The following is a 288,358-nucleotide window of genomic DNA, read 5'->3' on the forward strand; positions in this document are numbered from 1 at the left end:
CTGCCCAACTCCCTGCCACCTCCTGCCCCCAACCTGGATGCTCCTGCCCGACTGCAGGACTGACTATGACCCCCAGATGTCCAGCTCTTGGCCCTCCTCCTCCAAGCCTCACCTCTAAGGTCACCCCCTTTGAAAAGCCCTCTGTGTTCTGCCCTCCTGTGGGAAAGGCTGGTCTCCTCCATGCCCATAGCACCTGTCTCTGTTCCCCCATGACAGCACCGAGCATCTCCCCTGCTGATTAACAGGGCTGCGCCCTGCTCTGGACTGACTGTGAGGTCTGCATATGTCATCAGTGCAGATGCTGGTAACCACAAGTCAACATGTATGCAGGGACTGGTGGATGCAAAGGGCACCTGCCACCTCTGGCTGGTGAGGACCTCCACTCTGGACTGTGCTCCGCATTGGGACAGGGGGTCTGACTCACCTGTGTAGGCCCCCACCCAGCACACTCCCTGGAAATGCAGGCTGAGTGACACGTATTGGAACCCAGGGAGTGGGTGGGCTTTCAGTGGTCCCTCTGAGTGGCCGCGCCCTGTGTCCCCTCCACACTAGAGCAGTACATATGGAAATCAGATGCAGAAGCATTGCTCTTCAGCATCCAAAGGCACTTTGTGAGCAGAACTGCAGAGCTCGTGCAGTTCGGCAGAGGACTGGAAGGGATAGTTCTGGAGTGAGCTTGAGGACACCACAGAGCAAGTGCCGGTGCCTGTGGATCTTCCCAGCCCTTTCTCTTTAGTGTAACACTCTTTGTGGACACATCTGCAGAGAAGCCCAAATAAGCAAGTCAACAGATGACAACACATTATGTTGTTATGATTACAGTGAAGTAGGTCACACGTGGTGGACTAGAGATGCCAGGGCAGACACTACAGCAACGTCAGCTGGAAACCCCAAAGACCACCCAAGGACGCATCGCCTTTGTGGCCAATGTGGAAAATTCAAGTAACCCGAGGCCATGAAAAGCATGGAAAAGCCAACATCTCCTCAAGAATGAATTATTTTCACAAAACACAAAACTGCCTTGGTTGGAAGTCACTGAGCAGTGTGGCGTGGACTGCTGCAGAGTTGCTGTGGCCCTCCAGGGTGGAGGTGAGCCGCAGTCTTTAGTGAGCAGCTCCTCCGTTCCAGCAAATGCATGTACCCTCCAGCCAAAAGTATGTGGTATGAGGCTAAGCATGCATTTGGCCAACAGGGATGAAAACCATGATTAGATCCTGCCAAAAATGTGCCTGCAAGCCTTCATAATAAATGAATTCCTTTAAGAACTGTAGGTGGGCAGGCTGGCTGATTCCAGCTGCAGCCAGAGCATTGTTGACTCAGCAAGGCCATCGCAGCCCCTCAGAGACTGTTTTCTAGTTGTCAGGAGCTTTTGCACATAATCGTCATAGATATGTCTTGTCTTACAGTACCTAGAAGCCAGACAATGTCAGCCACACCACGTAACCACTGAAACTTAAGCCTCAAATGTGTTTTCCATTCCAGACTATAGAACTAATGAGTTTGTTTTATGAGAAAATTCCAGGACCCTCCTTTGTAAATCCAATATGACTTCAAAAGAATCTGTCCATCATCCACATAGTACAAAGTAGCTGAGTGTACTGGAGCCCTGACTTCAAAGGCTTGGCTCCGGCCGAGAGTCAGAACTTCAAGGTTCTTGCCCCATGACTGCCAGAGGTGGCCCCAGGGTGGCGGGCAGAGAAACTGGGTTACCTTTCCCTCATTGTCTGATTCTACCTCAGAGTCTGCCACACAGTTCAGGCCCCTGGAGCCTGATGGGTGGGAGCCCCGTTCTGCCTCCCTCCACATTTGCAGCTTGTGAAGGTGCATGTGGTTTTCACTGGATATCTGAAGTTCTTTAGTGTGGGGGGCACCATTGCTTGGTTGAAGGGGCTTAGGGTCTGGAGCCAGACAGAGCTGGTTCCAAATTCAGCTCTGACAGTTGCACACCATTGGACAAACTGGCCACTCGGAACCTCAGAATCTTCATTCACGAAATGGGAATAGTATCCCCCAGGACTGATAAAAGGCTGGAAACGATTACACACGTCAGTGGACTGGAACTACTAACAGCAAAGGTCAGTACCCGTGTTCCGCCCTACCAGTCTGGAATTTTCCAGGAAATTAAACTTTCCTTCTCAATAACTGGGCAAGGGATACAGTCTCTTTTTGGTAAAGGGAATTTAGGTGTCACATGTGCAAAATGACTTCAACTTCACATCTTTAAACTCTTGACCTATGAGTCCCATTGCCAAAATCATCTTAATTAACCAGCAAAAGCACCCATTAGGATTTTGAATGGCGTTACCTTCTTCAGTCCAAAATCGTTTCATACACACTCTGCTTGTTATACTCAAACCACACTCCATAGCACAAGGTGATAAAACCGTGGGGAGGCGAGACAGGAACACTGTTGCTGGCACTTAATTTCCTTCCCACTGAAGTCACAGGTAGAGTAATGATTCCTCAGTCTCTCCTTCCTCCCCAGCAGGAGCATGGGTTGGCCCGGGTTGGACTTGAGCTCAAGCAGTGTGCAGGGACTGCTCAATGCCAGGAAATCGCTCTCACATTTGGGAAATAAAGTGGCCGTGGCCAGGTCCTCATCAAGAAGCTACAAGTGCAGGTGTTGCGTGTGAAGGTGTCCGGGCATTAACTGAACGGTGTAACTGTGCCTTGTTTTCCTTTTGGATCATTTGTTCTTTGGAACTGCATGAGTTGGAAGCATTGTTTTGACAATATACTATCTGAAATACTAAGTGGGAAATGGTGGAAACAAAATCGTTAATTAGAAAGGGATCTTTGTCTGTACTGAGCATTCCTCGGCAGCCTCGAAGTCTCTGACTTTGATTCCCACAGTACGGATCAAAAGTGCATGCTCTTCTGCTGTTTTGTTGCTGTTCTGAGTAGAGAACCAAGGTCCCGGAGAAGTGGTTAACTTTGTTCTAATTTATCACGTCAGTCACTGTGGGTATCAACAATGCCTTATGTAAAAATGTGCCAGGGTACTTCAAAAAGTTCATGGAAAAATAGAATTAGAAGATAATACAAATCTATGAACTTTTCAAAGTACCCTGGTATTTGTAAACAGGGTATAAACAACATCAAGTTGGCGATTGCAAATTAAATGAATGTCTGTGACTAAACCTGGCATTCTCCAATAATTTGCAGAGATTCTTGAGAGGTGTCCTCCTGGGATTAAGGTCCTGGTATCTGTTATGGATTGACTTGTGTCCCCCAAAATGATATGTTGAAGTTCTAACCCCAGCACCTCAGAAGGAGACCACATTTGGAAATAGGGTTGTTTCAGATGTGATTGGCTAGGGTGAGGTCACACTGGAGAGGGTGAGACCTTGTCATCATAAAAGCAGGACAATAGTGTGGAGGCTGAGACCCAGGAAGGCCCAGTGACCACAGAGGCAGAGACAGCAGCGGTGCATCTAACGCCCAGCAACAGCAGAAGCAGGAAGAGCCTACAGAAGAGCATGGCCCTGCACCACCCGATCTGGAACTTCCATCCTCCAGAACTGAGGGACAGTGAGATTCTGTCTAGGAGTCCCCTGGTTTGGGGTGCTTTGTTAGAGAAGCCACAGGAAACTCATGCACGACCTGTTTGGACGCTGGCTCTTCTCACAGGGTCATTCAGGTCTGAAAGCACCACTGGCCCTGGCAGTGTGCTGCTCAGAGGACGGGCCTGGCTGCGAGGGGCAACCTCAAGCCTCGGTGCGTCTCTCTGGCCAGTGCTGTCCCTGGAGGCCTCTGCTCCGCCTTCACACTTGATTTTTGCATTTTGGACACTTTGGGGCGCACTTACTCTCTTAGCTTACCCTTCTCTACCTTCCTTTGTTTATTTTGCCTTTGGATTCTGTCCTCTTACCTCCCACTACCCAGACCGTCCTGCTGGGCCAGTGACCAAGCCCTCCCTTTCCTCGGGGACCTCCCTCCTCAAAACCTTGGTCGGTCTGGTCCCTCCAGGGATGAAGTTCACAGCTCGGGGCCAGGCTGGGGCTTCGGGCTGCTTGTTCCTCAGCTCACCCAGCGAGCAACTGCCTCAGCCAGTGAGCAAACCCAGGGCCCAGGGAAAAGTTTCCAGCCTGCTTCGAGGGGTCTGGCCCTCCCTCCATTTCACCCCTGTCTTCCAGCGACCCCCACCCCAGGCCCCACTGGACTGGCTCTGAGTCAGCCAAGCCCCTGGGAGAAAGGGAGGGAAAGGTACCAGAGCATGACCAGGTGGGCCTTTTGGATCCAGACCTATGACTAAGTGGCTTCTCTGTGTCCTGGCCCTTGACCATGTGGGCCTCCTAGTGTCCTGGCCCTTGACTAGGTGGGCCTCCTGGGGTCCTGGCTCCTGACCAGTGGACCCCTTAGGTCCTGGCCCTTGACCAGGTAGATAGTGTAGTTCCCGGCTGGCCTGTGCCACAGAAGTCCCTTTCCTCCCACCTTGCAGGGCGACAGATGAATCTGTCGTAACACATGGGAAGGTACTAGCCAAGTGAAGCTGCAAGAAAGCTGGTGAGTCCCCCTCCTGTGGGCTCTGTTACAGCAGCCAACTTCACTATCATGACCACCAGAGAAAGCACAATGCCTGGGGTGGTCTGAGCCATACCCGTGCCGTGGCCTCCTGTGGCTCTGCATCCCCCACCCCTCTCACCCCAGCAGAGGCACTTCTCAGGCCCATTTTACTGCTGAGTAAACAGAGTCAGAGACATGACGTGACTGACTCAGGGTCCTGTGGCCAAGGCATGGCTAAATCTGGGAAAAGCCCGTGTCTGTCCTACCCAGAGGTCTGTGTGTGCCCATGTTGGTGTCCTGCTTCTATGAGATCACCCCCGTTCACCCCCCACCCCCTGAGGAGCAATGGCTCCAGGCACCATACATGGCCAGCTTTGCATGAGGACACACCATGAAACCTTCCGTGGGGCCATGGACTCCACCTGGCCTGCTCTCCTGAAGAGCCCTGTCGGTGGGGACTGGGTGGGGGCAAGCTGCCTGTGGGAGCAGATGCTTTCCTGTGAGCCCTTGGGTCAGTGCCAGGGTGCGTGTGTGAGGCTAGGTGCTTGTTCTGAGGATGCTCCTGTTGCTTTTGTAGGGGGAATGCACTCTTTTCTACTGGCAGAATAATTTCCTTTCCTGTTTTCTTTCTTTGTTCCTGCTCCACTCCAGCATTCAGGTTTTTTTGTTTTTTTTTTTTTAAACTCTGGCCTCCATCTTCAGCACCAGCAAACAGCTGTCCAGCATTCTGAAGGTTTCCACTTGTGCAGAAAAGCCAGGAAACCACAGCCCACTTCCCACGTCTACAGCCAGACCCCTTCCAGCAGTAGATCCAGCTGTGTGAGGTAGGGCAGGGGGCACACGAGCTTGCAGGAGCTTGCAAACTGACAGAATTGCTGATATTTTCACACAGTGTCATCCAAATGGCATACCAGTAGAATATGATTTCCCTTCCCGAAAGCTACTAAAGGACCAAAAACCCTGGTTAAGAGAGTGATGTGACGTCTGTAACTGGAAACATCTCCTGGGAACACGTGGAATTTAATAGTCGCAGTGCATTTTGCAGTGTCTAGAAATCTGTTGTCAGATGGCTGCTGGAAACGCAGGTCCGAGGCTGTGAGTGAGATCGTGAGATCAAGGTCTGAGACAGGACTGCAGACCTGCTGATGGTTATTTTTTAAAAAATATGTACAAAAGAGAAGAAAATGGGTGCCCTGGTCTGAATGTTTGTGTCCCCTGCAAACTCATATGTTGAAATCGTCACCCCTAATGTGATGGTGTTGGGGGAGGGGCCCTCTGGCAGAGGATCAGGCCGTAAGGGCCGAGCCCTCATGTCTACCACATGAAGACACAGTGACAAGGCACCATCTGTGAACTAGGAAGGGGACCCTGACAAGACACTGAATCTGCTGGTGCCTTGACTTGGACTTCAGCCTCCAGAGGCCAGTGGCATTTTGTTTTGGCAGCCAATGGGCTAAGACAGTGCGCCCGAAGGCAGAAGCCCAGAGGAGCTCATGGAGGAGAACGGGAAGGAAGGGCTGAAGAGGAGCAAGGGGACACAGGAGAGCCCAGAGAGCAGGTGAGGAGCATGAGGCATCTCAGCGGCCCTTCAGAGGAGCTGAGCAGGAGGGTGGGGTGGCCTTAGGCTTGCCACACGGGGCTTGCATGGACCTCAAAGATGGGTGCCCTGCAGAAGTCCGGGCCCAGAAGCCGGATGTTGGCTGAGCGGGCAGTGGAGGGAGAGCGGGGAGGAGGCTGTCATAGGAGGGCAGGGGGCCGGGCGAAGGCTGCTGGGGTGTTCATGGGGGAGCATGGAGAGAAGGCTGGCAGTGCAGAGAGGCCCCAGGTGCTCATGCTCCCGAGGATGTGCTGGGGTGGGCTGCGTCAAGGGTGGGGGGAGGGGGGAGGTGTGCGGCGGCCCCAGGGCAGGGGCTGCCCCTCCACACGATTGGCCACCACATCTGGTAAGGCTCGATGTCACAAGATGCCTGGGGAGGGGCGTGCAGCGTGAAGGAGGTGGGGGCTGATGGAGGGGAGGGGCTGCGGGGAGCAGAGAAGCACAACTGAGGCTGCACGGTCCCCAGCCGTCCCCATGCTGTGACGGCCTGCATGCAGGAAGAGTGGCTGTATGGGCTTTGTCAGGCAGGCTTGGGAAAGGAGGAGCAGGAGGACGGGACAGCGGCTGTGGCCGGCCAGTGCCGGGACCGAAGAGCTGTGGTCTCAGACGGGGGAGGAAGGGTGGGGACAGCGCTGGTAGCAGAGGTGGCAAAGTGTAGTCTGTGGTGGCAGTGGGGTCTTAGAGACGGGTCAGGAGAAAGGTGAGAACTTGGGGTGGGGGGCGTGCTCCTTAGAGATTCAGGCACAACAGAATCTGGGGTGGACAGAGGAGGTGAGGTGGCCTCGCCCAAAGGACTTCCATGCGGACCCGCTGGGAGGGTGGTCCTGAAGACGGCTAAGCAAGCCAAAACATGTGAGACAGAGCCCAGGAGCTGGTGTCCTTGAGCTCAGGAAGAAAGAGGAGGCGGGCGACAGGAGGACATAGCAGAAGCCATGGACACCAAAGAGCCTGTGACGAGGGTCGCCCCAAAATGCCGTGATGGGTGCGGGGAACAGGCCTCGCCACCCCTTTCTCACAGTTTATTGTAGGTTTATACACCTCGTCATACTTAGGAGACTATACAGATTGAGTAGCGTAGTAGATAAAGTCATAGACGACAAGCCAGTGCAAAGTTAATGGAGAAAATTCAGAAGAAAAGGCAGGATGTTCTCTAGGTGCACAGCAGGGTGGTAAATCTGTCTTATAGCACAAACCGGTTTAAGGGACATGTCACATCCGAGTCAAATAGAAGCTGCAAAGGAACGGAAATCATCATGTCTAAGGGACACCTGCACCCCCATGTTCATCTCAGCTCCACTTGTAATAGCCAAGAGTGGGGACCAACCTAAATGTCCACTGACAGACGACTGGATGAGGAAACTGTGGTGTATTTGCACAATGGCATACGACTCAGCCATAACAAAGAACGAAGTTCTGCTGCTCACAGCAGCGTGGTTGAACTTGGATAACATTATGTTACGTGAAACAAGCCAGGCACAGAAAGAGAAACACCACATGTCCTCACTCATAAGTGGGAATGAAAGAAAGAAAGAAGGACAGAAGGGAGGAGGACACGCTAGTACATGAACCTCAGAAGGAGAGGACAGAACAGTGGTGACTAGAGGTGGGAAAGGAGGACGGGGTTAGTGGAACTTGGTTAATGGACATAAGGATGATTGTGCTGTGTGACGACAAACATGCTGTTGATCATGACTTGAGCATCACATGTTGCACAAAGGGATTGACATTCAACTCTGTGCTCCCAAAATATGTATAGTCAATTTTGCTTAAACAAAATTTTTTTTAAAAAGAAGCTTCAGTGACGTTCACTTTTTCGCTCCTGTGAGAAACTTCATTTTGGAATTAAATGACAGGAGAGCTAGGGCCTGGCTTACTGGATTATTGGTAGTTGACACTATCTAGGCTGTGCACATACAACTGCAATTACATTTTTCTAAGTTTCTTGGGGAGGGAAAAGAAAAGTAAGTAGGAGAGAGAGTTTGCATTATTTAAAATGCTAATGGTTGTCAACAAAACTGAGCAAAAATGTGTGTGAATGATTTGGTTGACAGACAGATCTCTTGCCTCTCAAACACATGTGCACAAATGCACACACACACATGCACATGCACAAGCACAAGCACATTTTTATGCCTCCGTCCTTTTGCAAATGCTCCCCCTTTGTGTCCGTGCATAGGAGGTAGTGAGAGTCTAGGAGGCGGTGGAGGGAGGCATGAACCTCCAGTCTCCAGGCAGGTAATGGTGTCCGTCCATTTAGTCAAGTTCACCCTCCGTGTTGCAGCAGAACTTCACGGTTTCCTCTGCAACCACTCAGTCTGCAGTTTCCTGGAAATGTGGTCCTGTCGTGTGTGATTCACCTCGGCGGGCCTGCCTGGTCTCCAGGGCTCCTGGGTGCAGCATCATCTCTCAATCACGGCCTCCTGAAGAGCTTACAGACCTTCTTCTGTAAACTTAAAGATGTGTGTTAGGTTATTTAGACCAGGCAATGGTGAGATCACAAGAGAGGTCTTCAAAGTTTTTCACATACTATATCCAAAACCTGGAGTGCTTATTGAAAATGCAGAATCCTGGGCTCCACCCCTGATGTTCTGATTCTGTAGCCTGGGGAGGGGCTGGGCACCTGCGTTTCTGACGTGCTCCCCAGATGCTGATGCTGTAGGAGTTTTGGGGATCCATTCATGATACCAATGGAACCGATAAAGGCTGGGGAGAAGCCAGGGCCACACAGTGTGGGCAGGGGTGAGCCCCCAGCCTCTCCCCCCGTCTAAAGTTCAATGTCACTGTGACACATCATCAAAGCCATCAGGAGGCATTAGGGTATGAGTTCTAAGAAGAACAGAATATTAGAAATCAATACTGTTTGGGTTATACATGACTTTTGATGCTGCCATTGTGGTAAAGGGAACATTTTGAAATTTGGCCCAATTTCATGACTCTAAACATCTTGCAGCTTTATAGCAATTATCTAGGGACATGCAGGATGGATAAGCATGCCCAGCCCGCCTCTGGAGTCAGCCGTGTGAATCTCGGGGGAGTCCCCTCAGCCTTTGGCCAGCAGCTCACGCAGGTACCAGGGTGGGGTGGGCCAAGCTGTTATGGCCTGAAGGAGACTTATAGCAGGACAAGCTGGGCCTGCCAAGGGACCCTTATGCTGTGTCAGTCTTTCTGCAGAGCCTTCCCACCCCGTGGATAAGCTCCCAGGTTGCCTCTTGTGTCCTAGAAGAAATATGGGCACAGCGGTTCCCACCGAGACATGCCAGGAGCAACCACCTCTGGTTTGCTCTTTTGCCTCCCAAGGGAACAAGCCTTTCCCAGGAGAATGCAGTCAAGCTGGGGCCAGGCAATCGGCTTCTAGTGAGAGAAGGTCCAGCACTGCCACATCTGTGCTTGGGAAACGGTTTTAGCCATGCCTGTGTTGAGGCTCAGAGACCGTTACCCCAAAATACGGCACTTTGACATTTGCATAAAGGAGTAGCCTCAAGGTCTCTATGACTCCACCCCTCCTGTTCTAGAATCCTCCGTCTCTCTCCAAAGCACAGGATGACACTGGTCCTTCATCTGCCTGAAGTCCAGACCCCCCAAAGAAGATGACAATGTACCCTGATCCTTTCCCTGAGTTTTCAGTTACTTAATTCCTGTCACGGGAAGAAAGACTGGAGCCTGTCAACACATCTGGACAGACTTTTGTCACAGACCATTACCTATTTCAGTACCGTTCAGTATTTAGAGGAGAATCATTTACCAGTCATTGTCTGCTCTGCAATCAAGTAGACTTTGTCCCGGGCCATTGTGTGCTCTCAGCCCACTGAGTCCCCTAAGAATCATTGACTCCTGTACCCCCTCTCACTATCCCCTACGGAGAGGGGCCCGTGAGCTCTGCACCCCGCTGGTAACTGGGCAGTTGTTCTGCGATTCCCCTCTGCTATGCATGTTAAAATAATTCTCTTATGCCTCTTCTTCCCATTCATCTGAATGGCCAGTGATTTTAGTGAACCTTCATGACTGAAGGGAAGGCTTTCTCTTGGCCCCTACACGTGGGACAAGTGGATTATAAAATGCTGCTTTGAATTTTTTCTTGTAAACCACAATTTTTATCCTTAGAAAAAAACAATGGAAAAATAATGACAAACCCCTCTCCGTCAGCCGCCTCAAGTTGTCCCTGGCTTCTGTCCTTACCCTCCACTCAGAGGCTGCCAGGTCCTCCTGTCTCCTGGGTTCCAGCCACACAGGCTGCTGCCCACAGGAGGATGACAACAGCATCTGGAGCACAAGAGGTGCAGGACCAGGTCAAGACCCCGCCCTACCTGTGTCTCTTCCTGTGCGACATTTCTCAGCTGTACCCAGTGGTAAGAATCACCTGCTGTGTTGGTTAAAATCATTTCCCAACTGTCCCCCTCACCCCCCCTGCAGAATCAGACCAAGTAGGTCTGGTGAGGCACCAGGTGATTTTTATCTTGCGGAGTCACAAAAGGGGTGATCTCTCTCCTCTTCATCACAAAGGGTCACAGGCGAGCCCCCAAAACAAAAGACAGGTTAACGAGAGAAAAGCATAATACATTTATTACATGCACACGTGTTCATGGAGTCATACAAATTATAAAAACTGATAAAAGGAGCAAATAGCTGAAGTTTTTCTACCACCCTGAGGTTACAGAAAGAATAGGGATGCGGAGCTTGGCAAGAGGAGCTACAGAAGTGGGGAGAGAGAGTCCTGGCCAGCAAAGGCTGTCTCGTTATGCAAATGGCACCTCACAGACAGCAGCTCTCAGAAAACCCCTCCTCCTGGGAAATGATCTTCCTAGCTCCTGCAGCCTCAGAGAAAACCTGTTTGCATCTGCTGTTCACTTTATTTCCTCTGCAGATGCAAATCTCCCCCATGACAATAGCCTTTCTCACATTTGAAGTCCCCTGAATAGCCATATCAAAATATGCCAGAGAAGTATATTCCCTAGTCCACCTTCAAGCTATATCTCCTATTTGTCCCTGTCAGCATCCTGCATGCAGCTGCCACTGTGGACAGCTAGCATGTATCAGGCCCTAACACACTGTGCCAAGTTCTTTACACATAGATTTGACTATCTTTATGACAATTTCATGTATGTGTAACTAGCCCTGCTTGGTACATATGGAAGTGGAAACCCAGAGAAGTTGAGCAGCTTTCTAAGGTCATGTGGTAGGTAGATGGTGGGGCTTGGACGTGCGTCCTTCCTTCTTGATTCACAATCTTTGCTGTTTCCTCTTCCAGGCCGGGCGATTATTTGTATCACCCAGTGTCTCTGTCACTTTCCTCTGTGACTCTAATGATCCTTCAAAACCCACGGCACCTCCTCCAAGAACCTCATTTCCCACTGAGGTTGCAGAATCCTGGCTCTTTTTCAGGCTCCCATGGTGGGGTCTGGTGCTTGGCACACCTGTATTTTCCCCTAGCTGTCTGGGATGTGGCCACATGTCTGATCTCCTGATGGGCTCTGACAGCAAGGACTGACTTCTTTTGCTTCCTATGTGGGACATTTGTCCCTTTTCCAGAACATGATGAAGACTTTGCTTAGTGGAGTAGAGAATCAATCCTAGTACAGTACTGGGAATTCTAAATGATGGAAAGATTCTAGATGTGGGGGCTAGAGGGCAAATGCTGGACATAGACCACCCACCCCCATGCATAGCAGCATTCCCTCTCATCCCTGGGAAACTACCCCTGGCCATGGTAGTTACCCAAGGAATGGCACATCTCCTTTAAGACAACGGAAGACTGGAGGAAGCAAGAGCCCCGAGTAAATGAATCAGCATGTAGGTGAGTTAGCACACTGGTGTTAAAGCACTCTGGCACCAGGAGGGTAGCGGGTAGGTTACCTTATCTACTCAGCCAGAACTCCCGGGCTCTGAGCTGGGTGAGCGTCTACCATAAGCATGCAAATGATTTACACATCTACTTTGATCTGTTCACTATATAACCATTGTATGTACCCCATGGCAGTGCAGATTTCTGGATGACCAGCCATAAGTCTATGGGACTTATGGGACCATCACCTCCCATAAGTCTGATAAACCGATGTCTCTATCTATTATAACAGCAGTGAGCTCTTGGGAACAGGCAAACACTGTGCGAGTTCCCTCTCAGACTTGGGGCTCCAATGATACAGGGGTCAAGAAATAAATGAGAAAAAAATGCATGATATTAAATTATTTTGAGCTAAATTTCATGCCTGTAGTAATTCTCACTTTGTCTTGACTGCTGTTTCATGAGATCACCATTAGGAAACCTGGTTAGCTTGGGCTGATCTTGCATTTGAGATGCCCAGAGAGATTTCTGTTTTTCCCTTTAAACCCCAGTGCTAAACATGTGGGACTCCTGTTCCTCCCAGAGTTGTCCCAGAAGCTGCAGGCCTACCTCCTCCCTTGCTCAGGCCAGCTCAGGTGAGCTCAGGTGAGTTCAGATGTGCTCTAGTGAGGCACTGCTCCCTGGAGGTATGCCTCTTCCTTGTCCAGGTGCCCGAGGTGGACTTCGGCCTAAGTTCACAGAAGTCTTTTTTTTCGGGTACTTCTACTAAGGAGAGCCACAGCGGGAAGCATCTCTGCTCCCAGAAACCTCTTTCAGAGACGTGTGTGTCGCTCTAGTGGGTCTGACTTGGACAAATGGATGAGCCTTGCATGTGTGGTTGGGAAGAACACCACTCCTCTGCAGATTCTGCACAACTCACCCTTAACTTAAATGACACATAGACTCCTGAAGGAGGACAGATCAACCCACACACCTGAAACCAGCCTTGGCAATGGGCAGAATTAACCAGCAGAAAATAATTCCAAATGAAATGGTAAAGTATGGGGGCTGCGAGGGCTTTTAGAAGCATCTACTGCATTAAGTGGTGACCTCCTTGTGTCACTGTGCTCCGTAGGGTGAACCTGCCAGAACACACACAACTGTAAGGCCAAGGGAAGACTCCCCTTTAAGCCCCTGAAGGTTAACTGAAAAATCAACTGTTAAGATTCAGTGAAAAGGAAGAAAAGTCATAGCAAATTTTATTTCAGTGTGCTGGGGGGCCGTGCATGGGGTAATCTCAAAAGAGTTATCACCCAATAACCAGTGGGGTGCAGAGCCTACATGCCCCTCTTCATAGGGGACGGGGAGAGGGGTGCAGAAGTCAGTGATTCTTAGGGGACTCAGTGGGTTTAGGACACATGATGGCTTGGGACAAAGTCTATTTGGCTGCAGAGCAGACAATAACTGGTAAATGATTTTCCTCTAAATACTGAATGGGACTGAAATAGACAATGGTCTGTGCCAAAAGTCTGTCCAGGTGTGTTGATAAACTCCAGTCTTTCTTCCTGTGACAGGAGTTAAATAACTGAAAACTCAGGGAAAGGACCAGAGGTCATTGTCTTCTTTGACGGGTCTGGACTTTAGACAGGTGAGAGATCAGTGTCATGCTGTGCTTTGGAGAGAGACGTAGGATTGCAGGACAGGAGGAGGGGAATGTCAGAGAGACCTTGAGGATGCTCCTTTATTCAGATATTAAAATGCCATATTTGGGGGTAACAGTCTCTAAGCCCAAACACACCCAGCTGCTGCACTGCAGATGGGGAAACTGAGGCTAGAGAGGGGAAGTGATCTACCCCTCCCATCACATGGCAAGGTCTGGGGAGCACTGAGGATGGAGCACTCTGACTCACGGCCCAGGCTCTTTTCTCCCAATGCTGCTAACTGGAAACTGAGTCACCTTTACAGAAAGGGAACCAGAGGCAACGGCCTTCCCATCCACATCGCAAGTGTTGGGAGGGGCCAGGCAGAAGAGGGCTTTAGGTTCTGCGCTCCTGAGAGAAATCATGGCCATCAGAGATGCGTCCACTAGGCGAATGCTTCCCTTTAAAATTAACGCTTATGGATATTTTTTCTTAGAACAGGAATGAATGGTCAATGTAGAAAAAATGGTAAATTCAAGTGAAACAAAAAACATTAAAAGCACTCATTAAGAAGTCCACTGCATTTCTTTCCATTTTTTTTCTATTGCATACTTATAGTGTCATATATTTTTCCTATGGGCTGGCACACGTGAGTCCTGCTGCCCGGGCTCCCTCTGCCTTCTGCTCTGCTCAGACGTCCAAGGCCCTGTCTGGCAACCATGGGGGGAGTGAATTGGTCCTTGCTGTGAATGGATTGAATTGTGTCCCCAAAGTTCACATATGAGAAGCTTAACTCCCACTGTGACTGTTGAGGGTGGAAATCCTATTATGGTCATAGAAAGGGGAGACCCTGAAGTGGTGCTCAGACTGTAGGAGCATGCAGCAGTGCATGGAGGTCAGGGACCTGCTCCTGGGCTTGAAAAGGAAAGTGAATGGGATGTGAGTCTCTCTCTGCTCTGACATTTTCTGCCACGAGATCACTACATTGCTGTAAAGCCACCACAAAAGAATACCCCCACCAAATGTCTTCTCTGGACTTTGGACTTCCCAGCCTCTGAAACTGTAAGCAATAAATTTCACTTTCTTACAAATTACCCAGTTTCAGGTATTTTATTGTAACAACAGGAACTTGTTACAGAAAGTGCTAGAAAGCGGGCAGGCCAAGAGTTCAGGCAGAAGGGAAGCCGGCAGAGGCCTGGTCTCTAGGAGTAGGTTGGAAAGAGGGTAAGATGCTTGGTGGAGTCTGGACAAGTGAGGTTCCTGTGGGCATCTCACTTGCAAGTCAGGGCAGCAGCACTGAAGCAAGGACTGGTTCTGCCCTGGAGAACCCACAGGCTGGGCTGCTGCTCCCAGCACCGAGGCTCCAGGTCACTGGTGGTCAAAGCAGCTCGGGTGGGGGGGGGGAGCCAGCATCACACTCTGCATCCACTGCTTGGTAGCTGGGTGATGTTAAGTGGGTCCCATAGTCTCTGTGCCTCCACGTGCTCCTCTGTGACAGGAGGAGCAGAGCACGCCAAGCCTGGGTAAGGCCAGCACCGAGCAGTGACCTGGGAGTGGTCAGAACCCAAGCTCCATGCACACAAATGCCCACCTGGCAGGTGTTGGAGAAACACAGTGAAAGAGAAACCTCCTCTGAACCCAAGCCTCCCCACAGTGTGCAAGGGAACATAAGCAAAGACAGAAAGAAATCTCACACTTCATGTAGTTAAGGGGGTACAGCCCCTTACCTTGGGAAGGTTGTGAATTTGGAGTCAGGTGACAAGTTAAGTTTGTCTCCACCTGGGAATTTGGGAGATGGGGCACTGTCTCGGTTCAGGAGATGGCTCGAAGGTCCTTGAGGAGACTTTCTTGAGTCCTGAGACTGGCCAGAGGCTAACATAGCCACTAAAAAGATTTCCATGCATTTGAAAAGGACAGAGAAAGAATTTCTGAGGAAAAGGGACACGGAGAGTCTCTCCCTCACCTTCAACAGGGAGAAGTGAGCCTCGTGTGTGTACTTTGCATTGGCCCTTACGCCGGGAGCTTGGTGAAGTGCACCTGCCGGGCTGTGCCCCAGATCACCCTGGAGAGATTTTGCAGGCAGGCGGTGTTTACAGCTCAGACGAGGCAGACGTGGTCTCGCCCTTTTAGCTGCACTTGTTAGAATCCTGGTATTCAGGTGGAATGCACCACACCTGTCTCTGTCCACTCCACCTGTGGGATGTCCTGGGAGGAGTGACAGGTGCTGTGGGCACTTGGGAGCCATGGACTGCTGGAGACCAGCTCCGCAGGATTCGTTGGACCTGAATAGGTGGTGTGGATTCGGTGAAAAGGAAGAGACAGACCACAGATGTCTAGTAGTGCAAGTGTGGACAACAACCACAAGAATCTTGCTTTGTTTATATTTTTACTTAACATTTTACATGATGATTTATCTTTTAATCAAAACATTTTTTACTTCATCTCTATAGAAAAAGAAAATCAGAATGTTCCAAAGCACTCACGCTGTGACAAAAGCACACACTCCTGCATCAATAGTTCACCCCAAAGCCTGTGGCTTGTGGCCAGGACACTATATAATAGCAGAATGTTCGGCTTTAATGAGCGTCAGACTTTTGGTTTGAACTATAATTCTTAACCTTCTTAGCTTACAATTTAACCCTTTTTTAATCTTACTTATACTTACTATACTTGATTTTAATAACATTGATTAGTTATGGCTAACAGTTTAATATTGCTTATACTCTATATTGATCATTTTAATTTATAATCAAAATCACAATGTTTATACCTTTTATTTCCCTGCCAATAGACTCCGGGAACAGCACAGGGGACAAAGTGAAAAGTTAAATGATCCTACTCAAACTAACAAAAACGCAATATATCATTCTTATTATTACTAGGGAAACAACATGTTCTTGGTAAATCAAGTGAAACTGTGGGAGTGGGGAAAAACAAAGAAATCTGTAACTGGTTAATGATCAAATAATTGTAAACACCACTGCACTCGGACCCATCACTTCCCTGGGGGATGTGAATAGAAATCCAACATAATAACTTCATTCCACATGTACAAGAGCATGACCACAGCCACAATGGGTCCATGCACACATCACTAACAAGAAAGATTAATAACAAAATTAAATTGACCCAACCCATACCGGGAACATGCATCCAAAACACCTTTAGTACTGATAATGCCCTTTAAATAAACCAGTTAATTTTGATGTATTTTAACATGTCCTTTGAGAAACTCCAGGGAATTTCCCAAAGCCATACTAAGCCAAAAGGTTAGGCTATTTAATTCTGGGAAGCCTTGTCAAGCAACCAAAGGTGAACAAACAAGAAATTCCATGGAGCCAAGCGACACACACGGGACCCCCTTGCAGCCTGCAGGATGGCTCTAGACAATGGACCAGAGTCCCCGATAGAGGGCTGGTAGGTGTCACAGGGACCCACTGGCTCTGCAGTTCGAACCGAGGCAGTTGTATATAGAGAGGTTGGAGCTAGTGGTGGGTACCCATTGGGCTAGTCTACTTTTGTCTTTTTTTTTGGTTAACATTTTTATAGGTCTCCCAGTAGATGGGCCCAAGGATCCTTGTTCCAGGGACATTTTCTGTCTCAAATAACAAACAGCAATAGAGTAGAATTTCTCTGGCCGCATCTTAAATGCTGCTTTCCTAGGCTCACCTTCAGAGTGGCTTTTAGTGCTGATTGTTTCAAGACTTCTAGACTTGGCCTGTTCTCACCCAGAGCATGCCAGAGTAAAAGGAGCCCAGCAATGGACCAAGAAAACACAGCTGGGGTCCTGGCCTCCAGATTTGGTATTGTGCCAAGCAAAGTTACAAACAGAGGCCTGTGGTAATTTTGCAGCGTTTTTCCTCAAAAGCAGTACCGCTTGTCACCAGAGCCCTCACAGCCTCAAGAATTCAGCCACATCCCCGTGAGCAGATTATCTCATTAATAATCTCTGCTCTTAAATTCTCATGAGCACATTGTAAGTTGCAGACACCCGATTTGCAAGCTTATTCTATAAGCAGCCAGGTCTTGGGAAGGGCTTACCTAGAGCTAACAAACACAGTGTTATGCCAGGAAGCTGAGGCTGCCTTAAGGACAAGCAGGGGAGGCCCTCCGCTGGCTGAAGACCAGAGACCGGGGATGAGCGGGCTTCCCGTGGCGCTGAGAAAACGACTCTTTCATTTATCAGAGAATAGGAGATGGGTGGCCGGCAGGTTAGCTCGGTTGGCGAGAGTTCGGTTCCCTGTACCGGCCAGCTGCACTGCCCTCCCCCCCCAACCCCACCCGCAAACATAATAGAACAGGAGATGGAGATTCAAATCCAGACTGAAGGAAGGCTTTCTAGATCTGGAGAGTGAAAGGGAACCTATTGCTTATACAGGAATAAAAGAATTTTAAAAACGTGACTGTGGGCTTATCTTTCATACTTTCGGTCAGATAAACCTAAGGCATTTAAGAACGTTTTTGGATCAACGTTTCATTGGATTCCAGGCATATTTCTGGCAATACAGCGAATGGGAACATGTGAATCACCAGGTGACTGAACGGCCAAGAGGCCCTTCGACAGTGAGGACGGGAGGGAAGAACCAAGCTGTCAGGTGAGAAGATCTCCTGCTGTCATCTGATGCGGACGTAGCGACGCTAGAAGATGGAAACCAGCATGTGTCAGAGGCACGCGTCACACAGAGGTGCCCAGGGAGATGGGAGAGAAACCTGCCAGCTGGCACCAGCAGGCACAGCTCCAACAGGGCACTGCCACCTGTGAGAACGAGTCTCTGTTTTCTGGGTCCTTCGGTGGACGCTCTATCAGCCTCTTCACTGCCTTTGATGCCCCTGTGACCAGAACACACTTCTGTTAAAGTGGAAAAATAAATTAACTGGTATATTATTTATCCCAAATTTCCTCCCATGTTCCAACACAACCCCCAAATTAGTAACGAAATTGTATTCATCTGACATTATTTACATAAGGAGCTTCTCATGCTGTCCACAGTCAAATTAAAATGGGAAATTGTTCATTATTGCAAAAAGCCTGCAATTATTTTAAGACTGCTCTTCCAGGAAATTTGTATACAGATATTCTGTATGTAAAATCACTGTCAACTCTCAAATATCTGAGAACAATGGTCATTCTGCTGAGAAGCAGAAAGTCCACATTTTTAAAACTTTGACATTCTCCATACCTGTCCTCCACCCAGGCAGGGCCCCTCACCTGTCCTCCACCCAGGCAGGGCCCCTCACCTGTCCTCCACCCAGGCAGGACCCGCACCTGTGCTCCACCCAGGCAGGGCCCCTCACCTGTCCTCCACCCAGGCAGGACCCGCACCTGTGCTCCACCCAGGCAGGGCCCATTTCTGGCTCCATGTCACAATGGGAAGTGCTGCCTCACTTCTTGGTCCTGTGGCTCTATGATAACTTGAGCCGATGTTACTTTCCAGTCCTTCCTTCCACCCTGACACTGCCTTATTCTTTTTCTCTCTTTACCATCTTTTTTTTTTTGACCTGAAAGTTGATACGGTTGCTTGGTGCCCATCTTCAAATGGATGCCCCGTGGGGGCTCCTTACTCCTGTCCCACTCACACGCATGGGCCAGCCATGTTAGGGGCTGGAAGCAGTGTGCTGCAGGAGTCCCAAGCAGGCCAGAGGGGTCCTCATTTGGGGGCAGCTCTATTGGTGCAGGGGGCTCAGACCAGGGCTCTCAGCACTGCCACTCACCCACTGTGTGGCTTGGAATAATGAATTTAAGAACTTTCTCAGCCAGCTTCCTTGTTTGTTCAAAATGCCTAATGATGCCCACCTTTGCAGGTTTGTAGAAAGATAGTGGACAGCTTTGTTTCTGTTTTGTTTTCTCTGGTAAATTCATCTTTTTCTTTTCGGAAATTAACCATTATCAGTCGTGTGCCCCAAGATGGAGGCCAAATGGAACTCAAAGTCCAAAATATTTATCATCTGTCCCTTCACAGGAAAAGTTTGCTGAGTCCTGTATGCTTTTCAAAACTCAGTGTGAGTGACAGAGACCTCTTTCTCCCTGGCAGAAAACCTTGATCCAAAGTTTGAGGTTATCAAGAATCTTCTCCCCATCAGGTTCTGGAAAAAGACAACCTGTCCTGAACTGAAGATCCCTGCAACTGCTGGATGGAAGGGTGTCAGGGCCCTAAGACACTGTGTGGCCTCGCACCCTCCCTTAGACCCAGCTGGACCTCAATACCCCTTGCAGTAGCATGGAGTCTGCGGAGACTCCAAATGACTTACCCAGTGCCCAGGGAATGTAATCAGAAATAAAATCTGTTAACCCACAAAAGCTCCCTACAAAGCAAAAGAAAAAGAGTTTGTTGCTGAGTAAGCATGAAGTCAGACCAGGACACACCTCACAGATGACCCACTCCAGAGATCCCAAAGACAGGAGGAAACTCAGCCCTCCCGCGTGGTCCAGCAGAAACAACCCATCACACACCAGCTGACCGAGTTCACCCAAAGGACAATAAAGCCTCAGCAGGAAGGTACATCCAGGAGGGAACACCAAGGGTGGCTAGAGAGACAGGAGGCATCCCCCGATGTCTGGATCTCAGAGAGGTGGCTCCAGGGGAGGACGCTCTGTTCCCAGTAAGAACACTGGCCAGAGGCTCATGGAGGTTTAAGAACGACTTACAGACATGTCAAAGGACAAAGAAAGCAGTTACTATCTCAAGTGTCTTAAAGGGGTGGGAAGGCATGGTGTATATACAGAATGGAATGCCACTCAGCTATAAAAGAGAAAGGAATTCTGCCTTTTGCCACAGTATGCGTGAGCTGGGAGAAAATTATGACAAGTGAGACAAGCCAGGCACAGAAAGAGAAATACCACATGTCCCCACTCCAAAGTGGGAGCTAGTAAATCAATCAATAAATAAGTGAATTAGAGGAAGGAAGGAAGGAAGGAAGGAAGGAAGGAAGGAAGGAAGGAAGGAAGGACAAATAATCACAACAATGCCTTGAACTTTCAGAAGGCGAGAGCAGAACTGTGGTTACTAGAGGTCGAAAGGGGAAGGGCAGGGGGTTGGTGAGAAAGTGTTTAATGGACACAAAGAATGATTAAGTTTTGTAACGATGAGCATGCTAGCTATCCGGATTCAATCATCACGTATTGTACACAGGTATTGATATTCAACTCTACCCCACAAATATGAATAATCAATTATGCTTTAATAAAAATCAACAAATAAATAAATGGCTGGGGTGGGAGGTGCTCTCCTCCTTTTGACACAAGAACAATCTACAATTTGGGCCCCAGGGGGACAGGAGGGGGGACACTTTAAATATCTGTTCAGTGTGGTGACGCCACCTCTCATTTACTACTGAGGCCTCAGCTCACTAATTAGAGGGGTCATTTCTTCTAGAAGGGACTGTTAAAGAAAAAATTATTCTGATATCTGTTAAAGGAGATAAATAAGACTTTATTTAAGGGACTATTGCAATGAGGTCTTGCAGTAGGGGAGGGAAATTGGGCTCAACTCCAAATACAACAAATGGAGATTTATAGCCAAGGAGCAGATGGGGGTCAGTGGATGGAATATTCCTAAGAGGAAACATCAGGGTTTATGGTCTGAACTTTTGTGTTGATGAAAGAATAAATTAAGACCAATTAAATTTAACAAAGTTTCACTGAGCAAGAAACAGAAAGAAAAAACAAAAACAAAAACCAAAAAAACGATCTGCGAACCAGGCAGCCTCTACAGTAAGAACAGACTCAGAGAGACTCTGCTGCTGCCGTGTGGTCAGTTAGAATTTACAGACAGCAAATGGAAGTGACCTACAGCACAGGTGACGCCCAGAACTGCTGAGACTCAGCTGTCATCACAGAAGCACTCTTCTAAGTTAGGTTTTCAATTGGCTTACGTGCCAAGTCAGGTTGCTGTTCATTCATAAGAGCTCAAGAATGAAAGTAGGCAGATGTTCTCAGGCCAAATTTTAGTTTGATTTGACAATTCTCCCCTTTAGGTCAGCCTCTCAATTTTGAGAGATTGGCCAAAACTTTGGGCATCGATGCCACTCTCTGTCACCATTGCAAATGACTTATTTGGTCTCAGTTTGGAACTAATGAGTCTTCTCTGGTCTGAGTATGGAGTTCCCCTGTCTCAACATCACATCTTTTGACTGGTTCTCATGTTAATGCTGATCTGGGCAGAGTGAGACCATTCAGCGACCGATGGATGGATGGCTGTAAACAAAACGTTTAAGACTTGAGAGAATGCAGCACACCAGGGGGACGAAGATGACTATCAAAAGGAAATATCAAAGGACCAAAGCGCATTCTTAAGATGGGAGGTCTTATGAAATGAACTGAACCAAAGCAGATACGTTCAGGGTTCAGACAATCCAGGCAGTTCAGCAGTATTTAAATCTGTTTGGTCATAGTCCTTGTTTGGGATATGATAGCGATTAAGGATCATAGTTCACTGTAAAGTGGTTTGATTTAAAGAAGCATTCATTTTTGTTGTTAGCCTAGTAACACAAGTCTCAGTAATGTGGAGACCGACTAGAAGAAATATAAAGATTAGAAAACCTCAGAAAACGCAGGCTTGCCACCCACCATTTAGGATGCCTGCAAGCCAACTGTTAGTTGCTCCTGTAAACACATCATGTTTCTCTTGAGAAATTTCCTTAATGTGTTTGGTGGCAGAGTCGAAGGAAACAGCACTGTCAGCAACCTTTCCAATTAAGCTTTCTGTAGTACAAAATCAGGGGAGAGATAGGTACCACATTAAGTTTCGTTCAATATCAAACGTAAGCCCCCAACTTGAGCAAAACAGAGGCCTAAAGCTGCATGACATCCCATTAAGTATTTTTGTTGAATGCGTGTGTTATCATTCACCTTTTGAAGACTGGCTTCTATGCATCTGAAACTCAGGTAGGTCTGACTGGCTACACACTCCAAGATTTTCTCCAATTTACAAATTAACTTCAAATTTCATACAACTGGGACCCCACTACCACCAAGAGTGGGCTCCCAGGGGCCCCACTGGAATCTTTCCTCAGTAGAAATTGGTGTACAGTCATCTATTTCTAGATTGGTGCTAATTCTGATTATTGAACATTTTGGTTTCTGATCATAGAAGGTGTTATGATAACTTTCAGGGGATGCTTTTTGAAAGGCAGGAGTGAGCCAGGCCAAGATCCAAACCAGTGAGGAGGCAGATTCTTTGCAGACCCAATGTAGACCTCAGGAGTTGGAAGGAGGGCCAGCTAGCTGCAGTGGAGCAAGGGCCAGTTAAATCTGTTTGTCCACAAATTTGCGTGGCTTCTGAACAGCATCTGGTGGGAAGTTTACTTTCCCAGGGCTGCTTCATAGCATGCTGTAATGGTATATAACCACACTTGGAAAAAAGGGACCCTACTGGATTTAATCTTGTCACATTAAATAAACCATTATTTGCACCATGTAGGTAATTCCCAGATCTTGAGTATGTGATACACAAAAGCACTATGGACCTTTTGCAGACATCACTCACATAGGTTTTCTATATTTTGTAACAACCAGATTGTTAATTGGAAAAGTCAGAGTGTTGTTTCTAGTGAGTGGAGGAAAGCAGGTAGCAGTGATGTTTAGAATAATGAGGACAGTTTTCCACACTTCCTGTGGAGTTTCAGGGTGACTCTCGTTGTGAACACGAAGAGGCACTGGTATCCGTGGAATCATTTCCTGATTTGTTGGTATTCGATCACGAACCCAACAGTTGCTCTGGTTTTGTGCTAGAACACAAGCTCGCACTAATGCCAGCCACATTATTATTTTGGTCCTATGGATTTCTCTGTGGGGAAAGGAAAGGATTAGAGCAGCAGGAAATGAGAGAAAAGGAAAAAGGCATAAGGGTTTCAGGACGGCAGAGAAACTTTGACCTGTGTTCTTGGGAAAGCTGTCCACATCTTTGACGCCGTCTGCTTCAGGAGAGAAATTTCCATGGTCAGCTTTAGCTTAAAGTCTCCAACATGTGTACAATTCCAAGAGACTGGAGAGTCCCTCTTGAGTTGCAAGATGGGAACCCAAGTTTCAAGGCGCTGAAGGGTGAGGACATTGGGAGGTGGGCATTTGGGAGGTGATTAGTTCACCAGAGTAGAGTCCTCATGATGGAATCAGTGCCCTTATACAAAGGCTCCAGAGAGCAGTCTTGTCCCATCTACCATGTGAGGACACAGAAAGAAGGCACCATCTGTGACCCAGAACCTGGGCCTTACCAGACATCATATCTGCTGTTGACTTGATCTTGGAATTTCCAGCCTCCAGAGCTATGAGAATTAAAGGTCCATTGTTTAAAACCCTGTCTCAGGTATTTTGGTATATCCTGAATGGACTAAGCCAAGGAGTAAGGAGGATTCTGGATAAACTGACCTCAGGATTCTAGCTAAAGACAAGCCAGGGTCATCAGACCTCATCTAGAAAATGGTGGGGGATAAGCAACCCCATCAGATACGGAGGGTGGCCAGGGATCCAGGGTGGGAGTTCTCTCTAAAGTGACTTAAGATTCCTGCTCTAACCACAGGTGCAACGAGGACGGACACTAAGGTCAAGGACTAGAGGCTTTGAAGGAGCCTGACTAGAGTCTGGGCAAGGAAATCTTTGCAGAACTGAGGAAATAAGCAACATGTTAATGGTCAGTTTGGTTTCTGTGAGGCCTTGCTCTTTTTTTTTTTTTTTTTTTAAATGCAATATGGGAAACTACTTTAGCTTAACAATGACACATTTAAAATATTCATTCTTGGGCTTTTAGAACTTCAACGTACAGATGCTGCTCTTCTGTTTAAATATAAAAGTTTTGAATGATCACTATTTAGGAGCCCTTTGGTTAACATTGGGTCCTACCTACTAATTTGGTGAATTGAGCCTCTTTAAACCTGCCACACAGTTTTTTATAAATTTAATGTGCTCATTTTCTCGTAAAAGTACTCCTGTTGTCTATTGAACACCTCATATTATTTTTATAAATATAACAATAAATTAAGGTTGTAAGCAGGTGAGATATCTCTTTTAATGTTTCTGCTTATTTATACATTTAGCCAGAATCACAATGAGATCAATAACTAAAATATACATTAAAAATTGTAACACAGGCTAAAGCATCACTCTAATGGGCCAGATTTTTAATAATATTTTAATTCTTTTAAAATGCCAAATATGAGGGCCAGCCTGTGGCTCACTCTGGAGAGTGTGGTGCTGATAACACCAAGGCCACAAGTTCAGATCCCTATATAGGGATGGCTGGTTTGCTCACTGGCTGAGCATGGTGCTGACAACACCAAGCCAAGGGTTAAGATCCCCTTACCGGTCATCTTTAAAAAAATAAAATTAAAAAAATAAATAAATAAAATGCCAAATATGCCCAATTATAACACAAAAGTGCTTTAATTCTTAATTCTAAATTTTTGCAATGTTCAAAAATGCCTACTAACTATTAAGGGCTAAACATACAAAGGCAAAGTAGACAGACCAAATACGTAAATAGAACTTTGTCTCACAAACTGCAGCAACCTGCACAGGAGATAAACCCCTTTATCTGCAATAAGCAGCTCAGGATGTCGGCCTGTTTTCTATAAGTCAGACTTGCGGGAGGCCAGATTGCTGTTCCTAGTGACAATTCAGAAAGGTAAAGAGTCACCCCTGCAACAATTAACCCCAAATGATCAGGACTTAGTAACTCAAGTTGGCTCTAATTCTGTCCCCACTTCCAACTGAGGACCAACCAGAGAAAGACAGACATGCCCCCTCACCATTCCTGTGGGAGGTCCGGGTTCCAGTTCCCTGATCGCCCCTACCCTGGCCCACAGTCCCCACCAGGGCTCACCTGAGCCACCCCACGCCCTGAGGAGCTCCCACTTCTCCACCTGCCTGGGAGTCTCTGCCCAATGCAGGTGGTGATGGAGACTCCCTTGCTCTAGCCAGCTCTGAACAAACAGCCTCTGCTGGTTCTCATTTGGACGGTCTTTATTTCCACACGACTAAGAAAACCATTTGGGGCTGACCTTCCCGAGTAATTTGGGGGATCACCTTAGCTGCTGAGGTTTTGGAACCCATTGTCTGGGGAAACACATGTTACCTGGTTACGGCCTCATTCTAAGGACCTTTGGGATTAGCACCATGACCTAAATTTTTCAGTTTACTTTGAAGTCAGTAAATTCCACCCAGACTGCTACATCCCCCGAGTAACCTCGGCACTAAATTGGATCTAACTAACCACCGACTAGCTCTGAAGTTCTGAATATCTTTGAACACGATGATGCTGCATTCTTCCCTTAACCTTCATTCTTGATAGGCCAAGACTTCAATCGATATTTACAATGCATCAGCTTGGATTGTAACATTACAGGCTGAGTCTCTATGAAGAGGTGGACCTACACAGGAGGGACAGGGCATCCTGTCCACCCCCACGCTGTCCCCTCCGGCGTGGGGGAGCAGAAACCTCTCTCCTCTGGAGAAATACGAGGACAGGAATAGGGTCCCCTCCCACGGGGCTTCTCCTTGGGTCCTTTAAGTTAAGATGAGCTATTTCCTGGGCAATGGCCTGCCCTCAGCCTGGCAAAGTTGACTTCAGGGGTGGACACGGCTCAAGTGTCTCTGTGCGGACGAGAAGTGAGAAGCTCAGCAGGGCTGACGGTCCGGAGGGGAAACTTGTCACTGCTCTACCTGGCTCCCCCCAAATGCCCAGGGTGTGTTTTTGTCTCCCACCTATTAGGTGAAGAATATGAGTTTAATACCTGCTGTTTCTACCTCACACACGAGAAACGATAATTTGTTTCAAACCTGAGAAAAGGCAACAACTATGATTTCTGGGACTTTTTATCAGATGCTCAGCATTTTGGGGCAGCTGGTGATGGAGCGGCTTTGCGGGTGGCTGGAGGTCTTGCACTTGCCCCACTGAGGCGGACCAGGTTTCCCGGTAGCCGTGGGCGCACTACCATTCTGTCACAAACAAAACGGCATCATAAGCCCTGGGGACAGCTCCTGGATGCTTACTGGTGACAGACGGCTATGATTTACCTAAGATTATTTCTCTTTTCAGGCTCTTAGATGTAATTCTTGGTTCAGGATTCCATTACCTGCTGTCTTCTGTCTTCTTTCTTTTCCTGTTTAATTTATTTCCCCCTTTATCATGCCGTTCACACACACACACGCACGCATGCACGCACACATCATACACACACACACACACACACACCAAACACACACACACCACACGCACACACACACACACACACACCACACGCACGCAGGCACACATCACACACACACCAAACACACACACACTACACACACACCACACACACACACCACACACACCACACACACACACCACACACACCACACAAACACACCACACACCACACAACACACACACACACACCACACACACCACACAAACACACCACACACCACACAACACACACACACACACTACACACACCACACACCACACGACACACACACACATACCACACACACACACCACACACACACAAACACACCACACACCACACACCACACATACACACTACACACACCACACACCACACGACACACACACACACGACACCACACACCACACACCACACACACACACACCACACACACACACACCACACACACCACACACACACCACACGCACACACACACCACACGCACACACACACCACACACACCACACGCACACACACACCACACACACACACACACCACACGCACACACACACCACACCACACACCACACACCACACACCACACACCACACGCACACACCACACGCACACACACACCACACGCACACACACACCACACACACACCACACGCACACACACACCACACGCACACACACACCACACACACACCACACGCACACACACACCACACACCACACACACACCACACGCACACACACACCACACACCACACACACACACACCACACCACACACCACACACCACACACACACACCACACCACACACACACACCACACACACACACACACCACACACCACACGTGCACACACACACACCACACACACACCACACACCACACGCACACACACCACACGCACACACACCACACGCACACACACACCACACACACACACACACACACGTTTGTCTGAACACCCATCCTTTTTTATTTTCTTATCCTTCCTTGATCAAAAAATGACTGAGACAACTTAGAGGATATAAACAACGCTATAGAGGGAAAGAAATGCAGATGAGAAAAAGAGAAGAGAAGAGGAACTTTAGCAGAAGAGGAACTTTAGCAGTAAAGAGAGGATCAGAGGCTCGAGGTCACTCCAGAGGAGATGCTAGCATTCCCCATGTTGCCCCAACACAAGCCAAGCTCCAGTAGACCAGCTTCGGGGCCTCATTCCTGGCTGCAGCATGAGACACAGAGAAAAGGATGCCCAAGAACTGGCATGGTCAGTCTCCCTGCACTTTTTAAGGAAGGGATTTGATCTTAGTTTTTCTGCTTCGTCCTGAGTCTATACAGAGACCAATGACTTTTTGTGTGTGTCATGGTGATTGAATGAATATAGACAAGTATAGGACAAGACAAAGCATGAAAGTTTGTGGTTTTTTCCCTCAGTATATATTTAAACTGCTTTCTGCTGAAGACCCTGGGCTCTCATGCATTAGTCTGTGTGTTGAAATGCCACATCGACCCACGTCAACAATAATTGGTATTAAGTGCAGGAGAGTTCCTGCTGACAGGGGTCCGTACCTGTTCATAAGCCTTCCTTGTGCAAAAATGGCCTCAAATCAACTGTGCACAGGACAGAGGCATTTGGTGAGAGCTCAGAGACGCAACATGTAAGCTGTGCTAAGGGTGAGAAATGCTTCCTGTGCGATCAGAAGAACTACCTCAGAGCAGAAGAGGACATTGCCCACCTTCCCAGCTATAAGAGGGTCTTACTCCATTTTCTGTCACTATAGCTGAAAATCTAAGGCTGAGAAATGTATGAAAAAAATAAATGCATTCCTTACAGTTCTGGAGGCTGGGAAGGGGCCACACCTGGTGAGAGTCTTCTTGCTGAGGGGACCTCTGCAGAGCTTTGAGGCTGTGCTGGGTGTCCTGTTGCAAGAGGGCGGGAACATATCTCTCAGCTCAGGTCTCTCCTCCTCTTTTTGTTGAGCCACAGTCCTGCCACGGGGACTCCACCTGGAGGACCTCATCTAATCCTAATTACTACCCCAACTACCTTCAGCATGTGAATTTGGGGATTAAGTTTCCAGCGCATGAGATTTGGGGGACACAATTGAAGCACAACACAGGGCATCCAGGAGGTGATGGAGGCTGAGCCGTCAGGGTCCAGCAGGTTCTCCTGGCGTGGTCCAGGACTGAGTGCAGGTGCCCTGCCTGCAGGAGCCTGGCCGCTCAGCACCTCACACCCAGCATCTGCTCTCTTTCCCACACTGCGTGTGCTCTGTACCCAGAGGCTGGAGAAACGCAGCCCACAGCCCCCAGGTCCTCCTGGAAGACCTGGGAAACTGCTCTGAGGACCCACTCACCAGCTGACATAGCCTTAGCCTGAGAGCTTTCTTCTCCTAACCTCCAGAACCCTCACTGCACTCGGGCTTTTTTGTTTTTGTTTTTATTGGTTATTAAAATTCATTTCTGTGTCCATGGTGAGAAAAATGTGACCCTGGCCTCCTCCTTGAGCACTCGTCAACAAAGTGTGTGCAGTAGGCCCATCGTGGACAGGGACTCTGGCAGCCAAGGGCAGGGCACAGCTCTCTTTACTGCTCTTCTTTGCCTCCATGGTTTTCCCTTCCTACTCCTGGAGATAGTTGGTTTCTGACCTGTGCTCCCCGACTGTCCTCCACCACTTTCTCTCTTGCTTCTTTCCTGACAATTAACTCGACCTCCCTGAGGCCAACCCCTGGTGAACTTGTCCCGGTCCTAGCCACCTGCAGAGCCCACCCAGGCACCACGGGGCTGGCGGGTCCCAAAGCCTGTTCTGTCAGCCATGAACGCACACGTCATTTCAATCTAAACTTGCCGCTAGTGACATGCTCCTTAATGCGTTTATAATTTTGTTTTCTGTACTATCCATTTATTTTACCACAATTATCTTATTAAAGGCTCTTTATAAACATCATTTTTAATAGTTCCAAGGTAATTTCATAAGGAGCATTTATCATGAATTGTTTAATCTGTAATTTTTTCTGTAATAAGACCTTAGAGTTGTTCTTGTTTATTTTTGTGCATTTACAACTGTTTTGGTATTTTTAGAATAGACTTCAGGAATGAATAGGTAAAAATTTGAATTTTCTAAGATTTTTTGAATTCTCGTTAAACTGCTTTCTAAAAGACTCATACAATTTTCAGGCACATTGCTCCTAGGGGAAAATGTCTTAATAATCAGGTTAACAGACGTGAGTCACCAGCAGCCACCGTCTGCATAGACTTTATTTGTTCCTAAAGATGATGATGGAGCTTTGGGTCTGCAGGTCTAGAAAGACTGAGATGAAGGGTTCTTGGAATGACAGTTACTCCACTTCTACCAGCTCTGGAAATCAGACGGAGGACTCGGCAGGGTGACAGTGGCCCTCAGAGTCCCTGAGCAGCAGAACATCGGACAGCTTTGGCTGCCACTCAGAACCTCAGAAAGCTCTGGCCTGACGCTGCACCCAGGGGACGGACTGTGAGCTTGAAGCAGCAGAAGATGCAACTAGGAATACACTTTGGAATTCAACATAGATTATGGGGTCTCCTCTTCAAATTTTATATTTTGGGGCATTGTGTCTATTATAAAAGGTTTTTTTTGTTTGTTTGTTTGGCAGCAGGCCAGCACAGGGATGTGACCCTTGACCTATGTTAACCATGTTTGAAGTGACTGAGCTAACCAGCCAGCCCTAGGAGGGTATTTTTGGAATTTGAAACCCTGACTTTGACTCATATGGATGGTGTGAAAGTGGGAAATTTATTGTGAAAGTGAAGGGTAATTCGGGTGTATGGGTGACTTTGATGCTTGGGTCCTCGCTGATGGTGCAGAAGCAACAGTACATTAATTTAAACACCAGGTCACAGTAGCTGGTCATCTGACATCACGCAACCCTGATGTACTCAGAGAAGGATGCATCTCTCATTTAAACCGACTCTAACAGGAGGTGGAAATCATAAAAGCCAGGTTAGGGACATTTTGCAAAACAACTGCCACGGACACAAGAAAATGGTCCATGTTCTGCAGACATAGGAAAGCCGAGGAACTGTCCAAGAATTGGAGGTAGAAGGGACAGAGACCGGCTAACTGAGAGCAGCGTGTGATCCTCGGTCAGATTCCAGACGAGGAACATGATCTGTGGTGGGAACATTGGGTTCAGGTTCATGTCCTATCGAGGTGTGAGGGTTGTGTTGTGGCTGGCTGGCGCACATCTGTGTCCCCAGGAGAGGCCTGGCTGGTCAGCGAGGAGAAGGTCATTCTCACTTCCAGGTTTGCTCAGCTGGGGAGGAGCGGGAGCAGGGCAGCCACAAACGTGGCAAAAGTGGACAGGGCAGGACACCAAGCACTGATATAGTTAAAAAAAAATTCCTTTGCTCTTATAGACCTCAGAGTGGAGAACTAAACCTTGAAAAATATTAAAACAAAAGTAGGTCAGTTTGGGGTGAAAATGCTCTGAGAGGACCCTGCGGGGCCCCAGATGGCGTTTCCCAGACTCAAGTGAAGACGTAGACCCAGGTTAGAGACCCTTCGTGCTACAAATGTGGCAACACCTTTTTATTTAGAGTAAGATGTGTTAACATCCAGCATGACAAAATTTGTACAAAGTTCACAATTTAAAAATGAAGTATCACAGCAACTTGTGATTCCACACATTTATAGCAAAATTAAAGTGTCGACAAACCCATGCCGTGTAGTACAAAAATAAATTAAACTTCAGTTCCACAGAGAGCACAATAAATAGTTTATACAAAATTCTGTCTTAGTAAATGATTACTTAAATTAACTTAGAAATGAATATGAACAATAAGTTATAATAAATAAACTCTGATGACTCACAATAATTCCATATGAAAGGTCAGCATTCTCATATGTGACACTTTGTGATCCCTATATAATAGTCACAGATAACTTTTGATTTGATATTATGTACCAACGTTAGATGAGCAGCAGATTTGTGCTTAAAATCCCTTTCCATTGTACATAGGTGATAACAATAAGAATCCGAAACTGATACTACCTATTACTCTACTAAAAGCATTACTATATTGGGAAAGAAGCTGCAGACACGACGCGGTGGGGAAATGCATATGCCGTTATGAACAGTGGCGGCCCTAAGAGAGGCTTGGGCCCTGGACCATGTATATGGCGTCAGGTGACAGCAAGCACCTTGCTTCAGCTCTCAAAAAGGCAATTCTGAGCATGGCAGCTACAACTAATAGCACAACAGAAAGAGGGCGCTGTACAGAGAAGGTCCTCCAGAGCCCCAAAGTAATTACATAATCTTTTCCCAGCTAGTTATTAAAGTCCTCGTGGAAAACTGTAAGCTTTTGTACAGTGAGCAGTATAAAGTGCCGCTGGGATATACATATATTTATACATATATATATATACCGAGGTTGAGTATTGTATCAGAATATTTGTTGTGAGATCCCTGTAGTCTCCCTTAGCAACATTATTGGGTCAGCCGCGAGGCTTCCTCTGTAATTCCTCCAGGTTCAGTGTCACAGGCTGCTGACACAAGGAATGCACACCTCCGTACGGGTGTGTAGCACACGGTAAGTGCAAATAGTCGACTGGCACATTGTGGGGACAATGACCCTGTAAGTCCTGTTCTGCTAAAAATATTTTTTTTTTTATTTTTACAAAACCCATCTTTTTTTTTTATTTCATAACAAAATTTTAAAGTACTTTTGTACTTCCTGCATAACATCAAGACATGGAAGGAAGAGATGCTATTAAGCGTAAATCAAGTCAACGTCAGAAAACACAACACATCGTCCAAGGACTACTCAGCAGGGGAAAACGCAGCAATCGAAAGTGGTCTTATGCATACATATAGTGCAGTCGTCTGGATAAAACATCAGATCTTGAAGGTATAAACAAGTCTACGATGATCTAGTTTAAAGCAAAAAAGTGCTGAAGTATATTTAGTTACTTTTAAAGTCTGATTGCGTTCATTCTTAGACTAGGTCACGACAAATCAAAGAAGGCTACACCACGGCCGAGCGCAGGCCGAGGGCTCAGCCGCTCTCCAGCGAAGGGTGCGACATGAACGTTGCTGTAAGAGTACTCTGAATGGACCAAACGCTACTCAAAGTCAAGTCTGGGTGGGGGGCGGGGAGGGGAACTTTACTGAGCTGCTTTCCCACCCGATCCAGCAGAAAATTCAGTCCAGTAACCAGAATACTCACAAATCATTTGCTTTTTCCTTCAATTGTAAAATAATAAGAGTAATAACAATAATTATCCATAATGATTTTAAAAGTAAAAAGGGGAAATAAAGGCTCTTAAATGATCTTTTAGCTTAAATTGAAAACACACAAATTCTGTTAGATAAACTACATAGCAATCACAGACAGTTCAGAGGGGCAAGAAAGTTTAGAGGAGATAAGAGAAGGTTGTTCCAAAGTTTATTGAAAATGGAAAAGGAAATCTTCATGTTGTCCACCTCTGATAAGCTCCATAGTCACACCATGTAATGTTTGGGAGTTAATTTAAAAGTGCTGTTTAAGCTGCTTTGAATCTTCTGCCAAGTTTCCATGGCTTGATGTTGTCTTACAATAAATTACTTATTTCATTTCTTACAGTTAATCCATATGCCATTTCCTTGGAATGCAAAAAACCTGATTTATTGCCCCCACCATACACCATCCTCCTAAAACAAACAAACAAAAAAATCACATAATATTTCCAAGCATTGTTCAAAAATAAAGCATTTTTGCAACCAATTCTTGCTATGAAACAATATGCACACAAAATGTATTTCTTAAATTCCATAAAGTCCTCCAACATGAGGCAAAATGATAATGTCTCAAAAGTGGCTGCAAGGCCACAACATGATCATTCAAAGCTGTTTTTTTTTTTTTTTTTTTTAAATTTTTGCCCATTTCAGTTCAAAATACTAAAACATTTAATTACTTAAGCATTAAAAAGAATTTACACTCTATTTTGATCAGCTTACCTCTTCAGAAATATATATACCCCCAAATGTGCATACATTAGCAGCTATAAACATTACATGGCATAACACACTATGTCAGCTTATATGAAAACGTACAAAATGTGAATGTATTCCAAAACTATTCTGCAGGTACTATCTTTAAAGCAAGACATAAAATCATTATGAAGTCTTGTAAGCATAACACTGTTCCAAACAGAAATAAATATATAACACTTTCTGGTAAATTACAGCAGCAAGAAACAAGAGGCATCCTTTTTTAAGCAAGAGTTTTCATCACTAGAGCAGCTGTTCAGACCTGAATTCCTCTCACAGCCTGCTTTATATTTTCCAGTAGGGCTTTATTTTCTGGACTCTGATAACGGTCTTGATTTGTATACATTTCCGTCAAAGTAGTCACGTAAGCATCAAAATTTTGTTCATTGATTGGATCCTACGAGATATTAAATAGTAGTTCATATACAACTTTTATTTTCTTAATAGTATATTCACAAAAGCATAAAATAGTATAATAGCATAGGGCCACTGTTTTTTTATAATATTTAAAAGCCTATTCTGAGCACACTTAATTTTATGGGATCAGCCCCACCAAGGTGTCTAGCAGTTAACGTTGTGGTTTTGGGGTGGAAACCATAAATATCCACAGGTTGCAGAACCATGGAAATAATAATAAAAGAGGCACCTAGACTGTGGTGAGCTGTGGAGGCCTGCAAGCTCCTGTCTTGCTCCGTCAGTCACTTACCATGTGTGGCAGCTGGATGTTGGCCAGGCTGTGGATCAGGGACTGGCTCAGGTTGGCCAGCTCGTGCAGAAGAGACTCGTTCTGCTGCTCGATCACTTTGTTCTCCTCCTCGATGGTCTTCAGGTTGGTCTCCATCGTGGTGATCTGATGGAGAGCAAATTCGAAATGGCATGTAACACAACAGTCCAGGACCTCTGTGCTTAGATCAAAAGCCTGCGCAGCTGAAAGCTGGTCTTTTGAAGAGTCTGACTTTTATGCTTTGATTGAAAATCAAATTGAAAATTTGGTAACTGGCAGGGGTGGAGTGGGAGGCCATGGTGTTAGGTGAAGTAGGCCAGGCACAGAAAGACAAATACTGCCTGATCTCACTGATATGAGGAATCTAAAATAAAATGAAAGAAAAGAAAAAGAAAAAAATGTGGTTCTCACAGAAGTAGAGTAGAACAATGGTCACCAGAGGCCGGGAGGGGACTGGAGTCAAGAAGTGATGGACTAACGGGTACCAAACTACACTGTCTACCCAAAGTGAACCATTGCGTAGCAGGTGCATGTATTGAAACAACACCCTGCAGCCCACAAATAAGTACAAGGAGGAACTGGTGACTGAACTATGACAGCTTGTCATTCTGGGGTGCGGTTGATGCTAGGTACATTCCTAGGCTGTGTCGACTTTCATTCAGTTTTTAACGTTCTTTTTGTTGCCGTGCACAGAGCATTACACGATGACTCTTTCCTTGTGCTATCCTGTCCTCTCTGCTGGCTTAAAGGGATTACCTTATCTATTTTGGTTAGTATTTTACTGAATTCCTGATAATACTTATTCTTTATCCTGAATCTGATTCTGCTACAGGTAAGTCCTAAAACAATGTTAATTTCCTTGCTGGGCATGTCACTGTCTTCCCGCACGGGTGTCAGGCAGGCACCTGGTGTCTGCATGGACTGGTGCTAATGCGTTCCTGTAACAGACAAGGGGCTGCTGGCTTCCTGGCCCACTCTTCCCTTGTCTAGTGTTCCAAAGAGGATTTACGTTTCACCACGGTCCAGGGGCTCGAGTGAGGTGTGCTGGGGCCTCCATCAGCAGCCACACGGGGGAGGAGCACTGCTCAGGCTGCAGGGCTCTGCTGTGTGACGCCACACAGCGCGGCTCTGTTGCAGGCATGTCTCTGTCCTTCGCTGGCCCTTCTACCTGGATGATGGACCTGTGACTTGTGGGACTCTCTTGTCCATCTTGCTCCTTCCTCCACTTCCTTTCTTGTCTCTGCTGATCCCTCTCTCGTAGCTTGTCTTCTTTCCCTGTATCTCTCCTTTCCCCATTTTCTTATTTTTGTCTTGCATTTGGTTTTAATTCTAGGTTCTCTCCTTTTTGAGTGCCTTCCATCTGTCATCACCAGCCTTGGCCCGTATCCTTTCTTGGAAGCTGGTGGTGTCCCTTTGGGGACGCCTCTCAGGGCCGCAGAGTTAGTGTGGGTGTCCCCTTGGAGGAATCCCCAGTCCTGCCATTCTCCTGGGGACTTTGCCCTGTGGAGGGCCCTCGGAATCACATGGCTTCATTTCCGAGCACACCCTGAAATACTCACCTGTTTGTTTGTTTTCCTTGTGATCTTCAACCAAAGCAGTGATCCCATCTCAAATGATCACTTGAAGCTTGGGAGAGGACGTGTGGCCGACGCACGTCCTCTTTTCCATCGAGGAATTGGTCGCTGTCTCCAGGGCATCAGCGGTCCCTGCACACCCAGCAGAGGCAGCTGGCTGGTAAGTTACTGGACAGAATGTTGATTTGAGCAGATGTGGGTTTTCGAAGGTTGAAATATAATTAGGGAAATGGCATAATTGGCACAGGGCCCACGGGTTTTAGGGACCACACAGGCAGGAGGCAGAGGAGAAGAAGGATCTCCCCCACTTGCATCTGGGGTGGTCTCCTACCTCCTCCCAGTCCTCTGCTCTCTGCAAGCCCTTCTGGGCTGTGCCAGCCCCGTGGCCTTGGCCTTGGGCCGCCCACGGTCATTTCTCCTGGTCAATCTGATTCCATGGGAACAGAGAAAGCAGCTTCTGGGAGGTCTGGGGCGGGCGCTACGCCTTAGGCTTTGTGTTGGGCTGCTCTGTAGTGTGCAGGCCTTTGCCTGACGTCCTCCACTGGCATCAGTAGGGACACATTTTAGATCAATTTCTCCTCAACCTCTGTTCTCTACTGACAAGTCCAGACTCTTCAGAGGAGGTGGAAGTGTCTCCCTGTGCTGAGGAATCTCCATAAATGCCCAAGAAGTTATGCGAAGGTGTTCGCTGGGTGAACCCCGGGGCTGATGAAATCTTTGCTCGTCTCCAGAGCAGGACAAACCTCCTCATGTTGACTCCACTTGACAGTGGGACACAGTATGCAGTTGAACATCAGCACAGCCAAAGCCACAACAGACACTCGTGTCATGCCTCCATGGCTCAGGAAACTGACCTCCTGAACCTGAGCTGCATCTCAAGCCCTTGCCAGCTTCCGAGGGGGTTTCTGGAGCTACCAGATGTCTCAGGTCTCACAGCCATCTGCTGAACTCGAGCAGCTTGGAGTTTAGAGTTTAGGTTTATGAGTTGGAGATTCAGATAATTCAGGGTCAAGACGGGGATGGAATGGGTCACTAGCCATGTGTCTCCTACTGTCCTTCCTCCGAGAGGAAGACACTGTCCCCATCACCGAGCGTGTGGTCCCCCAGGGGAATCCGAGTCTAAATTTTAAGGACGTCCAGTGAAGGCAGGGGCTCATGCAGTGAAGGCAGGGGCTCCCCCAGGAAGGTGAGTCCTGTTTCTGACTCTGTTTAGGAAACACTGATGGTCTGCGAGGCTGCTGGCAAACAGCGCGTGTTCTGACCCTGCGTGGGACAGCTTCCGCGTGAGTGTAGGCTGGTCCACGAGCCTAGGTCAAACCCTGCACTTTCACAGACTTGTTCACACCGCTGTCTTTCAGAGCAAAGTATTTCTGAAGATGGGCAGTCTCTGTCCAGACCAGGGGTCACCAAGGTCAAATCCAGCCCTGGCCTGACTTTTAAAGGCTCAAGAGCTAAGAATGGGCTTTGCATCTTTAATGGTTAGAAATAAATGAAAAGAATAACAACATTTTATGAGGCACATAAGGGACATGAACTGCAAGTCCAGACCCTGGTGACGCTGCGCTGCAGGTGGCCACACCTGCCAGAGGATGCTGTGCCGTGTCCACACTGCAGCAACAGCGCCACCGTGACGAGGGCTGCATCGTCCAGCAGCCTGATGTATCTGCTCTCTGGTCCTTTGCAGAAAATGTTTGCTGATCTCTGGTCCAGACTAAGTATCCGGGATGGTGTGACATGCTTTAAAGACATTTCCAGAAGAAGCATAACATGATAAGAATTCTAGCACATCAGTAGTAAGCAGGTGGAAGGGTGGAACTCCAGGAACGTGTCCCTGTGGAGGTTCCACTGCCTTTTGCTGTCACATGTGCTTGAAGAGGAACAGAAACAGGTATTTGGAATTATCAGGAGGCTGCATTATTACAGAGTATTTTTGGTCCCAGGAGAACAATCTGCAATCTTACAGGTGCTGCAGAGAGACTGTGGCCCAGGACTAGCCGCAGGGTTAACCAACCTGTCACACTCCGAAGAGGCGGAGCTACAAAGCTGGCCCCTGGGGGCCACCAATCCAGAAGCCATGTGATCTCCTATTAGCAATCTGGCCTCAAAATGCTCCTTACCTCCTGCAGGCTTATGCTCCTGTCCACCCACCTCCCTGACAAGACTGCTGTGGGTGTCCGATAGTGTGACCCCTGCAGGCAGCAGCACCTTTTCCCAAACGCCCCAGCGCATCCTCCCTGTGTTCCCGCCGTGTCCTGTGCCTGGGACACTCCTCTCACTTCCCAGCACCTGGGTCTGTGCAGTCATTCATTCCTCCTCGGGCCCTTCCTATGGGCCGCTGCGTGCCTCCCCAGCTCCGGGGCCCTCGGCACCTGGGGGCTCACACAGCCGTGCTCAGCTCATGCTGCTGGAGATAGGACCGCCCCTCGCACCCGAGTCGCCCGCTTCCTATTCCTCAATGGACACTTTGCTTTCTGGACGTTGGCAAGCAAGTTCCATGTGTGCCGTGGGGCGGAGATGAGTTACTGCCATCTTTTCAGCTCTCTGCTTGAGTCCCTGGGGATTCGTGGTCCTGTCTGTCGGTGTGAATGGAGCTGACTCGGGTGAGATGTGTCCTAGTAATCCTGTGGAATCTGGAATGGAGTCTCGGCATGCCCTGCCTGGCTGCTGCTCCGAACGCAGTGGGGCTGGGATGGGGACGCTGGGCCTCGCGTCACCGTGGCGTTCTGCTGGGGCTGCACAGCTGTGGGGTGAAGCTGGGGGCAGAGACCTTGGTGGACAGCCATTCGGAGACCTAGAGACAGACCCTTCTTATCAAGCTGCAGAGCATAAGAATGTCTGGATTTTTCAGGTATGTAGAAGTTATCTTAGTCACACTAACTTGACCCAAAATGCTGTTCAAACACATTCCAAATTGGTGAAGTCCTCTATCAAGCAAACACAAGTGCATTTGTCCTAAATCTGAATTCTCACAACTGGGCAGTGAACAAAATACATTTGACATTTTAGTAAGCGTGCTCCTGGGTTAGAGATGGTGACACGCAGCCCCTTTGACAGAGAATGGCAGGGTCTTTTCAGCAGGACAGGTAGCTAAAATTTAGAAATGCTCAGTGGAGTTCCCTGCTTCCCGCTCTTGCTTGGACCTGCTCTTCCACAGTAGGGCCCAGTGCCCTGGGGGAGCCGTGGGCCCAGGAGCTGGGTCTAATGTCCTCGGGTCAGAGTGGAGAGGAACGTTTGTGGCCTGGGTCTGCTCCCATCCCAGGGACTCCTCCATGAGGGAAGGAGGGTGTGGGAAGGGAGAAGGCCCCACCTCACGACCTTCCGCTTTCCACAGAGGACGCAGGGCTGTTTATGGCCCGGGCTCCGGGCAGGCGGCAGACGCCTTCCACCTGCAGGCATGCCTGGCCGCGTGGCTGCGGCACGGGAGGAGAGGCAGGTGCACAGAGCGGTGGCACAGGCCGCTGTCTAGTGAGTTTACACCAGGGCTGACCCGTCAGGGAAGACCACGACTTGACCTTGTCTCCGTGTTCAGGGCTGCTGCTCACGAACACGACATGTGTGCTTCAGCTCAACATCCAGCCCCGAGAATGCAGAGTGCAGGGACTCTGCTCAATGTGTCCCCGTCACTCGTGAGGCTCCGGCGTGCCTTCCAGAGTCAAGGAAGAGCCACCCCAGGCACACCTGGGGAAGTCGCCTCTCGCATCGGCCACATCACTGAGAATAAATATTAACCCTTAAGATTCACTTCTGATGTTGGATGTAAATAGATGCCATAGGGAGCAAATATTTACCTCAACTATCAAAAAAGCCAAAAATAAACCAGTGATAGTAAACAGCCAAAACGATTCCCAAGGAGTGAGGCAAAGCTTGTGCAGACAGTCGGGTTTCTCTGGTCTCTGCGTCCTGGGCTGCCACGCTGTTCTCAGGGAAGCCCAGCTCCAGAAGATCGCAGCGCTTACCCTGAGCTCAGCAGGAGGTCTCTGTCAGTCACTTGGTTAGCTGTGTGTTGTCATCGTCTCTAGTCCTCTGGATGCATTCCCAGTGAACTGAATCTACCTTCTAGCGGTCAGGAAAGTGTCTCCCGAGAACCCTCAGGAACACCATGGACTGCTGGGGAGGGGCCGGTCCAGGTCCATGGGAACAGGTTACGGTGGACACCTGGTTTCTGCGAGGTTTGAAATGCCTCAGCTCACCTGTGCCAGCGATGGGAAGAGGACCACTTTCCTGCAAGGAGATTCTGCTCCCAGCGCCTGCACTGGGTGGCTGGAACCCCAACGCACAAGGCATGGGGGCAGGGCAAGTCTTGGGGTCAGACAAGGTCCAGCTGGACCTTGGTGGCCTTGGCCTGGCTGTGGACTTTGCCCCTCTGAGTCTCAGCTGCTGCATATGTGGGATGACGCTGACAATGCTCCTGTGGGCAGCTTGTGAGCACACAGGGGGTTACACAAGGAAAGCCACCCTGACTGGCTCCAGTAAAGGTCCCTTCCCGCAAGCCCTGAACTCTGCACATGCAACAGCAGCTTCCTCCAATCCCCAGACACCGAGGGGGCTTAAGTGACAGCCTCTCCTTACTTGAAATCCCCAAAATATCCACTGTCATTAGGTACTTAATATTATGGTTAAACAACATTAGGACATAAAATATCTCAAAAAGAAAACCCCTTATCTTCTGCAGGAACAGCGTCCTCTGGGAATGCCTCTTCTCAAGTGATATTTCATTAAAAAACACAAACACACACATAAAAAACTAGACCACCAGCGGCTGCTCTGCTGCGGCTCACATTGCCACAGAAATTATTTCAGCAGAAGAAGACAGAAGTAAAACAGCAGAAGAAACATAGAACGCAAGAAGAAACGAAATGCATCTCTTCTAAGAGCCGCTCGGGCCACGCTTGTCTGGTGCCATGGCACGTGCTAGAGCTAAAATTGTGGGCTGCAGAAACTGTTACCTGAGTTCTGAGCTTGATCATATCAGCCTCCATCTGGGAATTGGACTCGTTTAGTTCCTTGATTTCTTCATCTAACTGCTTGATTTCCTCATCGTTTTCTATACCTGTGATGGTGAAATATGAGCACGTTAAAACTAGCATATGTGAAAGTATTGGAGTTAGAGTTTCATTTGTTCTTTTTATATCTGGAATTGAGTTTACCTGGAAATATATCCTTGAAAGTGAAAAAAAAAAAAAGGCACCTTTTGTGTGTCTTTTATCCCCTACGTCTGCCCTTTGTGCCCAACTAAGGCACCTAAGAAAACCCGCCGAGGCACACAGGAAACCCATGGTCACTGAGGACTGATTTTCCCTAGGATGAGTCACCACAGTCTCAGGATTTGGCTTGGATGCTGGCCAGAAACCACTGTGTCTGGATGGCGATTGACCAAGCTCAGCCTGATCCCTTTCCCCTGTGTCTGTCCTGTCACTTGGTCACTCGTCATTCTGCACATGTCCCAGGCCTGGGACTGGGCTCTGCAGGCACATCCACAAGCAAGACTGCAGGACACCTTCCCTCACCACCATAGACTCTGGGTAGGAAAATGGGCAATAGACGTGTAACCAAAATCATGATTTGTTGAGCACTAGGGGCTTTCTTACCTCGCAGCTAAAACAAAGCCATCTAATGGGAAGAGCATGACGTAGGGGCAGGGGTGCATGTTGGGAGGGTGGTCACGAAAGCCTTCTCTAAAGATTCAACTTTTAATGAGTGAAAAAAGTCCTCTTGTTTTGAATAACTAAAAAATACCTATCAATGACATAATTGCCAATTTGGCGCCTTTGCTAGATGATGGCCTCTAGCAAGGTGTGTACCTGACTACCCGAGTGATCCTGGCAGGGGACTGCCCAGGTGTGGCCTGAGAGGCTGCACAGATCATCCGGCAATCCCAGCACACGGGCCCCGTCCTGGATTTACAAAGGGCTGGCTGTGTTTGTTGCTGGCAACATGACACTGCCAAGATCAGAGAGGTGGAGATTCCCTTGTGTTGGTGGCCATTTGGTCTCACACAATTGAGCATATGCAGCGGAAGAAGAGCAGACGTTCTGAGAAACCCATTGCCCTTGAAATCCAGGACCTGGGATTGTTGTTCCATTGGTCCATGGCACAACAAGGAATCCTAACTCAAAACCAAAGGACAATGCATCCAGCCCAGGCTTCCGAGGGGCTTGGGGAGCAGATCCTCCTGGGACCACCCCCAAAATGCTGTTGTAGAAATTAGCTGAACAGAGCCTGGGGCGCCTCTCTGCTGAGATGTTGCAAAGACGAGAAAAAGAAAAAGTGGAGGCTTCAGTGGGATGGGGCCTCAGGTGGTGTTTTTTTACAAAAATTAAAAAATTTTTTAATTTTACAAAATTTAATTTTACAAAATTAAAAAACAAAAATGTTATGCCCCAAGACAAGGATCCCAACGCAGAAAAGTCCTGATTTGTAAAGCAACTAAATTAGGAATCAGTGTATCATTTGGCACAGATTCACCACAAAATTCTGTTAGTTGGCAAGCATTCGCATGCACCGAGAACACCTCCCGTGTGAGCTGAGGCCCGTGCAGACTGCATGCAACAACACCTCGACCCTTTAGGGCCGTCTAGGTGGATTTCCCAAGTACATTCTGTGGATATTTCTGGACAATCCCTTTTCCCATATTTCTCCAGTTTTTTAGGTTTGAACAATTTTAAACTTCTCTTTTTATGGGTGTGTGTCATACTTTTTGTTGAAGACTAAAACCATGAACACAAGAGTTCAATCACATTTTTCTAAACAGCACAGGAAATCCTTCCCCTGTTCTCCCACACCCTGGGGTCTAGCTGCCTTTTGAAACTTCTCTATCCTTCTTCGGACCCAAGCTATTCTTTTTTTTTTTTTTTTTTTTTTTTTTTTAAAGATGACCGGTAAGGGGATCTTAACCCTTGGCTTGGTGTCGTCAGCACCACCCTCTCCCGAGTGAGCCACAGGCCGGCCCTCCAAGCTATTCTTTTTAAAATTTATTTCTTTAACTGGCAAATAATAATTGTATGAGGGTACTTCAAAAAGTTCATAGGAATATTCGTATTACCTTTTAATTCTATTTTTCTATGACCTTTTTGAAGTAGGCTTGTATATATCTACGGGACACAATGTAATGTTCAGGTTGTCCTTTTGAGGCCACTGTCACCATCCTAACCCTCTTGTGAAAGTCTCCTGAGAAAAAACACTGCTCTCCAAGGTCCCTCTGGTCGTGGGACACACCGTGAAAGCAAACACAATCAATAAAAGAACAGCAGTCTCTTCTGAAAATTAAATAAAAATTCAAATTTTTAGTTATATATGGTAGCAAAAGGTACCGAGGAGCTGACAAGGTCAATTTCAATGAAGAAGAGCAGGTGCCAGAGTCTCATGACAGCTGGGGCACTGGGGTGCAGCTCTCCCCGGGGTCTGTCAACTGTGGACCCTCAGGGCTGTTTCATCAAGATACATAATTTCAGATAATTCTTTATGGAAAAGATGAAAAATGTTACCCACCTGCCTGTTTCTAATATCAAGATGGTGTGTTCCCTTGGAAAGTGGATGTGTGAGATTGATTATAAGCAGAACGATCCATTTCTGGGTGGGCAATTTGAGGCTCACTGCACTGCTACAAAACCCAGAGAACTGTGTAAAAGAATGGTGTGCCTGCAAGCTCCGGTGGGGTCACCTTCACCTGCACGTTGGAGGAACTTGATCAACGCAGCTCACAGAGAATGAAGCATTCAAAACAATCAGGAACGCCAATGTCTTTGCCTTGGGGCTAGACTGGCAAATTAAAGCTGAGAAGAATGTGGATAAAGTTATAAGAGAATGTGGTCTTGCTTGAATACAGGTGAAGCCTTGGAGGGCCATTGCTCCTTACTCCGGATTTTTATAAATGAGTTTCTAGCAACTATAATTTCCCATTTAACTTTCCTGGAATGCCAACACCTGGCAGGGGACAGATCTCACACTGCCTGGCAAGATTTCCTGGTGTGTGGAGGCATTTCTGGACCTCCGTGACAAGACATGTTAGAACTCAGGGTTAGATCCTGGGTTTTGAACATGAAGACCTGGAATCTACACCCAAATCCTACTACGTAAGAGTTCCATAATGAGCAATTTTCTTAATCCCTCTGTCAAACTCCCCCATTGCAAAATACTGGATAATAATCATACTTATCTGATACAGTCATTGTAAGGAATAAATTAATTTATATGAAATATGTGACTGTAGTGAGCACTCACTAAATGAGAGCTAAAAAAATTTTTTTAAGTATCAAGTATTGCAAGAGCTAGCCAGAGGACAAAAGCATTTGTGTCTGCAAGTATCTCCGTGTTTTGACTGAACAGTAGCACGAACTGATTTTGTCCTGCTGATCCAGTAATGGGAATTGACAAATTGTTAAAAGAAAAAGAAAAAATAATTGTATGTGGTATAGCGATTGGGCTTCCATATTTGTTTACCATAAAAAATTTAAAACAAAACAAAATTCCCCCTCACAAGACTTAATGTCACCACCTAAATTTTTGTATTATGGGTTTAAATAGTTGCCAAAGATATATATTTATGTATTTCTAGAAAATTGTATGTCGTAGAGTGTTTTCAAAATATTTCCATCAAAACATTGGACTGGAATATTCAGTCTTAAAAATGTAAAAGAAATGTCTACTATATAATGTCTACTCTAATGGCGAATCAGACTTCATTATCCAACCAATCTGAAAGAACAAATCACATTTATGACCAAAGTAAATGTCATTTTAAATCTATATAAAATATTGACATGGGTCCCATGACAACCTTTCCTTTCTAACTTCTATTCTGGAAGAGATGGGTGGATGGGTAGAGATGTGTTTCTACCTTCAGTATTACTTCCCAAAGCTTTGCTCTGCCCTCGTGGTCAGCTGCCCCCTGCTGAGTGTCCCCTAAGAGTCTCTGACCCGTCCTGGGCTGCTCTTCTGTAAGGTGGGGAAGGTGGCTGGGGCGGGTGAGGGGAAGAACCACAGGTTATGGACAGGTTCTTGGTTCATAGGAATCTGGAGACAGTGAGGGTGTGTGGAATTGGAGGGTCTAGAAACTCAGCTCCTTAGAGCTGTCAGTGTGCCCCAGGACATCCTTGTGAGCCCCCAGGGCACCTGCACCTCTGGGGAAGACCACTTAGGATGAGGAGAACGCCAGACCTGGGGCAAAGACCCTGGTCCCCTCACTCAGCCCTCGCTAGGGTGCAGCAGGTCGCCACTGGCCCCAGGAAGCAGCTCTTGGCTGGGCCTCTCTGCTGAGCCTTCGCCTTGTGCACAGCTGAGCCAGAACTAGACTTTGTACTGAAGTCCCGCAGACTGACCTGCTCGCTCTCAGCAAGGGAACTGCCTTTACAAAGGACGGGCCTAAATAAAGAGGGTCCCTGCTGTAAGGCAGCTTCCCTGAGTCGTAAGGTGTGCCCATTAGACTCCAGACAGACAAAAAAGTCCTACTTAAATGAGCATAACATGGCCCAGGCAGATTTTGATTTATTCTGGGCTTAGACTGGTGCTCTGTGCTGAATGGAGGCAAGCCTTCGTGCAAGCACTCAACCTCGCCACATTTCCTCTTCTTTATAGTGAGGTAGAAATGCCAGCCCCCCCAGGGGGCCACAAGCACGAGATAAGTATGCGGAGCTCCTGACACAGGATTCACATTCCAAGCACGCGACAAAGTGAGAGCCCCCCTCCTGGCATCCTTTCTTCTGTGGTAATAAAGAAAAATAAAGCGCTATCATATTTCATTTATTCCTAAAGGCTAGAACCCCTCCCCCCCAAAATACCCACAGTGGCACAACTTCATCTGAGGGTGCTGAGAGCCACACGGGAACCTCTGCAGAAGTGCTCTGGAGGGGACTGTTGAGCACACAGGTGTCACCTGGCTGCTCGAGCAGAGCCAGAGCTAATCGACTGCCTGAGGTCACGCACGGGGATAAAGGAAATAATATAATCTTGCGGGGGAAGAGATGGGAGTAAGTTTTTGCTAAACCTAAAAGCACAAACCATAGAAAAATATTTTAGAGCCAGAGGGAGCTTCAAAGACATTTAGAATAACTCACCTCCCTTTCAGATAAATGCTCGAGAGAAAAAGCTAAAGTCTAAGGACAGGCTCTTACTCGCCCAAGTCAGCCTTGGCCCCTTTTCGGTGTCTCTGTGCTCCTGACTTCTTGGGCCAGGCTTAGAGGGAAGCTTCTGGGTATCTTTGAGAGGTGTGAAGTTGTAAACGTGACCTTGGCTAAGGATTTACACTCAAAATATTCAGGAAAAGAGAGACAGGGAGAGAGAGATCCTCTTTTCCACATCTATAGCTAGGCAACGTCAAAACCAAAATCTTCTGATTTGGAAGGAAGGTGCCATCTCAGCAGGAAATGGCATACTGTGCTCCCGACCCTGAGGTGCAGCGGGAAAGACCGCGGGCCTGAGTTAGCCACACAGACAGCGAAGGAGCCTAGTCATGCCCACTGCACTGTGGGGTTTAGCAGGAAGGATCTCTGGTCTCGGCACAGATGGCGTCGAGACACACGAGACACAGTAGGCTCGGCAGCCTGGCCGCAGCCCGGACTCGGGCTTAGGAAGACCAGTTGGGCTGACATCTGCCCCTCTCTTGGAGTGACCTGGGCTGCTGCCTCCTCATGTGTGGACACATGTGTGTGAGCACCCACAGCACAAAGAAATGTTCTTGTGCTAAAACTCAGGGCTATGCACACAGAGTTCAGCGACTGGGACTAAGCACACAAAGTATGGCTGTCGGCTGCCCAGCAGCAGGGAGGAGTGGGGCCTGCAGGTGGCCAGTTGATGTGTAGCGCCCGTGCGTGAGCTGATGCCCACCAGGAGGAAGCTGGCTGCTGGTCCTCCAGTTATCGTCACAGGCAACCCTCCTTGGTGGCTAAGGTGGCACTTGCTTTTTCTGATCCACAACCCACATCCAGTAGGTACGCGAGAGAGGTTCTGAGTGCCCAGTGCCCTTCATGCTAACTCAGGCCCGCTGGCAGAGAGAGGGCGGGTGGATGCTCGGGAGCCTCCTCTAGGTTCTGCAAATCTGCTCTCAGTTTTCTTTTCTCTTTGCCTTTCTGAACTGGCCCCCAGCTCACCGCTGTTTCCCTCATTAATGAGTAACAGGTGAACACAGACTCAGATCAACTTGTCTGAGGACTTTTGCTTCAAGACCAGGGTTGTGTGGAGCTGAAATGCCACGCTAAGTACTTTAGAAGGGCATGGTATATGGACGTTGCTCACTAAATGTTTTTTTTTTTTTTTTTCTGGCCATGAACACAGCTCCTTAAGGACAAAGAGACAAGGGACATTGCTGTCCTGGTATCTCAAAGCTGGGTTGTGTACACTGGCCATTCGGGACTGCGGGGAGGGATTGCGCAGGTGGAGCAGAGAACTTGTAGAAGGCAGGTGTTGTCTATACTTGACTTCCATTTCCCAGCACCTAAGCACTTAACCCTGTGTTGGACAGATGTGAGCTGGTGAGGCAGGGTGCCGGCTCACAGGAATCCAAGACTCTGGGAACGAATGTCATGAATCTGATTATTTTTCTGGTAAACGTTGGGCCACATGTTGAGGAATATTTTTTGCCTGCCACTAGCAGAGCAAAATGCATCTGCAGGCAGACACAGGCTGAGCCAGACAGTACTCATGACTTCAGACAAACACCTAAGTAACAGAGGGAAGACCCAGGTTCCTGCACCTGCTCACCAGGGAATGTTCAGGCCCCGGTTCACTGTCAGTTCATTTTGGGAGGAGACGACCCTTGAGGGAAGCTTCAGTGTGGGAGGCTGAACTTCTGCTGTGAAAGGTGGCCTGTTGGCTGAATGGCCACAATTATGGTCAGTGTCATTACTCATAGGAGTCCCATTTTATAGAGTCACCCCCAACATCTATGCAGTGCTGAAACACCAATCCTAGAAAAAATACAGGGCTAGGTTCCTGCTAGCCTCTAGTCAGAGCATTTTTGTCAACCAATCAATAAACAACCATGTAGTGTGTATGCTTCCATTTAAAGACACCTCATTCAACATGTATTGTGGGTTCATTAACAGTGAACTCATGGCCAAGAGCACCGTAACTCCTGCCTGAACAAAGCTCACGGGACACATGTATTTCCTCCACAAGGCACATCGCAGCTTCTCGCGCCTGGAGCACTGGACAGTTCTTCAACACTATGTCTGGGGGCCAGTTTAAACAGCAAAATCACCACCAACAAACACAAAAATACAAAAAAATGTGTCACTAAATAGACCACGGAAAGAAGCCCTGTTCACAGCACGGGCTGAAATCTAAGGCCCAGCATGGCTTTGCCCCACCTCGTCTGGGACCTGCGCACTGAGCACAGCACGTTTTCTCTGCACTGCACGTGTCTGGGAACAACAGTTAAGTCACCGTGAACACTGATTCTGAGATCACAGGTGAGCTTCAGGAAGCAGGTAAATTCGCAAATCTGGAGTTTAGGAAACATGAGGAGGGACCGTGGGTGTTTCTGAGGGGAGCTCTGACTGCTCTGTGGAGTGTTGCCCACACCGACGCAGAGACACTCGGAAGGAAGTGGGCTCTGGGATGGATTCAGAAAAATGAGGCGCCCCATGTGCTGAGAGTGACGGGGGAGGGCCGGGGAGAGGGTGCTGCCGTCCGTGCTCCGCGTGGTGGCGGGGGGACTCTGGGGTGAGGGCCTGCAGTGCAGAGGCAGGGTCTGGGGAGCAGACGCCTAGCGCTGCAGACCTGCGCCGCTTGGGCTGTGACTCTGGAGGATGGGGAAGTCGGGGACGTGGCTTTGGGAAAGTCTGCTTTCACCCAGGTTGACTAACTTTATAGATCGGGCCAAAATTATTTCTGCTTCTGCTGTCTGAGAAAAGTGAGCGGTTCCGTGCAGCCGGGGGACTCAGGGCAGGTGCGGTCGTGCCGCAGGGCCATTGCTGGTGGGGGCTGCCGGGAGGGCTGGGGGCGTGTTACCGTTGCTGGCCCGCTGCTTGATGGTCAGCATCTGCTCTCCGGACAGCTTTGCTTTCTTCATCGCTGACGTGGCTCGCGGGCATCCCGACAAGCTACAGGGAACAAGATGCGAGATGGTCGTTAATCACAGGCCTCAGCAGAGCCCCCAGCCCTGCACAGAGAGTGGCCATAGCAAAGCACACAGCAGCTTTACGGTGTCAGGCTGGTTGCCAGCAAAAGGCTATCCTAAAATGGGAGAAACGAGAAAGGCCATATACAGTATGACTGGTCGCGCACACGCCAGGGTGAATGTGTGTGTACTGTGTGTGTCTGTGTGTTCACGCACATGGTTTCCACTGATCACGGCAGCGTGGTGTGGGTTGTCTCCAGGAAGCCCTCACTGTAGCCACGGCAGGCCCGTCCGGTGCTTAATGTATGGGCGAGATGAAATATCATATATATATATATGCATGTAATATTACATATAGAACATACATGTTTATTTCATATATATACACGTGATTTTGCATTTCCCCTATACATCGAGCGTTAGAAGGAGCCTGTCCGTACGCACAGTGATGGTGTGTCAGGGATAAATCTACATCTACGTCCATCCAACACTCGATGATAGTGCAGGTAGATCACAACATTATTAGGAATATCTCTGCAATGTCTATATTAATATATTGAAGCTTTCTAAATATCTCTTCAGACAAATTTTTCCAATACATTTTCCGATGGGGATATTAGCAGCTGTTTTGGGGGAAGACATATCTTTGTATAAACTATTTCCACTGTTCTTCATCCACCCAAAGTTGTCTTTTTGATATGATGTTTGCATCTACTAACTGTATTAGAATTTCCATAAAATGCTAAATAAATCATGGTATTGTCTGAATGTTCATGTGCCCTCAAGGTGATGGTGTTGGGAGGCGGGGACTTTGGGAGGTGATCAGGTCATGAGGGTGCAGCTGTCATGATTGAAGTTAGTGTCCTTATAGAGCTGCCTCGCCCTTTCCCCATGTGAGGACACAGGGAGAAGGTGCCATCATCACCAGAGACCAAATGTGCCTGTGCCTCAGTCTTGGACTTCCAGCCTCCAGAACCGTGACAGATCAATTTCTGTTGTTTATAAGCCACCCAGCCTGAGGCAGTTTTTTTTAGCCACCCAAAAGGTCTAAGACAGTCATCATTACCATTGCTGTTACCAAAATTCTGTGATAGTGAATTGTGTTTGCTCACCCCTTCCCCACGGCGGGCCCCCACAGACAGCCCCAGCAGCAGAGCCCCTCCGTCCCTGAGGCGTGGCGGGCAGGGGACGGGAAGGCAGGAGGGACTAATGCATGTAGCAGATTAGTTAAGATTTTAACAAATTTGTGTCTGCTTGCGTGTAAAATGAGAATAAGTTCAGATGTCAAGTTGACTGTGTCTGTACTTTCAGGCACTGCTACAAATCCCCATGCGAGGACAGTGCCTGAAATACAGGGTCTCAGTTACTGCTTTGAAAGAACTACTACAGATGAGGTTATTTTGGGATGGATGAGTGAGCAAGTACCAGTGCGTGTGCAGGTGAGGGCCACACAGGAACAGCTCTGAGACATGCCTGGAGTCCTGGAAGATAAAGGCTGAGTCCCCAAGATAACTGCAGTGAGACCGCACCAGATTCCCATGTTAAGGAAGACTCAGTGGTGTTGCCCAGAAGGCCACACACCTGCAGCCCTGGGCTGAGAAGTGGGAATGGCTGGGGATGAACGTCCTGTAGATGTCCAGTGACCTTGACTGTGGGACAAGGATGCACCCATCCACTGTGGCTCTGGCCCAGCCGTGCTCACTGGGAGCCTCCAGAAAGCATGGGGGAGCAGCTCGCATCTTTTCCCACCTGCAGCTCTCTGGCCACTTTGACTTCAGCATGTCTGTGGATGGCAGTGAGCTGGCCATGGAGGGTAGAGTGTGCAGGGACAAATGTCCCCAGAGCCGTCCATCCCACCAACTGCCAGGTGACCAGCCTCATGGTGTTTCCTGAGCCAACATGTCTTGAGCCCATCCTTTCTCACTGCAACTGTCCTTGTGGGGTCTTTATTCCCACTGTGAGCCCGAGCCATCCCTCGGCGAGGCCCGTGGACCTCAGCCTGGGTTCCATCCAGGCCACCCCACCCAGCCTGTGGAATGGCCCGCACTCAGTGCTAATGTCGTTCTGGGAGAGCTTTCCACGGCTCCTCCAGAGCAGAGTCCAACACCCAGTCATCTCCTGGAGGCCTTTTGCATGCGGGTCCTCCCTCCCCACAGTTGTCCTTCTGTGTTTGCTCTGCCATCCTATCCTCATCCAACTGACCTCCCAACTCTTCTTACTTAGTTATCCCCAACACAGGCCCTTCCCACCACAAAACCTCTGGCCATGACCCCAGCCCACCAGGACGTGGCCTTCCTTGCAAGCCCGAGGTGCTGTGGAGCGCAGCCGCCTTCCGCACGGGGTGGCTGGCCTGTTGTCTCCTCTTGCACCTGCTGCCCCCAGGCGTGCTCTCTGGATGCCAAGCACGTGCCAGCCACACCCAGGTGCTCCAGGAGGATTTGTAGGGTGCATATCTTTCATCAAAATGCGTGTGATAGAAAGTGAAAAACTACTGACTCCATATAATGTAATTTTTCTTCAAGATTCCACTTTTCCAGGAAACTTTCGAGGTTTCCGAGGGGCCTCCTGTTTGCCTGGAGGAAGGAGTTTGCAATCACAGTCGCTCCTCTGCGCAGCTCCAGCCTGCCATACCCCTGTTGGCCTCAGGTGGCCTCTCCTGCGTTCAGACCTTTCTGCGCACGCACAGCTCCTGCACTGCGGGGCTGTGCCTTCCTGACCCTCTGCATCCGTGTGCTTCATCCTCGAGGGAGCAACCCTGCAGCAGAGTCATTACCTTTTTTTTTTTTTTTCTTTTAAAAGAGACCAAACTGACGTTTTGACAGGTTAAAGTTCCGTAGGGAAAATTTTGCATCATCCATTCCTAACACGTTACTTAAATGTTTTCTAGCTTGGATAGTTTTGGGGGGACCAAGGCAAACCATGATTCTGCTCAGCTTTACGTATGACGAAATGACATAAAATCGGATGAACCTGGGCACAACGATTCTTGGATTAGGAGCGTAACTCCCCTCAGGGCTTCCACAGGGTGGGGTCCTGGCGAGCCTTGCTCAGACGGGGAGGGGTCTTCAAGCACCCAGCACCACTTAGGACGTTTCCTTCCTCTTCCCGTGCTAGAGCCAGCTGTGAAGCCAACCGGGAAACAGCCTAGTAGGGCAGAGGCCCTGCATGGGGATGCCGAGGAAGCTTCCAGAAAACACTTTCACATCGAAGAGCAGCAGCCAACAACAACCAAGGCTCTCGGGTGAGGAATAGATAGTTCCCGGTTCACTCCTTGAACGGGACTCCAGGGAAACCCCATCACTCACTTTCTTCTCGCACTGAGTGGCAGTTCCATGAGCAGGGCCTGGGTACCATTTCTGTGCAGCTCAGGCACCCAGCATGGCATTTGGCTTCACTGCCCAGTGTGGGCCTCAGGTCCCACGTTTGTACGGTGAGAGGTAGACCAGATGGCCTTCAGGATTCTGTCCCCCATGCTTAGAACTTTCTGTGTTGGTAGCACCTATTGTCATCCCAGAGAGGACTTGCTAAAGATAGGACTGAGCACATGTGACATTGTCTTTGACTCTTCTTTGTGGGCTCCAGCTCCTGAAACCCATGGGTCTGCTCAGAGGGTGGGTCCCACTGGGAAGTGTGCCCGTGCCAGAGGCTGCACCAGCAGCAGTGCTGGGATACCTCATTGTCCTCACCCCAAAAATCACATTTCCTCATGACTTGATATTTTAAAAATTCAGAAAGAGAAATACCACATGTCCTCACTTACAAGTGGGAGCTAAAAAAAATTTATTAAAAGAAAGATACAACGATCCCAATAATGTGCTGATCTTTCAAAAGGAGAGAACAGAACTGAAGTTCTCGGAGGTGGAGGGGTGGCTAGTGAGAAATTGGTAAAGAACCACAAAAAATGATTGCATTGTGTGATATGAACGTACCGATTTTCCTGATCTGAGCATCGCATATTGCACACAGGTATGTACAATCAATTATGTTTCAATTAAAAACTAAAAAAAAAAATTCCTTGTTAAGTGTATTTAAATAGTCATATATATCAGTTATCTTCCCACCGCACATTCTCCTACCATGAAAATAGAAGTTATGGGTAGTTAGTTAAGGGCATGGATAGAAAATCCCGATGGAAACTAACTCCAGCAGAAGCAAAGGGAACCAGTGTCTCCGCGGGTAAATGGACTGGCGACTCTGAGAGAGCTGGACCCTGTTTAGAGTGCGCCGCACAGTCCCGTGCTGGGATGCAGGGTGGGACTTGAGGAAGGTCTCACATGGCTTCTCCTAGCCTTCAGTTAACAAAACTGCCAGCTGGGAATAACAAATAGCAGAGTCATTCACAGAGTGTGAGACTTAAGCGAGAGTCTGGAAACTAAGTTAGGAAACACAGGCCCAAAGAATGATGCGTTCTGTTCAAACACGCTTGGGTTCGGTTCCTTCCATTCCGATCCAGTGACTGCATCACCAGCGTGGGTCAAATTTGGAAGTAAATCCTGCCAGCAGGCCTGGCTCAGACCTCTGGCGGAGCGTGGCGGGCTTATGGCGCGGTGCACTGCCACCTACTGGTGGCTGGCGCTGGCCTCCGTCGTGGGGCCGGCAGCCCACGGGCGGTGGGGTCGGAGTGGCCCTGGAGAAAAGTCTGCACGCCGGTCTCCTGCCCGGGAAGGAGACCCAGGCCTGGTCTTGGTGCAGCAAGCGGCTAAGTTCTGAAATGAATTGCAAGCAGCCATTACAGAAACTCTTCTCTAAGACTAATTGCTTCTGAGTTTAGATTTGGAAAGTCACAGGGTCTTAGTGCTGGGAAGTTCCGGGCAGCAAATAGTTAACCGCCTGCTCCACCAGCTTCCAGACGTCTGGCACGAGGCGCCAGCAGCAGGAATTCCAGAGGAAGCTTCCAGGCAAAGCTTTTAAACGGTTTTGAAGGGAAATCTGGGGAGGCCCTGAGATTTTTATCAGGACATCAGCCCAGAGGGGCCTTTTTTTCTAGAGAACATTACAGCTGAAAATAGCTAAATAAGTAAAGCTTTTCAGGGGGGATGAAGTTAATAAGACATGGGGGGAGGATTGTTCACCAGGAAGGAAAATAAGTAATTTGAGAGAAAGTAGGGGTGTGCATGTGTACAGACTTCTGTTCACTGCCCGGACCAGAAGGTGACGGGTTGAGGGGAAACCCAGAGACAAAGAACCCTGGACAGTGCAAGGAATCATCTCTGACCAGCATTCCTAGGAAACAAAATTCTACACGTCCAGAGGCAAAAGCTTCCTTTACACCGAGTTTCACTATTATGATATTTTATTTATTCAACTATTCACTATTCCACCATTACTTTGATAATATTCTGACAACATAATATGTAATTTTATGAGACGTAATATACTCCGTGCATAGTATGTACATTATGCTAATTCTGTTACTGTACATTAAATTTCATCTTCATAATTAATTGACCCACATGACCAAGAGCTTTTTATTAATAAGCAAAACCTTGACGCCGTGTAACCAGCAACAGCCTCCGTGCATAGAACATCGAGAACTCACTGAGCAGCTGCTGTTTGAATTTGCTTCCTGGGACTCTGCTCCGCAGGACATGTGGGGAAGGGGCAGAAGGATGTCATCTGAGTCCCCCATAATTTCTCTCTCCAATTATCTGTTACCATTTCAGTGTGAAGGGTGCCATTGTGTCCCCTTCTCAATCCGAGATCTGGAATTTGGAGTATCTCCCCTCAAAAATAATCTGTGCCAAACAGGGAGCCCTGGAGCCATGGGCAGAGGGAATTGTTTCCAGGACAGGTCCATTGGTGCCAGGTGGACAAATGCGCTTGGCCCGGCACCCTGCTGGCCTCTCTCGCAGGCTGGCCTGCAATTAGCGTCTCTGTTGAGTGAATGGTAGCAACACGGCAGGACAGCAGGGAGCCGCATTCTGATTGCGTTGAGGAGAATTAGGCTTTTGTGCGCAGTTGGATCCTGGCTGTTGTGTAGGACCGTGTTTGTCCGGAAGTCTTTCTCCCGCAAGGTGGAAGATTTTCCAGGTTTCTTTCTTCCACAGGCACCTTTGCAAGGACCAGGCTGTGTCCAGGCCTGGCCTCTGGGTAGGCTGCCTCCCCATAGGACTGCTTGACAGGCCTGAGGGCAGAATTGGAAAGCCCTGCACCTAAGAGACTGAGGGAGCCCTCCCCGTCCCTCCTCCACCTCCCCGCACTCCGGGACAGCAGGGGATGGCGGGCACAGATGTGAGTCCCTTTCCAATGACGCCAAAGTTCAGAGTCAAGCTAGGTGAGGAGGTGCTTTAAATAAGATATGAGAACAGGATGGAGTCTTAAGAGCTGAAATGCAACTACTTTAGTAACAAAAACGTATAATCTCAAAATAAGATGTCATCAAGGGAAGTCTGTTCCCCAGATGGAAGCGAGGGCTTGAGAGACCTCAGCTGAGAGAGTCAACAGAAAAATGAGACTGTCCTGTGTGTATACTGATAAACTGAGGCTCCCCAGAGGCAGGAGTGCCCTCTGCATTAGCTGCAAACTCTTACAGCTGTGGAACTTTAACTAGAGACCACACAGAGGCCCTGCTTGCCTGGCTGAGGAAAGCCTCCTCCAGGGTCCTGCACACAGGACCATGGCCGTGGGCTGCTGTGTGACCACCCAGACTCCTTCTGCTCCCCGGCTCCCTGCCCAGTGCCTGCTCTGTCCAGTGGCGGTGCCTGGCATCTGCCTCCATGAGCAAAGGCAGAGCTTCCTCCAACCCTGAGAGTCCACGTTGCAGAGTCAACACACCGACAGGAAAAGGAGCCCAAGAAGAGACACTGGCAGAGCCGTCTGTGTGGGCTGTCAAGCAGCACATCTGCATGAATTCATGCAACAGTATTTACTAGTGCCCTCAAGTGCAGCGATTATTGCTGGACAGAAGAAGGGTGGAGGTCACGGCATGAGTGGGAGTGGCTAACCTGTTTGTAATGTTTTGCTTAGCGTGTCCCAGGTGTGTTCCCAGGCCTTGACAAACTACTCAAACAGCCCTTATGGCAGCCCTCGGGTACAAACCCCATTACTGCCTCCTTTAGCAGAGGAGACCACTGAGGTGCCCAGGCCATGCAGTCAGTAAGGGTGCAGCTGCACTAGGACCAGGCTGCCCAGTCCTTCACTTTCCATCCTGGCCCCTCTGTATTCACCTGGCAGAGACAAGGTAGTCCACCAGGGCCTGCCCTCGAGGAGCTGGTGGTCCAGAAGGGCAGAAGTCTTGGGAATCCACATGTCCCATGGGGACAGGTGTGGTCGGATGGTGCAAGGTGCTCAGCAGGGGGTGAAGTCTGATGGGGGTTTAAAGACAAAGGCTTGGTTGAGTAGTGAAGAGCAAGGGGACAGCAGGAGGAGGCATGAGCAGAATATTGAGAGCCTTGAATTTGGGTGTGACCCAGGGTGGAGGGACAGATGGGGCTGGGGACATGGCAGGTGCTGATCATTGAAGACCTTGCTTGCCTTGCTGAGGAGATGAGATATAACTTCAAGGCAATGAAAAAGGACTGGAAAAGCATGGTCTGAGAAACAGCACAGTCATGTCTGCATTGTGGGAAGCTCACTGTGGCGGTGGCACAGGAGTGCTGCAGAGAGCTGGGCCAGGGGTCCAGAGGCCTCCAGAACACTGGCAGAAGAGCCAGGTGTGGGGGTATGAAAAAGGAGCCTGGGGCAGCAGCAGCCAGGGTGCAAGAGACAGCCCCCATGTGAGAAGAACAGGAGGAGAAGAGCTGGGCCTGGGCCACCCGCCAGATGAGCCTTTCTGCCTTTATTCTTGGCTGATAGTTTGGTTGGGTATAGAATTCTAGGGGGTAAATTGTTTTCCTAAACGTTTTGAAGGCAGTGTCTTACTTGTTTTTAGTTTCCAGTGTTGCTGTTGAGTGTACCTCCAGAATTCATTCATTCTCTCTCTCTCTCTCTCTCTCTCTCTCTCGTCTCCCCACCCCAGGTTTGCAAACATGATGATGAGCTTCAGTGTGGTTGTCTGTGATAGTCGGTTTTATGCATCAACTTGCAGTGGCTACAGTACATACCCAGCTGTTTAATCAAGCACTCATCTAAGTGCTGCTGGGAAGGTATTTTGCAGAGTGACTAGCATGCACTGTCTGCTGACTTTACGTAGAGGAGATGATCCTGAGTACTCAGGGTGGGCCTGACCCAATCAGCTGAAAGACCTAAGAACAGACTGAGTTTTTCCCGAGGAAGAGCGTTCTGCCTGTGGACTGTACTGTCCGCTCCTGTCTCGGAGTTTCCAGCCTGCCAGCTTGCCCTACAGAGTTTGGACTTGTTTTCTTTTTTCTTTTTAATTTTCTTTCTTCCATTTTCTCTATTCTTTCTACCTTTTCAGAAACTCATTTAGAAACTCCTATTAGTTGGTTATGAAATCTCCTGAATTGTTTCTCTATTGTTTTTATAATATATTTTATCTTCTTTCCTCATCTCCTCATAATTTATGGGAGATTTCCTCAACTTCGCATTTTAACTTTCTAAGGGAACTTTTTAATTTACTTATTTTATAAAAGAAATCTTCCTTGTTCTTTGAATTATAACTACAATGAATTTTAACATTCTTTCTGTCCTCCTTGCCTGTGTGATGACAAACTGTAGACCTTACAAAAGATTTCTTCTCTTTGCAGAAGTGCTTCTGTTTCCTTTAGCTTCTCCTCACCCACCTTCCAGGTTTGCTCATTTACTCTGGTTCTGTTGCATTATTTGGTGCTCCCCTTGCATGGCTGGCCGTCCTCAGCTGCTCACTCACACTGCAGTGACCGTGCCCTTCTCTTGGGTCTGTGGGTTCTGGGGGCGAGCCCTCGCTCTCCTGTTGGGAATGGGCTGTGAGAGGCAGAGGACGCAGAGCATGAGCAGGAGCCCCTTGTTGCAGCTGGGCTCTGGGAGCCAAGGAGGGAAGAGGGAGAGGGGGGCCTCCCTGTCCACCTCTCATTCCTATTTCCAGGACAACACTCAGTGCTGTGCTGGCTGTACCTAGCAGCCCGGTCCAGAGAGTCTGCTGTTGTGGTTGTGGCAGTTGTAGTTGTGGTGGTGGTTGCAGTTGTGGTTGTAGTTGTGGTGGTTGTAGTTGTCATAGTGATTGCAGTTGTGGGTGTGCTGGTTGTGGTTATTGTGGTTGTAGACGTGGTGGTGGCAGCAGTGTGGTTGTAGTGTTTGTAGTTGTGGTTGTAATTGTCATACTGATTGCATTTGTGGGTGTGGTGGTTGCGGTGGTGGTTGTAGTGGTTGTTCTATGGTGGTTGTAGCTGTGGTTCTGGTTGCAGTTGTGGTTGTAGTGGCTGTAGTTGTGGTGGTTATAGTGGTTGTTGTGGTGGTGATAATTGTTGTGGTGACTGCAGTTGTGGTTGTGGTGGTTGTAGTTTCGGGGGTGGTTGCAGTGGTGGATGTTGTAGCGGTTGTAGTTATACTTGTCTTGATGCAGTGTGCTCTGCTGGACCCTGTCTGGCTGGACCCTGTCAGGCCTTTGGTTCCAAGGTCCCTCAGGAGGGATGTGACCTGGGAAGCAGGCTGCTGGGGCACAGATTACCGTCTAGCTGCAGACCTGAGAAGCAGAAGAACGCTGCGCACAGGGAGCGTTGTGTTTTTCTTCCGGACAGGAGCCAGGACCACCGTGCACCTGCAGAAATGCCCGCAGCTGCAGCTGGAGTGCTTGTCAGACCTGCACTGTCCGTGGTGGTGGCCCCTAACCCCACCAGAGATCAGTCATCTGATACTGACTGAAACCAAGCAGTCTTACAAAGTCAGTTCCTCTGTCACATGGGCCAAAGCCCCAGAGCTTGGTGGCCTCGTGTGTCCAGTGACCACCGCACAGGGAAGTGAAGGCCTGGGAAACGCCCCCCATGACAAGGTATGTGAGAGTGAAGCTGTCGGGAGAACTGAGGGGTTGTTATATGGTATTTGGGGGATAGCACTCTGCCTTCTCCTTGGCAACTGGGGGATGTTTTTAGTTTGGATTCTAAAGAGAGTGATTCTTCCTGCAAAAGGCATTTAAATAGTCACTCCTAACCAGGCTAGGCTTGCTAAATGCCTCACTATATTTAGGACACTCTACTAAACATTTCTGATACATGATCCCAGCAATTCTTTCTATAGCCCATGGAGTAGATTCTACAAGGTGTTTTCTGCACTTTGTGAAGGAGGACGTTCCTCCAGCATTAGGGAGGCCGAGCTCTGGCCACTGTGCCGTGTCAGATTCCCAGAATGGTCTTCCCACTCTACAGTGCTCAGTGGTTGGCAGAGCAGGATGAGACATGTCTGGAGTCAGCACTAGCCTGGACAGAGAGCTCAGGTCAGAGAGAGGCTGAGATAGCGAAGACGAGGGGATGTTCCAGTCCAGCCTTGCATCTGAGCAAACCTCAGCAGAAATAAACTAATGACACTTATACACGCATCCCTGCAGATGGTGATGAGGGTCCTGAGCCTGGTGCCACAAGACGTGGTCTACTGGATGTGGCAGGAACAGGCCTGGAGGAAGAAGGACCCAGACTGAATCTGGACAATAACCCTTCACGGATGAAGGACCCTCGCCATGTTTTCGACGAGGTTAATGGAAAGTCAGCTCAGCACCTGCCGTGTGGTCCTCCCTGGTAAGCCCCTGCTGCGCGGGCATGGAGAACACAGGCCTATGGTGATTCACCCAGTCCTTGGTTTTGTGGGGAACTGAGAGAAAGAGGCATTCCTGCTATTGTCCTAAATGTTTGGGCTACATGGGCCCAGTGAGACCTTCAGGGTTCACACCGTGGTGCCCGGGCCAGGCCATGGGAGGCGGCCCCCAGAAGCTGCCCCAGTGGTGTGGACTCCTCCTGGGGTGGGACTCGTGCAGGCAGTCACAGAGGACAGTGAGCGGACAGGCGTCGGCAGTGTCCTCGCGGATGCGTAGTTCATTCTCCCAATTTATTTTACCACCATTTTTGCTAGAACAAGAAGCACTTGCTGACTCAAGGAACAGCTGTTAGAGATGAAAATCAGAGCAAAGGCTTGTGATTTTCAAAGGCTTAGTTTTCTGGAGATGCCGAATCCTAGAGACAGGGGAACTCAGTGCATGAGCTGTTGATGAGGAAGAATGCGTCCTGCTCAATGGAGCTCTGGCGAGTCTCAGGGAAGGGGAGGAGGGAAGAGAGGGGAGAGCAAAGGTGTGTGGATGCTGCAAGGTCCTGAGAGGGCACCCCAGGACGGGTTGTGTCCCAGGGAGAAATGGGTGCTGAGGACAGGAATGTATGGTCCTGGACACACTCGCGGGCCTTCCTGCTCCCCAGGGTGGCCCAGGTGCCCGAGGTTCTCCCTGTCATTGAGAACAGGGAATCCTTTAGGTGCCCCACCCTCCTGCCTTCCTGCCTTTGCTGCAAGGCCTACACTGGGCGACGGGGACATGACAGAGCGACCCATGTGGCTAATGGTCTCATGGGACAAGGACACCCCGGCACAGCCTCACTCGTGCACTAAGATGCTCCATGGTTACAACAGAGGAGACTGCACCGAGCTGGCCCAGAAGAAGTAGACCAGGTTCCTGTCACACGGTGGAGGTGAGGACAGATACCGGTTCACTTACAGAAAATAGCCGTACCTGTCAAATTTGTGTATGCTACAATCAATCACATTGAACGTTTGCCATGTTCCTGAAAACCTACTAATCCCTAGAATCTGGAGAAGATCGGTATTATAGTCTTAGCTTCACACTAATTAGGAGGACTTCGAAGTTTTTGTTTGTTTGTTTTCACTGAGATTAATTTACATATATGGGGACCCAAAAGCCTCGAAGAGGTTGGATTCTCCATCAGTTTATTGGAGATAAAAATGATCTCATTTGTGTGTATTCTTAATTTTTTTTTTTTTTTTTGTACTTTAGCTTTCCCTATAGAATTACAACAGGCCAAGTTTTGGGGGGTAGAGACTATATTGAAATTTGTATTTCTCTAAAGATCCCAGCACAGTGGCCAAGGAGCAGACAGAATTCCAAGGTGGTCCAAAAGTTCCCCAGCTGTTGGATGCACATACACATGCCTTGGATGTAGGTGGGCCTGGGAATATGCTGGAGAGTTGCTCCCGTGACTAGGTGACACTATATAGGACCCCATGCTGGCCTATAGAGGGAGGGTCCAGCTGCCAGGCTGTGAGGGGGCCACACAGCCAGGACTAGGGCACCTCTATCAGCTGAGAATGACCCTTGCCAGTTGCCAGCAGGAAAATGGGGACTGAATCCTAAAGGCACAAGAAACTGAATCCTTCCAAGAACCCCAGTGAGCTGTGGAGTGGACCATGGGCTCTGGGGACCCTGCTTGCAGCCTGGGGAGGTCTGAGCAGAGGACCCACCCTTCCAACCCACAGGAACTGAGCTAATAACCAGGCGTTGCTTTAAGCTGCTCTGTTTGTGCTACTTTAGAGAACTAATTACAACACTACTCCAGGAAACTACTGAAATGCTAGCACCGTGCTCATGCACCAGGCTGACGTAGAAGGTTCTATAGAAGCTGACGTGCATCCGTTCAGTGTCGATGCTTACTGGACCCCCGTGCGCACAGCCATGATGGAGAATATGCAGTGTTTCCGGAGGAAAAACTCCTGCAAATAGAAAGCAGTCACGTCTCAGCCCCAGTCACTCCTGTGCCACACGCTCTGTTGTTCAGGTGGAGGAGGTCCTGCAGGTGTAACCTTCAGCTTCAGGCTTTTCACGGGGCCCTTTGGGATTTGCAGTTCAAGACAGACGTTCTATCTGAGCTTTTCTCTCCCAAATGCTTTCCTCCAAATACTTATGTATGGAGATTTAAATCAAACCAGTGGAATGTCTGGGGTGCATTCAGGAGGCAGTGCAGAGGTAGCATCGGGGGCGCGGCTGAGGGTGCCTGCTGCAGGGCCTCCCCCTCGGAGGCGCATCAACTCCAAAGGGCAGCGAAAGCCTCCTCGTGCAGTGATGGGAGCAGTACTCCGGCTGTGCACAGCGGGCAGCCCTCAGGACGCGGGGAGATGGGAATGAGGATCCCAGGGACGGGGCTGTACCTATCAGCGCTGCGGTTCACCACGGGCCCGCCGCGTCCTGGGCTCTTCTCTGGAGGCGACGAGGAGGAGCGTGTCCTCAGCAGATCTTGCTTGAATGCCCCACCCCTCGGGTGTCCCAGCCCTCTGTAGAGGGTAGTTCTGAGGGTTCAGGGCAGATGCTGCCTGTCCTGCCACCTTTGGCAACAAAACAAATCTAGGAGCAGAGGTTGAGGCTTCGACAAAGCACAGAGAATGTCCCTCTCTCTTCTCCCAGACATGGCAACCCGGCAGCATGACTGAGGGGTTCACGCTGAAGCGTTCCCAGCGTGAGATGGGGCACAGGTGGCTTCCCAGGATGAAACCGTGTTCCACCCCCTCCAGAGCACTTGCTCCTGGGGTGGGACCACTGTCCCCTTGGCCCTCCCCCCGCCCTCCCTCATCTCCTGAGAATCACAAGGAGACCCAGAATCTAGATCTTTCTCCCTGTGTTGTAAAGGAAGTACGACTGTTTTAAAACACTTGGGGAAAACAAAACAAAACAAAAAGCTCCCACCGGGTCTAGAGGAGCCCCTGGCAATGTCCTCATTCCCTCCACCCTCTGGCCCTCACGAGTGTCCAGGCCGGCCCAGGAGAAAGGCCAGGAGGCATCAAGGCTCGGGGACTTGTCCACGGCAGTGTCAGAGCTGCAGGACATGTGGATTTCCACGCCCTGACGCAGGGCATTTGCATTGAGCTTCGGAGGTCTTGAGTGAAGAATGATGGGACCCTCCCAGTGTCCTGTCACGGTGTGGTCTCCGCACAGGACAGACGGGTCCTGGACCAAACAGGAGGACATCCTCATGGTGGGCCACAGGCAGTGAGCGTCCAGCCAGAGAGGAGAGTTGGGGGCCATCTTCCCACCGTACTGTCCCTCTGTCCCCAGAGCCTGTCCTGTCAGGCTGTCAGTCCTGCGGGCTGCTTGTTCATGACTGTTTCTTGAACACCTGCACTGTGAGAGGCCTGGGCCAGACCTTGCAGACACACATAGTGGACGGGGTGAGGATGGTCCTCTGCTGAGGACGGCCACACAGACCTCAGTCAGGTCCCGGCCCTCCTCCTCATGGGCGGTGTGCTCACGGCACGTGGCCTGTCCTCTGTGAGTGGGTTCCTCATCCCCAAACTAGGAACTAGGCAGGTCTCAGCGTGCTTGGTAGAATGCTTGTGTGCGCCTCTGCAAAAGCCACGACTGCTCAGCACCACAGACTCGAGACGGCACGAGGGTCTGCTCTTCCTCTCAGGGGCACAGGCTGCACTTCCTGGCATCCCCTGCATCCGGTGATGCCATGGGACCGAATTCTACCCACGGGCTGAGAACGAGGTGAGAGGCGCTCCTCCAGACAGGGACCCCAAGCCTCCCCTGGGACCCTCTGCGTCCCTTCCCTCTCTCTGGCTGTGCAATGAGAGCAACCCATGGAAACTGTGTTAAAGATGCCAGAGCCATCTCTCCTGTCCCCTGCCCAGTTCTGCACGTGAGTGGAATGCTGGGCCAGTGCTGGGTCTTTGTGTTCTGGCAGTTAGCCTGTCCTAGCTCGTACTTACACTAGAGGAGACGGTTCATTACAAACACTCACATGCTGGTACTCAATGTCATGCCTTGTTTTTGCTACAGTTCTCTTGGGAAATATCAAGCAAAACAAATGTTCTAAAAAAGGCCATGTCCTCATTCATAGTGGGCTACAGGGGAACTGAAAATAAACAGATTAATTCACATGGTCCAGGAAGAAAAAGTTTAAGAGGGTCTAGAAAGTGACTTTAAAAAAAAAATTATGTTCGTCAAGGCCCTGTGAAAAATACGACTTACTTCTAAAAATATCTGCTTTTCAGAGTTAGAATCAGTAAACTTTAATTTTGGAGAACCTTCCCAAATTTACTTAAACTGGAGTAAAATTGAGGGGGTGGCAAAGGAAGATGTTCAATGTACTTATGGTGCGAAGGAGTGGGTGTGACAGCTGAGTAACTCCCCCCTCCCCATCCTCATGCCCTTCATCATGTGCCTCCCCTGCATTTACTGGGCCCTCCATGTACACAGCCTTGGGCTCAGCACCTACCAACGCTCCCCGCCCAGGCACAGTGAGGGCCTTTCCAGGAAGACAGGTGGGTCAGTGTGAGCCGGGGCACAGCAGGTCACGCTGCCTCCCTCCCTGTCCTCCCCACCTCACTCCCTTGTGCTCAGCTGGCCAAGGTCCTGGAGTCTCACACCTCTGGACCGTTTCTACATCCCTGCTGATGCATTCATGTCTACTGTCAGGTTCCAGGTCCCTCAGGTCTGTATCTAGCAGACACACAGCTACCTCTTAGTTTAAACACAGACCTGAACCCCTTTTCAGAAAATGAACTGAGTCTCAGATAGGTGAAGACATTTCTTACATGCTGACAGGTGCAGGTGCCGAGCAGGCACTGTGGATACGCAGGAGCGGAGCCGTGGCCCCTCTGCACACACAGACAGGTGTACAGTGCAGCACGGTATACTGCAGGTACCCAGCACTTGGCAGAAAGGGAGGGACCACTGTGCATGGAGAGAGAGTCACAGGCAGGTTCACAGGTTGATGAAAGTGATCAAAGTCACCAAAGGGCAGAACAGCACAGAAGAGAAGGGCTCCAGCAGCTGGAGGTGGGCTGCCTGGCCAGGAACCCTGGCTCTGTCACTTACACTCTGTAGGACGTTGAGCAGTTATTAAGGTCCTTTTGGCTCAATGCACTAACATTTAAAATAGGGATAATTATAATCCCTATTTCACTGGGTTTGTGGAGCAGACTAAAGTAGTTAATGCACTAGGGTGCTTGGCACATCATAAGTCCTAGGAATCAACGGCTGGCATGATGTTGGATGATAAGGTGGCATGCATGAGCAGACAGGTACGGGGGAAGGCACAGGGTCATGAAGGGCTGGGTTACATGAGGTGTCCTGCAGGAGACTCATTGGTGGCTCTGGATGGCACACCAGAGGAGATGACCCTGGAGACGGAAGCAGGCCTGGGGCGAGGAGGACCATGGGTGCCTGGCAAGAACCTCTCGGTCAGTCATCCTCCCAGAGTCTCTGTCCCTTGCCCACTGCTCACTGCACTCTGCTACCAGCACCTCCTCTCCTCCTCCTGCCCCTTCTGCCACCTGCACCTGCACCTGCACCTGGTCAGTACTCAGTTCTGCTCCTTTTCTCCACCATCGATAGCTGAGCGTCATGGAGGGAGATGCCACCCTGCCTTGCTGACAACTGACAAATGGTTCCCGTCTGGTCCTCTCTCACGTTGCCCCTGATGATGACCCCAGATATCACCACTCCCCAAAGAACCTGCCTCAGTTGCCCTGCCTGCTCTCAGGGGCTGATGATGTGCTCATCTGCATGACTCAGGAAAGCCCCACCTGAGGCAGGAAGCCCTCTCCTCGCACCTCTCACTTCCTGACGTGTTTACATCTGCACTCGTCCTTCTAGTGACTGGTTTTCTTGCCTCCACCAAGACCCAGCTCTGTTTAGGCCTCCTTTCCCCTTCCATGTCTTGGATTTCTTTCTTTCTCCTGCTTTCATATCCAAATGCTATGGTTTGGATGTGTGTCCCTCCAAAGTTCGTGTTGAAACCTATTCCCCAGTGTGGTGCTATTAAGAGGTGGGGTCTTTGGGGAAGTGCTAAGTCATGCAGGCTCCTCCCTCATGAGTAGGATTAGTGACATTATGGAAGGCTTCACAGAGAGTGCACCCCTTCCTGTCCTCCTGTCTTCCGCCACATAACGACACTCCTCCAACCCTGTTTCCACCTACCTGGTGGACATTGCTACTTAAAGGTCCCACAAAATCTCAAACTAACATATTTAAAATGAAATATTTGTTTTCCCCCTGTTATGGACTGAATGTATCCCCCAAAGTTTGTAAGTTGAAGCCCTAATCTCCAGTGTGGAGGTGGGGCCTCTAAAGAAGTAATTAAGGCTAAATGAGGTCATTAGGGTGGGGCCCTGATCTGATGGAATTAGTGCCCTTGTAAGAAGAGACTCCAGAGAGCTGTCGCTCTCTCTCCACCATGTGGGGACACAGTGAGAAGGCGGCTGTCTGCAAGCCAGGAGGGAGCCCTCACCAGGAACTGAATCACCTGCGACCTTGATCTCAGACTTCCAGTCTCCAGAACCCTGGAGAAAACAAATTTCTGTTGTTTAAGCCACCCAGTCTATGACATCTTGTTATGATGGCACAAGCTGACCAACATGCCTGCCTTTGTCAAAGCTTAATTCTTTCCCCAGTTCTTGGCTTCCAGCTTCACCGGTCCCTGCAGCAGCATATGTTCCTGGCAACTTCTTCTGGCAACATGCACTGACCAGGCCTATCTGGTTCTCCTTCCTGAACATGCTCTAATCTCTGCCCTTCCCTCCACATGAAAGATCTGTCCTTAGTGCCTCTCATTGGGGTCCGGGCACCTGATGACTTGTCTCCAGGTCCCCAAACACAGGCTCAAAGCCTCTTGACATAGCCGTTCTTCCCTGTGGTTAAACTCAGCTCTGGCCTCACTTCTGTAGGGAGCCCAACCCTGTTTCCCCATCTAGACTGGATGCTTCTTCTCTGTGTTCCTGATCTCTAGCCAGTGCTGCCTGGCTGTGCTGTGATATCCTTTCCATCTGTGCACAGTCTCCTCCAGACCCCAGACTCCTCCTCTCCTCCAAAGAGCGGAGACCATGGTGCTCACCCTGTAAACCAGACCCTCACCCAGGGCTTGGTTGTACTGTGTTGGCTGAATGAAGCGAGTGGATAATGTCACTCAGGGCTCAGGAGGGAGGCTGGGCTGCAGGCTGAGCTCTCCTTGCGAACGTACCTACAGGATCCCATTTCCCATGAAGCCTCTCTGATTTCCCTGCAGCAATCATTGGTATCCCCAGCTGCATGCTCCTGCTGCATGGACCCTGGGCTTGGCATACGATCCACTCAACGTGCCTCATGTCTTGAGGTCTTTATGGAGACAAAGGCTTCGAGCTGGGGGAGTGGAGGGCTCTGCTGTGCCCGATGGGCGGCTCTGGATGTGACGTGGGCACTGCACAGCCCTGCTGGTCTCCCGGCTGCTGGCCGGCCCTGCCTTCACTTGTGCTCTGGGACTGAGGGCAGCATCCTGTCCTGTGTCTTCTGAACTTCCACTTCCTCATGCACAGAGTTGGTGTTCTCCATACTGACTTCTGTCATGTAGAATTGTCTAACTGACTCTTCCTTTCTGGGCTTTTTGACTTGTCCCCGGTTGTAACCCTCGTTCCTAGGAAGGACAGGCCTTGTACGCCGGAACTGAGAGGATCTCTTCTTGGTCGCTTCAACAGCCACACATTATGTCCACTGAGAAGGCCATAGGGACCATGGATCCATGCACCAGGAGCCCGACTGTTCTTCAGCATGCAGATAGGCACCTTGGTCCTGCCGTCAGCTTACTGGGGACTCGGCTGTGACTCTGATGTGCAGATGACAGGTGGATCTTCAGTCACATGTGAGGAGAAGCCTCCCGGTGGGAAGTGTCTTTGACCTCAGATACTTGAGAAACAGCAGAAGTGAATGCATCATGACAGGCATGAGTTTACGATGTGCCGTCTGTCATCAGGAAAACAAAGGCTTGGGTTTTACTGTTTTAGTCTCAGTAGCATGTCTAGCAGAGACATTTGTTTGACGTATGTGAGAGGACTTTTCATTTTAAGCACTGTTTTTTTAGGAGATCTAGCCAGTCCTGAAGATAAAGTAAAACGTTTTCTATTTCCTTTATATTAGATCTGCCTTTGTTCAGACATGACTTAGCTTAGGGATCAGGGACTGGGAAAGAACCCCCCCATCCAATCCCTGAAATGCATAGAGAAGGTGACTGCTTTAGGATTTGCAGCCATGAACTGGAAGACAGTCCATGTGTGGATGGCAGATGGGGACTCAGAAGCTCGGGGTTGGCTCTGAATGTTCTAGGCTCTGTGTCCGACAGGGCGGACACCATGGCAGATGTTACTGCTTCCTCTGCTGTTTACATGTCAGCACGTGCTAGAAATCAACTCTTTATCTTCTAACTAGATTGTCCCAATTTGGGGGGGAAAGAGAAATATACTGGGTAATATCTGTTTTACTCTAAGCTTAGCTTCTGATCGTAAAGCCACTGTGTTTTCCCAGCACGTGGGTCACACGAGCAGATGCATGTCTGGACGTACCAACAGGTGGCCTGGGCAAGTCCTCGGGCTTCCGAGGCAAGAGAGATGTTGTAGACTCCCTAATAAGCTAATTTTCACACACTTGATCTTGCCTGGTATTAATATTTTAACACTTTCAGAAAATAATACTTGATCCACCTAATAAAATAAATGAAAGCCTGCTCAATAGATAAAAACCATGTTCAGTGGGATATTGCTCAGACTTAAAAAGGAAGGAAATCCTGTCACATGCTACCACGGGACGACTGAACCCTGAAGACATATGCTGAATGAAATAAGCCAGTCCATAAAGACAGACCCGACTGATTCCGCTCCCACGAGGTCCCTAGAGTCGCCAGATTCATAGAGACAGAAGGTAGAAGGGTGGTCTCCAGGGACTGGGGAGTGAGATGAGGAGTTAGTGTTTAAAGGGACAGGGTTTCAGTTTGGGAGGAGGAGATAGTTCCAGAGATCGGTGTCGTAGCAACAGGTAAACTTAACACACGGACCCACGCACTTAATGGCTAAGATGGTACATTTCGTGTTTTGCCTTCTCTCTCACCACGTGTCCTCTTCCCTCAGTTTTCCCATCACACACAGACATGTTCATGCCTACAGACAGGTGCCGCTGCCCGGCCCGGTGTCAACACGTGGCAGCTTCCTTTTACCTCCTCAGAGGCGACTGCACTGGCAGTTGAGAGAATTCCGATCGTGTGTTCAGGTGAAATAACACGTCCGCGTCTCAGTGTAGCTCTGCCAGCCTACGGTGGAACACCTAACAGGAATTGTGTCTGAGACACTGAGATTTTCGCATGTAGAATGCGAATGCCCAGGGCTGGCCGTCCCCAGCACAAGCTGTGGTCCCCCAGGCTGGGCAGGGTGCTTGGGGCAGGGCACTTGGGCTGGGGTAGGGTCCTTCCCTGGACCTGTATGGCTCTCCAGGGACCTGGGACCATGAAAGAGGGAATCTGCTGAGGCCTGAGGCAAGTGCGTGTGGCCACTGAGTGGAGGCCAGGCCCCCGGAGCTCTGGACTGAGGGCTTCTGGTGTGGAAATTGTCTGGTGGTAGGAGCCCGCGAGCTATGGCCCACCCCTGAGACTACAGCCAGTGCATGCATTTAAACAAACTCTCCGCTCCGCAGAGACCCTGGGGAGACGCGCCCCGTGGGATGGAGAAATGAGACAGAGGAGCCACGGGGAGGCTGACAGGGGCTTGAACAAAGACTTGGTGGTGTGGGGGGTGTGTCTGGGGATGGGTCTGAGGCGGGGTGCGCTCCCGTGCCGCCTCCAGGCCCTGTGCCCTGACCTCTGTGGCCCCCGAGCTCCAGGCTCTTCCTCCCGATGAGCTCTACGGAGCCTCCTGACATGCGGTTGGTCTCCTGACCCGGACACGCCAGTTCCACCAAGTGTGTGGAAATCAGCGTAAACACCACACATCTCGTACCACATGTTAGCTTCGCAAACTCACGTGGATAAAATCTAAGCATGAGGGGAGACTTTCCCAGATGGCGACGCCTCGGCAGAGGCCCGTCCCCAGAACAGTGGGGGACCCAAGCATGCTTGCGTTTAGTCAGAGAAATGGAACTTGTTTTTATTGGGGTCACGTTAGCAAAACACGTATGCACGTACACGTATGCCATATGAGCTGGGTTTTTAAAGTTAAAAAAAAAAATATTGATCCAAAGATTTGGGGAAATAGGAATTTTGTGCTGGGCATTTTGGCACTAGCTGCCAAAACTTTAAATTTTGATTACAGGAATGCTTCCTGAAGAGGGGGTTGCACAAGGACACACAGATGTGTGCTGATGCAAGTTTACTGGGGAGTTCTCTGTGGCATTCAAGACTAGAAAGCAGACAGGTGGTTCTATGTGTGGGAGGGCAGCTTTGTGCTTCCACAGGACACATCCCCCCACATGGGACGCCTGCTGCCTGCTGGCCCTGGGAGTACACCATGAACAAGCCAGGCCCTCGTGCCTGTGCAGGGATTGGGGGGACACTATGAGCTGTGTGTGTAAGAGTGGAGCAGATGATGCAGGGGTACGTGAGTGTCCATGTGTGTGTGTCCCCATCGCACGTGTGCATTTGTGTTCAGGGCAGTTTCTAAAAGAAGACGGTGGGGGCAGCTGCCTTTGGGACAGGGAAAGCACATTCAGTTTTTCCTCTTTAAACCCATTTATACTGCTTCAACTTTCTGCCTGAGCAGAAATTTCTTTAATAATTAAAAATAAATTCTCCTTAAACATTTTTAAGGGTCAGGGTCACATACTCCTGAACACACCATGATTCCTACAGGTTTGCCTGTCAGCCTCTGTGCATTCTATACTTGACATGCTTCTATAGATTGATTCAGATGCATGTGTGTGTGTGTTTTGCAGAAAGTAGCTTGATAGAGAAGCAGAAGGGAATCCTGAAAAATCCCTCCAAGGGACCTGCCACTGGCCGTGTGCATGTGGCACCCGTGTCTGCTCCTGATCGTCCTTTCCAGCTGGTTTCCACAAAGCTGGGGGAGCCTAATGGATTCTGTTAGCCTTTGAGGTTTTGTCCACTACAGTGAGCCCATCCAGCACCCTCTGAGTACACAGAATAGGCCTCTTCCTCTACGATTATTTAATCGCAGATATTTCTTTTTCAACTAAGCAATTAAAAAATAATGGGGTCAATTGGCTGTTATGGATATTCTCTTGTACATCTCTGGCCCAGGCATTGCACATGAGGTCACTGTGCAAATGCCATCCTCTTTCCCCAAGGGAAGCCTGCCTGCAAATTTCACCAAGAATAACTAAAGATATGTATGTGTGTGTGCATGTGTAAGATTAAAATCTATTTCTTACTGTGGATTCTGATTTTTTTAAAAAATAGAAAACCACTCCCCTAAAATATAGGTGTGGTTGAAAGAGTTTGTGCTCTTCAGAATAAACTGAAGACTTTTTCATCTTTCCCCAAACCTCTGAATTTCATTAGTTCAGTATGACAGGTGTCTTTCTAAATGCACGTGAAACAGAGGTGGAAACCTGCTCACGTCACAGCCGGACATGTCAGATGAGATACTCCCGTGGATCGCCCAGCGGGCTGGCGGGCGGTGACCACTCACCTGCGATGCGTCAGGAAGCTGCCGCTGACGTGTCCAGACCCGTCGCATCCCGGTGTGGGGCAGGACATGCCTTCCGTCTTGACCGACTTCCAGGAGAACTGGGAGCCATTGAGGTACCCGTCCTTCTGCCTCTTGGCTGCTAAGGGACATCCCGACGCGCTGCGGTGAGAGGCATACTTCCCGGTGATGTGGCCCTGACCATCACAGCCAGGGACTGGACACCTGCATGGGACACGGGAGGCAAACTTTATTGTCTTGCTTCGTAGACTTGGTGGCCTTGGAACAAAGTCAAAATAGCCGTACATAAAGGAAAAAGAGAACAACCATGCTATACTGGCTGAGCCAGAGGAAGAGAGAACAGAGGCAGAAAGGACGTCACTAAGACACCACCTAGTGGAAACATGGAACGTTTCACCCTCGCAGCAGGCTCAGCCCGCAGCTGATGGGAGCTTTGCTGGGTCACCTGCCTGCGCGCTGTGAGAGAGATGGACTCAGCAGAGACACACGGGCATCTGTGTGAAAGACACTGCTCTGGACAGAACAGTAGCTTTTCTGGTGGAAAAATGCAAAGTCAATGGGCAGTTGGGAGATTACTTTTAAAAAGGCTATTTTGGGGCCGAGCCCGTGGCGCACTCGGGAGAGTGCAGCTCTGGGAGCGCAGCGACGCTCCCACCACGGGTTCGGATCCTATATAGGAATGACCGGTGCACTCACTGGCTGAGTGCCGGTCACGAAAAAGACAAAAAAAAAAAAAAAAGGCTATTTTGTAAATCTATGTCCTTCTCAAGAGCTACAAAATATTTATTTGTTTGGCTGTGTTCTCTGGAGGCCATAAGATACACTTACGATGAGATAAGATTTTAAGCTGCAGACATAACATCTGTTCATTGCTCCTGGAACAGTGTTGGTGCAGAAAGCGACAGAAAATCATCGGCTAGAGCTGGAGCTCGGCGAGAGGCTGCCCGTGCTACCAACCTTCTCCCCGACGGGTGATGGTGAAGGCCGGAGCCACCCCAAGAAGCAGACAAGTGTCTCAGAGAAGGGACAGCTCAGGCTCAGTGCCTCACAAGCCCCAAAGTTGGCAGGTTTTGCTTGAATTTATTTTAAATGACAAAGTTTGCATTCTACAGAGTTTGTCTCCTTATTTTGATAAATTTTAATGTATCTTAATATTTACATTTTAATTCATTTTTCTTTGGTTTTAATTAAAATTTATTTCCAAAGATATAACGTGAGATTCAAGAGTTAAGAAGGTGGTGCCAGGCTTTCCTGTGGGTGTGTGACCCAGCCCCACCAGGCATTGGTACCGGGCACGTCCCCATTGAGCAGCAGGGCTGCCGTCCAGCAGGCTGGAAGCTCAGTGCCCACCACCGTCTCAAGTCCCGCGTCTGAACTAGGCAGGATGTAACCAAATGGCTCCTGTAAGCTAGAGCTCAACTAAAATACTCACCTTTGGTGTTATATCTAACACCTCCTTTAAGCATCTGGCTTTCCCAGTAAATTCAGCTGTTTTTCCACCAAGGACATAGGGAAGTTCCTTGTGATTTTGGTCACTTAGGATATCAACTTACTGTTGGACATCACCTGCAGCTTTTTGGCCGATTAGCAGATATGCTCTGGTTTTGGGTCTAAGTTACCTGATCCTGCAGTTTATTGAAGTTTCAAGGAGTGCCACTAAGGCCTAAGGTCTCTTTTTCTTTTGGACGTTCGCTTGCTCACTCAGGTGTCTTGGCCTCCCTGGCACGCGTACCTGATGGGCTCCTGGTCTTCCTTGTCTTCTTTGCTCTGCGCTATCCTGATGCCACTCTTCTTTGCTCGCGGGCAACCTGAAAGGCTAAACAAGAAACACGTGTGAGCGAGCATCCCAACTGCGGATCCGCAAGCTTTCCTGGCGAGTGTGCAGGCTCTGCCTTATTCTCTCCCAAAGCCTGTGCTCTAGGTATGAAGTCACCAGGAGGAGGGTTTTTTCAGATGTGGCCGCCCCGTCCTCTCAAGGCTCCCTTCAAGGGAATTATGAGACCGACTAGGCTAGGACGCTGGAAAGTGGGGAGACGTTGGTTGGCCTGTAGAACTGAAAGCAGTCAGGAGTACCAGGAAAGATGCCAGCGAATGCCTAGTTGGGAGAGAGGGGCAGAGAGGGGGAGACAGAGAGACGGGGCGCACACACGAGCAGAAGCAGGGTCACCACCGCAGGAGACCCGCCCCGCCAGCTCTCTCAGTGACTCGTCGTCTGACAGCAGCTTGCCAAGCTTTCCCGTCTCAAAGCTGTCTTGAGAGGGAAGGAACTGCTAGTGACATCTGCCGGTCTACCTGGACTGTAAACTTCTGGTTATATCTGCAGAAGGAGCAATGGAAGCCCAACCTGCTTATTTTATCTTATTTTAAAATTTTGGATATGGTGGCTTGGAAATTTTTCTAAAGGAAAATTACCAGCTGGAACAGAAACACACATACATGAGAATGTACAGAATAAATGGGAATTTTTGGTAAAGAATCAAAGAATCAGAAATTAGACGTTTACTAAGATGCTGCAGAACCACTCGGAAGCCATGTCCCTGGCGCCGGTGGCTAAGCTGGTCCTGGTTGGGCAGCAGCTGCCCTCCCTCTCTTTCTGGAGTTCGTGATGGAGCTTTTCTTGCAGTTCCCACTTGTCCTCAGTGTGCCCACGCTCGGGTGGAATGGCTCCTCCCTACAGGATGCGGCCGCCTCCTGCTCCTCCTGCTCCTGGGAGGTGTGCTCCTGGGCAGAGCCAGCCCTCGCAGGCACGGTCAGGGGCAGGAGGAGTCTGGGCTGGCCTGGGGTCCTGGCACAGGGGGCAGGGCAGTGAGTGAACGTCAGGCCCACAGCGGCCCCCCTTTACCTGCCACCTTCTGCAGGAACAAGAAGAGAGGAGAAAAAAGTGGGAAGGCGAGGCTGGACAGGGGGGCCTGCCTGCGCCCCCCACTCTTCCCTGTTCCTCCTGCAGCTCAGGACCCTCAGGCCACTGCCATGTGGACACAAGCCCATGTGCTGCAATGACCCTGCCCATGTCCAGCGCATGTCCTGGGCCTCGTGCTCCTGCTGCGATCAGGCTCCCATCCCCTCGCCACCCCAGCCCTGCCCCAGTTCTCACTGGCTCCCATGTGACCGGCACCACCGTCCATCCACTCCCCACGCCAGAGCACTGGCTCATCTTTGGCTGTTCACTGGGTCTCGCGTCCCACAGGTCCTGCCGAGACACACACTGTGTCCTCTGAGCCTTTCTGCCACTGTGTCCATGCATGTTGCCTCAGAACAGGCTGGTGCTAACCCTGCCTTCCATTGACGCGTCCCTGGTCAGAGTTCTCCCGCATCTCTTCCCGTCCCCGAGGATGAATCCTGGCTCCTGCACACAGCTTATGTGGCTCCTCCATGTCCACCGGGCCACCAGCACCGTTCATCTCCAGCCCGCCCCACGGTCCTTGTGCAGCGGGTATCTGTGCCATCTGCCCAGCCTCGCTCCTGTCCCCTTGGTCTGCCCACAGCCCTCTTCGTCCACTCTCCCATTCTCATCTGCTTGACGTGTGTGCATGTCACCTCCTTCAGGAAGGCTTTGGCCCTCAGGCTGCCTGCAACTGGCTCTGTGGGTCCTCCCGGTGCTGACACCTGCATGGCTCACCACCATCTCCTTGTCTGCAGGATCCTCCGAGAGGTCATTCCACGGGACTGTGACAACATGTGTGTTCCCCCGTGTACTTGACGAACAAGCCAGTGGATTCATGAGAGGAGAGGCATGGCCGGGACAGCGACGTGTCCCCCAGAGCTCCTCTCAGAGCCTGCGTCCTGCTTGTCCTTCATCCTCCCATGCCCTAGGAGTGAGGTGCAGCTCTGACCATCACCAAGGCCCAGCTGGGAGTGAAAATAAGCAAAACAGAACAAGCCCACAACCACCACCACAAACTCGGAGGTAGGCCCAGCTCCAACAACACTGGAGTCCCCCAGGAAGCCCTGACCTTGGCACAACGGGCTGGTCTGGAACCCCAGAATGCCTGCTCTAGGGCAGAGGATCCCAGACCTACTTTTCTTGTTTCCTACACCTGCTCTGTGGCTCAGCAGAGGCCTTAACCGTGTCTGTGTGGCTCTGGTGGGCCGCCAGACACCGTTACAGCCCAGGGTCCTCTCCCTGCCTGTCTTCTGGTTGCCATGGTGGAAGCCCTGCTCCATTTCTGGCTCAGCTGGGCTGCTTTCGCTTCAGCGTTTAGCACCTCTGCAGGTCTGGGGCCATGGGGCCTTGTGCTCATGGGTGGAATTTCAACGCTTGGTCTGCAGGTTTCACACCGCTGCTTCATGCTGATGGTCATGCTCGATGGAAATGAGAGAACATTCCCTACCCATGAGCTAAGTAAGCACTGGAACCCCAGGAATAATGGGACACAGACTTGTTCAGTGTTTAACTATCTCTTTTTCTGCTTAAAACATGGAAATGAAAACTCATTACTTGCTACCGACGCCAGCATGGAGATTCTGTACAGAATTGCCCTGCTGCAGGCGGTGTTGAGGGAGGGGACTGCAGACATGGATCAGACGGTACCTGGAAATGTCATTGTGACCCTGGTCGGCTGGGTGGACTTGGCCAAGTCTACAGAGCATGATGGTACAATGTGTAAGATGCTTGTCACAGGGAAGGTGCTCGGTGACTCTAGATCCTTTACTTTCACCTTTCATCTGTATTTGTGATTCCTTCTTTAGGGTCCAAATTTGACCCCGACAGAAAGTCGCTCAGCCTGTTTGCTCCTTCCCCTGCAGATGCTTCCCCGGCGAGCACACGTGCTCCCTCCGCGGGCATCGGGCATCGGAGCTGTGGCCCCTCACATCTGCCCAGGGCTCGCTTTGAGAGCTTGTTTCTTAGCATTTGGACCATCTTCGTTTTTAGAAAGTGCTGTTTCCCTTTTGCTCCACTCGTTCTTTCAACGAGTACAAACGGCACATCTGGTGACCCCGAAAGCTTGGCTTCTCCTCTTAGCCTCCTCCTTGCTGGCCTGGATGTACCATAAGAATCTCAAAGTCAGTGGGTTTAAACAGAATTTAATCCCCACTTTACCTGGCGGCTTCCCCATCTCAGACGGTGATGTCACCATTCACTGTTTGTCCAACCCGGACCTCGGGCACTCCGGCCTCGTACGCCGCCCTTCTGCGTCCCTGCTTCTCCCCTGGTGGGCTCTCTGTCACCTGTGCCAAGTCTTCCAGGGAGCACTGTCTCCTGCAAGGTGGGCGTTCGGACGCTGTCCCTGTCTCAGCAGCACACTCTCTAGCCCACCCTGCAACCCTCACACGGGTGACTCCTTATTTTCTGGAGAACAAGGTTTAATTAAACCTCTTGTACTGAATTTAACAAGACTCCTGAAATGAGTTCCATCTGTAGCCCCTCCCACATACTGACAACCAAACTCTACCAAACTGAATCGCTGACCGTCAATGTCCATTGATTTGTTGCTGTTACAACGTGTTTTCTAATGCCGTTCCTTTGCTTGGAATATCTTTTTCCCTATGACCTCCTGAAAACCCTTCCCACCCTTCAAGGTTCAGCTCCAGACCATACATGGTGCCAGGCCGGTAATAGCACCAGGAGACCCAGGACAAAGGAAGCACTCAGCTGACCCTCTGCTGAGCAGGCCTGCGGCCTGTGAGACAGTGGACATGCTGATAGGTTCCAGAGCCTCCCTGGTAAAGACTAACATCTAATTTTGTGACCAGGGCCCAAGAACCTCAAAGGGAGACTCTCTCCTTGTTCTGGTGTCCTCAAGCCTGGCTTCTTCACTGTCTTCCTCAGGACCTGGTGATTCCTGCAGTTCACAGCAGGAAAGGCTTTGGGTTCATAGCTTGGACTCCCCAAAGCACATGAGACCTGAGTTGATGGACACTGTCAGGCTCTTGGCTGCCATCCTGGGGACCGAGATTCTGCATGTGGTCATGAAAGAGTGACTGCACATGCCCAGGAGAACACGGAGCTGACAGGGCCAGGAGGTTGGGATCTCGTGCCCCCCCGCCGTTTCCTCATTCACAATTAGGATAACAACAATCTCATAGGACAGGGAGATCACACATGTGAGATGCTCACTGCAGCTCCTGGTGCATAGTACGTGCTTAGGTAAGTTTACTCTTTCGTTGTTGAAGCCATTCAGATTGCCATGGGGTGTGGTTGCCCAGTAAGACTGTTGGCATGTTCCTGCAGGAGTCAGACTCCTACAGCACAATCATTTGTGGAAGATATAGACATGACTTCTGCATGGAACTGGATCAGGGAAAACGAGAGTAAACCTGTCCGTAGGCTTGCTGAGCGGTCTCTGGCCAGCATGCCTGGAACTGCAGAAGGAAAAGATAGCCCCAATGAAGGGTCAGAGGAAAGTATAAAGATGCCTGGAAAACAGGATCTTCGAGGAAAACCTTAAGAAACCTTCTGTTTGTTCAAAAACAACAAACCCTGTTATTAACAGTGAACTAAGTGAAAACCTTTCTAGGCATGTCAGTAAACAAGGTTCCTCTCTTCACTGCAGACAGCGGGCAGAGCAAAGCTTTCAAAGCACATCACAGTCGAATCTTTGTTAAAATGAACTTAGAAAAGCTTCAGATGTTATGTAGAGACCAGAAGAACACATCACCAGTAAAACGAAAGCAAGGACAAGTCAGGCCCCACCTCCAGGGCCTCGGTGCCCCTCTCCCGTGGTCATCCCGGGCACGTGGGTCTGCGGCTTGCATCCCATCTCTGCTACTTAACCCCTTGGTTTCTTCCAATTCAAAAAGAAACGGGATTGCCTCCTGATGCTCAGCGTGGCCGGGAGGAGGACAGACAAACCACGCTTCCTTCAACTCCCAGAGCAGCACGCAGGAGGACGCTGGTGCTGGCCCCACACTCACAGTCCCTGCGACAGTTAAAGTCGGCAGGAGTGGACGTCCTGTAACTGGACAGAATCTGAATGTGTGCATCTGTCCTGGGAGCAGGAGGGAGATGTTCCACAAATACCACGGAGGCTCAGGATGGATCTGTGACCCTAAGTGTGCCGAGGATCACGATTCTGTGACTTCTTTTCTCATGATGGCCTGTACAGGGCCATGAAGGTGCATAGAACTCATATGACCAACTTGACCAGTGGCACCACCGGAAAAGTAAAAGGCCAATGAATCACTGTCTCAGTAAAGTTTCCTCTATAGTTTTCATATAGATGATGTTAAATAAAAAGTACAGGAGGCCATTGTTTTTGACTGTTTCTGCTCTGGACCCCGAAGGTCCACAGTACAGATCAGAGTGGAGTCACTCCTGCTAAAGTTCACGTCACTCGGGCCGTGGTCTGACCATCTGAGAAAGAGGTGACAGACAACTTATGAACTGGCCAGCTTAAATCTTCAGTAGGTACGACAATACTTAATCCTAGTGAAAAGGACAGCCTGAAGCCACCTGATGTTAACTGATCAGTTAGTTTGCTACTGTTCTGTTTCCCTTTCCCTACCGTATAAGGAAAATGACTTTGAAATGACCAACCCGCTTTCTGCTCGTTGTTTCTGCTTTCCTCAGCCTTTTCTGTCTATAAAGGCTTTGTTGTTCCTAATAGACTTCAGGCACTGCTCTGTCTCTCTGATGGTATTTCCCAGGTCCATCCTCTCATTTGGCTTTCCAATAAACTTTACAAAATTATTTTTGCCTCAACAGCCTTAATTTCAGTAGACAGTAACATTATTTCATGTTCCTGGGAAATGGACAGTAGCAGATTAACACTGAACGCAGTGTTTCTTCTTGTATTTATGCCATCAAGAACCAATGAACCAGGGCTGGCTGGTTCGCTCAGTTGATTAGAGCATGGTGTTATAGCACCAAGGTCAAGGGTTTGGATCCCCTACCGGCCAGCTGCCCCAAAAAAAAAAAAAAAAAAAAAAAAAAAAATCAGGAAGAATAAAAAGATCTGGAATTTGCTTATTTAACTGTTGGCTTCTGTCTGTCTTTAGCGGCCAATTTACATAAAATGTTTAACTGTAGGCCTCAGTCTTTCTTTTTGATTAACAAAGTGTCCAACTCCATTTAAATGCCTACACAAGGGAAAGAAACGACACCAGATGTACTCTACTTTCATCCTGCTAAAACTCTACAGGGCTTGTACATAGTACTCAAATTTGCCAAAAACAAAACAAAATTTACTTTCCAACTCCATTGATTAACCCTGGAATTATTTACTCCAGGCATAGGTCACAGCTTAAATTTAAACTTAAATTATATTTCAATCACAGGTTTGTGCTATATTAGTACCTAGCGTTCTAAGATGTAAGTGAAATAAATACAAATTTTTAAACTAAATTATGACTAAATTTGCATGATGCCAAACCAAAAAGAAAACATTAGTAGAAAAATAGATATTTGGACATGAAATGACCAGGAAATGCTCACTTTCACTCGTGTGGACATTACAAAATGCTGGAAGTTCTGTCCACGTGAGGACCGAGACATTTTTCCTAAAATAAAATAAAAACCAGTATAGAATGTACTTGACTTTTTGCAATTAACTGGAGGGTTTTATTTTTTATTTATTTTTTCTTAAATTTGTTTAATGTAAACCGGTACCTGCTTTGGCCCCCCTTTCTGGAAGGAACGACTTCCTCTTGCTCTACATTCAAGCAGCTGGCTCAATACCACCTGGAGAAGCCAGGTCAATGCAATACGACCTCTCCTGACCCCCATCTATGGCAGTGGTCCTGCAGGGGACATTCCCCAATGTCTGGAGACATCTTTGGTTGTCACAAATGGGCGGGCCAGCATGCTGCTCAATGTCCTACAGTGCACAGGACGTCCCCACAGAAGAGAATCATCTGCCCCAAATGCCAACAGTGCCGAGGTTGAGACACCCTGATCAAGAGAATGAGATGGTTTCTTTGAGAATGAACAGTCCCCCTAAATGTCACACTTCTGCTCTCCTTGGTGGCATCCACAGTGTGTGCTTCCCATGTGGTGACGTGCATTGTGTGAGCATTGCTCCCAGTGGTTGGAGAGTGAATGCAAGAACATGATACTTGCAGTAGGATCTTAATGACCAAGCAATCCCTGTGTGAGTCCTGTCCAAACCCTGCTGGGCAGCCGGGTGAGGGTCCCCCACTCTGACCACCGGGGTCTGGTCACCAGGTGGCCACACAGCTTGGGCAGTCAGCTGTCACTGCTCCACTTGCGCAGACACCCTGGCCCTGTGGGGCGTGGGAGCTGTCACTGGCTGAGACTGTCCTGACTTTCCTTCTTTCTTTTATCTTTCCTTGTGGGAGAAGTGCTTAAAGCAGAAGGGAGCATCTGCATTTGAACTGCCCATTTCATAATCTGAAAGTTAGAGAGAGGAAAGGCAGCACATGTCCTGTGGCTTGGTTTATTTCATACACGGCACCGTTTTCTGTCGTGGGAGACCTCACTGTAAGTCGGTCTTAGTGCAGGAACACTCTCTTCCTCACCGGGCATTGGAGCTAACTAAGCCGCATGTGATAGGTCCACCTTTGTGTGGACAACGAGCTGATGAAGACTCTCTCCTCTGACCAAACTCTCATCAGCCTCCTCCGAGTCCTCCACCTGCCCAGGCCTGACCTTGGGCTTCCCTCTCTGTCCTTATAGAGTCCAGTCTGGTCAAGAATCCTGCTAAGTCAGTTTAGCAAAAATCCCCCGCCCCTGGAGTCTGACCACCCTGGATGACTTATCATGCCCGCCTGCCTTCAGCAATAATCGTATCAAGTCAGTCAGGCCAGAAACCCCCATCCTCAGTGTCTCCTCAGTAAGTTTCCATCCACTGACCCCCAACCTTGCTCCTTGGCTATAAATCCCCACTTGTCCTGTTGGAGTCAGAGTTGAGTCCAATCTCTCTGCCCCACTGCAGGACCCCGTTGCAGTGGTTCCTCGAATAAAGTCTTCCTTACATCTTTAACAGGGGCTTGGGTAATTTTTTAAATAATATGAAATGTTCCTTTCAGTTCTCTTCTGTCATAGAATCTGTCATAAAATAGACATTCATACGGTATTCACTGAGTGCCAGGAAGCATAGTCTTTTCGTCATCGCTCATGACTGAGTCTCTATGCAGCGTTTTAGACGCTGCCCTCTCCTTGGGAGTGACAGTACCTAGACTTTGTGAGGTTAAGCACTTCTGAGGCTTTCAGCCCTGCTCATCCCTGCTTATAGTAACACGCAGCTTTGTGCTCAAATCTCAATATTTAAGAGATCAGCTCTCAGTGGTATTAGAACGCTTGCCGCTGAATGGCTGCTCTCAGGGATCTTTTAATATTCTAGAGATAATGCTTTTCCTTTACTCTTTCAATTTAGAAAGAGGTACTGCCAGATGGCTTTAGACATGTCTCTCAGTGGAGCCACTTGCGATACAAGTGAGATGTCAAGGGAGGAGCGGTTGGTGCTGGAAAGTGGAAGTTTGCTTTCTTTGCAGGGCCCCGCGAGGGCAGCACTGCCCTATGGCACTGAGAGTCTCCAGATCAAGGATCTCTCCGGTGGAGTCAGACCCAGCATGCGCTCGAGCCCACGCAGGGAGGGGCTGCTGCTTGGAGGAGTAAGAATGGTTTGACGAGGGGGACGGTGTCTCTACATACCTTCGATGAGAAGCATAATTGCCCGTGATGTGTCCAGAACCGTCACAGCCAGGCGTGGGGCACCTGCAATTGAAAATGCGAGCTGGGTAACTTACTCAAACAATTAACTTTCCTATTCATCCAAAAAGCAAACCCTCTTAATGGCTCACCCTCGCTGCTTGGAAGAGGCTGAACTGAGCTGGAAGCTCCCTCGATCATTAGTCGCTGCCCCCACATACAAACCTTTGATCCCTCCTTCCTTCCAAGCACAGTGATATTTTCCAGAAGGATCGTGAATTTTGGTAACTGCTAAGGAGTCTACAGCCTCTGGAACACACAGCATCCTTGGTCACTAGGCCGATGACTCCAGAAATCTCTATTCCCTCCAAATACCCCACGTTTTCTCCTCTTATTGTTACTTTAGTTTCAGTGGAGCCTGGTTACGACAGGGCTTGTTACCACACCCACACATATATGAAGCCAGACTTCTCCATGAGAAGATGTGCTCGGGGTCTGGGAGAGTGGATTCTGTGGGAGCTCCACTTCTGACATTGCAAAAGGCTCCCCTTAGACTGACTGCTCACAGACCAGGTGGTCTGGGGGCCGGGGCCAGTGCAGGCAGCTGCCTGTATCCAGACTATGGAGCGAAGGTCCGCAGTATGTGGACTGTCACTGTGCCCTCGAGCGGGCTTGGTTGACCTTAAAGTGCTTGTTCCATTACCTGACTTGAGGGGAATGTGGGAGATGGATCCTGACCAAGCAGGTCAAGTCGGGGAGATATTCAACATGGCCCTGAATGCCCTCCCTACAGCTGCCTAGACCAGCCTCGGCGACTTCGCCAGTTCCCTAATTTCAGCTGTGCCATGGCTCTAATGGGACAGAATTTTTTAAAAAGAGTTTTATAATTATCACCCTTTATATAACTTCTTAAATATGCCATCTCAAGAGTAATCAGTACGGCAAAAACATCTTCACTTGAAGTTATCTCGCTTGCCTTTGTACCCACCATAAATGTACAAATTAAGGAAAAAATCCCCTTTCCTTTAAATTTGAAACTCTCTGAATATAACAAGGATAAGTGAGTTAGTAAGCAAGATTACACCTAGAAGTAAGACTCAGATCATATACTGTACTCTATCCCTGGTCAATGAGCACCCGGATTCTTGCCAAGGACAAAAATCATAGATTTTGAATATTTAATAAGTGTGTACTGCTTCTAGAGATGTCAATTTGCTTTCCACTCAGAAAGCCACTCTGGATATCAGATGCTGAGACCAGGCCAGAAATTCCCTGGCTCAGAGACAGGCTTTCTCCAGATCAGATGAAAGTGTCAGGAAGTGGAGTGGAAATATAGGAAATTGGACTAATTTTCAAGTATATAAATGTCGTGTTTTGACATTTGGATGCGTAAACAATTTTCAGTACTCAGAAATTTTCTAATTCTTCTCTAGTCCAAAGAAAAGGAACATAATTCTAGACCTCAGGTTTAAAAATGGATATTTCCCATATTGTACTGAAGGATGAAGATTAATCTGTGGCCTGTGTCATGGGAGAGTGAGCAGGTAACCAAGTGAAAGGGACAAGTCCTGAGCGTGCTCCTGTCAACACCCCTTTCAGGCAAGCAGAATTCAGACCTTGGAAATAGGAGTTGGAGGCTGGATGATGATGAGGGATCTTAAACAGTGTCTGTGCAGGCGGACAGGCAGACAGACAGACAGATGGCATATATGACCCAAAAATGATGAAAATTTTATCACTGTGGTTGAGTATATCACTGCTAAACCACTCTTTTTATATATTGGTATGTTTAAGTTTTTTCATAATAAAAAGGCAAAACAAATAAAAAATAAATAAGTAAGTAAGTAAATAAATAAATAAATAAATAAACAAACAAACAGTGTCTGTGGATCAAGAACAAAAACTCCAAATCTAACTGTTGACCTGATTTTTGTTAAAGTAACTGCTGTCCATATACACTTAAACTCTGCTCATTAAGACTAGCCAATTCCTAAATAATTGCTTTCTAAATAATAACTCAAATGACTAAACTTAACTAGCTGATTTTCTAAATGGCAGTTCACGTGGATAAACCCAACCGCAGAACACTCACACAAGGAAGGACATGTGAAAGCAATAAAACCATTCTATCCAAGAGAGGCCCTTCATGCGAATCCGTTTTGAAAACGTATCCGGAGACACAAATGCTTTCTATCAGCCTGTTATATACTTGGCTTTACTTTGTGCTTTTAACCTCTTTCTCATTTAAGTACTTAGTTCAGGTTTATTTAAAATTTATTCATTTTAATATGAGTAAACATTTTTTATATGTTTTTTGGTGGGGGTGGAAAGACGTTGACATATTCTGCCCAAATTGAAAGGGTGGTATTATAACCAAAGTAATACAATGAAATTGGATTTTACTACGTATACAATTTTTACTGTAGTTTTTGTGTCTGAATGACATTTTACAAATGTTCAAGGCTACTTCAAAATGTTCATGGAAAAATAGAATTAAAAGACGCTGTGAATCTTTCCACCAACTGATCAAGGAATCTTGTATAATCCATCGACTGATAAGAAAAGAAGTGTTTAAAACGTCCTATTTCACCATGAAAACAAACAAAGAGATATTGATTAGGCTCATTTTTAGAGCTTTCACTGTGTTGGGAACTTAAAAATAAATCACAGATAAGAGGCCTTTCTTTCTTAAAAGGTTTGTTTTTGTTTTCTGAATTTCAAGTTGGGCAGATGGGTGTGAATCTCAGATCTGTCACTTGCCAGCTACGTGAGCGTGGACAACTGTCTAACCTGCCAAGAGTCAGTCCTCTGAGGCACACGTCCTGTCTCCTCAGTGTGACGAGGATGAAAATGAGATGGGCTGTGGGCAGGGCCTGTCTCCAGAGAGGGTCTGCACCTCCTCCCTAGACACAATAGCTGCACTCAGCACCCTTAATTCTCACCGCTGGGCATGAAGACATGCTCAAAATACTGACTGCCTCTCCCTGAAATGGCCAACTCCTGTTTTCTGGTGGGTTTTTTTGTTGCTTTTTTTTTTTTTTTTTGCAGGTAGTAATTCAGCCTTTCCATCTTTAGGTGGTGCCTGTGGATTGCATATGCAGCCCAGAATGGTTTTCATCTGTTCTCTCTTGTTAAGGCTTTTTAAAACTCTTAGATTTACATACAAATTTCCCATACAAGAATTCTCCACATTCAAAAATACAATTTTTTGAAGTCGATGAATGAGGAAGTGATTTTTCATCTAACAAAAGGGATCTCTGCTTCTCGGATGGAGTCAGCTCCAGGATCCTTGGTAAGGGGAGTGGTGTAAAATCGATTTACAAAAACTTGATTGGCATCTACCCATCTAAGAGCACATCTTTTCCACGAAGGGAGGCTCATGTGGGACAATCAAACCCTGTAGATAAAATCAGATGGCTGCACATGCTGCACAGCTTGGGTTTTCAAATGACAGAAGAGATTGACTGGTTTCCATGGAAACGGCCCCCCACTCCCTCTAAAGGAGGCAGAAGCTTTTAGTGCTGAAGCACGAAGCACTCGGGTGGCCCGGGAGCAGAGCAGAGGTCTGAAGATCAGCTCTCTCCTGATGGTCCTCTTGCCTTCCTAACAGTCACACAAACAATAGCACCCAGGCTACTTTAAGTTCCCACCGTTAAGGATGTACAGTTGCGTTAAGTGAAATACTTGGCTTTATATGTACTTTTTCTTTTCTACTCCAAATATATTATTGGTAGAAACACTTGGAGAGAGAAAATGATGAATAAATAATCTCAAAATCTATATTTGCTACCTCCTGGATAAATTCAAGACAAAAATATTCTCTAACTCGCTTTCTCTCTGGTCTTGTGTTTGCCTTGTAGTTTTTGTTAGAAGCTACCGCATTACTATCTGGCTGGAGAAACTGGTGTTGTGTAGCCAGTTAAGAATGGTAGTGGAAGAATCATAACAAAATGTTTTAGACAGGGTTTAAGTTAGGGGTGACATGCAGAATTCAAGCAAAACCTAAAAAACAACAACGAGAAACACAGACTTTTGGTATTTCATTTCACGGCAATAGCCCTTGTCAAATAGGAGCAGCTGAGTTCTGTCGCTTTTGCAGATCTGACACCACAGAGAGCTGTGAGCCTGAGCCCCGGATCTGCCGTGTGTTACTAGCTCCCTCTTCATCACTCATGACCAAAGAAACACTCTATTTGCACTTCAGACATCACTGACCACACCTACATGGAGGTCCTATGGCACGTCTCCTCACATCAAAAAAGAATATGGTATCTGCTCAAATGAGTCATTGTGAAAACCATGCGACTTTGCACTGGCACACATCACAGAGATGGGACAACTGGCCAGCTCGCTGCTCAAATTTGCCTGTGATGTTTTCTCCCATCTTACAAAACCTGAACCCTGAAACAGGCTAGTAGAAATGGAAGCAGAGAAATCTACTGACCAAAGTTGTTATTATTGCTTAATTATTCATAAGAATGTCTTGAAAGTATGTCCCCTGTAGTCAATCATCCCATTCTCATGAGAATTAAATACATACTTAAAGTTGTATTAAGACATTTAAAATATGGCACTTTCTTCATAATGGGAATGACCTCTGCTTAAATGAACGCACACAGTAAAATACATTTTGCTGCACATCATGGGCAGAGGTGGGGGAACCTACTGTGTATCAATTCCATTAACTGTAAAAGTCATAACTCCTCAAGAAGGAGTCCAATCACATCCAACTTCAGAAACATTTGTTTTCTAGGGGTTAGAATAAGCTGCCATGAGCCCTTGCTGGACATAATGTGGGTTAAATGTCCAGAGAAAGTTGAGGCCAACCTCTCTCACCATCTACTTGGAGGATAAGCTCCCACTGATGCCCAGAGCAGCAAGCCAGGGCCCTTCATCAGTGTCTGACGCAGCATCTAACCAGGCCATACCTGCTGGGTGACACTGAGCCAGTCAACTGTGCAATCTATCCCCAAAATCAGTTGACAGGAAAAAATATCTTGAACAGACACATGATTTGTCATCTTGATAGCATTAACACCTTATTTTTTAAAATCTTATAAATAAAGTACAACCAGCATGTCCGGACTCTACCTAAATTAATTATCTCTGTAGCTGACCTAGCCTGGTTGAGTCAGCCCTAAACAGCTTGCTTTCAAAAGTGCCCTGATTTTGAGCTTAGTAGCTAAAACATACAGAGAAACAAGAGTATTTGGAATACAGTATAACATGTCAGACTGGATTCTTTAAAGAATTTCACAGAGAGTCCCTTGAATAGTGTCACTTCTGTTTCCTTGTTTTGTAAGAAAAAGCTCCAACATGGGGACTTAATTAGTAAAATACTATATATATATATATATATATATATATATATATATATATATATATATATATATTTAATACCCTCGATTTTAAAAGAAATTATAAAAATGCAATGTAAAGTTAGGCTTTGTCTATAGTAGCAGAATACATTTGTAAATCAGAATGATTCTGGCCAAATATATAAGCCTTTATATAAAGACATTTCAATCCCAAACCTTTTTTTTTGCCTAAACAGATCTGGTTCTAAAAATACATTTTACTGTCTCGATTCTTTTTGTCATAAATGGGAAACAATAAAGAAATGCAGAGAAGGGAAAAAAATAAAGACATTTTAAAATGGAAAAATGGTATACTCGTATTCTGATGTACTCCTCTGCAACTTTCTCCCAAAAGAGAAAGAAAGAAACTTCCTAATAAGCAACATATATTGTTTCTGGCCGATTTCTTAAACATATTACTAAAATTCAAAGAAAGACAAAATCTTGCAAATCACTTTTCAATTTGTAATATATTCAACGCTTTCCTCCTTTTATAAAGTCAGTGTTGGGTATGCATACCCGGAACTTCATCCCAGTCTAACCCAGCATCGGAAGAGCCCACGTTGGGATCCGGTGTTTCCCAAGCCTCCCTCCTGCTGTCTTCTGCCTCCCCCACAGGAACTGCAGACCTCCCTGCCCTGAGCTTTCTCAGCCTTCCTTTTCCTTTCTTTTCAAAGGCCTCTCTCTCATCTGGAACAGATGTGGGGGCGACCCTGCTATTTGGAAAGACCAGTGACACAGGAGAACCGCAAACAAGCTGGAGGCCTGGGGTAATGCCCCCTGGTCCCTACATGAGCTCAGGTGCTCCAGGTCTCCCGGCAGAAGCCTTTGTGGGGCCTTGAGATGCTCTCTGAGGGCCTTGCATTCCTCCTCCAGAGTCAGGTGACGGGCTTTTACAATGTGATGGTTGGGATACTACAGTGTTAGGGAAACCTACACGTTTCAAAATGCGAAGTAGACTTGTCTGTATTACTAGTCCTTAGATGGAAAACTTGCCTTCTGATACACATAACTTTTAAACACAAATGCCTTTTTCTTTTGGTCCTAAGCACTTTTCTTTTTACATTACACTTAAAAACAAACAAATGAAAAATAATTTTAAAAGTAACTGTAAAATATATTTTTAAAAATCTTTTTGATGATTCAGATAAGGCTTTGGAATAGGTTAGGCCTCAGATTATTAAGAAACTGTAAGTGTCATCGTGCAGATAACACTAAAATGTTCTGGTTATGGGGGTCCGTGGCTGACAGACTGTCCAAGGAACTGTGCAGTTGTAGTAGGTGAAACAGGTAGCAATTTGGTGGGTGGAGGAGAATACTCGTTTTCGGATGCACAACCACTGTACTAACCAGAACATACGTCACATTCTGTGAAGTTCATTTGGGCAATATGCTTCTTAGACAGCCCATTGACAGACAGGGATATTTACTTGAAGCTTTAAGTTTTGACCTAGAGGATCACATGCCCGCCATCAGCACTGGGTTCACCTCCTACATGCACTGAGCAAATCCTGCCCTTTGTCCCTCCCCCGATTCTGGTGGCCCTGTCATGCCCTGGAAGGTGCTGGCTTTGAGTTCCAACACCAGATAATAACGGCTCTGGGTCACTGGACCCCAGCAGAGCTGAGGCTGAGTCTGGTCCTGCCCCTGCGTTCATTTTCTTCAGGACACTTGAGCTGCAGGTTTGGCTATTTGGGGAGCATTCAGGGGGCTGCCACAGCAGCTTTCTGGTTCATGCTGCATGCAGTTCTGTATTTACATTCTTTTTAATCATGCAGCCTACACATCTTAACGTATTCGTCCTCTGTGCTGACCATGCAGCCCTTGTTGTCCAGGGAGTGGCACCTAATTTAACCCCTCATTGCCAACACTGCAAACCGCTGCCCGGCTGATTGGCGTCCCAGGAACACCCAGCAATAGGCACCTGTCCAGTGCGGCAGAACGTACCTAGCACATCCTGACGTCCCATTCATTTAACGGGATGTGTCCATAGGGAACTGCTGCCAGAGCACATGCACGTCCAGCAGCAGTGGCTCAGCCGAACAAGAGGCTGGGGCAGCTGCGGTCAGTATTGGAATTGGACTCGGAGGACCCATGCAAAAAAAAATACAAAAGGTGACTAGTGCAGTGGACTCAAGGCAACAGAAACCACCATTCCTAACATCTCACCCCCACATGGACCAGCGGGTTACAATCAGGGCCCTGACGCATTCCACGAAAAGGCTCATGGTGCAGGTGGCTCTGAATTTGACATGCAAAGAATCTCACACAGGGCTCAGATGCTGGAGACCAGGCAGAGGAGAAGTACTCACCTGTAGTTGACTGCATTGAGCCTAAGGCAGTCAGTACCATTCACACAGAGTGAAGAGCACATTTTAAGGACTTTTATGAGGGTTGTTGTAGGAAATTCTTTTCTGCCCAAGGGAATGGGATTGAGATGGATGAAATGGAGCTCTGCTAGATTGCTCTTTTTTAGGGGGGCGTTGGTTGGTATGGGGATCTTAACCATTGACCTTGGTGTTATAACACCACACTGTCACCAATTGAAATGACTGGCAGCCCCTACTTTACTCTTAACAGAGTCATTAAATGGTCAAGAAATGTTTTCACAAATGGTTCTTGCCTTGAAGAATGAAAGGCATTTGTGATCATATCCAATTGGTCTTTAATGGCAATCAAACAGTAAATGATGAGGCATGGCCATTGAAAATCATTGATTAGGATGAGACTGGAAGGGGGCTGGGAGGGGATACTTTGCAAGGGCCGATGCCTTTGTAATGCCAATTTTTTCAACACCATGAACCGATTGGATTGCATTTGAGACAGAGCCCATCAAGCTACCACAACCACAGTGACTAGTCTTGCTGTGACAGCAACCATTACACACAGGCATGCACACACAAACTTACACGCCCTGCTCTGGATGGGGAGAGGGCTACAGCAATCAGTACAGCTCAGGTGCTGTTTTTTCCAATCTGAGGACATAGAGGTCCAGAGCATCTGAAAGGCTCCTTCTGTTGGGTCAGACATACTCGTAGTATACTGAAAGTCCTGCATGGCCAGTGCTGCTCAGGCTGTCAGAGCCACAGTGTCCTGGGAATATTCAGTTCCATTTCTCTGTCCATGGATGGTTTGACATTCCTTCCCAGTTAAGTTAAAAAAGGAGGTTTATGTAATTAAAAAGCAGGTCAGTTTCCAGAATCTTATAGACTTTAGTTGGAGTTAGGAAAGGTGGGTCTTCCAGGACAGAAGAAAGGAAAGATTCTAGACAGGAGGAAGAGCACACTTTTTTTCTTTTTAGCTGAAATGTTGTTCCTAATCTTTAATGTTCTTTTCAGAGTTTTTTTTTTTTTCCCTGTGTTTATCAGGTTTGTGTATCTTTTATTTGTTGAAACCCTGATATGGATTGTGTCCCCCAAATTTTATATATTAGTAAATTGATCCCCACTGTGAGTGTTAAGAGGGTGGGGAATACTATTATGGTAATTAAAAGGTGGGGCATTGAAGATGTGATTAGATTGTAGGACCGAGCCTTGTCAATGGATTAAAAATGGTGGCTATGGGACTGGTTCTGAGGGCTGTAAAAGAAGAGCACATGAAAGGCTGGTCTGTCTCTGCCCTGCCATTTCTGCCATATGAGATCCCTGAGTCACTGTTGCTATTACCAAGACCTCACCAAATGTGTTCCCTGGACTTTGGACTTCCCAGCCTCAGAAACTGTACAAAGTAAATTTTGTTTTCTTTATAAATTCCCTAGTTCCAGGAATTTTGTTACAAGCAAAAGAAATGAACTAATACAGAAATTTGGTACCAGAAGTGGAGTGTTCTTATAATAAATACTTGAAAATGTGGAAGAAGCTTTGGAACTGGGTGGTGATCAGAGATTGGAAGAATTTGAAGGAACAGGATAGAAAAAGCCTAGTTACTGGTGGGAATTTAGAAGACAAGAAAACCAGAGAAAGTTTGGAACTTTTTAGAGACTGGTTAAATGGTGGCAACCAGAATGCTGATAGAAATATGGATGCTAAATGCCATACTGAGGATATCTGAGATGTAAATGAGAAGGGACTTATTGGAAACTAGGGCAAAGATCACCCTTGCTATAAACTGGCAAGGAATTGTCTTCATTCTGTTCATGCCCCAAAATTTTATGGAATGTGGAACTTCAGGGTGCGGAACCAGGGTATCTGGTGGAAGAAATTTCTAAGCAGCAAAGCATTAAGGAAGCTGCATGACTACTTATAATAACCTATGCTGAATTATGGCTGCAAAGGCATGATGTTAAACCAGAATTTGAAAGGGAAGCAGAGTGTAAAGATTTACAAAATTTGCAGCCTGGCCATGTGGTAGAAAGTGAGAGAAAACTTTCAAGAGAAAAATTCAATGGTGCAGCAGAGGGACTGGTTGGTAGAGACATTAGCATGGCTATGAGGCAGCTAGGTGCTGATAGCCAAGACAATGGGAGAAAGGCCCTGAAGGCATTTCAATGATCTTGGAGGCTGAGTCTTCCATTACAGGCCCAGAAGCCTAGGGAGACAGAATGGTCTTGGGGAACAGGCCTGAGGCACCTTCCATGCACTGTCCAGGGCCACCACAGGATGCTACTCCCCACACCAGCTCTTCAGTTGCTTCAGCTGCTCCAGCCATGGCTAAATTGGCCTCAGGTGTGGCTGGACCTGCAGCTTTGGAGGATAAAAGCCAGAACATTTGGCAGCATCTACATGGTGTTAAATCTTTAGGCTCACAGAATCCCAGAGCTGTGAAGTCTTGCAAGCCTCCACCCCAATTTCAAAGGAGGTATGGAAAAGCCTGGGGGCCCAGGAAGAGATCTGTGATAGGGGCAAGTTCACCCCATAGATCTTTTGCTAGAGCGATGCCAAGAGGAAATGTGTTGTTGGAGTTGCAGTAGAGAAATCCCATCAATGTCATGCCTGCTAGAGCTGTGAGAGCAGGACCACCACGGACACCCTAGATTATGGAGCTATCAGGGTGGTAAAACAGCCTGGGAGAGCTGAAGTGTGGCCTGAGACCAGGAAAGTCACAGGAGTGGAGCTGCGCAAGGACTTGGAGACCCAACCCCCACACCAGTGTGCAGAGGACATCAAATGTGAAGTCAAGGTACATGATTTGCCAGCTTTGAGACTTAATGGCTGCCCTGCTGGGATTTGGAATTGCTTAGGTCCTGCTACCCCTTTCTTTTGACTATTTCTCCCTTTTTGAAAGAGAATATGTACCCTATGCTTGTCCCACCATTGTGTCTTGGAAGTAGGTAATTTGTTTTGATGTCACGAATGGGACTTTGAACTTTGGACTGTTGAGTTGAAACAAGTTAAGAATTTGGGGATGGTATGAATGTATTATCTGTGAGAAGGACATAAAACTTTAGGGTCCAGGGGCTGAATGATATGGATTGTGTCCCCAAAGTATTATGTATTAGTAAATTGGTCCCCTCCATGACTGTTAAGAAAGCGAGAAATCCTGCTATGGTAGTTAAAAGGTGGGGCCTTGAAGAGGTCATCAGATTAGAGGACCATGCCTAGTGAATGGATTAATAATGGTGCTCAGAGGTATAGGTCTGAGGTGTTTAAAAGAAGAGCACATGAGAGGTTAGTATCTCTGTGCTCCAGCATTTCTGCCATGTGAGACACCTGGGTCAATGTTGTCACCACCAAGAACCTCACCAGATGTTTTCCCTGGACTTTGGACTTCCCAGCCTCTGCAACTATAAGCAATACATTTAGTTTTCTTTATAAATTATCTAGTTCCAGGTATATTACTGTAAGCAATAGAAAAGGACTAATACAAGTCCCTCATGTCTCATATGGAAAACATTTTTTATTCCAATCAGGAGAAATTAAAAGATTCCATATGCTCCATCCACGACCTGTGTGATCCTGATTCTCTGCTGTTTCTCACACTCGTGGTCACTTGACATCTTTTCTCTTTTATCTCCTCAAGTCCTGCCACATGATCCATCATCTCCCCTTGTTTATAACTATCTGGTGCCAAACATTTTTTGAAATTCGTTTTTTCCCTTTTCAGTCCTTTATTAAAAAAAAAAAAAAGGAGCATATTCTTTCTTCCTCCTTTTGGAATCTGCCTTTTCCCCTCCTTTCAAATCTTGTTCTTTTTGGTCAAATTCACAAATGAGTTTACATGTTTAGTTTTTCAAGAGGTTTTAGAAACAGATTAATCGAGTAACCTTATGTTACAGGTCAAAAAATAGATCTAAGTAAGTTAAGTTTCCTATTTAGGGTCACGCACAGAGTGGCAAAGCTGAGGTTCCAGGAAAAGTCTCACTTCTCTCTGGTGCTTTTCTACTTGACTAGACTCTTGTCAAATGTTCACTTATTATCAGTAACTCCCACCCTCTGACCCTATCACATGGTTCACCCCTCACTTCAGGGGCAAGTTTATTGGTTTCTGTAAGCACAAGGGGCCATTTGTTCCTCTGACTACACTTTTTATTAATTGATTCATCCAGACTTCTCAGGCCTCATAAAACTGGGAAGAGCTAAGGAGACAGTAGGAAAGTCAGGTAGGATTTACTTAGGCCTTTTTATCAAGGGCACCACCATAATCAGTTTCTAAACATCGCACTGCCCACTGACCCTCAGGACTCCCTTTGATGAGGAAGACATCAGAGAGCGGTGGTCAGAGCACCCACGCTGTCCCACGTCTGGAACCGGTGGGGCGTGCTCCGCCGATGGCAAGTCAAAAGTCAGCCAGCGTGTTCAGGGGACAGAGAGAAGCAAGGAGCGAGCTGAGCAAGGAAGGAGGGAGGAAATGGAAAAGAGGCTCTTCACACACAGCCTGTACCTCCCGTGGACTCCTGCATCCCACAATGTGCGGTACACACAGGACACGGGGAGGCCACGATGGCTGTGTCACCCTGGTCTCCCTTTGAGAAGTGGCAGGTTGGGGCATGTCCGGACGCTGGGACCCACAGTGACGGTGCTCGATCGTGGACGCAACCCCTGCTCTGACCTCTGGGAGAGGAACACAGCCATCGTTTCCTTGACTGGCTCTCGGGTCTTTATTGAGATCACTAACTTGAAGAGCAGGTGTGGAATGTGCTGTTGGCACTGTCCCCACGGCCACCGAAACCATGAGCACAGAATGCTCGATCCGTGTTGGCACCTGCTGGAGAAGTACAGAATCACCCCTACCTGTCAAGAGCAAGTTAGGGGCAAGAGACTGAATGAAAAGAGAAAGGTGCACTTAGAAGAAAAAGCGAAAAGTGAACTGTGATACAGCAGACGGACAGGAAGGGCGGGAGAGCTCACAGATGCAGCCCAGGATCCTGCATTTATTCCTTCACTTGAGGGGGGGAAATAAAAAAGCTTTCGGGGATATTTAGCTCAAGGAAGACTCAAGGGAAATAAAGTCATTGCCTTAGAACATTTGAAAGGCAAAACTTTATGAGGAGGAGGGAAATCTCGTTCTACATATTCACGGGGGCTGGGACTCACTTTCAGGAAGAGCATTGTAGCTGCAGTGCCGACCAGGGAACGGGGCTGTCCCACGAGCCGGGCTCTGCTGCAGGTGTTCAAGAGCAATGTGGGAAGCCATGAGGAAGCCTTGGACACCCCAGGGCAGGGCAGGTCAGCGCCTGCCCATGACCTTAAAGCCCTCCCAGAGCTGAGGCTCTGGGATCTGTTCACAGATTGGGACAGCTGAGCACAGCAAACATCCATCCCTTCCCTCTAGGAAATGGCCACACTTCTTACGGGAATTTCAGGAGGCTCTTACATCTCTCAGGTGACAGGATCCTGTGGGAGTTGGCCTTTGTCACGGGGACTCCCTCCAACACGTGGGGAGAGCAGCTCCCAGCAAGATGCAGCCGTCCCAGGGCCTTCTGGAAACCCTGCCTTGGGCCACACATTGCACATGAGTCTTCCACACGACCTTCATGACTTCCTGAGCCACAAATCTCACCCCAGAAGGAGTCTCCATCCACCGGCTCGCCCCAGGCAGACTGCTTTCCCCTCCTGCCCACTCCAGCCTTCCTCACGTCAGGCATCTCCCTCTGCACCTGCCCGTCTGACCTGCTTAAGAGAAAGCCATCTTCCAAGTATGTTCTCTCAACCACCCCCAGGGGAACTGGCCCTTTCCTCTTTCTGCCTGCTGAGTCCTGTGCTTAGCACACATGCAGCGCTGCCTTCTGTGTCTGTGAGTCTCTTTTGCTCATCAAGAATGTGGGCTCCTGGTGGACAGGGCTGAGCTGTGTGAAGCCCAGCCCCTGGCACTGCTTCTTGAGCTAAGCACACACTCAGTGTCCTTGGAACAGACAAAGGCAGAAGGAGGTCCATGAGTTCCTCCTTGTAGCGAGGACCTAGGCAGCCACTTCAGGGCAGTCATGGTCATTTTCAGTTTTCCGATTAGCAAACTAGATGCCAAGATTCTCAGAACCAGTGTAAGGTATGAGTGGATTGATGCCCCGTGTGCTGGCCTGCTCCAGATGCCCTTCGCAGCTCTCAGCTGGGTTTCTGGTAGCTCAGGTGAGTGTTTGGCTACACCTAGGCAGGTGAGCCTTCCCTCCACTCAAGGTTTACCTTTGTTTCCAGCATGAGTCGGTGAGCTGCATTTATCTGTCATGGGATTTCTGCCAGTGGCCATTTCTGTATGGGCCCCAATCCGTTCCCCGCCAGTCCTCCTGCGGGGAGGCCGGAGAGAAGACCTCTTCTGTGTGGGTGTCAGCATCTCATTGACTCTCTGGGCTATGGGCTCCTGAGGTGTCCGTATAGAGCTGGGTTGGGACTGAGACTCAGCTTTTGCTTTGAGGAAGGTGGAGGCAAAGGTGGAATCTGCCCACAAGGTGAGATGTGGCTGGCGGGGCTGTAAGCCACGCCCCCCGAGCACAGCAGCCCCTCGTGCTCAGAGCCCCTTCTTCAGCCCTGCAGGGAGCCCTGCTTACCTTGAGGCAGAGGCACGCAGGAGCTCAGAAGGGCACAGGCGACCACTGAGCCCAGCCTGGCTGGAGTCGAAGCTCTGCTCTGCCAGTTACTCAGCATACAACTTGGAATAAATTCCTTACCCTTTCCAAGCCTTACTTTTTGCATCCATAAAATAGGAAAAGTCACACCCACCCACACTGTTAGGATCCTTGTTAGGATTAAAAAGCTGAAGTACAAACAATTCCAGCTCTTTTTCTTTCTTTCTTCTTTTGTTTTGAAAGATAGGCTGGATTATAGTAGTCCTAGATTTTCTAGAGGCTGCTGACCTCCTTTCACATAGTGCTCAGAAATGACAGGTAACAAGAATGGCTGGCACTTGCTGACCCTTGCTCTACAAGGCACCCAGTAAGCTGGACAACTGCTTAAGAGTCAATAATCATTGTGGGCTTGCATGAGTCAGTCCACGTTCCAATTGCTCACTCATTCTTCACAACAATCTGGGAACAGCAGATTATTACCATCATCCTGCTTTTTAGATTAAAAAAACCCAAAACCGAAACCAAAAAACCAACCACAGAGATGTACAGGAACTTGCCAAGGCGAGGAGTGGGCTTTGAGTCCGAGTTGTCCAGCCTGAGAATCCGTGAGCTTAACCTCCATGCTTCTGTGCATCACATGTAGCAGGTGCAGACCAAAAAGTGCAAAAGGGAATGTTTCTGGGATGGAGCAGCTTGGGGTAATCACCCAGGAGAGGGCAGACTGAGGGGCCTCAGTGGGGAGGAGAGTGGGACAGGTGGGAGGAAGTGGACCACTCCAGAGTAGGAGCATAGCAAGGGGCATCTTCTTAAATAAGAAGGGTTACTTAAAATAGGGGTGGGAGAAAAAGAGCGTCAGGACAATGGGCGCAAGGAACGGGAGGCACTGCAGATGCCTCTTCTCCTGCCTAGAGCTTCCCTGGCTGCAGCGATGGTTAGAGAGAGAGCGCAAGCTGCTCAGAGCAGGCACAGGACGAAGCAGAGCGAGCGAGCATCGCTGAAGGCAGAGAAGGCAGGGAAGGGTGCGGGGAGTGGGCGCCTGTCATCAGCCTTGGGCAGAGTTGCTGGTGCAGGGTTGGCATCAGTTGAAGTGGAGCTCCTGAGTGCCCCTGGAGGGGCTGCACACACAGCACTCAAGTTCCTGGCTCTTTCTGGAGTATCTGCTTGGCTCTCGGTACTGCAGGGCCCAGAACGGAGATACCTGTGTTTCCTCCTGTGTGTTGCAAGTCCGTAGTGGAGGTTTGGTTCAAACATCTGTCAGGTTTTCCTGACCTACAATCACAAAGTTGAGACAAATGTCCTTGTCCTCAAGAGCACTGCATGTGGCAGGGAAAGGAAGCATGTACTGTCAGAAGGAAGATTGGCAGATGTCAGAGAGTGGCCCCGGCAGGTGCATTCTGAGCTCACGCAGGGGTCCTGGGGCAGGGCAAGTCTTGGCTGCACATGGCTCTGTCTGCAGTTGCTGGTCACCACAGTCTGCATACAATGCGAGCTCAGAGATTAAATATAGATGTTCTCATTAGTACAAAATGTAGACTCAGGCCATTGTTAACACATTATCTTCCTTACACCAGCTGTTCTCTACTGATATGTGCATCAGAGTGCTCCAAACAGAAGAACACGCTGTGGGTCTGCCGATGGCAGCAGAAGCAAGTATTAGCAGTATCTGTCCTTGTCTACTGAACCTTCTAGGAGAAGCAACTTTGGCTCTGATTTTTAAGAAAGTTTTTAAAGATGTGCCTGTCTTAGAGTGTATTTTAATAGAAAGTACACTTCCCTAATACCAAAAATGTGTTTCTTAGGAAAAGAATCACATTTTAAAAATGATTTGTTTTTATGTAAGCCATAAAGGAAGAATAAAAATGACTTTCTGGAGAAAGGAAGGAATGGAGCAAACCTTCGTAACTGGGAGCTGTCTTAGAAGACAGGAGGTCTGCAGTAATTTCTAATCCTCGTATCTTATTAGCAATCACGTGGAACAGGTCTCTGGGGCCCCATCCTTCCTGCCAAGGAGGCAGGACAGGTGTTACCAGCCTGGGAGGATGGCTGTTTGAAGATTCATGCTGGGGGTGGGGGGCATTCTGCTGACCACCTTCTCTGTGCACCCCCATGCACTCCAGGGCCTGCTGGGGCTGGGAGAGCTGCAGGATGGAGTGAGTTGCTATGGATACATGGTTGCTAGGCTCCCTCTTCCCTCAGCCATCCCTGTGGTGCAGGCGGTTCTATAACATGCAGGGGGGTGGAAAAGCCTGGATCAGCTCTTTAGCAGCTAAGCAGCCAGGGGCTGAGGAGGGGGGAAGGTGCTCTGAGGGCGGGAGGCCTGGGTGCTCCAGGGAGGGTGGAACAGCCTTTCAGCAAGGCTGGCTCAGCTTCACCAGCCTCTCACCGGGATAATGATGCTCACCCAGAGCCCAGGAACTATGCTGAGACACATGCCAGCCATCACGGAGCTGCAGCGAATCGTGGGCTCTAGAGCAGAGGCCTGCCCGCCGCCAGCACTGGCTGCCCGATGGATCCACCACGGGCGAGTCTAAGTCACTCTGATTTAAAGCTCAGTTGGCATTTTGTGCCCCAAAATGTAATCAAAATCATGCATTTGCTGTAATCTTTTCTATATGTGCTGTACTCTCACCAAAGACAAAGCACAAAATCCTGGAGTTTGACTGCCCTGCACATTCATCCTAAACACAGGGTCCAGGGACCATGATGCAGCCTATTGGGAACGGCCTCATGAGACCTGGTTCTCTAAGCCCAGCCCTCTCACCAGCAGGCTGTGTTACTGTCAGCTCATTCTTCTGTGCCAGGGTGTGTGTGCACCTGTGTGCATGTGTATGTGTGTGTGATCTGTACAACAGAGACGCGACTACAAGCCTCACGTGTTTCACAGGCTCAGAGACAATGAAGACGCTCTTTGTTAAGGGAAAAGTGTCTGTCTGAAGATGTAAGGAGTAACAATGTGGCAGCTAATATTTAACGTTGTTTCTTTCTGTCTCTGGTCTGTTTTGGACTGTGGTTACCTGCAATTTTCCAGGCATTACATCAGGCATTTAAATGATAACCCATCTAAGTTAGTCCTCATTTTACACTTGGGAGTTGGTTATTATTATCATTGCAGTTTTCTGGATAAAAAGAGCGAGGTTCACAAAAGTCCAGCAATTAGTACGGGCTTCCAGCTAGTAGGTGCTGAGCCAGGGCGAGCGCCGGTCTGTCTGAATCTGAGCTGATGGTTTGCCTCATTCCACCGCAGGGATCTCCACCTCTTGTGTCAGGAAACCAGCAACTCACCCAATGTGCGCTTCTTGAGTTGAAAAGCCAGCCTGAAGGGTGGGCGAGCTTCTGCCACTATTTGTTCTGGGAGGGGAAGTCAGACTTGGAGACTTCCCCGTATCATTTCCACCTGTCGCGAGGCCAGTTCTTGTGATGACTCATGTAAACACTGGCTCCAACAGTGAGGATTTCTTCACTGAAGTTATTCACTGAAATTATTTCATGGTGCGGAGAAGACTGGTGACTCCGGCAGAAACACCGAGTGTTCCAGCTGGGTGATTCTGGGAAGCCATCAGACTCTTGGTCCTGTCATGCTCACGGGAAGCAGTGGTGCAGGTCCACGGGCCTGCTTGCTGCCTGTATCTGGTCTTTTTCTGGAATTCTCCTCCATGACCCCTGTCTCTGTTGAAAAGTCATGAATAGCTCTGCCCCAGAGAGTGGTAGCTGGAAGCTTCCTGACGAGGTGCACAAGAGGACCTTGCCTTACCACATGGCTGCTGTGCTGAGGTGCAGGGCAGAGGTGGCTTTGCATGGTGCACGTGTGCTGGGGGCCTGCAGAAGCATCCCAAAGCCTTGCCTCTGTACTGGTCTCTCTCTTTGGTTGTGGTTTTTGGACCAGACAAGGCCCCCATTGTAGAGGAAAACGGAGGAGGGTCTTCCTTCTCTGGGCCAGGGCACCAGTGTTGCTTCACAGGCAGGCAAGGCCAGGCTGGGCCAAGTCCTCTGTGACCTCTGAACAATGCTGATCTCAGTGGGACTCAGAAAGGGACGTTTTAGGTGATTTATGTTTTCTGTTTATGTGATTGATCAGAACCTCCCACACACTAGAAATATTAATCAATATCATTCTCTCCTCTACTTTTGGAAGATTGGGATGAAACCTTGTCTTTGTGGAAAGCAGCTCTGAAATTTTAATTGGAGTACAACATTCATTTCTGAGCGCATGGGTATCCTACTGGACCTGTTTCTTGTGTGCAGAAGGTCTCCAGTGTGCAGTGTCACATCCCCAGCCGGTTGCTGGTCTGCTCATGGTTTCTTCCTCCCCACTGGCCTCACTGCTTTGCCCATCACATTCTTTGGTCTAATTATTAGCTGGTAAAAGTGACACACTAAAAATTTTGAATGCATCACAAAATCTCCATAGAAGGACAAAAAAAGGGGTGGAAAATGGACATTAAGTGGAGCTCAGAATCGAAGAGGTTCTGAGGAATGAGACAGTCTATCCATTAATACCACAGTCCCTCCTGATGCTGGAATCTGTTAGCATGTTTCCCAAAGTGTGCAATTACAACTCTCAGAAAAGTCATTATTTCAATAGACTGAAAATTAAGTGACTGAAATGTCTAAATTGAAATTCTTCTCAGGCAAGTTCCCTAACCCTTAAAGTGCCGTGGGAATCTTGGTGTGCTGGGATGTCTCGGCCAGGCTGTTAGAAGATTGACGTCCAGAGCTGGCCTGACACCCAAGCTGCCTGTGATTCAAGAAGAGCCATTCATGTCCCTCCTGGAGAATGAGGGTACAATCCTATCTCCCTCCTTTTGCCCACCCATGATCATGATGCACCCCTGGCCCCACTGAGGACCAGGCAAGGCTCTTGTCTGACCCATGAGAGTCCTGTGAATCTGAAGCGAGGCATCACTGTGGCTTTGTCTAGATGAGAAAACTGAAATTCAGAAAGTTTAATTGACTTGCAGAAGCCCGCATATCTGGAAAGTGCGCAGGGTCTGAGTGGGGCTTCCCTATCCTTCCCCTCTGTCACAGGGATAGTGAGCGCCCAGGCCAGCTGCCCCAGGGCTCTCATGCCACCTCTGCCCTCAGCATGTCTAGGGCTTGGCATGAGGTGAATGCTTAAGAAAGTACTTGCTAAACAAATTGGTGTGTGGACCACATGACCTCAGAGCATTCTGAAGGAACCAAAGGGCTAGCAGGTATAAGATGCTATGATTCTGCGTAAGACAGCTCCAGAGTTAAACCAAAATTGTTGTTACTGATAGTATGAAGCAAACATCAAAGAACCCTGAAGCTGAAATGAGGTCATTGTGAGACATAACACCAGGAATAATCGGAATGGATTTTGTGTGAGATGTGTCCTCTGTAGAAGCAATGCAGTGCCACCCGTTCTATGTGATCAAGGCAATGTTGGTACAGCCTCATGAAGGTGTAACTAACATGCAACTGAGAAAGTCGGGATCCAACCTGTTGTATAATAGCTGCCTGAAGCAGCAGCCAGAGTTCTGGTCTGGCTTGGAATCTACAGAAGGAGAAAGCAGAGAGGGGATTTCTCAGCATCCATCATTGTCCAGGAGAAGGCGGGTTCCAACCCTCAACCGTCCACAAGGGAATGAAAAAGGTGCCTCAGTTTCTATCTTGTTCTCTTCTTAAAACACATGTCATCCAAAAAAGGCAAGAGAACCGAAGCAAGAATTCAAGGTAGTTAGAAAAATAAAGAAGTGACAGAGAATAAGACAATCAAAACATGCCAGTTGGAAAAAAGATTTCAGAATTCAGCAAGACAGTGAAGTTAGCAAATGTGGATCAGATGTGGTGTGAATTTGATGGGGTGATGGACGTTTCTATCTGATGAACTTAACCTGATTTGCAAGTCTGATACAAGTATTCAAAACTGCACCTTATTAGACAAGAGTGAGAAGGTGAGAAAAAGACATATTAGGAAAAAGGAATTCTTTTATCTTTGATATATTTTGATCTTGGTTGTTGGAGTTTCAGGTAGAAGAAGTCTTATTTCATTCGTTGTTACAATTGGGTTAAACTTTGGTTTGCTGCCATTCACAGGTGGGTCTGGCCCTGGTCTTGTCTTAGACCTCACTCTTCTGTCAGCAGCTGTTTCTGCAGCTTATTCTGGATGCCCGATGCCACTCTGAGCACTTCACAAACATGCACTCATTTGATATTTGTAATGGCCTGTCCAGTAGGTGCTGGTGTTAACCTCACTTCGTGGACAGGGCGACTTGAATGGGGAAGCAGCTTGTTGGGGTCACACAGCCTGTGGGCAGCCAGTGGGATCTGAAGCTAGAAGTCTGGCTTTGAGGTCTGTGCTCGTGACCTCCGCTCCTGCACCTGCCTTAACCTTTGGAAACCACAAGACACTGTAAGCAGGTGCAAGTTTAATTGGAAAGATCCAAGTCATTTCTCCACCACACATCTTAGGTTCCTCTCTGTAAGGGGGGCTCAGGAGATGACCTGCTTTGAGAACACTAAGTGGTGCATGGTATGGAACGGGCTCCTCTTCTGTGCGTTAACACTTGTCTTCACATCAGTAGAGATCTTCGCACTCTATTGGCTCCTAGTTAATGGTGGCCAGACCCCATCTCTCTGTTGTACCTGAGCTCCTCCCGCCCTGCCCCGAGGACACGGCTGTGATGTGGCTGTGTGGACACAGGGCTCTGATGAGCGCATTGGACTTTCTTGGTGGACAATGGCTTTGCTTCCACCCCAGCTTTCGGTCCAGTGGCCGAGGACACTTGTCTTCTCTGCAAAGCTTGCTCAATAATAAGAAGGTCCTGGTCCGGCGATGAGGAAGTTCACTGGGAAACGGACAGGTGGGAGCTTTGTCATTTTGTGCATGTTGCCACTTGTCACCACCCCGTGGAGCTGCAGCCAGATGCTACTTATGTGCAACCATGACAGTGGTCCTCTCTGTCCCTCCGCAAAGGTGACATGAGAAAGCTCACCACAGTAAGAGCAGTAGAATCCACAAAAGCATGTGGACCACCTTCTGGATAATCTCACCCACTCCCATCGCCTCACAAGGGAGGAGGCTGGAACTCAGAGGAGTGGCTTCCTGTACCCTCAGGCACCTGGCTGGCCTGCCAGCTGCCACCAGTGATGGCCTCACCAGTTCTCTCCTCAGAAATCTTGGGTTTCTTGCAAGTTGCATTGCACACGTAAATCTACTGTTATTCCTCAATATTTACCCAATGGCTCAGATTTCCAGCAGTGTGCAAGATACTTTCACAGTGATGGAGAGCAGAGGCACATGTTTAAGGTCCGACCCCCACCCTCCAGGAGCCTGCATTCTAGCACACGGCACAAACTGCCATGTGGCCACAGGGCAAGATGAAATGTGGTCACCGTAGGAAGCAGCCAAGGTGCTACAGGGTTTACGAGTGTGAGATGTTGTATCCATTGAGGGAAACAGAAATTCAGTGAGTGGCTGAAATAGTGCTGGAGCTGGGCTGGGGTGGACAGATTGGATTTTGATAATCAGAAGGGCCAAGGAAGGTCATTTCCAGGGGACATGCCTACCTGGCAAGGGGATAAGAGGACAGGGTATTTCATAGTTCTTGCACCATGGAATATACATGCACTACAAATGATTATTTTAAGAATTGTCAAATACACATTTTTGGATTCCTGAAGCAGCCTTCAAGCTCCAGGTGAAGGAATCTGCAAATCTTCGAGTACAGCATGTCCTTCTTGTTTAAGGTAAAATCTATACATGTGTCTCATGAAAAGGCCCTTAATTCCCATCCCTCCTCACAGCTGTTCTTTCTCTGCCACACACCTAGTGTCAGGCAGTGACCAGACCCAAATCCAATGGACATCCTTGCAACATGAGTTGAAGCAGATAGGAACTGATAACCAGATTGCTGCCAGGAACAAGCCTCCACTAGAGACATTCATCTTTACTTTTTCCTGACCTCCTGCCGGTGCGACTCCTACGCCTCCACCTGCATTGCTGCAGAATCTCAGGTGGGAGGAAGGGGCCCACTGCTCACTCCGCCACTCCAGGAGACCAGCCTCACGCTGTCACTGTGCATGTGGAACGCTCCATCCTGTCTCTTTGTTAATGTGTTAAAGCAAAAACACACTATTTAAATCATATTTAAATAATCCCCAAATGGTTTTGATATCTTAACAGTCAGATGAAGCTGTCTGTGTCCACCTGTGGTGAGGCTTGAGGGCAGGCGGCAGGCAGGTCAGGATTGAAAGTCTCTTCTGCCCCCTCCTGGGGCACTTTAAGCCGTGTGCAGCAGCAGTGCATAGTCTAGGGCCAGAAAGACACTTGAAGGGGAAATATTTGTGACAGGGTTTCCAAATTTGTAATTATTTTCATTTTCAGAAAATAATCAGGGTATCCTGGGCACCTCCCACGGAGTAGGAGAGGGCCTGAGCTTCTGCTCAGTTGCAGGTGGCAATGGAGGGGCTGGTCCGGGTGTCCTCTTGTGGTATCCACTCACCCCCAGCCTCAGGCTTTCGTGGCCTTCTGTAGCCGACTACTTCCTGTGAACTCCTGTGTGCTTAACGTGTACACACAGCCCTCGACATCTCCACAGGGCATCAAGCAGGAGCCTCGCACTTACACCTGCAGAGGGAGTACACCTGAATGTGGACTCCCGACGCCCTCCTCGTTTCAGGGGTGGCAACTACCCAGGGAGCTGGGGTGGTTCTGCTGCCCACCCTCACACCCACACCCATCCCTTTGGCAAACACCCAGAATCCGGCCACCACTCATCCCCGCACTGGTCCTGACCCGGGTGATCACCTCATCTCCTACCCTGATCATCCCCGGAGCCTCTTGATGGGCCACCCGCCTGCTTTTGCACCCTGCACATGATCTCCATGTGGCAACCAGAGTGATGTGTGAAACCACACCAGAGGTGTCGTCATTGTGTTGAAAACTCATCTCACTAGGACAGAACTCAGGTCCTACCAAGACCTCCAAACTCTGATGGGATTTGATGCCTGCCATTGTTCTGCTGACATTCTAGAACATTCTCCCAGTCCTTCTCCCACTTCTCTTGTTGGTGTCCTCTAAGCATGCAGGGACTTTGCACCTGCTGCTTCCCCAGATGCCAGGAGCCATGGAGGACAGCAGCCTGGCTTGTTTACTGGGGCCAGAGACTCCCCTAATGACAGGTCCTACTCTGGAGTCTCAGTAGATGAGGCTGAGCTTCTCCTGCTGTCATGTTTACAGCTCAGATAAAAAAGCCACAGTCATGGGTTTTATGCAATAAATTATATGGCTGCAGCACAGATAATAATCACATGTTACAACACATTTTCATGGCTGTGATTTACCTATGGTTGTCTAAGCTCTGGGAGGTGACCACCGTCTTCCTGGCCATATAAACCCAGAAAAAGAAGGATTTCTGGTGCTGGGGAGTTTCTACAACTGCTCGGTTTGTGACAACAGAAGCTACAAAAACATTTTTTCCCTGGAAATATTATGCAGGTATTAAAAATAAGATTATATAACCTACATGTCAAGCAGAAAAGTTGGTTTCAAGATTATAGATGCATCGTGATTAATCAAACTGCTAACGTATCTATTTGAATAGTGGGGTCATAAATATTTTTTTCTTTTCTCTGCTTTCTTGACTTTTTGAACTTGTATTAGTTTTATTGCCAAAAAATATTTAAAAACATCCTAGCTCAATTCATAATGTATTTTCTCGCTCCAAGCTAAGAGGATATGTATGTGCCAGTAGCAGTTGATTTTATATTCATCATAGTTTTATCCTACATAATAAAGTACCATTAGCAGTTGACCACAGGAGGATAAAATGAAGAATAATTGCTGAGAAAATGAAAAGTAGGACCTGCGATGGGGACGGGGCGGGGACACATCCGTGAGAATGAAGGCTGAGGTCAAGCTGCTCTTTGCTGGCTCTGAGATAAAAAGTTAGCCAAAACACAAAACCCATTTTTACCCTAAGCTATAGAAAATACACTAAAATGACACCTTCATAATTCAGACACTGACAGTTTGGGGACAACATAAGGGCTGATGTCCTCGCTGGGTAGCAAGACTTTCCCCATAGGAGGCCAACTGACAGCACAGGCAAGCTTGAAAGACAAACATTTAAGATGCGGTGGAGAGCAGGCTTCTAGCAACTGCAAAGCCCCAATTATTAATAACCTGTATGCTAATTATGACGGTTTATTTAGTCACCAGAGGAGGTGGGCTGAGGACTCTCTTTGATAACACCTGGTTAACCATTTGAATTTTTGTACATGCCTGAAAGTAATGAATTTCAATATATTTAAAAAATAACATGACCAAGCCTTTCCAGTAGCTTATTTTGAATGCTGCCATAGTTGTCCCAAATAGTGAGGTTTTAATTTATTTGACTATGGAACATGCAAGTATTCTATTCTGAAAACAGTAACATTGCGAAATTTATGTCATATTTATTTTTAGTCTGCCTACAATACAAATTGCATTAAATGAAAAAAGGGAACAACATATAAATATAAAAGTATTAACCAATTTGTTAATGGTTTAATTGTATAACAAAAATGTTGAGGACTCAGAAGTTTTAAAAAACAAAACAAAACAAAAACTGTTTAGTTGCAGGAATAAAATATCCCTAAGTGTTTATTAGGATGTGGTAAAAAAAAAAAAAAAAAAAAAAAGACATAAAGAGCAATATAAATGAAGTTAAGACTCTATTTGGCACTGCCCCCTATGCATATCCAATTGATATTTCAGTTTGAAATAGTAAAAGTTAAATATTATGAGAATCCAGTTCCTCAGCCAGAGGAGCTTCATTCCAGCCGCTTGTGGCTACTCTATGGGACAGAGTAGAGCTGTTTCCAGAAAGATATGTTAAACAGTCTACAGGTACTCACTTCACATGGCCAGATTACATTTTAATTTTGACTATTAGAAAGTATTCACAATGAATGTTTTTTTCTTAAAAACACCAGCTAAGCATAGGATGTTTAATCTCTCTGTACTATTACAATATTCTCAGGTTCTCTTTGAAGGTAAATGGGATGTCTCCATCTCTCAGTTATGAATAGGATCATTTAAGCCTCTGTAGAACTGAGAGACTTTTAAAATGGAATTGAGGAGTTTTATAGTTTCAGGTCTTATATTTAAGTCTTTAATCTATTTGGGGTTGATTTTTATATATGGTGAGAGGTACAGGTTCAGTTTCATTCATCTGCATACGGATGTCCAATTTTCTCAGCACCATTAATTGAAGAGGCTTTCTTTTCCCCAATGTATGTTCTTTTTGCTTTTGTCAAAGATCAGTTGGCTGTAAGTATGTGGGTTGATTTTGGGGTTCTCTATTCTATTCCATTGGTCTGAGTGTTTTTATGCCAGTAGCATGCTGTTTTAGTTACCATAGCTTTGTAGTATAGTTTGAAGGCAGGGAGTGTCATGTCTCCAGGTTTATTTAATTTATTTTTTTGCTCAGGATTGTTTTGGCAATTCAGGGTGTTTTGTTGCTCCATATGAATATTAGGAGAAAACATAGGGGAAACATTTCAAGATATAGGACTGGGCAAAGACTATGAAGATGACCCCAAAAGCACAGGCAACAAAAGAAAACAAACAGCTAGGATTACATAAAACTAAAAAGCTTCTGCAGAGCAAAAGAAACACTTAAAAGAGTGAAAAGACAACCTACAGAATGGAAGAAAATATTCGCAAACTATGCATCTGACAAGGGATTAATATGCAGAATATACAAGGAACTGAAATAACTCAACAGTAAGAAAACTAGTAACCCAATTAAAAAATTGCAAAGTAACAAGTAACCAAGTAACCTAATTAAAAATTCAGCAAAGGAGCTGAATAAACATTTCTCATATGAAGACATACGAATGGCCAACAGACACATGAAAAAATACTCAACATCACTCAGCATCAGGGAAATACAAGTCAAAACCACACTGACATATCATCTCACCCCAGTTAGACTGGCTGTTATCAAAAAAACACAGAGAATAACAAATGTTAGAGATGATGTGGAGAAAGGGGATCCCTCCTGCACTGTTGGTGGGACTGTAAATTAGTGCAGCCACTATGGAAAACAGTACGGAGGCTCCTCAAACAACTACAGATAGAACTGCCACATGATCCAGCAATCCCACTGCTGGGTATATACCCAAAGGAACCTAAATATCTATTGACAGATGACTGGATAAGGAAAATGTGGTATATATACTCAATGGAATACTACTCTGCCATAAAAAAGAATGAAATACTGCCATTCACAGCCACATGGAGGAACTTAGAGAAAATTATGTTAAGTGAAATAAACCAGGGTTAGAGAGAAATACTGCTCATAAGTGGGAGTTAAAATAAATGAAGAAAGAAAGAAAGAAAGAAGGAAGGAAGGAAGGAAGGAAGGAAGGAAGGAAGGAAGGAAGGAAGGAAGGAAGGAAGGAAGGAGAAACCACCACACGAATACATTAAACTTTCACAAAAAATAAAGGAGAACAGATCTGTGGTCATCAGAGGTGGCACAGAAGGAGGGGGAGGGGATTTGGTGAGAATCTAGTTAAGGGTCACGAAGACTGACTAGTTATCCTGATTTGATCACCACATATTGTATACATGTATTGATATTCGATTCTGTACCCCACAGATACATATTATCAATAAAAAATGCAAAAAAAAAATGTGATTAAGTGGAATTCACTAGTGCCATGGGCACAACTCTTTCTGTGACAATAAAACCAAAGAATGGGATAGAGGAGATGGGATTGTTCTTGCACGTCGCTCATGCAGATCATAGATCATGTTCAGGAATAAACACACAGACAGGTGGAAATCGCGGGGGACGCCATGAGTTTGCTCCCCCCAGCCCTTCCCCGCCCTCCAGACAGCCTTGGGCCCCTCAGAGTCTCTCTACTCAAGAAAGAGCCCCAAAGAGGACGATTCTCTCTCCTGAAATTGCCAGGAAAGAATGCCCTCCAAAATCCTTGTCAATAATTTCCCAAAGGCAACATCTACTTTATTTCCTATTTCCTTCATTTTGCTCCAGGGAACTATAAATTAGGGAAGTGTTTACTAGATTAAATCCTCACCTTCACAAGGCCAGACTTTCCCCACCCTGGGGCTTCCTTTGCACCCCGCTCGGGGCCAGGTGTGGGCACAGACGTGCAGCCCATGAAGTCGCGGGCACTCATTGCTTGGAATCACCGCAGAGGAGCGGTGAAAAAGGGGACAGAATTCCCAGTAATTAGAAGAGGCCCAATTTAGCCTGACGTGAAACATGAAGAGAACTCAGAGGCAATTTAAAAGGTTTCACGAAAGGAAATGTGTCCAGCTTTGCATGCTCACCAAACTACAATGAAAAAAGTGTGTGTATTGTGAATTTATAACATATATTTATAATTTAATAAATATGGGTATAGACATTTAAATGTACTTAGAATTGTAAGGAAAATAATTTTCTATTTTGTTCATGCAGGTCAAATATGCTGATAAACTTTTTAAAAAGTAATCTTGAAGTTAAAAAAATAATTTATTCAAAGGACAATTTTCAAGCAGTTTGCATGTCATTCTGCATTTGATTGGATGACAAATGATTTTCTATTTGTCTGAAAACAAGCAATATTCTTCAGTAGTTTCTGAGGTCTGTACTAAATGCCTCACAATTTCGAAATGGAGAAATGGAACGCTGAGATATATTTCATAAGAAAGATCTTCCCCATAACCTTATACTGAATTTAAAATGTGCCCACATTTTGTCACATTAAAAAACATAAAAGCTGCAAATCCAGCTGTGATTAGGAGTTAGAAATTAACCTCTGTTCCCTAGGAAGGATTTCCAAGTCTGAGCACATCACAGTCGTTGCAAACTGCTTTCTAAATGGTTAATGGATGAAAGGTTAGAACAGTAAAAAAAAAGAAAAAAGAAAAAAGAAAGAAAAAGAAAAATAGAAAAAGAAAGCAAGCCAGTGAACACAGCAGATTAAAGATAGATTAAAGGTACAATAAGGTGTGAATGTCGAGGGAATTCACCCTCTCTTTAGTAAACAGAGCGCTGACTTTCCCGAGTGGGGGTTTGCTAAAGTAAATTCCTGTCCACGGCAGCCGATGAAGAGGGTTCCTATCTAGAAAATTTTTAGGTGAGACTCTCGTTATTTCGTTAGTTGATTGTGGGTTGGGGATTCTTACCTACATTCATTACGTTTGATCTGGTTTTCATAAAAATAGGTGATCAAATATCAATGAGAAACTTAACAACTTCATTTTCTATGAGCAAGATGATGTTTTCACGGCAGGTCTCAGCACCCAGCCATGCAAATCCTTCCTGTGGACTGACCAGTACTGTCCAAGCAAACATCTAGTACTGAAAACCTCATTCCTCTCAGGTGTGGCTATTGGGGTTTTCCTGTGAGACACCACTGTTTTTAACACTGTCCCCCAAACCAAACACTGAAACCTGCCACATGGCCCCGGGCAGGCGTCCTGAAGGGAGCTCAGAGTCTCTCTAGACTGTATTTTCCATCCCAGACCAGACAGGGCTGCCTATCCTTGTCCTTCCCAAATCTTCCCTAAAACCATCTCCTCAACACTACCGCAACCACACAGCCTTGCTTCCCACTCCCAAATATTTTCCTGTGGGACCCCGCCCTGTGGCCCCTCTCCAGTGTCTCCAATGGGACCCCTCCCCACAGCCCCTCTCCAGTGTCTCCTGTGGGACCCCTCCCTGTGGCCCCTCTCCAGTGTCTCCTGCCGGACCCCTCCCTGTGGCCCCTCTCCAGTGTCTCCTATGGGACCCCTCCCCACAGCCCCTCTCCAGTGTCTCCTGTGGGACCTCTCCCTGTGGCCCCTCTCCAGTGTCTCCTGCCGGACCCCTCCCTGTGGCCCCTCTCCAGTGTCTCCCGCCGGACCCCTCCCTGTGGCCCCTCTCCAGTGTCTCCTGCGGGACCCCTCCCTGTGGCCCCTCTCCAGTGTCTCCTATGGGACCTCTCCCTGTGGCCCCTCTCCAGTGTCTCCTGCGGGACCCCTCCCTGTGGCCCCTCTCCAGTGTCTCCTATGGGACCCCTCCCTGTGGCCCCTCTCCAGTGTCTCCTGTGGGACCCCTCCCTGTGGCCCCTCTCCAGTGTCTCCTGTGGGACCCCTCCCTGTGGCCCCTCTCCAGTGTCTCCTGTGGGACCCCTCCCTGCAGCCCCTCCCCAGTGTCTCCTGTGGGACCCCTCCCTCCAGTGCCTTCTGCCTTGCAGTCCACTCTTGCAGTCTGGCCACTCCAGGCTGCTGCTCAGAGCCCTAGTGTGTATGGCTGAGCTTCAGGACAGAGTCCTCTGCCCTCACTAGTGCGTGGTGGATCACATCCCTGTCTCCTTGCTGGCCTTGTCCTGTGCCCCAGGCTGACCACGCCCTCTGGAGGAAGCCCGGCCTGCCTGAATCTCTTTCCATGTCCCTTGCTGGGCCAGCTCCACCCACTTTCCCACATTTAGCTCATACTTTTTTGATTGTCAGATGCCCTCCCTGGCCCTGATCTCACTAAAGATGCCTTTGTCTCCTCTGCTCACATACCACCATGGAAATCTCTGGCTTTGCATATATTTTCAGTTTCGTTCTACTTTAAGCAATTGACCATAATTCTTGGAGGGCAGAAACTATGTCTTATCTCTGGATACTGCTTAGATGTTTTTGAAATAGATAAATGAGACTTTGCCCAGTTTATGATGTCTCTGAAAATGTCCCCTCATGGTTTGTGCTTTCTTCTTGGAAGTCAGTGAGTTTAGGGGTTTCCAATTGCCCTTTCTTTCCCAGAAGCACCAAGGGATACGCGTGCAGACAGGCAGACAGGACGGGCCGAGGCATCGCCCTACGTGCAAAACTGTGACCATTCACAAATATTAAGAACAAAACCACAGCCAAAATACCTACGTAAAACACACGGCCACAGCACACACACTGGGAACACGGAATGAAGGAATCAGGAGACATTTCCACTCCAGGTTCTAGAAAGCGGCACTGTAGCAGTGTCCTTTCTGTCCTTTTTATTTTTAATTAAGAGACTTGATGTAAAGTCTTCCAATGTTAGAGGCACAAAATATTTTGGAGTGAATTAAAGTTCTCCTTATTTCAGGAACATCATAAAAGATAATGGATGCAAAGTGATTAAGGCAAATATTAAATTAGCTTTTACATTTCCTCCTTTGAGTTCTAGTTAACATCTTCACAAGGCACAACAATTTAGAAAGAGCTATGGGATTTTTGTGAATTGACATCGTTAATAATGATCATAACATTTATCGGATGTCTCCTATGTGCCCGCTACCAGAGCTATCCCATTTCACAGATAAAGAAACGGAGGCACAGAAGAAGGCTCTCTGACTCGAGAGCCCAAGTTCTGTGTTCTATTTTGCACAGAGAATCTCTTAGTGAAAAAGCGTTCTTTGACTGTTGAACTTAAATCCCGTCACCTTCTGTCTCCCTTTCACTGCCTGAGTCTCATTTTTCGTGCTGCAAATTTTACTACCACTTGAATCAAAGCCTTGAAGATGGTGAAGCACAAACCAACCAACTAACCTAAGTTTTATTTCAAATATTGCTAAAAACTTCATGTTTTGTAAAGTACAGATCCCTTTAAAAACTCTGAAGAGTTCTGTTATTGCTGTTTTGCTTTGTTTTCGATTGGCTTCATGGGAATGTATGTAGTTCAAGGTGATTAAGATAGACTCCCAAACCCAAACACCTGGTCCTCTCACTCAATAACCCAGGTCTGATGCTCACTGTCAGAGGAGATGGAAGTGGAAGGGGTCACAGCAGGGACTGAGCTAGAAGGACAGACCTCCTCAGCACACTTGCGGTCCAGCCTTTGTTTTCCTCCCCACCTGAAGCCCTGCCACCGGCCGCGGGGGCTCGCACGGGTGCACTCGCTGGGGCAGTAGCAGTGCACTGCAGACACCCTCTGCCAACAGGAAACCCGACAAACCAGGACCCGAGGAGTCTAGCTTTGTTTAGTTACTATTGGTCCGTGGATCTACATTTGTGAGTGTATAACTGGAGTCATTCCCAGACATTTTTACTTTAGAACTTTTACTGTATTGTACTGAGCCATATTGTCTGTATTGCACTTATTTTAAATAAGCCCTACTCACTATTACGAGTGCCGTAGCTCAAACTTTATAAACATTTTGCAGATGTTGAAATATAAATGGTGGATTAGGTCCCTGCCACGACAAGTACAAAATGCACTTAACTGATGGTGGGAAATGAATGGGAACAGATTTCCACGACGGATATGACGTGGATTAGCAATCACCAGACTCATCCAAGTTTAACAACCCGTGTCGGTTATGGGAAAATGGCATGAGACCAAATGTGGAAAGAAAATGTGTGTGTGTGTGTGTGTGCGTGTGTGTGCGTGTGTGTGTGCGTGTGTGTGTGCGCGTGTGTGTGTGTGCGTGTGTGTGTGCGTGTGTGTGTGCGTGTGCGTGTGCGTGTGTGTGTGCGTGTGTGTGTGCGTGTGTGTGTGCGTGTGTGCGTGTGTGTGTGCGTGTGTGTGCGTGTGTGTGTGCGTGTGCGTGTGTGTGTGCGCGTGTGCGTGTGTGGTTGGTTATAGCTACAGTTAAATATAAACCTTTAATTTTTGATTGCAAAACAACACACCTAAGCTAGTGTCAATTTTGCAGAGAAGCGTGATGTGAGAAAGGTCACTTAGCTTGAGTGCTGTTCCTGCCACTTATAGTCTACACATCTTGACTGAGCTGCCCAACTACCCGTGCCTCAGTTTCCTCATCTGTAGAATGGATCTAAGCTTTTCTGCCTTTTATCACAAAGGCAGCAATCTGTGCAAAAGCACCATCCACTTGCTGAGCACCTTACCAGCAGGAAGTAGTTCATAAAAAGCAGGTGCCACTTTGGATTTGAGGGAGTCTCAGGAGCAGCAGCTAAATCTCAGTGGACTGGATGGTTTGGGCTGGAGTCCCAGCAGATCATGTGCATGGGAGTGACGGGCACTTGAGATACCCGACATCAGCACCCCCTTCTTGCCTGGAGACACTCATACTCACGCAGGTGGATGGTCACGCACACCCAGGCACTCTCAGGGAAGTCGAGTCGGTGGCTGAGTGGAATGATTTTTCTAATAATGAGGGTGTCTGGGGGAGTAATCTTTGAAGTGAAAGATCATGGAATGTGGAGGCCAGAATATCACAATGACCTTCTGAAACAAAGGAGCTAAATTGACACAGAGGTCAACTTGTTCTTCTGATAGGAATATGCAACCGTCTGTCAGGGAAACCAGGCCCGTGTCAAGGGCGGTTATGAGTCACAAATCTCTAAGGGTTTACTGCTGTAAACCGCAAGAGCAGAAAGATTATGGGATGAGGGTTACCTCAGGACCCTAGCGAGCAGACGTGGACGAGCCTCCTGTGCTCTGCACAGTGGGAGCCGGAGGCAGGCAGAGCTCCACCAGATCCTGGTACAGAACCTCCCAGAGCGGCATTACTGAGCAGCCGCAAAGTGAGCCCAGGACATTCTAGAAATAAGTAGCCTTCAGCAAAAACTGATATCTTGGCCTAAGCTTGAAATTTTAATTCTTTGATTTATGGTTTATTTTAAAATAAATCTAACTAGATTCAAATAGAAAGGTTTATGTTATATGTGGCTCAAATTCCTGTATGACCAGCTAAAAATACACAGGACACATGTCTAGAGAATACAGAATACATAAGGGAACATTCTAAATGGCAGAGAGTCAAAAAGTGGGATTCCCCCACCTCCATGATAATTAAGTCAAAGTTTAAGCACCAAGACATAAAAACTAACCAGAGGTCTAAAATTTTCTTTCCTGCAAAGAGGTATACTAATGACAGGACATGTGGTATTATAAGATAAAGATATGGATAATAAAGAGATATCTAACTTTGTCCAACCAAAGTATAAATAGAAGCAAATTCTAGGGCCCATTTTAAGAGCTAATTGTCTCTGACCGAAATCAGTTTTCATTTGGCTTAAATTGGTAACTGAGATGGCTAGCATACCTACATCATGCATGGGTCTGCAACTAAACACACATCTGGAAGTAGAAAAATAATTCCTGGCCAGGAAAATATGATGCTTGAAAAAAAAAAAAAAAAAAGGCTGACCACGATGTAATGTGATTTGCAAGTTTCGTTACGTTGCATTTTTCAGGGAATCTTAGCAAATGAAATTTTAAGAGAAGACACTTTCCTTTTGAGCCAGAGCTCATGTTTGGTAAAGTACTCACCAAAATATCACTTTAATTTGCATGGTTCTATTTATTTATTTTTTCTTTGGCCTGCGGTCTCACTGAACGTCACAGCTAGGGAATCCTTGTAGCACCCCTGTGAGGTAGGCTTGTGGAAGGTGTATGAATGTTGTCTTGTCTACCTCAAGGCACCCACTTGGAAAGGTCTGCAAGACACAGGGGCTTTCTGAATTGCAGCTGCCTCTCTCCTCTGCCTCCTCAAAGTCTCCCTTTTATCAGTGGGGTTCCTACCTCACTTCTGAGACACTGAGCTCTATTTTCTACATCAGATGGACCAGAGTCCAGAGAAAGCCATAGTTCCAGAGTCTGAGATTCACACACACATTAACTTTTAATGCACATTTCTTTTACATATTGTACAATTTAGACATAAAATTATCGATTCTTTTTAAGAATACCCCACGTTTGTTGCTCCAGATAAGAAACGAGCAAAGTGTTATCTCAGGAAGTTTGAGAGCTTTGAGGACCCAAGACCCAGAGTGTACCTGGCAAAACTTGTCTTGTCCATGATCATGACTAACTATCAAAATCCAGTGTTGAAAGTGACAAGAAGAAAATTTCCAGAAAATTCCATTTGTTAGCTGATGCACAATAAAGAAAACATTTTCAAAGTAATCAAGACCCACTTTCGGATATGTCTTTACTAACAGGTAGAGGATGTTGCCTTGTACAATGGACAGTGTGACTTCACCTCCTTATTTGGGGGAGACACAGCTGCAGTAAGAGTCAACCAAAGCTTTTTAAATATATATAAAGAATAACATATTGAAAAGGGCGCATGTATGAATCCTTCTAAAGACAAGCCTTAAAGAGATTAGGCCACGATCCTTTGCTCTGGAAAGCCACCTGAAGACCTGTCCGACTGAGACAAATAAGTGCTGAATGGAGGCTCTTATCAACTGAAAGGTTACAAGAAAAAGCTATAACCTGTGATTTCCTCAGTTTAGAAAGACACAGCTTCAAGTACAAATCAGTCATTTGAATATTGTTTTTTTATAGGAGACCATTAATTGAAATCTTTCAGTTTGAAGATCCATTAACAGAAATGGCACATTACAGAAAACTAGTCAAGTTTAGATTTCCCAGAAAGGGTCGATCAGAATGGGACTTACTTTTTGCAAAGATGAGTTTAGAAATGGGTGTGGATTTTAGATCAACCAAAATTAGAAAAAGGCCATCCACCCCCTGGAAGACAGAGTCTCCCCTCCAGGGAGAGGTGGGAAGGAGAGAGCTGACCACTGACCAACGCTGCTCTGCGGTGGAGGATGTGAGGAGAAACCGCCTTCCCCTGAACATGCTGATGGTGAGGACTGCCCCTCATCCTCCCGGACGAAATAAGATAAAGAGGACGTGCCGAGACTGGAGAAACAGCAGGTCTGCTCGGAATTCCAGACCAACATAAATGCGCCAGCCCAAAGGTTAAGGGAGGCAAGCCTCCAGAAACTAAACCTTCAGAAAAGTGCTGTGGTCTCGGCGGGGTCCTGAGACACTAGTTAGAGGCAGCACTAGATGAAAGTTGTGCAAAGGCCATTTTCTTGTTTACAGCTGGCCTACTGGACCTGGAGACATGCCAAACGTTTGAAAGTATTCCTCATCAAGAAATTCAAAGGACTGTTGCCAGGCTCTGATGTGGTGGCCAAGTTCCAAGTGTAGTTAATCGCATTTTGACCATGAGGGACATGCGGTTTCAAGCCACGAGAAAAGATGCCTGAACAAAGTGGGTTGAATCGTTCTTGCTAATGCTGTCCGTTCTGAGATTCTAAAGCTACTTTGTCCATTAGGCACTGCTTTGGATGACGCTACAGACTTAAAGCTGGTGGGTAAGAGGAGGCCCTCCAGGTGTTTACATTCCACGAAGAAAGCGCCAAGTGTCCTGTGGCAAAAGGGCTAGCTCAGGAAGTCACTGAACATGAGCAGGTGATCTATGGCACTAGGGCCTTGGACAGGGATCCTGTAAAAAATGACATGGGCGTGAAACAAAATCCTACACTTCCTGATACCCTGGTCTACCCTCATGGGGCTGGGAGGGGACCACAAGGGGTGGGATGCTTGGAATAGAATCAGTGTGGGTTTGAAAACAGCATTTTCTTTGCATGGATAGTAAAGCCTTTTCCAAACAAAATGGAAACCGAGCCATTTGACATAATGATATGATATGTCAGGTAATTAGGAACAACTGTTTTGGAGACTCTTGGGTAGCATCTTGCTGCAAAACTGTCTTTCAAGTCTTGCCCTCTGTCCCTACACAAAACCGAGTGTCTGCTCTCACTGCAGCACCCACCGTCTCACCACACTTTCCATAGCTCGTACCGACTTCTTCTAAAACCTGTCTGGGACCTGAATGTTGATGTACATGTATATGTGTGTATACATATCTATATACACATATGTATACACACACACACACACACACACACATACACACACAAAGTAAGAAACCTCAGTCTGGTGGTGTGAGTGTAGGTCGTTTCATCATTTTGCCAGATTTATGCTTAAAAATTGTAGGTGTTAGAATGATGTGCGTGTGTGTGTGTGTGTGTGTGTGTGTGTGTGTGTGTGCATGCAGCTGAGCACCATGACTCTACAGATCTGTGAACCGTGTTATTACTGTCCTAAAGAGTATTAATAATTAAGAGCACAGTGTATTTAGGAATGAGCAATTATCATAGTAGATTTTTATCATTAGTGCTATTTAAGTATCCATATTTTAAATAATCGTATTAAGGTGTGGCTTTAAAAAAATCAATTTTGATTCTTTAAATTACAGTCATTTCCTAAAAGCTTTAGCAACTGTAAAATTTCTCTTCTAATTTCATGCATATCTGAAGAGAAAGCACATATGCTTCAGGAATTAGAGAGAGAGAGGATATGATACGAAAGAACTAGAGATAAATGTCAGGAGAAAAGGCAGAGTGGATTGTCCAGAGCAGTGGCTGAAATCTGAGGACCAGAGCACGGACACTAGATCAAGGCACTGATGTGTACAGGTGAGATTTTTAAACACACTTTTCTTTTCAATGACACATTATTTTTTGTGAATTACTGAGTAAATAGGTTTCTAAAAGATAATTATTTTCAATAAAAATCTTACTTGAGTTCTTGTGAGCTGGTGGCCAGCATACTTCGGATGCTTTTGTCAGCCAGCGGGCAGCCAGAAAGACTGTAAGACAGGCCAGGACAGTGAGGTGAGTCCCCCTCCAAGCATCTTAACCGCCCGAACAAACACAACATAAAAATCAAAATTAAAATTTTAATGCAGAAAAGCAATGGGAAAAGTGCTGTATATTGAATTTTTTGAGTAATTCACCCCCGAATATGTTCAAATGTAAGTCTTAAAAAACATTTTTGTTAATGGACAATTTTTAAAGAATAAGATATTTGCACTCTTTGGTTTAAATGTTTAAGAGTTTTGCAAATTTAGTTCATTTATTTAAAAGTAAAAGACATTATACAACACATAAATTAGCATGCTTTTGAAAGTCAACATATAGCACTTAAAGGTTCGACACAGAATTCAACATTTTTACTTTGACAGCATTGTTGAGGTAAGCTGAAAACAATAAATTGAAAAGACAGAATCCACCATGAAAAAAATGAAGTCACACCTTCTGTGTGAGGCGTAATTACCAGTCACATGACCACTCCCATCACACCCTGGAGTTGGACATCTGCCACCAAACAAAAACAAAAACAGCCAAAATAGTAAGTATGTTTAAAAAAAAAAAAAAAAAAAACTTTTAAAAAAGTTTCATTGTTTCCAGTTTAGCTGCAATGTCTGCAAGGGGATTAAAGCACCCTGAAGAAAAGCTGCAAAATGCACAGAATTAAATGAAAATGACGCTTCCATACGATAGAGCATCATTCAGAACACGCAGGTACACAGTTAGCGTCTCACTCTACTGAACTGGCAGTCTGGACATTTATGTGCTGCGAATGTCGCATGCTCAAACAGCAAGGCATGTACACATCCGGTTTTTAAAAATAAGCCAGAGGAAATAAAGGGAAAATTAAGAAGAGTCATAATTTCACCTCACATTATGCTTACGTTATTAAATCCTTTTTGCTCTCCTTGCACTGAGGGTACTTGGGTTTGGGACTTGGGATGGTCACCTCCCCAGGATACCTTCTCTCTTCTAGAGCCTCCTGGAACGGGTCCAAGTCTTCTGGCTGCAGGCAAAACACAGGTATAACACAGCACAGACTGCAGAAGGCGTCCCCCGGCGGCCTCGTGCCTCTTCTGAATTTCCCACCCCTTCCTACTACACATTGCAAATTGTTGTGTGTCTTTGTCTCAATAAGACCCCTTCTTGAAATGCCAACTGAACTTCTCATCAACAGCTCTAAACTTCTAAAATTATAGGAACCTGTCAGGGGTCAGGGCCTTAATTCAATATTGCATTGGCCATACTCACAACAGGGACAGACAAACGGTATGGGGACCAGAGAGACTACTTCTATTTGGGTCTTTCTCATCCAATGTTCAATAAACACCTATTGGTGCACCTGACAGGCGACACTTTTATGCAACACCAACCTGCAAAGATTAGAAACACTATAACCTAAACATATTTTAGACTTAGGTTTTTACCAGTCATTGGCAAGTATTTTAAATGCATGTGTTTTTAAGACTCAAGCAATGGAAGACCAGCTTAGACTAATGCTGTAATTTTAAATTATTCTTATGTAGCATTTTCTTTTTTACAGAAGTCCCTACTTTTGGTTAAGTGTGTTGATTGCAGTAACCTAGAAATTTCTATAGATGGCAACATTCAGCAAATGGGTTTCATAAATCTATGATACACAGTAAGGTTTTACCTCTGTGTCAGTCTATTTGATAAAAACACTTCTGTCATTTTATGAGGGCTTAATTTTAATTAAAACGAATTCGGAGACTCAACTAGCATGCCTTATTTGGTAGTAATGATTTAACACTGCAGGAGAGAAAGAATACTCAGAAATTTAGCTTGCCACTTAGATTTTGCTCTTTTTTACAATGCCTACATACTTAAATCAATTTGTACAATAAAGATAATAGGCTTCTAAGCAAGTGCCTTCCCTTCCAATTCCTACATGGAGCTAGTGTTTCTTTTTTCCTACCTCCATGTTTCTGAAAGACACTATTGCTTTTATGGTGGTCTTCCTATTGTAGTCCAAAACATTTTAATTTGCAGCAAATAAAGAAGATGTCACAATGTTTTAGAACTAAACACTGAAAAGTCAGTCCAATAAAGAAAAAAAATTCTTGAGTTATTTTCTTAAGCAAAGATGTATTAAATCAATTTTGGTAACTGGAATTTGAAAATTGTAACTACTTTAAAAGTACGTTCTTGATATAGGTGTTTTGGTAATACTGTCGCAAACAAAGATTTAGTTGATTGTACTAAAATAATTTATTAAAGACTGGTATATACTCTTGTAAGTACTCTTTTTAGAGAAGAGACCCTGCCCTTAGTTTCAAAGAGCTAGCTAATTAACAGCACATCATTACTTAACCATTTATGCATTTAAGGCTTTCATTATAATTCTCTACCTACAAAGTAAATTTGTTGTATTGTGCCAAAAGATCACCCAGAAAAATGAACTGGTATGCTGTTTATACATTTTCTTAGAGGAATCATTTGTAACAAAACATACTAGTTAGGAAATAAAATTCATCATTTAAGAGAGGCAATAGTTTGTTTTACTCAGATCAATGTTAGTCACATATCTCTTCTTGGTCAACAAAAAAAAATGCTTTCTAAGTCCTAGTCAGCTAAAGGTCATATTCAGAGAGAAAATATACTTTCTCTTGAGGTAGAAATGACATTTTCTTTCAGCTGAGGTCAGCACAGGTGGGTTTCAGTGAAACGGACGTACAGTGATCTCTTTGGAGTCATCCTCGTCTATTCTCCGGGGTTTCATTTTGGTGTAGTCTACTGGCAAGTCCCAGCAATCCCCCTCACTCAGCTGGAAACACCGGCTGTTCATCACCGCCTGCTGCTGGGGGGACATGGGCTCCAGGGGGGTCAACACGGGGCAGCAGCTGTCTCGCGGCCTCTGCTTATTCATGCTGAGGTCCAGGGTCCCGTTCTCGTCAACCTCCATGTCAGGGTTCTGTCGGCAGAGAGACACCGTAACTCAGAGTGGCCTGAATACCTGGTAACCACTGGGAGTCCAGCCTCCCGGACCACAGTCCAGCCTCCAGCCAGCACAGGATTCAGACAGAGAATCCCTCACAGCTACCTGATTTACACAGACTGTCAAGGTGAAAAGACGTGGTCTGTTGGTACATCTCTGCTATCCAGGGCTTAACTGCAAAACTGGTTGGGGGATCCATCAATTAATCCATTATCTATTTATCTACCATCTGTCTTCTCTTCCCTCTCTTTTTCTTCCTCTAATACATCTCTGCTTTTAGAAATTAGCCTGAGCAGGATAAAATCACAAGAATGCTTAATTTCAATTTTATGCCAGTTCAAATGCCTAAGAGATCAAAAATATGTGTGTGTGTGTATGTGTGTGAGTGCATGTGTGTATGTATGTGTGTGAGTGCATGTATGTATGTGTGTGAGTGCATGTGTGTGTGTGAGTGTGAGTGCATCTGTGTATGTGTGAGTGCATGTGTGTATGTGTGTGAGTGCACATGTGTACGTGTGTGTGAGTGCATGTGTGTATGTGTGTGAGTGCATACGTGTATGTGTGTGAGTGCATGTATGTGTGTATACACATACACATACTGTATATACATATACATGTATATCAACCTAAAAATTCTTTATTTTCATTGATGCTAATAGTTAAAACAATAGGAGGAAAACAAAAATTGCAAAGATAAAGGAAAAATGGAGAAGGAACTAGAATTTACTTTCTAATATAAAATTCTATGATGAAGCGAATTATCCATTTTAGAAGAGATATACCACAACAGTTCAAAATACCTCTGTTACAGTGACTATAGTCTGACCTGCTCTAAGTTTCAGCAAACCTGAAATTTAGTCAACTGACTTAAAAAAAAAAAAAAAAAAAAAGGTACAGGGTGAGATTTTTTTTTAATGATGTTTTGAAACAGATCCAGAATTCTTCAGAGCTTGTCTCTCAGGAGGGGGCTGAGAGGGAGGACAGAGAGTAAGAAAAATCAAAATAATGCCAACGATTCTGTGTTTTTTCCCCTAAAGAGTTATACTCTCTGGAGCAAAAATTTGATTTCAGAGCCGGCGTGAGGCTGAGGCTTCCTCGAACGTCTAGCAGCTCCTGCCTCTGGATGTAACAGCAGAAAGAAGATGCCTGCTCCGAGAACCCCACGCGTGGAGAGTTATTCTGCCTGATCTCTCTTTGTCAAAGTGCGTCCTGATTTCAAGCTCTGATATTAATTCAGGCTTTATAATGTTGGATTTATTGTCTCAGTTTTAGTTTAATTTTATGAAAGTGGGAAAAAAAATTGGGAAGGGGTTACTGCCTTCTTTTTTTTTTCTTGCCACAGAATCTCTTCCACGCTAGCCTCACACTTCAGCAGCCCTGATCACCATGGAAAATGCATGCCTCTGATGCTTCTCCAATATCTAGGAATAAAAATATCAATAGAAAAGAAAGCATTTGCAAAACGTAAGATTACAATTACTTAGAACAACTATGGTCAGCGTTGTGAGCTCAGGGTGCATGGCCCAGCAGCTTTAGACAAGGGACAGAGAGCCCTTTGTTTATCTGGAGAGGAGGTGACCATGTCCGCGGCTCAGAGTCCCTGAGAACACAGTAGGGCCGCCCCTGGCACCGCCTGGCTCTCTCTGGCCACCCAGTGGGCTCTGGGAGGCAGCTCTCTCAGTTCCCTGCCGCAGCTTACGAGCAGCTCTTCTCCTGCTCTCAGCAGAAGCAATGGTCGATTGATAAGAAAAAAAAAAAAAAAAAAAACAGAAAACCCTATAAACGCTGCCCACCACTGAAGCGTCTGTGGCTGTTTAAACTAATGAGTGCTGGCTATGATGACATGAAGGACTGGTGAGTGTGGAAGTCAGATTTTTACTTCTTTTGTCTCCCTAGCACTGGGTAATCTATTGAGAGTGTGGATAAGGGGACAGTCCCCGCGTTTTAACTGACAACGGTGCTAGCAAACCTTCCTCGTGCTTGAACTTGAAGGCATGTCCCTTTTTTAGTTTTGCATTCTGTGTTGTCATGTGAAACGACATGAAGATTGTGTGGTGTCCTTTGCTTACAGAAATGATTCTCGATCCTAAAGAGGAAGGCCCATTTATGCACATTCATCTAAAAGATCCCGATGGAGAAAACCAGTCCTCCTAGGACAAGGGTGCCATTCAGGCTGCTCTAACCAAGTGGCACAAATTGTTCAAAGTAGAGGGAACGCTTTTAGGAGGTCGCGGCACCTGCAAGGTGCAGCAGCATCTAAAGCACGGGCTGCTCTCGGGTGCCCGTCGCTGCCGCGGCGTGGCCGGTTGCACCTGCAGTCAGGTGAGCGGCCCGGCGCCCCGGCTCCCCGTACCCGCGCGGCGCACAGGTCCTGCGGCTTGGTGGACAGGTTCTGCGGCATCTCGCGGCAGCGCGTGGACAGGTTGAGGATGGCCGTGGCCGCCATGTGCGCCGCTTCCACGTCGTGCGTGTAGTCGAAGCTGCTCTTGCTGCAGGTGCTGCTGGCGCTGCTGCCGCCGCCGCAGCTCAGGTTGCTGCTGCTGCTGGGCGCGTAGCTGCTCGTGGTGCTGCTGCTGGGGCTCGGGTTCTTGCAGTAGCGCTTCGCTGGGGAGACAGGGACAGGGATGACTCGGGCCCGCGCCCCGCACGTGCGACAGCGCAGCCCGCGCGCGCACCCGCCCCCAGCCCACATGCAAACGCCGCGGGGTCCTCCTGATGCCCAGGGGCCGGTTCACCAAGGAAAAACGCCCAAGTGCTTTCCTTTCAACGCTGCTCACGTTTGCAGGAGCGGAGCATTGAGGGCCCCTGCGCTCCAAAGGCGCGCTCCTGCTGGGTGGACCTCGGCCGCAGGGCCCAGGCAGGTGACCGGGCCAGCTGCAGGACCCAGGCAGGTGACCGGGCCAGCTGCAGGACCCAGGCAGGTGACCGGGCATGCCCCAGGGCCGAGGCCCCCCGGAGTGAGGCTGTCCCCTACCCCTCATACTTGCTCATTAGTCGGGTGAGGGCGGGACCCCGGCAGATCACTCCTCTGTCGGGAGCCTGGAGCTCCTTCCAACAGGAGGGGCTGCGGGGCTCAATCGGGGCTTCACAACCCGTGTGCAGGTGACCCCGATTCACAGGGGACCTGGACCTGTGAAGACTTTCCACCCTGGGAAGTGGATTTCTGGCTGGGTGTACAGACCAGAAAATGGCACTTTTATCAGAAAATGGCACTTTTATCCTGTGATTCTAATTCAGGCCACAGGAATGAAAGGAGAGAGTCAGGTACACCTGTGCAGGATAAACAGGGCACCGCAGAGTGGCCACTCAGAGGCAGGCGGACACGCCGGGTAAGTGTCACGCGTGGTACCAGCCCCTCTGTACATTAATGGCCTGTGGGGAGCGTGGCTTACAGGATTCTGGTTCTAGTATCCTTCTGAACAACCACCCTTGCTAACAGCCAGGCAGGCACTTAGAACAAGAGTTACTTCTTTAGAGCTGTTTAAAAATCTCCTTCAGTACACGGACGAGAAAATGTGGAGTCGATCATTTATTAGGATGGGCCCTTTTCTTCTAACGTATTATTATCATTGACAGAGTCAGGTAAAGCCACAAGGATGTTCATTTTCTCAGGGGCCGGATATTTCACCCCAAACTCAGTGGAGTGAGTAGTTATTTAAAGGAGAGCCTGGATGGTGTTGAAAGACCCCCCAAAAAAGAGCTCTCTCCCAGGAAGCTACACCCCTTCCTCAGCAGCCGAGCCACTCCTTCTACCAGTCACCTGCTTCCCCGTGACCAGTACTAGGTCAGCCCAGATAACCTGGCAGTGAAATTGGGAGGGGGTGGGCTACAGACAAACCTGGACGGGGTTCCAGTTGTGCTAACTGGTAATTCTGATGGGACCTACAGTTGTGTCTGTTGCTGCAAGAGATGCTGCTCTCTTGGTGGCTCCAGTAGGTCACTAGCAGCTCTGCACCTGCATCCCTGCTTTGTCAGTGCTTTCCTCCCAAAGAGGAAGAGACAACGAGACGAAACAAACAACACGCCCTCCAACAGTGCCAACCGGGTCTTCGTGCACAATCCTAGGACATTACCCCAAAGCACTCGATTCAGATACAAAGGGGAAGAATGAAGAGGTCATTGTTGACTACGTTCGGTTTTGGACTGAAGACTGTGCTCTCAGGACATTAAGGAAGCACAGGCCACCGGAGAGGAAGCGATGATGGCCAGAGCCCAGAGCGAGATCCAGGCACTGTGCTCCCATCTCAGCCCCCGACAAAAGCTACAAAGCAAACCACACAGCAAGTAAACATCTTATACCGGGTTCCCCTGCACGGACCAGACAAATTCACACACCAACCAATGAAGCACAAGGAGTCACCTGCAGGGCATGTGACTTCTATTATGCCAATCTGAATTAGCAAAGCCCCGGGCAGTGATCCCCGCTCCTGGCAGGGCACAGCCATCGCTGAGGCACATGTCCGTCAGTGCCTGCCCTTCTTTTCTCTCTCCTCTGTGAATGGGCCTGATCTAAGTCACAAAACTGCCCCATGCAGGGTGGGCAGTGATCCCTGGTCTCAGGCCACGCCAGGGCCTCTGAGAGACACCACCCATGGGAAGTGAGGGGCAAACCAGGTGGACAAGCAGAGACCTGCGGAGGCCCCCGAGGGACCTGCCAGTGGGTATCACAAGCCACAGAGTGACTGACAATGTGTATTTGGTGGTACTCTGGATATGGACTAAAGGTCATGATTTTACATCATCTATAATTTTGTTTTTTTTTTTTAAAGATAGCATAAAAATTTTAGGAGAAATGAAATAATAATAAAATAAAAGTCATAAGGGTGTTTTTTCTTTTTTTTCTTTTATCCTGGTGAGGGCTAACTACTGGGGGCTGGGGGGCAAGTGGATCAACATAAATAAGAAAAAAATAAAGTTTTGTTTTGAAATGAGTGAATTTCAACTTCTAAAAAAAAGGTAAAAGAGACAACATGAGTCTACCCAACAAACCGTGGGCACCATGGGGTGGCTGTGTCCCACTCTCAGCCCTGGTGAGGGCGTCGTAGGCATGTGGGTATAGAGGTGGGGAGAACTCGCTGCCCACCCAAGGACGTTGACACTTCAGTGCAAGCTCCACCTCTGCGCCGAGATCACAGGTGTCCTAACGTGATTGCATCTGCCCCCTCCCCCTGGCCCCCAAGAAGCTGCTACATGCCCACTTCACAGATGTGGAAACTGAGGTTGCCAAGGTCAAGATGAAGGTCTATGAAGAAGAGCCTGGATGGCAGTCAAGGATGCAGGTTGCCTGGTGTAGTCCAGCTTTTTATGTTAAAAATTGCTGCCTCTATGTGACCACATTGTACCAAGATGAATCTTTAACACGGTTGCTTTTTTCTCCCCCTTTCTTTTTTCTTACTTGGATTGCTTTAAATCATCTTAAAGTTATACAATGTAGACATGATGGTGCACCTCCTTTCCCAAATGTTTAAATCATAATATGCAATGTCGGATTATGCCAGGTGGACAGTACAGAATTTTTGTAGGTAACTTAACTGTCAATAACTTCTTGATGCACCTGCCAACTGTTATCACTCAAGTGAGCAACTGGGACAATGTTTACTTTCATATGTGTCCTTTTATTAAATGTAAACAATCTTTTTTTGTTTTATCCAACATGAAGATAAGAGTGTTTAAACTTTAAATTGTTCAGAAAAGAAAGGTCTTTAGTCCTACTTGTAAAATGTCTCCACGTGGTGTTGCTCTGGGTTACTGCACTAACACCGGGGGGTGCCACAGATCCACGGACATCCTCCTCTCCCCAGGACTGACCCAGTCCCCACTTCATCAGATAAGAGTCTTTTAACAGCCACAAAATCCACATTCGTTTTTGCTTTTGGCCAACAAAGCTATTTTCAATCAAATTGCTTTTCAGTCAATCAGCAGACTAGACTTTGTTCATGTTCTTCTAGGTGCACAGCCTGCCACTGGGTATTGGAGAACTACAATTGCTTTTACTCTGAGCTCCCCATATGCATGTGACTCATTAAACCACACTGAGAAACACCTCCTCCAGTATTCTATCTCCTCTATTGCAGGAAAAGGAAAAAGAATACAGGATTTATAGTGATTAAATATGGCTGTATACATAAATTTTTTAAAAAAGCAAAAAACCTTCCAGCCAGAATCTTTTTATTTGCCCACTCTGCTTGGGTAATTCTTACTAAATGCACATGTCTAGTTCTTGTAGGAGTGTTCATTTCCTTAAGTATTAGCATTTTCCTGTAGGGAATACATAAATATGTCCTTACAATACTGCATTTCCATGAAAACCAGACAAAAAAGAATGCAATCAGAAGATACCCATCAGGAGGTTGTCTCCCACCAGGTGGAACCTGGTAACCTTCAGGCCTACCTCATAACTTGTAGCACTGGTTCTTATAGTCTTTACATAGTTTTACCATAAGTAAACTGAAATAAAGATATATAATCCTACATGGGAAAACAAAGGAGCTTTCTTGTAAGACTGTCCTGTTAGATTACATCTGCAATGCAAATAGTTCACTCACAAGACTTGAATTTAGGTCCGATCAGAGCAAGGATTCTTGACTTCAGTCTCCCTGGCAGTCAGCGCACACCTGGTGCACTGCTTCTGTCTGCTCAGCCTGCACTGGCACTGGGGTTTGAGTAAATCTGAAGAGAAGGCCTCTTGTCCATGGGGAGCTTACAGTCTAGTAGCAGGACAAGACGTTCAGAAGTGAAATCACCAAGGGATGAGGTGCAGATCTACACTGCGAGCGCAGCGTGTGGGCATCACGTCCTCCACCGACAGCACCTGGGAAGCAGTCAGGAGGATCTGCTGCTGGGAGTGGAGGCGGGACAGCATGTGGCCAGGTGCAGAGTCGAGGGAAGGCCCCCGGGGAGGGAGGAATGGATTGTCGGGAGCAGGCGTGGAGGGGCCAGGCGATGAGGGGCAGGGAAGGCCTGGACCAGAGTAAGGGGGCAGGAGGACTGGAGAGTGCGTGGCAGTTGAGCAGTGGAAAAAAGTTCAAAGATGATCAGAAGGTTTAAGCTCTTGAGAAACTGTAAGTCGAGCATGATGAAAAGGGAGGCCCTGGGAGTAAGCCCACTGGGGCTGGGGACCGAACCGGTTTAAACAAACCCCAAAGACCCAGAGCGAAGTCAGGGCAGGCGACTCTTTCTGTAAAGGACAAATAATGAATAACTTAGGCTTTGGGGACCCTGCGTTCATCATCTCCAAGACTCAGCTCTGCCAAAGACGTGGAAATGTGACTTTTGCATCATATTTACATCATAAAATGTTACTGTTGTTTTGGTTTTTTCTCCAAGTATTTAAACTTGTAAAAGCCATTCTTAGTGCATTCCATGAAACGGGCGTGTTGAGATGGGGGCCTGGTGCTCACAGGAGAGGGCAGGCCCTGACTCCCACATGGGGCGCCCATCCTGTCTTGTCTCCTTTGCCCCACATCCATATGAATTCCCGTTGCCTGCAAGGAGGGCACCTCAAGCCCCTCAGCCTGGCAGAGATGTGAAGCCCCACAGGGGTCCTGTTGTTCCTTCTCATGAGCCTCAGTTCCAGCTCCCAGACCACTGGCCCTCCTTGCAAACCTGTGGGTTTCCCCACCTTTGTGTGATTTCTATGCAAACTTCATTATCCAGCTTAAAATTTGCCACCTTGGTAAAGCTCACACTAATTCCTGCAGGCAGAGCAGATGCTTTGCTTCACTGTGCCTTAGTATGTGTCTATCTTGTACTTATTTGTGATCTCTTCTTTGATATTCAGTGTCCAGAGGGAAAGATTATATGGATAGACAGACAGGCAGGCAGGTAGACAGACAGCAAGCAACTGGCGCAGCATCTGGAAGGATGCAGGCAGCTAGATAATGGTTTGCCGAGGGTTTTTGATCACAGTTGGTGTGATTTAAGGGATGATATCCCATTCTGGAGAGAGGAGCCCTACTTTCCTATTCCCTTCTGCATCCCCATGACCCTGCCCTTTATTCCCTAAAAATTATACTCCTCGTCCCCCAGTCCTGCAATAGGCTCCTTCTCTGCCTTTTTTCAAAAGCCATGACTCAATTCTTTGTGCACCTGACCTGAGGCTTGGCAAAGACACGGTGGAGGTAACTGCAGATGGCAGTCCTTCTACAGTTAGTGTCTAGCTCCAGGAGTAGTCCCCTCGCATCATATCCTATCAACAGCTCTGGCCCTGCCTATCTTACACTGCGAGAGAACTTTCCCTAATGTTTTTAAAATCTGTCCGATGAATCTAGTGGAACAGAAAAAGAGTCGTCAATTTGTTTTCTCAGTAAATTGTGGTAAAAGGCTGTCTTCCCTTTTTTCTTGGTTTCCTGAAGACCTAATATGGGGGTTTCATCGTGTAGGCTCAGTGGACTGTTGCTTTCTAGTGTGTCAGCTGAGAAGCTTGGCTCAGCCCAAGTTTCTGACAATAGGCATTTTGCTAGGCACATGAGAATTAACAACAATAATTAACATATATTTGTTCATTTCTTTGCAGTTGGCCAAGTGCATTCATGTATACTGTCTCGTCTCAACTGATTTTCATGACAGCCCTGTGAAGTCTGCAGGACAGGAACTCTTAGGCCTGCTCTACCCGTGAGGAAACTAATGCACAGAAAAGTTAACCCACCCGACCATGCAGTTCATAGCAGGAGAGCTGAGAACAGACCCATGCAAATTTGGCTTCTAGTTCACTAAAGGGCATTGTAACCATGAAGATATGCTCTGAGGTCACCACACTGCCCAGAAGTTCCCTTCCAATCTAAGGCTAGAGTCAAACCACAGCAATAAAGTTTAAAAAATCAGGACACAGAAAAGCAACCAAAAACAGGTGCATAAAAATGAACATCTAATGAAAGTGTCAATCCATTTACTGTAAAATGTCAATAAACCAGAAATCCTATCAATAGAATCTCCAGCTATGTGAACTTAATCTCTTTTGATCCTTCATTTGCAATTGAATGAATGAAATTACAAGAAAACCTAAGGTTGGCAAGTGATTATTACAAAATAAACAACACAAAAGAAAAATAATTATTTGTGTTATACCCTGCGCCATTCCTTTTTTCCCTTATATCTTTGTTCTGAATATTAAGAATTGACACACCAGGATAATCAATATGTGATACACTGGGGACAATTCAATTTCTTTCACTGCACACGTGACTTGGCATTAAGAAAGGAATAACGCAGCATAGAAAGACGCGCAGCCACTCCTACTGAATCATGAGATGGTTTCTGAACTCTCCAAGCATTCAATTTAAACATTTTCTGTGTGTGTATAGTGTGGCTTTAACTAAATATCTTTTCCAAAGAGGAGCTCAAATATCTTTAAAAACCCATCTGCATCCCTCTGCTCGAGAGCACCAAGAAGAGACTTCCAAATCATCAATTATTTCACACCCCAAGCCCCAAACGGGAAAATTTGCCATTTCTAAAATTCTAGGTATATATCCTGGAATTTAAAGCAGACACATAGATGAATAAATAAAATCAAAGAAATACAGTCTCCCCCTCTAGTGATAAAGTACTTACCAAATTAGCTCTGTAATGAAATGGTAACTGGTTCATACCATTGGCAGTGGATCAAATAAGCATGAATGGACAATAAACCGTGCTCTTCCTGTGAAGCACATGGCATTTCATTTGTCCCATCATTTCTGTTTCACAGTGGACACCACGGTAGCCAAGGAACCAAGCCGCCCAGGTGGCGAACACCTAGCTCTCCCTTCTTTTCCACTGTCTCCCTTGCTACCTCAGAACACGAGGTCCTCGGCCACTGTGCAGAGGCTGCGCAAAGTTGCCAGCCCTTGGCTGCACTTAGGACCTCTGGTAAGCTTTTAAAAAATGCCATTGCACAGAGAATGCCCCCAGAGATTCTGATTTAATTGGTCTGAGGTGCAGCTTGGGTATAGGATTTTTTTTTAAAAAAATCTCCCCAGATGATTTTAATGTGCATTGAAGTCTGAGAGCACACAGGAAATGCAGAGCTTCTCCAAACAGCCCAGCATGCAGGCTTGGACCACTGGCCATCCCTGCCATGCCTGCTGAAGGGCTGTCTGTCTAAAAGCAGCTCGTTATGATAAGGACTCTGTCTTACCAATACAAGAAAGAATCCCCTCTCTCCACAATCTGCAAGCAGCCAAAATGTACTGCTTTGGAAATAATTGATGGAAAACCACCCCCTCCCCCACCCAGGTTCACCTGCACTTGTATGGACCTGGGGGCTTTCTGCACATGGCCACACCCTGTTCTGTGGGCACCATTGTGCAGTCACAGGGTTTGGCTGGTCTGTAGGACATGATACACACAACAACAACATCATCAATGGCAACGCATCTCTCGTGTATAAGAGTGTGCACCTCCTACCATCGTCATATCCTTTGGGGGACATATCCCTGGTTTGCACCTTGGGAGCTATGGCTCGCTTGCCATAAGTATGGTTGTCGTAACTGTTGTACTCAAACGAGGTCTTGGAATACTTCTCGAGCTCCTTGGCCAGGTTGGAGCGTGGCGTGGTGGTGGGCACGTTGTTTCTGTAGCCATACTGAGGAATCTCGAGCTGCTTTACGAAGCACATTGGCCTGAAAGGAGACAAGACAACAGGGAACGGCTTGCTTTTCATGATGGTGCAAACACGATTCACAATTAAACCAGAACAGCTTGTTTCTTAAGTATGTTAAGGAATCTGAAGCTTCCAATAAAATTACAATTTCATTTTCCTCAGAAAAGACAAATTGTGTTTTAATGATATAGCACCAAATAAACTATATGCCTAGAAGTCAACGTTGGCAATAAAAAGAATAAGAAATAAAATATTTTTCTTTCTCTTTTTTTCTCTCTCTCTTTTAAGAGGTCTGGTAGGTACGATAAAGATAGAAGTGTGGGCAAGAATCTTACATCCATGTGTTTTCTTTGCAGTGGTTAGAAAGAGTAGTAGAATCACACACAAGTGACATGAGTTAATAAGAAATTTCCCCTAAAAAATAAGAGGAAGTAAAGAAATACTCTTAAGGACATAGACTGAGACAAAACTAGATCACTATTTGTCTAGCTGGACGATAAAATGGAACAGGTAGTAATACTCATATATTTTGTCAAATATTAGTATATACTTTTGATATTTTTACCTAGTATTCATTTTCTTTTAAACTTTGGGATGAAATATTTAAATGGGGGAGCACTCAAGTATTACTCATTCTTTGATAGTCTATCTTGTTTTGTGCAGGTGTCTGTCCATCTATTTATGTATCCATCTGTCTCATAAGCAGGACCTAGACTTTTTAATTGAAAAGTCATGCAGAGGGTGCCCTTATTCCCTTTAACCAGCTTCTGCTCATGCTAGCATCTTCATAGCCATAGTGCAATGATCAAAACCAGGAAATTAACATTAGAGTAATGTTATTTACTAAGAGGTGGACTTTATTCAGATCTGGCTAGAGTTCCACTAACGTCCTTTTTCTGTTACAGCCATGCCAGGAACTCACATTCACTTAATTGTCCGCCTTCCTGCCTCCTCCAACCCGTGACAGTTACTCTGTCTCACCTGTCCTTACGACCCAGAAACTTCTGAGGAGCACTAGTCAGGCGTTTTGTAGAATAGATGGAGACATATGTTTAAACATGGAATTCTGTAGTCTAATCAGCCATTTCTTTGTACTTTTCTCAAGGTAAAATATTTTTTAAAATACTTAGACATTTTCAAATAAGCATCATTTTTGTACACTATAAAAAATACTGAATTTTGGGCCGAGCCCGTGGCGCACTTGGTAGAGTGCGGCGCTGGGAGCGCTGCGACGCTCCCGCCGCGGGTTCGGATCCTATATAGGAATGGCCGGTGCACTCACTGGCTGAGTGCCAGTCACGAAAAAGACAAAAAAAAAAAAAAAATTACTGAATTTTAAGGACAGAATCCTGATGATTTTGTATCTTTCTAAATTATGTAAAATGTATAATAAATCCAAAAATATTATAAACGTATGATACATGTAAAAAAAAAAAAAAAAAAACCAGCAAAGTCTGAGGTTTTAGTAGGAACAGACAAAATGTTGCAAATTCGTGTATCAGTGTTATGTTCACAGTCCATTTGGGAAGGGCACTCATTTCTGAGTAAGACCCCATTGCTTTTTGCCTGCACCCCAAGCACCAGTGTGAAATCTTAGCAGACATATGTAATTATAATACTGGCAGGTACAAATGCGCACTGTGAGTTAGAAAACCCTCTATGACAATGGACGTGCAAAAGATATCCTGATGGGCTCTCCCTGTGTACAGTAATCTGAGAGGTTTTGGTCTTTTTCTTTCCTAACTTATTTTTCACATGTATTGTTTGTGTGTCTGAATAAATATATTTTCCTTTGGGACTTTTCTCTTTCCAAAGGTTGTACGTATATGTCCACACAGATCATCTATAAGTGCCGTAGGGCTAAAAACTTTAAAACTATTATTTTGTTTTTCATGATTATGAAAGTACTAGTGATTTATTGAAAAAAAAATTTAGAAGATACAAAAAGTATAAAAAGATTTTAAAATTCACCTATAATTTTTTAGAGATACAAACCATTAAGATTTTGGTGTATTTTTTTTTTCTGGCTAATTTAATGCATTTTATAATTATTTAAATAGAATCTTACACTTTTACATACTTTACCCTTTATATTATATGGCATTAATTTTCCTTTTTGTTGTTTAGTATTTAAAAACAGTTCTTAATAGCTGCATGTTATTAAAATCAATGACTATTGTAATATTTACTATTTAGCTCTTTCTCAACTTTTAGATTTTCTTTTTGTTTTGCTATAATAAATTGTGACTAAATATGCATCCATGTCAGTAATCTTTTTCTTCTCTAGTTATTTCATAAATTGATGTTGGGTTGGGGCAGTTACAAGTTTTGATAACTGGATTTTTAAAAAAGAAAAGCAAGTCAGCTTTTATATGTCACTTCTATAATAGCATATCTCTGCCACCTTTATAACATAACAATGGTTACATATTCAATTTATTTATCAAGTCACCAACACATTTATTTTTATTTTTTTTCCTTTTAACTTCTCAATATACATTGTAGTTGATTTTTGTGTCCCTTTACCTGTTCCTCTTTCCCCCCTCCCTCACTAACACATTTATTTTGATTTAATTAATTTAGCCTACGTACTTGTAAAATCAACAAAATAATGTTACAGTTGATTTAGTATTTATTATTTTTAAGTCATTTTACCAGTCAGCATGGGATACATAAATGAATAAACTCTATGTCTTGCCTTGAAATATCACGTAGGATGGGATAATGTTTTGAGAGTCCAGCTGCTGTGAGAATTCTGGAGAGGACAGGTCACTTCAGGCTATGGGACACAGTTGTTTCAATGGAGAAGCCAACATTTGAAGAAGGTTTTGCAGAACAGGTGAAGACCCAGGGTGGGGCGAGAAAGTATTCCAGAAAAGGAATGACCAAGTGGGCAGGTGCAGAGGCGGGAGAGCCGAGAGCTCCCTTCAGGGAGAGCAGGGCCCTGGGAGCTTGGATCAGGTCAGTAGGTTGCCAATCTGTTCAGTTACCCAGCAGGCAAAGCCAAAAGACTTGGGCCTGGGAAAAGCATAATTCTCAAGCCTTGAAAAGATTAGGACTGGATCAGAGGAAGGAGGGAGCAGTGGGTAGAGGCCTCAGGTAGAAGGTGGTTTACTCTAACGACAAAGTGAAGGCCCTGGTGGCGGCCTCGAACCAATGTTTTAGATCAGATTTGGACGAGATTGGAAGCACTTCCTTAAGGTTCAGGTGCCGGTTGGACAATTTATATTTATTTAAGTATTTTTTTTTAACCTTAGCTTACTGAATGATTGTACACCTAAATTTATTTCTCTGTCCTTCCTTCCTGTCTGTTTCTTTCCCCCACTGAATGAACACCCCTACATGGAGACACTGTGGCACGTCATTTTAGCCCTTTGGTGCTAGGGAGCCTGCAGCAGCCCTGGAGGCAGGGCCAACGTGCTGGCCCAGAAGTTAAGCTCCACCGTAGAGAGCAGGAAGCTGCTGCGGCCAGCTGTCTAGTCGCCACTGCCTGGGCTGGCTCCTGGGCGCCTCCCTAAATGGTTGGAATGGGCTCTTTCAGGTTTTTGGTAAGGGCCTTGTCCCACCCTAGTTCCCCACACCTAGCCATATGCACATACAGAAAACTGTTTGTACATGCACAGTTGTTGGCCCACAGTCTTCTGTTCAGTTGGTGTTGGATGCAGCTTTTCACTGCATCAATGCAAAGAAAGGGATCCTAAGTTATAAAGCCACAGAAACAACATAAACGGCAGTTGCTTTATGTCTGGACATCAGAAAGGAGACTTGTGCTGGAGCAAGGTGATATCTGCAATTACATTCACGTCTCTTCAGTCTCAAGCTGCCAATGAGCTTCTCATTGAAATCCACGTTCGATGCAAACACTGGAAACAGAACTACACTTTCGTGGACAGCACGGCCACTGGTGTCTTCAAGACAAGGCCAAGCACGGGATTCTTTCCATTTTCTGGGGGTCTGGCCAAAGTAGGCAGAGCAAAATCAATAAAAGACCTCAGCAAGTAATATCCCCCTACCATTTTTCTAAGTTTCCTTCGACTAATAACCATCCGTTCTTGAATTACGCATCCCTGTATTTTCTTTCTCTTTTTATTTTTTTGGTGGAGGAAAGGAGATTTTCATGCTGCCAATAACTTACAGTGCATTAGGGGAGGGGCAGGGTAGTCCTGTCATGGGTTTAGTCTTCAGTCTTATTATCTGTAAGATGAGTGAGTTACAGTAAAGGGGAAACTATGTGAGACATAGAAAAATCCAGAAGCACATACACCAACACTTATTGAGGAATTATCACTGAATAGTAGGATCAAAGACGGTTTTCATTTTCTTATGTTTGCTTAATTAAATATTCCTAATTTCTTATATATATTTTAACTTTTCTATTGAGGGAGAAAGGGACTTAATTATTGCAGTAAAATCCTTTATAGAAGCCATGAAATAACACACAAGATCCAAAAATTCGTACTACTTGCCTCGTGATTTTCTCCAAGTGACTTATCCCAAAGAAATAATTAAAGAGGCAAAAAAAAAAAAAAACGTTTATTATTGCTCTCCCTTTAATAGTAAAAGTTGGAACCAACCTAAATGCCTAAGAGTGAGAGCCTAGTTTTGGCCCTGGTGGTACATCTGCACCGTACAATAAACGTAGCTGTTAATGCAACAGTCATGGTTATTACGTGGAGACAAGGGAGCATGCTCTGGCCTGATATTGAGTGAACAGGCAGGACATGTGATGATTGTCACAGTATTCAGGAGGACAAGGATCTGAAGGGACATGCAGCAGTCACAGATGTGTATAAGGGTTATGGGAATGGGATATTCCTCCTCTACCTCATACCCCACCGCTAGCCTTTCCTAAACGTGAAAGATGGTGGATTCAACCACCCAGTCCTCAAGATCTTTCCTGTTTTAACATTCAGTGCTTAAGTGATGTCAGGTGAGTCATCTAACCTCTATGCACTCTGGGTTTTCCGCCGGTCAAGTGGTGGAAATCACATCTATTCCCAACTACGTCTCAGGGTGTTTGAGGAAAAAATAGATGGCTGCTTTGATGGCTTTTCCTAGACGAAGCTTCCATGTCTGCACACCGTGGTGCGCACCGCTCTTCCATTTTCAGAAACATTAGCACTATCCTGTAGGTTGGTGTCATGTCCTGTCTCCCAAATTAGGATAAAATTACTCAGAGCATCTCATTAATTATCAAAGCTCCCCTTACTTAGAATTATGAAATATCAGGGCCAGGAAAAAAAAATAGAAATAATTTTTTCAGTTCTCTCTTTTGAAAAGTCTCTGTGGGTCAGTGGAGACCGGGCAGGTCAAACGACCCCCTCGCCAGCCCTCACATGGCCTTGCCAGGGCTGAGGGCTGGGAGCAGGTCTTGGCTCCCACCATGGCTTCCTCTCCTGGTCCCTGTTGCTAAGTCGGAACGGCCACCTCATGTAGTGTCCCGAGCGCTCTGCAGTGCATCTGGATGGACTGTAGATGAACCATGTGAGGTGACACACTTCTGTGTGGGTACCTTAGGACTCGGTCCGAGGCCTGGCTGGATTTGGACACATCACAGCTCTGGTGCTTTTCTTGGGCTTTTGCCAGTTTCTCTGCTGCAGCAATAGGGCATCCGGAAAGGCTGCAATTACAGAAAGGGGATTTAATTGCCTCATTTACAACACGGTGATCCTCCCTTAGCAAAGATGACACTGAAGAGGGTAGGGCTGGGAGGTACTTTCCCAAACCTGTCATAGGGAATCCTGAGAGGGTGACGTGGGAAAGGGATAAGTAATCATGTTTCTGGTTTGCATGTTTTTTCCCCTGGTTTTCCACAGACGATGCTGATGGTAACACTGTGTGTAAAGCATTCTCAGTCCTCTCCAATGAGAGCGAGCCAGCTTTCCTTTATTCGAGAGAGAATGAGCTAGTTAAAGTGTTAGACACAGATTCCATTTTCTGACGGTCACCATTTTGGGAGATGAGGAATTAGCGGCTTGGGTAGGGTGAGTCTTTAGGAGGCCCAGGGACGGCCACCGACTGACTAGTCCCAGCAGATGGGGTGCTGAGCTGGTCCTGTGAGTGTTACTGGCTCGTGGGGCTTTGACGAGTCTGTCTGACCTTAGACCTCTTGTGTTCACCACAAGCAGTGAAATAGAAGTGGGGAAGATCGCAGAATAACGTCTAGGACTGCAAGAAAGTGTTTTCTGGAACTCATTCCTTTGGACTTGGTCTGTGTGGAAGAGGCAGCAGCTGGGCGCATCTGCGTTTGAGCTCACGCCTCATGGAATCGTGAGGTCTGCTGTGTGTGTCCATGTGCACGTCTGCACACATGTACAGATGACCACTACAAGTGTATGTTGCGTCTCAGAAATAAGTGACTGTGCGTGCGAGGTTTGGTGGAGGAGCCGTGCTCTTGAACACGACGGGGCTCAGCGCGCGGGGCGCTCGGCGCCGTCGGTGTACCTTCCTCTTTCTGCGAGGCACCAGACGATCTCTGAAGGACACAGAGCTGTGATTTGCCTCGTTATGAATTTAATACTGGTAACCAAGTTTACCAGCCAGGTGAGAGAATTTAAGGTAAAACTTATCCCCATTTCCTGCATTTTGATAACATTTTACATGAGCTTGTACAGCTGAAACCGTAGACTGAAACAGATTTTAACAGAATCACTTTTCTATTTCTGAAAATAAAAAATAGGTACCTCATATAAACTGAATATTATGAGTGACTAAGTGTCTCTTATAAAGTCTGAATAGTGAAGGGAACTGAAATTTGTCACAAACAGAAGTGTGATTCTGAGCATGTTTAGTTCCAGCAGCAGTGCAGAGAACGTCCCTTTCCCCAGCTCACTGTCATCCCAAGTGCTCCCTCACCAGCGCTTCAGGACATGTGCTTGCGTTTTGATGATGTGCAAGCTGAGGAACTAGGGGTTTCAGCAGAATTTCATGGGCAGCCAAGTTAAAGCCCATACTGTAAGGTCCTACTGCATCTGGTCATCGTCCTGTGTGACACGTAGCAGGACAGCGCCTTCTGCACACCGGAGGACAAGGGGGCCTGTGCCTCATTGCTTCCAGTCATTGCAAATGGTCACAGTTCCCACCTTTGACATGTACCAAGGGTGGTGCCCGCTATGACAGGGTGGGTGAGTCCACTAAAAATATCCACTCTGCAAAAGAAGGCACTTGAGCTCCTGGTACTCCCATGCCCCATGCGGCGGCCCTCTGTGCCCTCTAGGACTATGTGCTGAGGGCCGTCTGTCCCTTGGTCAGGAGGAGGGTGCAAGGGAGGACAGGCTGCAGCGTGGAGCCCGCAGCACTGGCTTACCTTCGGTGAGAGTTCCTGTTGCTGTTCACGTGCCCACGCCCCGTGCAGCCTGGTGTGGGGCACTTGAGCACATTCTCATGCATGGCGAGAACTTGATGGGAAGGCAAAGAGAAGAGCCCGGCATTAGAACAGAGAACGGTCAGGACCGAGAGAAGACAAGGGCTGTGCTAGCCTATGACCGAGGGCCCTGCAAACCTTGGGATGGGCATGGTTGGGAAGACACAATGGGAGTGTGAGAAGGTTATCTGGACCCTCCACTAGTGCCTGCAGAGCACGGTGCACAGGGCAGGGGCAGTGTGGAGGCCAGAGGATGCAGTAACCGAATTGTTCCAGATGGGACAGGAAGCAAGGGCCTCCCAAGATAGCACCTGCACATAAGCACTGGATATTGATTAGCCACATAACACAGCAATGTTAAAAACATGCCTGTGCTTTGCAAACACACAGTATTATGAAAATGTAGTGGGCATGAGTAATACGAAAACCCCAAACCTTACTTTTAAATAAAATACATAAATAATGACTTTGTATTTAGGATTTAAGTACTTTATTATTCTTTCGATAGAATGAGCTAGAATAGTATGTGCTATGCACTTTTACCCTGTGAAACATACAAGTGGAGAGACAGCACGGATACTGTCTGTGGTGCAAGGACACTGCCTGCCTGCTGTTAGGGGACAAATGTTTACGTTTGCCCAGCAGTGATGATGGACCTGACTTACCTGCACTCTCTTTTCTGGTCCTTCACGAACACTCCACTACTCTGGGGGAAGGCTAGTCGGGCTAGAAGTGCTGTGGGAAGTCAGGAGAACTGACCCCCACACTGGCCCTTCAGCACGAGGCTCCGCTCCTCTGAGCTGGCGGTCTGCAAACGCCAGCAAGGTTCACCTAAGGCCAGGTGAGCGTGCAGCACCCTTTCTAAACAAAGTCTGCCCAAACTAGCCGTATAACTGTACTTTCTATGCTTTCCCTCCTTGTCTACAATGGCCACTCTTCCCCCTGAAATCCACAGGCCTTGTTGGTATGGCATCCTATGTCCACATGACGTGGCTGTGCCTGAGTCTGCGTCTTATCACCTTACTCCTGGTCAGTTCCCTAATTAAAGAGCTCGTTAGGTTTTATCTTTACGGCTCTCATAGCTCCTGCCTTGCTCTTAGTTGTGGTCGAGGCTTGCCTTGTGCTGGGGACCCGGCTGCAGTGGGCTCAGGAGGTCTCCTTCCCAGAGACATCTAGATGCCCCTGTCTCTGCTCTCTGTCTCGGAGGAGGAAGCGTCCCTTCCCCTTTCCGAGTGAGCTCTTCAGTCCGCACCCTTCCCACCTTTCCCTTTCCTCTGGGACCCCGATTCACCTGCACGGTCCATTCCTCATCCTCTACGACTTTCCCATCACCCTGTCATCACAGCACACAAACACTTCCTGTGACACAGCTTCCCTCTTACACTAATGCGTGGCTCTCTTGTCCTTTATGCTCAACTTTTTAAATAAATAGTCTTCCCTGGATATGGCAAACACCTCTCAGGCTCACCTATGGCGCAGACATCCAGTTCACTGTGCTCCTGCCTCCTGCTAAGTGGAGACACAGGCTCCTAGCACTGTCCGGGGGGACTTACACTTGACGTGGGGTCCCTTTGCCATCCCTTTTCTGTGCCCTGCCTCAGTTTGATCAGCCACAAACGTTTTCTCAAACTCCTGCAGCCTGTGTGGCTCCTGCTGCTCACAAGGCCCTCACGTCCTTCTCTCAGGCGTCAACAGTGGACTTTTAGTCAATGAATCCAGTGACCTCTGTCGTCCTTCCTCTTGGACTCCTTTGGGACCTTGGGCATCGCCTCCATCGTGGGGCTTTTCCAGACACACTGTCCTCTCCCAGTTTTCTCCGTTTGCCTCTGGCTCCCCCTCCACTCGCGTCTCTTCTCCTGCCCCGCTTTCTACACACTCATGGCCAAACTTCCCATTTTTGATTCTTCTTTCGTTCTTGCCTTTTCCCTGGGTAATTTCACTCTCAGTTTCTAGGAATGCTGCTCAAAGGACAGTGTGCAGAGAGCAACCTCGGCACCTGACCTCTTACAGGCCCCAGACCTGACTTGCGGAGAGTCTGCTGGGAATGCCATGCAGCATTTCCAGTTTAAACGGGGGAGACACGAGTCACGACCCCTATTCAGCGCGGCCCTACTGATCAATCTCCTGCGCCTGTTACTGGTGTCACCACGCTAACACTCACCGAAGCTGACTGCTCGGCATCATCTCTATCTCCCTTCCTTCGGTCCTGACACACGGTGGTCTTTGCGTCTGGATCCTGTCTCTGGGGCGTTTCCCGAATCCGTTCCAGTGTTTCCACTCCCACTGCCCCTGTCCTCTTCATGCCCTGATCTCACGCATGGACTTTTGCAACGGCCTTTGGAAGATGCCGTGGACCCCTTCTCTCTCATACAGGACAGCCATGGCATGATCAGCCCAAGGAAGCCTTGGGGTCCTGGGGGCCCTTCTCTCTAGTGTCCCACCCCTGCGTCTGGAGCGTGCTGTCCAGGTGCTGTCATGGAGTGCCCGTGACCCTCCACAGCCAGTGGGGTGCTCTCTGAGAACCAAAACTGTGCCTCATTCTACGGTGGGTTCTCTGTGGTTCTAACAGTGTGCCTCAGAGTCCTGCGTTAATCTTCAATTGGACAAAAATGATGATTAGGGGAAGCTAGCCCAGGAAAAAAGCCCACTATGGAATCCTTTATTCATTCATTTATTTATTTATTTTACATTTCTGTGGTATTATAAAGCATCATAGATGAACAAATACTTAGAAACGCTTTTCTGTGGATGCTCTGGAATACGTTTGTAAGACTGAGTTTCCACTTCCTCCCAGGCTAAGGTGACACCAGGAATGATCTGCCCCATGGCAGGTGCAAGTTTGTAATACGCACCTTGTCAGAACACAGTCCATAATGTTACTATATTTAGACTTTTCCATATTTCCTGTGAAAATATGGAGTCACGAGAATTTCTCAAATATTAAAAAGAATTGATATTCTACCTTGAAGGTCAAAATGTATGCTTAAAGAAAAATTGCATAAAGAAACTTATTTCTTCTTCAAACACTACAGCTTGGTCTTGATGCCTCATTTTGTAGATGAGGAAGATGAAGAACAGAGACTGTGCAACATGCCAGATGTCATGTGGCGTATTAGGACTGAAAGTGAAATATCACAGCCAGGTCTCAGAGGAAACAGAAGACTTGGGAGTCAGACAGATGAGGGGTTTACATTTTAGCTCAGTTATTTCTCAAGGTAGCACCTGTTCAGATTAGTTTACGAGATGACAATCATTCTCAATTTGTCAAGTACTGTGCTAATCCCTGCATAGAGAATAGTGAAGTCTCAGATTCTCATTTTCCTCATCTGACAAACAGGGCCGACACTGCCCTGCAGGTTTACTGGGTATTGAATGAACCAGTGTTTGCTGGTGCGAGCTGAGCTCCTGACAGAGGGGTGTGCTCAGGACATGGAAGCTGCTGCTGTTAAACCATGCTGTCTCCCTGCTCATGTAACACACGGGATTGTAGCCACACTCTCAAATGTGTTTATTTTCACAAATTGGTAAGAAAGTTAAACGAAACATGGGTTTATTATTTTCAGTAGGTATTTGAAATCCTGGAGCCACAATAGCTTCTAAAAATGTTGCACCTGAAAATGTTCAGCTAAACCTATTTTCTAAGCCTCAGATACCACTAAGAACTTTTCCTTGTTCTGACAGATTTGCTTCTCAAGTATTTCAAAGTTATCCATTTTAATGAGACAATCCTCAAAATTTCCTTTAAATAATCAACTGGTCAAACTTGTCATATCTCAAGCCAAGCTATCACACTTTCCCCCTGGAAACTATGTCTCAGATGAGGGACATCCTTTACGTGCCTTAGACTCAAAATCAAGATCTTAAACTCCTATGCTCATTTTGGAAAATGTGTCCTTTTCCTGGAAAACAGATTCTAATTGTATTTAAATAGTTGGCATACTTCTTGTGCTGAGAGTTTTTAAAAAAAGTTATATATAATTTCAGTTCTAAAATAAATTCAGTTGTTTTCATAGATTTAGTCCATGTTATCAGAGCTTTAATTAAAAAGAATAAGATCAAAACCCACCTGATTTAAATCTCCTTATTTAAGATCTTATAGCATACCAGTGTTGGGACAACTTTGACATGAAACAGACTCTAAATCAAAATGCAACAAAACCTCCAATCTGGATATTGACTCGGATGATATCTGAAGTCCAGATGTTTGGGCATGAGATGTCTCAAGGCCTTTCCTCAGGGATTCCCAGCAGTTCAGTGCTAGCAGGGATGTCCTAGGGACTACGGAATTCAATTCTATAATGTGGGAGAAGGGAAGAAGAGCAGTGACCTTCCTGAGGTCACAGAGCAGGCTGGGACTGCAGTCGGGACCAGCACCCAGGCCTGTCCAGCAGTCTGTGAGGGGGATGGACAGTCTTCGTGGTGTGCTGCCCGCCTGGGGCTGGGGCTGCTCTAGCAGCAATGGACACCCAGGAAACCCAGGAGCTGGAGGAGGCGGCTTCCGTCGCGTGGAAGCATGGCAGACCCACAGGTCCCGGGTGAGTTGCCCATGGAGATAAGCAAGGGCCTAGTTAAGTAAAGTTGCACTGAGCCATATGATGGAAATGACACCAGGTGGGAGGGATGACAGAGACAGTCATGGGTGCTCGCACTCCCAAGGGTAGTGATGAGACGTGGACTTACTTTCTGGAGGGACCCTATCTTTGTGCGGGCATCCGGACAGACTGCGGTGATGCGGATAAAGCCCAGTTACATGGCCGGTTCCATCACACCCGGGGGTTGGACACTTGCTTTCTTTCTTTTCTGTTCTTGAGGGATCTAAAAGCGACAACAGGTGCCAAGAGAATGAATGTTTTTACCAACTGAAGACAAATGTGGTTATTCAACAATCTGAAGAGACCTTTGCTAAAGAAAGAACAAAGCAGGTGTCAGGGGGACAGGAGTTGACATCAGATTTTTGCTTGGGTCATTTTTTTTTTGGTTTTGGGTGATTTTTCCCACTTTACACAGTGTGATCATGAATCATAAAGTATTTTAGTTTTCATCCTAGAAGAAAGAAAAGCCTGCTCCTAACCTTAACTCTTGATTAATTGTTTTCCCGTGTGTTACATGATAAGCTGTGTTGCTCAAAGAAATCAGCGTAAAGAGTGATGAGACAGTGACCTTCTTAGAGGACAAAACTCCGTTCCATTGCCATTCCAAAGTTTTTCTGTGAAATTCAACCAGAGAGTGAATTTCCGTTCAAAAGCTCTTCAGCTGAATTTCTTTCTTATTGAGTGCTCTGATCGTATACAGCATAAGCTGCAAAATTTTGCTGGTGTCGAAATTTGATCTCTCGAACTTAAGGAACACTGTTTCTTAGCAGGCCAATTCAGCACTTTTTTGAAAACAAACTGAACTCTCAGAAGGCACTGTAAGCAAATGACCAAAAGGGTGGAAATCCCCACCTGACGGAGGGGATGGGCAATCAAAAATGTTTCAGAAGCCATTGGAGCAACCGTTCGTTTTGGTTTCTTCATCTGTGCTTGGGACCAGAGGAGGCTCAGAGAGTGCCGTGCATGCATATGCGAGACTGAGAGGTGTTGGCGTCTACAGCCCTGCTGGCTTCTCCCAGGGCCGGTCAAGGGTGGGGTAGAGCAGACTTTTGGTCAAAAATTGAACGCTAGGTGCCAGAAATGTAATGACGTCACTACTAAAATTAATTCTATACCTCAAATTTACCACAGTTCATAGATGTGCAGTATAAGATCTCCAGAAAATATTTCTAAGTTAAAACTGAGACCGAATGGTAAATATATGTGTGATGCACTGTTTTTGAGCCAGTTTTTGAAAACCAGTTGCTCAGATCACCAACAGGTAGTAACTATTATAATTTGGTCCAGAGAATGCTCTGGTTAAATCTTCTTTGGAGACTTAATCTTTTTGTTTTTATATTGGCATCTCATTAATCAGGCCAATCATGAATGTTAGAAAAATATATGTTTTACTTTTGATTAAGAATTTACTTTATATCAAGAAAAACAAGCTTGGTTTTACAATTTTTCTTCTCAAGTCATTTACTTGAACTTGAAATAGACAAAGAACTCCAGTAATATATAAGTGCTATTATGTTTATATAAAAAGCACTCTCCTTTTCTCTTTTAGCTAGCGTTTTGTTCTACATAATGTGCCTTTCAGGTGCTGAAAATTCCTAAACCAGTGCTGGTGTTGAGGGAAATACGCTTCACACAATTGTCAGCTGCTTTCCCACCATTATTTATTGATAAGAACTTCTGAAAAGAAACCTAAAACTATGTGGTTGTGGCTTCATTTTCTAATTACCTCATTAGACCTTCTCTTACACATGCGAACTAAAGCCCAGGATTTTACTGTCTTCTGAGACATTTCATAATAATATTGGTATAATCTAATTAATACAAATATAGAATAGTAAATGCACAGTAACAGTTTCAAAGGAAAATCATTGATTATTTAAAATTATAGGGAGATAAGAGGTTTTAAACTAGATGCATATGAGTTGTAAAGGATAAAAAAAGTAAGTCGTAGCTATTATAAATCTTCAAGTGATTATTTCATAAGGACACTTCTGATTTTCTAACAAATTATATTATTTCACAGATTTTGAAAGTGCCCTGAAATTAAGTACAGAGTTTTACAAAAACCATGTGGCTCAAAACTATTTGAAGTTTTGGAAGACAACAAGGGTATAGTCTCCTCTCGATGCATGAGTCCTGGTGGAGGTGGGCTATGTGTTTGCCTTCACTACCACCCTCCCCGGATTTCCAATTTCCTGCAATCTCAGTTCACTTAAAAGCAAACGTACAAGCAAACACAACACAACCAAGCAAGCAAAGTGACAACAATTTAACCAAAAACCTTGCAACAACTTCTAGAAAAGAAAATCGTCTGCTGGATTTGGCTCGCTCCCCTTTAACACCCTTTTACGGAGCAGATTATCGAGTTCCACAATTAACTTCTTTTGTATTAGCTCAAGGTGTTGGAAATGTTACTCTTTGATAATTTAAACCAGCTCTATTAGGTTGTGTGGGGATGGGAGTTGATACGAATGTTCTCCCATCTTTTATAAAACAAAAGGTAGCTACAGGTAGAGACTACTGGCAGTCTCTGTGGATGTTCCTGAGAGATTATAGCATTCCTTTTTTTATCTGCTTTTGTTTTTAAAGGGAGCCTTGATCTCTCTGCTCTAGTTTGTTGGCCTTGCTTGGCTTCATGTATTTGGTTCTGAATGTAACTATAGACATCTTCAAAAAAAAACTTGAAACAATGTCGGAAATGCTGATAGAAAATGCAAATGAACTTTGATCAGAAGAAGATCTATAAAAACCGGGAGAGACAGAAATCGATGCTTTCCAACTCACGGGAAAGTCTGAATCCCCAGCCCTTCCCCACTTGACGTCCAAAGCATGTCTCCATTTCTAATGTTTGTTCCCACCCTTACCCCATTTACAGAGGGGAAGCAAGTAGTTTGAATTTCATTCCTTGCAACAAAACAAAGCAACAACAACAAAACAAAATGAGCCCAAATTTGCATCAAGACGCTGAGCTTAAAGGCACCAAGAAAGCAAAGAAGCCACCGCGACGTAGAATTTCAAAGCCAAGTCAGCCTCCACGTTTCTGTCCCGAATCACAGTGCCAAAACTCCATCCTGGAACCCGCTGTTCAGAATTCCAAAACACAAGCCTAAAGTACATTTGTCCAACTGAGCAATCACATGAGAAGACATCACTTCTTCCTAAAAATATGTGGCTCCCGTACGATTCTCAGAAATTCGACTAAAATTTTCTAATGGATAATTTTTGGCATATCTTGTTTACAATGATAGCACTATCATTTTAAAATGCCCAAAGCTCTGCTGAGCTAAAGACCCTATTTCCCCTGAAAAAACCCCAGCCTTTTTGTCATATGCTACACCTTGCCACAGTCTAGTCTTCACCTGTGCACCTCAAACAGCTCTCACGCCCAAGCACTGCCAGACCAAGAAGACCCTGAGCCTCTGGCTAAGGTTTGTCTCCAATTTGGATTTGGTTATAGCAATGCCCGACTTGCCACAGAAGTTATGTGCACACATTGAGAGGAGAATACACACCTATGTCACATTAGAAAAACTGCAGTTTTTCTGGAAAAAAAATGCAGTTGTTTGAAGTTTATACAGCAACTGATTTTCAAACCAAATTCTTAAACTGCATTGTCAGATCCACAGAGAGGAAACTCAGTATTCATAAAAATAGAATAAAATAAAAAAAGAAAAACGATTTTTTTTGGTACTAATGTAGAAGTATTTAAGGAATCACCAATTTCATTCTTAAAATTGCTTCTTAGTTATAAAAGAAACTTGTGATCAAGGTATTGATAATGCCAAGGCTGTACATGAAGCTGAATTAGAACCTGCCTGGTACTGACAGTGGGCACTGTCATTGCAAAGATGGAGCCGGTCATTCAGGTTGGATATATATATACATATATAGATATGACATACTTACTATATATGTATAATATATATATATATATGTATATACAGTTTAATTTATAGATACACACAAATATGTGCCCACCATAAAAGAAAATTTGGCTAAAACTATCATATTGGATAGTTTTGAGTGTTTTATAATAAATTGCATTTGAGGAAAGCACCATAACAGTTTCCACACTGGAGTGGGGTTGGTGAGGAGGAAGGGACATGCTGAATAGATCACTATTGATCTCAGCTGCAGGCCACACCGAGCCTTGCATAGCAAAAGGCTTCCAGTGCTTTACTGTCCCCGAGCGATGAACGTGCAGTCACTGCCCTAACCTCATGTTATCGGTCATTCTGTTACTGCTCAGTTTCTCTCAGGGGTGTTTTCTGTGGGGCTGATTTCATCAGTAAGTGTCATTTGATGATAATTTTATAAATCACAATGCCACATTCTCAATCTTGTTTATAAAATATGCGCTTTATCTCTGATTAACTAATTGTTACAGAAACTCTTGATACTCAGCATAGATTGTGGTTCATTTATAACATCATGGGCTGATCCTAATATTTTCTATCCCATGATGGGTTAGTGCTTTGATCTGCCTTCCCAGGGAGTGCACTTTCCCACTGAAACCTTTTAATGGTTATCTGCACTAGTAACATGACATGGAACTGCTTTGTCTTCTTCTCAGACAAATATTTTATTTGCTCTTCAGAAACATAATCACAAAACGTAATTCTGAAATCAACTCTAAAAACGTGCATGAGAGATATACGCTTGAGTGTAACTCGTACTTTAATTGTAGACTAGCACCAGTACTTTTCACTCTAGCCCATGCTTTCATGAGGCCACTTACATTAGGTAGAAATATTACCTTTACCATAGTATGGCTTTTTGACATGACTGTCGCTGGACTTGGGCTTCCTGTCCTCCCCGGGAAGCTGCCTTGGGGACTGGTCCTCGTAGGATCTCATGTTGTCTCTCCTGCCCGCTTCCATGGCCATCTTCTCCCGCATGGCCTTTGCTCTTTCCGTTTCCAGGGCGATGGCTTTCTCGAGAAGAGTCAGGTTCCCTTTGGTCATGTCAAACACCTCCTCGGACCTGTCCGAGTTGACGGAGGTGGTGTCGTCATCTCGCTCGTGACACCCGTCCTCCTTTGCACAACTAGAAAACGTTCTGGGCCGGGGACTCAGCTGCTCTTCCAGCCTCATGAGGTTCATCATGTCTGAGTAGTTCCTGTCCGGTGTCCTGCCCGGGAAGTCGTCCTCTTGTCTGGCGTGCTGGCGCCCGCTCAGGGTCTGCTGCGGGTTCCGCTCCTGCGGGGTGGTCTCGCTGAGCTTCCTGGCCAGGTCGAAGCACTGGTTCCTCAGACACTCCAGGCTGCTCAGGCACACCTCCTCATCGCTCTCCTCCACCCTTTTCTCTACGAGCCCGTTGTTCACGGGCTTCCCCAGCATGACATAGTTCACGCTCCGACTGTCCTGCTGTGACATGCCGTCTGTGAAGCTTCTGTCGTTGATGCTGTCTGAGAGCACGACGCCGTGTCCCTGTGCTAGCAGCTTAAGGGAGTCCACTGTTTCTCTGACCACGTCGCTGTCTAAGTCTAAACTGAGCTCGCTTTTGCGACCCAAGTTTTCGTTTTTGTCACTGTCGTCTTCCAGGCTGTTGGAGGTATTGCTGTTCATTTCCGACTCAGTCCTGGCCCTGTAGGCTGCGTCCTCAGCAATTTTGCCGAGGTTTAGCAAGGACTTGGCCACCAGCTCATCATAATTGTCATATTCATCGTTATTGTTGTCATCCTGCTCTGTGTCCTGCATTATCCGAGCATTGTGACAATCCATTTGATGGTCTTCTGCAAAGAAGACAAAAAAGACAAAAAAGAAAAGAAAAGAAACAAGCGGCTAGAACGTGAAGTTTAATTGGAACAGCACGGATACAAGTTAACTGCAAGTCAAACTCCGTTTACCCTCAATAGAGCCTCACGTCCCACTGCAGCTGCGTTCAGAGTGTTGACCTAGAGGAAACGGTTGTGCTGAAAAACAAGAGGCCTTTTGAAATACTTGCTGTGAACTCTTAATTTCCTTAATTCCTTAAAGTGAATCAGTAAAGATGGTGGATATAACTTCAAAATATTGATTTTGTATTATTTCTAAATTTTAAGGATGACTCACTGACTCCCCTGACTTTATTTATTTACATCCCAGCCAGATGCGTACTGATTATATCCACCAAATTACTAGGCTTTCTAAGAGTTCATGAACTTTACGTGTTGCCGAATCTTAAACAGATGTTCACAGCAATGGCTTTTAAATTGTTTATTCTCACAGCGATGCTTCGGCAACACAGAAGAAAGCCTCAGGTTTCTGCGGAATCACGCAGGGATGCCACTTATATTGGGAGCTCAGTGTCACAAGCACATGTTGGGGCTGAATTAAGAGTTATGTTGAAGCTGACACCTTTGAGACACAGTAAAGCAACTGGAATTCTACAGCAAAAGTGTGGAAAGTCAGTCTGGTGAACTGCGGTGCCTGAGTATGTTTCCCCGCAGTTTTGGAGAGTGGAGGGAAGGGAGCGATGGGTAAAAAGCCTGTAAAGAACTAGGACGGAGACGCCACAGCTGTGGTGTGCACGGCTCGGGACTTAATGTGACACACAGTGTTGCTTCATTTGTCCATCTCAGAGCCTCAGTAAAATTTCGGTGAGCTCATAGAAATAATATGTGAATAAGTGCCATGCTTAATCTCAAAAAGGTATCTAGAAAATACTCTCTAGAAAAGACCATGTGACAAATTGCATAAAACACCTATGTTTCCTCTGAAACATATTTTGTTGAACACAAAGAATATTTGAAATTTGTACCCGTATTCACCATTCTACGTAACTGCTATCGTGTATATTGCAAAAAGATAATAGTAAATGGGCTTTCAAATGGACCCTCCCCCTCAGGTTGGATTTGGTTAACTGTATGTCATTTTCACATCTGTTCTTTGTTTCCATGGTTAAAAAGCCAGAGCAGAAAATCTTTTTTAAAGTTGATTAATGATTTGAAGAAATGAGGTATATTGACTAGTGGAAAAATATGAGTTGAATAAGAGCTGAGATTTGGGACTCAAGCTGCTATCTTAGTAGATTTTATGCAGAAAAGACTTTTGTTAGTAAAAACAGATTTGGAGCTCAACAGGCCAGTAACAGGAAAATAACATCCTTATTATCCCACGTTTAATCAACAAATATTTAAGATCTAATACACCTTTCTAAACATCAGCAAATCAATTCACCATTTATTAGTCATAGAGCATCACTAATCGTATGAAACAAATATTGTCTCTCTTCTGGATAATTACCATAAATTGTTTTCTTTATTATAAAGATAGAGATATTCCCAAAGAGCAGCAAAAAGAAAAACAAAACAAACAAACAAAAAAACAAATAACCCCCCAAACCCCCCAAAAACAAACAAACAAACAAACAAAACCCAAACCAGTAAGTGCATCAGAAATATTGTGGAAACATTAATCTCAAATGTATACCTTGCCATGGCCTAGGGTTCAAGCTTTTAGTAATCAATCCTATTCTAATGAGTCTTTGGAAATGTACAAGTTATATTCTCCTCTCAATTTATGCACTTCGTTATATTCATGGGCTGCGATTAGAGAAGTATCCTTAGGATAACCAAGCTGTGTTATCTCCGCACAATAGCAATGGTGATTTTTGTCAGCCAGTACCATGGTACCTATGAAGACCCAACCACTAGATAAACTTACAAATTATGATTTGTAAGCAAGAAAACACAGGCAACATGTCAAGCATTTTGGATGTTGACTCAGAGAAGAACCACAATCAGGCACGACTTCTGCTTTTTATGATCTTCTCTTAAAGTTCTCTGATAGAACTCATCAGATCGTCCTGCAGAATCTGGAAAGGAGGAAGTCATTGCAAGTGGTAAGCGGGGAGAGCAAAGCCTGTCCCTGCTGCTTCTTGCAATACGACAGTGGCCCGCGTCTTAATGTTTCAGCCCCACCAAACTCGTTATGTGCACGACTGTTAGTTCTCCACAGGCTAAGTTTCAGGATTACCTCCAATTTATTTGCTCCTGCATTCCGTCTTCTGCATCACAAAGTTAAGGAGTACCTCTCAACCCTTTGATAATCAGATATCTATTCATCTCTTCACTCCACTCATAAATTACCTCCCCCTAGGAGATTAAAACAAAAACGGATGTGCTTCTCCACATGGTCTCACAGCACGCTGACACGTGCAGCTGAGAATAAGCCAAGAAGGGTCCCTGCCCCCCTGAACACCATGAGGGCACGGTCTGCCTCCAGTGTGCATTTGGTGGCAGGCTCTAATGACAAAGTGTTGCAAGAGCAAACTGTGCACACTGCTTTGGTAATCACACGAGGATCAGCATGAAATTCGAAGTTGTACACCCTGGTGCCCGTGAAGGCTTTGCTGCCTACTAAGTGTGTGACGCTGGTGACCTAGGCTTTCAGAGCCTTCGCTAGCTCATCTGTAGAGTGGGAATCATAACACTGCTAGCCCTTCTTAGAGATCTCCTGTAAGAACTGCATAAAGCTCTTTGCACACGTGGCGGCTGGAGCTAACCTGGTGGCATTGGCCACACAGCAGATGCTGAGGGAGACCAGGCCATTTGTGAAAGAAATCTGGAAATAGGCAACGGAAAATGCACTAGCAACTGAACATGCAGCCTCCTGTGTGATCCGTCTCTTCCTCAGTGTTCCTAGTATTCAGTGTTGTCTGGGGCTTTGGCACTGACAGCAGCAAGTATGGGAATGGCTGGTGAAATGGAATTAGTGGCCCAAACTTCTTGCAGCTAATAGAATTTCCCAAGTTACTGCCATTTAACTATCTCACAAGACATTTTAAATAAACTTTGTAGACTAATAGAGGGGAACAGTCAGTCAGTCCATCAACAATCACGTTCTAGGTATCCACCATGCATCAGCCTTGTCTAGAATTCAAAATAATTTATGGTGAGCTTTTAGAATTCTATTTCTGGTTCTACATATTCAGGCATTTTTCCCTTCTGGTTATGTTTTTGCTGAGGCTAATAATGAAAGGAGTCATAGGTGGAGGTGGGCTATGGGAAATAGACCAGAATTTTCTGTGCCAGTCTGGTAGTAAACATGCGGTATAGTCTACAAAATGAATATGACAACCACAACAATTGCAGGAGTCAATGTCATTCATTTCTATCTAGCAATTAATGTTCTAAGAAAGAGGGAGAATGTATTTGTGATTTTGAAAAACAAGCATTTTATCAGAAAATTATTTCAAAGTAGAAGCTTATGCTCTACGTAAAAGAGAATAATTATTTATGTAGATGTTTAGAGAGAAGACCCAAACATTGCCAGTTTCCTTTTGTAGTTTTCTTTTCTTTTCTTTTTTTTTTTTTTTGTCTTTTTTGTGACCGGCACTCAGCCAGTGAGTGCACCGGCCATTCCCATATAGGATCCGAACCCGCGGTGGGAGCGTCGCCACGCTCCCAGCGCCGCACTCTCCCGAGTGTGCCACAGGCTAGGCCCCCTTTTGTAGTTTTCTATTTTAAATATGTCATCTAGCAAAATTGCCCAGTAACAGACTATGAAAAGGAATCACTTGTCAGTAGGTGACAGCCCAGGTGTTCCCAGCAGGGAGGGGTCACGGAATTTTTATACTGGAATGGAAATTAGAGAAGACCTGGTCCAATCACTTCCAGGTCAGGAAACTGAGGCCAAAAAGCAGATGTGACTCAGTGGTTAAGCCCAGGTGCCCCTTCCGTGTTTCCACCAGCCAGCCACAAACCTCATCTGCATCACTTTCACCTCTGCAGTTTTAATTCCCTGGTGAGCTTTATAAAATGTCATCAGTCTGAATTTTACCTCCTTTGCGTCGGATTGTTATCCACTATTTATGCTCCATAGTTACAATTACAAAACCCAAAATTTCTCTTAAAAAACAATGTGCTTGCTGTAAGGTATTTTTCCTCCACCCTAAGACTAGAGTCTGGGGTAGTCAGAACACTGAGAATTACAGCTTTACAAACACAGCTTTTGACCCCTTCAACACCTATTCCAGATTGAGTGACTGCGGTTCTCTTTAGCCACTTAAATAAGCCACGGGCAAGCAAATATACCACGGAGTTTGGCAGCACAGAACAAACAGTAAGAAGAGATGCTGCTTCAACATGGAAACCACTCTGGACTTTGCTGAGTCAAAGATGAAGTGAACTGAGAGTGCACATTTCAAGTAAAAGATCAGTGTTTTATACGGCACTATAGACATATATAGGCATCAAATATATTTCTGATTGTAAATACAGAAACTCGATAATACATTTGATTCTAGTGGAAGATAATTGTGTTTTAACAGAGTTGCAACAGCAGGAAAGTGGGGTACACCACGCACACACCACGCCTTCCACTCTGTGCCAAGTAAGTGAAATTGGCGTGAACGGAGAAACCATCGGCCTTGTCAGGTCTCATGACAGGTGGCTATTTGTCCTCAGTTGACACCCATAATGGCCCCACGAGAGAGGTGTTCAAGGACCTGCTGCTCCCTCTGCAAGATGACAATATGAAGCCACAGAGGTTAATGATTTCCCAAGTCACATGCCAATAGGTGACAGCTGGAAAACCGTCCCAGAGTTCTGGGGACACATCACTGTGCGACTCTACTTCAATAGCAACCGGACCATGCAGTTCTCACCCAGGGGACCCAGAAGGCTTGACCTAGACCTGTTCTAGCTCTTCTTAATAGAGAGGACCACAAGCCCCTCTGCCTCGCCATTCAGGAGGCTTCTGCGGTGGTGGTTTGACAGCATCCATTTATAATTATTTTCTCCTTTGAAAACTCCACATTGGGTTGGTATGGAGGACCTAGTTCTATCACCAGCCATTGAAACTTGTGCTGGGATTGCCAGCTTAGTTGGCTTGCCATCTACCAGCGTCCTGTGTGATGGAGGTTAAGTCCATTCTCACCTGGAAAGGCAATTAGGAAATCAGGGAAATTCTGGAGTCTGGACTGATACTGAAACGTGCACTGGGTTCGTGACTCTAGCTTCCCAGAAAGCACGAGGAAACCAAGTGGCTGGGAAGGCAGGAGAGCAGGTGAGGACAAGGATGAGGCTGGGCAGGGCGGGCATGGGAGGGACCACAGGGCAGTCTGGCCACCTCATTATTCTGTGGACAGTGACTTTGTTATCCATGCAACGTGCCCAGTCCACTTCTTAGAACCAGACAGGGCACCATATGTTAATTTCCTCCCTCTTCGGCCCCCGTCAATCACCCAGACACACTCGGTGATGGGGTGGTGTCTTCCCATCTATGGCAGGAGAGAAGTTCTCCTACCAGCCAGGTGCCACTCAGCCTCTGAGCCATGGGGAGGGGCTTCCCTCCCCTCCACAGTCCCTGCAGTAGGGGGAGGCTGGGTTTTGCTCACAGCTCTTCTCCCAGTGGGGTCCTAGCACCTGCTCCTGCTCTCACCTGTTCTCAACTTAATGACAAGGGGCTTCACTAGAGGCCTCTCAGACCCCTCCGAGCTCAGAAACTTCCCAGTTCAGAGTGGATGGAAGGGGGGTCCAGAAGGTGGGAGTGGAATGTGCTTGTCTTGTAGTCAGAGGACAGACACAACGTCTGGACCTCTCCAGACTTACCTATCCCGTTCCCTAATGACATCTTACTTAATGGTTCTGCTGTTTGTTCCATTTTCAGTGCTATGAGTATCTTTCAGAATATGTCTATTCATGTTCACAATCGACAGTGGCTTCTGGATATATTAGAGCTGAAAATTACCCTGCCGGAAATTTGCTGTAAGTCCCTTCATTGAGCTTCAGTGTGGTGAGTGCCAGCCGCCGCCGCATGTCCTGAATCACCAGATATCAGTGCTAGAAGAACTCCAGAGATGGTCCACTCAAGTTTCTTATACTGCATTTGGAGACACATAGATCCTGAGGATTAAAGTAGCCTGTTTGACATCAGCGTGCCCTCGGCAGTGGGGACACCCTGCTTTCCTACATCAGTTCAGCTTTTTTTCCCATCACACAACACTTCCTCCACCTTTCAGAGCTCACAAGTATTCTGAGGATTATAAAGCAGTGTTATCTCAAAGGCAAATTTCCAAGAAATAAAAAGATCCACGTTAAGGAAGCATTTATCTGCTTCAAGCCGAGAAGGCAAATCTTAATCTCACGTACTCCACGTTTCCTCAGCTGGAGAAATAAAAGCTCGCGAAGAGCATGCACAGGTCCCCACCCTGCAGGACACATGCCCTCCTCAGACCTGGCCTCCCAGCCCCCGGCTTGAGTGAGCACTCAGGGGACACAGTATACAGAACTCCACCCTGGAATGGAGCAGAGGGACTGATTTTGCACTGAGTTCTAAATAACAAATTCCAGATATATTCTAAATAAATGCCACCTAATTGGGAGAGCCCACTCCTGGGTGTCCTTGATTCTTTAGCTGGAGTTGTCACCATGTAGTTATCCCTGGGCATTGTGGCAAAGCTGCTTCTGCAAGGCATCCCCCGCGGCCCCAACAAGGGCCCTTTTTTCTCTTCTCTGATAATTCATTTGCTTCTTGTTATTTTTTTTTTCAATAGATGCAGACGAAGTCGGATTCTACCTTGATCTACATATTTTTTTTTTTTTTTTTACTTTTCCAAGCCACAGAGAATTTTTCTACCATAGCCTTTCCTCTACATTCCCAAAGCATCAAGTGCTAGTTATAAATCTGAATAATATCCTCAGGAATGGCACAGGCACTAACCAGGCGCCCAGGCAGACGTGGCATAGGGTGTGGGGGGAACAGAGATGGGCACAACCACTCTGCTGCTGAGGGCCGTGCATGCAGACGAAAAGGTATCTGAATTTTTTTAGATAGTAATGAAATATTCAAAGTGTCTCTTAAACATTGTTTAAAATGGCTGGCCGGCTAGCTCAGCTGGTTAGAGAATGGTGTTACAACACAAAAAGGTGTAAGGGGGCGGACCCCCATACCGGCTAGCTGACAATAAGTAAAAAAATGAACGTTGATAGCTGGCATATAATTTTACTATTGTTTGTAAAAAGAAATATTTAGGATTAACTGGGACTTTTTTCTAAGCACAGGAAAGTAGACATACGGCATTTCAGTAATAATCTTCCTGCACCGTGTTAGTTAACTAGAGTGAATTGAGTGTCTGGAGTTTATATGCTCCATTTTGGCACATTTTTTCTGTTTTTCAGAGATTGCAGAGGCCAACCCATGCCATTACCTGCACACTCTCTGTGTGCAGGAGGAAGACCGCCTGCCCATAGGGTCTCCCCGCTGGGTTACCACTGGGTTACCTCGTCTCAGGACTCCTTGCTGCTAGAGAGGAGGAAGGTGGGTGAGCCGCGCGACAATCTCAGGCATGTCCTCCACTCAACAATGCCCGCCTGTGCGGGGCTAGAGTGTCTGTTTTGACTTCAGACAGCAGTTTCTTTGCTCTTATTCATGCCAATTACTGGGAAGATGGTTTTGGTGTATTATATGCAATTACCCAAAATGTATCTGCAGCCCTTCCTCTGAACTGTGTGTCATTTCCTCTATGGTTATGTCTCGACTTCAGTCCTGTAACCGTAAATGTCTGTACATCTGGCAGCTCGACCTCCATACCCGCCAGTAGAGCTGAGTCCCTGCCCGTGAGCGTGTCTGCTCCGTGCCCATGTGTGCGCTGCTGCTCTTTCCTCTGGGTCTCTGTACATCAGTCTGCTCTGTGGAAGGCAGCCAAAGCCTCCCTGAACTCAGGTGGGGCACGAGCCTCCTCTCCCATTGTCTGCCCTCCAGTGCAGGGCGCAGGGACCTCAGGAAGGTCCCCTGCACATACTCATGGACTCCCCCTAGGTCATGGGCTTCTAAATGTCTAGTGAGCTTGGTTTCTGCCATTCTCTACAGGGAAATGAAACCTGCAGGCCAGACATTGTCCACACGCCCACGTACACTGATTGCCTGAGACAATGGTCTTCTTAGAAATGGACTGGCTCAGATTTTGGAAGATCCACCAAGCTGGTTCCACTGCAACAACACATCTCTCACAAGAAGGATGTTATGCAGAAAACAGAAGAATGGAGACAAATTTCTACCAAAGATAAGAGACAGGTGTGAAATACCATCAGCCATTTATCTACCTGGGTGAAAGACTGGCATTTCTAGATATCTTTCGTCAAACTGAAAAATGCAAAAACTTTGGAGAAGGCAGCAGACCACACTCCTGGCATCAGAGACTTGTAATTGTCAGTTCTGCGTGAGCCAGCCCTGCCCTGCCCAGGGGCACTGACACAATGATGCTCGCGTATTTGTTTAAGAAGTGGCTATTGAGCTTCATTCTGAGCTGAACCATAAACCAAAAAAAAAAACAACGTCTTTGTCCTCTTCCTGGCCGATCATGATGCTGCCAGTAAGAGAGAGAAAAGGAAACAGAAAGTGCGTCTGGGCCATGGGGTGGGACGGTGGTGTGTGCCCTGACGACAGGAGAGGCAGAATGAGAAGATGAGAGGTGGGGACGGGTGCTGCTGCGGGAGAGGACCAGGCCAGGCCCTGCTGGAGGGCGACGCCTGAGCAGAGGCTGAGCAGCAAGGAGCAACGTGGTGTGCCCGGGAGGCTTCCAGGGGAGGCCAATGTGTGAGCAAAGGCCTGGGGGGTACCGTGCTTCTTTGATTCCACGAGCAGTACAGGCAGACATGGCTGGTGGAGTGTGGAGCAGGGGCAGGCTGTGGGCAGCCAGGCTGGGCACATGGCATGCTTGGGGCTGGAGCATATTACCACTGTGTGTGTCACATGAACAGCCATGATGAGAAAAAGGCGCAGCACCTTGGACTAACTCCTCTGTCATGAGAGCTCCCAGAGCCTGGCAATTCCCAGGAGACTCCATCACAGCCTCTAATGTCACAGCACTCTGTAGGTCACACATTGTTGTTGTCACCTTGGAGATAAAGGAGTAAACCCAAGGAAGATTTTTCCTGTATTTGCCCCAGGTCACATGGCTAGGACATGAACCTAGGGTTCCCTATGACAATGTTCTAGGTCCAGACCTTTCTGATGGATGAGCCCATGGCTACCTCCCCCTGAGCCATCCACCTGCCAGCGAGGCTCTTCCTCAGAGAGCCCAGGTGTCCTGGGGAGTGGCAGGTGGTGAGCTCTGGCAGTGCCACAGAAACTGCTTCAAGGCTACAATGTGCTGGAGGAGGCCTGGTCCCTTTGGCATCTGCACTCCTATAGTGAGAAGGCTCAGGTGTCACAGGTTCTAGCCCCAATAAGGAAGAAATGCCACCTGGGCTAAAGAAACACAGCTTATGCCAGAAAAAAACTCAGAGGTTAAGGTTTCCTTGGCTCTAAGTTGCTAATATTTCTGTGTCTGCTTTGAACAGTCAACAAAAATTGCTTTTCTGAATCCTTCCAAAGTCTGAACAATTTTGGATCAAAGAAAGAGGAGCCTATTGGTTTTACATGCAAGAAAAGGTTTTTCTTTTAAAGTTATTTGTCTCATCCAGAGATTGGAACAGATAATGCAAGAGGATGGTGCGTGTTTCTCTATGGGAGCACACGTGTGTGCATGTTTGTAGTCAGAAGGAATATAAGACTGAGTTCTGGGGCATTTGGAGAAAAGACTGCACTGGGCCCCGGTTGGAGATAGAAGGGGACAGAATGCTCTGTGTCCACACTCCCAGCACGGTGGCACCAGCCACATGCGGTGACTGAGGAAACGAATTGTTAACATTACATAATTTTAATTACTCTAAATTATATAAAGATATATTACATTTAATTTATTTATGTTTATATAACCATGTTTGCCTAAGGGCTACCATGTTGGCTAGGCAGGGCCAGAAAGAAAGGGAAATTCAGTAGGAACTGTGCTCTAATTTTGATTTTTATAATGTACACACATATATATATATATAATTCATATGTGTGTTTACATGACATGCACTTTATATAAGCACCACTAGCAGACCACTGCACCTGTGTGGAAGGGCTCTCCTCATGGCCTCGTGCCCTGCAGTGGAGCCCGTTTTGGCATGTGATGCTCCGGCCTGATCACGTAACCTGAGTGGAGGAGCAGGTGGACTGCTTTTCCTCCTGGGAGCCACTGCTGTGCCTGTGTGCTCCCGAGTGTCCCCAGGACATGAACGGGGCCTGTACACAGAGGGCACCAGTCAACGCCTGCAGCATCAAAGGACAAACTAGTGAGGAAAGGAGAGCTGTCGGGAAGCCCCGCGCCCTGCAGACGATAAAGGGACGGCAGCCTGCTCTCGATCATCATGTGCCTGTCACCCGCCTTGCCTGTCCTCCTGCTCCTGCTCAGCAGAGTCTAGGTCAGGAGTTGCACACCACGCGCAGAGTCAGAGCTAAGAGCTTGCAGTGAAACTCCACGCGCAGAGTCAGAGCTAAGAGCTTGCAGTGAAACTCCACGCGCAGAGTCAGAGCTAAGAGCTTGCAGTGAAACTCCACGCGCAGAGTCAGAGCTAAGAGCTTGCAGTGAAACTCCACGCGCAGAGTCAGAGCTAAGAGCTTGCAGGGAAACTCCACGCGCAGAGTCAGAGCTAAGAGCTTGCAGTGAAACTCCACGCGCAGAGTCAGAGCTAAGAGCTTGCAGGGAAACTCCCCACGTGCTGCAGACACGCGAAACGGGAAGCACAATGCCACCTGAGTCAAGACGGTATCGTCATTTTACTGATTTTAGGTGCGTCCATTTCATAAGCTAAAATGTGGTTTAAACATTTCCATTAAGCTAAATGAGGTAAACTGAAGGAAAAATAATAATTTTCATAAAGAAAGCAAGTTGCGTAAAAACTTCCAATTTAGAAATTGTTATGTTTCTTTCTTAAAGTTTCTATTCATTAGGGATGAAGTTTCATCCATTCACAAAGCTTTGAGGGCCTTTCTACCTGATGACATTGTAGGTATCTGGCCCACCTAAATTCATGGCTTTTAAACAAATAGGATAGTTATATCCTCCCACCCAGAGAACAAGCTATTTGGAGCTAATAGGTCTCAGATTGAGATTGACTGAAACATGCTAACCAATTACACAACTCTCTCTTTCTCTCCATCTCTCTCTGCGTCTCTATCTCTGTGTCTCAGTTTCTCTGTCTGTCTGTCTGTCTGTCTGTCTTTCATACATGCATATCAAAGATTTTCCAAATTAACTGGACTACCCCGAGCATTCCTTGCCCCACAGAGCAGATTGCTGATGTTACTGCTGTTACTGGAAAATTAGGCAGTGGAAGAGTCTTTGTGGCAATTCTGGTCCTTCTGTGTTCCAGAATCGATTTGAAACCAATTTGGCTGCACACATACATTTGCTGGATTGCGAAGGAACTTGGGAGAACATTAAGGTTCCTTCTCTCCATTTCTAGTCAACCATATTTTATCCTTGTCAGAGGAAAAGAGACCAGTCTATTTCTAAAGACCCTCCAGAGAGAACACTACAACTTTCCTGGGTAACCCAATTTAATGCTTAGTGATCCCCAATATCCACAAATTTATGTTCTTATCTTTAGCTCAAAGCCTAACAGTTTCCATCTCAGCTTAGAACTTCTGGTTCTGCCCTCTGTAAAGAGCCACACTTTGTATTTTTCACGTGTGCATCTCTTCTACACTGTATTGCATGTTTCTTCTGGAAAATGGTGATGCTATTTAGTCTTTGTGCTCGCACGCAACCCAGTGTCCTTCTGGGACACACAGAAAATGCACACTGTGTTTTGAAATGAGCTGGCACCATGCTCTGAGTCGTCTAAACTCTCGCAGCTTTAATATACATAATATACTTGCTGCATGTAGGTACGGAATTTAGGTTCAGGGGTTGAGAAGAGCTTTAATAAGCACACGGGAGAGTGGTATCGTGCTAAAATTGTCCTTAATAACTATTGTGACATTACAGTTCTGATCTGTCTTACATTGGTCAAGCGTTTTTATACGTGCAACTTCTTTAAGCTTTGAGACAGGACAGCGAGGTGAATGAGGGTATGCACTGTTATCCTAATCTTGAGGTCAGGCTGAGGTCCAGGGAGGCCAGGGGACTTGCTCAGGATTAGTGGGACAACCAGAGCTGGAGAACAAACTCAGCATCTCTTCCCTGGACTTTATGCTACACTTAATAGACTAACACTTGGAATCAAAATTAAATTAACAAGACATACCAAATAAGCTGTTAATTTCTTAGAGTGGGCCAAAACCAAAATGAATAAAAATATATTAGACCTAATATTTTACACCTTTTATTTTTTATTATTAGGTAAAAAACATTTCCCCAGTACTTTATGCATGCTATTTGCATCTTAAATATTCATAGCATTACATTCTCAGCAAGTTTTCTGGTTTGAATCAAGGTACCTAAAAATTCATAAAATATAACATATAATTATATTTTATAATTATGCAAAAATAATTTGCATGAAGAAAATTTAGTTTTTGTCATAGACGGATACCTATAAATTTTTAATTCTATGATTACTCATTACTAATATTATTCATTGCGGTATATTTCAACATACCTGAATACTAAATGTCCTTAAAAAAATGTTTTCATGGATGTAGGAAAAGATTAATTTTTAAGATGATAAAAAGCCATCACACTCTTTCTCCCAACTGTGTCCACAGTCTTTCTGCAGTTGGAGCCTTGCATACTAAACACGTCCTCTTTGTTTCTAGGCTGGTCTCAGAGCTCACCGCTTTTTCTGCTGACTGCAGTGGAAAACAGGGTGGCTAATTCTGATTTTCACAGTCTGTCTGCATCTCAACTTGCTTCCCTCATCAGGGACGTTTCCCTGGGCAAGATGAGAGAGGATAATTGGCTAATCAATATGGGGAACAGTATCTTAAAGGGAAGTTGGGGGATTCAGCAGCCTCGACACACAGCCCTCGCCCCTGCCATCCCACCCTCCTCTCAGGGAGGGTCAAGACTATCTACAGCAGATTATCAGGATGCTTTAGCAACCGGGGGCCCAGTGCACCATCCTGTTTGAAAGAAAAATGCAACTCAGGAGACCTTAACACTGAAAAATTCATTTCTGTGAGGAGGAATTTATACACCCTTTAAAGAAGGTTGAGTCACTGCAGAGTGGAAGTGTCATGAGAAGATAGTCTCAGGTACAGGAATATCTCATGGTGACGGCAACAAATTATCATTTAACAGGCGCCAATCACCAGCCCATCACGATGATTTCGACAGATGACAGAACAGAGTCTTAGTGCATGCATCTAACAAAAGCAGCCCTCCCCGCTTCCTGACTCTGCAGCACACATTTATTCTCCCTCTGGTCAGCTTCCTAGGCCTTGCCTGGAGCAATCACAGAGGACATTTGAGAAGGTTCCTAGAGTAATGATTCACATTTTTCCTGAAACAACCCGACTCCTCCTCAGTTGAGACTGTCCCAGGATGCCACCACTTGTCTTTGGCAGTTGATACGAAAAACACACTAAAAGAAGCCAGGAACCCCTAGAAAAAGAAGGATCCTGCCACTTTCCCAATTGTCTTTCAAAGTCCAACCATCCGAGGCAGTCCTGAGATTCAATAAAGAGCAGTAAACAAAAACCTTCACATATTTATCAAAGTATTTCACAAACAGAACATTTAAGGAAACGGCTATGTGTCAGCAATGGCAAATAAAGATAAACATGCATCAGTTTTCTTCGTCTAGAAAGCACATTGCTGTGCTCTCCCTCATGGAATCCCATGGAATTTTCATTCCTGTCTATGGGGAGATATGACATGTGTGTGTGCATGCGTGTCTCAAAGGACGTGTGTGTGTGTGTGTGTGTGTGTGTGTGTGTGTGTGTGTGTCAGTGTGACTATACAAATATTATGTATATGTACATATGTGTGTGAAAATTTTTATTTAAAGATTTAAAGGCTTTTCTCCTTAGTGGACTGGAGTATAAAAATAAACCATAACTTACTAATTAGATCTGTTTAATCTATAGTTCTCAAATAATAAGAATCCAAAAAGATGTTTACCATAGCATGTACAGAACCTGCTAACAGAAAAGTATATGACCACTGAGCAATAACTTTCTTAACCTAGATGAGGAAAATCTTATTTAAGAAATGTAGACCCAGAAGAGAGCACACCTGGGGTCCTAGGCAGGAGCTAAGGGCAGCATTCCCTGCCTGGAAGCAGTCAAGGAGCACACTGAAAACACCACTTCCATGCAGGTGGCCCACCACAGCCACCACCACAGCCACAGCTGCTGAAAAAGCAGCTCAACACCACAGCAGTAGCCACAGCCACCATGCACGTGGCCCACCAGACACTTTGCATTGACAAGGACAGTCACCACTGGAGACCAGAAAAAGAAGAGGATGTTTCTCCTCAAAGCCCATTCTAGAGGAAAAGAAGAAGCAGCTGCTCTACCTGATGACCAGATATTAATGTAGATACACTAGAAATATGAAAACTCAAAAAAATATGACACCACCAAAAGAATACAGTAGTTCTCAAATACCAGAGCCTATAGAGCATGAAACCCTTGAAATAACTGAAAAGGAATTCTGAGCAACAATCTTAAGGAAACTCACTGAGATATGAGAAGACTCAGTTAGACACCAGAATGAAATGAGGAAAAAAACCCCAGGATATGAAGAAGAAAATTTACAAAGAGGTTAATACCTTAAAAAAGAATGTAGCAGAACTCATGGAGCTGAAAGATTCACTCAATGAAATAAAAACATAACTGAGAACTTAACATGCAGAAGAAAGAATCTCTCATCTTGATGATAGTCTTTTTGAAATAACCTAGGTGTTACAGTCCACAGATCATCAAGTCGAAGGTATACCTGTTCCCCAATGTTCATCGCAGCACTGTTTACAATAGCCAAGAGTTGGAACCAGCCCAAATGTCCATCATTGGATGAGTGGATATGGAAAATGTGGTATATCTACACAATGGAATACTACTCAGCTATAAAAAAGAATGAAATACTGCCATTTGCAACAACGTGGATGGACCTCGAGAGAATTATATTAAGTGAAACGAGTCAGGCACAGAAAGAGAAATACCACATGTTCTCACTTATTGATGGGAGCTAAAAATAAATAAATAAATTCACACACACACACACACACACACACACACACACACACACAATGAGGGGGGTGGGGAGAAGACATAACAACTACAATTCCTTGAAGTTGATACGAGAAGCAAACAGAAAGGACCTTGTTGGGTGGGAGGGGGGAGAGGGTGGAGGGAGGGAGGTTTCAGTGATGGGCCACTATAATCAACTACATTGCATATCGACAAAATAAAATTAAAAAAAAAAAGAAACAACCTAGGTGGACAAAACAATGGAAAAAAAGAATGAAAAATAATAAAGAAAATCTAAGAGAGCTAGCAGACAACCTTAAAAGTGCAGAATCATTCAAATCATGGGTGTTCTGGAAGGTGAGAGAAAGGAAGAGGCATGGAACCTATTCGATGAAATAATAATGGAAAACTTTCCAGGTATAGGGAAAGACACAGACCTTCAGATCTGGAAGGCTCAAAGGTCCCCAAGCAGATTCAATCCCAAAAGATCTTCTCCAAGACACATTATAATCAAATTGGCAAAGCTAAAAGACAAAGAGAGAATCTTAAAAGAAATAAGAAAAAAGTATCAAGTCACTGATAAGGGGGCCCCTATCAGACTAACAGCAGACTTCTCAGCAGAAACTCCACAGGCCAGAAGAAAATGGGATGAAATATTCAAAATACTAAAAAAAAAGAAAGAAAAGAAAAACTGGCAGCAAGAATATTTTACCCAGAAAGGCTATTCTTCAGAAATGAGGGAAAATTAGTATATTTTCCAGACAATCAAAAACTGCAGGAGTTCTCCACCACATGATCAGCCTTGCAAGAAATCCTCAAGGGAGTCCTGCATCTGAAATCTTAAAAATGATAATCACTACCACAAATACATAAAGAAGATCAAAACCCACTGGTAGAACAAAAATGCAAACAAGAAAGAGAAAGAAACTAAATCTTACCACCACAAAGTCCATAATGACGATGCAATAATGCCCCTGCTGTATTTCTGATTTTAGTAATTTCTGTCTTCTCTCTTTTGTTCTTGGTCAGTCTAGATAAAGGTTTACACATTTTGTTGATCTTTCTAAAGAATCAACTTCTGGTTTGGTTGATGCTCTCTGTTGTTTTTTAACCCCCTATTTCATATATTTCTGCTGTAATCTTTGTTATTTCCTACTTACATTTGCTTTGGTTTAGTTTGCTCTTCTTTTTCTACTTTCTTAAGGTAGAAGTTTACATGACTGATTTGAGATTTTTCTCATTTTTAATATAGGTGTTTACAAGCATAAATGTTCCTCTAAGCACTGCATGAGCCCTGCATCCTATACAGTTTGATATGTCGTACTTTGACCTTTATCTCAAGTCCTCTCTAATTTCCTTGTGATGTTTCTTTTAACTCATTGTTCATTTAGGAGAGTGTTGTTTAATTTCCACACATTTGTGAATTTTCTAAATTTCCTTCTGTTATTATGATCAGAGAACATATCTCTTATGATCTTAGTCTTTTAAAATATATTAAGACTTGCCTTGTGGCCAAATTTTTTTAAAAATTTTTAAAAAATTAAAAAATACAAATAAAAATTTATTTTAAAAAAGATATGTGGACTTAGACGGTTACAATGTATTTTGGAAATAAAATTCTTCATGCAAAAGACCAGTTATGGTAGGTAACTGTACAATAAATATAATTTTGTAATATGAACTTAATGTAATCTTAAATGGATTACTCGAATATCCTCCCCTGTTGTTGATATAAGTAGAATGTGATAAAAAGAAATTATTCTATAATAAAAAAAACATCACGTTTGATTACATATTTACCACTTACAGAAAATAATTTAATCTTAATGAGCCTCAGTTTCTAATTAGTAAAATGAGAATAAAAGTTTCTACCATACCTCTCTCATACAGTCAATGTGAAGATAAAACACAAAAATGACCATAAATACACCCATTGGAAATGTACATCATCAGCACTACTTTGGTTTATGTGTAGCTATAATGTTGGAGGATCCTTGGAATTAAAATAAATGCTTATTTCCCAAGTTATGAATAATGGTCCTTCCACAATCTGTGGGGTCCTAGGGTAATAATCTGGAGGTTTGTACAAATTTGTTTTATTGAAAACAAACCTCTCAGTAAGCTTTTAATTTCAATTTATAATATAGCTGGGAAATGCTTCATGGTTGAAAAATGACATCTTCTTAGTGTAACCTGTCTTAGATGCTCTATCTGCTTGTGAGGCTGATGTCAACCTGAGCTCTGTCCTGTGGCTCCACCACACCCCTGACTTCCTCCTGTTAGATGTCCATCTGCCACACGCACTGGACATGTTCTCCTCACACTGTGCTCTGACTGGGTGTCTTTTACTTTAGGTCACTTTCTGTGCTTCTATTTCCTGGAAAAGAGGCATAGTCAACCTTGCAGGGAATCTGCTGCTGGCCCAGAGACGCAGCGGTCCTATGAGTGTCAGCCAGGGAGCACAAAAGGCCATTTTCAAGATGAAACACACAACAGGGAAATCCCCCAGCTTCTCAGAAATGTCCCGTTTCTGCCAAGTGCATCTTGTGTGCACTGTGTACGTGTAACATACAGTACTGGTGCTGCATTTCTGCATAGATATTTTGCCATCGTGGCAGAAATTTACATTTGTTGATGGTGATTTTGCCAATAAATTTAACAGTAAAGTAAAATATAATGTGCTCAGTGAGGATACAAAAATACGAGATTGACAGATGTGTGCATCTCAAAGACTTACTTCAAAAAATTGTACATAACTAGGAGTTTGATCATGTAAAATGACTGCTAATCAACAAAGCTATACAATGCCTTTGATCTAGAATCTCCCTGGAGATTCCCAACCTTGATGGATTATGAAATACCTGGAGTATAATGCACCTGGGATGTCTTCCTGTGATAGTGGCCAAATGGTCACTTGGAACACCTATTCATGAGGCTCCTCCAATGGAGACTTCTCTCTCTATGACAGAAAGGCTTGTGAGACAGTCTCCAGGAATCAGGGTTCTGAGGCGATTTATTCATAGGAGAAATACTTTCACTTGATTTAGAAATCAAACAAGCCTTTAGTGACCCATCCAGAGAACCTGCAGCTAGAAAACCACAGAAGGGTCCCCATAAGAGACATTACTGTTGATTCTAAATGCCTGTTTTGGACTTAGGATTCACATGAGAGTTTATCTGAAAGGGAGCAAATTACTACACTTTTCTGCCAAGGATACTCAGTAAACAGGAAATGTTTGTCTTATACTGGTTGCAGATGGCTTAATCTCATAACATCTCAGTGTGGCTGAGCTCATCTTGAGTAGTTCAACTGACTTCTTTAAAGTTCACATAACAAATGATTGTAGAAGCTGCTTAAACTGGGGTGCTGGAGGCTGAAGACGAATTCTGGAACCAGGCACCCAACAATTGATTATTTATCCTGTATCCTGCTACCTCTTCATGGGTATTTGCTTTCTGGGACCTACTTCTAGATTCAACATTTGCTGAACACCTGAGTAGTATACCATGCTGGGTGTGGCCAGAGAATTAGAAGAGTTGAGACCTGCATTGTCATTATGCAGCTGTCTGTTTGGTGATACTATTATACATTCATTAATTATGCCCATTTACTTGAACTCTTGTAGCAAAATGTCTTTAGTTTTGATTCGCTATCTGGATTGTTTAAAGAATTATGTTTTAAGTGTTCATTCAGAATAAACAAAGCCTATGAAGTCACGTTCTACAGCTATTTCCATAAGGCTTCTGACCACTTTTTCAAAATATGTTACTTTGTTCTTTAAAGGTAGATTACTTAAATAAGACCCTAAATAAACTAAAATTGAAAGTTTAATTCTAGAAAATAGAGAACAGAATTTAAAATTTTGTTAAAATCCTTGGTTAAATAAAGCATATTTAACAATCTTCTATCTTAATCGACTGCACATGAAAAAATTCGTAACTCCAAATACTAATGTCTACTGCTTTCCCAACACAGGATGAGAGTATGAAAGAGCAATATTTGTACCCTCCATACAATTAGCCACAGTCAAGTTGCAAATCTCAAATCAACCTTGGCAATTGATGAAGTCACCCCAAACTACATGCATTTAATAAAATATCCAGAAATGATCTGTCAACTTGGTCTAGTCTCCAATTTTCCACATATTTTATTACACAGAGCTATGGCTTTGATTCTTAGCATCTCATCAATGCCACAGGGGTACTAGGTTCACAGTAGGCTTAGCAGAGGTAGTGGTGATTCTCTTGCTGTGTGTTTTGATACACACCCGTTAGGCCTTCTGCACATAATGCTCTATAATATCAAGAAAAAAGAATCTCAGGAGACTGAATTTTAATTTATGTGATTTATGTGTGTGCATAGTGTGTGTATATATATATATATGTATATATTTGTATACACATGTAAATGATTTTCATGAGAATCCAGATTATTTCATAAAATTCAGGTTTTCTGGAACAAACTCTTAATGACTTCTGAAAGGGGAATGCTAATTCATGACTGCATGTGGTATTAGAACAGACAGCTCACATCCACCTGATCTACAAGGGCTTCTAGTCACTGGCTGAAACAACTGTGCTTTGTGTTCAAAAATCAGCTCTTCTGAATTCAGATTCTTGAAGAGCTGCTGAGCCCAAGAAAGAGGAAAAAAATAATAATTCTTTCTTCACTTTTCCAACATGTTTTGGCATTTCCATGAGGCAGACCCTAAGCTGGTAAAGACTATACCTAGGATCTGCAGAAAACTCCACTCTTTCTAGAAAAGAAATGACTTTTATGAGAGAATTGGGTTAGAAGTCATATTTTTGAGCCTGATGCCAACAGAACACTGGACACAAAAGCAAAATCACCTTCAGTGTGTTGCCTAAAACACCTCCAGTGCCCTGCACAGAATCCTCTTTGCTTGTCCGTCTCAAAGGGTCACACAGCTCAGATGAGAGACACAGCTCTCAAATATGGAGTAGATGACAGATTGACCATTTCTTCTCAAGAGTATTTCTTTTTATCCCAATTACGTGACAGTTACTAAGGTAAAGCTGTGGCAATCGATAGACAAACCCGTTCCACTGGTTGATGTTACACGAGGCTCCCCACCTCCCTGCAGAGGTGCACGGGCTAAAGCCATTCCCACAGCACTACTCTGGCAAATCCCAGTATCTCCTGGTTGGAGCATTCAATGAAATGCAAAGGGAAAGACCAGCTATGCTAACTTCACTTCCTTGATCAATTTTGTTAGGCTCATCGAATGTGTACCCCATAAATATCTCAGCACATCCTGTGACAACCCATCTGAGTGACAATTCACCAGAAAGAATCATCGGTTGAACCTCAAGCCTAACAGATAATCATAGGGGATTTTTAAGACGAAGGTGAAATTCACACCCACAGCTCATTTTTTCTGCACTGGCCGAGCACACGTGCGTGCGTGGCCACCACTCAGGCATCGTGAACACTGACACCAGGCAGTCCACACTGCGAGACTGAGCAAAGCACGCGCTGACACAGTGTGGCACCGCTGCACAACGCTAACGTTTACCGTTCTCCTCCTCCTCCTCGTCCTCGTCCTCTTCCTCATCCTCGTCCTCCATGTCTTCTCCATCCTCCTCGTCCTCCTCCTCCTCCTCCTCGGCCTCCTCCTCATCCTCCCGGTCCCCGTCTTCCTCCTCCTCCTCCTCCTCGCCCTGCTCGTCGTTTTCCTCCGAGTAGTCATCCTCCTCGTCTTCCTCCTTCTCGTCCATGTCCTCGGTGCCGTCACTGTCATAGCAGTCGTCCACCGAGGAGCTGTCTGCTTTCACCGGGAAGGGCTTGCGCTTGGGGGCGGGCTCTTGGGGCTGTTTATCCTGCGTTTTCCTTTTTTTAGCCAAGGGACAACCATACACACTGTCAAAGAGAGAGAGACAGAGAGAGAACATCCGTGTCACTGCCTTTGAAGATCAGAGCAACAGGAGTCCTTGATGAGAACATTCAAGGCGAGCATGAACGTCGTCAGTGCACGTGCCGGAGGGATATCAGAGCACACATGTTCACACACATGTTCTCACACATGTTCTCACACATGTACCAAATGCTGTCAGTGAAATAATGCAAGAAAGAACTACAGCCGTGTTTGTCTAGTTATGATTAACACTTGGTCTGAGTCTCCTGGTGCCTCCTTCCTACATTCCAAATAACATTGAGATCCTAATAAAATTCGTAAGAATGAATTACAAAGCACTCATATAATAATATGCATATCATGCAGTTAACAATAGAAGTTCCATGTAGTACACATTTTACCAAATATACACTATGTGTAATGTGAACTTACAAGATTTATTTTATGCACACTGTGTTAACGTATGCATTTATGTAAACCATAAAAATGTGTACGTTGTGGCAGAGTTTGGGACATATTTGGAATTGTATATTGTATAGGTAAAATTGTGCCTGCAGACATGATAACCTACTCAAACAAGGTGAACCGTAAGTGTGTGTTGGTGTTGGTGAGGAGAGCAAGTGCATAATTTAAAGTTGTGCACGACATCGTCAGTCTTGGATGGTACCAATCCCATGCCCAGCATTCCAGAAAACAACTTCAGTGTTAGCAGAAGTCACCACTAAATTACACTGAGATTGGCCCAAATGTGGGTCTGATCCTTACAGTGGTAGCTCACAATCTTTCCTTGAGAAAGGGCAATTTGCCAAAGCTACATGGCTAATTCATTTTTTTTTTCTTTCTGGAAATCCCATATGTACTACAAGGAATAGGCAGAAAGACGTAGAGGCAAAAACAGTGTGGGCAAATATTCCATTTGTCTAGAGTGAGATGTGTGGTCTCCCTTCCTAACTGATTACTTCTGCTGGGATTCCTGCAGACCTTGAGCTTAGTTTCAGGCCTGGGAATGGTGAAATAGTCATGTAGTCACAAACCCATCCAATGTGTATTTATTTGGGAGACTCTGCCACACTTGACCTGTGCTGTGCAGGAGACTCACAGGTGAAAGGCTCAGATCCTCATTCCAGGGCTCTCTGGTTCAACAGGAAATTAGACAAGTCGGAAACACCATTTCGGAACCACTTACCACGGTTTGCTATGGCACACATGTGGCGTGGGACAGGCCCTCAACAAATACGTGTTGAACAGACAGATGGAATGTAATCAAGCCTATGATAAAAATACGTAGAGGGCACTGTGCCATGCGAGAAGAGGGTGGGCAGGCAAGGGTGCTAGCAAGGTCTCCAGAGAGATGTGATGCTGGAGGGGAGCTTGCCAAGACATACAAATGATATCTGGAAGGGAAAGGGGACATTCAATGCATTTCAAGCCAGACAGAGAATCTGCAAAAGATGTGAGTGTAAGAAATAGCGTGATAGGTTCAGAAAACTAAAGCAAACAAGCATATCCCCGCCCCCCCAAAAAAAACCTGGAACTTAGAAAACTGGGAGTTATTCAAGTGCCCAGTGATGCCAGGGCCTGTGTGAGCCTCTGCTGCACAGGCAGAATCCCAGCTGGGTAGGGGGGCACCAGACACCACCATAGACCTGTACATGCTGGGTGCTGGGAGAAAGGAAGCAGGGATGGGGGTGTTGTGTTTGGAACATTATGGATTCGAGTTGTTTGTGGCAGGACTTATTGGTTGAGTGACTTTGCATAGATGTCCAACTTTATACTCCAGCATCATCAGCTCTAAAATGAGAAACATACTCATTTCACAGGTTGCTTTAAGGATGATGTGGGGAAAAAAATGATGTGAACAGGTTAGTATGGTACCTGGCATGCTCCAGGTACACAGTGAATGACAGTGATGCCTTAATAATGATAATAATTATAATAAATTAGTGGTTATTTTTATTATTATGCAGGTTTACAGTTATCCAGCAAATACGTCGGTCCTTACAGTTTTGGAAGCTATTGCATTATTGTTTCTAGTGTCAGTACTTCTAGACAATACAGATCCATTGCACTGGTAGTAAAAGGCAGCAGAAAACATTTTATGCTTTTTAGAAAATATTTTCTTTCTTGTTGCTTGGGAATATTTCATATTCTAATAAAGATGATATTATTAATCCCGTGTCCTGGAAGATGTTAACACTGTGTAGTGCCAAGAGTGGAGAAACTCCATTTCTGTCCTGCTGTGTGACTGAGGGAACACCCCTCCTTCAATTTGGATGTCACTTTTTTCACCCGCAAGATGAGGACACTTGGATGATTTCTAAGGCCCTATCAGCCCTAAAACACTAGGATGATTGATCGCCTACGTTTTAAATGTTATCAACTTTAAAAACATAGTAAACAAAACAAGAGTAATAATTTCTATAATCAAACAAAATTGAAGAAAACAAATATTTCTCTATATAGTATTTCAAATATAAAATAAACAGATTTCTGAGATTTCTTTTTGTTTTCATGTATCTCATTTGGATTGAGTATTTTTCTTTTTTTTTTTTTATTGAAACACATGCTGATTATCCTGATGTGAGCATCACATATTGTACACAGGTATTGATATTCAATGCTGTACCCTGCAGATATGTACAATCATGTTTCAATAAAAAAAAAATAGAAAGAAGAAATGTTCAACCTGAGATTTCTTTTATGCAAACCTTTTCATGTGCTAGGGGAGAATGTGAATCGGTGATCTCAAACCCAGTGCTGATGGGCTGGTGACCCCACACCCTGCTGTCCACCTTCATGAACCGAGTCACCACCTGATGACACGTCTAAGCTCCACGCAGCCGGTCTCCTTGCAAGACGGTCCTGTGTCTGAGTGGACTCGCCGTCGTGTATTCATGCTGCTTTTCTCCGAATAATAAACTAGCAAACGTGGCAAGAAGTAGCACTGCTCTGCCAGGGTCTGCCCACGGTTGGGGGTCTTCATGACTATGGTATTTCCCCCTCCTTCCTCTCTCTTGTCAGTTCATCGTACACGTTCTGATGCAGTCTGTTCTGCAGTGAAGCTGCCTGCACAACTGACACAGACTGCCAGGCCCAGCTGAACCATCAGATTGATCCAGATCACCAGGACGTGATGCGAAAGCCACTGGCCTTGTGCTGTCTGTGATGCTGTTCATGTCAGCCTGGCCGCGGACGCTCTGCAGGTGGCACGCTCCGCAGACGGGGGCTCCTGTCTCCTCCTCTCCCCTCTCACCCACACACATGTGCCTGTCGCCATTTCCAGATGCTCCCTCATTGCTCTGGCCTCGAGGAGCTGCAGAGCTTGGAGCCAGAGAGTGGAGACCATCCTTGCACCTGGTGTTGCAGTTAGAGGTGAGCAGAACTGGGCTTCATTCGCGATGGCTTCAGGCCACTGAGACTTTGGAAGACCACGTGAGGATATTTGGGGGCGTGGGGCCCGAGCTGCAGGGCGCTGCAGTGGCAGGTGTCTGGGCCCCCAGGACGCCTCCTTCGCAGACCTCTTCTGAGTTTCCCCTCTCCGTGCCACAGCAGCCACCACAACCACAGATCACAGGAAGCTCTGTCCTGCGTGTTCCCCCATTTCCATATGGCCTTTTCCTGCCTCGTGGTACCTCCCACGCTCCATCTCCATCAGAATCCTTCAATGGGGGGATAGGTGGCGGAGGGAGAGGGAGAGAAGAGAAACAAAGAAGAGTAGAAAACAGTCGCGTCCAGGCAGCCCGAGCAGGTGAGTGTGAGTGTGGTAAGTCAGGTGCCAGCAGGAAAGGGGATCAGTGCACTGGCTGCGCTTCTGCCACCACCGTCTGGAGGTCGCGGTCATCATACGGGCATTATTTTATTCTATTTTATGTTTCGGAATTATAAGTTGTTGAGGAAGAATTTAATAAATGGTTCAAGATGCTACTTGTTCTTATGGGAAAATGTACTCTCCCCTCTTCGCATCATACACAAAAATAAATTTAAGTTTAAATGAAGACCTAAATGTGAAAAGTAAAACTTTAAAACTTTTAAAATGAAATACAATAATGTTTTTATAACACTGGGGATAGGAAATAATTTCTTGACATATAAAAAGCAGAAAGTATAAAGAAAGAGATTGATAAACTTGGTTACATTTACATCTTAAAAGTTCTGTTCAATAAAAGACTCCATACACGAAATTAAAAACCAAGCTATAGGGCCGAGCCCGTGGCGCACTTGGTAGAGTGCTGTGCTGGCAGCCGCCGCGGGTTCGGATCCTATATAGGACTGACCGGTGCACTCACTGGCTGAGTGCCGGTCACGAAAAAACGACAAAAAAAAAAAACAAAAAAAAAAAAACCAAGCTATAGACTGGGAGAAGATCTGCATTTTCATATGGCATCATCTTCCTGCAGCCCAAAAAACTTTCTTTAGCAGTTCTTTTATTATTATTATTATTTTTTATTGAAGCATAATTGATTAGACATCTATGGGGTGCAAAGTTGACTATCAATGGTTGTGTGCAATGTGAGACGGTCGGGTCAGGATAGTTAGCTTATTCATCATTGCAACATGTGATCATTGTTTGCGTCCGTTAACCAATTTCTCATTAAGTAAACAATAAGGAAAGAGAGAGAGAGAAACAACAATCACAACAATATGCTGAACTTTTAGAAGGAGAGAACAGAACTGTGGTTTAATGACAAGCAGGTTTCACTGCATGAAACATCCCACAAACAACCTGCACATCATAGGGACAGTGATGTGCAGGAAGACCATGTCCAGAGGCCTGGCTTCCAGGCTGCACTTCGTCTGTGCTTTGTCAACCCCCAGTTGAGCACCTGCACTCTGCCTGGGCCTCTGTTTACCTATCTGTGTAATGAAAAGGATGCCTGCCCCTTTACTGCTCAAAACTTTGAAGTTGTTTACATTTTCTAAACAATCTTCTTTTCATTGTTGGAACTTACTAGCAGTGTGGGTTTTAGGTTTTCCTAATCTACTTGTGTTTTTACCTGGATTGGCTTAACTTCTCTGTCTTAAATTCTACAAACCGTCTGGATTCCACTTAGCAACCAATGGAATTGACTGACCTCTATCTTCTCGTATCTTTTGCCAATTTACATGGTCTGTTTCTTAAGATTTTCTTTACATCCATTAATGTGAAATGTAAATAAAATTGCAGTCCCAACTACAAATCCCCTTTTGTCCATTTTCTACTTGATATGCTCTCATTTACTGCCAGTTCCTGGCATCTACACTTAATGTGACAACACAACTCAAGCCCAGAACATATTTTATTTCATCTGTGGCTCAAGATCCTGCTCACATCAGCAGAGAGCTCTTGGCCCCTGACAGCAAAGGTTTCGCAAATTTCAAAGTGAAGCCTTGGGAGGCAATTCTGGTATACAGGTTTGGACACTCTGGATCCTCCTAAGCCCACATTCTATGAACACCATGTCTGCTGGTGGGGTGGGGGCGACCTGGAACAGAAGAATTTTGCACACCCCAGAAAGAGGGGCGCTGCCCCACCTCCCTGTCACCTCCACCTGGAGGAGCATCCAGCCCACCTCACAGCTGCGATCTCTGCCAGATTCAGCTCAGCTCATGTCTATCAGCACATGAGGATCTTTCTAAAAAGACCACCATAATCTGGGATGTCCCAGACTGGGAGAAAGCACGTGGAATAGATGGCAGAGTCCTTGGAGTAGCTGGGGAGCTGGAAGCCCTGGGAGAAGCTCAGCTGAATGAACTTGGCTCTTCACCCACCTCCTCCATGTGCAGAGAGGTTCCAAGCTCAGCTCAGTGTTTGGAATCCGTGTGGTCGCCTCATTCCTTAGTTCTGCTCCTCAGGAGCGGGCTCAGCCCCCACCAGCAGCAGGCCTCCCATGGTGGCTGACGGGCCTTGTCTATGGAAGGTGCTCAATAGACATTTGTTGAATGAACAAAACAACAAATATGTGGTTTCCTCCACGTGTTAAAAATAAAAGGACTTATCACACTCCAGCACGATTGTGGGTTGTGTGCTGTCTTCCTCCTCCACTAGAATGAAAAAATGGCCTGTGTTGAACTGATTCTTATATGTTAGAGCTGCAGTGTCCAATACAGTAGCCATTAGCTGTATGTAACCAGTTAATTAAAATTAAAGAGTATTCAAAATTAATTCTTCAGTCACACTAGTCACATTTCAAGTGTCCAATAGCCACATGTGGCTGGTGGCTACCATACTGGACAGAACAGATACAGAACATCTCCATCCACAGGAAGTTCTTGTGGACGCTACTGTGAGAGCCTAACATGCCCTCTGAGACATGGCAGGTGCTCAGTAAATACCTGTTGAGTGAAGAAAAGATGGCTAGGGCACTGGGTACCATTGAGAAGAGGATGAGAGGAGGACCATGGAGGGAGGGCCTGAACTTTGGAAGGCAGCTCAAGATTCCAGAACTGTGACTTCAGGAAAGGGCACTCTTCAGCCTCACAGCAACAGGGACTGTGTCCTGCACGACTACAGCAAAGTCAAACTCATCCACCCCGACGGACAGGGCAGTGTTGGGAGAAGGGTCTCAGGTGACCCCACGAGGGCCTCCAAGCTGCTGCAGAGCTGCTTCCAGCACACTTCTGCAGTCGTGTCTGTGGCTTCTGTAACTCTGAGCTCAAAGGCAACCATGGTGCCACATGAATGCCTGCAACACATCGACAGACGACTGGACGGTCACTGGCATAGCTGCTCCTACATTCACATCGCTGCTCATGACATGCGATACTTGAAGATCACGACAGGCATGTACTTCATACGTTTTCACACAGTTGAAACATCAAAGAATTAGTAAATATGACCACTCATAAGATCATGGTAGTAACTCAGTGGCCCTGTGTTGACAGAAATGATCTCCTGCAATTCTTCCAGATAGTATCCATAACATGATTTTTAATGCAAATATGAGTATAAGCCGTAAAAATCATCTCACAAAAATATATGCTAAATATTATCCTTAGGCTTCATATAATTTACTTGGGTTCAATAACAAAAAAAGAAAGTCCAAAGTACTTTAATTTAGGTGAAAAGAGAAATAAATGCTGGATTAGAAATGAGGAAATCTGGGTTGTTAGTGTTTTAACCTCGCTTGAGATACTTATAGTTGTAAGGAAGAGAATTGCATCGGATTATCCCCAGTTCCTACAAGGCTGGCATTTCTCTGCTCATCCAGATACCTTGAAATGTCTTTCAGTTGTTGCAGCTTTTATGATCCTTTCATCGTTAATTGGCTTAGACAATTTTTAGTCTTTTGCATCAGGTTATTCTGGGAAATTGGTTACTTGCCATGGAGGCCCCACAGAAAACTCCTATATTTAAAATACTATTATTAAAGCATCATGTGTTCTCACAGCTGGTTTCCACATTATCTTTAATGGCCTTTCACTTGATGTTTTCATTTATCTAGTTTTAATATAAGTGGGATAGGTCTCAGTAACTGCAAATCAGGTTTGGTAGAGTACGCTGTGCTCCCAAATCTCCTGCGCTCTGCTGACAGGACAGGGAGGGCTGGACAGGGACTGAGGCCTCTGCCACCTGGGGGTGACACTCATGAAGTACAGAAAGGCCCAACAAAGTCAGTTTAGAGAACTACAGTAATTCCTTATGATCTCTCTTTTACAGATGCTACTCTTCTTGTATTGTGTGAATAGCTCAATTGTGTCAAGGTTAAAATCGGTATTTTGGGACAACAGAAATACTATTGAAACATCATTCTGGAGACCTGAGTTCTAACACCAGCTCAGTTAATACCAGTGCCACTTACAGAGCCCTACGCTGTGCCTCTGGCACGTTCTAAAATCTTTATGTAGATGAGCTCATGAAGCCCTCACCATGACCTTATGAGGTGAATACTGCTGTAATCTCCATTCTGAGGGACAGAGATTTTGAGTGATGCGGGTAATGCCACAGAGCCGAGCACCACTAAACGAGGTATTTGCAGCAACCCTTTCCTCCATGTCTTGGTTTTCTGATTTCTAAAGATGTTCAATTATTCTGCCCTACGTTCTGATTGGGACACTCTAAGCACCCATGAAAACAGTAAGATATATAATTTTTTTTTCTCTTTAATGCCTATTATGTAGTAAGTAGGTGCTCAATAAATATTTGCTAGATAAATAGATTGACTCATTTGTTCTTTTTTTCAGGGAGCACTTCGCTGAGCAGTACAGACACAGTCTCTAACCTCACAGGGCACAGAGTAGAGATGACTTCCCTCACGAGAGATTGGAGGAAGTGTCACAGGGAAATCATTACTGGGGGAGTGAGAGAGACAGTGAGATAGAGAGACAGAGAGAGGCAGAGACAGAGAGACAGAGAGAGACAGAGACAGAGACAGAGAGAGAGACACAGAGAGATGTAGAGGGACAGAGACACAGAGAAAGAGAAGGAGGGAGAGAGAGAGAGAGAGAGAGTGAGAGAGAGAGAGACACGGGTAGAGAGCACCTGTGCAGGGTGTCCACCAGGAGGCAGGAGGCGGGGCGGTGCAGGTAGTCAAGCCCATGGGTATGACAAGGTGGTTAGTGTTTCTCCCAGGTGGAGTGGTAAGCTCCTGAAGGGTTTACATAATGCAATAGTGGGCTTGGATCAGCGCTGTGAAACTCATTCCCCTGGCTGCAGTGTGGGGACCGAGCTGGAGGAGAGCTACGTCACCAGGTGAAGGTCACTGGGACGAAATGCCAGGTCACGGTGACCTGGTGGGGGTGTGGGAAGAATGGTGTTTTGCCAAGCAGGGAGGGAAGGGGGTACAGGATGCTGCCTGGGTTTCCACCTTGGTCTCTTGCATGTGGAGGTGCCACCCAGCGATACAGAGGACACAGAGGACTCATGGATATTTGTTGGCTTGTTTTTGGTTGGAAGGAGCAGAAAAACCAGACTGGCTTGGGTGTCCTGAATTTGGGGTATCCCAGCTCAGAGGACAGCTAGGGGGACTGGGATTATGGCTGGGAGTGTCCAGGGGTGGCTGGCCACAGGCACAGCCAAGGGGAGAGGGCTTCCTGGGAAACAGAGCTTGGACAGAACCTGGGGAACAAGGGCTATAGGATGGGGGGAAGGGGTCGAGATGAAGTGGCCAAGGAGGCCGGGAGTCTGTGAACATGCAGCCTCTGGACACAACCCACAGGAGGTTACAGGGGACGCCGCCCTGTTTGACGTAGGGGTTGGAGCTTGGCCAGTGGGGTGGTGGGGGGTCGTGTCTACAGGAATGAAAGAAGGTTCACAGCATCACACCCCTGAGTCCAGAAGCAGTGTCGGGAGCCATGACCGTGCACACAGTCACTGCGCCAGGTGTACACGGTGGAGCGACTCGCCCAGGTGGGAACTGTCTAACCTTGAGCAGCGTGTTCACTTCCTCTCCTCTCAGTTTGTCCATCTACAGGACGAGCATGGCAAGGCCTGTGCCACACGCTTCCTCAGTAAATGCACTTTCACACGGTGTATGTATGCACCCGGTGACTGGCATGCGGGAGGTGCTCTGCTAATCTGGGTTCTCTTTTTCTTATCTTTTGTCTCCTCTTCTCTGAGGACAAGAGGTACCTTTTCTTATTAGTACAGTTTAAAAGGTCATTTTTATCAGTCTATATAATACATAAAATTATTCATTTAAAGACCTGGCATTTCAAACTTCTTCCTAATGTATTTTTTCAACAACATATAAACTAATAAGATACATTCACAGTTTTAACTCCATATTAACATTTCCTTAATTTTTTCTTTAATTCTCTGTAGAGTGTTGTTAACAATAGTCTGACTGATTTGAAGATTTTTTTTTTAACTTTAAACTTGATGTAAATGTTCTAGGCATTTCAAACATTTAACAAATAAGTGATCAAAACATTTACTTGACCTTCCTCATTAGAAAATTAAACCTGCTTAGAAATTAAGGAAAAAAAAATATTAAAAAGTCTCTGTTTCTGGAAGGCAAGGATTTGCTTCTTCATCTTTCAAAATCACTTTATGTAATGTAACCTGCCATGAAATATTTAGTGCCTTGAATAGTAATTCAAGGATTCAAATAAAGTATAAAATAATCACTAACTTAGTCTCTTTCAAGTTAAAACAAATGGTTGCCCAAGGAGAGGCAAGTCTGGCAGTCACCCCACGTGGCACACAGCGATGCCCACCCCGGAGGGTGGCAGTGCAGACACGGAGCCTGCCTCGTATCCACAAGCTTCCCAGGAGGTGCAGTTCTCTGGCTGCCGAGATTGTTTCTTGTATTTTTTAAAATTTTCTAATTCTTGAAACCCTTACAGTTGCCTTTCTGTTGCTTTAAAGCTGAAGGAGTTGAGCAATGCAGACGTCCGTGCGCCGGAACACAGCACCTACAGCCGCCCACCTGCCTCCCTCCCTCCTCTTTCTTTTTCTTTCTTTCTCTTACTCTTTCCCTCATTCCTTCTCTCCCTCCTTCCAGTTGTATGACTCCAAATCAACCACTCACCACCACTCCTAAGTTTGCCTCAAAAGCAAACTCTGTGTGACATATTCAGAACTTTCACAGTTACACTTAGTTATACACTTAAGTATTTTCATACTCGACATTTCCCTCAGGTGGAGGCAGCCACAGCGAGGTGGGGCGGTGGGCAAGGCTCCCAGCAGCGCTGGCCAGGCCTGAGGTGGGGTCTGACCAGGTGTGCTGGCCTCGCCACGTCCTAACTGCTCACACCTGCATATCCTCCTAACTGATATTTCCTAACCTAGTCTCCCCTGTTGCTAAATTCCCACTTGAAATCAAACACATTTCCTTGAATTTCAACATTTATCAGGTTTGTCCTCTATTCAGATTTCTTCAATAGCTTTTTTACATTGAATCATATTTACGCTCTATGAGGAAAATGGAGACAGACTGGTCAGAATCCCTTGCCTCATTTCCAGCTGAGCATGACTCAGCATGTCTATTGTAAATACGTTATGCAAGAGTGGTATAACTGTGCATGTGTGCCCATGTGTTCCTTGGCTATCTGACTTTAGTATAAAAGACAACGGCTCTGATCCATTGGGGGGCTGAGCTTACATCTGAATAAAGCATGTCAACCTTGCCAACAGCTCCCAGGATCTTTTTCCAACCACCTAGCTCGCGACCTGCACAGGAAGGATTTGAAGGGTCTGTGACCCAGCCTGACAATTGGCCATGTCTGCAGGATTCTGAGAAGATTTAACTCAGGTGGCCCCAACGCTGATAGATCATTTGGAGCAATGCGAGTGGGCTGTGAACACAACCAAAGTACAAGGACCTGGGCTGTCAGTCAAATTCTTGGGAGTTCTCTGGTCAGGTAAGACATGAGTCATCCCAGAAGCTGTTATAATAGACAAAATACAAGCATACCCTTGTCCCATAACAGTAGCTTAGCTTCAGGCATATTTGGGACTTCTGGGGTATTGGAGAGCTTTTGTACCCCATATGGCCCAAATGGTCCCCCCACTGTGTGCACTAACAAAGAAAGGACCACCCTGGGATTGGACTGAGGAGGTAGAATGGGCTTACCAGGCTACAAAGAGGGAAATACAGCAAGTGCAGGATTTACAAGTGGCTGATCTCACTAGGCCTTTGGACTAGACGTACATATAACCCAAGAAAGGTCAGGATGGATTTTGTGGCAAAGACAGGACCAATTTCAAACACCTGCAGGATTTTGGTCCCAGCTGTTGAAGGGCACTGAAACGCATTACTTTCTGATAGAAAAACAGTTGGCAGCTGTGTATTCTGCCCTGCTGGCCACTGAAGCTATCACAGGAACTGCAAGGTCCTAGTATGGATGACATACCCCTTACTGGGTTGGTTGCACATGTGGGCAACAGCCCCCCAATGGGTGCAGCACAAATCCCCACTCTGTCCAAATGGGGAGCATACATAGAACAGAGGAGTGTTATATCCACAAGTTCTCTATCAAATGAACCACAGACTGTGTTACGACCAGCAGAAGCAGTGGAGGAGACCTTGACACAACCTCTGCCCTGGAGGTAGAGGTCATGCCAGTCCATGAAGGACAGGGACCTGTCGCGTAGCAAGCCTGGAATGCAGGTGGCTCCAGCAAGGGCCCCTCAGCATCAGGGATGGCTCTTGCTGTCCAGCCCTTAATAGATACCATACGGTATGAAAATGGCACAGGGCAAAGTAGTCAATGGGCTGAATTAAGAGCAGTATGGATGGTGATTAAAAGTGAACCTGGGCCATTGACTATGTGTGCAGACATCTGGGCAGTAAACAAGGGTCTTAACCTTTGGATATCTACTTGGAAAAATCAAGGGTGGTTGGTAGGCCACCGACCCCTGGGGGAAAGCCATGTGCCAGGAGTTACGGGAATTAGGACATGAGCAGGAAGTGACTCTTTCCCATGTCACAGGACACTTCCCCTTAGCCATCCAGGCAATGATGAAGCCAATGCCTTGGGTAAGGTAAGATGGCTGGAGAGAGCCCCAGTACCTGATGTAGCCCAGTGGTTCCATCGACAAATGCAGCATGCTGGACGTAAAAACATGTGGGTGGTGGCTTGAAGATGCACCCTGCCTGTAAAATGGGAAGATGCAGTGAACGCCTGTCACACTTGCCCAGTATGCACCTATGAAAGTCCGTACCCGCAACGGGCGCCACATACAATAGGCAAATAACTTGAGGAAGGGCACCCCTTACTTGATGGCAGGAGGATTTTGTGGGACCGCTCCCCATGTCAGAGAATTTCAGGTATATTTTCACAGCAATAGATATGGCTACAAGACTTCTGTTTGTGTGGCCCTGCAAAGCCCCAGACAAGGTACATACCACTGAGGCATTGAATAGACTTACAGCCATGTACAGTCAACCCCTGGTCATAGAAAGTGATAATGGAACTCACTTTACTGGACAGGAAGTACAGAAGTGGGCTTCACAACTGTCAATACAATGGAGCTTACATGTACCATATCACCCCCAAGCAGCGGGAATGATTGAACAATACAACGGTCTTTTGAAAAGGGGACTAGGGCTATCTGCCCACCCCCATCGCTGAAGGGGTGGACACAGTGCTTATGGCCAAGTGTTCAAATCCTAAATGAGAGACCTCATAAAGGCAGACCATCTCCAGTGGAAGCTCTATTACATAGGGTCACTGCACCTATTCAATAACAAGTTACTACTAAGGATGATCTCCTGAAACCAGGACATGGTAAGAATGGAAATATCCTCTCACAGGCCCCAACCTCTTTACAGCAAGGGCAGACAGTATAGTGGGAATGGCCTTGGAAAATAGAAGCCTCCCCCCATATACGCTGGGTAGGCCTTGGGGGAAAGGATTGGAAGAAGACTTGCAAGTCTCACCTTTGGTGAAAAGTACCTGGCCTTCCTGAGTAAAGGTAACATTTCCTGGAAAAGATAAATGCTTTATTCTAAAGGACCAATGATTTGTACTATCATTATGGCCAATTATGAGTTCCCCTATACTGTTACATGTAGAACCCACAGATCCAACAGTGTTAGCTGATAATGTATGGTATCAGGTAAGATGCCTATTCCTGCAACCATCCTTTCTCAGCATGGTAGACTGGCATACATTCTACCAGAGGGGTGAGAACTCTCTCTATTGGTACCAGTAACTCTTGTGTCCTTTCACTCATAGTCCTTGTGGCTGCTAACACCATAGTCGGCTGGGCACATACATATGCTCATGCAGACAGTGTGTCTGACTGCTGGATATGCACCGAGTTTCTCACCAGTGGGGCTGCAGGTTCTCATGGAAAATCACCCTGATGATGACTGATATACATCCCCGATTACCATCATGTTACTCAGGCCATACAACAACTAACAAGTGAAATTCCTAATCTTCAAAAATTGACAGGGGACCCCCTCCAGGACTGGTGGGCCAATATGTCCTCTTCGTGGAGGTGGGCATTGGCCATACTGGGAGGGGAGCCTTTGTCCTAGTAGCATGTTGCTGCAGCTTATACTGCTGCTGTGGTTTATCGATGCAAAGGTCAACTATCCTTGCTAAGGGAGCATCACAGAAGACTCCGGATGCATAGATCATATGGCAAGGGACCCTGAAGGGACGGACTGTGAGGAAAATGGAGACAGAATGGTCAGGTTCCCTCACCTCATATCCGGCTGAACACGACTCGCATGTCTGTTGTAAATACGTTATGCAAGAGTGGTATAACTGCGCATGTGCGTCAGGTGTTCCTTGGCTATCTAACTCTGGTATAAAAGACAGTGGCTCTTATGCACTGGGGAGCTGAGCTCATGTCCAAATAAACAATGTCAACCTCACCAACAGCTCCCAGAATGTTTTTCCAACAATCTAGCTCACAACTTTCATAGGACGGGTTTGAAGTTTCTGTGACCCAGACCAACATGATCTGTTGGCCTGTTAATTTTTTTAATTAGTTTTTATTGTTCCATCATTTAAAGAGTTAATAATTTTGAAAACCCATAATTATTCAAAATCCCCCCCAACTATGAATTTCCATTCCCCAAAGTAACCATCATCAAAGTCTGTGCTGAGTCTTGGTTTTCCCCATTCCTTCTCTAAAAAATGCCAACATGACCACTTCTTGGCTTTCTTGTTTCAAGTATGACTTATTGACTTCTTGCTCTGGAAGACGAGCATCACACTTCGCTTCAGAACTCCCCACCATTCCCCTCTCTGGTTAACAAGTGCATTTTCAGTACTCGGATATTCCCATTATAGCTATGTTGTAATGTTGGTTAATCAGTATTCACTCCGGATATTATGAAGGCCACACAAACCCTACAGAGCAGCAGATCTGGGTAATATACTAGGTACTTTTTTTTTCCTGAATAATGTTCACTTTCCCTGCATCAATAGGAGTACATCTTTAGTTATCTATTCACTCCTTGACTGTTTCCTAAATTTTCTCCAGGTGTGTAACACTCCTCTGCCGAAGTTCAGGTCCTTCCGGCATTAAAACTGTCTCATTGTCCTGGAGTCGCTATTCGAGCCTCTCACCTGCTCTGCCCTGGTCCACTCCAGGCCTCTGTTGACCTTGGAGCCTCTGTGTTGTGACAACCTTTGCAGGAAAGCCCTCACTCATCTGGGGTGGGATCTCCCATCTCCTGGACCCTAGTTTTCTCTTGTAGTTCCTCATCCTCCAGGCTTGCTGAGGAAGGGACATTTTTGGAATCTTCCTTGTCTAAAAGTGTCTTTGTTCTGCCCCTGCATGGAATTGATGGTTCATCTTGATGTGTAATTCTAAACTGCAAAGCTCTTTCTCTCAGAACGTAAACTGTTTTTCCTTGTGATCTGGTTTCCTGTGAGTGTCAAAACTGAAAGTGGGCTGATTCACCTGCTACGTGGTGTGCAGAGGCAGAGAAGCTGTCTGTCTCCCACACAAACCTAAGGCCCATTCCCTGCTTTAGGTTCACCTTCACCCCCACTTCTGTGAGTACCTGATGCCCATAAATCTCTAGCTGAAGGGATTCTGCAGTGACACCAGGCTGCTTCTCAGGTGTCCTCAATGACATTAGATCCAACTTTTGGGGTAGAGAACCAGGAGTCTGCTAGGTCAGACAGTACTCAACTGTGTTCTAGCTCCCCAAATCCCAATGCTGTTTCCTATCTTCACGTGGTTATTTTATCCTAGTGTCCTTTTGCCTTTGAAAACCAGACTCACTACTGTCATTTTGGTGAGGTTTGCAAGGCAGCAGAAGCTACCGAGTGTTCATCCTTCATCTTGAGCTTGCACATAATCTACCTAATTTTTAAGAACTTTAAAATCTGGCTACACCCTTCTGATACTATTGCAGACCCCATTACACACCCACCATTGTGCTTGTCCACTTTTCCTCACTCCCAACCCCAGTCCTTATTCACTCCTATTCCTAGTGCCTGGAATTTCCCCTCCTGCTGCTCCTCTGAGACCCGTCTCAAGTTCTGCTTTCTCCGTCCAGTCATTTCTGACCCTCCTGGAATTCAGGCCATCTATCTTTACAAACTCTGTACCCCCAGATTCTCAGCATCTAATTATAAACTACCTCAAAAGTTCTCGACTTCCTTATGTGTGCTCCTCTTATCACCTCAATTTAACTGTTTTCTCCCTGGCTGTAGGGACCTTGCATTTAACTAATCATTCTCAGTCCACATTGTGCCAGGCACAGGAGTGGGCACTCAGTGATTCTGTTTCTATTGATTGTGTTCACACTCCTGGACCTGGCCTGCTGGTCTACAGGCATGGTTATGCCAGCATTTGGCTTTCAGTAAAATGCACAACACCTCCTTTCCACCTATACAACATACATACTGTCCTTGCCAACTGCAAGGCCAGTATGTTGAGAACGTTAAGGCAAAATTGCCCCAACAGAAAATCTACGTCTTGTCAGTAAGATCAGCAAATTAAGCTAGCATATAAATATACTTAGACTATCAGGGTGTTATTTATGTGATATTCTATTTTAGTAAAAACACTCTGAGGGCTTTCCAAAATGTCCAGTTCATTATGAGCTAGTTACCTATGACACCACTTAGTAATGCAATACCCTCAGAACAGCAGAAATCTGGAGAAGAGAGGAATCCATCTTTTCACCTAGAAGATGAAGTGACATGCTCAAGGTCAAAGTGTTAGCTACTTTCCACCCTCTGAACAAGCACCTCAGGTAAAAATAAAAGTTAAAGATAACATTAGCCATAGAAAATACTTCTACTGGGGAATCATCTGTACACTGTGTTTCTAGCACTCATTGCCCATTACACATCCTGGTTGCACTGGTGTAGAGGAACATGTCCAGAGAGAAGGTTGCTGGAAGCAGACAGCACACAAGCACGTGGACTGTGCGCTAGGTTGCAGTCTCATTTCTACCCCTCTGAACATGTGCAAGTTGGCACCAGTACTCACAGTCAGAAAGGCACGAGGTCATATTTAACATCACACAGCAGCACAGGCTGCCTAGTCTGCATTTACTATGGACATGAAGAAATTTTCTGTTTGGTGAGCTTCAGTGCCTACGACAGCAACTGTGACAGCATCATAGCAAGTGATTGTCCCTCTCTACACTATCACAGGTGCTTAATACTGTGGTAATTAATACTGCCACGGTTCTCTTCTCCAACTACTCCTGAAGTCACACCAGGCCTGCTACCTTGAGTTACGTAACTAAGATTCATATAAAGAACTGAGAAATAAGGTATATAAGGATTTATGATTCTACCAGCTATATCTTTTCCTCACGGGCAAATTTATTAAAAAATACAGAAAAAGATAAAAACTAAAGATTCCCTGTTATTCCTGAAATATATTCTAGATTCTCCTATTTTAAATGCAACAAGACAGAGTACTTTGTCTTTATGTAGTTGGTAAGAAAGTATTCGATGGATAAATATTTAAAATTCTGGTAATTGAAATATTGAGATGTTTACAATTTTAGCCTCAAGATGGAGAGATATGATTGGACATTTCTGCCTCAAAGAAATATGATCATTCTTATCATCATATATAAATATAAGATATACATAAAAAAATACATACACTTACTCTCCAGGCAAAAGATGCCTTTCCATAGAAACTTGAAACTTCTTAAATGTGCATTTTCTAGCAAGTTATTTTAAGCAAAATATAAGCTCTTACTCTACATAGATTTTCAAAGCCGTAAATAATGAGCCTTAAAATCTGCTTATTATAAAGGAGACTAAAAACTGTTTTCTCCATGGTCTCTCCTTGATTTTAATTTCTGTGGCAATGGTTAGTTACAAGCTGTGGTGGCTGCTTTTTTCTGTTGAAGCTTAACCTTATAACCAAACCCGTCTGCCAGTGGGGCTGCCCTCCAGTGTTGAGATAATATCTGCCCTGTACGCAGCTATCCATATTCTACTTATTTAATTTTCAAATGACCATTAGGAATACTTGTCAACAGAAGGGACATACAGATTCTCTACTGTGCATGCTGTCCCACTCGGGCCACTTATTTAGTAGTGCTCATTGTTGCCGCTTTTTCTATATTTTGCCATAAAATGCTAGACTCCTTAATTCTTAGTACTACTTTCTCTTTTTTCTAAACTCAGTTGACAAGAGCTGTTAGATTTTCTGGACACAAACATCACTAGTTTTGAACAGGCATTTCTGTTTTGCACACAGTAATCTAGCGGAAAGCAACAGAATATTCCCCGTTTGCTTTAAGTGGAGGTGGAGTGTGAATCCTATGGGAAACGCGCTATGAGGAAAATCTCAAAATATTCATTGCATTTCATCCTTTCAGGGACTCTCTGTGTTCTCTGCACTCAGCTTCTCCATCCCAACTGTCTCCAGCACGTGTGTCTTTGTGAGCAGGGGGTGCCTCTGTGACCGTGAGGATGCCTGTGTGGCTGGAACAGTAGCTGTGACATCCAGAACTTCTAATCAGGAGGGAGAAGGCAGAGCGATCGGCACAGGGAGGGGTGGTGCAGGTCACAGCAAGCACATTGCCTTATTTAAACATGATTCATTGGGTGTATTGATTGAGTGTGAGGTCATCAGGTGTGTGCGTGCGTGTGTGTCCGTGTGTGTGCTTGTGTGTGAGAGTGTATGCACGTGTGCGTTTGAATGCATACCTACTTCTAGATGGGCATCAATTACGTGTATGTCATGTATCTCCATCATATATTGGTCACCTACCTACTACGCAGCTATTATCTATCTATATCTACCTACCATCTGTCTACCTATTTGTCATCTGCCACCTATTAATCATCTATCTACCTACTTCTCATTCATCCATCTATCATCTATCTGTTTATATGCCGATCAATCATCTATCCACCCACTCATGCAGCCATCCATCTGCCCTTCCACGTATTACGAAAGTAGGGCAGTGGGCAGCTCTGTCTCCCTGACACTGACTTCTAAGATGCAGGTTGTCAGCATTCACTTTCTTATCTGCTGATTTCTTTGAAGCTTTCCAAGCCTTTGGGAACACAGGAGAAAGACTGTCTTACAGTACAGACCTGGCACAAAACAGATCCTCAATGTGATTTTTATTTATTTTTGTTTTAATGAACACAAATTGCTCATTTAAAGTGAGTCATGAGATGTTTTGGTGAACAGGCTCCAACCCATTTCTAGCAGTTACCACAAGGGTGCTGTCCAGCAAGGTACAAAGAGCCTTCCCAGTACATTCCCGATACTCAACCCCCTTCACCCGAAGGAAGGAGACCCACCTCTGACAGCATTTTCAAATGGAGCCAAGCCTGGTTAGTTCACTCTATTTGCAGGCAACATCTGAGTGGTAGAATCTTTTTTTTTTTTTTTCTGAGAAATGCAATATTGCTTCTTTTATGTCTGTGCAGAAAATTTGCTGAGGGGGCCTGAGGAAGAGGAGGTAGCTATCACATATTGAATCTAGGTAGGTGCTTTCTCAGCTCGACATTAAAATTATTGGACTCCAACTCATTAATGAGTTTAATGTAAAATACACTGTTACCATGGTGCCTAGAACCATTTTATCTGTCTGCATGTTTAATAAAACTAAATAGACAAGAATTTTTACTTATTTATCTTTTATCAATTTTCTTTGGAACTTTCTACCCCCTCCTCCTTGTAAGTAGAAAAATAAATCTTGGTTCTTCAAAATGCAAAAGTTCTCAGACTTTTTACTCGGCAAAAGAACGCTGATGTGGGGGACTGAACTGCTGGATTTTATAAGCCTCTTCGTTTGTTGTGTGGGTGGCTTTATCACTAAGATGAGGTGATGATCAGATCCTCAGGGGTTTTCAGCTGACTTTTCTGGAATCATGGGTTATTGAAGAGTCATCTCAGGGCTCTGTGAAAGCAAGGAGGGGCTGAGGGACCTGCTGCCTCCACCTGCAGCCAGAGCAGCTCCGCTTGGCTGTGCTACACTCAAGCTCCTGTTCCAGGGGTGACAGCTACTGGGGTACAAGGGCTAAGGGCTTCTGATCACCCGATTGATAAGGCCCCTTCTTTCTAGGATTCTGTGGTCTTTCCTTTAAGAGTTCCTACTGCAATGGGGTTCCTCACATATTTTTATTTTTGGAAATAGGTCAGTCTCATAAATTAAAAAATACCAGGCTCCCCAAAGAGAAGAGTAAGAATCTAAGCAAAGACTTGAGCCCTCTGGGGACGCTGGCTTCAGTGTTTGATAGACACCAACATGGAAAAGGATGGCATCAGGAATAAACAGAGTTTTACCTTCTTGTGGCTGAAAAAAAATACAGACCCTGAAACAAAAAGGCTGGATGCTCTAACAGAGTGGATGTATTCATAAGCCAGTCAAATACATTCTTTCAAAGTGGTGTGCTCTTGGACCTCCTGGGGCCACAGGCCCTGACATAAGGCCCAGAACTACCTTAGGCCCCTTTGGAGAAGAACAAACAGAGATGGCCCAATCCTGCCCCTCTCTGCCCTCTGAAGGCAGGGTCTGGAGGGAAGAGATGGTTTCTGGTCAATGGGCCTGGTCTCAGGAGAAGAGCAGTCACCAGGAGAGGCTGGTCCCAGACCCTACTGAGGGGTGAAATGCATCTCATCTGCGGGGAGGCCACTCTGAAGGTGAAGATCTGCAGCCCACATCTGTGCTGTTTGTCCTAAGTCGACTTTTGTGAAGAAGCAATTTCTCAGGTACCCGTTTCATTACTATTTCCAGTACTCTCTTGGAGATAAGTCTCTGAATCTGAAAATGCAAGTGGCAGTCATGGGAAGCAGTGAGGTCTGTTGTACAGGCACTGCTGGAATCCCCATTGTACCCAGCCTGGGTCGGCACTGATCGACCTGTGTGATGATACCGAGGGTGGGTGTGCTGTCTGACAGCTGTGGGGGTCAGCAGCAGTGCTGGAGTATGTCACAGAGCATACAGCTGCTCAGGCCCAGAAGAAAATTCATCCCCCCAGATGTGCCCATTCACGTTTCTCATCCTGAAACATGCCCTGCACACGTCATTTTATTTTTGTAAAATGGAAATATAGGCAATAAAAAGAAACATTTGACTGCAGGTATCCAAAAGAAGATTAGGATACACTGGAAAACCACAAAACTTAAAATGGTAGTTTTGCAAAAGGGCAGCTGCCTCACCAGGTTCTCCAGGTGAGAGAGGGCCACCTACCCAGGTGACTCCATCATAGCTCAGCTCACTCAGAAAGACACCTATAAACACTGTATCTTAATGAGCTGGGTCTGTATTTGGGTTCCAGGCCCCACCTACTGAAATAAAGAAAGGTAAGGCATTTGAATTTATGGCAAATTGGATGTAAGGACAAAATGCATACAGGTACCAGGAAAAGCAGACAGCATTTGGTATGAGGACTGAGATGTGGACTCAGCTCACAAATTCCTATTGCCCAGACCTCAGCAAGTCACTCAACCTCACTGACCTTCAGTTCTCTCCAGGTTAACATGAAGGTGATCAGAGGCTCTCTTGTGGATGAGAATACATGTGAGCTGTGAAGATATTGAGCAGCCACCTTGTCCTACAAAAGGTTCAAAATGAATGTGAGATGCAAATGTCAGGAGTGCAAGGGACCTCAGGAGCCACAGGCAGTCCCTGCCACTGCTGTAGACACTACTTCAATGCCGGTGGTCCACCACAGCCACTGACATAGCGATTGCCACTGCAAGGGCAGCTCACTGACCACTCGACTGCACTGACAAAAGGAGTCATCTGCAGAGCCCAGGATAGAGGTAAGCAAGTACATACCCATAACCCAGTGGACCAACCAACGGAAGAATTGTGTTGCCACATGCAGTAGTGCATCTGGGAGTGGGAGGTAAGTGTGCATCCCACATGACTACCTAGATCTGGGGAGAGACACACATAGAATCCCCAAGAGTTTAAAAACCCAGTGTACCTTAGTAGAATGAGGAAGAAAATTCCCAATTTCTACCAACCCATCCCCCAACTGGGGGATGCAAGGGCTCAGGAGGAGCTTCTGCCTGTAGGAAAGGGGGGAGAGAAACCCCATCCAGGGTTACCCATTAAAACTGAGGCACTCCAGTATACCCCAGTACACCCATCAAGTGTCATGTGACATTAGCCAGCATGCCAAGAAACCTGCCCAGGGTCACCAACCCCAGCCAAAGAGTGACAGGGAACCCAGATGCTTCTCCAGAGAACTTGAGAGCTCACCCACAGCCTCAATGACTCAGCACAGTGTCACTGACCTCAACAAGGAATCACTAAGTGCCCCAGTGCCTAGGCCATAGAGGCACTCAGACCCAACTCCAACACAGTATGGCTGACATACCTACATGGAGACTACAATGCTGCATCTACTCAGAACCAATACTAAAACACACTATTCAGTGGTCAATATGAAATGCATGTACAGGAGGAAGTCTCTCTCCTCAAAGCCCATGCCAGAGTAGTAGAAGCAATTGCTCCATCAGATGACCAGTCATCAATGTAGAAACATACAGATAAAAACAAAAAAACAAAAAAAATAACACCACTAAAGTATGAAATAATTCTCAAGTACCAGACCCTATAGAACAGGAAACCCTTGTAATGACCAAAAAGGAATTCTGAGCAACAATCTTAAAGAAATGCAAAGAGATACAAGAAGATTCAGTTAGATGACACAATGAAATAAAAGTACCCAGGATATGAAGGAAGAAATTTAGAGATTAGTAACTTAAGAAAGAATGTAGGAGAAATCCTGGAACTGAAGGATTCACTCAACAAAATAAAAACCACAAAAGAGAGCTTAAGCAGCAGGCTAGAACAAGGAGAAAAAAGAACTTCTGATCTTGAAGATGGTCTTTTCAACATAACTCAAGTAAACAAAAAGAAAAAAAATAAATGAAGAAAATCTAAGAGCTAGCAGACAACTTTAAGTGCATAAACATCCAAATCATGGGTGTTCCAGAAGAGTAGGAGAAATAAAAAGGCATTGAAAATATATTCAATGAAATAATAGCAGAAAACTTCTGAGGTATAGGGAGAGACAGGGACCCTCAGATCCAGGAGGCTCATATATCCCCAAACAGATTCAATCAAAAATGTCCTCTCTGAGACACATTATAGCCAAACTGGCAAAGCTCAAAGACAAAGAGAATCTTAAAAACAGCAAGAGAAAAGTATTAAGTCACCTACAAGGGAGTCCCCATCAGACTAACAGCAGACTTCTCAACAGAAACTCTACTGGCTAGAAGAGAATGAGATGATATATTCAAAACACGAAAAGAAAAACAAAACAAAACAATACAACAACAAAAAACACCTTCCAGCCAAGAATACTATACCCAGCAAGGCTATACTTCAGAAATGAGGGAGAAATAGTATACCAGACAAACAAAAACTATGGGAGTTCATCACCACATGACTAGTCCTACAAGAAATTCTCAAGGGAGTACTGCATCTGGAATCCAAAGAATGATAATCACCACCATGAATACACAAGAAAGGACAAAACCCAATGGCAGAAAAAAAAAATTCAAATGAGAAAGAGAAAGAAGCTACATCTTACTACCACAAAAAAACCAACAAACACTGAAGACAAACAATAAAAAGTGAAAAATGGAAAAAAAAAGGTATTTAAAACACCCAAACAAGAATATATAAACGCCAGGAGTAAGACAATACTTTTCAACAACAGCTCTGAATGGATTAAATGGATTAAATTCCCCACTAAAAAAAGACAGACTGGCTTATTGGATTAAAATCTAGACCTGCATATATGTTGTCTTCAGGAGACCCCCCTCACCTGCAAAGACTAACAGACTAATAATAGTGAAGGGATGGAAAAAGATATACCACGCAAATGGAGACCAAAAACAAGCGGGAGTAGCTTTTCTTATATGAGATAAAATAGACTTTAGACCAAAAACCATAAGAAGAGACAATGAAAGACATTATATAACGAAAAAGGGATCTATCCAACAAGAAGACATAACAATTATAATTATATATGCTCCCAACACAAAGCACACAAACATATAAAGCAAACACTATTAGACCTAAAGAAAGAGACAGAACACAATAGGATAATAGTTGGGGACCTGAACACCCCTCTCTCAGCATTGGACAGATCCTTTAGGCAACAAATCAATAGAGAATCACAAGATTTAAACTACATTTTAGACCAATCGAACCTAGCAGGTATCTACAGCATTTCATACAACTAAAGAATATACATTCTTCTCATTAGCACGTGGAATATTCTCCAAGATAGACCACATGTTAGGTCACAAATCAAGTCTCAACAAATTTTAAAAGAAATTGAAATAATTTTAAGTATCTTTTCTGATGACGATGGACTAAATCTAGAAGTCAAAACAAGCAAAACTCTGGAAACTATACAAATACACAGAAATTAAACAACAAGCTCCTGAATGATCTATAGGTCCAAGAAGAAATTTAACACAAAATCAAGAAACTTCTCGAAACTAATGACAATGAAGACACATCACATCAAAACCAGTGGGATAGTGCAAAAGCAGTACTATCAGGGAAGTTTATTGCAATAAACACTGTATCAGTCCCTTTTGAATTGCTATAACAGAATACCTGAGACTAGGTAATTTATAAAGAACAGAGGTTTATTTGGCTGACAATTCTGGGACAGCTGCATCTGGTGCAGGCCTCAGGCTGCTTCTATTCATGGCAGAAAGTGGCAGGCAGCCGGCAGGTACAAGAAGATTGCATGGTGAGAGGAAGTGAGAGAGAGAGAGAGAGAAGGAGAAGGTGCCAGGGTCTTTTTAAACAACCAGCTCTGGCAGAAACTAATAAGGTGAGAACTCACTCATTACCCCCACCGCCCACGGAGAGCATTAATCCATTCATGAGGGATCCACCCCCATGATCAAACAGCTCCCACACTGCCACATTGGGGATCAGATTTCCAAATGAGTTTTGAGGGAATAATAAATCCAAACTCTATCAAACACTTACATCAAAATTATAGAAAGATTTCAAATAAACAACCTAACACTTCACCTTAAAGAACTAGAAATACAAGAACAATCCAATCCCCAAATTTGTAGACAGAAAGAAATTATTAAGATCAGAGAAGAACTAAATGAAATAGAGATGTGAAAAATGATACAAAGGATCAATGAAACAAAAAGTTGTTTTATGAGAAGATAAACAAAATAGACAAACCATTAACCAGGCTAACTAAAAAAAGAAAGAAGAGAGAAGAACCATATAACAAAAATCAGAAATGAAAAGGAGACATTACAACCAATACTACAGAAACACAAAGAATCATTACAGACTGTTATAAACAACTATAAGCCAACAAATTTGAAAACCTGCAGGAAATGTATAAATTTCTGGACATGTACAGACTACCAAGACTGAACCAAGAAGAAATGGAAAACCTGAATGGAACAATAACAAGCAATAAGATTGAAGCAGTAATTAGCAGTCTCCCAACAAAGAAAAGCCCAGAACTATATGGCTTTACTGCTGAATTAAATAAAACCTTTGAAGAGGAAGTAATACCGATTCTGTTCAAACTATTCCTAAAAATTGATATAGAGGCCATTCTCCCAAACTCACTCTATGAGGCCAGCATCATCCTGGGATCAACTGGGGTTCATCCCAGGGATGCAAGGATGGTTCAGCATATGCAAAACAACAAATGTGATACATCACATCAACAAAATCAAGGACCAAAATCATGTAATTGTCTCAATAGATGCAGAAAAACATTTGACAAAATTCAACATCCCTTCATTATAAAGACTTGCAGTAAATTATAGAAGGAAAGTATTTCAACACAATAAATGTCATACACAACAAATACACCTCCAATACCATCCCAAATTGGGAAAACTGAAAGCTTTTCCCTTAAGAACAGGAACAAGACAAGGATTTCCACTCTTAATATTCATATTTAATATAGTATTGGAACAACTAGCCAGAGCAATCAGGCAAGAGAAAGAAATAAAGGGCATCCAGATTGGAAAAGACAAAGTCAAACTGTTCCTGTTCACAGATGACATGATCCTGAACAGAGAAAAACCTAAATACTTCTACCAAAATCTCTTACAAGTGATAAACAATTTCAATAAAGTTGCAGGATTCAAAATCAACACACAAAAATCAATAGTGTTGTTATACTCTTAAAACAAACTAGCAGAAAAAGAAATCAAGCAAGGAAGCCCATTTGCAATAGTCACCAAAAATAATAATAATAATAATAAAATACCAAGGAATCAATTTAGGCAAGGAGGTGAAAGGTCTCTACAATGAGAATTACAAATCACTGCTGAAAGAAATTAAAGACACAAAAAGGTGGAAAGACTTTCTATGCTCTTGGATTGGAAGAATCAACATTGTGAAAATGTCTATACTACCCAAAGTAATCCATACATTCAATACAATTCCAATCAACATACCAATGATATTCTTCACAGAAAAAGAAAAAAACATTCCTAACATTCATCTGGAACAACAACAAACCCTGCATAAGACAAAGGAATCCTGAGCAAAAAAATAAAATAAAGCTAGAGGAATAACACTATCTGACTTCAAATTATACCACAAAGGTATACTAACCAGAACAGCATTGTGCTGACATAAAAACAGACACTCAGACCAATGGAACAGAATAGAGAACCCAGAAATAAACTCACATACTTACAACCAACTATTCTTCAATAGTGGCACCAAGATCATACATTGGGTTAAAGACTGCCTCTTCAATTAATGGTGCTGGAAAAACTGGACATCCATATGTAGAAGAATGAAACTAGACCTGTACCTCTCACTTATAACAAAATCAACTCAAAGTAGATTAAAAACGTTAATATAAGACCTGAAAGTATAAACCTATAAAACTCCTAAAAGAAAACATAGGTGGAACACTTCAAGAAGCAGGACTAGTTGAAGACTTTATGAATAAGTACACAAAAGCTCAGACAACAAAAGGAAAAAGAAAAAAAAAAAAACAAGCAAATGGGACAATAACAAACTAAAAAGCTTCTGCGCAGCAAAAGAAACAATTAGCAGAGCAAAAAGATAACCTACATATTGGGAAATAATATTTGCAAACTATGCATCCTACAAATAATTAATATCCCGAATATACAAAGAACTCAAACAACTTAGTTAAACACAAGTAACCAGATTAAAAAATGGGCAAAGTAGCTGAAAATGCATTTCTCAAAGGAAGATGTACGAATGGCCAACAGACACGTGAAAAAAATGCTCAACATCACTCAACATCAGGGAAATGCAAATCAAAACCACACTGAAATATTATCTCCTCCAATTAGGCTGGCTATTATCAAAAAGACAGAGAATAACAAATGCTGGTGAGGATGCAGAGAAAGAGGAACTCCCCTACACTGTTGGTGGGGCTGTAATTAGTGAGGCCATTATAAAAAAACAGTATGGAGGATTCTCAAACAAGTACAAATAGAACTGTCATAGGATCCAGCAATCCCACTGCTGGGTATATACCCAAAGGAATGGAGATCATTATGTCAAAGGGACCCCTGCACTCCCATCTTCATTGCAGCTCTATTTACCATAGCTGAGTTGGAACCAGCCTAAATGTCCATGAGTGGATGACTGGATAAGGAAACTGTGGTATATATACACCATAGAACACTACTCTGCCATAAGAAAGAATGAAATTCTGCCACTCACAGCAACATGGATGAACTTAGAGAAAAACATGTTAAGTGAAACAAGCCAGGCAGAGAAAGAGAAATAGGGCGTGTCCTAACTCATAAGTGGGAGTGAAAGAAAAAAACAAAGAAAGAAAGAAAGAAAAAATTTACAACAATCACAATGACACATTGAACTTTCTAAAGGAAAGAACAGAACTGAGGCCAACAGAGGTGGGAAAGGGGGCAGAGCGGGGGTTAGTGAGAAATTGCTGAAGGGCCACAGAAAATGATGCCATTGTATGATGATGCACACGCTAATCACCCTGATTTGAACATCACAGTTGTGCATGGGTATAGATATTCAGCACTGCATCCCACAGACACGTGCAATCAATTATGTTTCAAGAAATAAAAATAAATACATAAAGTAAAATAAAATAAAAACAAAGTGAATGTGAAAATGCCTTGTACAGTGTAAACTGCTGCACAATGAATTCATGTTAAACGTGTTGTACATCCTGCAGATCCTGTGGCTTGTACTGAATCAGACATATGAGAACAGCAATAACCTGAACCAAAGCTGGGCCCTCCTTTCTGGCCAGTGAGCCCAGTTCTACTGTGTCTGTCCCCTAAATGTCTCTCCAGTCACTTTTCTTCTCTCCAGAGTCTCTGCTGCTGCCTCAGGCCAGACTGAATGTCTCTTGCCTGGTCACTCAGTGCAGCAGCTTGTCATTCACCGCGACCTCCTCTGGAGGACCAGCCATCTTTACAAAGTGTGGTGTTTCCCCAAGTCAGTGCTCTTCAGGGCAGGCTCGGCCCCCTCCCTCCGTCCCTCCCTCGGTCCCTCACTCCTTCCTTTTTTGGTCTTCTTTGTTTTCCCGAGAGGATAAATAAGAGCCTCTCACAGGCACACACAGTCTTTCATGACATGGTCTCACTTACACTGTCACCCCTGCCCTGGATCATGCACCCCTCATCTTGCCCTGGGAGGCCCTTCTCCGATGATAACCTCACATCCTGCTACCCTGTCCTCTCTCACCTGAAGCACCTGCCGTGGTCACCGCTGCTTTCTTTTCTCTCCTCCCTGGACCCTGTCCTCCACCCTGTCGCCACCGCCTGGTGTCAGGCCGGCTCCCATTTACACATTGTACCTTTCCTCTGCAGGGCTCGGTGGCAGCACCCCGAGGGGCTGGCTCTCTGCACTCAGGTACGGACAGTGTCGGCCCCCGCTGCCCTCCTGGAGAGCAGGGACTAGGATCGTTCACCACTGTGACCATTGCTCTGTGTCTGGCACACTGGGAGAAGTGACAAGTAGCATCTGAGTGACCGGCTGAGAGAGCGAGTGAGTGAGTGTGGGAGACTTCCTCAGGCTTCCAAGCTCTGTCACAAGTTCCTCCCCTCTGCCCAGAGTCCTGCACATCCCGACTGGCCGACTCTACTTCCCTTTCAAAAGTCAGGTGGAGAGTCTCCTGCCTCGTGAAGACTCTGGCCATCCAAGGGGAATGAGGGCAACTTTCTTCTCAATTTCTGTGTTCCTCACACACAGGTCCTACAGCACTGGGAACATTGTATCACAGTTGTTATTGTGCAGAGAAAACTTTAGGAGATAAACTTTCTTCCTGTGTGCATAGCACAGCCCTGGACACGTGGCGGGGAGGCAAGGAAAGCCAGGATGACAATCAAGAAGACTTGTCATGGATTATAAATTTAGATGGAACTAAACCTAATCCAATCTGCTTACCTGTAGAAATTGTTGTTATATTTTTTCAATTATTTGCCCTATTCAGCTTGCTTTTATTGCAGAGGTAACAACATTTTCCAGCTAGACTTTAATAAATGTCCACTGTGAGCTGGCATAGCAAAAGATACAGCACAGGTGAGACAAGTGGGGAGGGACTTATCTGTCTTCTGTGGAGTGGACGCGATCCATGCGGGAAGGACGTGTTATACTGGGCGGAAGCTGCAGCCCTGGAGAGACAGCGCATGAGCAATTGCTGCACAGGAGTCATAAAGATGAAGCATCTCGTGTGCCAAACACTCTGGGGAGAAGTGGTGATGACTCCTTGTGTGCAGACATATGACAACTGAGTGATGCAGGACGTGGACTAAAGCTGTGTTCATATATATGAAGATACCATGGATGGACAGGTGCAGAGACTTGTCTTGGTCCTGCGGCTAGTTAGAGCCAAAGCTGCACCTAAATAAAAGTCTAACTTCCACTTTCTAAAATGATGTCAAATTTGGAATTTTTGTGTCCAAGCTGTTTCTTAAATTAAGATCAACATACTTAGTATATAAGAGGATTTACAAGTGACATGAAAGAAAATAAAAATGACAATGCCTCCAACCTGTCGGCCGTCTCACACTCTAGTCTTGGTCTCCCACTTGGTATTTCAGGTCATATAGGCAGAGGCCTCACAGAAACCCTTCCTGCAGCTTAAGAAGGCTTCTCATGGGTGTCAGGTCTCTGTTTCCACCCACTTCCCCGGACACACCCTCCCTGGCCCATCCCTGCACTCCTGCATGCACGGGTGCGTGACATCCCACATCTTCCAGGGCAGGGGCTACCTCCTTGGCCCTAAACATCATTTCTGATAGAAAGCTCTGTGTACAGTTAATTCTCATTAATTAGTACAACAGAACATCTTTCTAGCAATCTGTATTATCATATCATCTCTGTGGCCAGGATAGTTTGTGGTCATTTCAAACTTGCTTGTATGTGATTCTCTGCAAAAAATTGTAGTTTGTGAAATTAAGAACCCGGGCGAGTTTCCAAACTGGTCAAAAGACACTGACTTTGAAGTCCAGCCACACCTTCTGCTCAGTCCTTCTTGGCCTCCTGGTGGGGTTCCCACACCTCCAAAATCACGTGCATCGCCCGCAGTGTGTGGTGTCTGTCCTGTCCTAGCAGCATGTCTCGGGAAGGCAGGGACTGTACCTAAGTAGTTCTCAGTGAACCTGCCGGACCTTTGCATGGGCTTGTGCCTAACAACAGTTTGCTAAACTTCTGTCTTCCAGCTTGCTCTGCCCAGATTGCCAGCTGTCTGCCCTGGCATCACAGCAAGGAGTTGCAAGAGGCTCTTACAAACCTGCCAACGTGTCTTACTGAGGTGTGCAGGAAGAAAGGAAGAAAGGACAAGACTCACTGGCTCCTGCTGCAGAATTTCTAATGGCCATTTTAGGCCTGAACTTCTATGATTTGAAGATAAAAAGGCACTTTTATGCAGTAACCCAGACCTTGTACTTGAGAAAGAGCATTGATTGCTCCAAGAAAATGTTTCCAAAATATATAAATTGCTTTTTGTTCCTCCAGATAAAAACAAGGATAAATTTTTCTAATTTAACAATCTTAAGTAACCTGGTTTTTTTTGTATTATTTTACATTTATATGATATTAAAAAGATAGCCACATGAAGGACTTGAAAACCATCGTAATCTTCAGAGTTGAAGGGATAAAGATTGACCCTCTGTCTACACCCTGTGCAGCTCAGACATCACTCAGCATTCAATGCTCAGGTGTCTGCTGTGGGAAAGACTTTCCCCAGATGTCCACGAGACAGTCTCTGCTCTCAAGGAGCTTAGAGTCACAAGCAAGGAAGACTGACAGAACTGGAGGCACTGGATCTCCATACAGCGTTCACTAAACAATCTACCGAGCTAGGAAAGCCAGCTCACACGTTTTAATTAGGACGGAAAGAACTGTGAGATCTCATGAGCCATCGGTCTCCAGAAAACTGAAATAACCAGAATAGTCTGGCCACTGGTAGCGCTACTGATGCAAAAAGATGGAAGACTTTTCCAAAGCCCCCAGTGAGCGGGCAGAAAGGAGGAGCAGCTCCAGGCTTGGTCTTACACCCAGAAGATAAGGTCCTCAGATCTGGGTGGACCCAGAGTTTACCCAGATGCACAGAGTAAGTAATAGGGCAGGTCTCCTCTAGGTTGGAGGGGACCGCAGAACCCTCAAAGGGTGGGTGTCATTGTGCCCTTCCCCACAAATACGGAGTGGTGAAGGGTTGGGTGGCTTGTCTTGCAATCTTAGGGCATCGTAGCTGAGGACTGGGAAGAAGAAAGACCTTCCGTCACCCTGAAGTTAAATCATGAAGAAGTGCGGCCTACTGAGAGGATAACAAGTGCACCTGAGCACTGTCTACCAGTCAGAATCGAATCGAGCTGGCATTCGGTGAAGACCCAGAAGATCAGAAGGAGATGAGGGCCAGGTGCTTGCTTCCAATGGGCTCCTGTTTGGGGCGGCAGACACAGGGCTCAGGGACAGATGCAGCTGGGCAGCCGGTAGCGAGCTGTCTGAGGACAGAGACTGCCAACCCCTGGATCTGATGACGGTTACATGCATGGAGCGGCATGGGGGCACAGGGACTGTCTTCCTGCGGAGTGCTCCAACGGGTGCTGACAAGGCCGCACAAGGGCTCTGGCAGCTGGCCACTCGGCTCCTGCTCTCCACTGCTGTGCCCACAGAGCCAGGCTTCGCCAGGGGACAGGCAGGGAGTGAGACCAGAGCTTTTCACCCTCCTGCCTAGTGGCCTGTTCTTCATGTAGCTATGGAGTAAATGTAAATCATTCCTAGGGCCAGTCTGGGAGGGAGAGGGCACCTGCAACACCGAGCAAGTAAAAAGGTGGCCCTCAGCTCACCAGCCATTCCTTCTTCCAGGACTTTCTCACAAAGCCGTAGTTAAATTAAAAGATCAACTCTTAAAATAATCCTTTCTAAAATGGGCATTTTTTAAATAAGAAGCAAGTATTTTTAAAATAACTATATTCAAAGATTTAGAACCAACATAAACGTCCATCGTCAGACACCTGGATAAGGAACATGTGGTGTATATACACAATGGCACACTACTCTGCCATAAGAAAGAATGAAATACTACCATTCTCAGCACCATGGATGAACTTAGAGAAAATCACATTAAGTGAAATAAGCCAGACGCAGAATGAGAAATACCATATGTGCTCACTTATAAGTGAGAGCTAAAAAGATAAACAAATAAATAAAAAGAGAAAGGAAGATTCAACAATCGCTATAGTATGTTCAACTTTCTAAAGGAGAGAACAGAACTGACGTTACCGGAGGTGGGGGATGGGGCAGGGGGAGAAAGGTATGGGAGGAATCAGTAAAGGCCATGAAAGATGATTACATTATATAATGCAGAATATACTAATTGTCCTGATTTGAGCATCACATATTGCACACAGGTGGTGATATTCAACTCTGTACCCCAAAGGTATAATCAACTGTTTCAATTAAAAAAAAAAACCTAAATAAAATAACTGTATTCCATATTATCTATAGTGGGATAACAGGTGCATGCTTCCACTCCGCTGGTGAGGACATAAACAGATTCCAATCCTACTGGAAAGGAACTCCTACAAAACTTCATGTCCTCATGTCCTTCAACTCAAGGATTCTCCTTACAATAATCCACCCCAAGGAAGAAATCTGAAAGCCATAAAGATTATCTGCAAAGATTCTTTTCCTATATTAAAACATGGAAAAGTTTTTTAAAAAAAAATACTAAATGATTTCCCACAAAAAAGAATTGCATGAATCACAGTACAACTGCAAGATGAAAGTTAACCATGAAAATTAAAACTAAAATATTTAATTACCTAGCAAAAGGCTCATGTTATAACATTAAGTGGAAAAACAAACAAACAAAAAAAACACAAACCACCAAATTACATCTATGAGACTAACTAAAAAAAAAAGCAAAAACGTATTAAAAAAATAATTTAAAAAGCTAGCAGTGGTCACTGATCCCCTGGCCAAATGTTCCGAGCACTGAGGCAAGCATGACTATCATACTATAGATACAAATAAAAGCCTGCCCCATTTCCATTATATTTCTCATAGTTTTATTTTTAGTTCTTATCTAAGAAAGTAAGCATTTTCTAATCTTAAGTCTTTTGGCTTCTCTTATCAATAACACAGCTTGGAGAATCAGGGAAGAAAACTTAAAAAGCAAACTGCTTTTCGGGTTTTTGGCTCTAAAGTGTTTCAATACAGCAAGGCCCCATGGTTTCTGTCCTCTTCCCCCACTTGGTCTGGCCAGGAGGCCTGTGCAAGTGTGGCTGAGTGCCCCGAGGCAGCCCCCAGCAGCCCCCGGCACTGCTCGCCGCCCACACAGGGCTCAGGGCACTGAGGCTGGCGCAGGCGAGGCCCTTGCAGCGATGGCCCAGGGCCAGGAGAACAAGCACTAGGGGGCAGGGGAACTCCAGGCTTGCCCCAGCCCCAAATATCTCCTTCATGGGACTCTTCCCCATCCCCCCTTTCATTTATTAGAAGTCAATTTGGGTTGATTTCAGAAGCTTCTCTGCCAAAAACCATATTCGCCTCAGGGAACGTTCAATTCATTAGTCACTGGAAGCATGTGTGGCTCATTTCAGTAATCTGATTAGCACTTTCTGCCGTGGCTGCCACAGGGAAGCTGAGGGTTGACTGGAGCTGAGGAGAAAAGGGTCATTTGGGGTGGAAGTGGAAGAGCACTCCGGGGGGTGGGCAGGCTGTGGGCCAAGGCGGGCCTGGGTGCCTGTGGGGAACCACGCAGGCCCTCGCCGGCGACGTGCTTCTCAGACAGGCCCTGCTGCTGTTGTTGGTGCAGAGATTGTGAGCGCTGCAGAGGGGCCTCCTCATGGGAAGGGAGAAGGAATTTGCAAGGACATTTCCCTGCTTTCCCATTTTGCCAAGACTCTTCCCTTCAGGGTCACTGTGCATCCTCAGGCAGGCCCGACACGTCGGCCAGGGGTGGCCCCCAGATGGTGAGAGCAAAGGTCGCTGTCCACCTCCAGGGTGGGGCTGTGTGCCTGGACACAGGGCTGGTGCTGCTGTGATGAATCTGCCTGCGCACATGGGCACGGTGCCAAGGATGTGCCCCAACACTGTGGTGAGGCCGGTCCCGGCACCGCTGTCCTCTTGGCTCCTGGCTCACCCCTGGTGAGGTCAGCCGCACAGCCAGAGGCTGGCTCAGCTCTCCTGGAAGGTCCAGGTGACCGTGGTGACTGTCCTCTCCCGCCCAGCTCTCCCAAGAGTGCAGGTGCTCATTCAGAAGCAGCACAGGCCGGCTGAGTGGCCTGAGGGGCCACGAAGGGACCCAGAGACACGGAAACACGATGCCTTATTTACAAACAGAATTTCTTCTGGGAGGTTCACGTGGCCTTACTCTCTCCAACCTGGGGTTTTAGGAAGTGCATCCACTTGTACATGAAACGTATCTCTGGAGATGCCAACCACAGTGTTAGATAACACAGCCCTGTAGAGTGGCTTCTAAATGACAGCAACAGGATCTTTCAAAATCTGCTCGACTACCCACGTGGAGCTCAGAGTTTCCCTTAGCAGGAACAGGAAGGGACATTTATCTCAGAGATACATGCAGAGGCCTGTGAAGGTTCACAGAGGAACCACAGGCTCGGGACAGTCCTTTGTGAACAGGGAAAACCAGAGTCACCATCTCCAGGACACCTCCAGATGATCTTCCATCCCAGCGCCTTGCGGCTCCCAGACCACATCCTGCTGTCAGGGACGGGCAGGCAACAGGGGAACAGCTGAGTGTCTGGGAGCACCCAGAACCTTAGGGCCACACCTGCGTGTGAGCAGAGACCTGACACCCAAAGATGGCCCTGGGGAAGTAGGCAAGGCTAAGCTGGAGAAGTTGCCTGGCTGGTAGCCTTGACCCCAGTAGCAGTGGCTGCGGCCTCCTTCCCCCACCCCCAAACAGCTGGCTGCTTTATTCTTAAACAGTCCCTCGACGGCAACCTCATTCATCTACAGCATGAGCAGAAACTAAACGTCATCCTCCAGGGCCACTGACTTTCATTTCTCCCGCCACGCAGGGGCATCACCATGTGGCAGGATGAGCACAGCACAGGGACACGGCGTGTTCACCCACAGTGCCCCAGGAACTGTGGCAGCGCCTCGCCAGCTGAGTGGAGCTCGGGGCTGAGTCTGAACATTGAGGTCCAGCACTAAGTCTGCCTCAGTCCATACTTTGGGGTTTAGAAATTCCAGGGCCACATCAGAACTTAAACAGGGAGCAGGGCAGGGACAGATTTGCAAAGTAGCCGCTGCCCAAGCCACATCGGGCAAGGATTCCGTTGTCGCCGCTCTGCCCCTGGTTGCCACTTGTTTAGGCCTTCAGACGCGCCCACACCATCGGCTCTGAGTGTTTGTGGCTTGCCCAGAGTAAGTTCCCGCTTTCCTGTGACCCACAGATGCCACCTGATTGGGGGTCCAGGCCTACTCCTTCTGGTGGTGGTTCTCAAGCTTCGGGGGGCATGGGGATGCTCTGGAGGGGCAGCCCCCTCCCCACTGCTTCTGATCCAGTAGGTCTCGGCTGGGGGCCCAGCTCAGGAGGCAGCTCGGTAGTGGTGAGGGCTGCCCGTCTGCTTGTCAGCGACGCTCAGGAGTGCTGGTGGGACCCAGCTGGAGCCCTAGCGGTAGGAGGGCAGTCAGTAGTGGTGTCTCAGAAAGCTCCTCACTTCTGAAGGAGCTTCTAGAAAGGGCTTCCCAAGCCTCCTCTGGGCACTGGAGGCAGCTGCCAGGCAGGGGCAGCCACAGTCTTCTCCCACGATAAGGTCCCAGTGTAGAGGGGCGAGAGAACCGCAGGAGGCACAGGACCTGACTGTGCGGCCAAAGCCCCTGTACTGAGTTGACCTCCACACCCACCTCTCAACCTTCAGTGCAGCTGAGTCCGTACATTCTATGCAGTTTCAGCCAGGTGGAGGTGGGTTTTCCATTTACTGCAGATAGCAACATCCTTAGTTACACAGAAAGTTCCAGATGAAAATGCTAAAATCTCATAGAACTGAAGCAATATTATAGTAAAGATTGTGTTTCTTTCCTCTAAATCTTTCACTGATTTTGGCAGAAAGAGTACATTGAAGTTTGGTGTTTCAATCATATTTTGCGGTCTAATATTGGAAGTGCTGTGCCTTGGATTGAGTGTCCCCCCAGACTTGACCCCCACTGTGACGGTGTTAAGAGGGTGGGAAATCCTATTATGCTAATTGGAAGGTGGGGCCTCGAAGAGGTGATTAGATTTTAGGGCCATGCTGTAGTGAATGGACTAATAATGGTGGTCAAGTGCATGGTTCAGAAAGCTTTCAAAAGAGAGTTAATGAGGAGGTCAGTCTGTCTCACTCTCTGCTCTGCCATTTTGCAGTGTGATAATCTACTACCTCTGAGGTCACCACCAAAGAAAACCTTCACCAGTTGTGTTCACTGGACTTTGGACTTACTACCCTCTGAAACTATAAGCAATAAAGTTTGTTTTCTTTATAATTAGTCAGTTTCAGGTATTTTGTTATAAACAACAGAAACAGACTAACACCCACTCTTTTCTCTCCAGGGGAGGTCAGAGAAGATAGGAGAAGCAGCCACGGTCACCCACATCAGTGTTCAGAAGGTTCCCCTGGTTATTCCTCTGTCTCCTCAAAGTGGGAGTGCAAGTAACCATGAAAATAATAATATGGGATTACCCCAAGAATGGATTTAAAGAACTAGATCACAATGTTGCTTGCAATGCTGGTTTTCCCCAAAATTGTTAGTTATGATAGCAGATCCCAGGTATGTACTGTCACCCAGAATAGCGGTGGGAGCCAACTTAAGTCAGTGTGACAAGGGCATCCCCACACTTCCAACCCCTGCTCCTGTCTCTCCTGCCGTCTTCACTTCTTTAATAGGAGGGGGACATGCACCCTGAGCGGATGTGCCCAGCAGACCTCTCCAACGGCCCTGGACTCCCTCGGAGGCTCCGCACACAGGAGGAGACCTGGCCCCGGTCAGGAGGTGGGCTTCTGCAGGTGTGTTCTCTTGTCCTTCCTAGTCACATGCCGGGGTCCACTCCCCTGGACGTCCTGCCTGTGCGTTTTTCATGGCCGCCTCAAGACTCCATCTCTCAGAGCATCAAGGTCTAAAAAGAAGCTGCCATGTGTCTGCGGTAATCCCAGCGCAGATGGTGGTGGTAAGAGCCACCTGTGGCCTTTTGGTAGGAAAACCGCAGACAATAGCTGTACTAGCGGGTATTGTGCTGATGTTCCAAAGGCCAGCTTACATTCTTTTAATCATTAGTCAAGAAATCGGAACAAGCTTATAATTGCTAGATCTAGACTCCACCAATACAGATTGTATACATCACAGATTCTCTATCAGAACAGTTACTGTTTTTAGTACCATATCTGAAAATACCTACATCCCCTCTCTTTGAATGTGAAATTATTTAGAAAATATATTTAATTTTATCAAACATCAAAAATATACCCTGAGATGCATTATGTGTTTTGGTTTGTAGTATTAAATCTGCTCAATCAGTCACACTGTGTTCTAAAATACGTGACAAAATAGGCCATGCCCAGAGATGCATCTGTTACATTGGCCAGGAGCCTTTTTATTTTTTTAAATAGAGAATGTATTGAGACAATAAATGTTTACTGCCACCCCAGCCCTGAAAGGTGGTGTGTGGGTTTCGTGTGTCTGCACACACAGCATTCATGGTAAGGCCTCCGGGGAGTGGCCAGTGTGGGAATCCACTCACCTCGACCCTCCACTTCAGCCAAATAAGTCCCTAAATCTCAAAATCTTCACTGTGTGTGCAACTGTGCCATGCTATCAAATTAATGTTAAAATATGTGTGCCCTAACTTGTGATTTATAATATCAGCATCAAATAGTAAAAAGGACAGGCATGCCGTAAAGGCTATGGATGGGGCGATGGCATGCACAGTGAGGTCTCATAAAGAGTGAAGGGGGGTTATTTATCCCTGTGGATTCACAGAGGCAAGTGCAGAAAGCCTGGCTCGGCGGCTGCGTGCACAGAATCTTCATAAACATCCCACGGCGCGCCCCGTCGTACAGCAGCCATCCGTTAATTAGAGCATTCAGCAGACACCGCAGTGTCTTCCCGCACCCAAGTGGATCTTCATTTTTCACATGCAGAGCCTTACTAATTAAAATCAGCTTTGCAATTAAACGGGGAAAATTGTGTGAAACTTTCAAGCGTGGTTAGAAAAAAATGCAATTATTTTTAGGGTATTTTGTTTTTAATGCAAATGAAATTTCTATCTTTGTGGAACCCGTAAAAAGGAGGTCTAGGGATTCCTATGTCTCTGTCTCTTCTTCCTCTTCTTTTTTGGATTATAGATGCTGCTCTCAGCAGCAGGTCGCGATGCTCTGCTCTCTCTCAGCCAGCACCTGGCTCTGTTCCAGAGCTTTGAGGGAGTACTCTCTGTCAAGCCATGAATAATACAGCCCCCAGGCTGCTGGCAGAATCCAAATGAGGCATGCAGGCATCAGGAAGCAAGCCCTCTGCTTTCCAGAACAGGCTGTTGTGAAGACAGGCAATTATTCACCCGCGGCTGCCGCCAGGGCGGTCACACTAGTGGGGAAACGGTGTAGAGATGGAGAAATCCTGAGCAGGACGGGTGCTCAACAAGCCAGAGCGAATCCAGTAATTTTCAAACAAAGAGAAGCTCCTACTTGAAGCTCTTACTTTTAAGGTTTCGAAGTAAATGATTTGGCTCAGTGTTTTCTAAATTGGGAAGGATTGAAACATAACACCAGTGTTCATCACCTAACTTTTGGGTGTTTGTTGAGTGTGTAAAGACCGTGAAGCTAAATTACAGGTCAAAGATTTCTTCATCAGAACCCTATGCTCAACAAACTAGTAATTAAAAAACAGCAATGAAGGGCGAAAGTAAATAAAATCCATCGAATTTCAGAAATAAACTCAGAGTGATCACAAAACAGATGTATAAAGAATGAGTTCATGCTAGGAATTTCCTCTCTCTCTCTTTTCCTCTGATGCATTGGAGGCTTACGCAGAAATCACTATTTAGAAATAAGTATGTGAATTCAATTAATCTCAAACATCCCAATACATGTATAATTATTGCAAGTAAGCCTAAAATCCAAATGCCTGTACATTGTCTAATATTAATCTGCAATAAATATTAACATTTGATTATTTCTATTTCTAATTTTTACTGGAAAAATCAAAAAAATATTTAAGAATAAAACACTGACCATTACCTGACGATAAATTTGCTATAGTTATACACCTTTATAAACATTAAGCTGCACTTTGTCTTTAACACATACAATATTTTATATCAACATGGGGAGAAAAAAACATAAACCATAAACACAGGCACTAGAATTTTGCATCTTAGTCAAAGGTTCAAAAATAGAATTTTGTAGAAATGCTTAGACATTGGGCTTTTTGGCTCATATCTTACTATTGGCTCATGAAATACTCTGGATTAGTAACCACATCTCTCTATCAGGTACATGAGCAATACTAAAACAATTACAGATGAAGGGACAGTTGTGGTTTCTTTTCAACATGTCCCCACCCTTCCATAAGATATCAGTGTTTGGTTGGCGGTTGCCACCAGGAAATGACGAGACCCCAAGTCCCACCCTGTGGTCCCCCCTCCACTCAGGTGACGGGTGTCCAGGGACGAGCTCCACAGTAGCAGGGGCAGGTGCAGGCCTCATGCACATGAGGTGGCGTCCCCCACATTGAGCCATAGGTTTTGGTCTGGATCCCACACACCTCATGTGGAGCCTTCGCTGGCAGCAAATTGCTGGGGAAGGTTAAGAGAAAAACTTGCATCCACCTCCTAAATTTCAAGTTCTGCGTCATTGTTTTTCTACCACCCATCCACCAAAACATAGCTGTGGTCCATGAGAAAGCTCTTCTCTTTGTGCTTTAAATGCTTACAGGCCACGTAGGCTGCGCTAAGGAGAAGAGGGTGGTATGGGGTGAGACAGGGACCGCAGCCAGCAACTCCCCTTTCCTGAGCTTGGGGACCTAAAACTAAACTTTGGAAATCTCACTCAGGAAAATAAAGCTCTGAGACTGAACCCCATGATGGAGATACGTAAATGTCTGTAGCCACTTCTAAGTATAATTTAAGGAAAGGCAGATGCACTCGGAGTAGTAGAATATTCTGAGCCGTGTGCACAGCAGTACAGTAATGTGAGTCCAAAATAAGAAGTCAGATGTGCTGTGTGCAGAAAGGACCAAGTTGGTATTTTAATCCATAACGGAAGAATTACTTCTAGCCCTTAATGTAAATATTATAGTGTTTTCGTTATATTTATATATTCTAATAATATTAAACCTCATTGGGAAAAAATGGCAAATTCATGTGTCTAGATACTAATAATGTTTCTGAAGATAAATAATTTCCTGTATGTGTTAGCCTTGTGAGAGACCTGGCCCTGATGACCTGTATCAGGGCAAAGAAAAAAAAATGTTTACTAAGCTTGGATCCCTGCTGGGCAATGCATGGAAATTTCAAACTTATTTATCCTCAGTGCCAAGAAACTATGCTTCTCTGTAGAACTGATACAATCATTGTACCAGATAATTGAAGTTCTATTATTTATTTTTCTCATTTTAGCCTTAGCTACCAGGAAAATCAGAAGTAAGTGTAATACTATATTAAGAAGCCTGACACATTCTGGGTTTCTGGAATAACTGTTTTCATTTCTTTACATTGTTTTAAATTTATTTTTTTATTTAAATTTAACTGTGCAGGTGTACATTGGTTTATCAGCTACCTTGAATTGTTTATGAACTATTAACATAAATAAGTACCTACAAATAGATCATCTTTGGTTCAAAGACACAACTTTGAAATTCACGTACAATACCAATAAGTATTGTAACCTTATTCCTATTCCCAAATTTTCAACCAGGACCTTAAATTGTAAATTCCTTTTTCAAATTATTGTTTCCTTTCACAGATATTTTCCAGTGGCTGATTCTCCTTTACTCTTTATTTCTTACAAGCCCACAACCCTACCTCCATCAAGCTGAAAAAAAGTAAAATAAAATAAAAAAGCCATCAGTTCCAGCAGCTGTTATCAAGAGCCAGACACCATGGAGGGAGCCTGGCAGCCACCAAGAGCTCCCACAGTGTGTGTCCCACAAAGCAGCAGAAAGATAAACTAAAATGGTGATAAATGTCTGATTTCCTTAGGACATTTTTATGTTAAAAATAAAGGACTAAATGGTAGGTACTGTTTCATCACTGGGTATTTATTTCCTAAAAAAAAAAAGAATTTAATTCCTTACATTGTTGAGTTCCCACATTTACCTTAAATTATTTTTTGTAAGTCCAAATACATAGACACTTCAGCCTACTGAAATGATATCTTTTAACTTGTCTGTGAACTGATTAGTAAAATCACGTTGTAGTCTTAACAGAAATACATTCATTTAAAAAATTATCATTAAAAGACCAAAAAGGACCGATAATTTCATCAAAATCAAAACGGAGGCTTCTCCTCTTTTGTCATATTTTGAAAAGGCCTGACACCCTGTCAACGGGAGCCTGACAGCAATGTCAGCATTACAGCTGTGTTGGCGGAATGCGTACAGGTCTCTAGGGGCATGAATAGCATCAGGAGGGGGATCTTTGGTAGTCAATAAGTCTTTTAAAATCAGAAAAAAACAAAGATGTTATTGAAATCTTACAAATTTGAAATAGCAATGGTCATAACATGTTAATGTACACATGAATCTTACCTAATACAACAAGGAACACTTTTTCATCTTAAGAAACTAAAATGTCATTCTTCAGTTAAAAATTACTGGTAATATATAGACATCAAAAAATAAAACTTAGAAAACCTCACTTGGTACCTCAATGAGATTCCTCTCCAGAGAAGGCTCAAAAAGTGACATAATTTTTGAATGGTAATTAGGCTTACAAAGCAAAGTCTGCAACTCTCTCATTTTAAAACTGAGGATACTGAAGGCCATAGAGGTTAACTAGCTTGTCCAAGCCTGTTGGCTAATTAGTAGCTTTGGGGAAATTAGAACTTGGGTCTCTTGACTGGAAATTAATTGTTTTTCAACGTCACTGCATTATATCTTCTAATTAACAGTCTCTATTAAAATATTAGAAATTATTTTAAATTAAACAAAAATTTTGTTGAAACAGTTCCGACTTGGGTGTTGCTGTGAATCTCTCTAGCATGTTATCTAATTAGTTCTTGTAAGATTCAGGTTGCTTCTGTGCTATCACATGGGCAGCCGGTCTCAAAAGGAAGATAAAACCTAACTATCTCCAAATCTGACTCCAAGTGCCACTTTTTAAGCAGGGAAAGAGATCTCATTAACAGATGCGTACACATACCACACAGAGACATGTCAATCCATATCTTAATGGAATGTACCTTAGTTAAGAATATGTTTGAAATAATTCTTTGGAAACTTCATGATTTTTCCTGCAAAATTATGGCTATGAAATTATATGTAGAATGTACCTAATTAAAACTTTGTAGCCAAATTGAATAATATCTTTATATAACAGTATGATAAAGTTTATTGACTAATCAAGAGATAATTAAGGAAAAAAAGTTGATATTGTTCATGGTTAACAAGTTTTCTGTCCACAACATAAATGATGCAGTTTTTTAAACTTTTAGATTAAGAACTTACATATATACTTCATCATAAAATGGTAAAATACTTTAAATAAATGACTTATTACAATTACATGTCAATCATTTACTATTTTATACAATAACAATTATAATATAGTAAATCAAATTTAATAATTTAAATCACCACAAAACTCCCTGAAAAGATGGCCCTGAATTCCTTTGGTATGGAACAGAGGAAGTCAGACAACCATTTCATGATGGATGCTCATTAAAAATTCACAATTTCCTTAAATGCTAGCGTGGGGATTTGGGGAGTAATTTGTAATTCTTCCCTTGATTTTACTAAAGGAAAATCGAAATAATTGCTTGATTTCACCCATAAATTAATGTTCCACTGAAAAGGAAATAGCATGGGAAGCAGTAAGGACAGCCACCCTGAGGTGCTGTAGCTGCACCTGCTTTCGAATCCAGTTTTTTTTCTTGGGTCTGGTCACTGAGGGTTCATTGACTGGAAAGACCTTAGTCCTTGCAAACTAATTTATGAAAAAATTAGCTAAAAACTTAAAGTAACCTGTAAACTTTTCTAATGCATCATAACTGAAAACTTTCTACTGAAAGAGACAACCACATCAGTATCAGAGAAGAAAATGCTCCCTGGGAAAACAACCCTAAAGACTGATCTGCACATGACTGCCAGCCATGGGTATATATGATATAATTTTGCTGGGATGTGTTTTTAGCAATAATTACATAGCCCTCTTATTTTCGAGAGGTTTTTCACACCCAGAGTGTTATGGACCTGAAATCCTGGTATTTATGAGAATGACACAATCATTTACATCACTAAGCCTCACTAGTGTGATCTGCCCTGACTTGCACCTGCAGAGGTGAAAATATGGCTGCCCTGGGGCCAAGCTTGGGCTTTGGTTTCCAGGATGAGCTCCGTTCAGTGGTGGAACGTGGAAGCTGAGTTTCCACAGACAGGTCAGTAGGTCACATTTTAATTTACCATCCATGATTGACCATCCATGATTTACCATCCTGCAGCTACAGGAATGAGAAACTGAGGAAGAAGAACTGAGCCTTCTCCATAAAGCAGGGGAGGCCCTCGGTTGTCTGTGTGCTGAGCACTGTGTACACAGATGGGAAAATCAGTTTAAGGCTGGTCTTAATGTGTGTCGTCCTGTGTATTATTGTCAGTTCTCCCCGTGAGGGAGTGAGACTGGCTTATGCTTTGACAACTGTACAAGGGGCAGAAGACTGAGCTCCCGGGACAGAAGAAAAAGGAGGCCTGACCAGGAACACCTACCCACAATTTCCATCCCATGGATGGGTCCCTACATCAGTCACTTCAGACAGGACATTGAGAAAAAATGCAGGCATTACCTTCTGTGTCTTGCATATTTGCCACTAACATGACCACTGCCGTCGCAGCCGGGCGTGGGACAGCTGCAACAGGAAAAAAATTGATTACATGGGTGCCGTGTGTGGCAGACAGGTGAGACAGGTGATTCGATGGGCATCTGAGAGAAAGTGGGCAGCCCAGACAGAGAGGGAGGATTCACAGAACTGAGAAGAAGGAAGAGTGGGGGGATGCTTTTATTAGCAAGTCTCGGGGGAATTAATTTCATCAGTGCAGCGGGGTGTGAACAAACTGCCGATGAACTTGAAAGTACAGCATACCCATTAAAAGGCATGAATGTTCTAAATTGCTAATGGGGATATATTTCACCCTGAGAGCACTAACCTGAACAGCTCTTGTATGGCTGGTTCCACGGGAACTGCAGAAAGATGGAAAAATATATAAAAATTTATCATCTATCATAAGTACCCCTCTTCCACAGAAAACTCCCCAAAAGGTTGTGTAAAGGCGGGGGTCAGAGTGAAATCCCAAAGCGATTCTGCAGGGTGAAGGTGACCCTGAACCGGCCCCAGGGAAGTGCAAACGTACCTCGAACTCCTTTGGAGCGTGTGCGATGGCGCTTCTCTTCTGTGTCCACCTCCATCTGGGGATAGATTAGCAGGTGGTCAATGTCCTTATCCTGCCTGTGCAGACTACCTGTGCACGGAGCTGCCCGCTGACCCTGGCATTCTACTGACGGGGCGTTAATCCTGTTTCTCTCTGTGAAAGGAAGTCCTCTCCAAGGGCAGAGGTGGGTCATGCAGTCTAAATGCACTATTCTAAAAATAATAAACAGACCTTGATCTTGTAGGAACATTTAATCAGGAGGCCTCTGTGCTCTAAAATGGGATAGATTTTGATGAATCTTGAAGTGCCATTTATTTACTCTCTTTTCAATGATTTGATGGGACACACTTGGTGATTCTGAGTTGTGTTGTGTGCTAAGAATATAATAGCCATTGAGTTACAAGATGTTAAAAAATACATGTAACATCTAGATTCTCCTTGCAACTGAACAGTTTGATGTAATTAAGTAGTTAAGAGGAGGGGCGTAGATACAGCAGAAGGACATTTTCACCCTCTGGGAATCATGCTCAATGTCCTCTAATTCCTGGAATGCAGTGTGGTCCACATTCATCTGAATTGGGAGATTGCTTTTTGTGTCCATAGACCCATGGCTCGTGGCACCTGACACGTCTTATTCTAGAGAAATTGCAGAGTGCTTTCGTGTATTACCTGGTAGGGTCCTTGCAGCAATCTTGTAAGGAAGACGTTTTTATTATATCTATTTCATACATGAGAAAATTAAAACTCAGGCTATGTGACGTACCCAAGAATGTTTTGTTGTAGGGACCCAAAATCACACCTGTCTGTAAGTATCCCCTTTAAACCACAGGAACTCACTGCTACATGGTGAACATACACCCGTGTATTTGTCCACCAAATATTGCCACAATGTGTGAATGCTCTATATGCGGCAAACTGCAGAGCATGAGATTTCCACCTGGTATGACAGAGGAGCTGGTAAGACTGAGCCGTGAAAGCAGCAGCTTCTCTTGACCGGATCACAGAATATAACTTTTCAACCCCACCCGACATTTCTTTGCCCTGCCCAACACAGCCAGAGCTGCATTTCTGGGCAGAAGATGGGAAGACCATAACATGTCGTCTGTGCACAGTTCTCCACATCAGACACCAAAGCCACTTCCTCCACGGTTCAAGAAAAGGAAGGTCAGGATGCAGTGAAGAGGACTTTAGTTCTTCTGATGCATATGGCTTTGTTAGGTGCATATGGCTCTATTAGGTGCACACTCTGGAAGATGACAGGGTAGATCTGCTATTAAACTGTCAGCAAGGCACGATTCTCAACAGATATAATACTAAAGCCTCAAAACTCACAGTGACGGCTCCTGATTTAATGTTTATATCAATTACCTAGCAAACATTTATTTATTAAAACTGTGTGCTGTGTATGGTATCAGGAAATATAAAAATACATATAATAAAAAAGCTCACTTAATGAGCTTAATATCTTTTAATGGGAGATATCTATGTGAAGATATACTAATGTGCCCAATTTAACGTAAGAAGAATTTCAGAAAAGAAAGCGGATATCAAGGGAAGATTCCCAGAGGAAGTTGTGATACTTACGAATTATTGGTTTAGACATGGAAGGAAGGAAAGGAGATTAGCTATGGCTTACATACAGATACTTGAAACAGTGAATGAATGAGTGAATGAATGAATGAATGAATGATTTTCTGGGAAATATACAGGTCGAGGAGGTAGACGGGCAGGTACGGTACTGAGAAGACCAGCTGGAGAGAGCAGACAGAGGGGTAGCATTTGAAAGGGCCCTGGGGAGGCTGTGGGAGCCTTAGGACTGATCCAGTTGGGTGGACAGCTGTGGTCATTTCTTGAGCATGTAGGGATAAGTTACAAGTATATTTTAGAGGGAAAAGGTAGGTTAGTAGCAGTCTGAGAGAGACCATGGCGGGGGATTGGGAACAGAAGACGAAGAACCAGCCGAGAGGGGACGGGCATCTGTCTGAGAAGGAGGGTCCAGGGCAGAAGTCTCCAGTACAGACAGTCCTTTTCATCTCTTTCCTGGAGGGCGACTGTCCAGGGAAGAAAGGAGTGAACTGAAGAAACTTTGGTGGAAGAATCAATGAGATACCGTGCCTTAGCGGGCATCTTTGAGGTATTCTGCCCTTCTCCTGCTATTGTTTCAGCATATGCATAGGGTATTCAATCTCTGAATGCAGTCACAGTATGTGGATTTGTGGTTTAAGTAAATAGCCCTAAAATTGCTATTCAACATGGAAGATTTTCAGAACACTGCAAAATTTTCGCACAGCATTACGGGATCAGTATGGCACAAGGCGCAGGGCATGCTGGACTCAGTAGACCTGCAACGATGGAGAAAAGTGCCGTACATTCCATGTTGTGAAGGAAGAGTGGGCTTCCTGAGCTCCTACACACTTGTCATAGCACCGGGGGTGCAGAGATAAGGGGATACAGTCCTGTTCTTTAAGGAATTCGAAGTTGAAGTAATGCTTTTTGTGGAGGAAGGTAAGTTGGGAAATTTTCTCTGCGAGGTATAATGGAAGCTTGGAAAGGCGCATCTCATCCATCGTGAGGAAGGAGGAGGAAAGGTGTCCTTGGGCATTGAAATTTGAGCTGAGTTTTAAAGGTTAATTGGATGATTCAGGTTAAAAACGGGTGAGAGGGGTCTGTTCTAGGCAGAGGACACAGGATTGCAAAGACCCGTAGGTGTGAAGGTGCTGGGGGATGTTACGGGGGAGCCCAGGGCTGGGTTGGGGCTATGAGGGCACACGACAGGGTTTGCTGGCAGCCTCCTTCAAAAGTGCAGTGTGTACCAACATTTTCTAATAGGAACTGGGGCCAGGCACACCCAGCCATCACCTCGCTCGCTTACACTTGCCCAGCGTCTGAAGAATAAACCCCCGGCTGTAGTTCAGGAGGGAACTTGCACAGAATGTGCAGTAACGTGAGCTTTCCTTCATGGTCGTGAAGTTGAGACATGCTGCCTTATTAGCTAGCTGCTCATAATGTCAGGGAAGAATTGATTTATTTTTTATATTTAAATTCCTAATGCTTTCAGGGTTTTTTTTTTTTTTTTTTTTTTTGCTTTTGTTTGTTTTTGCATATAGAAGGACAACCTCGTTTTTTTTTTTTTTTAGTCTAATACCTAATTCCCCCGCTAATTCCTTATTAAATAAATCATACTTTCCCCACCACATCACAATATCCCTCTTGCTATATGTTTAATTCCTACCATCATTGGGTCTATTGCTGGACTCTGTTCTGCTCCACTCTGTTTATTCTACTGCGAATCCTGTTTGGTTACAGTGGATTCTGTGATGTGTTTTACTCTCTCGTCAACAAGCCTCCCTTACTGTGAGGATTACATGAGATATTTTATAAAAACTGTCTAGCATAGCACTCAGCATATACTAGACACTAAATAAATGGTGGTCGCCTTCTCTTTCTCTTTCAGCTAGCCAAACCAAAACCTGAAGGGTTTCAAAACTGTTTTAAATTTTACTTTTACATGGATGTTTTAGTAAATGCAAACTGCCAGTGAGGTTCAGATTAAGCAGAAAGCAGGATATTCTTGGTCCAAAATGCCAGGAGTGTTTTAAATTTCTCATGCTTATATTCAAAAGTGTGTGGTCAAAGGTAAGCTAACACCTACAGTTTGTTCACATAAGTGTTTCCCCAGGCATCCTCCCCGTCCCTCTCCCCTCTGCCATTTTGAAAAGAAAGCTTGTTTCCTCCTGCAGCTTTTCCACTGGCTGGCAACGGGCAGCTGCTGTTAGCAGCACCAGGTGAACTCTATATTTGAATCCATTCTTCTGGTGGTTCAAAGGTCTGAGTGGCAGGAGCTTCTCTTAGTGATGCCACCAATGGTTCAATGGCATTTTTCTAATATGTCATTCCTGCTCTTCTGTGGAATGGGAGAGAGTCAACCCCAGTTATCTTTGCCTCGGTTTCTGATGACCTCTCCATTAATTTACACTTAGAAAAATGGCTCTCAAAGTGCTACTTTAGTGTTGATTCTTTTATTTTTAAGTCCACTGTTTATTTTTAAATAAGGTTTTCTAAGAAAGTTTAAATTTGAGAAACTTACTTTTGAGCCAACAAATGTTATCAGGAATAACTTATTGAAGAGAGAGCAAGTGAATTATTTTATAACATGTAAACTCCACATTTGGAATAAGGATGTATTTCACTACTTTGACCTTCTCTTTCTTCTCTTCCCAATGAAAAGCACCCTTTTCTTGAGTTGAGCCTTAGTGAAGAAATAATTTTTTAAATGCATTAAAATCTTATAAACCCAGCGAGATCCCTTTGAGCTCTTGGAAGCTGCTATCTGATGTTGGGCCCATGTCTGGCCACACTGTGAACCTCAAGAGGGGCTGTATGTTGGGTTCCAGGACTGCAAGAGCACAGAACCTTCTCCTAATGGGAGTCTGCAGCCCAGGGACCTGCTCCCCTCCACTACAGAGTCCTCCCTGCAGAAGCAGGGGAGGGCACTGGGATCACAGGCTGGGTGGGGGAGAGCTCTGACTGTGACACCCAGAACCCATGCTTCAGCTTATCCATTTTGTCAATCAGCAGAGCCTGACTTTCAGCTCCTGCTGCCCAGCTTTGGGCCACTGCAGTGCTCATTAGCACGAGCAAGAAAAGGGGATTGAGAAAGGAAGACACTGAAGTTCAGTTTACTAAGCTGTGTGATGGGTGAGAAAGTCTGGGGAAAGGTATAATGAAGAGAAACTAGAAGCTTCTGGCAAGACGAAGTGTGCAGATCAAACTGTGAGCAGGTGTGCTCCCCAGAGCACGCATTCCCTGGAACTGCTGTCTCCTAGGTAACGGAGAAGTGGGCATGCCACACAACCTCACGTGACAGAAGATGCTCCCAGATCTCCCTTCAGACTCCAGTCAGTTTTGGCTCATAAAAATCCATCTGGGAAGATCAGCAAGAATCAGAAATTATATACTCTACTCACCTTTGAAAAGTGTTTAAGCAGAGTACTGCAACAATTAAAATTTGTTTTCCAAAACATGACAAAATGTTCTGCTTTTTAGTGAATTGAGTGTAACACAAATACATTAATATTTAGGATTTATAGCCGATATTCATATTAAAAGAAAGGAAAGTATTATTATCAAGAGGTTACAAGAGCCAGAAGAGATAAATGGATTTATAGTTCCTTGCACCATAATTTATGTTTTTTTTCAGTTTTAGTTATCCAACCCTAGAAGATGGAAAAATGGAAAAAATAGTCAAATAAAACAGAGAAAAAAAGCTTGGTTTGCCAACTCTTAATTCTTTTTCCTCCTCTTTTCCATTTCTTTATCAATGAGGATGATGAGCAGTTAAACTGTTTTCTTCACCCCAAGATTGTGCATGTTTGGTGGTGGGAATAGGTTGGTGCCGACATGGGCAAGGGCAATTGAAATGGGAAAATAAAAATTCTCTAAGCCAAAAAAATAAATAAATTAATAATAATAATAATAATAATAATAATAATAATAATAATAATAAAATGAAGATACAGCTGATGCACACCTGCTGTCTGCTACTGTGTATGGAATTTAATCTCCACAGCGACACAAAGTAGCATGACTCCCAGTGCACTCAGTGATAAAGATGATTTTGTGAATAGTATTTTATAGAAAATTAAGGACAAGACAGGAATTAGTATATTTAAAGTTCATTGGAATAAGACTGGAAGGTTAATTAAGCTCGGCAATAAGAATTTAGTAAGCTTCAAAGAGGGGCATACAAAAACATTTTAGAAAGTCATTATAAAAACATAGCCTTCACTTAAATTCAAACAGAGAAAGCATCCCTCCCTTTTTCTTTGGTTTTGGAATTTTTATTATCAAGTACATAGATATAAAAAAGAAGTTTGTGTATAAAATCAAATTAAGTTTGACCTTAACATGTCTCAGTCCCTCTTCTTAGAGCCAAGTCACCAGTAATCTGCCTCTGCTAATTGTTCCCCAGGCAGAAGGATAACAGTCAGGTACTGATCTCAGGTACGAGTGAGGAAAATGGAAAACACACAGCAAGGAGTAAAGTCGGTGTTTGCCTACACTTTGGCTTTGGTCTTGAGAAAACTCTGGAAGACTTTTTTATCACTACAATGCTCTGGGCACACCTGTCCACAGATACGGGATGTGGTTTGAGTACTATGGGCTGAATGACCATGTTTTCTTCCTTTTTAATTTTTTTTTAATTTAAATTTTATTTTAACATCTACTTGTACATGTTTGTGGGGTACAGTGTGTTGTTTCAGTACATTCATATACTGCATAGTGATTCACATAGGGTAGATAGCTTAGTTTTATATCCATTAGTCCACCAGAGTGCCCATGTTTTCAAAAGGAAAATTATAGACACATGGTCTGATAAATGATATTTACACCATTTCTTAGGGCAAGAAGCAGTCTGGGAAATATTTAAAGCCAGATTAGTGGAACTTCTAGGATACTTGGGGAATTTGCTGTCATAGCTAGACAGGACAAGTTGCAATCAAAATGGTATTGGAAAAGGCAGGGTGCACGCTTATTCTAATGGCTCAGGACTGTAAAATAAAGTGAGAAAGCAGTATAAGGATTATCATGAAACCCTAAGGGTAAATTCTTCTAAACAGCTTAGTTGAACTCGAGAGCTTGTTTGGAGGTTCTAACAGGGGAGCTCAGCTACTTGTATACCCTTGATAGAAAAACGGTCCTCTTCTCTTTCAGGGAAGGTCATCCTTTTCGACCAAGTGTGCAGCTTTGGGAGGGTCGCACATGTACAGGTGAGGGAGGAAGGGGACACCTGCCCAGCCAGCCACATCAGCCGAATCAACCCTGGAGATCTATGAGGTGACAGGTGTCGCAGCCAGACTGCCCTCACATCCTGAACTCTTAATAGACCCCTGTGCCTAGTTTGGGACAAACACTTTATGAACAACATTACACATCCTAAGCAAATAGCAATCAAAATGAAGACAGCGACTCACTTTTTATCTTCAGTAGGTTTTAGACTCTTAAATTCCCTAGACCAGGAAAGAGAACAGCTGAGAACATCTTCTCAGAAGCTGCAGTTCTGGAAGCCTGTGGAAATGGGTCATTTTGTAGAAGAGTCAGCTCCCGGAGCTGTCCCCACGCCAGGAAGATCCCAGCTTTGTAACTACGGCGTGGGCGCTCTGGGGACAGCAGCTCTGTGTTTTCCATCTTTTATTCTCGGTCCCCAGCATGATGCCCAGCACAGAGCAGTGGCCTGATACATATTTGCTGAATTGTACTAAATAAAAATACCAGTTTCCTGAAATATCATGTGGAGGCTGGGAACACCTTCTTGACAGTGTGGAGAGAAGTTATCAAGACTCACAGATGTTCTACAAAGTAAAGAGTAAAATAGAAAGTGAAACATTTCCCAGAATGGAATATTCCTACCTACGAAGGAGACACTCAATACTAGTAAGTAATGAATGAAGATTTTAAAAAGGTAGGCTAAGGACCACTGTAGTGACTTATACTTGGTGCTGTTTCAGACAAGTACATCCTGAAATAAAAATCACTGGTTTCGGTCCTCGGGACACCTCTAAGTCAGTTCCTTGTGGCTGAGGTTCCCTTCCTTTTCCTCCCCACCCCTCCCTTCTGCTGAGATGCTGGGGTGGTGTCTCCTCCAGGCGCTCACGGCTCCAGCTCTGCACTGCTCACCACCAGTGCAGCCCCCCACGCTTTATCCCCTGAGCAGCTCCACCAGCTTGCAGCTGCCACCCGCAGGACATGCTTGCTGAGGGGGAGGTCTCCTTACATTCCTTACTGTGTCCCCAGCTCCTCCATGTGCTGCTCTTCTTATACACAAGAGGCCTTGAACAGTCGGTAAGCCACTGAGGAAGACAGACCCTCAAACAGCAATTTATAATTCAAAACAAAATAAAGGAAGTGCCATGGTAGGAAAACTGCCCTGGGGTGTTGTAGAAGGCGCATGGAGCCGTGGAGCCTGGCTTCCCAGGGCCACGCCTGTCCTTTGGCCCTTCTCAGCTGCATAATCTCAGGCAAGTTGTCCCATTTCCATGTGCCTCAGTTATCTTAACTACACATGTGTGGGCAGAACATGGGTATATCCCAGGGATGCTGGGATGTGTTCTGGGGAAATGTTGGTTCCAGACCCATGAAGAGCATGCGTGTGGATTGCCTGGTCCAGCCTGCACGCTAAGGGTGCTTGGTGCCGATAGACCCATCAGTCCAGAGCTCTAAGCACCCAGCACCACATCTCAGGCATTGACCTGCCACGCCAAGAAGCAAGGCTGGTGAGCACCTTGGGCCCGCTGTGCTGGCTGGACTGTCCGGGTGTCCTGATGAGGGGCCGTTGGCATCCTTGGATAAGCGGGGCCCAGTCTCCATCCACCTGAGTCACTCAGCTTATCTGACAGGCATCGCTAACTTTATACTCTCTCTAGCCAGTCCCCAGCTCTTCCTGCTGCTGGGAATTGTGGCCCCGAGACCGTCGCCAGGAACTGGGTTCTCGCTGTTGCTGGGCATTGTCTCCGCTCCATCCCTACACTACCTTACTCCTGCCTCACAGCATGCCCCGGCAGCTGGGGCTGTCTGCACCGTCTGCAGACACAGACCCAGATCAGTCAGAAGAGACACTGGAGCTGGGATTCACACCCAGCCCCCAGCCCCCAGGCTCAATCATCACCACATGTGGTGCCCACTTCCCACGGTGACTGTCCTCCTGTCTCATCCTTCTTCCCAGTGTTTCCTTCTGTCCCCCTCACCCGGCCCTGGGTGGGCTCAGGTCCCCTCCGTCCTCTGACCGTGGTCCTCTATCTCCTTCCTGAGCTGCCGATTTCTCAGTGCTCTCCTCTGCTCCTCACTGACACAGTGTAGACCCTGTTGGATATTTCTCTTAAAATCCTTCTGTCAAAGAATACTAGGGGCCCGTGTCCTCCATCCCCACAGCCTTCTCAGCTTCCCCTGGGCAAAGCACTGGGTGCTACTGCCCCGCTCCCCAAACACCTTTTCCTGACTCGGGCGCTGCTCTCCGGGCTCCCAGGAGATGGTTCTCTCCCTGCTCTGTAGCGCTGGAGTCGGCCCGTGCCTGTGCCTCGGCCTCCCCTCAGACACCTGCGGCTGTCCCTGGAGTCCCACCCTCAGTGACGTTCCTCCCAGGGCATCCCCAACCACATCACTTCTCCCATCGCACCATCATTTACTGCCCTCTCCCCCATTCTCCCTCAGCATTTCGTAAATCTCTTTATCAGATGCCTATTTCTCTGCATTCTAGTGAGAAGGTTGCTTGTAAGATCGTGAGAGGAGGGATCTTGACTATCCCAGCATCGGTTCCATATTTCTCAACAGTAATTTACCGAAAAACAAAGTTACTTTTTTTTCCTTCTGAAACTCTCAAACCATATTTGACCTTATTTATTTGTCCTTCTGCTGAGGGATCATTGATCACATTCTGAGTTTGTTGCAGTCTTTTGTTCATTTATTTTTTATATTTTGTTATTTCCCTCCCTCTCCCTGGACACCACGTGGATGCATTCGGTCTCCTATCAGGACGAACCGCTGCTCCAGTCTGCAGGACGCTGCTCCCCTGCCTGCGACACTGCTGCGTCACCTCAGGACGTTGCAGCTCTGACGACATCATTCTGCTTCCATTAGGACTCTCTGGCTTAAGAGTCCAGGATGGCTCCCTGTTGACTACCTCAAATCTAAGCACAATGCCCGCTTTGATGTCTACTTCTTTTACATTATCAGATTGAAAGAAGTACCTACAGTGACATGCCCGTCACTACAGTGGAGAACAGAGTGCCAGTTCCCCACGTCTCTCCAGCCAGCTCCGTCACCCAGCGTCGGCCAGCCTTCACTCTACTCTTGAGCAAATGGAACCATTTCCTTTGTGTGTTTACTGTTGACAATAGCAAGCTCTGGTAGACACGGCTTTTCTGTAACTTGTTATTTCTCAGCCACCAGACGTCACAGCTGTCTCTCCAGGTTGATGCCCACGATGGACTGAATGCATTTTCTGGTTGGCCGCATATTCCTCAGAATGCATATGCTGGAATTTATGCAACCGTCCCCCTAAGCTCCTCCACCAGTGGACGTTTAGGTTGTCTTATTTCATTTATTAGTTTTATTCCACTACGGAAATACGTATCACACACATCTTTGTACACTTCTCCATAGACGTGTACCAAATCTAAAAAGACCTTGTCAAACCCCCTTGATCTTGGTTCAAGTTAATTTTAAAAATCAAAAAATCCCACGCACGTTTTAGTGATGTGTGATCACGCCCATTTCTGGAAGAGCTCCTCACCAATGACTCTCACTAAGTCTCTTACTTTTGCTGAGTGAAATAATATATCTCATTATTGCTTAAATTTGCCTTTCCCTGACCACTAATGAGCTTAAGCATTTTCTCATACGCTGGCCTTTTGCATTTCCTCTTCTGTGAAATTCTTATTCATATTCTTTGCCTATATTGCTTTTTTTTTTTTTTTTTTAATTTCACATCAGTTTGCAAAGCTCTCTGTACATCTGAGGGATTAACCCGTTTGCCTATCTTATGTATTGCAAGTATTTTCTTTTGGCTTATTGTTTTGTTTTTGACACTGACTTTGCTAGGGGTATTTTTTATTACCACATATAAGTAAAAGTTTTAGGGAATCCGCTCAATCATCTGCAAAGAACTGCAGTCATCCGTGGCCTAGCTGAGACTTTCTCAGAGAGCCTGGTCTTCTGGCTCGGCTGGCAGAGTGCCCTCCCTGGACCCGGTGCCCTCCTGGACCCCATGAGGCTCAGCCCTGCTCACGGCTCCCTTTGGCTTGTCCTCCTGCTGTTGGCAGATATGGCTTCACTCCTGGTGTCTGTTCTGCCTTCTCATGAGCACCAAGGGTGGCTCCTTCTCTAAGTAATACCTGTCCCCTCAGGAGCTGTCACCAAGGTGAAAAAAAAAAAGAGAAAGACACGAGACATGTCCTCTTTGATAGCTGTGAAGACCACAGATGTGACCAAAGAACTGTGGTTAATATGCAATAGGTGGTAATAAATGCAATAATAATAATAAATGCAATAAATAGTAATAAGTTCAATAAATAGTAATAACTGCATTCATGGGCACATCTATAGTATTTGAGGCACTTCAAAAAGTTCATGGAAAAACAGAATTAAACTATAGGATACATCTTTCCATGAACTCTGTGAAGTATCCCTGTATTTCTGAGACTATGCCTGATCCAAATTCTGCATTTTCTACCTTTACTTCTCCCTGATTTAAATGTTGATGCAGTAGTGAAAGTATCAAAATTAAAAATTCAAATATGTCTTGGCACAGAAAAATTTTAAGTGTCCATTTATATAGGTATTTGAAATTATCCTAGTGATTTTCTAGCTTATAATTTTTTAAAATTCACTTTTATTCAGAACAGTTTTACTCATTCTTTAGGGGGAGGAAAATAATAAAAGAATGAAGAACACAAAAATAAAAGGAGCTCTGTCTGCAAGTGATAGAATGTGTAATCTGTGACGTACGTTAGTATCCGGGGAAGATGAAATACACCATTTCACAGAAAATTTGCAGAAATAAAAATACTGTAAAATTATCAAATGGGCAAAGTATAGGAATGTTGGAGGGGGTGGGGCTTGGAGTTTAAGTAAATAAAGGTGGGTTGGTTGGCTTTTTCCCCACTTACCAGGTCTCTCTACTTTTTGGGCCTCAGTCTCATCAACTACAGAAGCTGCACAGCGAGAAAATGTTTGGCTCTCACGCTCAGTGTGCAAGTGGATGGATGGGAAGCCCGAGCACATGTGGAAGGACTCTGCAAGCCACTCGGGTCTCTGCCCACAGAGGATGGCAGGGTTCCCTTGAGCAGCCCCTAACTCCTGTGCACTGCACGGTAGCTGCCAGCCCACCACATGGTCGCTGTCACTAAACAATCACTGCTGGACACCTGTTCCTGTCAGGCACGCCCTTCTCCATGAGAGAAACGCACCACTCAACGCGACACACCCTCACTTCAAGGAGCTTTTGGAGGGTGGGGATTAAACAGAAATGCATCAACAGAAGTTTCCTAAGTGATGGGAAGACAACCTCAAGAAACCAAGTGCTATGGGAGACAAGGAAGGAGAGAGTTCTACGAAGTCATAGAGGAACAGGAAAGGTCACTCATGGCATGGTGACCACGAGTTTTGTAGGAAGAGCGCCGGTCGCACGCTGGCCCCCACTAGGAAGTGAGCAAGCCCAGGTGAGATCGCCTGGTGTGGGGTCGAGGTCCAGGGCTCCCCACCAGCTGGTGGACTGGGACCAGCTGATGCTTAAGTCCCTTCCCACCTGGCACTGTCTGGATTGTCTGCCCAGGAGATCGACAGCGAGTCTTTAGAGAGAAGCCTCAGAGGAAGGCAGGATGGCACCCAGGCTTTCCGGGACTCCTAGTGGACTGGTGGTGAGGAAGACAAGGTGGTAGCTTGAGGGTTCTCTGCCCAGGACTGGCCCTAAAGGACAGAGGCAAGTGACAAGTGCAGGGAGGGTGGAGGGAAGCTTCCCACTCTTTCTTAGGGGGTCATTTGTCATCTGGCCATCCAAGGGGAAGGGGTGACCGATATAAAACAGAGGAGAAAACCAAAGCTGGAGGGAGGCTTAGAAGAAGACAGAGGATCTGGGAGACAGAGGGGAGAGGAGGTGGGAGCAGAGGATGCAGAGCTCAGGCTGTGTGCTCCAATCACAGGAGGAAGCTGCTTGCTGACCGTGGTGGTCTAGGACAGGCATCCGACCCACGCCAGGCACGGGAGCTCTGCTGCCTAGTGCTGACACACACACAGAGCAGGTGACCCAGGTGCACAGTGAGGTCGTCCTGCCTCAGGGTGCACTGCACACAGCCCTGCGGGGAGCCAAGCATGCCCTTTACCTTGCAGGAAGTCTTCTCTCCTAGGAACGGAGGCAGCGTGACTCACTGGGCAGGACACAAGCCCAGAGTCAGGGGCTCTCTCTCAGCTCGAGTCCTGGTCCTCCCAGCTTGTGACTGTGGCAAAGTCACTTAATTTCTCTGTGCCTTGATTTTTCCATCTGCAAAATAGGAAAAAGACATTATAAAACACCAAATGGTTTCATTAACACATTAGGAAGAAACATAAATGGAGCATCCTTTCTGCAAAGGTTGACATGGACCCTTCAGGGTCCTCCAGGGGCCAGTGTCTCTGGTGTACCTGTGGACACGAATTACCCTTTAGAATTTATTCTCCAAGACCTGAGGACTGCTCTTTGGACTCAGAGAAAGGACCTCTCCTGGGTCTTGCTCAGGTGGTCCTGTCTGGGTCCAGCCCTGCCTGAGAAGCCTTGTTCCTGTCAGCTGAGTCGGTTCTGCAGCCGTGAGGTCCGCTGCACCCGAGAAGGTTCTGTGAGAAGGTCACTGGAGCAGCAGCCCTCCCAGCAGCCTTGCATGGACCCTCCCTCCTCGTTTGGGTGGAACCACCCTGCACAGCAGCGTCTCAGGGCAATTCCAAACCAGAATTCATGTTGTGATCCTTATTTATTCTGATTTCTCCAGGGAACTCAGGGGTTTGTAGAGGTAGGAGAGTTTACAAAACATTTTCTTATCCACTATCTCATTTAGCCATCTATCCAATTTTATGAATGAAGAACCTGACTATTCAGTAGCCCGGCTTACATAGACAACCAGCACTAATGCATTATGTCAACTTTCATTGCAATTCTTCATTTGAGCAATGGGAAACAAGATAGTTGAGTTAAATGAGAAACACAGGGATTCATTATGGGGTTGTTTTCCCCAGACCTCAGCAATCCCTTCCTCTGACATGGAAGCCAGCACTTCTTGTCTACTTCTGTTGACCAGTAGGGGCTGAGCTGCAAATCCTTCCCTGGTATACCTAGTCTTCCCCAAAGAATAACTTCATCCACACAGACAGCAAATACGTATTTGAACATATATGTCTTGCGAAGGACAAAATAATATAAACCACAGAAGATATAAAATCATGATACGTCCCCAGAAAAAGAAAAAATTAGACTCGATTTACCTTTTTTCTTTCCTACTTTGCAGTTTTTTAAAAAATAATTTTCCCTTACCCCTCTTTTGGATATAAAATTTTCCCTTTTACTTTAGTATACACTCATCCTCTGTCTTATGGAAAAATCCTCTGACTGTGCATGACCCAGGGTAGGGACTATTTCTATTTGTCTATGTATCTTTTGTGCCTGAACCTCATGGCTGGTTAATATGTGTTTGTCAATTGGAAGACAGGGAAGGAAGGAGAGAGGGAGGGAGGGAGGGAGGGAGTGAGGAAGGAAGGAAGGAAGGAAGGAAGGAAGGAAGGAAGGAGGGAGGGAGGGAGGGAGGGAGGGAGGGAGGGAGGGAGGGAGGGAGGGAGGAGGAAGGAAGGAAGGAAGGAAGGAAGGAAGGAAGGAAGGAAGGAAGGAAGGAAGGAAGGAAGGAAGGAAGGAGGAAGGAAGGAAGAAGGAAGGAAGGAAGGAAGGAGGAAGGAAGGGAGGAAGGAAGGGAGGAAGGAAGGAATGAAGGAAGTAGGAAGGAAGGAAGGAAAGGAGGGAGGGAAGGAGGGAGGGAGGAAGGAAGGAAGGAAGGAAGGAAGGAAGAGAGGGCGGGAGGAAGGGAGGAAGGAAGGAAGGAAGGGAGGGAGGGAGGGAGGGAGGGAGGGAGGAAGGAAGGAAGGAGGAAGGAAGGAAGGAAGGGAGGAAGGAAGGAAGGAAGGAGAGGGAGGGAGGGAAAGAAAGAAAGAGAGAAAGGAAGAAATAAAGAGTAAGGAAACATTCCCATTGACCTGTGAAGGAGGATTCTGATTCTAATTGATCAGATAACACTATACAAGTGGTTCAACCAACCAGTGAAATGTTTAATGCTTAAATGATTTGAAATCAGACAGAATTGGGTTTTTTATTATAGCATTACCACTTACTATGTCCTGACTCAAGCATGTTGTTTTATAAGCATTAATTTCCTAGAATTTTCAATGTCTAAATTAGATAATATGCAGGAAGTGTCTAGCTTATCATTAAGTGCTCAGTAAATGATAGTAGGTAGTATATTATTATCACTATATACCAATTTCTTAATGTACATAATATCTCTGATTTTCAGTTTCTCATTTATAAATGTAATTATGTAAACTAGCGGCAAAAGCTATGTACAGAAAACTCTGGCTCCCTAAATATGGATGCTACTAGTTGATTTAACCAATATTTATTGAGGACGGACTCTGTGGTGCTTTGCTAGAATTGTGTAACTCAATGTACAAGAAGAGGGATATGATATTGCTACATAAATTTTAAGCAAGATTAATAGAAAAAAATAAGAAAAATTAGGATCAGCACACTGGCCACCTTAAATAAACAGGGAAAATGATTTATCCGGGGTATAAAGAAGAACAGAACATATGAAAAAACAGAAAGAAAAAATAAATAAAATGTGTTTGGTAAAAACAGATTTCATAGCCATCATTAAATTTTCCCACCAAAATCAATAAGTGAGAAAAATGCAGCGTAATCTATTAAAATAAAAATTAAAACAAGTTAATACATTGACAACACATTTAGTTTTAATAGTGCAACATATGTAGGATGCTTGGCTTTTTAAGTAAATTATTTTATAAAACTAGAGTTACAAAAGAAAACATTCTGCAATCAGCTAATATCTAACTGGATATTAGTAATATTTCAAGAAACACATACAAATATCTCAATATTTAAAAATTAAACAATTAAATTATGTTTTAATGAGTGACATGCAAACTATTAATTATGGTACAGCTCATATTGTTAGCATAAGTTAAACTGGATTTGAGACTCCTGTTTACTAAATTTGCCACCTAAAGCATATCTATTAGTGGGTTTTTATTTTGTTAACAATAACACATTGTTAGATGATGCTTCTGAAAAGAACAAATGAAAGAATGGGAGTGATGTCGACGAAGGGAAAGTCCTCTGCCTGAAGTCTGCCCGCTCACACCACGCTTGTCAGCAGACGGAGCAGCATGGTAGAAGCCGGGGCAGGGGCAGGGACAGGCCGGGCCCTCTCGACGCCTGCAGCCACTCAGGGCTTACAGAGTCCTCTCCAAGTGCAGCTGGGATAGAGAACCTACTCAGAATTTCTCTTTCTTTGTTCCTAGTTTATTATTATTTTTTTTAATATTTAAAGTCAAGTGACAGAAATTTCCTCCGGGAAATTTATTTCAGAAAAGCAAGGTTTCAGACTGTAGTGGACTGAATTATGTCCCCTCAAAACTCACTGGAGCTTGAATTGTGTCCCCTGAGTTTTATATATTAGAAACTTGTCCCCCACTATGACTGTTAAGAGGGTGGGAAATCCTATTATGGTAACTGAAAGGTGGAGCCTTGAAGAGGTGATTGGATTGTAGGACCATGCAGTAGTGAATGGATTAAGAATGATGGTCAGGGGTGTGGTTCTGAGGGCTTTAAAAGAAGAGCAAAGTCTGTCTGTCTCTCTCTGCTCTCTCTGCTTCCACCATCTTACAATGTGAGACCCCTGGGTGACTGTCACCACCACCAGATGGACTTTGGACTTCTCAGCCTCAGAGACTGTAAGTGATAAATTTCATTTTCTTTATAAATGAATCCAGTTCAGTGTACTTTGTTATAAGCAACAAAAATGGACTAATACACAGACCTAATTTATTTCTGTTTATTTGCTATTGGATAAAGCATGCATTCACAAATATCCATGTGGAGAGCCTCATGGGACAAGAACAGACTGCCTTGGGTAATTAGCACTCGCTCCTGTGCAGGGCTCCTGTCCCTGCCTCTCCCTGGTCATCTCCCTGGAGTGGACTGCAAGTGACTTGAGGGCAGGGGATGCTTATTTTGGATTCCTTGTGAATCCCATGGTTTTGGTATTCTATAACATTCTCTTCCCGGGGTTCCATCTCTCTTTTGGAGATACACAACTCCAGGCATTTTTTTCAACATGAGGACCTACGGGTAAATGTTCCGACTCCTTGCATGTCGGAAATGTCTAATTCACTAAGTGCAAAATTGGTCTTCCCAAGACGACGACGCCCCGCTGCCATTCTAGCAGCCCCTGCTGAGGCCAGATTGCTACCTCCTCAATCCATGTGTTTTCTCTCCACAGCTCCCGGTTTTCCAGAGCTTTCTAGTTTGACATGTTTAAACGTGTGAATCTTTTCTTCACTCCTCTGCTTAGCGTTTGTGCGTCCATGAACCTGCTGATCTGTGAATTTTCTTCTCCTTTCTTTAATAATCACCCCCCACCCCCTGCTTCTTTTCTTCACTTTTTCTTCTCAGAATTCTTGCTAAATGCATTTGGATTGTCTAAATTTATCTTCTGTTGATCTTAGCATTTATATTTAATTCTTCTCTTTGTATTTCTTCTCCATGTTCTAGAAGGTTTTCTCAAACTAATCTTTGAGTTCTACAATTGCATTTTAAAATTTCGAAAATCCTGCTTTAATTTCCAGAATTAGCTTTTGATACAGTTATGCATTTGCATTTATTTTGGTGATTATTTATCTTTACAAGAGATTAGAGATCATGTCTTACCATTGTGTGATTAACATCTCGCACATTTATTACGAGGTGCAGTATATATAAATACTTGGTTGATAATGAAATGGATAAATGAATAAAGGAAGGAAAAAATGGACGAAAGTGTCCATGTGGGGTCAGTGCTGGGCCCAAACATTGTTTCTGATCTTGACAAAAACTACATGAAGTGGGTGAGACTCTCCCTAGTTTGCAGATGTGGAACAGAAATTGCAAAGGAGCTAAACAATGTGACCATATTTGCAAGGTTTAGGATTAAGTCAGGAAACAAAGGACAGGGTTCCCTGAAGTAACACAGTCAAGACCAAAATAGGAACAATGCGAGGACCCCGTGACCTCTGCACCTGGGCCCAGCTTAGCGCTCCAGGATTGCAGGTGAGCGTTTCCTCTTTCTTGGATGGGCACCCTGTCCCCTTCAGTTTCCTTGCTCAGGGACCTAGTTCACCTTCATTGATTATCAAATGTTCTGACCATGATCCATAGAGAGAAATATATTTGGCATCTTGATCCCGTGTGCACATACTATGTATATTACTGAGAAATTTGAAACTACAATGGAAACAAACATTTCACAAACAACGCATTTTCACTATGTACAACACTGTGTACTTTTTAATTTTACTCTTTTCTTTTTTTTTTTTAATATTGGTCTCAATTCCCAAGACTGGTTTCATAATTTACTAATAAATTGTGACCCACAGTTGAAAAAATGCTGGTGTAGGCTGGTGGGGTGTGCTTTTTCCCCGATCACGTAGCTCTTCAGACTTGTTATTATATTGTGCCTTGGTGATCCCATGTTGCTACCAGGATAGTGGCCTGCCTCGGTCTCTTCTGCCCAATACATTATCACCTTTTACATGAAATAATTTAAGAAACTAGTTGTGGAGTTTCGTAACTCACAGTTTTATACAGAATTAAACTCAAAAGCACTTTCTATATTATATCACGTGCTTTAGTTGGTCTGTAGTTTGATGACTGGTAAATTTGGGGCTACCTTGAGTTCCAGTTGGCCTCCAAGAACACTAGGATGTGTGGGAGACCCCAGGAGCATGCCGGCCCCTCGGGTCTTCAGCAGACTGCACTATTACACTAATGGCACAAGAGTCTAATCATTTGGCTCTACCATAGCTGTGGATACTTTAGAACAATGTTTTCTGGGAGAAATTACTGAGAACCAACCTATGCCTCCTTGTCACCCCAAAATTGAGCTTTCAACTGCTCCAAGATATTTTCATCATCTCTTTGTATTTTTTCTCCATGTTCTGGAAGAACACGTAGTTCCAAATGCCTTTGGGGCTTGTCCACTTAGATATTTCAAATAAACCACTTAAAAAGATCAGCAGCTTAAAGAGAAACTTATTGAATACCCACTAAACACTCTCTGCGTTCCCTGAGTTAAAGAATAGTAACGCTGTCCATGCAACCTAGCCCAGAAGCGTACACGCCTCCCTTGATCCCGTATCCAGGTGCTTCTGGGTCATTCAGTTCTACCTCTCAAGTACTTCTCGATCCGTCTCTTCCCCTCCTTTCTGTGACCCTGGCCCGGGCCTCACTGCTCCTTCTCTGATGCCCTCAGGAGCTCCTTTCCTGGTGATCCTGCCCCAAATCCTGCCCACTCTCTGCAGCTTTACGAGATGTATCTACATCCTGCTAACAGGTCCTCAGTGTGCCTCCATCTCCTTCAAGATAAATTGTGCCCTACAGCGACGCACCACAGGTGTTCCCGGCTGGCACCCTTCTACCTGCAGAGCTGCTTGTAAAGGCACGCCCCTTTTCTCACCTGGCTGAACTACTTCAGATGCCATCCCCTTCCCACACCTCCTGTGCGTGTGCACATGCCCTCTGTATCATCCTGTCTCTCCCTCTTTGATTTGGTCCCTGGTCTTTTCTGGGAGAGGCACTTGCCTAAACAGCACCCCCACCCCCACCTGCTACAGGTGCCCCTGTCTGTGCTGCTGTAGCTCCTGTGCTTTGCTTTTGTCCTGAAACTTATCACACCATATATTCCTGCATTTTATTCATGTCTCTTTCTCTCATGTTCTTTCTTATTTCAGACAGGAAGCCCATTATTATATGGTACTGTAACAGTCTGCTTTCTGGTCTATCTTCTCTGTTGCATTTTTCAGTTTATTTTAAAGCTAGGTGTGACCTCTGCTTTCACATTTTGTGTATTTATAGGATACAATGGAGATTATGCCAAGGCAATGCCCATCCTGGCAGTACTCCTGAGTGGATCTTCTATTTCTTTGACTGCTGGAGCTGTTTCTCTGTGCTTTTTGGAGCCAGTAGGTGAGAAGTGCAGGCAGCAGGGAGTCAAGAAACAACATTTTCCTATAGGGCCCTAAGGACAAACATCGGGTCTAAGGGACAAACATTCAGGAGAATGGAATGGACTGTGTGGGGTGATCCGAGAAGTTCTAAGCTAGGAAGTCTGGAGGCTGGCTTTATGCTGGGAGGTTCTGCCTGGTATGAGAAGCTGTGTCATGGAGGCAGTTAAGTGTCATCTGGCTGTGGTCCGGGCACACTCGAGCTGTGCCTCTCTGCTGGTGTCCTGCCATCACACCCATGGACTTATCACACAGGGCCAAGTCTTGGCAACTTCTGGATACAGTCCTCACCACTGAGACCACCCAGTAACAACCCTATCACCCCACCCAGGCATGGCATGTCATACAAAGAGCAAGGACTGAATCCAAGCTCTGGTCTTTATTAGCTTTGCAGCCTTTAAGATTCAGAAGGTGTACCCATAGCTAACATTATGCAAAACAAAGTAGGAGGACTCACGCTTCCCGACTTCAAAACTTATTACAAAACAACCATAATCATGACAGACCACATATGAATGGACATACAGATCAGTGAAACGGAATTAATAGTCACAAACTCATATATCTACTGTCAACTGATTGTCCACAAGCGTGCCAAGACCATGCAAAGGGGAAAGAGCAATTATTTTAGCAAAGGATGTGGGGACAACTGAGATGACTGCTATCCCCAGCAAACAAATGAATATGGACCCCTGTTTCACACCATAGGCAAGAATAAACTAAAAATAGATCAAAAACCAAATGTAAGAACTGAAACTTTGAAACTCCCAGGAGAAAATAGAGGGTTAAAACTTCACAATCTTGGATTTGGCAAAAGAGTCTTAGACATGACAACAAAAGTATGAGCAATAAAAGAAAAAATAAATAAATAAAACTTCATTAAAATTAAAAAAAAAATAAAAACTTTTGTACTACAAAGATACCATCAAAAAAGTGGAACAACAACCCACAGAAGAGGAGAAATATTTACAAATCAAATGCTCATAAGGGGTTTGTGCCCAGAATATGTAAAGAATTCTTATAACTCAGTAATAAAAAAACAACCCAATTAAAAAATGACAGAGGCTCTGATCAGACATTTCTCCAAAGGAGATACACAAGCTACCAATAAGCCCATGAAAAGATGCTCTGTGCCTTCAGCCATCAGAGAAATGCAAATCAAAGCCATGACGAGATCCCACTTCATGCCCACGGGGATGCTAACGCAAAAGACATACAGTAACACACGTTAGTGAGCAAGTGAGCAGATCAGAGGCCCTGGACGGCGCTGCTGGGAACATGGAATGGTGCAGCTTCTGCGGAAGACAATCTTGCAGTTCCTCGAGTGGTGGAAGGAAGAGTTATCGCACCACCAGCAATCCCACCCCTCGGTGAGAAGTGAAAACTCGTACGTGCAAAACTTGCGCCCAGGTGTTCCTGGAGGCGTCATCTGCGGTCGCCCACATGTGGAATCAGCTCGCATTTCCATCAACTAGTGAGTGGATGGATGTGATGAGGTCTATCCTCACAGTGGAGTGTCATTCAGCCACAAAAGGCTGTGAAGTGTTGACATGTTGTGCATCATGGATGAGGCTCGAAAACACGGTGCAAAGAGGAGGACGTCAACCACCAAGGCCACATGTTACACGATCCCACTGATACAAGGTGCCCAGGATGGAGAATTTATAGACAGAAGGTAGGTTAGTGAGTGCTTGGGGCCAGAAGGCAGGGGAGGGTGGGGGCGTGACAGGAAAGGGCGCACGATCTCTTTCTGGGGTAATGAAAATGTTCCAGACTTGATTGTGCTGATACTTTTACGTTATCCATAAATGTACGAAAACCCACTGAGCTGGACACTTTCAGTGGATGGATTCCAAGGTATGTGAATCATATCTCGATAAAGCTGTTACCAAACGTCCACATTACAGCTCAGGGAGCCCACGGGAGGTAGGAGCGAATCCACCAGAGCTTCCTGAACCGACAAGGAGCAGACCTGACTCCTGCTCTGACACGTGGGGTCGGATTCCCTTGGGCCCAGGCTTCATTTTCTCCCTGGATTTCAGGTGTTGGACTTCCCTTGAACGACTCGTGGGAATCCCCACGACCAACCCTTCTCTCTTAGCCAAAATCTTCGCTTACCAGCAACAGCAACTCACAGTGTATCTGTTTGCTTCTATTCAACACACTGGGTTCTGCCCAGCCCCGCCCTGCTATGGCAGGCAAGCCTGATGTCCCTGAGGGCAGTGACATGCTGTGCCCAAGCTCAGGACTCATGAGGCAGCACCAGGCCTGGAACCTTACATGTTGAGTGGGGAGCTTCAAGAGAGCCTGGTTGCAGCTCATGTGAGTATTCTCAGGTCTGGCCACATGTTGGAGGCAGGCCATTAACTCCTCCTGCCATTAACTCCCATCTAGCTCAGAAGAAGTACTCAAAAACAAGGGCCAATTCTCATGAGAGAGGTGGGAGCCCTGCAGGCCTGGGTGGGCACCAGTGAGAGTAACTGAATTCTGTCAATGCAAAATGCCTCTGCGGTTTCTACAGAGTGGGCTACCCATGCTGCTGCACGAAGATCTGCACAGCCCCTGGACGTTTGGTTTCAGGTTGCAGGTGGAGTCATTCCCGCATAAACCCTTCAAGATGCATGTGTGGCTGGGCATTGTCTGCTGCGAGCACCCAGCATCTGACCATGCTGGGACTCCATCCACATGACCAGGACTTTGGATGCCTGCACTTTTCTTTTTCTTTTCTTTTTTTTTTTTTTTAAGGCACCAAATTTGCCCAATAAATAAAAACTAACTGCTAAGGAAGGCGCAGATCAATAATAGACAGCCTCACTGCACCTTTTAAATAAAAATAAACATATCTGAGAACAAGAAACGTTCATCCTGTTGCTATTTCATTTTTACCCTGGGGTGGGATGCATAGGGACCCTGTTCATCTCCCGAGCTGTTGGGGAGAATTAAGCTGCCTCTGTCTGGTGGCAATGTGGGGATTTAATACCTTAATAATCAGCCCCTGCACTTCTGAGCCACCTTTTCTGGGCGGTCTCCAAGTCCCTTCAACACAGTAACTTAATTAATGCGCACAGCAGTCCTGTGCTCTGGGTAAACACGATAATCCGCCCTCACTGCTGAGGCGGGGGGCTACCGAGGCCAGTCATCTCGGGGGAAAGGACAGCGCAGCGAGGCTGGATCCGGGTGGACCGAGTTAAGGGAGCGATGGAAGGTCGTCCCTGCATGTGAGGAGGTCTTGTCCTCCCTTTGTCCGAGCTCACTCCGGGCATCAGGGAGAGCAGTGCCAACACCTGTGCCCCTGGCGTCCAGGAGGGAACCCCTGACGGGTCCTTATGTACAACCTGAGGGCTCGGCACAGAGCCTGGGCTCAAGGAAGCTGAGGAAGGAATGGAGAGAAGATTCATTTAGGTCATAGGACAACCAGCAACCAGCGGGGCAGGGCGGTGGGTGTCAATCCCAGAACCAGTGAGAGAGGAGCCAAGGGGCGGGTGGAGCTCCCTGGGAAGGACGAAGGTTCTCCTGGAATTCTCACCTAAGAGGAAAGGCTGCAGCTGCAGAGCCAGGGCCATGTCAGCCTGATGAGAAGCAGCAGGTCGAGAATGGGCCAGAGAGGAAGGCTCTGGTGAAGCAGAATAGAAGGTTTTTGGATGCTGAATTACACAATTTGGACTTTTCCTCCTCTTATGTACAAAGGGCTATTAAATGCCCTGGAGTAGGGCAGCCTTAAAATCAAAACCAAGGTTTAGGATGATGTCGATCCTAATATAAAAGACAAGTTGTCTAGCTAGGCTGGCACCATGTACTTGGCGATCGAGTACTCCAGTGCACAGTAGATCACACACACGATCACGCGGACCTGGGAACACTGAGGCTAAGGACAGCGGAGGCCAAGGTGGGGCCTCACAGACACGGCCTCCGAGGACCTCTCAGCTGCGGGGATTTAATTTGGGTTCAGTCACAAGGATGAAAACCAGAAAGTGTAGCGAGCATGTGGGACGTTCTTTATCAATAACTTCTGCATCTCACTTGATCCACACAAGAAGCCCATGACCCTGAGGGGCTGCTGTCACTGTGCTTTAGGAACAAGAAAGCCATGGCTGAGGGAGGCTGGGAGATCCCTCCTGCCGCTGGTGACATGGAGAGTTATGTCATCTACGTGCCTGCACCTTCTCAAATGTAAAATGGGATTGTAACAGCACCTGTCTTGGTACCATCCAGGCAAAGCATACGTCAGAGCACCTAATAAAATTGTCGGTGTGCAGAACATTGCATCAATTGCTATGTTCTCTGCAAATGCAGGACGTGCATCATTGCTCTGGCCTCGAAATTGTTTTAGAGAAAGGAAAAACCACACACAGAGAAACAAAGTAGGAAAAAGGAGAGGTGAGGCACAGGAAGGACTGCAGGATCCCCCAACCTATGTACACGTGGGTGTCGCTGTGCTGTAACCTATCTCGTATGTTACCTTGTTCATACTTTCAGGTCTTGTAAAGTAGCTCCCCTCTGTTTATTTTGCAGAACTTACAAAACCCATACAAAGTTAGATACTAGCAGGCAGCCCAGTTGGGCTCCCACCATGGACACAGACGAGGCTCCCCACGATGGGATGAGAGCAGAACTCAAGGGGCTTTACAAACTATTGACAAGGACATGCACCCCCAGCTGCTTCCTTCTGTGAAACATCAACGTGGAAAACTTTACATTTGTTTCTGTTCAGTGGAAGCCTAACCAGGTCTGAGTGCCTTGATGCATTCAGAAGCTTGGCGTTGTGAGCTCTGTCCGTTCAGCGGCTGATGGGGTGCCGGGGACAGAGCAGGGATGCGACCAAGCCTGGTCACCACACCCAGGGGCTGTCACTCTAGACAGGGAAGACCAAAAAGCACACAGACACCGGGCACCACGGGGGTGGGGGTCGCTAGGGGGAAAAGCACAGGAGGCAGAGAGAAGGGGCAGAGCAGACGGGGTCAGGAGCCGGGGCGGGCTCTTTCCGTCAGGATGGCCTGGAAGGGGTGTCTGGGGTCATGGACGCATGAGCAGAGAAGTTCTTCATTTTGCCCTCCAGACCCTCAAAGCAGAGCTGCTGTGGAGTTCGGATGGGGATGCTCAGGACACTGTAACCGCAGAATTATCAGGAGGCACAGCTCCACTTGCTTTCCCAAGTGCTGCCAACCCAGGAGAGTCCCCTGGAGATCCAGGACTCTGCAGATATTATGGGACCCTGGCATCCTTCCCCAGCATTGCTGTCTATGGCAGCCTCTATGGGAATCGGGGGAACACAGTGAAAGCAGAATTTAAGAGGAAAATGATCTTAGAATTAAGAGTGAGAGGGAAGCTGGCCTGCTGGACAGAAAAAGCAAAAGGATAATATAAAAATGCATATGCGTGCACACACATCTATATTTATTTAGATCGTAAGCAGGCACGAAACCACTTAGGACCAACCGTTATACATCTCAGGTGTGTGGATTCCCTGCCAATCTCAGCTGTGGCCTTCTGAAATAAATCAGAAAGGGTACAGCTAATTAAAACAGACCCTAATTTCCCTAGTATGGATTTCACTACACAGATGGCAATTAAAAAGCATCTACCTGCTTAAATTACATTTTAAAGGAAGCATTATTAGAATCTTGCTAATAATTGAGTCCAAAGGTCCGCCAACATCTGTGCTGTCTCCCCACAGACATGGCCAGGTGGGAGGTATGCTGGGGACCCCGGGGCCACACCACAAACCGGGCCTCAGGCCCAAGAGTGGCATGAGTTGTTGTTTTATTCGCAGACCCCCAGGACGTGGCACAGAAGTCACCCTGGTGGGGTTCACACCAACTTCTCACTGCACGGGTGAGGCCAGCAGGCCCTGAGCACACCTGACGTGGGTGATGCCTTCTCGGCGACAGCACCCCCTACCTTCTCAGGCCTGCCAGAGGTTTTCAAGAGGACAGAAAGTCAAAAACAACCTTCACACCCAGCAGCACAGGGCAGGCCATGCGATTATGACAAGTCCATCACCCAGTGTGAATGACAAGACCACTGATTTTACCACACACAGTTTGCTTGAGACCTGGCTTTCTTGGCTGCCAGTCAGTACCTTGACCTTGTGACCCACTGTTCTGAGTCCCGGGTTCCCCTTTATGATGTGGGGATACCAAAACCTCCCTGCAAGGTTGCTGGTGTATTAAATGAGCCAATACACAAATACCCAGCACATAACCAGTGCCCAATGAATACAAGTCTTTCTTCCCCAAGTAAAACGAGTAATGATGAAGACCTTGCAGCAATGTTTATGCTCTTACAATGTAATTTCGAAAAAGAAATTAAGTTGCAAAATTATGAGTATTCTATTTTTATATCCATAAAACTTAATGGACATGGAAATAAATACAAGATATTGTAATACCTGTGATTAGAGAGTGGGATTTTGGAATATGTACTTTTTAGCTTCCAAACTTTCTCTGCCATTGTTGTGCAGGGGTACTCCACACAGCTCATTGAGAGACTCGCGCTATCTTCTAACTCTATTTTTCCAATAGCTTTTTGAACTGCCCTCGTACCATACGCCTACCTGGAAGTGGTGATGATGCTATTATTCTTGAGATGGCCCCAAACACTAAATACATATTTTGGCTAATATTAAATTTTCAGTATAAAATGAGACATCCTTACTTATCTCGGCTACTTGTCTTGATAAAGCTAATTTAATGGTGATATTGGAGATTTTTGTTTCGTTCTATTCAATTAGGACTTAATTTTAACAGGAGACAGAAATTAAACTATACTTACTGTATGGCTTGTTTCGCATATATGTTATGCTTGTAACATACACTCCACACTTATATGAAGTGTGAGCACTAAAGGGGTTAGCGCAGGAGGCTCTTCGTAGAAATAACGCTGGACACAATTACTAACCTCCCTAGTCTTCATCATCTCTCATTTTCATGTTGACTGTGTATTTTTATCATTGATTTTATGTTAATGTTGGCATTTCTCCTTTAATGTGGAAACATTCTCCTCCTTTACTATTTTAGATTTAACTAAATCCATCTCTGAATATTCCCCAAAATTCAGCCAATACATGATGCTCTAGTAAGCAGTCCACGTGCACCTGCTACGAGAAGACAGGACTCTGGGATCTCAACCCTCCCTCACCACAGACACATCCTGGGTAAGCCGCTTTACTTTGCTTACGACTGACTTTTCCGAAATGTTATAAGACTGAGTAACACAAATCATAACTCCCCAGGAGTTCTTACGTGCCTTTTCTAAAATCATTCTGTGGAACACTAGTGTCAGAAGACAGTCCTATAAATAGGTTTATAATTTTTGTGGTCAATTATACACACACACACACACACACACACACACACACACACACACACACACACACATACACATATATATATGACTGGACATTTATCCTCTTCTTAGAAATCAACAACACGCAATGAAGTCGGAAAGACTCTGAGAAGTCCTTCACTACAAAAAATAAAACTGCCTTTGCTGCCATTCTGAATATAACTGACTACTTCACTTTTTCGTTTATGTAACACAATTTTAACATCCCTTGGCATAAAAATTCTACAGAACATATTGTGGGAGACATTGGGTCTCACATAAATAAAATTTCCCTAATATTTCTTTGCTAATTCTAGAAAATTGTGCCTTCTCTGGCTTATTTGAGAATAAAATCTTATTCAAAAGTATAGAGGGATCATTCCCAGACCACTAAGACTGTGACTACAACTTCTCTGTTTGCCTTATTTGTGATTAGCAGATGCCAAGGTGCAAAGGCAGACCTGGGCGAGCAGTAGATTAGGAGCTGGAGCTAGAAAGGATGTCTATGACATGACTTCATGTCACAGACGCTTTCATGATAAAAATGAGCCCAACTTGCTTCTAATTATCTTATTTGTGTTCTGGAACTGTGTCTTCCTCATAGACTTTATACCTGCGGCTGTTCTGGCACTTCTTAGGAGCTGAGGAAATGAGAAGATGGGTAGAGAATCCCACCCTGACACCTGAAAGTCCTGCTGTGGCCTGGCCGTAGAAATTTTACAAAGTATCTTTCCATGTGTGTTTAATGGAACTTGGCTAGTTCGACTGACCACAGAAGAGCCACTTCATTCCTAGCTGTGAATGCTAAGTTTCCAGGGCAGAGACTGCATTCCTATTTCTTTTATATTCTTCAAAGTTTTGGTCATTTAAGGATTTATTTTTATTTTTCTGTAAGTGCCTGTTTCTCCTAAAAGTATTAAAAATGTGTTAATTTAATGGGAGCAGATATTGGTTATTTTTGTTTTGTAGACAAGCACCCCGTTCTTAACATGAGGTTTATTTGTTACTCTTCATACCCTTATCATGCACACACGCAAATGCACACACATGCACATAATTTATTTTCCACATGGAATTTGAAGAGTAATGTCTGCAAAAGAAGACAGTACAGAGCCCAGATATGTAGACTCTACTTTCAAGATCTCCCATGACATTGAGAAGGTTTGATTTTTTTCTCTTTCCCCAGTCACAAATATTCTAGGACATGAGAAATAAATTTTTCGCTTTGGTATTTGTTTTTGTTGTCTGTCTCTTAGACACCAATGAAGTTCATGGTAGAAACGCAGTTGATTGTTTTTTGGATTACAAAAGAGTCTGATGGGTCCTAACGTTCACTCACTGGCCCGTCAGCTGGCCATTATGGAAAGAGAAGCAGAGGGGAGGGGACAAAGAGACAGAGGATGGAAGGTCCTAAATTAGTCACTAGTAATTTAGTGATGGCTAGGCTGGGAGAGGGTGAGAGTCACACTCAATATGGGGGAAATTTCTGGGCAGAAAGTTTCTGATTAAGTTATATACTTCAGTTTTAATTGTATGGACAAGGACGTCTTTAATACCTTGGGTCAGATTTAGGCACAGTGAGGCAGCTCGTCTGATCCACACTTTTCTGCTGTACTCCTCCGAAACTGATGAGCCCGACATTTGTACAAGAGGCCTCAAAAGAGGCATTGCAGTCTCTCAGCACCATCTGCACCTTGTTTTTGAGTTCCAGAGAGAGGACACTTCCTGGGAGGACACGGCACTTGCTCCATGGGTTAAATAGTGCTGGGATGAGCAGCGGATTTGTTGGTGAGGCAGATGAAGGGGATGGGTTTTGACTTGGGTTAGAAACGTCATCCTAATATAAATACAACATTAGATGCTGACTTCCATATGAGGTAAGCTTTATCTCCATTTCTCACATAAAGAAATTAATTCTGGGGACTTAGACAAAATTGAGCAACATGTCCAAGGTCACTCAGACAAGAGAACCACTTTGGTATGCAAGTCAAAGTCCAGTGATTTCAAATGATACATGAATATATTCTCAGTGTAAAGAATCCAGATGGTGTAGGTAACACTTGAGTTCCTTTTGACCCGACCTCCCATCTCATGCCCTTCTGTGAAGGCAACTACTTTTGTCTGTATTTGCTATAACTTTTATGTGCATGTAAACACGTGCACACACAAATACACACACAACTTCACCCAAATGCTACCACAGCCCCTAGCCCTACAATATATGTAAACACATAGAATGGCTTCATTTTTAACACGAATGTTATTGTATTGTAAACATTTTTCTGCTAATAATTTTTCGGAGTTGGAAACATTTGCATGTCAGTATAATTAGCTGTATCTCAGTTTTCATAATTGGTGGTGGCTATTACTCCATAAGATGACTTAAATAGTTTATGAGACCATCAAATGTCTTCCTATAAATTCAGATTTCCCCTCATATTTTACTAAACACTCAGTGCTCTAATAAAAGTATTTTGTCTCCTCCTCACACACACATAGTTATATTTCTCAAGAATAGAGACATAATTAGATTTTTAACAAATCCTGACAAGTTGCCCTTCAAAGTGTCTTAATCGATTTACAATCAGTCTGTGAAAGTATGTGTTTTCTACACACTTTTGCTGATAGTTGCTATTATCAAACTTTATTGCCAATTTCATGGCACATTTGAGTTTTACAGATTATTTGAGTCTAACGTATTGCTTTTGCCAGACATTTCTCTCTTCTTCTATAGTTTTAGCTAATAAAATCTTCTACCATGTTGATTATGTCATTTGCATGTATTCTCGATATTTAATCTTTTCATATTATACACGTAACTCCCTTACTTATCACTGGTCTTTGTTTGCAAACTTTCCTTGTACCTACGTTTTAAACTTTGGTATAGTTATATTCAGCATTCTTTTATAAATTCTACTTTTTATGCTGCATATAAGACCAGGATTTTCTCCTAATCCTCGTAAAATATTTGATTCTCAAACGTAGATCGTTAATTAGCCAAAACTTATTTGGATCAATATAAAGTAGAAAACCAGCCCATTGGCATAGTTCCAGAGACCCCTGCTGCCCGGGAGTGGCCCCTTCCAGAACTGGGGTTCCCTCACCTAACAGGCCCTTGTGAGCACTCGAGTCCCTGCTGTGGGAACACTGTGAACGAGACATATAAAGTCTGGGTGCCACGGTGAGTGAAGACAGAGAACAGGGGTAAGCAGAGAACACCTGGAAAGGAATGCCCAGCGAGAGTGGAGGGACGGCAGTCACGAGGGGCTACTCAGACCGAATGGGACCTCTAAGGAAGCGGTATTTGAGTTTCTACCGGAAGGAAGAGGCAAACCGTTTGGATGAGAAGCCAGGGAAGAAATTTCAGACTGAGGGCACAGCGAGTGCAGAGGCCCAAGTGAGAGAGATTTAGTTTAAAAGGCAAAGAGGAGGCAGGTGAACTCGGGCTTTGCAGAGCATGGGTGGGAGCAGCCTGGGGTGAGGCTGGAGGACAGGCAGGGGTAGATCACTGAGGGCTCCCGATTCCATAGGATGGGGTCTAGGCTCTATTCCAAGTGTGGCAGGAGGGTATTAAAAGGTTTTAACAGGGGAACAAGTGACACAATTTACTACTAAGCAGATCGCTGCTGCCTGGTCTTACATGTGCTATCTGGAAAATAGATGGGGATCGAGAGCAGACTGGGACACTTTTCTTAGGACTTAAATTATTTTTTCACTCTCTGAAACTCTACTGGTCTTTCAAGACTTGGGACAAAGAACATGACTTTAATGTGCATTTATTAAATGTTTACGTGTACTGAGATCCTACTATGACCAAGATGCCATGTTTGTGCAGGGGAGGGTCACTAAAATTAATAGCAGTTCTAAAAATGTTCTGAGTGTAAGCCAGAACAAAAGGGGCTAAAATCCTCAGAGTTGAATATTTGCAAGGAAGACACCTCAAGCAGAAGTCTCCCTTCACATGGCATGTTGGCAGAGTCATTTTTTGCACATGGAATAGCCTCAGAGCATTGGTTAAATATGGCCTTCCTCTGCTCTGGACAATGCAGAGGCAGGCAGCCATGTGACATGTAGGACTCCTCCCAGACTGGGCAAAGGTTTGTAGCAGGATATAGTGGGATTCTTCCACTTTGCAAATAATTAACAGTGCATGCTTCAGTGAGCTCTGGCACCCACCTGCAAGGGTCTGATAAACCACAGTTTACACTCTGAGTTGTTCAATGTCTTTGTATATAAATTCAAACGCCCTTTATTTTATAGTATCGTAGTTTTTCCTTGGCAGACTCAGAGTCCTAGAGCATTAATTTTAAACATGTTTTTTTTCAAATAAAAGGAAAGACAGATTTAAGTGTTTAATGACAACAGAACAAGTGTCGAGAGACATTTCAGTCTTGCCTTGCCTGCTGTCTACCTATCAGAACTTCTCTGGGGTCAGAAAGATACACCAGTGCAACATGCGGATGCATAATGTAAATCTTTTGTCCTTATTTATCCATCCAAAAATAATTACTTTTTAGCCTGCAAGTTGATAGGGTCAAGTCAATCAAATGGGATAGAAGGTGGGTCATCCATCCACCTGTGACCAAAGATCGACAGGGGCATTTCATCTTAAAGTATTACTCCTCCCACGAGTTGACCATGGGTACTCAGAGACCAGCATGTCAAACATCATTCACATTCGGAGCTCATTGATATGACATAGAACAGGGTAATTTTCTCCATCATCTAGAAAAGAAAACGTCTTCCAGGGTGATTGTTGGCTGGCCTCCTGCACTGCAAAGGGAGTGCTACCAACATTTCTGTCAACGCTGTGTTTCATCAAACCTAAATGTCATGGGTTGAGTTGAGTCCCTCAAAATTCATATGTGAAGTTCTAACCCCAGTGACCCAGAATAGGACCTTTTTGGGAATAGGGTCTGCTACGGTTTGACTGTGGTGTTTTCTCCAAGTGACGGTACTGAAAGGTGAAGCCTCTAGGAGGTGATTAGGTCGTGAGTGCTCTGCCTTCGTGAATGGGATTAAGTGCTGCATTAGTCTGTGTGTGTTGTTATAACAGAATCCCTGAAACTGGGTAAGTTATAACGAAATAGAATTTATTTTTTATAGTTCCTGAGCCTGGGATGTCCAAAATCCAGGGAACACACCTGGTGAGGGCCTTGTTGGTTCATGGTGACTCTCTACAGAGACGCAGGATGTCGTATGGTGGGTGGTTTGAGCAAGAGAGAGAACAAAGCTCCTCATTGGCTCTCCTTTTAAAGCCATCAGAAGGGCCGAGCCCGTGGCGCACTCGGGAGAGTGCGGCGCTGGGAGCGCCGCGACGCTCCCGCCGCAGGTTCGGATCCCATATAGGAATGGCCAGTGCACTCACTGGCTGAGTGCCGGTCACAAAAAAGACAAAAAAAAAAAAAAAAAAAGCCATCAGAACCATGCTTGATACCACCCATTAAACCATCAATGTATTGATCTATTCATGATCTGTTCATTACCATCCACTAAACCATCAATGTGCTTATCCATTATGGTGTTTGAGAGGTGAATAGATTGTGAAGACTGTACCATGTGAGGATACAGGGTTCCTTTTCTCTGAAGGACGCAGCCCTTACCAAACAACTGCACCTGCTGTCACCTTGATCTTGGAACTCTCAGCTTTCACAACTGTAAGAAAATAAATGCCTCTTCTTCGTTAGTTACCTGGTCTCAGGTATTTTGTTATAGGCAGCACAAATGGATAAAGACTAATTTGGATGTAGTTCGTTAAGAGGAGTTCATACTGGTGTCGAGTAGCCCTTAATCCAATATGACTGCTATCTTTTAGATCAGGGTGATGCTGCTACAAGCCGAAGACCTCCAAAGATTGCCAGCAAGTCACCAGAAGCTAGAGAGGCATAGAACAGGTACTCCTTAACAGCCTCAAAAGGAACTGATCCTGCCCACACCTGGGTTTTGGACTTCTGGCCTCCAGAACTGTGGGAGGAAAACTGCCTGCTCTTTATGCCCCCTGGTTTATGGTATGTTGTTATGGCAGCTCCAGCAAATACACTGATCTTGTCTCTCTACCCTCTACAAGGCTCTGCCTACCTGAGTTTTAAGGCTAAAGTACTTACTTACATTGGGCCCAGGTGAAGGAGGTTCTCAATACCACTAGTGATTCTCCCCACTCCATTTCTGTTCTGATTTCAAAGTCCAGCCTCAGGTAGCCCCTGACCACAGCCTCTTTCCGGGGCTGTTCACTTGGATGGAGTTGAAGGTCAAGAGGTCAAGTGCTGACCAGGAGCCTGCTGCCTGGCTCAGCCTCCCAGGCAGAGAGGATTAGGCAGACGTCACACTGCCCGTTCCCCTTCAAGTGGACCCCAATAACCATCCAGTTGACTCCATGGGAAAAGGGGACGTCACCTATGAATAGTACATACCGTGGAGTGTCATGGTTTATACTGTTCTCTTTCACATTTCCTCATATGCCAGTCTGAACCTTCCTCATAGCCAGAAGGAGCATTAGGGTTGCTATGGTTGGAATCCTAAATTAAAATAGATCATTCCATTTTTGGTTGGGTGTTTTGACCTCTGTAATAAGTCCTTGAGTACCAGCAGGGAAGGACCGAAGGAAGCTGGGTATAAGGTGAGAGCCATAGTCACAGGCAGAAGCAGAGTAGAAAGTGAGGCAGGCTGTTTTAAATGGCGCCCCGGGGGGACAAGGTGCAGGTTGTCTTGGTGGGAGGGCCCGAGGGGGAGGCCAGAGCATGTTTATGGCCAGCGCTGGGTGCAGCCTGGGAGCCACCCACGCCCTGGACACCAGCCACCTCCCTCAGAAGGAGCGCAGGACTGGACTGCACAGACGCAGCCACCGCTGATCACCTCGGCTGTGCACGAGTCTGCCATTACAGGGTGGGGCGCATTTCACCACAGCTGCCTGGACATTGCACATGAACTGTCCACCCAACGGGGCCTGTTTGGTCCGAGGCTCGGCAGAGCTCTTCCAAAACTGTGTGGACGCTCCCTCTTCCTCTGCAGTTCAGGACAACTGTGTTAACCCTCTGCGAGGGGGCCGTGCTTCAACCCAGGGGGTGTGGGAGGACAGAGTGAGACCGCTCTTCACACCTCCATCACCTTCATCATCAGGTGAGGACCCACAGCACAGGCTCCTGCCCTGACAACGCATTTTTTTGTTTGTTTGTTTGTTTTCTAAAAACAGCACAGAATGCTAAGTTGTTAGATGTGGTAACATCCTGAAAAGGCTGCTTAATAAATCTTCCTCTTTGAGGCATTTTGCCCTTCTCTGAGGTTCAGGACCATGTGGTTGTTCAGTGCAGAGGAGTGTCTATATCAGTGACAACTCACTCTTTCAGCCAGAGACGTTAAGATCACGACAAAGTGCATTTACATAAGTGAGATCTTCTTTTGGAGGGAAATATAAAGCAGTGATGAGATTACACGCTATTCACAGCATTAGGTACCATTGAAAGGTACTTTTAAAGTCCCTCGATTAAAATAAAAATTCAGGGCAGAGTTACTCTGCCACCTTGCTTTCTTTATATCTGGAAAACTTGGACTCTCTTCTGAGAAGATACTTTACATTGATTTTAAAATACTTGCCTCAAAACAAATGCCAATTTCAGATAATCCTGAATTTTTTTGTCTTGACTATACTCTAAAAATTAGCATATTTTCTCCACCTTCTGCCACTGCTCTTACTCAAGTTATCTTCTCAAAAGGCGCCCAAGCCCACCGCGTCCCGGAGCACTTTCTCATTGTCCCCGTTTTTCCAGCAGCAGTTGACAAGCCGGGTCATCCCGCTGTTCTTGGAGTTCCTTCCTCCTATGGCTGATGTAAGTCACTCGATGACGTCCAAGCTGCTCTTTCTACCCTCACCTCCCCCATCGCCATGCTCCCAAGAATCTAGTCTCGAGCCCCTACCTGCATCCCTGGTGATTTCACTTCACTTTTTCCTGTAATTAAACAACTCATAAAGCTTTATCTGTGAGCCTGCTTCCTTCAGGAAGTTTCTATGCCTGAACCTCAGGGGTCTGCCCACCGTCTCCAGCCAGTGCTTCCTCACGCTTTGTTCTGTCACTGACAACTAACCGATGACCAAGTCTGACTTCCTGATTTTGCCAACATCACCAATATTTTCTTGGTCTCCTTTCCTTGAAACCAGAAAGTCATCTTAGACTATTCCCTTCCCCCTTTTCATTTTTAGTTGGTTGCAAGGTTTTGACGTCTTTCCAGTCTTAGCTCTGAAATGACTCTCACGTGTGACCGATGCATCTGTATTTCCCTGTGGCAGGTGCCTGAGCCAGGCATTACTGTTTCAGCCTGGACCACCTCACCAGCTACTGTCTTCATCACCTCCACTATAGTCTAAGTCACTCCATGCACTATGGATACTTTTTGTTTTTTAAATCTTATATAGAAACTCAGCATATAAGAAGGATGGAAGTTCAGACACTGGATGGGGCGTGGGAGGGACCTGACAGCATGGTGTCTGCTTACTTCTGAAGCCAGCTGGAGCACTCAGCTCAGAGCCCTGGCCCTGCAGAGCACAGCTCACTGAGGCGGGCTCCTCCGCTGCAGTGCACATCTTCTCAGAAACCTGGAGTAATTCCCCAAACCAAGCCTCACAGAACATCCTTTGTCTGGGGATAGGGATTTTGTCTATAACGTGGTTCTCCTGCTCACAAAACTGTAAGGTCCTTCAATGTGAGAGCTGCATTGTGTTCAGCTAGTATGATGATTTGCACAAAAGAGTAACCAACAATATTTACTGAATCACAAGCAACTTTAAAACTAGCACATGAGGGAAACCTACAGTCTGATTTCTGAATAAAAGAGACACAGACAAGTTGAAAGATAACCAGTGTGATTTTTCTCATCGACGGAAGCAGTGTGGGAGAGTTTTAGGATCCTTTGAGAAAAGCCATCAGACTGTTCTCAGCAGGGAAATTAATAAGCCTAAGTAGCCCTGAGCATGTGGTTGTGCACCCAGCTCCTTGGTGACCAAGCTGTGACAACCTGACAATTAACACACTCACCAAATCACACCACAGGATGCCTGGACATCAGCATGTCCATTTGCATAAATTTACATATAACATTCTTGTCACCCCAGCTCCCAAACCTGCACACTGGGTACATTTTTAAAAAGTAGTGTGACCTAGTGCACTTATATTCAAACTCAATATTCAGAACAAAGTACATGAAGCAAAACAAAAATCTAAACCAGTCAATTACATGCCTGATTAGGATAAGGACAGGCAGAGCTTCAGCAAGAAATAGAGAACCAAGCAGTGATGCTGAAGTCTTCTCCTGATCAACTTTAGGGCCGCAGTGCCCACAACGCCCCTCATCCTCAGCATGCCCACTTGTCCCAGCAAACACCTCCTGAGCCCACCAGGTGCCATGCTCCGTATTAGGGCTGATATCCCGTGTTTTAATTAACCATTACAAAACTGTGGCATGGGTGCTATTGTACCCACTGCATAGACTTTGAAATTTGAATACACACTTGCTGAGCCTCGCTGTGTGTGGCACAGGTAGATGATGTCCACCCCAGTCCCTCTCCCCGACAGTGAGTGCTCTGGAGGGGACCTGCTCATGTGGCTCCACCTGTGCTTGCCTTGAAGGAGATGTGAGGGGTGAAGGCTCAGAGAAGGGGGATCCTAAGGCCCAGGACCTGGAAGTGGATGGGGGGGAGTTGAGAGCAGCCTGGACAGGCCTGTGCAGGATTCTAGCAGGGCCAGTGCCGGGTGAGGGGGGCCTAACTGGACCACACACAAAAAGAGGAATCTAAACGAAACACACACCACAATAGTAACCAACCAGTTAATTTCTCACCACCCACTAAAAGCTCAATGCCTTGGTAAGGAAATGGCTTTTCAGACCCCACTGGTACCCTATGGACAGGAAGCACCAAGACCGCGTGGTGGGGCCCGGCCTGACTCCTGAGGCCCAGGAGGCATTGAGAGCCTCCCCATCCACAGTCAACGCCCACAGAGGATGGCTGGTCAGGGAGGTGAGCAGAGAAAAGCAGCACCCAGGGGTGAGCACAGCCCCCACGCTGTGCGAACTTCTCACCATCTCCAGAAGGATGTCTGCCTCGAAGAAAGCCCACCCCCACCGTGCTATGGAGACACGTGAGAGAGACACCCACTTCGGACGGCAGACCTAGAGAGGGGTCGGGAACAGTAGGGGGCCAGACGCACAGAACTTCGCCGAATGGTTTTCCAGCCCCTGGGAGAGAGAAGACGGGGCCTCATGGCTGGAGTATCACTTCTGAGCACCACTCAGTTCAGCTCAGCCACACCACACACGGACAACTCTGCGTCTGCACGACAGCCCCAACAGCTTAGCTGGGGTGATTCATATTGTGAATAAGGCACCAAAAGGTCATTGAAAGGGAAATTGCGTTGGTGAAGAGTACAGCAGATACGTGAGGATTAGCAAAACATTTTTACATTTATATGGAGGCTTCTGTATTTTGAAATAAGCCAGAATGTAAAATAGTATTAAGATTATATAACAAAGATTAGCTGTCAAACATGAATTGATTATTTTAATGTATTAGAAGTACAAATTAAAATATGTAACACAACATAAAGATAAGATGTAATGTCCAACACACACCCTCTAAGAGGCCGGCTTAATTTAGCAAATCTAACAGAGAGTTTACATTTACCAGCCTCGTGCTTTCATTAGCTGTGTGATGCTGGGCCACCAGGGTGGCATCCCTGAGTCTTACCTGCCTGAGCTATAAAGTGGGGAAGGTAAGGCCAGCTTGCACATAGGGTCAGGATTAGCAATGGTGTCAGTGCTCGAAAGCTCCTGCAGAGAAGGGTTACCACACACACCAGCGAGGGTGATCATCGCTTTAGAGCTGAGGAACTGAAAGCACATGTGAACACTGAGGGATGTACGTAATATCACTGTCTCTGCTTGGATGATCCCTCATGCACAGTTTTACCATCTCGTGGAAGTGAGTTTTCATCACATTTGGGACATGATGCAGGGCTATGGGAGCAATACTTTTCTGAGCGCACACTGCGGTGCTTAGCCAATGAGCTCTGACCTCTGCGTGCTGCCCTCGCTCAGGTAAGGACCGACACACTCTCACAGATTAAGGGGGTGGGCGTCTTTGGTCCAGCACCTTGGTCTGGCACGGTGCTGAGTGCTGGTGCCCTGAAAGGCCCCGTCAGTGAGAGTGAGCAGGTGGCCACGGCCGAGGCAGACCTGAGTCCCTGCAGAAGGGACTGGAGCAGAGGGAGCAGGAGGCCAGTAAGGAATGTGGCTTCATACCTCAGTGACTTCTGGATCTATGTCTGAAGCAAGGACAGGGTTAAAACCTACAGGGCAGTGTCGAAGGAACTCAATGATAGATCCAACAGATCTGATAATTTTGAAGGTCAGAAAGTGATAATATAAAGTGAGGTATAAATCTATGTACTAAGGGAGATGAAGGTCAGGTAGGAACACTGAAATGACAGATTTTATCCAGGTTCTACACTTTAAAGAAATGTTTTAATGGAAGTAATATTTTGTGTATGGTGAAAGAAAACTGGTATTGTGGTTCCAATACATGCACTTGCAAGGCATATGGTAAAATATAAAGATTGGACTTCGTGTTGGAGACTTGGCTATTATCCTTGATTTTGCTCATGAAACCTCCTTTTATTCATTCAACAAACGTTTACTGGTGACCCAGCCTGTGTGGCTGGCACTTTGCCAGGTACTACAGACGTAAGGACAAAGCATTTTAAATCTTCCAGGATCCTATAGTCTAATGGGAGAAACAAAAGAAAGACCATTAACTCACTCCTGCTTAAGAGACACAGAAGAGGAGGATCGGAACCAGACAAATGAGGGTACGCTTTTTAGGGGATCCTCCGAGAGAAGGTGATGATTAAGGGAAGCCTTTTATCAGCAGCACACTCGATCTCTTTTAGCCTCTGTGTCCTTATTTATAAAATGAGATATTCGAATGTGTGCTTGTTAAAGTTCTTTACACTCAAATACTCTATACTTTTTTAAAAGCTGTAGTGTAGCCTCTATGCCTTAATAACTCAGAATTAAAAAACCCTTCTCTGAAGGTACCAAAAAAAGAAAGTTAATTTTGTATTAAACTATAGGTACTTAAGGCAACCATTTCTACTTCAGACTGAGTAGAGTAGATTACACTGATGACTGCCTGACATATGCAAGTTCATGTCCGTGTTCATATGCATGTGCCTATGCATATGACAGACATGTATGCACACACACACACCTACGTGAATCATAGCTCTCCATGTATGGAATGACTTGGATTTGGAATTATTTTTACGTGCGTAAAATAATACAGGTTGGAACTCACTGAAAAGAAATTAAACAAACTATCTTCCAAATTGCTAACTGAAGAGTTTGTATATCATTTTAAACGTTATTGGCATTTAACAATTATATGTGTATAAATCCACATGGACTAAATACATGTTTTTTGTATAAGGCAAAAAATCAGTTACTATTTATTTGCATATTCCATAATCTACCTCTTTCCCTGTGACACAAGTGTTCCCAAGAACAATTTACCTTCTGCTAGAGTGTCAGTTACTGCAATGATTGGTCAATGTATAGTTTTCCAGTAGATAGCTTCAGGTTTCATCTCTGAAGTATTTTATTCCTACCTATTATTCATTCATTCACTCAGTCATGTATTTTTTCACTCTGTAACTACAAGTTGAAGGCCTGCTATTTGCCTGCTATTGTTCTGGGTGCTAAAGATTTTAAAAAATAAATATTAGAAAGCAATTGCCAACTACAATTTAAACCAATATAAGCCAACGTAAGATATTTTGTTAATGATATAGCCGGTACACCTTAAGATATGTCTCTGTTTTGAAGAAGCATTACTGTAATAGTTGGTAGTCATGTATACTCATTCTAATTGTTTTTTGCTTTTCAAAATTAAATCAGATTTATAAAGTCTGTAATCAATTCTGATAAAAGCATGAGTTTCTAGTGTCTCACACTGCAAGGACATAGTTATGGCTTACCTACTCTGTATTTGTATTTGTATTAAGTGTGTGTGTGACTTCCCTTTTTGAAATTACGTGTCTTTCATCACCAGCTCCAAGAAACAGTGTGTCTGCTCTAATTTTCAACAATTCAACCCTCTAGATTCAGAAATTAGTTTAATTTTTCATGCATTTTAGAGAAGTTGCCTGTCAATGTCATTGAGCTTCAGGGCTCCTTGAGCCCTCAGGATTGTCCAATGGTTTCATGACCCACAGTAGCTGTGATACTGAGATAAAGCAACGGGCACAGGAAACCAAGTGGGAGAGGTACCAGCACTGAGGGTCAGATAGGGTCTAGTGAATCACCTTTCTCTAAACTTCTAGAAAAAATTAAGGACTCAAGAGATGAGGTGTCTTTCTTATGGTCACATAGTGAAGCAGCAGAGGAGATTCTAGGGAGAGGGCTTTCCAGCTGTCTATCGCCCAGCAGCACCTCTCGCCACATGGCAGTGAGGTGGCCACAGCGTGTGACTCAGGTCAGTATATTCACAGTGCCAGTGCTTGAAAAGCACCTTGGCGTTAAGAGGAAAATAGCCTCATTTTCAATATTTGAAGGTGACATTAAGAATCAGCATTTAAAAATAAAAAGTTCAGGGTTTCACCTTGCTGGAGAGAGTTGAGTTTAAGCCATTCTATTCTAACAGAGGTGCTATGGAGTAGGGGGGTATCTACTACGTAAACTCTTCACGGAAGATGATTCACAACTTCCAGCTGTTTTGTACACATTCAGAAAGGTTCGAAGGACACTGTGCTTGGAACAGCCCCAGCAGCCTGATGGGGTGGGGTGGCATTGTGTCTCAGATGTCCCCTTGTCAGGAGTGTCTAATCGGAGAGCCCCGACACCACAGGATGTCCCCTTTGCATGCAGTTTACAGTCGAGTCACGGTAACAAGGAGGGATGCGTTACACAGAGCGTCGGTTTAAATTGGACAAGCAAATGCTCTTCAGACTCTAAGCAGTGAAAACATGCCAGGGTGGGACTCAGGGGCCCTGGGTTCTGGCCTGGACTCTGGCTATGCAGCTTCACAACTGCAGACAAGTTGTTTAATTGCTCTCATTAAGTTCTCGCTGATTATTAAGTCAATTGTCACGTTTCCTTACTATGGTTGTTAAAAGTTGCATGAACACTGAGGGAAGGGGCTCTCAAGATAACGTTGACATCAACACAATCGCATGTTCAGACACAACCTGAAGGTTGCGTCCAGACGTTCAGATGTGTTCCGAGAGTGGGGTGTAGCTGACTGGGCTTCTCCACGAGCACCTGAAACTTAACAGGTCTAGAGTGGGACGTTTAACTGCCACCCCACACTCTGTCCCCCAGTGTCTGCCTCCCTCAGGTAACAAAGTCACCACATGGCTGTTAGTGTCGGGACTGAGCAGTCGTCCTGAGTTCCTCCCTTCCTCTCAGTCCCCACCTCAGCAAGTCCTTATGATTTTACATCCAAAATACATCCTGAATACTTTTCTTTTTCTTTCTTTTTTTCTTTCCTTTCTTTCTTTCTTTTTCTTTCTTTCTTTCTCTCTCTCTTTCTTTCTCTCTTTCTTTTTCTCTCTCTTTCTCTCTCTCTTTCTTTCTCTCTTTCTTTCTCTCTCTCTTTCTTTCTCTCTCTCTCTTTCCTTCTTTCCGTCTTTCCTTCTTTCCTTCTTTCCTTCTTTCTTTCTTTCTTTCTTTCTTTCTTTCTTTCTTTCTTTCTTTCTCTCTCTCTCTTTCTTTCTCTCTTTCTCTCTCTCTCTTTCTTTCTCTCTTTCTTTCTCTCTCTCTTTCTTTCTCTCTCTTTCTCTCTCTCTCTTTCCTCCTTTCCTTCTTTCCTTCTTTCTTTCTTTCTTTCTTTCTTTCTTTCTCTCTCTCTCTCTTTCTTTCTCTCTTTCTTTCTCTCTCTCTTTCTCTCTCTCTCTTTCTCTCTCTCTCTCTTTCTCTCTCTTTCTCTCTTTCCTTCTTTCCTTCTTTCTTTCTTTCTTTCTTTCTTGGTTAATACAACCTTCTTAGTCCCAGCTACATCATCTCTCACCTGTTTAGTGAAGCTGCTTTCTAAACGTTCCTCAACAATCCAATCTCCCACCTGTTTAGGCACCAGACTTAAGACACAAATATGTTCTCAGCACTGCCTCACTCAAAACCCATCAGTGGTTCTCCACTGCTCTTGGAATAAAATCAGGGTATGGCAAGGTGCCGCCTGAAGTGGCTCCCTCCCTGCGTCTCTGATCACACTTTGCCCGGGGCTGCCCTGTGCCCAGTAAGCTCTGGCAAGGGCATCCCGTGTTCGCCAGGAGAGCCTAGTGCAGGCCCGCCGCAGGCCTCTGCTGTGCCCTCTGCCTGACGCGCTCCTCCCTTGCTGTTCTCAGAGCCGACCCTTTGACTTTAAACCTCAGCGTAACTGCTGCTTTCCTTGGACAAGCACCGCTGCATTACCGCACCTAGACTACATCTGCCACGTTGGCTTCCTCTCAACTCGCTATCGCTCCCTGCTCAGCACACCTGTTGTGACCTGCAGTTGTTTGATGTGTCCATTTGTTCCATGGTGAGGGGACTGTACCCATTTTGGTCCCAACTGAATCCCTGTCACCTAGCACAGAGTCAGGCTGGCATGCCCTTCATGAGAGTTGTCATTGCTGTTCAGACTTGAAAATACCTATTTCTCCAGTTAAATGATGGTTCACTTGTCCACGACAAGCATAATTGGACTTAGATGATAAGAAAAAATTTTAAAAAGACCGATGTAAATTTACTGATTTAAATCCCCACATCCCTTTGTGCGTCCCTCCCCCCAGCATGGTGCTGCACAGCCTTGAATAACATATACCTTGTGTGTCCATCTTATTTTTCTCACTAGGTTACTGGCTCTTTGTGAGCAGAGGTCACGTCTTGGTGAACTTTGCATTTTATGCAGGTTAGTATGATCGTGGGCACACTAGCTGTTTACTGAGTAGCAGGCAGGAGAAGGGCTACAACATGTTTGCTAAGTTAAATGGCATTATCTCATGACACTTACACCTCTTATGAGATTATTAGAATGACCTGCACTGCTAAAGACTTACTTCATTAGCAAGCATGGCTCTCGATCACCTATCATTTCACTACAACTGATTTCATAGGCAGAGTTTTGAGATGACTTTTAAATCTAAGGTTAATTATATGACCTTGAAGTGTGTCTTTGGTTGAGAAGAATCTCACCATATTCATGAGGACCTCATTGTCCTGTTCTTCCCACAACAGTGAATGGCACTGTCAGACCTAAGAGGGGCACCTGGCTTCCCCCGGCTCATCCCTGTCCATCTCTGCGTCCTTTCATAACTCCACAGCACTCCACCAAAGCCGACTCTGCTGTCTCCTGATGGCCCACCCCACCCATCCTGCCTGCCACTGCTTGCCAGGGGGCTATGCCTATTTGTCCGCATTTCTACAGCAAATCCCAGTTGTTCCTGTCAAATGCCCCTCCTGAAAATTAACTTTTCCCACTGTAGTTATCGATCACAAGTGTGACCATGTTACTTGTTTGCTTAGAATCTATCTCGATTGTCCCCATAGCCTTCAGAACAAAGTCCATCTCCCCGACGGGCCCTGTGAGGTTGTTGGAGGCGAGGCCTGGTCTGTCTCTCTGGCTCGCCTCTCATAGCCCCCTGCCCGCCGCACATGGCCTTTCCGGATCACTGTCCCCCCGGACCCCACCGTGTACACTGCCCTCTGTTCTTATCTTCAGGATGACGCTCGGGCGGCATGCTTTGCAGAGGGTTTGCTCGACACCTGATCTGTTCTCATCCATGTCAGAAGCTCCGTTTCTTGCCCTGTCACACTGGGAACCCTGCCAATTAACATACCTGTGAGCTCTTGCTTAATATGCCTGATTTTTCCAAACATTCCCGGCTCTTAGAACAGCAGCTGGCATGTAGAAAGTGGTCAGTAAAAACTTGCTGAGTGGACAGAACTTCACTGAGTGACATTAGTCAGTACTAATAACTATGGGCTCATGACGCTCTCTCACGTATGCTGTGATATGTGACCCTCACGACTTCACAGCAACGATGCTATGAAAATTCTACATATGACCTTGATGTGTCCTATAAACCAATCTTCAGTTAAACAAATTAGTCAATCAGCCAGAACCTCTATTTCTTAACTGTTAGAAAATGGAAAGTGTGTCATCTAAATGGATGCCTGAAGATGAATATAAGCGTAGAAAAATGTGAATTGTTCAGGAGGAACGGGATAGGTGATGAAGGGTGGATCTGGCTGTGGACCTAGAGAACATCACGGCTTCTCCACCCATCGAAATGCCAAAAACAGACAACTCTCAGCAGGAGACCGAGGCACTCTGATGAGAAATCGGATGCATCTGGGCAGGGAAGTTGAGCTTCTGTACCATGCCCGAGTCAACCTGCTCGCTCTTCACAAGTTCGAAAATTACTCAGGGAAGGATGGCTGGTGTCATGAGTCTGAGGAGGACCAGGAAGGCTCTTGCAGGTGGACGGCTGTTGGTGTGGGCACGTGAGAAGGGTGAGCTGGGCAACCATGATGTGTGCCCCAGTGCAAAACAGAGAGGTGGCTAAAGAGACACAGACATGAAAAATAGGCCGGGAGAACACGCTGATGGAGTAGTCCAAAGTGTGCGTGTGTGCATACGTGTGTGTGTGCATGTGTGTGTGTGTGCATGTGTGCTCATTTAAGTCGAGCTAAACCATGCATAAACTTTTGCATGGAGTCCTCTCTACGTGTGCCTGCAGTACATGCTGGATACACCTGGTGACATGTCAGCATCGTTATTTCAATCCTGGTGTGTTTCCTGGTGTCCTGGTTTAAGCATGCTCGTTGGACTGTGTGTTTAGGGATCAGGCTCAGCACTTAATACTGCTGTGAACATGTGTACTCTGGATTCTTGATAAGTGATTGAATTTCCACATGCGTCCAATAGTTTCTTGTACACACAACATATACATCCAAGACATCCTTATAGCAAGTATTTCCTTAGGGTGTTTCCTTTGTCTATAGGATGGAAAGGTTGGCACTAGGAAGGGACGGAAATTAAGCTATGCAGAGGGGTCTTCAACACTGTGGATTCTATAAATGGTCCATCCTCCTTGGAGGCGGTGCGAGGCCCTGTCTGGAACAGGTGAAAACTTGGTCAAATTCCAGGGTGTCCTCCTGCCCCAGAAGTGACCTGATGTAGCAATGCGTATTTATAATAATCAGTGGAGTGTTGTTTAGGCAGAAAAAAATCAATTACAAATAAATTTGTTATCTACATTTTCAAGTTCTAGGTAGGAACTGAAATACACTCTTATAAATAGAGTCACTTGGCTTCTTTTCAAGAAAAATTAGAAAAGTGGTATTTTGGAAAAGTTTTAATATTATATTTTTGTCAGTTCCTGAAGAGTGAATTACTGTTGGGAGGATGGTCATTTTGGAGATACTTATTTGAAAATCTGAAGTAGAAGTATTCCCTATTAGGTGTGTGTCTCTTCTTTTATTTTACCTGTCATTACATCATTTTTAGGCCAGAAAACCTATCAATGATTAACTAACTTCTATTGCATTTGTGAAATTACTAATGTTGATATCATCTCCATAATAACTAATATGCTTAAAAAGAAAAAAAAGTAGGAACAGTCAAGTAAGGCATGTAAAGAAACAGGGAAAGTCATAGTGAAGAATAAAAAAAATTTTATCACACAGCCTTTTCTGGAAAGATATGTTTGCTTATAAAAATATATTTACATAAAAAGGTTTTATCTTACAAAAATTTCACATAGTAGGTAAATATAAAAATATATTACTGGTGTGCTAATAATTTTGTTATTAGTAACTTGATATTTTGAATTAAATCAAAGCTTGGGAGAAAGGCGGGGATTAAATAATGTGGCATAAATTTGCTACTAGCAAAAGCTGATGAAGACTGTGAAATTGCCACATTCTGATCTTGCCTGCAAATCCAACATAAAACACCTGACTTGAAGCAAGTTCTTTCCCTTAGTTCACCTTCTAGATTCTAAGCTTCTAAAGGGAGGAACTCCCTGCCACCCCTTGGTCTGCACAGAGTTGCCCCCAGAAGAGCAGCTGCAGGCTTTGTAAGTTGCACTGGAATGGATTGTAAATTGGGTCATGCTATTACTTTTAGTTTTACAAATATATTCTTTGTCTTTTCTCAAATGGCCAAACATCAGAAAACTCCCTGCTGTAGCTCTCTCTGCCCCTGGGTCTCCCCCCTGCAGGAGGGGCCCATCCCTCCACTGCTGCCGGCCCCAGGGGTGCCTCCGCCTCTGCTCACTCCCTGCAGGTGAATTTCTCTGGTCTCATATGGATTTTCTGGAAAGAAGAAAAGGGATCCTAGACCTCTATCTAGCAACTTAAGCAGATGGTTTTAAAGTCAGATGTCTGCAGCTGTATCCAGCCAAAATCTTTTATAACAACCATCTTCCTACTTTAACCATCATACATGGCACCTTTGAACTCAAAGAGCCTCTGACTATAGAAAGGTTCATCCCTCTAGTGAGACTGTAGCATGAGAACAGTTTCCTTCAGCCTCTCCCCACACATGTAACTCTCTTATGAATTAAACTTTGTTTAAGTCAATCTTATAGGCAAAATTTTGTCTTCAAGTCTACAGATAGTAGTGCATCTTTTTGTCAGTCTCTAAAGAACACTTACAACAGTAAACAATTTAAGATAACCCACATGATATAGATCACATTTTATTAATCTTAAGTATCTGTATTATTTCTGTACTCAAAGTTGCAATGTTATATATAATAAATTTAGTCACACTAATCCACTTATCTTCCAGAAACCTAGTTCTAATACATTACCTTGAATTAATGCTGAATTGTAGTAGGAATCCCATGAAAGTTCTTATTATTTTCTTACCAATTCTCACCATTGGAAAAATAAAAAAGGGCCTCAGGACTACACAAAGGGCCCCCCCCCCCGCTGGGCTCTGACCCTCCCAGCCTCATACTGTCATCTGCCTTGTGGCTGGCGAGTCCTGTGTGATCTTTTCCTGTGGTACCTGTGCCCATCTCAAGCTCAGGGTTTTCAGGTTATCCATCTTCACCCTCTCTGAGCCCCAAACGCCTGGCGGCATCTGTCCCGACTTGGCCCCCATATCCCAGCTTTCTTGAAATCATCACAAGGTCCCCCCGGGGGACCGCAGGCCATCAGCAGCAACACCCCTGTGCCCGGTGCTTCTCTCCCTGCCCTCGCCCTGTGACTTCTCTGGACACAGGTTCTCCCGACCCTCGCCTGGAGCTGCAGCAGGAGCGGGCAGAGGGCGAGCCCATCACTCCCAGATCCTTCTCTGTCCGGGGCCCTGAAGCCCCCACCCCAGTCCGGAATCTCTGCTCATCTGGGACTAGAGAGAATTCCTGAGGGAACCCCAAGCCCAGCGACCCCACCGTGCCTCCTGGAGGGTCCCAGCTCCTGGTTTACAGTTACTGTCTCCAAAACTAGTCCTGATACATCTCCATGGTTTCTACACCATGTCAGTGACCCGCCCAAAGCCCTGGAATCTTCATTCCTTGGCCACTCACTTCCTGCCCACGCCTTTAAACGTGGTCATGCAGTGACCACAGCTCTGGTCACCTCTGGCCCAGCTGCTGCCTTCTTGTGTCCTCTTCCAGTGCCCTGACTCTGGGAGCCTTTCAGCAGCCCATGGGGAGACTGGTGTCTCACACAGGGCCCTGCCACCCCTCCTGACTCGTGTGTCCTTGGGTCCCCAGTCCCTCCTCTAGTCACTCCTGTTAGCTCACGATGGCACATGCTGCTTCGCCTGCTTCATGAACTGCCTGCACTGTCATGCATTTAGAGTCACCGCCCTGGAAGAAGCTGAGTCTCAAGCCCACCTGGCCCCGCACCCTTGGCCAAGCGTGATGGGGGACAATGCGCTGGGAGTCTGGTCTCACACTGGCGCACGGCCCGAGCCTCAGCCAGGCCCCCAGCTCCACCTCTCCCTGTCCCTCCTTCCTTCACTCCTCCACGTCCACCTTCGCATCCACACCCCATCCCATTTTCTCGCTCCTCATTCTCTGCCGATGATTTTGCTGTTTCCTAAGGAAAGCAGAGATGGTCAGAAGAGAGCGTCCCAGCTCCCAGCACGTTTCCACCCAGGCCTGACACCTCTGTCCTGCGACTGTGGATGGACGCCCCTGCTCCTGTGCATGTTGGCCTCGGCCGTGCGCTAGAGCCCTTCTCCCCTCCTCTGCTCAGCGTTGTCTCTCCAACAGTTCTCCTCTGGCTCCCCTCCGTCTTTTTCTGTCCCTGTCTACTGGATCATTCTAGAAAGTCACATGGTTAAGAGCTGAGTGCTGGGCTAAAACCCCAGCTCTGCCATCAAGCCTGTGTCCTTGAAAAAGGTATTTGGTCTCTCTTTGCTTCATTTTTTAAAGGAGAACTAAGAAGTGTGGCCATTTAAGGTGTTTGTTACGAGGATTAAGTGAGATAATGCACTTGTTACTTTAGTTAAATGATGTCAAGGTCATAAACTCCGTGCTGTTTCTCTTTTAACCCCCTGCCCCCCGACTTCCCTCCTCTCCTCTCCCCCATCACTGCGAGAGCCTCAGGAGAGCCCCGCCGGGGCCTCCACCACCTGCACCTCCACCCGCCTATGCGGAGCCCCAGCTCCCCTTCCCTCCTCACCGTCCTCCTGGAGGGTGGCCCAGAGAGGGTGGCACCCTCCTCTGCCCTCCGCTGCGTCACCAGCATCTGGAACCAGGCCTGTCACGTAGTAGGCGCTCAGCCATATTTGCTAAATGAGTGAGTAAATGCATAACTGTGGATATGCCAAAACTTATCAAATGGTCCTACAGTGATCAAAATGAATATGAATTTAAAAATCACCACTATTAAAGGTAGGGCCAAATATTGACTAAAGGAGCACTTGATTGATTAGAGAGAAAGACACAATTTTTATCATTTTGGTTGACAGAAATGGATTCAATCAAACACATTTATTTTTTTCTAGAAAGAAGACTAATAAGGAAAAAAGCTCAGAATGGTACCCTTCTCCTTGTCAATTTAACTAATTGGAGTGCTGGTTTCCTGGATGAACTTTACAGAGTGGTTGTTTTATTACCTTTCTTCCATTAACACACACACATTTTCTATTAACCTGTCCGTCTTACTCAGATCTGAGTTCCTACGCGTTACCATGTTATCCACATACACATGGGTATGGATATATACAATGGGAAGGCAGTATTGACTGTAAATTTATACTGTGTTCAAGTCATTACAAAATTTGAGTTATAATTAAGGTCTTTACATCATAATACACCATATTCATCACTCTCAATCAGAACTCGATGCACCTAAAGTTATCACTGTAAACTTTTACGCAGCTACATACACATTACGTTCCAAATACAAATGTAACATACCTGTATAATGTCAAATTCCCCAACCAACCTCCTTCCAACTCCCAACAACAGACACTCAAAAGCCCTGGTTGCGGTATAATACGATGTGCCAATTCAAATAACAACCAAATTCTATTCAACAGGCTTTGAAAAATGCTGGAGTCTCCTAGATTAGATATAGGGTGAAATTAAGCCTATTTAGCACTTTAAATGTCTTCTTTGAAACTTCCCAGCTCTTCTGTGAACACTTGCAGTAATATTACAGGTCAATCTACATTTAATAGACTTGGAGGAGAGATGGCTGTTGGGTGACAAGGGACAGGTTTAGATTTCCTCCCCCTGAGCCCAACCCTAGACTAGCTTCCTTCACATAGAAGCTACCACTTTAAAAAGGATTGGTTTCTGTAGTCACTAAAAATAAGTGAGCTCACAACAAGGACTCTGTGTTCCTATCCTTCTACCGTCTACCTCTATTCTGGGATGCAAGCCCTGTTATCACTGAGCAGAATGACATTCACAGCAGGTACAACTGACACATGGAAATTTTTTGGATCAGTTGCGCTAATTGGATATCTGCACTTGCGAGGATGCTGGCAGAGGAAGAGGTGCTTAAACACGTGAGTTCAGAACCCTGTTTATGGTCCATTTCCATGTAAATGAAGAGCGCTGGCAGTTTAAGTGCAAGGTGCCTGGTAACACACCACAGCCAGCCCCCAGACTGAAGGAATGAAGCCTCGAGAAAGAAAGGCTATGGAGAACAAAAGAAAAGTGTTTCTTTTTTTTTTCATACCTTCCCGCATGTAAGATTTATGCAAGAAACTCCCATTAGCGCTAATGAGAGTTATGCTTGTAAATCTCCCATGAAATGACGGGAGGATAAGCGTCATCAATCACTGAGCACATGTCACAGTTTCTGCGCCAGGCTTCTAGTGGGCAGACAGCTTCCTGTGATGGATTTTGCCTGCCCTTCCTGGAGGTGCTGAAGCAGCAGGCCCTCCTGCAGCAGGCCTGGGGGGAGAGGCCCTGGGAGGGGCATCCCCGCAGAGCAGTTCAGGGGGCAGGAGCAGAGTCTGTAAGTGCTTTGAATAATTCAGAGATCATCCTCAAAGCCTCTCACCAGCTCATAAAACACGGCGTTAGAAAGATAAAACCAATAACACCATATCCTGTGGATAGAATCCTCTTCCTCTCTCTCTCTACCACTCATAATTTTAATTTTTTTCTTGGGAAAGCAGGCAAAGCATTTTAAATAAGTATGCAGCAATGAAATGTCCCAATTTTCCTCTTCCCTGCTCCTATGGTTATACTGTGCATGCCCCAGAAATTAAACAAATTGCCTCTTTCCCAAACATGACCTGTGTTTCCTGCCTCAGCTCTCTGGCTCATGCCAGTGGAAGATTCTCTCTCAAATTCCTTTACAGTGTTTGCATTTCCAGAACAGCTTTCTTCTTTCCAAGGGCCTGGTATCTCTATTTGGTGCCTATGATGTTACTCTATCTATGCCTTCCCCATGGATTCTCTGCTGGTCTATCTCAGTCAACGTTTCTAGGGTGACATCCTGACCTGCTGTGGGATTGTTAGTTCCTCCAGAGCCACTGCACCTTGGGTCTCTTGGGGACCCTTTTCAGATTCAACACATTGGCTTGCCCTTAGTCTCTCCATAAATGTGTGGTGAATATAAACATAAATATTTGATTTTAAAGAGGAATACACACACGCATCAAAAGGTACAACATGAAAAGAAGTTCTTTCTCCCTCCAGGCATCTAATTCCTTCTTTTTGAGTAACCTCTTGTGTGTGTCCTTCCCCTGGCCTCTGATGCATGGACAAACATCTACATATAGACATATTTCTAAAATATTCAAATGATAAAACTACACACATGGTCTTTGCACCCTGCAATTTTTTGTTCAACAATATATCTTGGGCTAAGTTCATGTAATTTCTCTCATTTAAAAAAGTAAATTCAAAGTGTCCCATTACATGAACAGAACATAATCCATTTAACAAGTCTGGATGAACATCTGTTTCCCAAATCCTGTTTTTACAAATAAGACTGCAATGAATGCAATGAAAATAACGAACCCTTCTCAAATGTTCGCTATGTAATAAAGACCATTTAATTCATTCAATCCTTACTTCCACAACCTTTAAAGTACAAACTCTGATTATTCCTGAAGAATAGAGAATAAAGTTGAGGCACGTAAAGATCAAAGAGTTTGCCCAAGGTCGTGGAGTTGGTCAGGGAAAGGCTTTGGCTCCCTCAGGTGCCTTCAGAGGTCATGACCTTGGCTGCCACACTATGTAAGTAGCTCACTAAGCTTTACAAATACAACTTTGACCACATGTGTGTGTGCATATTCATACACCAAGTATCTAGAAACAGAATTACCAGGATGGAGGGTATGTCCTTTCTCAGTTTCATTGATAGTGCTAATAATTGTCTATAATCTACATCTCCCAATACTGTCACTATCAGCCTGACTACTGTCAACACATAGGTAAGCAGTGCTGTGAGCTTATGATGTTAATGAGAAGGAGCCTGTTTCCTAATGTAAAAATTCATTTGTATCTTCTCTGAAGTATCTTTCCTTATCCTCTGCCCATTTTCAGTTAATACTTTTTATTTTTTGATTTAATATGCTGTCACTAAGTTTACCCATTTCTGCTATATTTTAATGAAGTTGTTTCTTGTTTGTTCATTGGTGCAATGTTAACATAATGCATGCACCAAAATATACATCTTTTTACATTGTCTTGAAAGTGCTTTTGATTAGGGAAGATTTATCCAATTCACTTCTATGTTAACCACGTTTAACATCCCTTACAGGACCTAAATATGTTCTTCATTGGGCTTTGGCAAATGTCTATTAATTCTGATTCGCAAATTTTACATTTTATTTAATTATTTATAAAAGCTACTGTGAAGATTAATTCTAGATGTCAACTTGGTTAGATGAAGTAATGCTGAGAAACCTGGGAAAGCCATCTTTTCAGGTGTGTCCATGAGGGTGTTTCCAGCAGAGATTAGTATGAGAGTCTGAGTGGCCTGGGTGGGAAAGACCCACGCTCAGTGTGGGTGGGAACCATCCAATCCACTGGGGGTCCGGAGAGAACAAAAGACAGAGGAAAGAGGTGAATTTCAATCTCTCTTGATCTGCTAGACCTGGGACACACTCTTCTCTCCTGTCCATAGACATCAGAGCTTGAGACTCTTCAGCTTTTGGGTTCCAGAACTTACACCAAGGACACCATCAGCTTCCCTGGTTCTGAGGCTTTTGGACTTGGACTGAGCCACGCTACTGGCATCCAGTTTATAGACGGCCTATCGTGGGACTTTTCTTCATAGTTGCATGAGCTAATTTCCCTAATAAATCCCTCTCATATAATTATAACATATCCTATTGATTCTGTCTCTCTGGAGAAACCTAACTAAGAGATAGGGCTAATGTGATTTACATGCTGGTCGAATTAGAATACATCTACCAGGCTGATAAAAATGATACATCTAAAGAGAATCCCCCCCGCCCCCTTCAAATGCACCTCCAATGGCCATTCTGAAACCATGTATGGAATGTGGCTGCATGAAAATTCTTCTTTAGTAGTAAGGAAAAAAATTATACATCACTAGACATCAATACTCTATGGCAGATATATTGTACAAAGCTTAGCATTTTGAATTGAGTTACAAGCTTCTATTTTTTGGAAGAAAATTTAAAAGTTCAACACATTACTATTTTATGATAAAAATTTGGTTAACTACATATAAAAGGGACTATTGACATCTTCAGACAAAGAGGATTAACTATAAAAAGCCTAAATGGAAGATGTTACTACTTATTTAAACAGAATGTGCTTCTCCAAACATTCTAATCATAGTAGATCATTATGAATAAGATGGTGCACAATCTTTGGGTCAAACAAAAATTAAGATTCAAGGAAAGGATGTAAACCACTATTAAAGAGGAAATTTCCCAAAGCTGCAGGACACAAATTTCTTATCAGCCACAGATTTTTAACAGGAAAAATGACTCCAGGGGATTTGCAAAGGTCCATCCTTCAAGGTGTGGGGCTATGCAGAATGAACTGTGGAATGTGTCAGACCTTCGATTGCAAGCTTGTTGAAGGCACAGACCCAGCACTAAGCCAAATACTCTAGACATAGAACCAGCTCACTAAGTGTTTCTGCTTTACTTTTTTTTTGAGAAATTTATAATACATAGTTTGATGCTCAAAACAATTGGTACCAGTAATCTCAGGGATAGCTTTAAAACATGCCACTATCTTCCACCTTCCCCTGCCCCAAATAACAACTTATAAATCAATTCTGTTGAGGTCAGGATCTGCCTGAAGTTTCTCTGAATCTGAATGCATAGCTGCAGCAAAGTGTTGCACTCTCTTGGAGTCTTCAGGTTTAGAAGTTCCTGGTTCTGCTCCACGGAGAAATATGAGACAGGCCATCCGAGCTCTGAAATTCATGTGCAGAAAATCCAACTCTGTCCCAAGCTTTCAAGGGCCTGTGAGGCATTAAGGCACTTCTGGGACACCCCCAAGCACACGCAGCCACCCATGCTGAGCTACGTGGTGGACCTTCACTCACGGTGGCAGGACACCTGGCCAAGCACAGTGAATCTTGTCTCTGGGGACCTCTTGCCTGCTGTCCTCCCAGATGGACCCTTGTTGTCTAAGTCCCTTTACAATTTATGACTGCCCCAGTGATCCATGGCCTCAAGTGACCTCGCCTACTTTCCAACTTTGCTGAATCAAAACACCCACTGACTGCAGGGAACTGTCCTCAGTTGGGAGGAAAGAAACGTCACAATTTGTAGTTTCGACCACACTCCAGGACAGGAGGACAGGGATCAGCAGTTTGGTATCCTTCTTTCCAAGAGAGTGGTGGATACAAGGCACGAGAAGTGAAAACGTCTACTGTTTCCTAAACTAACTTCCCAAAAAATCAAAGCTGAAACGAATTTTATTTTTTAACTCTCCAAAAGTGTTTTATAACATCACATTGTAATAAATATTGTTATATTGAAGAATAACAAAATAATAAAAATTATAATCGAAACAATACAAATAAATCACTATAAAAACAATTGAAAAGCATTATTCACGCTTTAGGGATGTCCTTGATAAAGCATGACCCAAAATTATTTGGTCGTTTTCTGGGTGAAGGTTGTATGAGAACGGTGAACTACCAAGCTGTAGTAAGGCATTGCATCGTCAAGCCAAACAATTAGATTTATCAGCAATGTAGCAGTTTTACAGATTCTTGTGTGTGTATACACAAAATACATTATATATGCACACAAATAATATGTATTATAGATATTTATGGGTTACATACAAGAATAATAATGTGTCATATCTGCATATGGCTTTGTAGAGATAGTAGAGGTGGTTTGTGATAGTTAAGAACATGAACTCAGAATGTAAAATGCCTACCTAGGTTGAATCTCATCTGTGACATTTACTAACTATGTAACGTTAGACAAATTATTTAACTTCTCTGTGCATTAGTTTTTGCTAATATAAATTATGGATACGAATATGAATAAGAACATTACCAACTTCATAAGGTTTTGTTGAGGATGAAATTAGAAACATCAAATGGCACTTTAGAACTGAGCCTAGTACAGTGGATACTTAATAAATGTTTAGATGCTATTATCAACAATTGTAGTTTACATTAGGATCACGTAATCCATCTCATTTCATATAGCCCATTTTTCCTTATTTCACAGAAAGAGAAACTGAGACATTGAAGAGATTCGCCTAAAGGCACATGGTGGCTGGCAGTACCAGGACGAAACCTAATGACATTTGTTAGCTGTTTTAAAATACATTTTTAAAGGGTTAAAAAACATAGATTTATAGAGTTGAAGCTATTATAGCAGATTTCTCCTTCATGATACACTTTTCTTTAAAATAGCTGCCATTCAGAATACAATTTCTGTAGTTTTTTGGGAAACAGATATTGATTTTATTTTAAGTAGTCTTTAGCATGGAAATTGGATGCAGAGAGTGATTTTCTCTTTGGCTCTGGTTCAGAGGAGATTGGATTTCCTCGAGCACCAGCTGTGGCGGCACCACAGGTGCTCGGGGCTTGGCAATCACAGTGGCTAATTGGGACACATAAGGACAAAAAATCCCACTAGTTAAAATCTTGTTCTCCCCTAAGAGCAAGCCCCAAAGTGCTTCTCAACTGGAGATGCTGCAGGGATCTAGCTGCTGCGGCCCTGAGGGTACTGCAGCATAAGGAGGGACTGCAGGGCTGGGGCATGGGGACCCAGGGATGGATGCAACAACTGCCATTAAGAAACAGCATCGGCACTTGGAGTCCTACTGCCTGAGTGTTTCTGATTTTAAGTTTTAAACCAAAGGTCAGGACAAGCAGAAGAACAACCCAGGAATTTAGTTTGACAAATTGCACAGCAGCCACTGAACTAGAATTCAACTGAACACAATAACATTGGACATTGGGGATGGAAAGGGTGGTGGACGGGAGAGTGAAAGGAGTTAGTCATTAATTTCTAGGATGAAGAGAAGGCATACAAATTCTTAGAGTGGAGCACTTGGTTATTGGCTCCATGTGAAAGGGTGATGACATAGAGCCATACAACATTCGGTCTCCTATGAGCTAGAAAACCACACAGCACCCATACCCACTTCACAAACATCAAACCTAAGCCACGAGGAATTAAGGCCTTTTTGTCCTAATATGTAGCTGTATGTGCCAACCGACTCTTATTCCATATCTGTGCCTCGATCCTTCTCATCTCTAGGTTTTGTATCTTTCTTCTACCTAGTAAGTCATTCCAAGATTTATCCATCTAACTGATGTTTAAAGACTGAGTTCTGGAGTTGTCTCCTCTGCAAAGTCCTCTTTGATTTAATCATAGTTAAGATCTCTTCTGGGGAGACACCTGCCAGGCAGAAGAAGACGCCAGACACCCTCCAGAGCCTTGCACTATCCATGCAGAAGGTAGGACCACATGCCACTCCAGTACCAATGGGGGAGGCACCCAGGAAGGCTGGAAAACAGGCTAGCCACCTGCCCAGGCCTATCCTACCCATGCAGAAGGCAGGAACTACTTCCCATGACACAGCCACAAGGCTTCACACACCTTTCCACAGAGGTGGTCCACAGTAGCCACCACCATAGCTAATACTGTTGCAACAACAGCTCATTAACTTAATAACATCCATGACAACTGTGCGGGTGGCCCAATACAAATTTGACTTGATAGACACCAGGAGAGTCACTTGATGAGCCTGGAAAGAGAAGAAGACTTTCTCTTCAAAGTCCACTCCAGAGTAATAGGAGAAGCAACTGATCTACCAGATGACCAAAAATCAATGTAGAGATACTAGAGATATGCAAAAATCAGAAAATATGATACCATCAAAGGAACAGAGTAACTTTCAAGTACCAAACCCTATAGTACAGAAAACCCTTGAAATGACTGAAAAGGAATTCGAGTAACTATGTTAAGGAAACTCAATGAGATAAAAGAGGACCCTGTGAGACAACACAATGAAATGAGGATATGAAAGATGAAAGTTACAAAGAGATTAATACCTTAAAAATAATGTAGCAGAACTCCTGGAACTGAAAGATTCATTCAGTGAAATAAAAAACACAACCAAGAGCTTAAGCAGCACATTAGAACAACTTTAAGAAAGAACGTCTGAACTCAAAGATGGTCTTTATGAAATAATTCAGGCAGAAAATAAAATGGAAAAAAATGAAGAATCTCTAAGAGAGATAGCAGACAACCTTAAGCACACAAACATCCAAATCATGGGTGTTACAGAAGGGGAGGAGAAAAATAAAGACATTGAAAATCTATCCAATGAAATAATAATGGAAGACTTCCTGCCTATAGGGAGAGTCACAGACCTTCACATTCAGGAAGCTCAAAGATGCCCAAACAATTTTAATCCAAAGAGATCCTCTCAAAGACACATTGTAGTCAAACTGGCAAAGCTCAAAGACAAGGAGAGAATCCTAAAATCAGCAAGAGAAAAGCATCAAGTCACTTATAAGGGTGCCACCATCAGACTAACAGCAGATTTCTCAATTGAAACTCTACAGGCAAGAAGAAAATGGAATGAGACATTCAAGATACTAAGAGAAAAACTGCCAGCCAAGAATACTATACCCAGCAAGGCTAACCTTCATAATTGAGAGAGAAATAGTGTATTGCCCAGTCAAACAAAAATGTTGAAAGTTAATCACCACAGGACCCATCCTGCAAGAAATTCTCAAGGGAGTCCTGCATCTGAATCTGAAAAACAATAATCACTACCCCAAATACACAAGTAAGAACAAAACCCACCAGTAAAACACAAATGCAAATGAGAAAGACAAAAGAAACTTAATCTTACCACCTCAAACCCCTCTCCCACACCCAAACATTGGAGACCAATAATCAAGGGAGAAGAAAGGAACAAATATTACTAAAACATCTAAACAAAAAGCCACAGAATGCCAGGAATAAGACAATACCTCTCAATAACAACCCTAAATGTAAATGGATTAACCTCCCCACTCAAAAAGATTAGATCAAAAAGCAAGACTAACTATATGCTGTCTTCAAGACATCCATCTCACCAGTAAAGATGCACACAAACTAATAGTGAAGGGATGGAAAAAGATACACTATGCAAGTGGAAACCAAAAATGAGGAGGATAGCTATTCTTATATCAAATAAAATAGACTTTAAAGTAAAAATGATAAAATGAGACAAAAAAAGGACACTATATAATGATAAAGGGATTGATCTAGGAAGAAGACATAACAATTATTAATATATGTGCACCTAACACTGGAGCACCTAGATATATAAGCAAGCACTATTAGACCTAAAAAAAGAGATAGACCCTGATATGACAACAATGGGGGTTGTGAACACCCCATTCTCATCATTGGACAGATCATCCAGGCAACAAATCAACAGAGAAACACAGGATTTAAACTACACTTTAGAGCAGTTAGACCTGGCAGATATCTAAAGAACATTTCATCCAACAACAACAGAATATACATTTTTCTCATCAGTACATGGAACAGTCTCCAGGATAGACCACATATTAGGTCACAAGCCAAATCTAGATAACTTAAAAAAATCGAAATCTTCTCAACTATCTTTTCAGACCACAATGGATTAAAACTAGAAATTAATAACAAGTGAAACTCAGGATTCTATACAAATACATGGAAATTAAACAACAGGCTCCTCAATGAATGACCTATGGGTCCAAGAAGAAATTGAACAGGAAATCTAAAAATGTCTAGAAAACAACAAAAATAAAGACACATCATATCAAAACCTGTGGGATACTGCAGAAGCAGTAGTAAGAGGAAAGTTTATAGCAATAAATGTTTACATTAAAAAACTGATTTCAAATAAACAACCTAACACTACACCTAAAATAACTAGAAAAACAAGAACAATCCAATCCCAAAGTCAGTAGGCAGAAAGAAATAATTAATACTAGAACAAAACTAAATAATATAGAGACCCAGTAAATAATACAAAAGATCAATGAAACGCAAAGCTTTTTTTTTTTTTTTTTTTTTTGAGAAGATAAACAAAATAGACAAACCATTAGCTAGGTTAACAAAAAAAAAAAAAAAAAAAAAAAAAAAAGAATAAGAAGAAAAGAGAAGACCCAAATAACAAAAATCAGGAATGAAAAGGAGACATTATAACTGATTCCACATTATAAAAAGTTATTAATACTATTATATATAAAAAAAAACTATATGCTAACAAATTTGAAAACCTGCAGGAAATGGATAAATTTCTAGACACATGCAAACTACCAAGACTGAACCAAAAAGACACAGAAAACCTGAACAGACCATTAACAAGCAATAAGACTGAAGCATTATTCAACAATATCCCAACAAAGAAAACCCAGGACCAGATGTATTTACTGCTGAATTCTACCAAACCTTTAAAGAGGAATTATTACCAATTCTCTTAAAACTATTCCAAAAAATTGAAACAGAGGCCACTCTTACAAACTCCTTCTATGAAGCCAGCATCACCTTAATACCAAAACCAAATATATAACAAAAGAAGAAAACTACAGACCAATATCTCTGATGAGCATAGATGCAAAAATCCTCAGTAAAATTCTAGCAATCAGAATACAGTAATACATCAAAAAAATTATACACCATGACCAAGTGGAATTCATCCCAGAAATAAATACAAGAATGGTTCAACATACCCAAGTCAATAAATGTGATACATCAGATGAATTAAATCAAGGATAAAAACCATTTGATTGTCTTCATAGATGCAGAAAAAGCATTTGACAAAATTCAACATCGCTTCATGATAATGACTCTCAACAAAGTAAGTATAGAAGGAAAGCATCTCAAAACAATAAACACCGTCTATGACAAGCTCACTGCTGATATCATCCTGAATAGGGAAAAGCTGAAAACTTTCCCTTTAAAAACAGTAACATACAAGGATGCCCACTCTCACCACTCCTATTCAACATAGTACTGTAGGTACTACCAAAAGCAGTCAGGGAAGAGAAAGAAATAAAGGGCATCCGGTTTGGAAAAGATAAAGTCAAACTTTCCCTATTTGCAAATGACATGATCCTATATATAGAAAAACACAAAGACTTTATCAAAAAATGCTTAGAACTAATAATTTTAGTAATGTTGCAGGATACAAAATTAATACTCCCAAATCAGTTGCATTTCTATTCTCCAATGATGAGCTAACAGAAAGAGAAATCAAGTAAGTAAGCCCATTTACAATAGTCACCAAAATAAATAAATAAAATAGCTAGGAATCAATTTTAAAAAGATGTGAAAGATTTCTACAATGAGAACTATAAACCACTACTGAAAGAAATTAAAGACCCCCAAAATGGAAAAACATTACATGCCCTTGGATTGGAAGAGTTAACTTTGTGAAAATGTCCATACTACCCAAAGCAATCTACGGATTCAGTGCAATCCCCATTAAATTACACTACAAAGCTATAGTAACCAAAACAGCATGGTACTGGCATAAAAATAGACACTTAGATCAGTAGAATAGAATAGAGAACCCAGAGACCAATCCACAGACTTACAGCCAACAAAGACAACCAAAACATACATTGGGGAAAAGACTGATTCTTCAATAAGTGGTGGTGGGAAAATTGGACACCCATATGCAGAAGAATGAAACTAGACCTGCATCTCTCACCATATACCAAAATCAACTAAAAATGGATTAAAGTCTTAAGTACAAGTTGGAAAATTGTAAAACTACTAAGGAAAAATACAGGAGAAAACATCAGGAAGTAGGACTAGGCATAGACTTTACAAAGGGCCCAAAAGCACAAGCAACAAAAGAAAAAATAAGTGGGATTATATCAAGCTAAAAAGCTTCTGCACAGCAAAGGAAACAATCAATAGAGTGAAACAACAACCTATAGAATAGAAGAAAATATTTGCAAACTATACATATAACAAGGGATTAATATCAAGAATATATAAGGAACTCAAGCAATTACACAGTAAAACAACCCAATTAAAAAATGGACAACGTTGCTGAATAGACATATTTCTAAGGAAGACATACAAGTAGCCAATAGGCACTTAAAAAAATACTCAACAACACCTATCATCAGGGAAATGAAAGTTAAAAACACACCAAGTTATCACCTCACCCTCATCCCAGTTAGACTGTCTGTAATCAAAATGATGGAAAATTACAAATGCTGGCAAGGATGTGGAGAGAAGGGAACACTCCTACACTATTGGTGGGACTGTAAGTTAGTACCACCACTAGAGAGGTGTCTAAAACAACTACAGATAGATCTTCCATAGGATCCAGCAATCCCACTTCTGGGTATATACCCAAAGGAATGGAAATCATCATGTCGAAGGGACACCTGCATTCCCATGTTCATCACAGCTCTATTTGCAATAGCCAAGATATGGAAGCAACCTAAATGTCCATTGATGGACAACTGGATAAAGAAACTGGTATATATAAAACATGGGATACTACTCTGCCATAAAAAAGAATGAAATTCTGCCATTTTCCACAGCATGGATGAACTTGGAGAAAATTATGTTGAGTGAAATAAGCCAGGCAAAGAGAGAGAAATACTGCATGTCCTCAGTCTTGAGTGGGAGCTAAGAGAGAAAGAAGGAAGGAAAGACCATAGTGGTGCACTGGACTTGCAGAGAGAGAGAACATATCTAGGGATACAAAATGGAGCTGGGGAAAGGGGAATGGGAGGAAGGATGGGGATTAATTGGGTGGGGGACACAGGGAATAATCACAATTTGTTGTAATGGGCATGCCAATGATATTGATCTGGCCATCATATCTTGGGCACAAGTGGTGATGGTTAGCTTTGTATCCTATGAAACTGCATAACCAATAAAATTTTAAAAAGAAAGAAGAAAAATCTCTTTTATGTCCTCCTAAATTATCTTATGCAAACCATCAACAGAATGTGACTGAGCACCCAGTACAGTCCAGGAAATATGCACATCTCTGGAATATGGAAGGAATAAGACACAACTTTGGCACTAAAAGAAGGAGCTAGTCCAGTCTTCTCACAGTCCTTACCATGCCTTACGTTTCTTTAGTTTGCAAACTCTTTGAGGGCAATGACTTTGCCTCACTTTGTTTTATACTTCTGGAGACTATGAGAGCTCCTGTCCCCAAATGAGTACTCTACATGTTGAAAGAATGAGGAACTGATAGGAAAAATGATAAATACACACTTACTCCATGGTACCTTTGAGAGAAAAGGGTCGTGGTGAACTAAGGCTTTTTTTTTTTTTTTGAGTAAATTTTTTGTCATATGATTTCAGCTAACTTCTGAATATTGTTCTTAAGCTTGAAAATTGACACAGATTAATAACTGAACTACAGAGGCTGCTTGTAATTAGTGATTTGCATTAAATCTAGATCCCCAAACAGCACTGCTTTTCCTACCTTGTAGACCAGCCTTTTCTCCAGGATACATACATCTGGTTCAGGTGCTACCTTAGCTACAGATTATACATGTTGTGTCAGGATAGTCTCTTAAGCTTTCTGATCTTTCTTTCGCTGACCTCTAAAGTGGGAATGCTAAGCATGTCTCCATGTAGGCTGAGTTGAGCGGTTGCCAGTGCTGGTGCACATGTGGTGGGCCTCTGAGCTTTACTGTATGAAAACTGAAACATAAGGGTGATGGATCATGAACTCTGAGCCTCTGTACTTTATTAGTATTGACTGTGTCTTGAGTGATGTTCCATGACATCTAAATATCTAAATTTTGTTATCTTCTAGTCTTTCATTATGAACTCAATGCCAGAAAAGAAAATCTGGATGCCAGAAAAAGTTACTTTTGGTGTCAGAGAGCCTGTGAAACATTCCATGTCATTGCTGGCTTTCTACCTAAGGAATTACTGCTACAGAACAAAAGCCTTCCAAATTCTAAGTTTTAACAAATCCAACAGAAACAACATCTTCATACTCAGGGCAGATTTTGGAAAACTTTATATCTAACATTCCTATACAATTGTTTATTGCTGGCTATACCAGGCTCAGAAAAACTGTGTCATAAAATCTGATTTTTTTCCCAAACAGTAAAAAAAATCATTTAAGGTACATGATCAAATTGTATATAAAAATGCATTACTAGAAAGTATCAAAACCATTTTTTTTTCTGTCTGATTAGGAAATCTAGCCATTTGATCTACAGATATTCAATCCATTATCTATCAAAGTCACAAGGATATTTTTTGCAGAAATATAAAAACCGATCTAAAAATCCATACAGTATCTTGAGATCCCAAGTAGCCAAGGCAATATTGAAAAAGAACAAAGATAAAAGTTTTATACCTCCTGATTCAAAACTTATCACAAAACTATAATAACTAAAACCTTGTGTTTCTGGCATAAAGACAAATATATAAATTAATGGAATAGAAAGGAGAGTCTAGAAATAAAACTTCACATATATGGTCAAATAATTTTAGACAAGGGTACCAAGACCATTCAGTGGGGAGTCTTTGAAACAAACGGTGCTGGGAAAACTGAATATCCGCATTGAAAGAGTGACAAAAATTAACTCCAAATGGGTCAATGATCTAAACCTAAGAGTTAAAACTATTAAAGTCTTTAAAGAAAACATAGCGGGAAAGTTTCATAGTATTGGATTTGGTGATGATTTCTTGAATATGACACCAAAAGCACAGATAACAACAGAAAAAATAAATAAATTGGACTATATCAAAATTAAAACAAACAAACAAAAATCTGTGCATCAAAGGACACTATCAACAGAATAAAATGCAACCTGTGAAATGGGGAAAAATATTTGCAAATTGTATATCTGATAAAGGGCTAATATCCATAATATATAAAGAATTCTTATAACTCAACAAAAACAACAAAAAACAAACAACCTGATAAGGAAAATGGATTTATATGTTTTTTGGAAGACTTGAAAGCAGGGACTCAGACATAATCTCTACACAAGTTCATAGCAACATTATTCAGGATAGCTGAAAGGCAGAAGTAGCACAGGTATCCATTCATTAATGCACAATGGAATATTACTCAGTCTGAAAAAGGAAATTCTGAAACATGCAACAACATGGATGAACCTTGAAGACATCACGCTAAATGAAAAAGACTATTCACAAAAGGACAAATGCCGTCTGATTCCACTCACAGGAGGCACTCCTGTAATCAAATTCCTAGCGACAGCAAGTAGAGTGGTGGTTGCCAGGGGCTGGGACGGGGGCAGGAATGGGGCATCGGTGTTTAATGAGGACAGGTTTTCAGATTTGGAACATAAAAAAAGTTCTGGAGATGAATGCTGGTGATGGTTGCACAATTATGTGAATGTAATTAATACAAAATTGTAGACTCGAAATGGTTAAAATGGTAAAGTTTATGGCATGCATTTTTTTTTACCAGAATTAAATTTATTTTTTAAAAGAAATATAGCCATAATCTGAAGTTTTGCAAGAAGCATGACTCTTAACATCCACAGTGGCACCGAAGGAATTTTCTCGACAGTAACGGACAGCAACCTGTGAGAGCCTTGTGCGTGCAAAGGAAGTCCTAATTAGAGACCTGTTTAACTTCCTTAAGTATAAGATGTCCCCCAATAGAACTAATAGTGGAAACAGAGATCTCATTTTAAGAGCTCTGTGGAAAGGAGCTTCCACACCTCTGCTGAAGAGTGAACGAGGCCTATTGATGTGGTTGTAAAATTATTTTTTGGGTAATTTTGTAAGTGGATACTAAAAGGATACTTGAATATATGTTTAGCAACAGACTATAATTTCTGACTTTATATTGAATTTGCTTACTAAAATTAAGAGATATGTGTTCTTTATCAAACAAAAAGTCACTCCATTCACAAAATTATTTTTATACTTTTTCAAAGTAATGCATATTAAGGTAAACATACAATATGTTTGCATGTAAAACACAATATATGATGTAGAATCATTACCTTTATGTGGCCCCTTGGATATCCATACGTCTGTGGGGGCAACTGGAACTTTCTTGAAGAAATTTAGTTGATAATTTGGGGGATACAAACACTTGACTGGATTCAAAAACTACATTTTTTTTTTCTTCTTTCACCAGATGTGGTCACTCTAGAGAAGAACAAAAAGGCAGAATAATGAGGCTGATATTCATAATGAAACCAAAATCCTATACGAGGACTGTGTATTTTTAAAGCCCTTGAAGTAAGTCGGGCAGTTCTAGCAGGCTGGGTGCACAGACGTGCAAACAGGACAGGCAGATCACGTTGGAGACCACCTAATACCACAACCTACTGACTCCTGATACATGATTCCAGGTAGAAAAACCCCTTTAGAAAACAAATTAAATTACTGCTTGTAACGCAAGAAGTTACGCAAAACCATAAACGTATTCTTATAAAACTAGGTGAAAGAGATATTTTTGTTAATGGGTCTAGAATGTATTAGGACAGTATGAAATATTTAGAGACTAGTTAGGGAAGCAGGTGCAATGTATCTGTACATGCTACATGGCTTGTGTCATCAGTAGGCTGTCATACAGGTTTTTATTTTTATCCTTCTTGGTCCAAAAGACAGTAAAAGATTTTGCAGGAGCATGTTATTTGCTAATTAAAAAAGAAAACAAAATACAACATCTTAAGAAATAATTTAAACGTTTTACTTGTTATAGCTATAAAACAACATCCAAATATAGTATTTAAAGTGGGGTTTTGATGCAACACTCTATGGTTAATATTCACCTGAGAGGCACAGTTATTTTGAATATGTTCTGAGATATCACTTACTAAACCAACTAAGAATGGTTTGGATGGTATTCGATATAGTGGCTTTATGAAATGCAAGTTAATTCTCATTGTAGGAAAAGCACCAAATAAAGAAATTTAGATACATCTTAGAAATGAAAAAACCTCAAGCAAAACTAGTGACTGAGAGAACGTATAAGGTCAGATGCTAGCAGTCAAAGCCCCTCTATCTGACATGTTGCCAGCACTTTGTTCAAAAAGCATAATGTTTTCTTTCATACAATAGTATTAATTTATACAATGTCTTACACTTCTGGTAATCCTAGAAATTTACCCCAATGAATTTAAGCTTTTTATAACCTTCTATAGACTTATCACAAGGTCCGGCACTGTTTCAGGAAAAGTTTTCTATTCCTCGTGGTTTATGAAAAGTAGCAAGGAGGAAGACCTTGAGATCAGCAAACCACCCCGCGGGAGCAGCCTGCAGTCCTTCCACAGCAGACAGGTCTGAAAATTGCCAGGAAAAGGAGAAATCTTTCATTAAAGCGATAAGCATCTTCCAAACAGAATTCTGTGGACAAAATGATAGGTTTCCTTTGGAACATGCTCTGTTCTCCTCACACATGTTCACAAACCAGGAAATAGAGAAAAGCCTTCTTTATTTCCCACATGAAAGACTGCAGGGCTCTCAGCCTCCCATCGACAACGATGCCCTTCTGAGCGTCACAGCATCTGTCCTCCTGCCCGCAGGTGACAGTGACTTGGCTCCTCTTCCAGGCACACCCTCACAAAGGCTGGACCCCCACTTTTGGAGGACAGGAAGTTAAAGTCACTGCTAGATGCAGTGCTACCTCTGCTCCAAGATGCATTTTCATCTGGGAGTCATTTATGAGATGTAGATTAAAAAGCCACTGGAAAATGGATTATAGGCTAAATGCCCTTGAAGGGTCCGTGATGCTTCTTACTGTGTGTGTGTGTGTTTGTGTGTGTGTGTGTGTGTGTGTGTGTGTGTGTGTGTGTGTGTGTGTGAATACATACATATACATCTACATATGCATATGCACGTATATTATGCTTTTAACTGTCTTTCACAATGGAAAGATTCACAGAACAATCAACAAATGAGTGGGTTCTATTAGTGAACTGATCATACAAGACTTCTCCTTTCCCCGATTACTCAGGTGCAATAGAAAGGAATATGCACCTATAGCTCTGGCTGTCACCTTTGGTGCTTGCAATAATTTGTAAAGGAGTCCCAGGATGAGCTCCCAGGTGGCGTGTTTAGCAGGCATCTTAGCTGCAAAACACAAACAGCACTAGCGAGGCAGGAGCTCCTGAAGATATGCAGACACACTGTGTCCTCACCCCGGGTCCTCCCACCTCCCACCTGGGAACTGATAGGGTTTTCTTTAAGGCATTTGTCATTACCCGAAATTATACTGCTCTTTCTGTTTGTTTCAAACTGTTTGTTTTGAGATATCTGTAGATTCACACACAGTTGGGAAAAACAATACAGACAGACCCTGTGTGCCCTTTGCTTAGTGTCCCTTGATGACAACACCTGGAAAAACCACAGCACATTATCCCCACCAGAATGACACTGGTTCAGTCCACCAGTGTTGCTCAGATTTCTAGTTTTACCTGTACCCATGTGTGCATGTGTTTAATTCTATGCATTTTATCATGTGTGGGTTTGTATAGCCACCACCGCATCACCATACAGAACCTCCATCACCAGGAGGGTCACCATTGTCCTTCAGTAGCCACACCCACTTCCCCTCCCCCCTCACCCCTGGGAACCACTAATCTGTATGTTCATATCGTCGTACACTATGTGAAATCTGCATATTGACGTTTCCTATTCAGCATAACTCTCTGGAGATTCATCGGGCTGTGGCATGTGTCAGTAGTTTTTTCTTTGTCATTGCTGAGTAGTATTTCATGCTATGGCTGCACCACGGTTTGTTTATGTGTTCACCCTTGGGAGGATATCTGCGGTATTTCCAGTTTTCTATTATCTGCATAAAGCTTCTGTGAACAGTTGTGTACAGGTTTTTGTGTGAATATAAATGTCCATTTCTTTGGGTTAATGTCTCACAGTACAATAGTGGGTCATATGGTAACTGCACATCTTGTTTTTAAGAAACTGCTAAACTGTTTTCCATAGTGGCCATTCTGTTTTACGTTCCCATTCTCAGTGTATGAATGATCCAGTTTCTAGAATCTTCATCAAAATTCGGTGGTGTTACTTTTATTTTAGCCATTCTGATGGGTATGTAGTGACAGTTCATTGTGGTTTTAGCTTGTATTGCGCTAATAGCTGATGGAATTGAACATCTTTCCATGTGCTTATTTCCCATCTGCATATCTTCTTCAGTGACATGTCTGTCCATGTCTTTTGCCCATTTCTTATGGAATTTATTATTATTATTTTTTTAATTTTTAAAATTTATTTTAATTGACACATGTAATTGTACATGCTTAAGGGGTATAATATGATGTTGTGATATATGTATGTGTTGTAGAATGATCAGGTTGGGGTAGTTAATGTAACCATTTCCTCATGAAGTTATTACTTATTTGTAGTGAAAATATTCCAAAGTCTGTTCTCTAGCTACTACGTTATGTACAAAACTCATCTGCTAACCATAGGCACCCTACTGTGCAATATTTTAACTGTTGAATTTTGAGAGTTTATTGTACATTCTAGATACTAGCCCTTTATTAAATCTGTGGCTTGCAAAGATTTTCGCCAGTCTGTTGCTTGTTTTTTCATTGCCTTAGCAGGGTATTTTGTGGATCAAAAGTCCTAATTCTGATGAAGTTCTATTATCAATTTTTTCCTTATGGATCATACATGTATTCATTTATGCATTTGTCTTCTGTTTCCCTCCATTGAAAAACTACACTCCATCGTGGCAGAGGATTTTCTATCTACCTTATTTCTGAATCACAGGAGTCTAGTACTGTGCCTGGCACACAGCAGATGCTCAGCAAATATATGTTGAATAAGTACATAAGTGAATTAAAAGCAACTTATTAGGTAAAATATCTTGAATAAGTTCATTTCTAACACTGGAGAGTAATGATATTATTTTAAAAGTAGCATACTTAAATTCTGCAAAGGGATTTTGAACACATTGTTATCATGTGATTTTCACAGTCCCCTGTGGGGAAGACAGGTCAGATACTATTCTTTCACTTCGTAGAGGAGCCACAGAGCTTTGAGTCCACGTGGTCAGTAAGGCTGAGTCTTGTTTTCACTGTGGTGTGTTGCCGTCCACCCCTCCTTACCATTTAAAGATGATTGAGGATGAAGAAAGATAAGTATTAATTCACATAGAAGTAAGAGCATTATAAAACATACCACCTTAAAGTGGGATATGAATCAAAACCATCAATAAGCTTAATCATGGTTGATATAAACTCAAGGGAGTCAAGTAGCAGCTGGTGTTAAAGGGAGGTAGGGATTCACTCGATCTTATGAACACAGTCACCTTGCTCTCCCTCAGAAGATCTGTGTCCCAGATACTGAGGTCACTGAGCAGACCTCCCTCTTCTCTGAGACAAAGGCTTCCCTGCTTCACAGACAGGGGTTTCTGCATCCACAGGTGCCCTAGTGCTTTTACCATAAGTGAAGACATCAAAGGGGAGGCTTCTGACTTTTGAGTAATTGTGTTCTTATGTCCAGTGACCTTTTTACAAAAGCACACTACATCTTGCCCCATGCAACACAAAACGCCCATTCCAGGAGCACCAAACATCAGCCACCCAGTTGGTGTCAATGGATGGTGCCTCCCAGAGCAACTGTCACTTCTCACAGCTTGAGGCATTTAGTCCCCGCTCAGGATGGAAAGAGTATGCTGTGGGCACCACACCCATTCTGGATCGGATGCCCCACACCAGGGAAGAAACAAACTGGGGTCTCCTGCTCAACAGGGTCACTTAACAGGTTGGTGACATTTCCATTGAAAAGCTTCTTCTTCAAAACTTTTAATAATGTCAATTTCCACTTATGTTTACCTTTCAGAATCATTGCAGTTAAAGAAAGAAAGAATAAGAAAAAAGGCAAAGTACACAGAAAATAACATTGTTTTATAGGTGAATACTTACAAGCTGGTGATTCTCATTGAAATATGGTGAATTTTCCAGAAAGAATTTTCCAGAAAGCTTTGGAGGCTGTGATATATCTCAGGTTAGGGTTTCTTCCTGATTCTTTCACAGAATTTATCATGTAATAGATAAATTAGAGCTCCTTATTAGCATCTCATTCCACTCCGAGGTCTTTAAGGGCAGAGGTCAGAGTATTTTGAACTCTATACACCAGAAGTGGATCCATTATAGGCATGGAATATGTGCTGCGCAGAAGTTTGCTAAATTTAATGAGTACACCGAAGGTGAACTAAACTAACAAATCAATCTCTGTCAATCCTCCCCTGGCTGTCAGCCAGCTCCTGAGCACAGCAGACAGGATGGCAGGGACGACGACTTCACGCCCAGGAACAGCGTGTACCCTGCTCCTCAGTGTGGGCTGTAGGGTTCCCTTCCCAGAAACTCAAGCCATTTCTTCGTTTTAACATAGTGTACAGTGAAGAAGTGATTGCACATGAAAACTGACTTGTAGGTCAAAGAATTACTAATGGTTGTATTATAAAATTCATTTAAACTTTATCCTTATTAATATTCATCACATATGAAAAAGATTCTTACTTTCCCCCTTTAACAAAGATGTATGTCATTTAATTTATTTTAAATTAGTCACATAGTGAATAACTCGTCCAGAAATTTGAGAATGATTGATTACTGCATGATTGATTATTTGGTTCTTTAGATTGATTATATATTGAAAGACAGATTGAAATTTAACAATATATCCTGTGATATAAAATAGATGCTTCTACTTGAAACTTCTGTATTTGGTGCTAAAGAACACCGGGCTTGGTTACTTCTTTCTGCTCTTCCCTCCTTATGTTCTTTTTAAAGTTTGATTCTAAATGATGAGGTGGGATATCTAGGCTAACACTGGTAAGTTCTTCTGGTACATAATCTAACACAACAGGTTTACGTTATTCTCAATACATGAAAAAACTACCTTGGATATGATTTCTACTCTACATTTTTTTCTTTTAATGTTTCTTTTTTTTTTTTTTTTTTAAATCAGAGACTTAGCAATCTGTGACACAGTGACTTTGATCATGTGACTGTAACTTGGGGGGCTGGTTCGGGTAATTTGGGGGCAGTTTTGCTCCTTTCCGATCTGTAGGGCGTGATCAGTGCTCCCCGCACTTTCCGTTGTCACAGCCGCTCGTCCGAGTGTGTGGCTGAGACCGTCTGTGTCGCCGCAGGGAAGCAATGTCACGCCGCGGACCGTGCACAGGCCGAACTGGACCGGCGAGGTGGCAGCCCGGGCTTCAGGCCAGGGACTGCAGGGACCATCAGCGAACGACAGCCCCACGGGGACCCCTCAAAACAGATCGGTTTGTCCTGAAAAGTGTATTTATTTCAACCAGTTTAAAATGTAGAAGCCCAAGCAGCGGTGCTTGGGCCTTTGTCAACAAGGACCCTCTTGGTACGACCTGGAGCACCGTGGGAATCCATCAGTCCACCCTGCAGTCATCAGTCACCAAAGGTGCTCATCACCAGAGGGGCAGGAGGAGGGCAGCTGGACAAAGGTGGACAGACGCCACTGTGCGTGGCTCCCTGTTGCCAGGGGCTCTCTGTCTCCGGTGGCTCCCTGTCCCTGGTAGCTCCCTGTCGCCCGTGGCTCCCTGTCCCTGGTAGCTCCCTGTCGCCGGGGGTTCTCTGTCTCCGGCGGCTCCCTGTCCCTGGTAGCTCCCTGTCTCTGGGGGCTCCCTGTCGCCGGGGCCTCCCTGTCGCCAGGGGTTCTCTGTCGCCGGGGTTTCTCTGTCGCCGGTGGCTCCCTGTCCCTGGTAGCTCCCTGTCCCTGGTGGCTCCCTGTCGCCTGGGGGCTCCCTGTCACCAGGGGCTCCTTGTCACCAGGGGTTCTCTGTCGCCGGGTGTTCTCTGTCACCAGCGGCTCCCTGTCCCTGGTAGCTCCCTGTTGCCGGGGGCTCCCTGTGACGGGAGGCTCCCTGTCGCCGGAAGCTCCCTGTCCCTGGGGGCTCCCTGTCGCCAGGTGCTCCCTGTCACCAGGGGTTCTCTGTCGCCGGGCGTTCTCTGTCGCCGGGGGGTCCCACAGAGCTTCTCCGCGAGTCCCCAGAAGGCGACCTGGGGTCCGGGCGGGCCACCACGACATACCACGGAAAGCACAGATTCTGGAACGTGGACTGGTGTGCTCACCCACTGCACGTGCACTGCTGAAGCGTCAAGTCTCTCTGTGTGGCTTGTTATGAGACAGAGCCCCCCAAATGCCACCCCGCTTTTCCCGCCAGCCCTCCAGGGAAAGGCTTTTGCCTCTCCTAGACATTTGCTCCAGCCTTTGCCTGCCTGTCCCCACACAAACGATGCTTCCTGGCCCGTGGCTGTGGGGGACGTGACTGGACAGCCCAGGGACAGGACTGACACGAGGCGGCGCATGTCACGCAGAGTTCTTTGTGCGCACAGCTTCTCCTCCCTGCAATCAACAATCGTGTCTGTGCACTCGCATTCTTTCCTGTGCACTTGTCCTGAATCTGTCCCCAAACCTTCCTGAAAGGTCATCTGCTCTTATTACAGGGGAACACCTCAGGGATCGGTTTGGTGCTCTGGAGGACGCCTCACCGGAGCCATCTGTGCGCACTGAGCCCCCTGAGCAGTCGGGGTCTGCAGGACCCCCTTGGCCATCACCAGGGCCTGCCCCTCGCCGGCCATCTGTCCCCCATGACTGCGTCCCTGTCTTCTGTCTGTGTTCATGTCCTCGCTTTATTGGAAGAC

At 45.2% G+C, this 288,358-nt stretch overlaps 1 protein-coding gene across 4 annotated transcripts; it reads right to left on the minus strand.

The window, feature by feature from the left end:
• Positions 1–33,299: 33,299 nt before the first annotated feature.
• MYT1L (myelin transcription factor 1 like) lies at positions 33,300–215,690 on the minus strand. 4 transcript variants are annotated; one of them, XM_063077850.1, is made up of 20 exons: positions 215,636–215,690; positions 215,432–215,465; positions 215,071–215,133; positions 170,463–170,806; positions 148,758–149,729; positions 144,084–144,218; positions 139,347–139,437; positions 137,553–137,660; positions 131,845–132,059; positions 123,812–124,062; positions 121,198–121,434; positions 119,387–119,508; positions 118,433–118,501; positions 81,830–81,892; positions 73,010–73,093; positions 71,260–71,481; positions 48,909–49,000; positions 40,910–41,013; positions 34,372–34,515; positions 33,300–33,326 (listed from the first exon to the last, which is right to left on the minus strand). In XM_063077850.1, exons 1-20 carry the CDS (start codon positions 215,688–215,690, stop codon positions 33,300–33,302), a joined length of 3,432 nt encoding a protein of 1,143 aa, XP_062933920.1. The 4 variants fall into 4 exon arrangements, with proteins under 4 accessions (XP_062933920.1, XP_062933919.1, XP_062933918.1 ...); XM_063077849.1 differs by having other exon boundaries at positions 40,904–41,013; XM_063077848.1 differs by lacking the exon at positions 33,300–33,326 and adding an exon at positions 33,922–34,062.
• Between the last annotated feature and the right edge of the window lie 72,668 nt (positions 215,691–288,358).

Source organism: Cynocephalus volans, chromosome 14 (assembly GCF_027409185.1).
Source record: "Cynocephalus volans isolate mCynVol1 chromosome 14, mCynVol1.pri, whole genome shotgun sequence".
Taxonomy (NCBI): domain Eukaryota; kingdom Metazoa; phylum Chordata; class Mammalia; order Dermoptera; family Cynocephalidae; genus Cynocephalus; species Cynocephalus volans.

Excerpts from the sequence above, each read along its gene's own strand:
- MYT1L (XM_063077847.1), bottom strand. The coding sequence starts at position 215,690 with ATGGAGGTGGACACAGAAGAGAAGCGCCATCGCACACGCTCCAAAGGA. Across the intron at positions 137,661-139,346 it reads AACAGGAACTCTCACCGAAG|CCTTTCCGGATGCCCTATTG; the intron begins GTAAGCCAGTGC and ends CTGTAATTGCAG. Across the intron at positions 34,063-34,371 it reads ACATCCAGCTGCCACACATG|GATCCAATCAATGAACAAAA; the intron begins GTAAGTGACTGA and ends AATATCTCGTAG.